Raw genomic sequence first — 264,189 nt, forward strand, 5'->3', positions numbered from 1 at the left:
CTTTCCATGAATCTGTGATTTAGCTTTTCTATCTATTCTGCTGACTGGATACATTTGCAAAAGAGAAAATTTCCCTTCAAATCCAACCACAGCAGAATGTCGCCTGTGGTATTTTCAGGGTTCCCTGGACAGAGGAGGAATTGAGAATGTGACTCCATGTTTTCAGAAGGTTAATTTATTATTTTATGATATTATATTACATTAAAGAATACTGTACTAAAACTAAACTAAAGAATAGAGAAAGGATATTTACAGAAGGTTTAACAAGATATTAATGAAAAGCACATGACTCTTTTCAGAGTCCTACCACAGATTGGCCGTGATTGGTCATTAAGTCAAAACAATTCACATGAAACCAGTGAAACAATCACCTGTTGGATAAACAATCTCCAGCCACATTCCAACGCAGCAAAACACAGGAGAAGCACATGGGATAATTTTTGTTTTCATTTTTCTTTGAGGCTTCTCATCTTCTCAGGAGAAGAAATCCTGGCAAAGGGAATTTTCAGAAAATGTGACAGTGACAGTGGCCTGTGGCCTATTTTGGGACAATCCTGACAAAAAAAAAAAAAAAAAAAATAAATGTCTGCTTTGGGCACTTCCCAAGAGGAGTTGAAATAAAAAGAATTACATTCTCCATAGGGTCTCTTGAAAAAATGTCACCCTGAAAGCATTTTAGGCCCTGGAAGAACAAATGTGACAGAAGTGGACATTTCCCTGTGGATGTGAGGCCCCAGCCCTTGGCTGCCTTTCAGAGAGGGTCATTTAATTAATCCAGCCCTGTTCTGCTGCCTCCAGAGCAGGGCCCTGCCACAGCTGCTCTGGGCTGGACAGCCATTAAAAGATAAGAACTGCAATCCAAATTTGTATAAAGATCTGAATAGACAGGGTCCAAGTTGCATGAAAGAAAGAAAAGCACAATCAGCATTTGTGCTGCTGAAAAAAAAAAGAAAAAGCAGGCACGGGGTCTGAGTCTTTGCACAGGCTCGCTCATCTGTGGATGTGGCACTTCTGCAAGTTCCCTGATTGACTGGCAGTGAAAATCAGAGCTGAGGAATGGCCTGAACCTGCTTTGTGAGGTGGAAAATAGATGTTGGAGTAAAACTTGTCAAATACTTTCGTTACAAGGGAGTAGGAACAAATCACTCTTATATTTCTTCCTATTTACAAGCAGAAAATCTCTGCAAAACTCCCTGCAGGAAAGATGTGCTTGCGAGACTAGACTGGAAAATGAGCAGAGACCTGAAACAGATCTTGGATCTTCATCAAAATTTACATTTGATATTTGAAAATTGAACCTCCAGATCCAAACCTGCCAGTGGTTCAGAGGCTGGGCTGAAACTGCAGCCTGGTAAAGGGGATTTTGGCCACCACTTGCAGAACTCTGTTACTCCAGATTGCAATGCAAGATGTTTTCTATTACCATCTGTATGGCAGTTGTCTTTTGTCAAGTGGGCAGTTTGCCTTATCTCTCTCTCTTTGAGTGACCACAATCACTCCTCCCTTGGGAGGGGACATCTGCTGATAACAGCTATTGAATGTCACTGCATGACTGAAAAAAACTATAACATCCCATTGTGAGATGCTCCGCCCAGAGGGAGGAGCCAAGCATTCCTACCTGGATATAATCCAGAGGTTTTTGAGACACCAGCACGGCTTCTGCACTGGATCCCCCAGAGGAACAGCAGCTGCCTCTCCCTCCACATCTTCAGAGGAAGAATACATCCTTCCCTACAGGATCCCTGCTCCAGCAGAACCACCCCTGACACTTCAGGAGGGCTGCAGCAACATTTCCGATGGCACTGCCACCAACACCCACACGGTGTCAGGTTGGGTTCTGACTCTGTCAGTGTTGTTCTAGTGTACTGCATTGTTTATTTTATCCTTTTTTCTTCCCCTATTAAAGAACTGTTATTTCCTGCTCCCGTATTTTTGCCTGAGAGCCCTTTAATTTAAAATTCATAGCAATTTGGAGGGGTGGGGAGGGCTTACATTCTCCATTTCAGGGGAGGCTCCTGCCTTCCTTAGCAGACTCCTGTCCTTCCAAACCAAGACATCTGTCATCTGATCCAACACCAAAAGGTCTCAGCTGTCAGGACAGCTCTGGACTTGCTGAGCTGGGTGTCCCTGTGTCCACAAATGTCCCCTGAACAAGGGCCCTGTGCCAGAGCTCATCTCTGGGGACACCCCCGTGGCCCCTGCCCAGTGAAAACCAGCCCTGGGTGGGGACAGGAGGATGGACACATCCCTGGGGACACCCAGGAGTGAGGAGAAGCAATCCCTCCATGGACATCACACCCCTGAGAGGGGAGAGGAGCTCAGGGTGGTGGCAACCCCCCACAGCAGAGTGTGGAAGGAGAACAAGGTGTTCTGCACTGCTGTTATCTCAGGGCTGAGATCTCAGGGAGCTGTGTCCCTTTTCCCTTGGAGAATAATTCCCAGCTCTGATTTGGGTTTTGCCAGGTACAGATCAAGGGTATCTCAGAGCATCTGTCCTCGGCTCGGCTGAATCAGAAATATCAGACCCTCATCTTGCTGAGCAGAATTTTCTATTGAAGGCAGGAGTGTTATTAAGAAAATGTTTGCCTCCTGTTATTCCCAAGGGAATGAATCACCTCTCTCACCTCTCTCACATCTCAGCAGCCCTGCAGGCTGAATAGATGCAGGAATTTTACTGCCCTTGGGAACAATCTTTCCCTGAGAACAAAACCCAACAAACTGTAATTTGGCAGCCAATGTCATCTCCAGCATAATCAAGTATTGACTTAATTAGAAACCCTTTAAAGTGATGCATTGGGAGAGAAATGCTTTTTTTTTCAAAGTATTCCTCATTTGTAATTATTATTTCACTTGTGAATCTTCCACACTCCATTGAAAATGCCATATGGAAAACAAATTAGTTTGCTACAGTGACTAATGTTTATTGCCTCTGCTGCTCTGAAGTTTTGGGCCAAGTTTTTAAATCACCAATGCCTTCTCTGGCAAAAGTGCCAGAGAAATTGGTGTAGATGAGCAAAGTGTGGAGAGGAGTAGGAGCAAGACTCCCGGGAGCAGCAGCATGTCCCACCTGGGCACTAGGAGAAATCCAGGAATTTCAGAGCAGGCAGTTCTTTATTTCAGCAGCTGCCTGAAAACGTTGGATGTGCTGAAGAGGAGAGAACTGAAATGCTGCTGCTTTCTCTGAGAGAGGGATGATTTTGGTTTTGGGAAGGTTATTCTGAGCTGCACGGATGTGCAAGGCATTTGCACCTTTCTTTAGATGCGTCTTTCCACTTGGAATAACATAATATTAAATATAATATTGATATACTATTATATTAATACATATTATCCTATATATTATTATACATATGTTATATTATATTATATTATATTATATTATATTATATCATATTATATTATATTATATTATATTATATTATATTATATTATATTATATTATATTATATTATATTATATTATATTATATTATATTATATTATATTATATTATGCTATTATAATAAATATAATAGTCTATGGTACATTATATAAAAATATAATATATCATATCACGGTGTAATATGATATGATATAGTATAATGTAATATAATAATAACTATAATAACTATAATATAATATAATATAATATCATATCATATCATATCATATCATATCATATCATATCATATAATACAATAATATGATAACATAATACAATATAATTGTATTAGAACATAACATAACATATAACATATATAACATATAACATATACTATATACTATATACTATATATTATATACTATATATTATATAGTATATATACTATATGCTATATACTATATACTATATAATATATAATATATAATATTATATATTATATACTATATACTATATACTATATACTATATACTATATACTATATACTATATACTATATACTATATAATATATAATATATAATATATAATATAATGTATTTTGCTTGTACTGCACCTGCCATTCCAGGCTCAAGTATCTCCATTTCCCTTGGCTCTCCTCTGATCCTTCAGTGCTTTTTTTTTCTCACTCTATTCTTCCCCTTCATTTAAGTGCAGGCATTGCTTTTGCAGCACAGTGGCTTCCAGGCTTATCCTCCTTCCCTCTTTTGAAGCCTGGCCACAAGCTGGACTCTGTCCCACCTTCTGCTGCATTTTCCATGTTCTCTGTCCTCTTTCCAAACAGGAACACAAGAAGCTCCTCTGTCAGGAATGTTTGGCCTTGCACCACTCACTCTCTCAGGTAGAAATCCCTGGCTCTCCTTCCAGCCACGTCCAGGTTGTTGTAACAACCATAAAAGATGGGATTTCACTTTTCCTTTCCAATCCTTCCCCTGGAGCTGGGAGGGACCATCTGGATGCGAGCGCTCAAAGCCGGCGAGAGATTTTTGACTCCTGTGCTGTGGGAATTTAATGGAAGCTCTGATCAAAGTTTCCATGGCAGAGTCCTGCATGAACAAGCTCTGTTCCTGACAGCCATATGGAATTCCCACTGGACAGGTGGCATCTGGAGGATGCCCACAGGATGTGTGTTAATAAAAATGAGCATTGGGAATGAGGATTGAGTGTAACAACTTTGGCATCTAAAGGCAGGGGCACAAAGTCTTGGAGAGTGTGGGAGTTGCTCAGGACTAAGGACTCCAGGGTTTGGGCTGTTTGTATCATCATTAGGTATTATTTATTACTAATAATATATTAATCACTGCTTGGAGGACAGGACAGTTGGCAGCAGTGACTCTATTAGCCAAAATTATGAGTGTTTCAAAACACCATCTGTTGCTGGTTACCTCGAAGCCACGAAAATAGAAACTCAATTTACATACTGGACTCTGCTGAGGACACACTGCTGGGCACAGGCTCCGTGATTGAGGAGGAAATTGCCTCTTGCTGTTCCCATCCGTGTCTGTCTGGACCTCCTGCCTCCCTCTTCCAATGGATTCCGATGCTCTTGTCAGCTCCTGCATCTCTGAACTGTGGAATCATTTATTCACCAACCCTAGATAGAAATACAGGACAAAAATCTTCCCAGTTATCACAGGCCACCACATCATCTGGAGGGAAAAGCACTCTGCTGCTGCAACCTCCAGAAATCTTTGGAATTAAAGGACATGTAGAAATTTAAGCTTCCCATTCAGGACTCAAATGCTGCATTAAAAACATACAGGACACAGTGCACGTCCTTTAACAGGAAACCCTGTTAACGTGGCAAAGTAAAGCACTTGAAAATTAGGGAATGCCAGATTGATTGTTGCCATGGAGAAGTCCTTGAGAGCATTAATCACTGCCTGGAGAGCTGGGATTGAAGAGTGTGCAGAAAAGGAAAATGTGGGGCCACACACGGCTCCAGGGTGTGGAAACAAACCCTCCCATGGTGCTGATCAGAGCCACCCCGTTATCCCAGCAGGGAGGGGATGTCCTGCAGGAGAATCCCTGTGGGATTGGGTGTTTGATGTTCCTGCAGCAGGGAGGGGATGTCCTGCAGGAGAATCCCTGTGGGATTGGGTGTTTGATGTTCCTGCAGCACAGAAGGGATGTGTCCTGCAGGAGAATCCCTGTGGGATGGGGTGTTTGACATTCCTGCAGCATGGAAGGGATGTGTCCTGCAGGAGGATCCCTGTGGGATTGGGTGTTTGATGTTCCTGCAGCACAGAAGGGATGAGGGATGTGTCCTGCAGGAGAATCCCTGTGGGATGGGGTGTTTGATGTTCCTGCAGCACAGAAGGGATGTGTCCTGCAGGAGAATCCCTGTGGATGGGGTGTTTGATGTTCCTGCAGCATGGAAGGGATGTGTCCTGCAGGAGAATCCCTGTGGGACTGGGTGTTTGATGTTCCTGCAGCACAGACACTGCCAGGAATTCCCTGTAGGGTCACAGACCTTGTGGAGCACGGCATGGAGCTGGAAATAAACGTGGGGTTGGAGATGGGATTGGGATGGGCATCACAGCAGATGTTCAGGATGATCCACAGAGTGGATCCTGGTATATTAAATACATATTATATATATTTATATATGTATTATATATATTTTTATATAGTGGATCCAGAGTGTAAACCCTGAGGAGCTCTCAGCTCTGCCAGGGGCTGTGTGATCCTGAGCCACTCTCCTGCCCTGTACATGTAAAACAGGGATAGAAATGCTTCACTTGCTAAATGCTTTCATGAGCAAAATGTTATTCAATACAAATTTAGAATTTATACATTCTACATTCTACATTCTACATTCTACATAATATATAATATATAATATATAATATATAATATATAATATATAATATATAATATATAATATATAATATATAATATATAATATATAATATATAATATATAATATATAATATATAATATATAGTATATAATACATAATACATAATATATAATATATAATATATAATACATTACATAATATATAATATATATTATACATTATATATATAAAATATAATGTATCATATATAATAGATAATATATTACATATTACATATTCTATACTGCATATTACATATAACATATTAAATATTATATATTACTGATATCTGATTATTATATATTATATATTATATATTATATATTATATATTATATATTATATATTATATATTATATATTATATATTATATATTATATATTATATATTATATATTATATATTATATATTATATATTATATATTATATATTACATGGGGGCATTTTTCAATGTAAATTAAAGCTTTTAGAAACTATAACCATAGAGACACAGAATAGTTTGTGTTGGAAGGGAACTTAAAGCCCTTTTAATTCCAATCCCCTGCCATGGGAGGGACCCTTCCAATGTCCCAGGCTGCTTCCAGCCCTGTCCAGCCTGGCCTTGGGCAATTCCAGGGATCCAGGGGCAGCCACATCCTTGATAGAAGAGGGATAGGAGAGATTGGAGATGGAAACACAAAATGTCCTTCCTCAGTGTGTGACTGATAAACAATTTCCTCTCATCTGCACAGTTCAGCCCATTGCCCAAAACTCAGCCAAAACAACCCAATGTTAATTTAGAACTGTTAAATATTTAATGATGGGAGGGGAAAAGCTGCTAAAACCATAAAGCATTTCCTGGGTGATGTCAGTTGTGTCAGACAGAAATGGAGCATTGGCAGAGGTGACTCTGAGCCCCAGACCTGGGCACAGCACCCAGGTGGGGTCACAAAACTGCATTTTGGGGGCCTGTCTTTGTTTCCTCTCCCTGCTTTGTTACTTCTCCCCTATTGCAGCTGATTAAAAAAGATCTGTGTCTTTCACTGCCCTTCGATGTGAGCATTGGCTGCCCTTTACTCACCACTCAGGTTTAATATTCCTAAATTTTATTAACCAGTTATTTACAAACTGCCAAATCAAACAGATTAGCAAGCAAGACCGAAAACAAGACAAAAGATCCTGTGTTAGTGTCTGACTGAGTAAATAATCTGCCTGGGCCATGCATAATTAATCAGTTTGCTGTTTCACCATTCCTGATCATCCTGGCAAATAACACACAACTCTGGCTTTTGCTTGGATTGCCTCTGTTGCACACACACAGGCAGTTGGCTGCATGATTTCTTCCAGAAAGGAAAAGAGCAAATTTCACAGAACAAACCTCTGGAGAAGCTGGCGACCTCCCCACACAAACCTGAGAGCTCTGGGCTGTGTCAGTGCAGCATTAGAGACAAAAACCTTCTCCAGAAATGGATCAAACATCTGCAGAAACGTGGCATGATCCAGTTTTTCCCAGTGTATGGCCACAACAGCTGCCATAGAAAGAAATATTCATTTTAGGATGTTTATTGTATCTTAATAAGAATCTGATTAGGAAAATAATTTAGGAATATGTTGAGTTTTAATCTGTTAGATCTGCTAAGCAAGGGCAAGAAGTCCTTGTCAAGGCTGTGCCAAAGGAAAGGACACCCAAAGTTCTTTTCCACTTTGATTCCCACAATCCTTTTTTATGCTGATTTCCCATTTCAAGCTCATCATGGAAGGGGCGCTACTCCCTCCCTGTTGGAGTGAGGCAAACTCAGCCATGGAGCAGAGATTTCATCCAGCTCACACTGAAAGCTCTGGCCTCGCTGGGAGGAATTTTATTGAATAAAATTGGAGAGGCAGGCTGGCTCAGTGAGGCACAGCCAGCTCCCATTTCTGGGCATCACAGAATCCCAGGATGGTTTGGGTTTAAAGGACCTCAAAGCCCATCCAGTGCCATGGGCAGGGACACCTTCCACCATCCCAGGCTGCTCCAACTCCTGTCCAACCTGACCTTGGACACTTCCAGGGATCAGAGGCAGCCACAGCTTCTCTGGGCACCCTGTGCCAGTGTCACCACCTTCACAGTAAAGAATCTCTTCCTAAAATCACCATTTTCAGCAGACTGAGGTGTCTGACACCAGCAGTAAGATGGGACAGTCCCCCAAACTGCCCCTGCTGTCCTCACCCCAATCTGAGCAGACACCTGAGTTTCCAGAGCAGTACAAGTCTCTGTTCCTCACCTTGATCTTCCATGTGCCCACAACAGCAGATTCATTGATGATTTTGAAATCCTTGGCAGCTCCAGGGACAGGATTTTTAACACCAGTTAATCCACTTTGCTCTCCTGCCACAACATTTCCTTCTCTTGCCAGCACTCCTGAAGGAGAACCTGCTCCAGGCACCCAGGGTGGACACAGGGGATTTACTTTTCCTTCAGCTTTGTCCCAAATCCTTGCAGATCTGTCTCATAAAATGTATTTCTCCTCCTTTAACACCCACCCTCCCTTAGAATTCCTCCTGAGAGGTTGAAAAGCTCCAGTATTTGCTCCTTGTGGAAGTGTTTCAGCTCTGTAATCAAATAACCCATCAGTCATCTTTCAGTCAAGGCACAAGCACTGAACTCCCTGACTCGCTGTGCAGCTTTATTTCCACCCCTGAGTTGTTTCCTGGGCTCAAATCCACAGTGCACATTTTTGGGACACATTTTTGGGGCAGAATGTCATCACTGGTGTCCCTCATGCTGCATGCAGAGGGAAATGCACCTCTTTCAATTAGTCACTGTTCTCCTGAATTGTTTAATCTCCTCTTTAATTATTATGGCACTTTAACAACGGAGCTGTCAGCCTGTTGGAAAATTTACTCCTGGAAAAGCAAACAGTGCCAGTGGAGTAACCTGGATGGCAAATAAAGGACTTTTCCCTGCTGATTCCCACAGGCTGGGTCTTGTTTAAAGCTCCTATAATGAGCTGAAGGAAATACAGGCACATTTCAATTAAAGAACCACGAGCTCCCTGGGGAAAGCTCTTCAAGAAAATTGTGTAAAGAAACAATCTGACTGCTCTCCATTTTGGGTTTGGATACACGGAATTAAGGTCTCTTGAAGAATAAAATATTTTATTAGGCAGTGTGGAGCAAAGTGATGTTGATCCATTTTCCTCTAATAAACTTTAGGCCACTGGATTGAACCAAAGGTTTCACTTTCCCCCACAGATCAACCCTAAGATTGAGGCTTGAATTTCCCTGCAGAAATGGAGGGGTTTCAATGAATGCATATCCAGGACTGCTAAAAATTGCTTTTTCTTTTGAACAGTAAACTACCAAAAACACTGAAGGATTTTACAAGAATCCTACTCCATTTTAAGCTGTATCCTCCACCATTTTAAAGTTGCATCCTTCACCATTTTAAAGTTTCTTACTTAGTTTGAGCTGCTGTTTCACATGATGTTGGATATTGGATAAGCTCTATTATAGAAAAAAAAAATCTATTTTAGTGAAAGTGGAGGTGATGTCCCAGCATGGGATGACTCCTCTCATGTCTGCTGGAAGGACTGGAATGGGATTCAGGACAAGGGCAGTGAGGAAGTAGAAGGATCCTCCCCATAAATAAAGAGGCAAGGCACAGAAAATTTAATTCCAGGAGAGTGAAAACTGTTGTATTTGTATCCAAGCAAGTGTTTGTATCCTGATTTTTCCAGACCCCCTTTCCTGTGTTACTGGGGACAGTAAAGACTTCCCCATTCTCTGTGACTTTGGAGCCCTTCTCCACGTGCTCCCTCGAGGAGATCCCACCTGGCACATTGGAAAAGTAATTTCTCTTCTAATTTTTCCTGTCTCTTCTTTCCCTCTTGAGCCTTTTTCCTGGTGGTCAGACCACTCCTCAGGCTGGGGCTGAGCTCCTGAGAAATCCCCACATCCCCATGGACACCCAGTGACCCTCCCATGGTTCCATGGAGCTCACCATGACCACGCTGCTCCTTCCCCTGGGCTCCCTGGGGAAGAGACTTTACAGCAACTTCTGTGAGCCAGAGAGAAGTTTGGGAAGAGGATCCATGTTTGATAAGAGGATCCATGTTTGATAAGAGGATCCGTGTTTGATAGGAGGATCCATGTTTGAAAGGATGATCTGTGTTTGATAAGAGGACACACATTTCAGAAGATGATGCATTTTTTAGAAAAGGATCCATGTTTGATAAGAAGAGGATCCATGTATGATGAGAGGATCCATGTTTGCTAGGAGGATCCATGATTGATAAGAAGAGGATCCATGTTTGATAATAGAATCCATGTTTGATAGGAGGATCCATGTTTGAAAAGAAGAGGATCCATGTTTGATAGGATGATCCATGTTTGATAAGAAAAGGTTCCATGTTTGGTAAGAAGAGGATCCATGTTTGATAAAAGGATCCACGTTTGGTAAGAGGATCCATGTTTGATAAGAGGAGGATCCATGTTTGATAGGAGGATCCATGTTTGATAAGAGGATCTGTGTTTAATAGGAGGATCCATGTTTACCCCTGAAAGAATTTCCTGCCCAGGTCATTGGCACAGAACCCAAGACAGACAGAAGGATAAATCAGAGAAACTGCAACTGCTGTTCAATGAGCACCTTGTTTGTCTCCTGTGACCAATGAGTAAAGTGCAAACTGATGAGTTGTGTGAGAATGTATAAAAAGCATCAATGCTGGAACAAAAACAGTTGGAAACTTTCTGGAAATTGAGTTGTTTGCTTTGTATTGTCTCCATCTCAACCACAACACTTCCTGGCTCCTGAGGAAGCACAAACAATAAACAGAGATATCAGATAATGTTTTCCAGAGAGGAATTCTGCAGTTCAGCCCCCACAAAAATAAAGAAAATGAGGGAGGGAGAGAAGGAGGGAGGTGTTTAATGATGAAGTGAAAAAAAGTGAATATTAACAGGGGTAACTTCAAATCTCTCTCTGTGTTCAGACAGAGCGGAAAGGACAGAGAATGATCAAAACTCTGATGGTGAAAGCTCAGCTCCCAGGCCCTGTGACTCAACAGCAGCAGCTCTCTCCAAATGTAGGAACATCGTGGGATAGGACGGTTGGGATGGATGGAGACAAGAGATCTCTGAAGTCAGGTGGTGGAACTTGGGGTTTATTGCCAAGGGCCTGGGTGCAGGGCCCTGCTGGGATTTGGGGTTTATTGCACAGGGCCTGGGTGCAGGGCCCTGCTGGGATTTGGGGTTTATTGCAAAGGGCCTGGGTGCAGGGCCCTGCTGGGATTTGGGGTTTATTGCCAAGGGCCTGGGTGCAGGGCCCTGCTGGGATTTGGGGTTCATTGCAAAGGGCCTGGGTGCAGGGCCCTGCTGGAGCTGCAGCCACAGCTCGGGGTAGGCCCCAGAGAAGAGAGGGAGAGAGAGGGTGAGAGGGTGAGAGAGTAAGAGTGTAAGGGAGTAAAAGGGGTAAGAGAGTAAAAGGCAAGAGGGCGAAGTTCCCGTTACAATACCATGAATCTTCTTCTGTGTTGAATATTCTGATTCTCACTAACAATCTCATACAAGATACAAATCCTATAGCATTTACATCCTATAAGAATCACTACATTACCACACTGTGCTACATTTTAAACCATAAAAACTCATCTTTGGGCCCCTTCTGCCAAGCTGTAGGGTCTGCTCTGACCCTTGGGCCTGTCTGCAAGCAGAGGGTGTTGTTCCATCACAAGGGGATCACCTTCAGCCAGTCACACCATTGTTTTCCAGTTGTTCAGTAACTGAGGGATCTCAGAGCTTGCTTTCATTTCAATCTCGCTTATAGTTTCCATATTCTCAAAATCTTTTGCCAGACAATCATATTGATAAGGCTTTCCTGCTTCATCTTCCCCAACATCCATGGAAGTCCCAAGCCCTTGATGCTCCCTGCAGGAGCTCTGGGATGGGGCCTGGATGATGCCCCAGCCCAGCCAAGTTCTCTGATGAAAAACTCCGTGGGGAGCAGAGCCTGGTGAAGGTCAGGGAGCATTGGGGCTGACACTGATGTTAAACATGAAATCCTCCTGCTTTTGTGCCTGAGCAGCTGGAGGCCTGTGGATGTGGCACTTGGGGACATGGCTCAGTAGTGGCTTGGCAGAGCTGGGAATGGTCAGACTTTATCCCAAAAGGCTTTTCCAAACTTTTCTGTGATTCCATGATTTGAAGTTCCTGCTTGTTTTCCAGATTCTCTATTCCATACCTGGGGTTTGCCAGTTTGAGGTGGATTTTCTGCTTGCACACATCTGAAGTGGGCTCAGATCAATCACCATCAGAAGCAATTAATAGGTGGATTTTGATTGCTACACTTTTCTTTGCCATTCTGCTTTTTTGTTGTGTTTTTCCCTGGTAGAAATGCACTCTCTGCTAACCACTGAAGGGAACTCCTACAATCCCATGCACCACAATTACACCACTCCTGAAATGAGCCCATTATTTATGAGAACATATAAAATGTTCCACTTTTACACAGCCCACCTTCCCTCTCTGTTTGCAGATTGCTCCTGAGAGTTGTGAGCTGGACAGGAGTTTATTTGCCAGTAGTTAACAAATGATTTTTCGCTGCAAATTTGTGCTCAGCCCTGCCCTCCTGGATTTAGCCAGGCACAGGAGACCACCCCAGACAGGCAATCCCTGTCCTCAGGGATCACCCGAACCCTTGGAGCTCCTTGTGGCATCCAGTCCATCACTCTGCTGGAAACAGCCACTGAAAAATTCATTTTTGAAGTCCCTTGGTTGTTTCTGGCTGACAAGACAAAAGCCCCAATACACAATATGCTCTACGTGACCACAACCATCCTAATTTATATTTTATTTGTACTGAGGAATGGATGAGAAGTCATCCCTAAAGTTCAGGTTTTGGGTGCTGGAATAAAGTTTAATTTAAGATTAGAGGAGGTTTATCTGTGCTTGGGAATGTCAGGATTATTCACACAGTGATTGCTTGGAATGGATCAAATCAGGTCACTCCTTCAGTAATTAGGCCTGAGTTCATCAGCTGAAGAGAAAACACAGATAAGAAATGTTTGGGAAAGAATTTTTATTGCTCCAAAGATTTAATATTCAGACATTATAGACTTGAGTAAATTCTAATTGTGTTTCTAACTCTACATTTAATAAATGGACCATGGAAAAGGAAAGAAGAAAAAAAGGTCTGTGAGCAGTGGGAGGAAAAAGCAGGAAATGAGACCATGAATCAAATGTGGACTTGGAGATGACAGTCGGGCTGGCTACAAATCCCACAGCTCACTTGCTGCTGATGGGAACCACACCAGTCAGATAAAAGGATATCAACATAAATTATCACAGATTAATGTGACATTATGTGAATACATCACACTTTGAAGTCCACAGGTAAATCCGAGGCTCCGGCATGTAACACATCAAGGACTGAAATCAGCTTTTCTTTTTTTTCTTTTTGCTCAGAAACAGAAAAATTCATGTTTTTTTCCAGAGGAGGCTGGAGCTCCTCAGCTCTGGAGCCAGGCTGGGAGAGCTGGGAATGTTCCCTGGAGCAGGGAAGGCTCCAGGGAGAGCTCCCAGCACATTGCAGGGCCTGCAGGGGCTCCAGCAGAGCTGCAGAGGGACTGGGGACAAGGCCTGCAGGGACAGCACCCAGGGAATGGCTCCCACTGCCAGAGGGCAGCCATGGGTGGCATCTTGGCCATGAGGAATTCCTGCCTGGGCTGGCATTGCCAGAGCAGCTGGGGCTGCCCCTGATCCCTGCAGTGCCCAAGGCCAGGCTGGAGCAGCCTGGGATGGTGGGAGGTGTCCCTGCCCATCAGGCTGGAACTGGATCGTCTTGAAGGTCTCTTCCCACCCAAATAAATCCTGATTGTCTGCATGTCCTGAAGATAGAATCTATGATTTACTCATTAGCATGTAACTCTGAACTCCATATAAAGTGTCAGCCAGTTCTCCTCACAGTTCAGTCACACAGAACAATCCTTTTCCAGCCCCAGAACCAAGGACACCACTGCAGCTTTAGACTCAAGTAATAAAAACAACAACAACAACAAACTGAGGAGAGCAGTCTGTGAGGATGGGACTGCAGAACCTGGAGCTGTAATTGGACAATGAACTCCAATATGGAAATGGACTAAAACTTATAAAAGTGTGAAGATTTGTGACCAGGCCTCCATCTTGGGTCCATCCATGGCTGGGCACTTGCACTGCCCAAGGTGTATCCTCTGAAGGCCTTTGATAAATATCTTTATTCCTTTAACTCTGTCTAGCCTCTGTTCCAGGCAGCCTCTCCAGGCATCAATGGGATCCTGTTGAGTTTGTGAGAGTCCCCAGGACGAGGTGAGAGATGAAAATCTGGCTCCATGTTCTCAGAATGCTGATTTATTGCTTTATAATATTATATTATACTAAAGAATGTTATACTAGAACTATACTAAAGAAAGAGAAAGGATACAGACAGAAGGTTTAGCAAGAATGATAATAAAAACTTGTCACTGACTCCTCAGAGTCTGACACAGCTGATGGTGATTGGTCATTAATTAAAAACAATTTACATGTTTGGATAAACAATCTCCAGACCACATTCCAGAGCAGCAAACACAGGAGAAGCTGAGGCTTCTCATCTTCCCAGGAGAAGAAATCCTGGCGAAGGGATTTTTCAGGAAATACAACAGTGACAGGATCCCATTTCCAGCAGAAGACTCTGTGTTCCATGCCACAGGAAAGAGCTGTTTCCATGCTCTGAGACCTTGCAGATGCTGCTGTGACATTCAGTGGCTGCTGAGGAGGAGCTGAGGAACAATCCCAGCCCTTCCACGCTGAACATTCCATGGAGCACACAGGACTGACGGGGTCTCTGGTGTGGAGATGACCCCGAGGTGTTGGAAAGTCTCTTTTCCCCAGCCCTGAGACCCAAGAAGAAGTCAGGATTCCTTGGCTCTCATTTTCAAGGTTGTTTATTTGCTCTTATCTGTATTTCTGGCACACTGAGATCTGTCCAGCAGGTTGGGTTGTGGCACAGCCCCTGCCCTTGGGGTGGTGTTGGCTTTTTATACTAAGAACTACCTGTACTTTATTTACAATAATTTTCCAATACCTATCACCCATGTTAGACAGTCTGTCTGTGCTCTAAACCAATCCAGAAGTGTCACCATCACAGCAGAAAATGGAGGACAAGAAGAAGAAGGACAGAACACACCCAGATTCCTCCGTCTTGCCTCCTGAACCCCCATTCTAAACCCCCAAAATTCTACTTTTTCACCCTGTGACAAATTCACTATCATTCTACTCACACTCTTGTGGCTTGTAACTCCTCACACAAAGTTGGGAATTGTTTCCATGGGCTAAAATCAAAGGCACAGGTGTTTGTGACTCTGTGCCAGGGTCTCTGAGCCCCCTGGCAGGGTCTGGAATCACCCAGGGCAGCCAGAGCAATGCCCTGGGTTCCTACAAGGACCACCAAGGGACACCTGGCAAAGTCACCCAGTGTGACAGTGACTGAGCAGGAGATGCTCCACAGAGCAGAACCTGACAGCAGGAGTGCAATGAGCCATGAGCACCTCACCCATCCAGGGTTTTCATGGCATTTTAAAATTCCTCACACAAGAGACTGAATTTTAATTGTCATTTGTTCCTGGGCACATTAGGATTTATTTGGGAATGCCTGGCAAGGCTGTCCTTCAGTACTGGTGGAGTACATCAGAAAAATTGAGTATTGAGTGGTGGAAGAAATATTTCTGCCTCAATGGAATATGTTCAGACAAGGACAAACAGGATTGGACAAGAGAGTTGTGTTTTAACAAAGAACCAGGCATTTATAACCTGCCCATAAAAAGGGAAAATGTGGAAAAGCACAGGGCAGAACAAAGAGTGAAAGCTTTTAACCTAAAAATACAATATTAATGAAGATAACCTAATCATTGTTTTTGGCACTGCTGAGGCCCCACCTCTGTCACTGTTATATTTTCTAGAAAAATTTCTTCACCAGGATTTCTTTTCTTGAGAAGCTGAAAGCCTCAGAATAAAATGAAAACAATAATTATCTCATTGCTTCTCCTGTGTTTTGCTGCTTTGGAATGTGGTTGGAGATTGTTTATCCAACAGGGATTGTTTCATTGGTTTTATGTGAATTGTTTTAACTTAATGACCAATCAGGGTCAAGCTGTGTCAGGGCTCTGGAAGGAGTCACAAGTTTTAATTAGTATCCTGTTACGCCTTCTGTCTGTATCCTTTCTCTATTCTTTAGTATAGTTTCAATATAACATTCTTTAATATAATAATATGATAAAGTAATAAATTAACCTTCTCAAAACATGAAGTCAGATTCATCTTTCCTCCCCATGACAAAAGACCCCAAAAATTCCACACACCTCAATTTCTGTGTTCAGTTTTGGGACCTTCGTGACAATAAGGACCTGGAGGGGCTGGAACAGATCCAGAAGGGTCTGGAGAACCAGGAGGGGCTGAGGGAGCTGGGCAGGGTCTGGAGAACCAGGAGGGGCTGAGGGAGCTGGGAAGGGTCTGGAGAACCAGGAGGGGCTGAGGGAGCTGGGAAGGGCCTGGAGAACCAGGAGGGGCAGAGGGAGCTGGGAAGGGCCTGGAGAACCAGGAGGGGCTGAGGGAGCTGGGCAGGGGCTGAGCCTGGAGCAAAGGAAGCTCAGGGGCCCTTGTGGCTCTGCACAAGTCCCTGCCAGGAGGGCACAGCCCAGGGAACAGGGACAGGAGCAGAGGGAACGGCCTCAGGCTGAGGCAGGGGATGTTTAGATTTTGATAACAGAAAAAATTCCTTCTGTGAAGGGCTGAACAGGAGGACATTAAATCCCTCCATTCCCTCCACATCCTGTGGATGTGGCACTTGGGGATGTGGGTCGGTGGTGGCCTTGGCAGTGCTGGAGGAACAGTTTGAGTTGATGAATTTGAGTCTTTTCCAACCTTAATGTGATAAATTGTGAAACATATTCAGCAGAGTTTTACAATACTTTTGTGTTATTTGTACCTGCAGATTTCTGAGTGAGCAGTAAAAGAATTTTCCTTTAACTCTCACCCAAACCATAAAACAGTGAAAACCTCACCCAGTTTGTTTGGGAGGAGCAGATCTTGTGTATCACAGAAATTCTGGGTTTTGCCCAGGGCTGCTGCTGTTAAACAGATTTTTGGTGTTTTTGCTGGAGGAACAGGTCAGTACATCAGTGAATCCTGCCTTGGCCACACATGAAATGCAGCTGGAGCTTTGAGCAGGACAAGCTTTGAGCAGTTGGTACCACAAACGCTGTGCTTGGAGCTTCAAAGGTGTTTTAATGTGAGGAACTGGGAGCCTCAACAAGGTGTGTGATAGAGCACAGAGCCCTTGGAACAGGTGGTGGGAAGTTTACTGTGGATTCCTGTGAAAACTGGAGCTTTGTTTGATTCCCCCCCAGCGATTCAGCACTCACTTCAATGGAGCTGGGAAGGGTCTGGAGAACCAGGAGGGGCTGAGGGAGCTGGGCAGGGGCTGAGCCTGGAGCAGAGGAGGCTCAGGGGCCCTTGTGGCTCTGCACAAGTCCCTGCCAGGAGGGGACAGGGAACAGAGACAGGAGCAGAGGGAACGGCCTCAGGCTGGGCCAGGGCAGCTCAGGGGGGATTTTGGGATAATTCCTTCCCAAAGGGGTTGTCCAGCCCTGGCAGAGCTGCCCAGGGCAGTGGGAAATCCCCATCCCTGGAGGAATTTAAAATCCCTGTGGATGTGGCACTTGGGGACATGGGTGGCTTGGCAGAGCCAGACTTTATCCTAAAGGGCTTTTCCAAACTTTTCTGTGATTCCCTGATTTGATGTTCCTGCTTGTTTTCCAGATTCTCTATTCCATACCTGGGGTTTGCCAGTTTGAGGTGAATTTTCTGCTTGCACACATCTGAAGTGGGCTCAGATCAATCACCATCAGAAGCAATTAATAGGTGGATTTTGATTGCTACATTTTTCTTTGCCATTCTGCTTTTTTGTTGTGTTTTTCTCTGGTAGAAATGCACTCTCTGCTAACCACTGAAGGGAACTCCTACAATCCCATGTACCACAATTATACCACTCCTGAAATGAGCCCATTATTTATATGAACATATAAAATGTTCCACTTTTACACAGCCCACCTTCCCTTTCTGTTTGCAGATTGCTCCTGAGAGTTGTGAGCTGGACAGGAGTTTATTTGCCAGTAGTTAACAAATGATTTTTGGGCTGCAAATTTGTTGTAGCTTTTTCCAACATTAATTTCTAACAGTATTTTATTTTATTTTATTTTATTTTTCCCATCTAGCAATACCCTCCAAAGAGCTCTTCAATAGGCCTGACAGCCCACAGAGAGAAGCTCCTGACATATAGATAGCCCTGGCCTGCAGCAAAGACTCTTTCATTTCCACCTATTAGAGGGGAGCCATAAATTCTGGGGTACCTCAGTCCTGCTCTTCCCACTGCCACTGAACTTCCCAGACACAGCAAAATGACCCAAAGCCATTTTGAGTATTAATTCTGCCCATTTGTCCCTTTTTTTTTAACCCCCCTGCTGAAATCTCTGCATATGTTCTGTAATTTCCAGCCATAGAAAACAATCATAAAAAGCCCCTGGTAGGAAAAGAGCTGTTGTTAAAACCTTAATTCCTAAATATAAATCTTCCTGTTCAGTGAGGCAAGGGCTGTGTCTGGGCCCTGCCAAATAAATTGGGAAGAGCTTCTTCTGATTTGGAGCTGAGCGTTTCCAAAAGTGCCATCACTCACTGAATAAACACAATTTGACCCTTTAAAAACATTCCCAGAGGGGAAAAATAAAGAAAACTCATCTCTATCAGTTTGTTTGTGCTCAGAATGAAGACAGAGAGAGCCACATTTATTCTGTGAAAATAAAACCAGTTCCAGGGATGGTGAATTCTTAGCAGTGCTCAGAATGAAGACAGAGAGATCCACATTTATTCTGTGGAAAAAACCTCACAGTTTCAGGGATGGTGAATTCTTAACAGAGCCCCCTCATAGAAAGTGGTTTAACATCCGTAAAACCAGCCCATAAACATCACATCTCACCCCTCAGGAGAACAGCTTTGTGTCCTTGAAATATTCCCCAGCAATTTTTATTTGGTAGCAAAGTGGCCATCAGCAAGATCTTGAGCCCCAAGGAAGGCAGCAATGGTGGCTGACAGACACGTTATATCCAAATAAAAACGGGTTGGAAATGGAGCAAGGAGGCAGGAGCAGCTCTGCTGATGCTGCTGGTGGTGTGGGGACAGAGAAATGAGATGTGGCAGCAAAAAGCTGCTGGGATTGTGCAAAACCCACCTTGGGATAAAGGGGAGGGGAAGGTTTTGGGATCACCGTGGTGCAAATAGGCTTTCCCTCCTTGAGCCAAGCAATGAAGGACTTGGAAGGGGAAAAGAAGCAAAGAGGAAGTTTCCCAAATACCATGGTTGTTGTTATTTGTTAGCATTTGACCCAGCAGTTTTGGGACTTCAGGAAGAAAAAGAAGCTCCCAGAACAGCCAGATTCAGATGCAGTTTATCTTGCAGGCTGAAAAGACAATTCATTAATAACATTATTAATCTGCTGGAAAGGAAATTAGATGCCCAAAGGGGCTGTGCTAATGGGAATTTCATGTGGAAAAGGGAACGAGGCACCAGCCCAGGCCCAGGGGCTCTCACCCCTCAGCACAGCAGGGAACTGTGTGAAAAACACCAATCACTTGTTTTTATTATTTGAAAAGTTTAATAGTAATAAAATGGTTATAGAAATAGCAATATAATTAGAGTAATAAAAATTTTGGACAGTTTGGATGAGGACAATATGAGACAATAGAAACAAAGAGTTACAGACAGTCCAGGTACCTTTTCTGGGCAGCACAAGCCCAAAAAAGGACCCACGTTAACAGAGGATTAACCCTTAAAAACAATAACCTGTTGCATATTCATACACCTCATACATGATGCACAAATTCCATTCAAACACACGATTCTGTCTGGGCAGTGTCAGCTTGTTCCTCTGAATCCTAATGGAGTCTTCAAGGCTGAGCAAGGCAGGAAGAAGTTCATTTCTCCTGATAATGGGGCAATAAATTCTCTTTCTCTGAAAGATTCAGGTGTCCTGTGGCTGCTATCTCACTGTGAGTCCTTTCTTTAGAAAAAAAAAAGTATCCTACATAGCATAGTTTCTATTTTAACCTTATGTTATAAACTAAAACTTTATTTACCACACTACTTAAGAGAATTAATACAGCATTACTTTCTAACACAACACATATAATATTAATTTAAATATTTGCAAAAAGCCACGCATAAAATAGGCATTTTGCACACATGGAATGGTTTAGGCTGGAAAAGCCTTCCCAGAGCATTGAGTCCAACCATTCCCAGCACTGCCAAGGCCACCACTGACCATGTCCCCAATGCCACATCACAGGATTTAAATCCCTCTGGGATGGGGACTCCACCACTGCCCTGGGCAGCTGTCCCAGGGCTGGACAACCCTTTTAGGGATGAAATCTTTCCTAATTTCCAACCTAAACCTGCCCCGTCACAGCCTGAGGCCGTTCCCTCTGCTCCTGTCCCTGTTCCCTGGCTGTGCCCTCCTGGCAGGGACTTGTGCAGAGCCACAAGGGCCCCTGAGCCTCCTTTGCTCCAGGCTCAGCCCCTGCCCAGCTCCCTCAGCCCCTCCTGGTTCTCCAGACCCTTCCCAGCTCCCTCAGCCTCTCCAGACCCTTCCCAGCTCCCTCAGCCCCTCCTGGTTCTCCAGGCCCTTCCCAGCTCCCTCAGCCTCTCCAGACCCTTCCCAGCTCCCTCAGCCCCTCCTGGTTCTCCAGGCCCTTCCCAGCTCCCTCAGCCTCTCCAGACCCTTCCCAGCTCCCTCAGCCCCTCCTGGTTCTCCAGACCCTTCCCAGCTCCCTCAGCCTCTCCAGACCCTTCCCAGCTCCATTCCTGGACCCTCTCCAGCCCCTCCAGGCCCTTCCTGCCCTGAGGATCCCAGAGCTGCCCCCAAGGTTCCAGGGGGTCCCTCAGCAGTGCCGGCTCAGGGGACAGTCCCTTCCCTAACCCTGCTGCCCACTCCATTCCTGCTGAAATCCAGGTGCCAGCGGCCTCCTGCCCACCTGGCACACCTGGGCATGTCCAGCCACTGTCACCAGCACCCCCAGGGACATTTCTCCAGACTCAGCCCCTGCCCAGCTCCCTCAGCCCCTCCTGGTTCTCCAGACCCTTCCCAGCTCCCTCAGCCTCTCCCCAGAGGGTTTTCAGCACCCCGGAGGCGCTGGCTGGTGCTCGGCTACCGCACAGACCCAGGGGCGGACATGACTACATTACCCAGCGCGCACCGCGCGGATGGGCACGCCTATCCCGCTTCCTCCCTGCGCGGAGCATCACGGGATTTGTAGTCCCTGCGCCCCTCATGAAGTTCGCCCCGAAAAACTTCCCGCACCTTTCCGGGTACCTGTCTCTCCCGGCAGGGGCGGGCTGCGCCGTTTCCATGGCGACGCGCCGGCTCAGCCAATAGGAAGCGGCGTTCTACGGGCGGGGCGGCTCGGCTGGCCAATGGGGAGCGGCGTTGCTGCGGGGCGCGCTGGCAGCGTGCTCGCCGAGTCTCCTTGGGGCCGTCCGTGTGTCCGCGGGGCCGAGATGGGCGGCGGCGGCAGCACCCGGCGCGTCACCTTCGAGGCGGACGAGAATGAGAATATCACCGTGGTCAAGGGCGTGCGGGTGAGCGCGGGGCCGGCCCTGGGCTCGCCGCAGCGCTGCGGGCCTGGCCTGGCCGCTGCTCCCCTTCCCATGTCCCTCCCCTGTGTCGCTGTCCCAATGGCCGCCCCCGCTCGCGTCCCGCTGCCCGCAGGGATTTCCCCTCTCCGGGGGGATAAGGAGCGTGCGGGCCGCTCTGGGGGCTCGCTGTGGCTGCAGGGGCCGCGTTTGTCTTTGCCTGACCTCCACACGGAGCTCCTCCCTTTGCCCTGCACGCTGAGGATTCACCTTCGCTGTGTGTGGCACCGCTCAGTGCCTGGCTGGCACTGCGAGGACATTAAAGTGCCACCCCTGCCATGGCAGGGACACCTGCCACTGTCCCTGGCTGCTCAAACCCTGTCCTGCCCGGATTTGGACATGGCAGGGATCCAGGGGCAGCAATGCCGCCCCTGCTGTCTGTGACAGCCCCGGATCCCTGGGATGTCCGGTGTGAAAAATGCCCATTTTATGATTGGCTTTTTGCAAATATTGACATGAATATTGTATGTGTTGTGTTAGAAAGTTGTGCTGTGTTCATTCTCTTAGGTAGGCTGTTAAATACAGTTTTAGGTTATAACAAAATGTTAAAATAGAAACTATGCTATGTAGGATACTTGTTTTCTAAAGAAAGGACTCACAGTGAGATAGCAGCCACAGGACGCCTGAATGTTTCAGAGAAAGAGAATTTGTTGCTCTCTTATCAGAAAAAATGAACTTCTTCCCACCTCAAAGGCACTGTTAGGATTCAGAGGAACAAGCTGACACTGCCCAGACACAGTCCTGTGTTTGAATGGAATTTATGGATCATGTATGAAGTGTATGAATACACAACAGGTTATTGTTTTTAAGGGTTAATCCTCTGTTAACGTGGGGCTTTTTTCAGGCTTATTTTGCCCAGAAAAGGTACCCAGACTGTCCCTAATTCTTTGCTTTTATTATCTCATACTGTCCTCATCCAAATTGTCCTTATTATTATTACTCTAATTATATTACTATTTTTAGAACCAGTTTATTACTATTAAACTTTTAACATTCTGAAAACAAACGATTGGCATTTTTCACATCCAGGGAAGGATTGGGGCGCTGCAGAACTTGTGACACAACAAACGTGAGGAATCCTGCAGCTTAGGGAATGTTTGCATGTCAGGCACTGTGTAGCTTCTATGAGGAGGGATAATAATTTTATCATTTCTTGCTGATTTTGGAGAGGAGAGGTGCAGGAGGAGCCCTGAGAGTTCATTCTGGTTCAGCAAATGGTTATTTTCCATTTAGTCATTTCATGCTCTTGAGTAAATAGGTGACAGTGATATAAATGTATCATATTTATATATAAATGATAATATATATATAAATAATATACATATATATATGTATATTATTTATATATATTATCATTTATTTATATTATATTTTTATATATTATATTTATATTTGTAATATATAATATTATAAATAATTATAAATATTATTAATATTATATATTCATAATATTATTATAAATATATAATATTATTATAAATTATTATAAATATTTATATTTATAATATTTATATTATATATATTATCATTATTTATATTATATTTATATCTAATTATATATATATAAAATTAGATAAAAATATAATTCATATTTTCCATACAGAGTGGAGTTCATGTGCTGTGGCTCCCCCTGAATCCCTGGAAATGCCCAAGGCCAGAGCTTGGAGCTCCCTGGCACAGTGAAATATATCCCTGCCATGCCAGGGCATGGAATTCAAACTCTTTAATTCTCTTCCAAATCTAAATAATTCCGTGCTTTGATGACAGAAGTTGGAATCCACAAGTCTTATGCAAATAATTCTTTCCCTTTGGTTCATTTTATCCATGGCCTTCCATAGACAGGGAACTGGAGGCTGCTCTTGCACGGATGGGTTCTGCACAATTTGAATATTTTTCTGTGCTTGTGTCCACATCAGAATGAACTTTGTGTTCCACTCCGAGCACCTGTGTTGCACAAGTCCTTGGAAGGGTGAAATTCTTCCTGGGCTGAGCGCTGTGCACCTCAGAAAGACAAATTCAATCAGTGAGAAAGGCAAAAATAATGATTAATAACCAGCAGCACACCCAAAAAAACCAAAAGTGTTTTATTTCCTTTACTCCTCCCTGTGAGAGGCAGAATAATTTTATTCTGCTTTTTTGTGAGGTGAGTGCTGTGAGCAATGGAGGGCAGTGTTTTATGTTGGGGGGTGGATTTGAGCAGCTGCCATGTGTTGTGTGGAACCTCCAGGCTCTGTTTTTGTGGAGTTTTCTGCATTTGGAGGGGGATGGGGACAGGGAGGAGCTGAGGTTTCTCTGGTTTTGTTTGCAGCTGTCTGACAGCGTCATCGACCGGATGAAGGAGCCCTCCTCAGGCAGTGGCAGACAGCACCGAGGCCAGGTGAGCTCTGCTCCTCCTTCTCTGCTTCTCATGGCAAAAAACAAATCAGATTTGCCCTTCAGAGCATCACAATGGACCCAGTGCCCTTTCACAAAGATGGTTTTAGGACATTAACATCTTTAGCTTGTAGATCATTAAAGGAGTTTATTCCTCTTGTTTTTTTTTTTTTTTCCTGGCTGATATTCAAGTGTAAACACAAATTCGAGTTGGTTTTCCCACACTGTTATCCATTGTTAAAGACGTTAAAAACTCAAAAACACCCCAGAACATGCAAATATCCAGATATGCCTTAAAGGGAAAGGGAATTTTCCCTTCCTTTCTGAAGGGAAAATTCTGGTCCTTTAATCAAAACTGACTTTTAGGTTTGGGAAGTGTTGGAATCCTGCATGCCCTGGGTCCCTGCAATGCCACAGAAGGATTGGAGCAGCCTGGGATAGGGAGGTGTCCCTGGAATGAGCCTGGAGGTCCCTTCCCACCCAAACTGCTCTGGGATTCTGGGATTTGGGACACTCAGAATCCATCCTGAGGGGTTTTTATGGAAAATGGGGAGAGAAAAGAGAGCAGAAAAAAAGGGAGACCGTTCCTGGTTTGCTGAGTTCCCAGTGAAGCCCCTGGGCCCATGAATGTCTTGGAGAGGAGATGGATCCAATGTCAGGCTGGGAGAGCTGGGAATGTTCCCCTGGAGCAGGGAAGGCTCCAGGGAGAGCTCCCAGCACATGGCAGGGCCTGCAGGGGCTCCAGCAGAGCTGCAGAGGGACTGGGGACAAGGCCTGCAGGGACAGCACCCAGGGAATGGCTCCCACTGCCAGAGGGCAGCCATGGTGGCATCTTGGCAATGAGGAATTCCTGCCTGGGCTGGCATTGCCAGAGCAGCTGGGGCTGCCCCTGATCCCTGCAGTGCCCAAGGCCAGGCTGGAGCAGCCTGGGATGGTGGCATTGGAATGGGATGGGCTTGAAGGGCCCTTCCCACCCAAACCATTCTGGGATTTGGGACACTCAGAATCCATCCCCAGGGATTTTTATGGAAATTGGGGATGGAGAAGGGAAGGGAGACCCTTCCTGGAGTGCTGAGGTTCCCAGTGAAGCCCCCAGATCCCAAAATCCCTTCCTAGAGAGGAGTCGGGGTGGGGATGGATCCAATGCAGGCTGGGAGAGCTGGGAATGGAGGGAATTCCCTGGAGAGGGAGCCTGGGGTGGGATTTTGGGAAGGGATTCCCAGAGCAGCTGGGGCTGCCCTGATCCCTGCAATGCCCAAGGCCAGGCTGGAGCACCCTGGGATAGGGGAGGTGTCCCTGCCATGGAATTAAAAGCTCTTTAAGGTCCCTTCCCACCCAAACCATTCCAGGATTCCATGAATTGCTGAACATTCTCAAGCTTAGAAAACATTAAATTTATTTTTCCTTGAAGAACTTGTGATTTGAGGAAGTGCTTCTGCACCCCAGACAAATAACACTTTACAAAAAGAAGAGAAGATGTCAAAGCTCTCAAACCCAGCCCTTTCTTCCAGGCCACCTCTGGTACCTTCTGGTGGAGGAATAATGGATTAAGTTCCATGGAAGAACGTGTGTCTTGTTGCTTGCCAATAATGATGAATTTATTGACTCAGTTTGGGGTCAGAAATGAAATTACATCCACTTGCACTGAGAGCTGACATCTAAAGCCAATGTCTGAAAGCATCTCAGCTTGCTTGCCTCACTTGCTGCCTTCTGAGGAATATTAAATGCACTAAAATATTTAACAAGTGTAAAATCTTTCAAGTCTGGCTGTAATTCCTAAAGCAATATTGATGGAAAGTAATTTGGTCAGGCAATGAGGTTTATTTATTTATTTTTTTTCTGGGTGTGTGTTATACCTAAAGCTTCAGAGAGAGAATGCTTTAATTCATTTTAGCTTAGTACATATTGGAAAAACTAATAGTTTATTAGGGGAGAAAAAAGAAGAATAAATTCTTAAATTATTAAGAGTGTCAGTAGCTCAGTAATTTTTTTTCCCCTTTGAAGAAACAGATTCTGTTAAGGGCACAGAGGGTTTTTCTCCTTTTTTTCACTGTGTTTATTATTATGTCCTCATTAAATAAATGAGCCAAGGCTGATTTATATCAAAATATTGTGTAGGGGTGCAGTAAAACATCCCTGCTGGTGCCTCCTCAGGAGCTGGGTCATACCTTGATGGTTTTCATGGATGAATTTTTGTGCTTTGGTGTCTTTTTTTTGTGTTGCTGTGTGGTTTTGGGTGGAGTTTCAGTGGATATCTTGTGTGAGAAACATGGAAAGATTTTATTGGGATGTGAGGATTTCAAGTGTTGGTTTCTAATTGGAGACAAACCCAGGGTTTAAGTGAACTTTAGGACAAATTTCACCTTTTGGGTGTGAGGTTACATAGGAAAAAGCTTTCAGGATACATTTGGGGAAAATGGGAGATCCTTAAGGACATCCTATCCCTGCACATTCCAGTACTCAGAAAAATCAGGATTATTAATTTTTAAAATTTAATATTTTTGCAGAGTTTCAGCATGTCCTGATGATATTAGTAATTATGGACAGCTGGATACTGCATGAAAAACTGAATTTTAAAACTGGAATATCTCAGGAGAAATTAGAGGGAGGCTTTGCAGTATTGCTTGTGGGAATTATTTTCTGTTTTGTGAGTTTTTGGGAGCACCTGAAGTTTAGAGAGTTGGGCTGAATTTCTGCCACTTAAGCAAGAATCCTCTGCAAATAAACCTGGCAGCTCTCTGCCCTTTCATGTATTAATTGCATCCATCCACCTATTTGTTCCAGCAGCACTTTGTCTCTGCATGAGCTGAGAGATGAAATAAACTGACATTTGTGATGTTACTTTCTAGAATCCCTCTTATTTTTAGAACAGGAAAAAAAGCAGAATATTGGCAGTGCCTTGGGTTGATTCCCTTTGCTGTGAGACACCTGGAAAGCTCAGGAAGTTCCTGATGGGGATTTTCTTTTTTCCTGTAGCAGGAGCCAGGAGAGTTTGGGTTTTGCTTTTGTGTTTGGTTGCTCTTCTCTGTTTACAGCTCTGGGAAATCCTCCTAAAAATGTGTTTGAAACTTGTACTGGAAACCTGAAATAAATGGAGTAAAAGCCTCAGGCAACACTCAGGTTATGGATCAATGGAGGGCCATGATTTGCTTGATGTAATTTAATAGTAATATTATTATTAATAATATCCACAATAAGAATAATATATAATAATAAATATAACATTTAATAATAAAATAAGAATAAAAATTCTATTCTTTTAGTATAGATATAATATAATATAATATAATATAATATAATATAATATAATATAATATAATATAATATAATATAATATAATATAATATAATATAATATAATATAATATAATATAATATAATAATATAATATAATATAATGTAATATAATGTAATATAATATAATGTAATGTAATATAATGTAATGTAATATAATATAATATATATAATATAATATAGTATAATATAATATAATATAATATAATGTAATGTAATGTAATGTAATATAATATAATATAATATAATATAATATAATAATAATATAATATAATATAATATAATATAATATAATATAATATAATATAATATAATATAATATAATATAATATAATATATATAATATAATATAATATATATATAATATTAAATATATGATATGATATAATATAATAATATAATGTAATGTAATATAATATAACACTGAGATGGTTGTGGATCACTGATATCCTGAAAGGCCATGATTTGCTTGATGTAATGTAATAGTAATATTATTATTAATAATATCCACAATAAGAATAATATATAATAATAAAAAATTATAATGTTATATATCTCTATATTTATGTATCATTATATATTATTAATATTATTATTGACATAATATTATATATTAATACATAACAATATCCCTGTATAATATTATATGCAGTGTTATTACATTACATAAAATATATATCTATAATACATGATAATATATATTTATTTGTATATATATTTACATATATATGTATATATGTTAAATAGATACATATATGTTATATATATATAATTATATATAATATAATAATATATATTATATATATACACTATATATAATATATATATTATATTATATATAATATATATCCTATATAATGTCATATTTATATGATATTTATATTAATACATAACTTTTTGAGTGCTGAGACACCCCTGCACTGAGGGATTTTACAGTAAAGGCAAGCAGGAATAAAAGGCAAAAGGTGTTGGAACATCTCCTGCAAATGTGATTTTTTAACCTCTAATTGATCTTACAATGAGCCTCATCTGCTCATTATCCTAACTGTAGCCATGATATTTTATGGAAAATCCTTTCTTAGGATTTTTCCTCCTGAGAAGCTGAGAGGCCTCAGGAACAAAATGTAAACATTGATTATCTGCTGCTGTGGAATGCAACAGGTGCATCTGGGATTGATCCATGTTTTTTGTTTTTAATTAATGGCAGTCACAGTCTGGCTTTCTGACTCTCTGGTCAGCACAAGCCTTTGTTATCATTCCTTTTCTATTCTTATCCAGCCTTCTGATGAAATCCTTTCTTCTATTCTTTTAGCATAGTTTTAATATAAAATATATCATAAAATAGTCAATCAGCCTTCTGAACCCTGGAGTCAGATCCTTGTCTCTTCCCTCACCCTCAGACCCCTGTGAACGCCACACAATCCTGACGTGGTGTGCAGTGATTTAAACCACCAGCAACTCCTCATCAGAACAGCCTAAATATAGAATTAAACAGATTTAAACATGCTCTGAGAAATGCCACTTGTGTTAACATGAACCTGGAGTTTGACATGATACAGATTTGGTTTAAAGGGAGTTTTTTCTGTGAGGGTGGGGAGCTGTGCCTGACTCTGGGTTCCTGGAAATGCCCGAGGCCAGGCTGGAACACCCTGAAGTGAAAATTATCCTGCCCGGACCAGCTGAAAATTCCAAAGTCCATCCCAACCCCTTCTGCAATTCTGTGTTTGTGTCACTGTGCAGTTTGGCCAGGCCAAATTTAGCAGGGATTTCTCTGTCTCTTCCTCTTTCTGTTTCTTTCCTTGGAATTAAATCATCCTGCTCAACTCTGTGTGGGAAGAGTGGCCCCTGTGTGGGCTGGAATTGCACTGGGTGATTCCCAGCCCCTCTTCTGCTCCCACTGTTGCTTTATTAAGGTTTTTGGAAAGGGAACTAAAGAAACAAATTCTGAGTTTCCAAGCGTTCTGCAAATGAAGGAATTTAGTTTCTCAATCTGTGGCCTTGAGCTGTGGTTTTAGTTTTTTCCCCCTACATGAGGGCCAGGGTGCAAGCCAATTTATCCCATGACTATTGTCAGATATCAGGGGGGCATTTCATTGATTTAATGGTTTCTTATTTTACACTTGATGGAAAACTTGGGCTATTCCAGATGAAATTCAAAGGAAGAGCCCTGATGTGCCAGGTCCTGTCCTCATATGTGAAGTAAATAAGTCTCAGGCACACTCACTGCAGTGACAGCCACTTTCTTCTGTAGTTTTTGCCTTTTACAAATGATTTTCTGTGTGTGGCTTCTTGCAGAGAGGCAGAATTTATTTTTCAGAGAGCCTTCATTTATAATGTCACTTTTTGTTTCCATCTATTCTTAGAAACAGGTAATTTTTATGTACTGCCTTCCCTGTGCTTTTGGGTCTCTGGTGGATTTGGGGAAATTAAATTTCATGCTATTCTGCTTTAGGCTGCCTGTGCTCTATTAGGGTTTGCTGAGTGCAGACATTGCCTCTCCAAATCTTGTGTAGCACACAAATAAAGGGATTTTTGTCATAGCTGCTGTTTAACAAGCACATCCAAAGTATTTGCTTAGCAGTGGTTTGTGAGTTAAAACTTAAAACCTTCTGCTTTTTCATGTGGGAGCACGAGATTTGTGCTTGTTAAAGCCTCATCTTCCAGTGCTTAGCAGGGAAATAATTTTGGAAAACAGCTGTTGGTGGCTGCTGTGTGATTTTTGTATTAATTTCTAATATGATTTTTGTATGAATTTCTAGTGTGATTTTTGTATTAATTTCTAGTGTGATTTTTGTATGAATTTCTAGTGTGATTTTTGCATTCATTTCTAGTGTGATTTTTGCATTAATTTCTAGTATGATTTTTGTATTAATTTCTAGTGTGATTTTTGCATCAATTTCTAGTGTGATCTTTGTATTAATTTCTAGTATGATTTTTGTATTAATTTCTAGTGTGATTTTTGCATGAATTTCTAGTGTGATTTTTGCATTAATTTCTAGTGTTATTTTTGCATTAATTTCCACTAAGCTCAGTTCAGGAGGAAGAGTTAAGTTCATGGAGCCCTTTGCAGAACATCAGGAAATAATGAGTTTTAAGGACTGGATCTTGATGCTTTTATGGATGGAAGTGGTGCCATTGCCTTTTACTAGCTCGGAGTAAATTCTTTTGTAGTTAAATCCTGGCAAAGCTTTAGGACTTTGAGCCCAGAGTTTATCTGCTGTTTGTGAGCCAGACTTGTGTGGTAGGGTTTTTGAGTTTGGGGGTTTTTATGTGTGTTAAAATTAATTAAAATTTAACAACATGTTTTGGTTTTTTTTTTTTTTTCTTCCATTTTTCCTCCGTTTTGGTTACTTTATGAATTAAAAATCAGAAAATGGTGTTTGGGACCCATTTGTCTGTGTTAGAAATGTCCTGTGTGTGCTCTTGCAGAATTGTCTCTGTTCTGTCCTTTTCCTCTTTGTCCTTCACAGACCTTCCTGGGATTATAGGTCACAAAGCCCAGATAGTTGGCTCAGATAAAGAGCTTTGTCATTTAAGGGATTGTTGGAATAGAAATCATTTGGAGCAGTTTGAATGATTTTTTTTTTTAATCTTAAAGAACAAAATAAAAACCATTGACCATTTTAAGGAGATAAAGCCAATGAGTAAATTAGATCTGTTTGATTTTACCAACATGAGTCTTGATAGCACCAAGCAAGGAAATTGTTATTGTGCTCTGCAGAATCCTCTCTGGTTTTATAGTACACCAAATATTCTTGTCCAAATTTCTCTCTGCACTGACTGGAGGAGCAGAGGAGTTTAAATGCATTTATTTTCTCTGTATTATTGAAAAATAGCTCTTGTTAGATCCAACACCACTTCAGCAGCACGAGGAGACTTCCAGGTACTAAAACCTTTAAGCTTAATACTAAATTGCTCCTTTTCTTCCCATCCCAATTTATTTACAGTCAGACACTCCTCAACGTGGTGGTAAAAACCCCTTTAAATGGACGATTTAATCTCATTAAGATGAAAAGAAAAGCTTTGTTTTATTCTTTCATCTTCAGGCTGCAGCAGAGTGTTCCTAAAGCTCCTCATCACCTGTCAGCTGAGGCAGGTTAAGTGTTTTGTTGGTGCTGCTGCTTTAAAGCTTTGTGCAGTTGTTTTTTGGTTAAACACGAGGTACCACTTAAAGATCCTTTTCCTCAGCCTCTGGGGAATGGGAAAAACTTTTATTGCCACAATTTCCCCCCCCCATCCTGCTTTGCTTGTGCTCTGAACTCCTTGGCTTTCAATGATATCATATGAAAGTTTTGCCCAACTGAAAATTTGGCTTCGGATATTCCTACCTGTTGGAATCTGAAATGGAAATTTAAGGAGTAAGGAAAGGACTTTTCTTTTTTGGAAGGTTTATTGTGTGCCTCTGGCAATGCTTCACAGAGCCAATTTATCAGATTCTCATTTTTAGCTTCATTAACCATGTTTGATTTCACCTCATGTTAATCACATAAAAACAAGCTTTTAATCTCAGCTGCTTTTTAGGGTGGGAGATGGTTCCTTCCCAGGAAGGTTCTGCTTCTCCTTTTATCTCTGGAACTTTTCACTGAAGGAGTTGAATGGTTTGTACAAGATGCTTCACTTTTGGTTTCCTTTTCCTTTTCCTTTTCCTTTTCCTTTTCCTTTTCCTTTTCCTTTTCCTTTTCCTTTTCCTTTTCCTTTTCCTTTTCCTTTTCCTTTTCCTTTTCCTTTTCCTTTTCCCTTTCTTCTCCTTTTCCCTTTCTTCTCCTTTTCCTTTCCTCCTTTTCTATTCCTTCCTTTTCCTTCCTTTTCCTTCCTTTTCCTTCCTTTTCCTTCCTTTCCTTTTCCTTCTTTTCTCCTTTTTCTTTCTCCCTTTTCTCTTTTTTCTCCTTTTTCTCCTTTCCTTTCCTTTCCTTTCCTTTCCTTTCCTTTCCTTTCCTTTCCTTTCCTTTCCTTTCCTTTCCTTTCCTTTCCTTTCCTTTCCTTTCCTTTCCTTTCCTTTCCTTTCCTTTCCTTTCCTTTCCTTTCCTTTCCTTTCCTTTCCTTTCCTTTCCTTTCCTTTCCTTTCCTTTCCTTTCCTTTCCTTTCCTTTCCTTTCCTTTCCTTTCCTTTCCTTTCCTTTCCTTTCCTTTCCTTTCCTTTCTCTTTTCCTTTCCCTCCTTTTCCCCTTTTCCTTTCCTCCCTTTTCCTCCTTTTCCTTTATTTCCTTTCCTCCCTTATCCTTTTCTCCTTTTCCTTTTCTCGTTCCCCTTTTCTCCTTTTCCCCTTTTCTCATTTTCCCCTTTTCCCCTTTTCCTTTCCTCCTTTTCCTTTCTTTCCTTTCTTTCCTTTTCTCCTTTTCTCCTTTCCCTTTCTTTCCCTTTGTTTCTCTTTCTTTCCTTTCCCCTTTTCCGTTTCCCATTTTCCTTTCTCTTTTCCCCTTTCCCTTTTTCCCCTTTCCCCCCTCTCCTTTTCCCCCATCCATGAGAGGGAAGCAGTTTATCCTTGACCAAAATCTCCATTATCCCTGATCCTACTGATTGACATTTCTCATCAAGGGGAGTTGGAACAAATTTAGGAAATTTAAGGAGGAAAAAAAAGGAAATCAGGAGAAGTGGGTAGGAAGAATTAAAGGGCAGTGGTTATTCAGAACAGTGATTTTGCGTTAATCAGAAACCTAAGGAAGGTGAATTTTTGGAGGAGCACCACTGATACCAGATCATGGTCAAAACTCAGTAATTTTGTGTTTCAGCATTGAACACATTTATTTTTGCTTTTATTCTACTCTGCTGGCAGAAGAAAACACAATGTTCTACTCAAAGTGAACCTTAGTAATTCCTGAATTATCTGGGAGCATCTTGGTGATAATCAAATTATTCTTCCTCCTTAAGATTTTCATATTTCACTTCTTCAGCCTCTTTTCCCCCTGTAGTACTTTGATTTTCTTCCTGCTTCCAATTTGTAGCACTAAAACCCACAATTTTTAGTAAGCATTTCATCAACTGAGACCAGCCATTGGCACAAGTGATTTTGATTAGCAGATCCCATTGCAGATCATTAAAAATGCAGGTGTTGGATTAATGATGTTGTGAGAATTTCAAGCATTTCAGCATTATCTTTTATTTTTATACAATTTCTGAATAATGAAAACAACCATAAACATCATAATTACTTATTGTTTAGAGCCTGCTTTCAGTTATTATAAAAAGCAGCAATGCAGGCCTGAATATTGGGCTGAAAATACACATTTCAAAGTTGAAATGTTTTCAGTTATTATAAAAAGCAGCAATGCAGGCCTGAATATTGAGCTGAAAATACACATTTCAAAGTTGACAATGCTGTAGCTGTGTGCTGATAATTCAATAAAAAACCTGGTTTGGCTGGAGTTGGAGAAACAGCATCACAAAGTGTGAAATCACCTCCAGTTTTATTGAGAGAAATAAATCCTTTCTAGGAGTTACTTGAGGGTGCAGATATTTGAAATGTGAATTTTGGCTATTTCTAAGCTGCTGTTAATATTACATGAAATAAATGTTTTTTTTTCCCACTTGGTCACTGAATTAATTTCCAAATTATTCTCCAAAATAAACAAGCTGCTCTATGGGCTGTGGAAATCTTCTCTTCAAAGCAAGAAATTCTTGAAAATTCTCCTTTTTCAAAGTGATTCTTATGTCCAGGATGATAAATTAATTTCCAATTTACTCTCCAAAATAAACCAGCTGCTCTATGGGCTGTTGGACTGTGGAAATTTTATCTTCAAAGCAAGAAATTCTTGAAAATTCTCCTTTTTCAAAGCGATTCTCATGTCCAGGACGTTAAATTAATTTCCAAATTATTCTCCAAAATAAACAAGCTGCTCTATGGGCTGTTGGACTGTGGAAATCTTCTCTTCAAAGCAAGAAATTCTTGAAAATTCTCCTTTTTAAAAGTGATTCTCATGTCCAGGACGTTAAATTAATTTCCAAATTATTCTCCAAAATAAACAAGCTGCTCTATGGGCTGTGGAAATCTTCTCTTCAAAGCAAGAAATTCTTGAAAATTCTCCTTTTTCAAAGTGATTCTCATGTCCAGGACGTTGTACAAATATTTAAATTCTTTCTCTCATCCCTTTTCCAGTCAGCAATTCCAAGCCTGAACGTGCTGGAGTTTCCACCGGAGCTGAATAAACAAATTGTACAATTCTGCTTTGCTCTGCTGGATCCTTTGTAGCAGCCTCTTGTTATCAGCTGGCTGAATGAGCAGGAGATGAGATGTGAGCGCACCACAACAGCTCCTGAAGATCCACTTATTCCTCACTGCTGCTCTCTTTGTCCCCAGTTTGAGATGCAGTGATTGCTTTCAGGATTTCTGCAGCCTTTGCTGCCCCTGTCATCGATAAATGAAATTAGGACTTGATATGGAGATAAAAAAAGGAGGCACCTTTTTTTTACTTTTCTCAATATTCACCTTCTACTGGGAAAATTTTTTAAATCCCTTTAAAATTGACTGTGAAATGGCTCTAAATGTACAATGTGGAAGTTTGATATCCTGATTTATCTTGCCATGCAACTCCAGCCACTGAGAAATCTGTTTAATGGGATCAGCAGAGCTATTGATGAGTGTTATCTTCTTTTTTCTTTCATTAACCTTTACCTGCAAGGACACTTCCCCTGCTTGGTTTTTTCACAGGATTATGGACTCTTATGTTCTTCTCTCCCAGAGCAGCTTTTAAAGTTATGAACCAGTTTTCGCCACAGAGGCAGATTTCACAAGGATAATTCATTAACAATTACAATTCATTAACAATTACAATTCATTAACAATTACAATTTATTAACAATTACAATTATTAACAATTACAATTTATTAACAATTACAATTATTAACAGTTACAATTTATTACAATTAATTTATTGACATGTTTTTTGATATCTTGGGAATGGTGTCAGTGGCATTGTTGCAGAGTTTTGTGGCATTCATGAAAGCTTTCTCTGAGGGATGTGCTCAGGAAAGATGGGGAAAATTCACGTTGGATGTGGATCTGCTGCAGGATGGTTACCAAACCTCTCTCAAAGCACCTTTTCCACCATTCTTGTCCCCTTGATTTTTCCATCTTTCTTGTCTTTTCCTGGTTTAATTGCAGATTTGGTCCTACAAATTGAGTCTCAATACAAATCGAGTCTCACCTCTCTGCCTTCCACCTCATCAATGCTTTTAAAATTCTGCATTATTCTTTCCGTCTTTCTTCTTGCTGAATTTCCTCACTGATTTTGGTTGGAAAAGACCCTTAAGATCATAGAATTATGGACTGATTTGGCTTGGAAGGACTTTAATAATAATAATTTTGTGCCATGGGCAGGGACATCTTTCATTCCCCCAGGTTGCTCCAAGCCCTGTCCAGCCTGGCCTTGGACTTTCCAGGGATCCAGAACCTTCTCTGGGCCAATGTCCCCACCTTAAAAAAAGAATTTATGTCACACATATTTGTTCCATGACACCAAGGAACAACTTAATGAATGGCTTTAATTAACATGAGTGCAAATGAGTTCTGGGTGCAGGTTTGGGGTGTGCTGATCTACAAAAGCAGATCCACCCATCCCACCAAGAGCTGGAATGTGAATATTTAACAGTAAAATTCCTGCCTGGAGCCTGAGTTCCTGCCCATGGAAAGGTACAAAAATGTGAGTGAGTGAGTGATGAGCAGCTCTCTGATCTCCTTGTTCCTGCCCCAAGTGGCTCCAGGGCAGAGCTGAAATGGGCCAAGGATGAATTTTCAGTGCTCAATCCCAGCTGGAGATTCCTCCTTAGAGATGATGGTGAGATGAGCTGAACATCCAAATTTGCTATTTTGGGCTATTTGGGAGCGTTGGACTGAGCATTAGTAGTGACTTCTAATAGATATTTCAGTTAAAAAACCCTTTTAAACTTATCTGCTACGTGTAAAAATCCATAATTATTTCCCTGCCCTCTGCAATGGTAGAAGGAGTTTGTTGAAATGCATGTGAAAGAATTTAAAGCAGATTTTTTTTTTTTCCAAGGAGATGAAAAGAACACCAGTAAATTTCCCTGCGCTGTCAGATAAAATAGCTTTACAATAAACTTCTGAACCATAAAGATCAGGAACTGGACACCTTAAATTGTCCTGAAAGGACACCACACGCTTAATCCTCTTGAAAGCAGAATCACCAAATCCTTCTTAGCGTTGCTTACAATATGATTATTATTTTTTTAATGTTGAGTTATGGAATCCTGATGCTTTTATCCATTGTGTTCCACAAGAAAAGCTTTCCACTGTGTGTGGAGCAGGGATTACTAAAACAGCAGAAATGGGAATTTTCTCCACGGCTGTATTCAGTTGAAGGCAAAAATAGTATTTTAGAGGTGTTTGATACTTCTGTTTCATTCTTTTTATTAATTATTTTAAATTAACAGGAGGGCAAAATGACTTCAAATAATAAGTTATTATCTCTAGATTTGATTACAGAGTTGGGGGGGAAGGATGGGTTGTGAAAGTTTGATTGAAATAATTCCCTCCCTTCCAGGGGCATCGAGAACAATTGAAAAAGTCAAATTAAAACTCCACACAGTCATTTATCCACACAGCAGGAGCTCCTGCAGAAACTCAAAATTAGGGGAATTTATTTTAATTTTAATTTTTAAGTGGCTTTTTTAACTCACTGCACTTATTGGTGGGAAATACCTGATTTTATGGCTCTCCCATATTTTGAGTTGTATTGAACATTTTTCACGTTTTCTCTTCCACAACATCCCTGTGTCTGTCACCTGTTTATCAAATTCAACTCTTCCAAGACAGGATATTTCAAACTATCAAAAATATGTCAAACCCACGTATTTTTGGTAGTGTGAATCTCAGAAAGAAATTATTTTTATAAAACAGAGCTGTTAGCACAGGCAGGTAGAACCTAATTCAAAGAACCACAGGGGAAAACCTCCTCAGTCCTGTTTTTTCCAGCCCCCTCAAAAATCCAGTGTAATTTGCTTTATCCCAAATGAATGGGATATTAAAAGGAGAATATTCCAAATATAATAGGAACTGACTTTGTTTTGTTACTTCTAGACCATGCACTGTCTTGTTTCTAATTGAAATTAGTATAAATTGATTGATACCCACATTTACATTGGAAAATAGGAAATGTAATCTATGCAAGAGCGCCTTTGGAAAGTAAAATATGAAATATTTTGAAATTATGCACACTTAATTGCATTGTTTTTGTATTTCATTAGCCTATGAGCTCGTCTGAAATATTCCTGCGCATTACCAATATTTAACAGTTCATAAAAATTTCTGTCCTTGGAGAGGAGCTTTGTTTGTGAATTCCTGATTGGAGGAAGTGCCTGGAATTGGGAATTTCTCTGGAAAAGTTGCTGGATGTGTTGGTAGTTAAAATTGTATTAATCTGAAAGTAGAGTTTATTCTTGAGAATGCTCTTTAAAAATAATAATATTTAAGGAATTAATAATAATAAGGAAATAAACCACAGCAGTTGAAATGCTGGGTTTTAATGCACAGAAATGACTTTTTTAGTGGTTTTTGGGTTTTCTTTCTGCTGGTGCACTGAAGGAATGGTTCATTATTGTTTCACTGAGTGCAAGGCTAATTTGGGTTATTTATAAGGTTAAAGATCAGGTACAGCACTGTTTGAAACCCACTAAATTTAAAAATAATTTCCTGTTTTCTCTCCTGTGCTGCTCCCAGCAAATCCAGTGCTCTTTGAGAACTAAAAATGAAGGAAAACAGAATAAATTTCATGGTGTTATTGTCTTCCCACCTGATTTAAACACCAAATGCATTTCCTAGAGCTTTAATTGACATTGAAATCATTTTTTCCCCTATCCCAGGGTGCTCCAAGCCCCATCCAACTCAACCTTGGACAGTTCGAGGGGTGGGGCAGCCACAGCTGAGGGAAAAGTTTCTGCTGTTCTTACTGAACATTTTTGGGTGAAATTTAGATCTGGACCAAACCAGAGCTTTTATTAGGCAGAAAGAATAAATCAAGGCTATTTGCATATTATAATATTTGAATTTTACACATCTGGAGTTGAAATGTGGGTGGGAAATTATTTTAGTTGTGGAAGAGCCCTGATGTGTGTGAGCTGGGAAGGCACCAGGCATGTGAGGTTCCTGATCCAATATTTCTGAGCCTGAATGCACAATCAGGAATTTTCCTGGTTATTTTTATTATTAATTCATGATATAATATAATGTAATGTAATGTAATGTAATGTAATATAATATAATATAATATAATATAATATAATATAATATAATATAATATAATATAATATAATATAATAATATTAAATATATAATTGCATATATTATATATTACATATAACAAAATTAATATAATATATATTATATGTGATCATAATATATCACATAATACATCACATAATATATAATATAATATAATATAATATAATATAATATAATATAATATAATATAATATAATATAATATAATATAATATAATATAATATAATATAATATAATATAATATAATATAATATAATATAATATAACGTAATATAACGTAATATAATGTAATATAATGTAATGTAATGTAATATAATGTAGTATAATATAATGTAATATAATATAATATAATATAATATAATATAATATAATATAATATAATATAATATAATATAATATAATATAATAACATAATATAATATAATATAATGTAATAATATAAAATATATAATTGCATATATTATATATTACATATAACAAAATTAATATAATATATATTATATATGATCATAATATATCACATAATATAATATAATATAGTATAATGATATAATACATAATATAATTAATATAATTAATAATAATTATATATATAATGTAATAATATCATTAATTATTAATAATTCCCTCAAAGCTGCCACTGTGCCAGCAGCTGAGGAAGATGATGAGGCTGAAGGCTGAGGTGCCCTGTCCCAAAAATTCCTACTTGAAGGGATGGGAGAACTTGCCCTTGGGTGGATCCATGGTTTGGCTGCCCTGATGTTGGTGTTCAATGCCAGAAACTGCAGGAATTCTCTGGAATTTGGTTTTTCCGCCACAAAAACGAGTTTTCCCGTGGTGGGTGGTGTCTTGGAGCTGTGTTCTCTGTTTGAGGAGTCTTCCAAAGGATTAAATCCATGAATTTTGCTGGAAGTGAAAGAGATTTTAGTGATATTTTCATTAATTCCCTCACAGCTGCCACTGTGCCAGCAGCTGAGGAAGATGATGGGGCTGAAGGCTGAGGTGTCCTGTCCCAAATATTCCCACTTAAAGGATGCTAGAACTTCCCCTTGGGTGGATCCATGGTTTGACTGCCCTGATGTTGGTTTTTAATGCCAGATGCCAAAGCCAAAAACTGCAGGAATTCTCTGGAATTTGGTTTTTCCACCACAAGAATGAGTGTTCCCATGGTTGGGAGGTACCTTGGAGCTGTGTCCTCTATTTGAGGAGTGTTCCAAAGGGATTGTTGGATTAAATCCATGAATTTTGGTGGAAGTGAAAGCGATTTTAGTGATATTTTCATCAATTCCCTCACAGCTGCCACTGTGCCAGCAGCTGAGGAAGATGATGGGGCTGAAGGCTGAGGTGCCCTGTCCCAAATATTCCCACTTAAAGGGATGGGAGAACTTGCCCTTGGGTGGATCCATGGTTTGACTGCCCTGATGTTGGTGTTCAATGCCAGAAACTGCAGGAATTCTCTGGGATTTGGTTTTTCCAGCACAAAAAGGAGTTTTCTCATGTTTGGGAGGTGTCTTGGAGCTGTGTTCTCAGTTTGGGGAGTGTTCCAAAGGGATTGTTGGATTAAATCCATGAATTTTGGTGGAAATGAAAGAGATTTTTGCAGAGTTTATCCTGGCTTGGTGTGTGGCTGATTGAAGACGGTGCTAGAGGATGTTTGGAGGTGCCTCATTTCTGACTAATATTTGATATTCTTTAATTCTTTACACGCTCTCTTTACCATGAAACTTCTTCCTTCTGGAGGGATCTTCCAGAAACCACCTCCAGAGCTTCACATGATGGGATGGTGAGCTCTCTTCCCAGAGCAGGGCGACAAAACAATTCCTGCTCCAGCTGGGCACCAAGGACAAATGAGCCAATTTGTGTTGGATAAGTCCAGAGGAAGCCACAAATTTAATAAAGGGATTGGAACACCTCTCCTACAAAGAGAGGCTGAAAAAATTGGGGCTGTTCAACCTGGAGAAGAAAAAAAAGATTATGTGGAGATCTTGCAACAACCTCCCAGTATCCTGTTCACTGGACAGCATTTTCCTTTTAAATAGCCAAGCTTAACTGGAAGGAAAAACAGAACTTGGGCATTTTTTGTGTGGTGATTTTTTTGTTTTAATTCATTATCTGAACATTACCTAGCTAAGTATTTTCTAAAAGACATTTGATTGTATCAAACCTAAGTGTCTCTTCATTAATACCTTAATGCACCTGCCCTTTCCAGAGAATTTAGTGAAGGTGCCTGCTACTAAATGCTGTTTGCATTAATGTTTTGGTTTTTTTTTCCAAATGCAGGGCTAATGGGCAGATCCCCAGCTCTGCAGGCTGGAAGTTATTTGAATAATTTGTCCATCTCAAATTGCTGATTTCTCAGGCTAACATTTCTGAGGCTGCAGGTGTCTGCTTTCCCTGAGGTTTGTTGTTTACTGCTCGGGGTGTAATCCTGACATCCTGCTGATTTGTTTCTTTACTGCTTTAAAGAGAGAGGAAAAAGGTATGGATTTGGATTTTGTGTTAAACAAAGGCTGAGGAGTTGGAGTCAAATACTTCAAGAGTTGTAAAAATCTTTGTGTGCCAAGCTGTTGTAGATGTGGAGGAGAAAATTGCTGATGGTTCCTCAAGAATTGGCATCAAGTGAAGCTTTGCTCCCATCCTGCTCATGGGTGGCCTTTGGAGATCCAAATTTAAACATCTGAAACATCAGGAATGATGGGAAGTGAGAAGTGCTTCAGTCCCCTTTGCTCCTCTGTCCTTATCCATTCTCCCTGAAACTACCCAAAACCTTTTGAATCCTGGGAAATATCATGGTTTTCTGGTTCTTTATTTGTCTGATTTTGAAGCACAAGTGGGCTTCAGATTAATAAAAAATATTGAATAAATATTCAATAAGTATTAATAAAAATAAATACAAAAGGTTAAGCAAATGCTTTGGCACACTCATACATAGGGTTAAATAAATGGCTTTGTCCACTCTTTATAAATATATTTTTAATAGAAATCAGGGTTTGTGGCATTTTAAAAAGGTGGTGGGATAAGCCTTTCTCAGGTTGTTGGATGGATGGAATGTTCGGCTCTGGAGAAGACTGAATGAGAAGTGTTCAAGTCTGCTTTTTCACAAGGGCACAGGACAAGGGGGAATGGCCTTGACCTGAAGGAGGATGGGTTTAGATTTGATTTTAGGAAGAAACTGTCCTTCAAACTTTGCCTGAAGAATTAATGGACAAATAAGAAAAGTCAGGGTGCTGTCTCCCAGAGGCCACCAAAATGGCAAAACTTAAATTCCTTGTGCCTGGTCAGTCCCTGCTTGGTCTGCCCAGGTCCTGGCAGGAGCTTGCTGGGTTTTATCACTGTTGACCTGTGTGGAATCCAGACTCCAATCAAAGCTTCTCCCTCAGTGCCTTTCACAGCTGGATAGGGAAGAGAAAACAGAATTAATAGAATTCCCATGGAATCTCCTGGGAATGTCAGCTCTGGAGCAGCTCCTTGGTGTCTGCAGGGCTGTTCCTCTCGTATTCTCACTCCACTCTGCTCTGTCCAGCTGCACAAAACTTTGTTTTTTCTTCTTAAATCCATTATCCCTGAGGCATCACCACCATTCCAGGCTGGCCCAGCCTGGTGGGTCCATCCTGGAATTGGCTCTGGATGTGGAGGAAGCTTCCAGAAACCTCCCCCATAGCCCCCAGTCCCAAACGCTGCCCACACAAACCCAGCACAACCATTCTGTGTCTGGGGGCAGTTTGGTGCCTCTCAGAGCTTTGTGCTGATGCCTCAGGTTTTAGTTTTTATATTTTTCCCATTCTGTGCTGCTTTAGTGTGTGGGTCTGGGCTTCATATTGTGGGATGGTGAGAGCAGGGAGAAAAACAATTCCTGCTGCAGCTGGGCACCAAGGACAAATGCCCCAAATCTCAGCCCAGGAGCACAAACCCCGTGGGCTGGAGAGAGAAAAACAAGCAGGGTGGGACTGCCTGGGCTAAAGCTGCAATGGGACAATGAACTGCAAGGTGCAAATGGAGCAGAGCTGATCCCAGGGACAGACCCCGGGTGCATTTTGGGGCCGTTTTGGTTCATCTTGAACCCTTGAGTGCATCCAGAGGGGCTGGGACACAACCCCTGAGGGAGCCCTGAGGGAGCTGGGGGTGCTCAGCCTGCAGGAAAGGAGACTCAGGGTGCCCCCAGCACTGTCACAGCTCCTGAAAGGTGCCTGTGCCCAGCTGCCCCTGGGCTCTGTCCCCAGCAGCACTGGCACACCCAGAGCACACAGCCTGAGCTGGGCCAAGGGAAATCCAGCTTGGAGAGCAGCAAAAAGCTTTTCCAGCAAGGGGGAGAAAGTTCTGCAAGGGCTGCCTGGGGAGGGGGTGCAGTCACCATCCCTGGGGGTGTTTAACCAGCCTGGAGGTGGCACTGGGTGCCAGGGGCTGGGCTGGGCTCCAGGGCCTTGGAGGGCTCTCCAACCCAGTGATTCTGTGAATTCTGTGAATCTTCAGTGCAGCCCTGGCTGGGCTCTTGTGCTGCCCAAGGTGCATCCATTGAGGCCTTTTAATAAATCCCTGTTCTATTCTGTAACTCTGCCCAGCCTCTGTTCTAGCTCAGCCTTCTCAAGGCGTCACTGCAGCCTCCTTGGGGGTTCCCATCCCCATTATCCCAGTGCTTTTCCATTCCCATCATCCCAGGGGAACTGTGCCAATCAAACACCCATCCCAGGGTGTGCTGAGGGCCAGAGCAGCAGTTCCTGGGTTTTGGGTGTGTTCCCTTCACTGCCCAGCTCCCAGATGGGTTTGTGATGGGAGCTGTGCACTCTCACCTCACACTTTGGTTTGTGCTCCTGGAGGAGCAGGGGAAGCACTGGAGTACAGATGTGACCTTCTAAATGTACCTGAAAATCTTCCAGTTTGCTCTGGGATGAAGCTGACACTGATTTCAGCTTCCTGAGGAACTTCTAATATTAAAGGGAGTCATGTTGGGAATGGCTGTGCAATAATAATTTAATGTTTAACAGAATAATATTAATGTATTAATATTTTAGCAGTCTTGCACCCCCTAGGTTTAACATTCTCAAGTATTTCAATGGTCAGCTGTGTGTTGTTAATGCCCTGTAGTGTGAGCAGAGATGGCCATCAGAAATGTAATTTAACATTTAATGTTAAACACTCTTTTCCTGATCCTCTCTCAAATAAATTACCTTTTCTCTTTTTAAACGCTTTTCCCCCTAGAACAAATCCCTCCTCCTTACAGAACTACAATTTTTAAATTTTATTTTTCAACTAAAACATCATAAAGCTCCCATTTGGGAGCTCCCCAATTCCATCTTACAAGAATTCCATTGAATGATCTATAGCTCCACTTTTATTCCCTATTAGTATTTGCCTGATCGATGGGCAGCCTAATTGATTGTTCAGGTCAAATGTCTTTATTGGCTGCTGCCTGCATCCCTCCTCATTATGACATAAACCATCCTCCTCTGCTCTCTTGGACTTCTTGTACTCATTTTTGTACACCAGAGCCATAAATTTCGTTCTGTTTCAATGTTATGTCAATCAAGATAATCCCAAGAAAATAGGGGTTTCCTTTTTCACCCAGTTTTTTGTTAGAGATCTGTTGAAAGGTTCATATTTCCCTCTGAATTTTAATTTAAAAATATTTTTAGGCTGGGGTATCACTGATAATTTAGAAGTTTCCCCCCACTTTTCCCTCTGTTTCTGTGATCTCAGCATTTCCTGGGCCTGGCATGATGGATATCGATTCCTGCTGCTTTTCCAAAGATATTTCTAACTGGATTAGTTGGCCAAAACTCCCATAAAATTGATGAAGCTCTTCATTCATTCATTCATTTCTAAAACCCTTTTGTGAGGCTGCTTTAGCATGAGCAGAATTGCAGGGAGTTGAACAGAAAAGTGGAATAATGATTTTGGATAATCTTTGCTGATAAATCCAACTCCTGGAGATGAGGTCACACAGACTTTCCAGTGCCTTTTTTAATTTTAAAATTAAAATTGATTTTAATTTCTCTGGGCTTGATTTTCCTTTGCAGGGTTTTTATGGCCCTTTGTGGGGTTCAGCAGGTTTTTCTGGGGTGTTTTGGGGTGGGATCCCATCCTGGAGCTCTGGGGGCAGGAGTGAGGGAATTTTCTGGAAATCCAGAGCACGGCAAACTTCAGCTCAGTGTAGGTCAGGATTTATTCCAGGCAGGATTAGGATTAAACTGGATTTTGGTGGTTTTGGAGATGTCTTTCAGCCTTGTAGGGTTGGTGGCTCTCCCTCTGTTCATATTCTTGAAGAAGTTGCTTCCCTGATTTTTTAATTCTTAACCAGTTTCATTGATTCATCTGACAGAATCTAAGTGAAGGAAATATTCTTTCCAGTCTGGATAATTTGGGGGAAAATCTTTCTCTAGGAATTAGAAATATGAATATTTAGGGTGCTGTAAGAGCTTTGTTGTATAAAACACATCTGAAAATACTTGATTTGTTACACAAAAATATTTATTTATTCTATATGAATGAAAAGCTGCATTTAATGACTTTACTGTTTATGTCTCTGTCTCATTCCTATGGTTTTACTTTACAAAGCCATGTTTCTGAAGAAAATATTTAATTTAATGTATAGTCCATGTTGTTTAATTTTTGAAAGATTACACTAATTGAAAAGCTGTTTAATAAGAAAGTGTTTTAAAGGCTAAAATTTCAAAGATGGTTAAACCACAAGAAAACAACTCCAACTGCTGTGAGGGGAAAAAAGCAAATAAACAATGGAGGGCACTGTATAATGCAGTTGTTTCTGTAATTGGGGATAAGTTGTGCTCTGTTAACATTTCATTGCATTTTCTTTTAATTGCAGTTAGTGATGAAGAGCTGAAAAAAAGAATAGCTGAGGAACTGGCACTGGAACGAGCCAGGAGAGACTCTGAAGCTCAGAAGAGAAGGTTGGTTCATTAATAATAACAATATTTCAAACCAACTTGGCCTTAATGCTTTTATTTGATTTATCTGCTTACTGGAATAACTGAATTCTGTGCCTGTGAGAGCTCTGGGGGCTGCAGCAGGTTTGGATATTAAATCCATGTTCAACAACAAATGAGCTGGAATTCCCTTGTAAGAGCTGATCCAAACTGTTGCTCTGAATCCCTTTGGACCTCCTGAGCTTGGATTTTTGCTGCCTTTTAAGCTCAATTTTGCTGATTTCTCTGGAGCCCAAATAATCACTTTGAGCTGCACAGGGATGGGCTCCCTGTGATCCCAGGGGCTGAGGAAAAATACCTTGAAATGGGAATTCTGGAGTTTGCTGGGAATTCTGGAATTCCCAGGATGTTTTGAGTGTAAAAAACTGTATTAAACCAGTTCACACCAGTAAAACCCTTTTGGTTCCTTTCTATATATTGAAATACTCCTTTCTTAGGAATATTTCATTTTTTATTCTCAGAGATTGATTCTGAAAGCCTGATCAGAGCCATTATCAACAATTAAAAATTCCTCTTTAAATTTAGAAATTTTGGTATCTGCTGAACTTCTGTGTTTATTTCTCCTTGCAGTGGTTGTTGTAAATAGATAACACAAACACACTGAGGATAAATACAAATATTCCACACTGTCCTCCACTGAGAATGGGGAGAAAGGCTCATTATGATGGATTAAGAAAAATTAGGCTGTAATTAGTCCTACTTCAACTGTCTGCACAGATCTCAGTTGTTTCCTACCCAGCATTCTGGTATTTAATTGAGTTAAGTTGATGGAGTATATAATTAGATAGGACTGTATTAATGTCCCAGGGAAAAAAAATCTCTCTTTTTTTGCATCAGCAATAAAGGAAATCAATAAATTCCAGTGAAATTCCCCCTCTCTTCAACTGGGCTTTGACAGGAAAACTTCTGGAAATATTTGGTTTGCAACTTCAGCATTTTCAGTACCATCCAGAATTCTCCGTGCAGGGTTGTGCCTTGGTCTGTCAAAGGGATGGAGGAGATTGGGTAAAATATCAAAGTAAATTAATGATGATGATGATAAAGAAAGGAAAAATATCACAATTTGTTAACAGCTGCACTTCTTTTCAAATTTTTATTTATTTAATTAATGGTTTTGGTTGTTTTATTAGTTTTTATACAGTATATTTTTATTATTGTAATTTTTTAAAATTCTTTTTCACAGTATTATTTTTCATTACAATGTATTATTATAATGTTTTACACCAATTATAAAAATCGGTTTTTAACAGAGCATAGAGATTTTTTTGTCTTGAATGGAACAACTGTAAAAGATGCAGATCTTTTTCCATAAGTAAAACTTAAAGTGTTTATGGGCTGAATTCTGGTGGAGGTTTGTGTTTTAAAAACTTTCAAGAAACTCATTCAGGTAAATTGTTTTGTCTTCCATGTGCAGAATGTTCCAGCTAATAGAAACATGGAATTTAACCTGGAACATGGAATTTAACATGGAATTAAGTAATAATTTGTGATATCAGTACAAACACATGGATGCTGTTTTGGAAAACAGAACAAAACCCTCAGCTCTACATTTAAGCTTCTTGACCCTGCACTTGTGATTTTTTAACAATTTCATTTCATAACCTGCTAAGTTTAAGACAAATCCTGTTGGGATTTGATAAAAATTAAACTTTTTGCCTCCACATTCATCGCATGGATTGTTTTACCATGGATGGTATATTTTATATATTTATCTTCTCACTTCTTTCTCTAAACTAGGATTTTTTCCCAATATTTCATTGAAATAACATTTCAGCAGAAAAATATCTGAAACTTGGACTGTTTGTTGTCTGATTCCAAGTGCCTAAAGCTGATTTTGTGCTGTTCTGTGAGCAGTGCATGAGCACATTTGGGTTTGATTGCAAAATGTCTTTTCCTCATTTCAGGATGTGAAGGGAAGAAATCTTAATTTGAACTTCTAGCTAAATTATTTATTCACACATCCACACACAGTACAGATGGGCTGCTATATAAAGTTAAAATCTGGGCTTATTTTGGGGATTAGAGCTGAAGAATGACTCTTAAATTGTATTTTAATGCCAGCAACTCTAACAATATATGAATTACAGCTTTTATTTAACAGGACTTGGAATAATTAATAAAATAGTGATTTAGACCCAACTTAGAATACATTTCCAAAATTCTGCACTGATTCCACTTTACTCTTCCTTTTACTCAACCCAACTGTTGTTCCTCACTTGAGTTTTGAACATTTTGAAATGTTTCATTTGAAAAGCGTTTTCATTTTGGAAAGTTCATGTAGAAAATTGCTGATCATTAATTTAAAACAGAATTTGTGGAGTTTGCAACAGGAACTGTGAGCAGGTAATGTGGCAGAGCTGAGGGTGACACTCAAGGGAACATAAAAATGAGAGGATGGACACAAAAACTGGAGCTTGACAGTGGTGACAGGTAATAAATGATAATTAAGAGAAGAATTCTGAATAATAAATAAGAGAAATCCACTCAATTCAATGGACCGGTGGGTGATAATTTCAATTTTGCTTTCAAAATTTCAATTTTGCCTTTTCTCTGCTTATTCTAGACAAGCTCAGCAAATGTTTAGCATTTTTTTTCTAATTTCCCAAGAAAATGAGGAAATTTTTAATGTCATGGCTTTGAGAGCAGGCATTGGGGAAATAAATAAATAAATTTCCTTGTCCCGTCAGAGGGCAGAATTTATCCACTCCATCCATGAACTTTGTTCATTTGTTGGGCTCCAGCATACTGATGGTGCTCAGTAAATCTGTTTTTCAAGTTTGCTTTAAATGAAAAGTGCAGGCAAAGTAAAAAGTATTTTGAGGCAGCAAAAAGAACAACTTTAATCATCAGCATAATGATAAAATTTTAGATACTGCCAAGCTCATCAGAGTGCTGGATTCCTGCACTAAAATATCCAAACCACTGCTTCAGAGGCAAGTGATGGATGTGATTTCCCATGGAAATTGAACCTTCCTGAATGATGACTTGCCTTTTTTTCCACCCCTGAAAATCAGAGAAATTTCAGACTTTTTATTTTGCTAATCATTCAGCTCAGGCTAATTATATTTGGGCGGGGTTCAGTTTCTTGCTTGGTGAGTGTTTCCCAGCTTCCACTTTTTAAATGTGATTTGGCACAGGGCAAATATTAATTATCTGTAGAGTGAGGTGTTTTTGGAAGCTGCTGTGCATGGCAGTGCCCTCAGTAGTGCAGGAAGTGTATTTTGTTCAAGTCTTCAATAAATTCATCCCTAGAATTGTGTTGGTGTGCCAGAAATCTGTCCCTGACTTTGGTTGGGGCTGTCCTGTGACGTGCTCTGATTCCAGGGCTTTTTCTTAGAGAAAAACTCCTGCTGGAAGGAGGAAATTTATGGCAGGAAAAGGCTTAAAAATGGACTTTGGTTTGTTTTGGTGGCCCTGCAGTAATTCTGCTGCCAGCTCTGCTCCAGAAGTGTTTAAGGTATGACAGAGGAGGGGAGGAGATGGATCCAGGGAGAGCTCCCAGCACATTGCAGGGCCTGCAGGGGCTCCAGCAGAGCTGCAGAGGGACTGGGGACAAGGCCTGCAGGGACAGCACCCAGGGAATGGCTCCCACTGCCAGAGGGCAGCCATGGGTGGCATCTTGGCAATGAGGAATTCCTGCCTGGGCTGGCATTGCCAGAGCAGCTGGGGCTGCCCCTGATCCCTGCAGTGCCCAAGGCCAGGCTGGAGCAGCCTGGGATGGTGGCATTGGAATGGGATGGGCTTGAAGGGCCCTTCCCACCCAAACCATTCTGGGATTTGGGACACTCAGAATCCATCCCCAGGGATTTTTATGGAAGTTGGGGATGGAGAAGGGAAGGGAGACCCTTCCTGGAGTGCTGAGATTGCCAGTGAAGCCCCAGATCCCAAAATCCCTTCCTAGAGAGGAGTCGGGGTGGGGATGGATCCAATGGCAGGCTGGGAGAGCTGGGAATGGAGGGAATTCCCTGGAGAGGGAGCCTGGGGTGGGATTTTGGGAAGGGATTCCCAGAGCAGCTGGGGCTGCCCCTGATCCCTGCAGTGCCCAAGGTTGGGCACTGGGGCTGGAGCAGCCTGGGACAGGGGGAGGTGTCCCTGCCATGGCTGGGGTGACACTGGGTGGGCTTTAAGCTCCTTCCCACCCAAACCATTCCAGGATTCTCTGGTGGCTTTGGATAACTGAGTTTTTTGTGTGTATCTGCCATCTCATCACCTGTGACCAGGTGGTGCAACTTGGGTAACTTTTCTCTTGAAAAATCCTTTCCTTGACTAATGCAGACAAGAGCTGATAGAATATTCTGTCTTGGTTTGGAAAGCCAGGTGTCTGCTAAGGAAGGCAGGAGCCTCCCTTGAAATGGAAAATGTAAACCCCTGCCCTTATAATTTTGAAATTAAGGGGCTCTCAGGCAACGATATGGGAGCAGGAATAACAGTTCTTTACTTAGAAAATTAAAATACAAATGCAATGGTACCAAAAAATTCCAAAAACCACAGTCAGAGTCAGACCATGCCCTGTCCCTGTGTGCCAGGGGGGTGTCCCAGCCCCATCCCATGGGAGCTCAGCCCTCCTGCAGTGCCAGCTGTGGCTCTGCTGCAGCAGGGATCCTGCACAAGGGGGGAGTTTTCCTCTGCAGCTCCAGGGCTGCTGCAGATGGGCCTGGGCTCCCTCTGGCCATGCAGGGCAGCAGAAAGCTGCTCCTCTGGCAGTGCAGGGGGCAAAGGCTGCTGTGCTGTGCCAGGCTCAGATTGGATCCAGGCAGGAATGCTTGGCTCCTCCCCTGGGCGGAGCATCTCCCCATGGGATGCTGGGATTGGCTCAGCCCTGCAGGGACACTCAGTGGCCATGGACAGCAGAGATCTGCTGGAGGGAGGGTTGGCTGTGGGAGAGATAAAGAAACAACTGCCCCATGGACAGAGAGAACTGCCCCACCTCTGACAGATGGGGATAAAATACAAATCCCCACCCACATCTTTCAACCTGAGACATTCCCTGGGAAGGAATTGTTGGATTCTGTTCTCTGTGGCTCACTGGGCTCCAGAGGATGTGACATTTTATCTGTCACCAGCTGCACAACTGATTGCAGCCTCTGTTTGTGCCATCCTCATCTGTTTGGAGGAATCTTTTTAAACTGTAAATCAGCTTTGACCCCACCCTGGTGCACAGAGCTGCTCTGTGATGAGTTATTAAAGTTGTAACTGATAGTGGAACCCTGGAAAAAGTTAAAAATAGAATCTAAAATGTTAGGCTTTGTGCTTTCCCAGATCAACTGCACCTGCGTAAGCAGTATGATAAATTATATAATTGTTAGATGTGATGATTGTTTAGTAATTAAATGCAATTATTATATAACCATAGGAAGAATAGTGAGAAACTATGTTGGAAATTCAGAGAGGGGCTAAATTTATGTATACAATAGAACAATATAAGTTTAATAATTAACATGAAAGTTACGTAACGATAGAGTATAAAGCATGATCATTTCGGATGTATGGTCGGAGTCAGATTTGGGTTGAATATACCCCGATTCCCAGAGCTCTTAATAAAAAGCACCGCATATAGTCCCTGTGATTATGTGTTTTTGAACGCTCACATAACCATGAGATTTTTTATTTGTTTTGTTGTTGTGCTTCGAGAGGGTCTGTAGATAACTGCTCATCACTGGGGCTTCATTGATGCTCTGAGTGCTTTCCCCAACCTTTTTTTTTGTCGTGTCTCAGCAGCACATTGCATAAATGATGAGCTCTTAGTAAACCTGGACTAAAGAGTTGGTGCAGAACAAATTCACCAGCAAAATGTAAAGTGAGAGGAGAATGAAGAGGAGTATTGGACAAGAAGCCTTTGGGAAACTGCAAACCAAAATTGTTATATTAAAATCGATACTGGGCCTTGACCTTTCTGTGCTAGTGGATACTCTAAAACTTCCTATTGATTTCTGCTGTAATGACATGTTTATTCCAGTTTCCTGGCACAGGTGTGGAGAACAAGGGGAGAAAATAAAATTATGGATTTCTTTACAATGTTCATTTTATGTTTCAGTGAGTTAAAGATATGAGGAGCATCTTAATGTATCTTTAGTTCATATGGGGAGCTAACTAATTGTGGTGAAAATTTCTTCCAAGCATTCTTTTCCTCCTAAATTATTATTTTTTTTCCCAAGTAATCAGCTAAGTTGAACTGGGAAACCTGCTTTTTCCTGTAGGATTGTCCTCAGGGGGAGCAAAAAGCTCTTTTTTAGGTAATAGTTATTTTGTCTTCTGCCACAGGGACCTGTTGGTATTGTTTGGATTAAGTGGGAAAAGAGTCTGGAAAACTCCATCTTCCGGCAGAGAAAAAGCTGGGAATGCTCCAAAGCAGTAAAAGTGATAATTGTTTTGACTTGGGATAGCTAAAAAATGAGAGTTTAATATCTCCTGGCAAGAGAAGCTGCTCTGGTGTGGTAAAACCAGAGATCCCAACCAATAATCACATCGAGAAATGCAAAGGGATTTTTATTTTATAACACTGATTTTATAAAAATTTAAAATAAACCCTTTTTCCTTGTGTTGGAACCCTGGGTGCTGGGAATTGGAGATTTCTGTGCTGCAGGCACTGACCCCCAGAGAACCCTGCACTGCCCTGAGGCCTGGAGAAGCTTCCAGAATGGAATGATGGAACTGGGACTGTGGGTGTGCAGTTTGAACAGGAGTGTGTGAGATCACAGGGTGGGAAACCCAGAGTTTAAGGGTTTAGAATACAGGAATGGATAGAAATCTAAGACAGAAGTTTTAGGGCAGTTCTGGTCCTTCTTCTTCACCTTCTTCTCCATGAGTTTGGGTGGTATTTTGTAATTAGACAGAAAAATCCTCATTGCAGGCTTCCAGTGAATAGTTATTAAGTTAAAAGTGAAAATATTTAAGTATAATTTCTTAATTAAATAATTTAACCTTAAAAGACCCTATAACAAAAGATTGTTAACCATTTTGTACCTTACTAATGAAGGACTGCAGAACTCACTACCTATAAAACTATAATGTAAATAAAAGTAATAAACACCTAAATCTAAACACAAACTATGGCCTCAAATACCTTCAGTCCCAACCTCAACAAAAGAAAAAACCCAATTTAAAACAAAAGAAAAAATCCAAAACCCAACATTTAATGGATTGTGTGAGGATAATAATAATAACAATAATAATACTTATTCATTAATTACATTGTTATATAATATTATTGTATTATATAGTATTATATACTGGTATATGATATAATATTAATAACAATAATAATACTTATTCATTAATTATATTGTTATATAATATTATTGTATTATATAGTATTATATACTGGTATATGATATAATAATAATAACAATAATAATACTTATTCATTAATTACATTGTTATATAATATTATTGTATTATATAGTATTATATACTGTTATATGATATAATGATAATGATAATGATAATAATAATAATAATAATAATAATAATAATAATAATAATAATAATAGCAATCCAAACTATAATAATAACTTTAAAAGTTGAAATTTAAACAAAAAAACCCTTGGAGTGCCAAAGGGCCCCTCCAGCCTCAGGGCTGTGAAGATTTTGGCCTCACATCCCACCTGGAATTTCTCTTATTTTTCCTTCCCAGCCATTCCATCTCTCCAACATTTTCCCCCTCTCTGAGCAGACACTTCCCTTGTCTGATCTCACACTCAGCAAAAGATTTGGATTCAGACATTTATTAATTCTTATTTATATTGCACTCTTTATAAGTGCTGTGTTCTGTAGTGTTTAACTCTAATAATTTAAAAATGGAGATATATTTCATTTTTATAAGGTTTTTTTAAGGATAAACTGTCTAATTAAGAAATGATTCATAAATCATTTTTACTTTTAACTTAATAACTAACTACTTGTGTCTCATAATGTGGATTTTTTTATTTAATTATACAATATTCTTTAAACTCATGAAGAAGAAGGTAAAGAAGATGGACTAGTTTAGTTTTAAAACTTCCATCTCGTTTTATATATGTTATTATATTCTGAAACTTTAAACTCTTAGCTTTTTATTAGGCGATATTATACACTTTTATTTAAACTATACACTTATAATTTTAGTTTTATGAATCAATTTTGCTAGTTATTTTTACAGCTTTAGATCAATGCAGTGTTCTCTTGGGGGTCAGTATCTGTCAGAATAGAAAATCTAAAATTCTCAGCAGCCAGGGTTCCAACAGGTGCCTTTTTGGGCAGCTCTTCCAAGCAGGAAAGTTTCGTGTGTGATTTTTACCTGCAAAATGCCAGGGAAGCATAAAAGTGTTTATCAGGTTGGCAAGTATCAAACTGCCTTAGAAGCCTGTTGAAGTTTTATTGTTTTCAGCGAAAAAATGTTTTGTTTTCAGAAGAAAAAAAGGTGTTTGGCAATGGCAGAGTTACTCTGCAAGGTTTCCTGCTCTGATTCTCCATTAATACCATTATGTCTGGCTCTCAGGATATGGAGAGATGAATCTTGGAGATGGGAGGTGGAAATTGGAGAGAGCAGAGCTATAATTCACTCCTGCCTTTATAAACCCCAATTTTCAAGGGCTTATTTTTCACATGGATTTTAAAACCTGCCATCTCAGCTGACAGCTTGGATGCTGAGCTTCATCTTGATCAGTTTATTTCTAGGAGAGATGGGAAAATGACTTGGAGCTAGTGAGAGAGCATCCACAAAAATAATCCTGCTTCATAGTTTCAGATTCAGGGAGGAAAGAGGAAAACTATTCCCCCCCTGGCAATTTTAAACAAACCTTTGCTTTCAAACTGCTGAGCTCTTTCATTTTGAAAAGCAGCAAATGAGCACCAGAGAAATACTTAAAAATAGTAATAATAATAATAATGATACTAATAAAAATTTTTCTAACTGTCGCTTCATTTTAATGGATAATTAATGTTGTCATAATTCCAGGACTGCTGTTGCAGATCCCAAGGGGAAGGATATTAAGTTGGGAAGTAATTTCAGGTGGAGTTATGTGGCTAGCTAAACATACAGAAATTATGTAAAGCAGTTTTACAATTCTAACTCAGGTTCTCCGTGTCCCTCTGGCATAAAAATGGGAATTTGCTCATCTGTTTTGCCTCTATATAATACTGATCTAAATGCACCTATTTTAAAAGTAATGGCTTTATGAAGTGTAATTAAAAATCCCCTCAAACAACCTGCCCCCCTTTTTACTCACCCCTCCTCCTTCCAACACCAAACTCTGCCCCAAAAACACTCCCACAACTCAGGAAGCTCCAAGAAAACTCAACCACTGACAAGAGTCACTGTCCTTGTTGCTCTGAGCGTTCACGAGCTGTCCATGGAAGTGCTGTTGATAAATTGAATTAATTGGAGTGAGTTGAGTAGATAACTGAGATTTGAAACGAGGCTTGGATCTTCTGGTCAAGGCCTGGCACAGAGAATCCCGTGGCCATTCTGAGGGATTTTTTCCTTTGCCAGATGTTAGGCTGGGGTTGGAAGGCAGCTGGGAAAGGGAGAGGGAGAATGAGGGGGTTCGGCTGGATGGTGTGGCTTGGATTGAGAGTTTGGGTGATGGGACAAGTCTGGTGTTTGAAACAGGGTGGCTGAGGCAGTGGTGGTTATGTGGGACGAGGTGGAAAATAACCTTAAAATTGTATTTTCAGTGTTGGCTTGGGTTTGAGAATGGACATCATGGAATCATGGGATCATGGGGTGGTTTGGGTTGGGAGGGACCTTCAAGATCATCTCATTCCATGGTAGGGACACCCCCCACCATCCCAGGCTGCTCCAGCCCCAGTGCCCAACCTTGGCCATTGCAGGGATCAGGGGCAGCCCCAGCTGCTCTGGGAATCCCTTCCCAAAATCCCACCCCAGGCTCCCTCTCCAGGGAATTCCCTCCATTCCCAGCTCTCCCAGCCTGCCATTGGATCCATCCCCACCCCGACTCCTCTCTAGGAAGGGATTTTGGGATCTGGGGGCTTCACTGGCAATCTCAGCACTCCAGGAAGGGTCTCCCTTCCCTTCTCCATCCCCAGCTTCCATAAAAATCCCTGGGGATGGATTCTGAGTGTCCCAAATCCCAGAATGGTTTGGGTGGGAAGGGCCCTTCAAGCCCATCCCATTCCAATGCCACCATCCCAGGCTGCTCCAGCCTGGCCTTGGGCACTGCAGGGATCAGGGGCAGCCCCAGCTGCTCTGGCAATGCCAGCCCAGGCAGGAATTCCTCACTGCCAAGATGCCACCCATGGCTGCCCTCTGGCAGTGGGAGCCATTCCCTGGGTGCTGTCCCTGCAGGCCTTGTCCCCAGTCCCTCTGCAGCTCTGCTGGAGCCCCTGCAGGCCCTGCAATGTGCTGGGAGCTCTCCCTGGAGCCTTCCCTGCTCCAGGGAACATTCCCAGCTCTCCCAGCCTGCCTCCAGCCCTGCAGCAGCTCCATGGATTTGCTCCAGCAGCTCCAGGTCCTGCTGGTGTTGAGGGTCCCAGAGCTGGAGGCAGGACTCCCAAGTAGGAGTTCAGCCTAAAGAAAGATCAGAATCCCCTGATCCCTTTCCCCTCCTTGGCTCTGCTGTGGAACACGTCCCAAACTCATGTGACAGTGTGGGATGGACCAAAAATGAGGGAGGATTTATTGGGATGGACCAAAGATGAGGGAGGACTTACTGGGATGGGAAAAGGTCAGTGCCAGCTCGGGGATCAGTGCTGGAATCACTTCACTGTTCTCAGCACTGTGTAGAATGAATTAAGGGTAATTTATATTCATGTATGGCGAATGTTAAGGAGGAGCAGTCACCCTGAGGAAGAAGTGGGTATGGAATAAAGAGATGGAGCTCTCATTAAATTTAATCCTGTGAAGTTCAAGCATAACTGCTCAGAAGTGTGATCCCTTCCCTCTTCTGCCTGTGCCAGTCATGAGAGCTCCTGGTCACTCGTGATGGATTTGTCAGAGGGTTTTAATGGTGCTGGGTCTGGTGGCTAAAGTGGGGCCAATTTGGGTCCCTGTCATCACATTTGACTGGTTTTGCACTCATGAAATGATGATAAATCTGGGTTTGATGAGATGTGTGAACTTTTTTGAGTTCATATATTCCCATGATTTTAAAGCTTCAGCATTTTGGGTTTGGATTTGGAATCTTGAAATCGTGGAATCTTTGAGGTTGGAAATTCCTTTAAGATGGAGTTCAAGCATTAATCCAGCACTGGCAAGCCACCACTAAACCACATCCCCAGATGCCACATCTTCAAGTTTAAATCCCTTCAGAGATGGGGACTCCAGCAGTCCCTGGGCAGATGTGCCAGGGCTGGACATCCCTTTCCACGAAGAAATTTTCCCAATATCCAAGCTAACCCTCCTCTGGCACAGCTTGAGGCCATTCCCTCTCCTCCTGTCCCTGTTCCCTGGGGTTAGATCCCAAATCCTGCCCTGGCTGTCCCCTCCTGTCAGGGACTTGTGGAGAGCCACAAGGTCCCCTCTGAGCCTCCTTTTCTCCAGGCTGAGCAACAGGAGCGCCAAAAATTTGAAAGCAAAATATCCTATTGACACCACAGCTTTCAGGTGCAGAAAAATGATATTTTCTGTTAATATTTCCATGATTTGAAAGGTTTAAAAGTGCAATTTTAGAACAGTTGTTAAGAATGTGATTGCTACTAATGTCAGGAACAGCTCCTGTCACTTGTGCTGTGCAAAGTCTTATGTGAGTGGAGAATAATGTTTTTAATGAGGGAACAGTGGTAGAAACTCCAGTTTTTAACAACTTTTTTGTGTTTTCTGTGCCTTGACCTCCCAGATTATTTGTTTCCCTATCTCTCTCCTTCGTTATGTGTTTGTAAAATCAGAAGAATTGTATCCCAAATCCTGCCCTGGCTGTCCCCTCCTGTCAGGGACTTGTGGAGAGCTACAAGGTCCCCTCTGAGCCTCCTTTTCTCCAGGCTGAGCAAAAGGAGCGCCAAAAATGTCAAAGCAAAATATCCTTTTGACACCACAGCTTTCAGGTGCAGAAAAATGATATTTTCTGTTAATATTTCCATGATTTGAAAGGTTTAAAAGTGCAATTTCCAAACAGTTGTTAAGAATGTGATTGCTACTAATGTTAGGAACAGCTGCTGTCACTTGTGCTGTGCAAAGTCTTATGTGAGTGGAGAATAATGTTTTTAATGAGGGAACAGTGGTAGAAACTTCAATTTTGAACAGCTTTTTTGTGTTTTCTGTGCCTTGACCTCCCAGATAATTTGTTTCCCTCTCTCTTTCCTTCATTGCGTGTTTGTAAAATCAGAAGAACTTGAGGCGATTTCCCTGATTTTGCAGCCAGGTGAGATGGAGTCAGGGAAATCTCCATTTCACACCTCTCGGAGCTCAGCTCAGCTTGGAGATGTTTTCCTGACGTCTCTCACATCCTTTCAAATCCCTCGGCAGCTTCGCCCATTTCCAGCCGCAGCTTTCCGTGGCGCGTCCCGCTCATGAAATATTGAAACTCAGCCCTCACAGACATCATTCCCTCATTAATATTGCAGCCTGCCCTAAACACGTTGCTCAAAACGTTTTGGATCCTTCTGTGAGTCCATCAGGAGGAATTAAGGAGCTTGTTGAGGTCCAGGAAAGCAGAAAACCTCATGAGTCCTCCTCATGTTGTAGCATCTCCAGTTGGAGTGAGTTTTTGGGGTCCATATCATTAAATTTTTCTCTGGTTCATAGAGGACAGGATGATTTTCCTGACAGTGGACTTTGAAACGGGGAATATTTTGATTTTTGCTCGGTTGGAAGTAGTGAAAAATGACGCTGTTCGTGCTTTAGGCCTGAGTGAGTTTATGGTGGAACGTCACAGATCCATCAGATTGTGTAGCTTGGAGACTCTAATAAAGATAAAACAACTGGCAAGTAATCACTGCCCTGAAAAAATAGCAAAAAGGAAATGCTTAGGCTTTGATAGTGTAATAAATTTCCAATATCTGAAAATAAGGGCTGGAAATGACAAATCACTGTATTTCTCTGAGAGTATTGTTTGCCAGTTTTGGATTTCTGTGGATTCTTGATTAATGGAGAATAAACTGTGAAGTGGCCATCAAAGCACAAAACTAATATTTTTCAGCTTTTCTCAGTGTGTTGCTGTTGTTTCTGAATTAAAAGGTGCTTTTTCCTTAATTAACATCTGCAGGTGTTTTTCAAGAACAACAGAAATGGATATTTTGAAGTAAACAAAAGAGGGAGTTCTTGTGGCTTTAGAATTAAATTACTCATCTTGTTATTGTGGGTAACAGGGGTCATGCTGGGCATGAGGAGAGTCCTGGGCCATAAATCCACATGGCAAAATTAACAATTTGCTTTTCTTGAACTTAATTAAAAACTAGATGTGAAAAGGATGGAAACCACTTGGAGTGCAGCAAAGTTTTATCAGTCTTTTTTTTAGAGTGTATTTTTGTTTTTCTGTGATACAGAAAATTCCTTGGCCCTCAGAGATGATTTCTTGTTTGGGTCTTAAATTTCTCTTTCTGTGTTTTTAATTCTAATTGGAAAGTGGAGCCAGTTCTATATTTGGCTTCTCTTACCCTGTTGGACTTGATATGATGGTTGTCAGTTATTAATTTTAAGTTGTGATTTAATTGAGAAATTATTTTTTCTCTTGTTTTGCTTTGTGTTATTTTGTTGTTATTACTTGATTTTAAGGGATATGGGTTAAATGTTTCAGTCTGTTTTAGATAATGCACTGAAATATTTGATAAATTCACAGGTAAATTCTCTTGTGCTTAATCTTGCATGTAGGACTTTAATAGTTCAAAAGCTGTACAATAACAAATGCCATTAAAATCTCACATTCCCTGCTCTTCCAGAAAGAAAAGAGAGGAATAAAAAGCTGGAATGCAGAAGTAGAAATGTTATTTTGGTGAAATATTTTCCCTTTGGTCTGAAGCTCTGCTGGAGAGGAGATTGGAATGGGTGGTTTGATCACATGGATTTGATTTCTGCACCTCCAGCCCATATCTCAGAAAGTCAAAATTAACAAAACCTGGCTTTTTTTTATTTCTATTTTAAGTATATTTAAATTTTTTATATTTATTTTTTTTTAATATCTGGGAGTATCTTCCAGAATTCTTTTTGCTTGTTGTTGTGTGATTGCTCCTCGAGGTGATGTGGTGTTCAACGTGAGCCAGATCTGATTTAGAGGTGGAATGTACTGCAAACATTATTTTGATTAAAGTGACTTCAGGACTAAAACAGTCCAAAATTTGTCTTACAGTGGAGCCTGAATATGACAATGTGATAACAAAAATACTCAAATTCTTGTTATGCCCCTCTGACAGGAATAAATCTTCTGAGATCCCTAAATCCTGGCTGATTGGTTTGTCAGGATTTACCCATCCTCTTACAAAAAAATACAGATACATAAATTTTCTTCACAGCATTAAGTTTAGAGTGTTGAAGTTCTCAATGACAGTGCTGGGGAGAGGCAGGAATTGTTGCTTTTTTTGTGTTGGTTGTGTGCTATAAAGCAGTTGAGAAATGAAATATTGCCAAGTGTTAACGCAGATTTTAACTGGAGCTGCTTCTTAATGCTTGATGTGTGTTTTCCAATAGCACCATGAGAAGTGATTGCCTTGCATGCCACACTTCATTAAATCAGCCACTCCACACTTCTTAAAGCAGTATTTCATAATTATTTAGAAGGATTTTATTCAAAAAGATATCAATTGTGTGGGGAAAATGTACAGCCAGCAGCCTTTTCTGCTGCTTCAGCAGCTTTTTTAACATCCTTTCTGTATAAATGATCAGTACAACACTCTGTTGTCTGGAGTTCTGTGCTCAAACACAAGAACCATTAACTCGAGCCTTTATTTCTGCTGTAATTAAAAATGTCACTTGAAAAAAAAAAATTCCTGTGGAATTTCTGGAGTAGTGACATGTTTATATATATATATATATATATACATACATATTTTTTTAAATTTTATTTTTTCCTTTACTTTTGCCTAGCTAATATAATTTATAGATAATAATAGAATTTATTACTGTAAATCCAGCTGATGTTTGCCTTTATTTGGTACATGCTGAATGCCAGGAAAATGAATTTGCAATGCCAAGGAAAAAAACCCTACTGGAGGTTGATGCAGGCGAATGTTTGCGATCTGCAGAATGTTTGTTTCATTAAGCTCCTACAAGCCACCCAATTATGGAACTCAAATAAATGAAAATGACTTCAAAATCCCGCTTATTTTGTTCAAAACTCTGCTGAATTTCAATCAGTTGAGATGGCAGTTTAGGGATATTGTTTTGGGAGTAAAAACTGCCCTAAATAAAAGTTTTTTTTGAGGAACTTAACTCGTTGTGTTGTGTGATCCTGGTCACACAAATGAGGGTGGGAGTTGATGAAAAAGAGTTGAAATTTTTTTTGAAGGTGCTGCCAGGAGCAGTTCTTGGACATAAAAAAATTCCTTTTTGGCCTAAATAGTAAAAAATTTGATAATGAAATAGTGTAATTTTCTTTCATGGTAGAACACCCTGCAAGGAAAAGGAAAGGGAGGAAAAAAACAAACAGTAAAATGCATTTTCTGTGACTGAGGTGACCTGAGTGTCTTGATTTAAATGAGAAATTAAGAAAAAGATCCAGTTTGATGTAAAGAAGAATTAAATGTAAATGTCTGAATGTTGAGGGGTTGCTTTATTTTGGGGTTTTTTGCTCATGAGGGTTTTTTGTTTTTTAAATTTTCATAGTTTAGAATATTGTAACTTTTGGCTAGATTTTTCTGCTCTTTTATATGTAAAATAAGTTTCATATCTTTTAATTACTCTGCTGTGTACAGCAGCATAAAGAGGTGACCTTTTTAATGGAAAACCACTTTTAGGAGGTCAAATCCAAGAAGGATGAGGAAGGATCTTCCTTCAGTCTCGAGAAGCATTAAATGCTTTTTATTGCTCACCAGAAAAAGGTGCTGAGACTACTATTTTGACACTTTTTTTCCTTTTTAGGCAAAACATGATTTCTCCAATCCAAAAGACAACCAGCATGTTTTGACTGTGCTGTGTGAAGGATTGTTATGATTGTATGAAGGATTTGTTATATCAATCCTGCTGGAGTAATTTAGGGGACCTTGGGAAATCACTTAATGGAATTTGGTCCATGTCTGCATAATCTCGAGTTTTTTATTTTTTTTTTTTTTTCTTTTTTAGCTGGAGTAATTGAAGATGCAGCTTAATAAACTTTTATAAAGATTCCCAGTTGGTTGCTGCATTTCAGAGGGTTTGGAGCTGAGCACTGAAGTAATACATCTTGTAATTGTCTTTTTTCCTCCCTACCTCACTTAAATGTATTCCCTGGGGAAGAATCTAATGTACTCTAATGCTGGTACCTTTTACAAAGTGACCCCACTCATTAGGATTTGTTCTCCAGAGCTCCCTTGACAACAGATAAATGCACTGAGAATATTGAAGCTTCCTCTCCATCACTCTTTCAAACAAAAAAAAAAAAAAAAATCTATTTGAAACCCAGTGTTTCATAGCTCCATTACTGCTCTGAGTTCCGTGCTCGGTGTCACAACACACAGGTTTTATTCACTGAGTGTTGCCATGAAAATGAGACACGGTGTGCTTGTCTCAAGTACTCCATTGAAGGTTTCAAATCTATTTATGGCTCGTGACATAGAAACATTGAGAATTTTCTGGGCCTGAAGTTGCCTTTATTAACTCTGTTGCAACAAGTTCAATACCTATTTTCTCTGCTCCACTCAGGTGGCTGGGAAAGGTTGATGATGGTTCTTCGATCTTCGTGGAGCTTGGGAAATGGATGAAGTCCTTGGGTTTATGGTGTGTTTAGGGAGGAAAGCACTTCCCCAGTGCAGGAAAGCTTTCAGGTGGAAATTGAGTGCCTGCTGGCTGCTGGGAGAAGGATTTTCCCAGAAAAATGGTTCCATAAAACCAGACAAAAACCCAGCCTACCAACAGAGTTCTCTGCAACTTGTGCTGGTGTTCACAGGGGTCTGAGGATGAGGGAAAGATGAGGATCTGACTCCATGTTTCAGAAGGCTGATTTAGTATGTTATAATATATATTGCATTAAAACTATACTAAAAGAACAGAAGAAAGGATTTCATCAGAAGGCTGGCTAAGAACAGAATACAGAAGAATGATAACAAAGGTTTCTGTCTTGGACAGAGAGTCTGACTGTGATTGGCCATTAATTAGAAACAACCACATGAGACCAATCCCAGATGCACCTGTTGCATTCCACAGCAGCAGATAATCATTGTTTACATTTTATTCCTGAGGCCTCCCAGCTTCTCAGGAGGAAAAATCCTGAGGAAAGGATTTTTCATAAAAGATGTCTGTGACAGCAGCTTACTTAAAAATATATTTAATTGAATCAGCTTTAATTTATATGATTTAATGAGCAACGATGTCAAAACTTGTAGCTTTTGTGTATTCAGATTTTGATACTTCAATTAGAAATAAACTTCTGGATTTCTTTTAGTGAATATTTGTATTTAAGTGCCTTAAAAAGCATTTCTGTGATGGCTTTTAAAGCGACTTCTCTGACTTGGAAAGTAGATTTTGAGTTTTCTCTCAGCCTGAATCTCCCTGCACCTCCTGTAGGTTGAAACAAGAGCAGATGTACGTTCGGGATGAGCTTGGCAAGCTGCTGGAACGGGAGAGGATCTCCTCAAACGAGCACCTGACCCGAGCCATCCTCCGCGAGAGAGCGGCCACCGAGGAGGAGCGGCAGAAGGCTCAGCGCTTTGTGAGTGCTCGTGGGGTGGGGAGGGAGGGAACTGGGCAGGAAATCTCACAGATATGTGTGTGCTTGGGTCTCTGAAGGTGGAATTTGAGAGTGAAATAGAGGTGGGAGCAAGTTTTTGATATGGAAGAATAGTAGATGTGTAAATTGAGGATTGCCCAGCCAGTCTTGCTGGACAACTAAGAAAGCAAAGGTTGTGTCTCTGAAGGTGGAATTTGAGAGTGAAATAGAGGTGGGAGCAAGTTTTGATATGGAAGAATAGTAGATGTGTAAATTGGGGTTTGCTCAGCCAGTCTGATTTATTAAAAATATGGATATTGATCTAGTACTGATATCCAACTGTGATGGACAAAAACTCTCTGACAGTTTAGGGTTAGAAAGTGTGTGTTTATTGTGGGATAGCTCCCAAATACACACCACAATTTACAGGTGATTCCAGAGTCCTTTTATCTATGCAAATGTTGAATGCCCAAAATACAAATGCATATTCATCACTTTGGTACATCCCATTCCTAGTATGGATATTGATCTAGTACCAATATCCAAAAACTCTTTAACAGTTTAAAGTTAGAAAGTGGATACTTATTGTGGGGATGACTCCCAAATGCACACCACAATTTACAGGTGATTCCAGAGTCCTTTTACCTATACCAGTATTGACTACCGAAAATACAAATTCATATTCATAACTTCGGTACATCTCATTCTTCACTTCCTGTGGTAATTAGTTCAAAGGCTATTAAGCATTTATTCCTTGAAATGGGTCGATGGTCCCTTTCATGGGGAGAGATCCCAAAATGAGGAAGTAAATGAAGTCTTCCTCATTTCTGAGCTTTCTACCTTTTCAAGGCAAATATCACAAATGAACCCTTGGTAGAACTCCCATTCCTGTCTTCAGTTGGTTTCAGAACAGAGGAATTTGTCTTATGTTCCTAAAAGCAATTTATCAGTTTCTATATTCTTCATTTTAAACCCAGCTAACCAAACATTGTGTTGACAAGTGATCAATTATTAGTTAACTACTAACTCTTAACTTCATCAAGGCCTACCCATTTATTTTAATTAACTCCACTAAAGCTTATCTCCAACTAAAATCTTAGCTCCTCTAAAATCTCTAAATTCCTTCAAGTTTATGTCTCAAGACTTGCTGACAACTAAGAAAGCAAAGGTTGTGTCTCTGAATGTAGAATTTGAGAATGAAATAGAGATGGAAGCAAGTTTTGATGTAGAAGAGTAGCAGAATTCAAGATCTGTACCACAGGGAAATGCATTTCTGTGTATCCTTTGTCAGGATGCTTGAGAAATTCCATGTTATGGATATGAAACTGCTTTATTTAGTTATTTGGCTGGTTAATTTTCACTTGCTTCAGAATATCAAAGTTAGCAGTCATTTTGGTTCCATCTGTGAAATTTGGAAATACCTGGTGGTTCTTGAGTTCAGGTTTGTAATCACCATTGCAGATTTCCCATTTCCATTGTAGCTTGTTCATTCTTTGAAGTGGGTACTGTAAGATTACAAAATACCCATACGGTTTTGTCTGTTTCCTTTAAAACGAAAATATTGAATAATTCTCACATTCCTGTAAGTCAGCTCCTTTATTTTCCTTTAATTTTAAATTGAGGATTGCTCAGCCAGTCTTGCTGGACAACTAAGAAGGCAGAGGTTGAGTTGGAAAGAGGTTTTACAACTTAGAGCAAAGGATAAGCTGACCACAAACAAAAAGATGTTTTTACCAAGCAGAAAGATACCACAGGCAAACAAGACATGTCCATGAGGCAAGTAGAAAAAAGTTTGGTTATCTGGCTGGTTAATTTTCACTTGTTTCAGAATATCAAAGTTAGCATTTGTGTCATCTCAGTTTTGATCAATCTTCCTGGTTCCATCTGGGAAATTCAGAAATATCTGGTGGTTCTTAGGTTCAGGTTTGTTATCACCTAACAGATATTTTCCATTTCCACCTGTTCATTCTTTGATGAGTGTGCTCTAAGATTGCAAGGAGGAATTTTAAGAATTTTCCACTGCAAGAAAACTGAAAAACAGCTTTAATCTTAAACTGTGACATACTGACACGTGTGAGTGGATAGCATTGACCACAATATGGTAATTATAGTAGTTATGATAGGCTAAAGGTAATAGCAAAGGTATTGGTTGGTTCTTATATATGAAGATGCTCAGCAAAGAAAAATTTACAATGCAATGTAAGCAAAATTAAAGGGTCTTCAGGCCTGCCTGCAGCTGGAGCTGAGAGCTGTAGATGTGGCTCTGTCACCCATGGCCCTGGGCTGCTGTAACTCTTGGATACAATAAACTGCATTTTGCAGGCTCTTAATCTCAAATATTTACAGAAATCACAGATTATCCAAGCAGCTTTCTCCTCAGGCCTATTGGTAGAAGAGGAGAGCAGATATTTTATTTTATTTTTTTTTTCATGACTAGGTAGCAGCATGCCATTTTATTTTGGTTAAATATCCTTCTTTTAAGGGGTTTTGCTGCTTCTTTCCAACTTTGGAACCAGCTCAGTGAAAATTCTGTTGAAAAGATTCATCTCTCATTAGAGCTGATGTATTAAACCTTCTGACAAGGAAATTGGAACATATGGTTGGCTGTTTTCCTCAGAAAACTGACATTATACACTTCAGTCCACTTCAAATGTCTGACAGATTTATCACTTCCTCTATAGAGTGTTTGCTTGCTGTACTGAGTCTCTATTGACTCTTCTTTCTAACAATAATCATTATTGTATGACGTGGGAATATGCTTTAAAAATACAAATATACTTGAGTGTGAATACTAAAGAAATCATTATTTTCAAGGCAAAAAGTTGAAAATACTTAATGTGAGCATTGCTGTGAAAATAAGTGGGAATTACTTATGTCAGCAGCAACATAAATATTTGTTGGGCTCTGTAAATCTGGAGTAAAATCCAAAGTTTTTCAGGTTTATGGGTTGGTATCTTAGTAATCAATCACTTCAATAAGCAATAGCTTTATCTGTGCTGTGGGATATAAAATCTGATATTCCTGTTATTTTTCCAAATTCCAATGTAAAATCAGACCAATTCCACCTCAGTGTTGGTATCTTTTCCAGCCATTTCTGGATTCTTTTTCACCTCTGTGCTAATGGTATTGTTGAATAATAACTTCAGTGTTGTAAACAAATGTTTAATATTTTGTCCTTGTAAAACATGGGAACAAAGGAGAATGGAGAGGAATTATGACCAAGGTACAGCCTCTGTTATATGCCTTAAATCCTTGGATTCCTAATGTTGGGTGGGAGAGATAAGGGTTTTGTGGCCTGGAGCTAATGAGGAGCTGAAGATTTATAATGGAGATAATTATTTGCATAATTACTGGGAGTTTGCATCTTTTTCTCCCTGTTGTGGTGATTTGGGGAAGCACAAGATATAATGATATATATATAAAATGTGTATATATAATATGTATTTATATATATATAAAATATATGAAATATATTTATATATATATATATAAAATGTGTATATATATATAAATGTAAAGTTAGCAGCTATGTCTTCATGGTTTTGATCAATTTTGATCAATCAAGTATATATATAATATATATTTATATATATATAAAATATATAAAATATATTTTTTTATATATATAATGTATATATATATATGTAAAGTTAGCAGCTATGTCTTCATGGTTTTGATCAATCTTCCTGGTTCCATCTGTGAAATTTGGAAATATCTGAAGGTTCTGGGGTGCAGGTTTATTTTCCCTACTCCAGGTTTTCCATTTCCATTGTAGCTTGTTTATTCTTTGAAGTGGGCACTCTAAGATTACAAAATAGCAAGAAGGTTTTGTCTGTTTCCTTAAAAATGAAAATACTGAGTAATTCTCACTTTCCTATAAGTCAGCTCCTTTATTTTCCTTTAATTGGTCAGATTTTATTTCTTGGCTTCACTGCTTACCCTACCTGTGCATTTATTTCCTGTACCAAAACAGAATTCAAGATCTGTACCACAGGGAAATGCATTTCTGTGTAGCCTTTGTCAGGATGGTTGAGAAATTCCATATTATGGATATGAAACTGCTTTATTTCATTATTTGGCTGCTTAATTTTCTTGCTTCAGAATATCAAAGTTAGCAGTTGTGTCATCTTGGTTTTGATCAATTTTCCTTGTTCCATGTGGGAAATTCAGAAATATCTGGTGGTTCTTGGGTGCAGGTTTGTTATCACCTAACAGATATTTTCCATTTCCACTGTAACTTGTTCATTCTTTGAAGTGTGTAGTTTTAATATTGCAAACTAGCAATAAGATTTTGTCTGTTTCCTTAAAAATGAAAATACTGAGTAATTCTCACCTTCCTATAATTCAGCTCCTTTATTTTCCTTTAATTGGTCAGATTTTATTTCTTTGGCCTCACTGCTTACCCTACCTGTGCATTTATTTCCTGTATCAAAGGAAAATTCAAAATCTCTATCACAAGAAAATGCATTTTTGTGTATCCTTTGTCAGATACTGTGAAGAATTCTGTGTTTTAGTAAACTGCTCCAGCAGGTTTGTATTTTATGGAGCCCAGATTTGATTTCTCAGATTCTTCTTGGAGAAAAACAAAAGTGTTCCTGAAGTGTCAGTAAGAAAATAAATTCCTTTGCTGCTGCTAAATTGTTCAAATAATGCAATGGAAAAGAAATTATGGTGAGGAAGGAAGAATTTGAGTTTTCCTTTGTAAAGGGTGCTAATTCAGGTTTTAATAAATAGATGTAAAATGAAATCACATTTCCCATTCTTGAAGAATAAATTTATAGTGCTAACCCAAAAGTTAGAATTAGCTTTTTATACAAATGAGGGAATAAAGAAGGGATGAAATGATGAGTTAACAGCTGAAATACTTTTGTGCTGTGACATGTCCCAGGAAGTGCCCTCAGTTCAGGGGGGGCTGGTTGGATGTCGGCTCCTGCAAAAACACATTTTGGGCTGATCCAAAGGCTTGCAAAGCAGAAATTGTGACATTTGTGCCAGCAAAAGTAGAAATTATTGTTCAGAGTGGCATTTCCAAACCCTGGAAATCCCTTGTGGGGTCAGTGTGAGGATTTAATCAACTCCTGGTGCTTAACTCAGCAGAAATTAAGGCAGCTGCTGTCGATTCCTGGAGCAAGCCTTGAAAATGCCACTGACTGGGAGTGTTTTGGACACATTTCCTTGTCCCACAGATTTGGGATTTCCTTATCCCACAGATTTGGGATTTTCTTATCCGACAGATTTGGGATTTCCTTATCCCACAGATTTGGGCTTTCCTTATCCCACAGACCTGGGATTTTCTTATCCCACAGATTTGGGCTTTCCTTATTCCACAGACCTGGGATTTCCTTATCTCACAGATTTGGGATTTTCTTATCCCACAGACCTGGGATTTCCGTATCCAACAGATTTGGGATTCCCTTATGTCACAGATTTGGGATTTTCTTATCCCTCAGATTTGGGATTTCCTTATCCCTCAGATTTGGGATTTCCTTATCCCACAGATTCGGATTTTCCTTATCCCATAGATTGGGATTCCTTTATCCCACAGATTTGGGCTTTCCATATCCCACAGATTTGTGATTTTCTTATCCCACAGATTTGGGATTTTCTTATCCCACAGACCTGGGATTTCCTTATCCCACAGATTTGGGATTTCCATATCCCACAGATTTGGGATTTTCTTATCCCACAGATTTGGTATTTTCTTATCCCACAGATTTGAGATTTCCTTATCCCTCAGATGTGGGATTTCCTTATTGCACACATTTGGGCTTTCCTTGTCCCACAGATTTGGTATTTCCTGATCCCACAGATTTGGGATTTCCTTGTCCCACAGATTTGGGATTTCCTTGTCCCACAGATTGGGATTCCCTTATGTCACAGTTTTTATATTTTCTTATCCCACAGATTTGGGCTTTCCTTATCCCACAGATTTGGGATTTCCCTATCCCACAGATTTGTGTTTTCAGATTTGGGTTTTGAGATGATTTTCCCGATCCCTTCCAACCCAAACCATTCTATAATTCTGAGACTATCCTTTTTTAGTTTTTTTTTTATTATTTTTCCCCTCTGCTTTTCCCAGTCTTCAGGGCTGTTTCCTGGCTGTTTTCAGGGCTCCCAGTACATCAGGGTTGGCTGTTTTGATGGTGAAGAATTTCTTTATTTTCTTCTTTTCTGTCAGTGCAGATAGGAGCTGAGGCAAACACTTCACAAAGCCATCCTGGAGCCCTTTCCAAATGCAGCCAATCTGCTTTTTCACAACTCCAAGAGCAGCTCCATTGAGGAAATTGCAGAGTCTGTGTGCAGGGCAAATGAGAACTGCTTGAAGTGGCCTTTCCACCAAACAGGGTGGCTTGTGTACCTTTATCTTTACTCCCTTTGGAGTCGTGACATTTGCAAACATCTCAGTGTGATTGCACCAAAGGACAAAGTGCATCGTGTGCTTGAAGTCAAGAACTGCAGCTGGTTAAAAATATTTCTTTTTTCCACACACTCTTAATGTGGATGTGATGTTTTTTTCTGCCCATTGCTCTTGAAAAAGGGCTTCAGAATCAATCAAATCTTTTATGAAGAATTTTGAGGGTGGTGTGGTTCTCTGGTCCTTATGAAGGCTCCAAGAACACTTGAATTACATTTCATCACTTAGACCTGTTCTCTGCCATATTTATTATTGGAGATTTTTGCTGCAAATCTCAAACTTGGGCCTGGTTGAGTTGGGCACGGTTTTGTAGAGTGGCTTTGCCATAAATAGTTTATTGATGTTCCATCACTTGAGTCGTTATGGAAGTCAGGGTGAGATGAGGAGAATATGGAGTAGAAAATCAATAGTTACCCAAAGTGCAGAGGACCTGTTGTGTTTCCATCTCCTAATAATGACCTGGAGTGCACTGTGAACACATTTGCTCCTCTGTCTGGACTGAAACGAGTTGTCATTAGAAGCCTTTATGTTAGAAAATGGTTTTATTGAGCTGCCAATGACATTAAAGTCTCATTTCCCTTTGAAGAGGCACAGAAATATTGTTCTGTTCATGTGCTGTAACCAGAACATTAAAATTTGATTATTGCTATCATTAGAAGTCTGTATCCATACTAATGCAATTACATCTATTTGCCCATGTGTTGTTGCAGGCTTTCATTGAAGCACCTGGTCGAGAGTGAAACCTGGTGGTGCTCAGGAATCTCATTGTTTTGTAAATTATTTTCTGCACAAGAAGTTCTATCAAAAAATTCCTTGCTTAAAAAAAAAATCAATCTGGTAGAAGTATCTTTATATTAAAAAGCACTTTTATTTTTTTGCACTTTAGGTCACTGTGATAATCAGATTATTGGAGATTTTTTTTTTCCCTAGCAAAATCCTATTTGAGATGTGAAGTTCTTTTACTTGTCTGAGCCCTGAAATCAATAGCCAGAACACATTCCTGGCCATATCAGAGCTGAAGTGTGTTGAGTTGTGTGAGGAGGAAATCTGGCCTGTTGTCATAATTGAATCCAGGCTGTTCAAATCCTGCTCCTCGGGGCCTGAGCTGCTTTGGTGTTTCCCCATCACCCTGGGGTGACTGCTCCCACTCAGGGCTGGGCAATGCCCTCCCCTTTGGGCTGCTTTTATTCTCCCTGTCCTCAATTCATTAACTCTGTCATGAGGACGTTTCCTATTTTCCATAAACAGATTAAATGCTGACCCTTCCTGCTCTTTCCAAGCAGGCCTGGACAAACCATATTTTAAGGATGACTTCACTAGGAAATACCAGGGGGAAGAATTCGATGAGTTAAGGCATTAGTTCTCAGGAGAAGAGTCTGTTTACAAACCTGCAGTATTTATTACATACCTCATTTAGCTCATTCATCATTTTAATAGAAAAATGAATCTTTTTAGATGATTCTGAAATAATTTGAGGTGAACTACACAGCCTGAGGCAAAATAGGATTGCTTGGTGCAGGGAGGGCTTTTGGAGAAGTAAGAGCAGAGACTGTAATTCACAATTTATGGCAGTAAAAATATTAAAGGCTCATATTTGAACATGAGATTTAAGGTTTGGGAAGCACATTGTACAAAATTAAATCTACTGACAGTTGTTTTGTCTCTTGTTCCTCAGTTTTATAATTTAGCAAGTAGAAATTTTTCATGAAACCTCGTTGAAAGTGGAGATTTGGGGAGTTTCACTCATAAAACCTTATTTAGTCCTACACACATGGGATTTTTTGTGATTTTTTTATGGCTTGGAAGTGGCAGTTTTGTTGTAGCAAAAACTCTTTTTCCTATGGGCAAAGCTGGGTTTGGTTGTTCCTGTCATAGAAGACAGGAGGAAGAAGGTATTTTGGAATATTGAGGATGGGATCTGTTATTTTTCTGTGTGTTTTGTTTTGGGGGAAAGAAGTTTGGTTGTTTTTTAGAGAAGGAAGTGAGCTACAATGAGCAAGACATTTATATTTGGAATCCACACAATTCTACTGCACTGACTGCACTCCTATTCCTTGGAATAAACAGAATATTGCTCCTTTGATTTATGTCTCTCCTGGCACACATTCCTTCTTCTTCTCCCTCTTTTTTGCCATTTCTACTGCAGCACTAAAAGGTTTGGGATAGGAATTCAGATTTTTGGGGTAGATCTTTTATGGGATCCTAAACAGGTGATGTGTGAGCAGGAAGCTCCTGCTAAGAAAATCAAGTTGATAATTTTCTCCCCAGTAAGAAAAGGGGCTGCCTGTCACATATTTGCAAATCATGAGTGATTTTCTTATTTGGCCTTGAAGAGGTGAAGGCCCATTTGATTAAAATGAATTAATAAATTAATTAATAAGTGAACATTTTTCCTTCCACCTTGATGGAGGAAAACAGTAAAAATAATTTAAAATAGCCTGTGGGTGGTGCTGGAGTTGGAATCCCAGTATGATTTGTCACATAAACTGGTAAATAAATGTTTTATTTCTTCTCTGAAATTGCCATGAAGGGCCTGGGAACCACAAGTTGCCTTTTCCTGGGTCTCTCTTCTGTCCCTTTACAACATCCATGCTGACATTCAAAATATTTGTTTCAGTGGAACAATAGAAATAATTTTCTCTCTTCCTTCAGCATTTCACTTGGCAACATGTTATAGATGTAGTTTTTATAATTTTTCTGTGTAACAGTTAATGGCTTTTTTTTCCCTCCGTGTCAAAGTTTGACAGACAGGAAAACCACGGTAAAACGAGAATTTTGAAGGCAAGCAAAGTACAGAAAAGGAGCATTTATTCTCTTTAAGCTTTCTTTTTGAATGGTGAATGTGTTTTGATAGTCAAGCAGCATTTAAAGCATGTTATTTTTTAATTCTTATATAGCAAACCCCAAGATATTTGACTGAAGCAAAATTAATCACTGTGTTATTTCGGCATTCAGATGAAGATCTAGTGCTTTACAAAGCCTGCTGCTCCATCAATTTGTTCTTTGGGTTGAATTCAAATTGAGTTCATTTTTATAGATTCACTGCATAATACTCTACTCTCTCCTCCCTCATTCATTAACCAATTTGTTCGTGCTACTCCCTTTTTATTGAACGGTAACAAAATTGCCCTGCTATCTCCCCAAATGAATATCATCATTCCTTGTCATGCATGGGCAAAAAGTGAGGCCAATAATCCCTTTTTCTACACACCTTCCCTCTTGCAGGGACAAGTCTCCCTTCTGCCCTGGAGGTAGCATGAGGAGAACACTTAAAATCCTGGTTTTTGGCTATAAGTATTCCAAGCCAGGCTCTGTCACCATCAGATTTTCTGAAAAATCCTCTTTGCCCAGGATTTCTCTCCTGGGAAGCTGAGAAGCCTCAGAGAAAAAGGAAAACAATATTATCTCATTTGCTTCTGCTGTGTTTTGCGGCTTTGGGATGTGGTTGGAGATTGTTTATCCAACAGGTGATTGTTTTTATTATTGGCCAATTATGGCCAATCTCTGTCGGACTCTGAAGAGAGAGTCATGAGTTTTCATTAGAATTTTGTTAAGCCTTCTGTAAGTATCCTTTCTGTATTCTTTAGTAGAGTTTAGTAGAGCATTCTTTGATATAATATAATAAAATAATAAATTAGCCTTCCGAGAATGTGGAGTCAGGTTCTTCTTTCCTCCTCTTCATGGGGGACCCCAGCAAATACCACAAGGCTCCTTTTGATTACCTGTAGGCCTTGGAGCATGTACACCCTGCCAGTTGTGTGACACAACAAAAACCTCATCAAAGCCTTGTCAGGGCTTGTCCTTGTACATGAAAAGTGACAAATCCAGGGGAGGGATTAAAATGTTTGTTTGACACCGTGCTCAAAGCGTGACATGGGTGAGGCTCCTCTTGTCGCAGACATCTTTTATGAAAAGACCTTTCCTTAGGGTTTTTCCTCCTGAGAAGCTGAGAGGCCTCAGGAACAAAATGTAAACAATGGTTATCTGCTGCTGTGGAATGCAACAGGTGCATCTGGGATTGGTCTCATGTGGTTGTTTCTAATTAATGGCCAATCACAGTCAGCTGGCTCGGACTCTCTGGTCAGCCACAAGCCTTTGTTATCCTTCTTTCTTTTTCTATTCTTAGCCAGCCTTCTGATGAAAATCCTTTCTTCTATTCTTTTAGTATAGTTTTAATGTAATATATATCATAAAATAATAAATCAGCCTTCTGAAACATGGAGTCAGATCCTTGTCTCTTCCCTCATCCTGGGACCCCTGTGAACACGGTCACATCCTCTGGTCAACAAAATCACAGAATCACAGAATCACAGAATAATAAGTTCGCAAGAGACCTCCCAGATCATCGAGTCCAACCCATGCCCTAACACCTCACCCAGACTGCAGCACGCAGTGTCATGTCCAGTCTTGTTTTAAACTCATCCAGAGATGGTGATTGTACCACCTCCCTGGGAAGAGCATTCCAGCACTTCATTATTCTTTCAGTGAAAAACTTTCCACTAATACCCAACCTGTCCCTTCCCTGCCATAGCTGGAGGCTGTGTCCTCTGGTTCTGTCAGGGACCGACCCCACCTGTCTGCAGCCTCCCTTCAGGAAGGTGCAGAGAGCAGTGAGGGCACCTCTGAGCCTCCCTTCTCCAGGACAAACAGCCCCAGCTCCTTCAAACGTTCCTCACAGGGTTTGTGTTCCCAGCCCCTCTCCGGCCTCGTTGCCTCCTCTGGACGTGCTCAAACATCTCAACATCCTCCCCAACCTGAGGGCCAGAACTGGGCCCAGCACTCGAGGTGTGCCCTCAGCAGTGCCCAGTGCAGGGGGAGAATGACCTCCCTAGGGCTGGGCCTCTCTTCCTCTCACTTTTATTCAATATTTCTCTGCTCTCACATTAAGCTGGTTTTTGGGGTAGGGTATTCACTTTAGAGTGCTCTGGTTGTTCCTCATTTTGGGTTCAATTATCAGATTTAGGGGTTTTGAGGGACAGAGGGATGGAAGTCATCAGGCAGTTTGTTTTAGGCTGTTTTCAGGAGTGGCTGAGGTCACTTGGTGTTGAGTTTTTACCTTTTTGCCATGGTTGGGATTAAATGCCTGAAGATGGTATTTCTTGTTGGACTCAGATGTTTATTAGTTCTTATCCATGTCACACTCTCACAAACCCTGAGTTTTACAGCACTTTATTAACAAACTAAAAGTGGAGCCCCATCTCTTTCTCTACAAGGCCTTTCAAGGATAAACTGTCCAATTAAGAAATGACACCTGAATTATTTTCACTTTTAACCCAATACCCAACCACCCATGCCCTGCAATGGGGACTTTTTTATCCAATGACACAAACCCACCCCAACCCATGGAGAAGAAGGTGAAGAAGAAGGAACTGCTTTGCCCCAAAACCTCCATCTTGCTTTATGTCCATTCCTGTATTCTAAACCCTTAAACTCTGGATTTCCCACCCTGTGATATCACACACTCCTGTTCAAACTGCACACCCACAGTCCCAGTTCCATCATTCCATTCTGGAAGCTTCTCCAGGCCTCAGCTCAGTGCAGGGTTCTCTTGGGGGTCAGTGCTGGCAGCACAGAAATCTCCAATTCTCAGCACCCAGGGTTCCAATAACTTGATTTTCTCAGCTTGGAAAAGAGCCTGAGGGAAGTCCTTTTTAGATGTAATTTCAAGTTTTTAAGGGTTTTTTAATATCTTTTTAATATCCTTTCATATCACTGGCTGTCTGGAATATATTGAGTTGCTGCAGCGTTGTAGCAATAGGTGCCAATGCAGCTAAAGCAGGTGTACACAAATCAATTAAAAAGGATATTTCAGGGAGAGGATGAGGAAAAATGTGGAATGTCATGGTGAAGTCTGTAGGTGTTGGGGGGTTTTATACAAATTTTAGGAAATTTTTCAGTCCTAGAAAGTGTTTATACATAATCTGTTCTCTGGTGGCTGTACCACAATGTGCCTGGAAGAAAAACTACTCTGCCTCCTTGTTTTATAAAGAAAGGAAGAGTTTAATGTAAGACTTAATAAATTTGGGATGTTAAAACACATTTTTAGTTCAGTAATAAGAATAAATATTTTGATAGCCCAGTCCTCTTAAGGATCTTAAGATTCTTTGGTTGGACTCAGCCCTGCAAAGTGCAGGGACTTTGGAGCGGGGAATTCAATCTCCGGTCAGGAATTCTGATGCTGAGGGTGTTTGTGTGTACAGTTGGGTGTTTGGGGAATCTGACACAATATTACAAATGGGAAACAAAAATAAACCTGGAATAATATAAATAATAGATTTTAAGACAAAGAGGCACCTTCTGATTCCCTGTGCAGGCTGAGCTAGAGCAGAGGCTGGGCAGAGCTCCAGAATAAAGCAGGGATTCATTCACAGGATCTCCTGCATGGCTGCACCTTGGGCAGCAGCAGAGCCCAGCCAGGGCTGCACCCAAGATGAACCAAAACGGCCCCAAAATGCACGAGCGCTGCCGGGGTCTGTCCCTGGGATCAGCTCTGCTCCATTTGCACCTTGCAGTTCATTGTCCCATTGCAGCTTTAGCCCAGGCAGTCCCACCCTGCTTGTTTTTCTCTCTCCAGCCCACGGGGTTTGTGCTCCTGGGCTGAGATTTGGGGCATTTGTTGTGGTATTTGCTGGGCGCCCAGGATGAAGGAGGAAATGATGAATGTGACTCCATGTTCTCAGAAGGATAATTTATTATTTCATGATACTATATTATATTAAAGAATGCTATACTAAACTATACTAAAGAATACAGAAAGGATACAGACAGAAGGCTAAAAGATAACAATGAAAACTTGTGACTCCTTCCAGAGTCCCAACACAGCCTGACTGTGATTGGTCATTAAGTCAAAACAATTCCCATGAAACCAATGAAACAATCACCTGTTGGATAAACAATCTCCAGCCCCATTCCAAAGCAGCAAAACACAGGAGAAACAAATGAGATAATATTGTTTTCCTTTTTCTCTGAGGCTTCTCAGCTTCCCAGGAGAAGAAATCCTGGTGAAGGGATTTTTCAGAAAACATGACAGTGACAATTTGTCCTTGGTGCCCAGCTGGAGCAGGAATTCTTTTGTCTCCCTGCTCTGTGCACAGAACTCACCATCCCATAATGTGAAGCTCAGACCCACACACTAAAGCAGCACAGAATGTGAAAAATAGAAAAGCTAAACCTGAGGCATCGCTTCCACTTCATCCAAGACCTGATTTCAACAAGTAGGCAACAAAACTTTAATTTTGAAAACAGAAATTGGTTTCAGCTGTCAGTGCTGTAAAAAGTTTCACACAGGAGTATATGGGAGAAGTTTGTCAGCATAAATTTGGGGTGGCTGAACCAAAAGAAGATGATAATATTTCTTGTCTCATTACTTTCAGTAATTTAGTTGACTTTGGGAAACCCACCCCTCTGATAACATAATAAGATACTGCAGTGTCTTTTTTTGTTAGAGATATCTGAATTCAAATCATGCCTCTAAATAAATAAATAAACCTCATTACTTCTCATTTTCCTAATTATCATGCAGATAAACAGTGGGAATCGTGACATTAGGATAAGTAAGTGGCTTATGATTTTGCTTCAGAGGAAGAAAGTCTTGCTGTTCCCCCTTTCCCCCCCTTGGGCCACGCAGGAGTAATAAATGAGCAAACCCAGAGTAGTTTCTGATGGATGCTTAATGGGGCTGTGCTGGAGCCAAGGGCTGCTTTGTGCAGCAGCTGTCACAATTCCGAGTCATTAACACACCTTGAATGCTTGCATTCCAAAATCAGGGCATTCCAAAGCCATAAAGGCACAAAGCCATGACTTTGGGAAAGGGCTTTGGGACTGCAGGCTGAGGGGGGCGTGAGGAGTGTGAGTGTCAATTAAAGTCATTCAGGTCATTTTGGAGGCTACAGATTGACTTTTAAAGTTTATTTATGTCTTTAAGCCTGTGAGGAATCCAGTGAGGGACTTTTGCACCCTTTTTGGTGGTTCCTGCCTTTGGAGCCAGAAAATCTTGAAAATTTTGTCGAATTTCTTGAAAATTTTCTTGAATTTCTTGAAAATCTTTTAGGAGGGAACAGAATTATTGTGTGCAGAAATACCAAGTGATTTCCCGCGTGTAAAACAACTGAAATATTCAAATATCCCAAATATCCAAGTCATGCCAGCAGACTCACAGCAATGGCTTGGTGTACACAATATTTTGTGTGCATCTCAAAGTCTTGACTGTGCAAAAGGGCTTTGGGCTGCAGGCTGAGGGAAGTGTTGGAGTTGTGGGGCGTGAGGAGTGTGAGTGTCAATTATAACAATTGAAGTCACTTTGGAGGTTACAGATTGACTTTTAAAGTTTATTTATGTCTTTAAGCCTGTGAAGAACCCATTGAGGGACTTTTGCACCCTTTTTGGTGGTTCCTGCCTTTGGAGCCATAAAATCTTGAAAATTTTGTCGAATTTCTTGAAAATTTTCTGTGAGGGAAGAAAATTATTGTGTGCGACAAAAATGAGTCATTTCCAGTGTGTAAAACAACTGAAATATTCAAATATCCCAAATATCCACGTCATGCCAGCAGACTTGCAGCATTGGCTTGGTGTAAACAATATTTTGTGTACATCTCAAAGTCATGACTGTGCAAAAGGACTTTGGGCTGCAGGCTGAGGGAGGAGTTGGAGTTGTGGGGTGTGAGGAGTGTGAGTGTCAATTAAAACAGTTCATTTTGGAGGTTACAGGTTGACTTTTAAAGTTTATTTAAGTCTTTAAGCCTGTGAAGAGTCCACTGAGGGACTTCTGCATTGTTTTTGGTGGTTCCTACCTTTGGAGCCAGAAAATGTGGAAAATTTTCTTGAATTTCTTGAAAATTTTCTTGAATTTCTTGAAAATCTTTTGGGAGGGAAGAGAATTACTGTGTACAGCAATAATGAGTACATCATTTCCAGTGTGTGAAACAACTGAAATATTCAAATATCCCAAATATTCAAGTCATGCCAGCAGACTCCCAGCAATGGCATCGTGTACACAATATTTTGGAGTGAGGAAATACTTCAGTGGAATAACTATCAGGTTTTCTTTTAATGCTCTGGAAAGAAGGATAATTAGTGGGGGTTGTTTCTGCCTTCATAAAGGGACATCTAAGAAGTGCTCAGATAAAGAGGTCAGCTGGATCTTTGTTTTACATCCCAGTAACTCATGTCATATTTTAATTTTCCTGCTCACTTTTATCTGCCTGTTTGAAGCAGGAGAAAAACCCCCAAACGCTTGTAGTTCTCCCTTTTCAAAGTAATGATGTGGGAAGGAGATACTGAACTTGAGCAAATCATTCTTTGAACCAACTACCTGCCAGTGAGGGACTGCACAGCACAAAAATAGCAACCTTTGATAGGCCTGGAAAGTGAATTTTGAAATTTTTTCTAGGAACCAACTTGACCTTGAGGAAAATAAGGGGATATTGACCCTCAGCACATCTGCAGGTGGCACCAAGCTGACAGAGAGTAGGTTTGGATTGGAGATTAGGGACAAATTTTGCCTTCTGAGGGTGAATTGGATGTGGAATGTCATGGAAAAAGCTGTTTGTAATTATCTGTTCAGTGTTGACAGTCTGGTGCCTGGAAATGGGTAAAGGTGATAAATAAATGAGAATTAAAGATTACAGGAATGCAAAGTTCAGAACTGAAGTTCACCACAGAAGAAATATCACATAAAATAACTCCTGAAATCATGATTTTGCTGTGTTTTGTTGTTTTGGTGTTGCTTGCTTGACGGTAATTTTTTTCTATTTTAAAAAATAAATTTTCCTTCTCTTCATCTTTCCAAAGCCCAGAGAAGTTCATATCATATTTTAGATTTTAGGGAGGGTGATAAAACTCTTATTCCATGTGAACTGCTGGACAAACCCAGGACATTCTTTAAACTTTCTAAGTTGTCCTGAAAACAAAAACAATTTTTACAGTTGGAATTGTGACTCAGTGCTGGTTTTGTGTAGGCTCATATCTCAGTTTTAATTCTTTTTAAATATGGCTATCATAAATTCTGCTCCTGAATTGTGGTTTTTTGGTCATGGATTCTGTCTGAATTTTTCCCAATACCCCACTTCTTTCTCAGATCTGTTTCTTTCCATCTCTGCCATCTCCTGGAGGTTCCTCCTGCCCTTGGTCACCCCAGTTCTTTATTTTTGTTTTCTTTTTCTCCAACTCTCTCCCTTTTTCCCCTCTCTTTATGGAAAAACCACAACATCCTTTTGTCCCTATCTTCAGGACAAATTCTGCCTATTTTCTCTGCCGCCTGGGAGTTTCTTCATTCTTTAATTTAATTTAATTTAATTTTGTCCTCTTGGCCTCTATTGTCTGATGCTGCAATGTTCCAGAGTTGGTGGAAGGAATAATTTCCAGCAGAATTCCCAATAATCCCTGCATTCCTGAGAGGACTTTTTGTGTTCTACAAAACTCTGGAGACCTCTGGGCTCCCTTTTTCTATTTAATTTTATTTTCCCCCAGGGCCTCATGGACATGGTTAAGTTAAATTTGATTTTATTGGAGGTAAAAGGAGGAAATGGCCTGAAACTGTCATGGTGGGCACCTCTGTGCTGGCTCTAACCAGATTCCTTGGAAAACTCCATAAATGCTGAAATTTCTCAGCAGAAGAAAATGAAATTCTGTTTATTATGAGTGAAGGGTTTGCTCTCTTTTTGACATGGATGAAATGAATTTGGCTTAGGCCCTCAGAAGAGGTGGAGATGAAGCGTGGAGCATCTTTAACTCTCCCTCGTGCTTCTGGAACTGTAGCTGGAGGGGCTGTGGAGTGGAAAATGAATGGAAAGTAATTTTATTTTATGGAGAGGGTGACACAAGTTTTTGCACCGGTGGAACAGTAAAGAAACAACTATTTCTATTCCCAGTAGTTTTCAGTGCAAGTCTGGTCATAATTTGGAAGGAAAAGAGGGGGTTTTAAAATCAGTTTTACTGTTCACATTCGGTTTTAAGGGTGTGATAGTTAATTATGCAGAGGAATGAAACTAATTATGGGAATCTCCAGTTTATGCTGCCTTAAAAGTTTAGATTACTTGGATTTTTTCCTGTGCAGTGGACTAGCTATAAAGCTTTAATCCAGAGTATCCCTGCACAGTCATTGGCAAAGAGAGGAACATTTCCCTGCCTGCATTTCAGGTGGTTACAGGTGTCATCTGCTGTGCCAGAATTTTTCACCCTCAGATCTCTTTAATATTAAAGAAAAATATTAAATAATGCAGTCTGAGCTGGTTCAGTGTCATCTTTCTGATAAAGTGGATTTTCCTGAACAAGTGGCCATGTCTCTGTAAATGCCTCTCCGGCTTGAGGGCTTCTGCTTGTCTTCCTGTTATAGATATAGTTAAGGTGATTAAACTAATATAATTAATTAAGGTGCTAAACTTCTATAATTAAGGTGCTTTTCACACAAAAGGTGTAAATGTTATCATGCCCCCCCACATTCATGGCACACTAAAGCTGCTGATGATAAATCAGAACCATCCATGTGACAGGACAAGGAGCAGTGGTTTGAAACTGAGAGGATTTAGGTTGGAATGAAGAAATTTGGTGTGATGAGGGTGGGAGGCCCTGGGATAGAATTCCAGAGCAGCTGTGGCTGCCCCTGGATCCCTGGAATGTCCAAGGCCAGGTTGGACTGGGCTGGGAGCACCCTGGGACAGTGGAAGCTGTCCCTGCCATGGCAAGGGATTGGAATTAAATGATCCCAAAGGTCCCTTCCAACCCAAACCATTCCAGGATTCCCTATCAGAACATTTTATTTTCCTTTTAGTAATTTGTGAAGAACTGTGGAGAGTCAGAGGTTTTACACTTGGCTCCCTTTTTCCATCATTTGGTGTGATGAGGGTGGGAGACCCTGGAATAGAATTCCCAGAGCAGCTGTGGCTGCCCCTGGATCCCTGGAATGTCCAAGGCCAGGTTGGACATTGGGGTTTGGAGCACCCTGGGACAGTGGAAGGTGTCCCTGCTATGGCAAAGGGTTGGAATTAAATGATCCCAAAGGTCCCTTCCAAACCAAACCATTCCAAGATTCCCTATAAAAACATTTCTTTTTCCTTTTAATAATTTGTGAAGAATTTGGGAGAATCAGGGGTTTTACACTGAGCTCCCTTTCCCCCTTGGGATCTATTGTACACTTCATTGTTGTTATTTAAAGTTTTAACTCTTTGGCCTTAAAACCCCAAATTTGTACTCGTTCCTGCATTCCTTGGGATTGGGGCATGTCCTGCAGGATTAATTATGGATGTTAATAATATTAATTATGACTACAGGGGGATGAAGTGGATTAAACCCCTTCCCACAGAGGGGTTTTGGTGTTGTGCGCAGGTTCTCCAGCAAGGGCTTCCCTAAATTTCTGCAGCAGCTGCCTGTGCTTTCCTGGGAGTTCCTGCTGTGTTCTTGGCAGGGTGCTGTGATAGCACTTTAAGGGAGTAATAAATAGCTTGTGTAAGTTGTTCCTTTAAGTTAGAGTTTCTATAGAACAATTTTACAAATTGTTGCGTGTCACAGCTGTAAATGGGTCGAGCACATCGCCGAGTGTGGAGCTGACAACAACAACAAAAAAAATCAGGGCTTGTACTGCTCGTGAGAAGAAAAAAAGCTATTTTATACTCCATTAAACTGTTACACATCATAAATAATTTATGCTCAGCCTGCTCTGTTCTGTAGCAAAGATGATAAACTCGACATTTTTGGAGCATTTTAATGGATATCATCATTTCCATGAATTTCTCTGTAACAGAAACCTCGTTCCTGCAGTATTCCCCTGGTCATTATGGGGATGGCAGTGGGTTAAATGAGCAGAGCACATTCCAAAGGCAGTCCTTGAGTCTTGCTCTGAGTTCCACAAGTATTGGGAATGGATTTAAAATATATTATAGGATGTGTTTGGGTTGGAAGAGACCCTAAAGATTATTTAATTCCAACTCTCCTGTTTTAGGCAGGGATGTCACCCACTCCAGCAGGGTATATATGTAGTGTCTAGATAGAATTGTGCTCATTTTGATTAATATTCTAATTTTTATTGGTTATTTCTATCATTTCCAGAAGTGTCTGAACACCTAATGTAATATTATGAGGATGTCTGTGTTTCCAGACCAGAATATTGATGATTTTTCTTCTTTATACTGAACTTTCAGATAATTCATACTTTTTCTCAAGCACACAGGAAGGTTTTTGGACCGTTTTGTGTTCTTAAATATGCCTTTTGCTTCACCAGGGAAATATCTTAATTTTTTCTTAGTGAAATACTCTCCAAAAAAAAAAAAAAGCACTGTAAAAATAAAACATGCCCGGAGATTTAAAAAAATACAACAAACCTGAAGTCTTTTGGACAGCATTTTTTAGAAGCTGACTGAAATGTTCAAAGTTGTAGATAAATGTTTGAATGGAGAATAGTTCTGTTTATTTATCCAGGGTTTTGGTGCTTCTGAGTGTGTTCTGCTGTGTTTTCCTGAGGTGTGGTGCCTGAGCTGAACATCTAAAGGGTTAAAATGGGGCTTCACTTAGAGCTGCCTGATTTCCTTTTGCTAATGAAAGTATCAAATGTGATGTGGTATTTTTGGGGTCCCCCATCGAGGGAAGGAATGATGAATCTGACTCCATGTTCTCAGAAGGCTAATTTATTATTTTATGATATTATATTATATAAAAGAATGCCATACTAAACTATACCAAAGAATACAGAAAGGATACAGACAGAAGGCTACAAAGATAATAATGAAAACTCCTGACTCCTTCCAGAGTCCCAACACAGCCTGACTGTGGTTGGTCATTAAGACAAAACAATTTCCATGAAACCAATGAAGCAATCACCTGTTGGATAAACAATCTCCAGCCACATTCCAAAGCAGCAAAACACAGGAGAAGCAAATGAGAGATTATTGTTTTCCTTTATCTCTGAGGCTTCTCAGCTTCCCAGGAGATAGATCCTGGGCGAAGAGGATTTTTCAGGAAATATGACAGTGACAATGTGAAATTCCTAAAAGGGAACTGCTTAATCCAGTGAGTGATGCAGAGGAAGTGTCTAGAACTGGTATTTGACTTGGGGTAACAGTGCTGGATTTAAGGGTGAATTCACAGTGCCATTAATAGAAATTACAGTTCAGGTTCCAGTGTTAGTGGTGGGAATTCATCCTTAGAAATGAGGTGGCAAACATTCCCCAAAGGATTCTTGTTTTTGACAAATCAGTTTTCATGTTTATACTCCTACACAAAATACAATCAGTTGGGTTGGAAAAGTCCTTAAGATCCTCTGGTCCAACCATCCAAGGCCAGCACTGACCATGTCCCCAAGTGCCACCTCCACACCTTAAATCCCTCGAGGGATGGGGACTCCACCCCTGCCCTAGACACCCTGCCCAATCCTCATTATTTCACTGACAGCACTGATAAAACACTTGATAGTTGTGTTTAACACCATTGTAGTGTTGAATTTTAAATGATGGCAGAGATTTTTTGGGTTTTGTGTGTGTTCTTCAAAGTATTTTTTTGTGTAGATTTATAGTAGAAATGTCACCTTAAACTTGTTTTGTATTAAAGGAATAATCAAGTAGCTTTGGTCTCTGTGCAAAAGTGGGTTTGTAATAACATCTTGAATTTCTCTTTGTTGTTACCTGCTCCTTTAAAACTGCTTAAACCTGGCTAGAATATTGCAGCAAATATTTTCCAGCTAATGAAATTCATGGTCCTGTGCCAGGAGATGACTTTGACTGGGGAACTGTCCTCGGACAAATTAGTGATGGTTCCCTTTGTGTAGAACATTGCAGAAACAGCAACAGCCATATTAAATCTTAATCAATAACAATGTTGCACTAATTACAGGAGCGAGTTTGTATATTGGATAAATTGCTGTTTGTAAATGTTGTATTATATTAACTAAACCAGCTAATTACCAGAGCAGAATAAACATAAGGTTTGCTAAAAGCTTCCATCCGTAGCTGGGAGCAGTGGCTGCTGTCTAATATTTCAGTCAATGTGGAAAATAAGGTAATGACATTATAAATACATTTATAACACAGGACGATTTCTTCTAAAATGCATGTAAGTATTATTGCTTTACTATGAAATATGATTTATTTAATGCATTTCAGCCCCCATAATATTAAGATATAATTGAGATGGGGGGAAAAAATTGCATGCAGTCAGAGTCTGCATGAAAGTGAATCACAGTCTAAATTGCTTGTAATTTTAAAGGCACTTAGGGGAATCGTGAAATTTAGCTAATGCAGCCTTTGGTGTAAAAAATGGGAAGAAAACAATTGGCCAGTCTTTCAAGTTTTATTTGACTTCACATGGTGGTGATTTTTTAAGTCTTTTTTTTTTTTTTTTTGTATCCTGGTGGCTGCCAGTCTGGGAATGAATAAACAGAGCTGCTAAAATTTATCTTGGGCTGAGAAATAGCTGCAGATGTGGGGAGGGATGGGCACTTGGGGTGAGCAGGCAGGAGCTGGCAGTGAATGATAGCACAGAGTGCTGATGATCTGAGATGGGAATTCTGATGGTTATTGCTTTCAAAAGGCTGAAGCTTTCTGGCCTTTATGAGCAGTTGTTGGTGATTTCACTAAATCACAGAGCTCCCACACGGGCACCACCAGCTGAGCTGTGCCAGAGCAATCCCAGTTTTCCTGCTAATGGACACCAGCCTGGGCTTAGCTGAACATGAGCTGTCAGCTGGAGAGAGCCTGGCACTGCTCCTTGTCCTCAAGCTGGCTCCAAAGATGGAATAAACAAGTCAGAGTAACCCCTGGGGCTGGCCCATGATATTGATCTCAGTAGGAGATAAAATGGGTGCTTGTAAAATCAAGCTCATTTTGGCTTTTATGATAAGGAACTTCTGTTGAAGAGATGACTTCCTGCTTTTAAGACGTTTGTCATTTTTTGTGTAGAATGTATTAATGATTCCATAAAATATAAATCATGGAATCACAGAGTGGCTTGGGAGGGATTTTTAAAGCTCCATTGCATTTCCGTGATCACAGAGAATGAGAATGTTCAGATAAAGAATCCTGGAATGGTTTGGGTGGGAGGGGACCTTAAAACCCACCCAGTGCCACCCCAGCCATGGCAGGGACACCTCCCCCTGTCCCAGGCTGTCCCAGCCCCAGTGCTCAACCTTGGCCATTGCAGGGATCAGGGGCAGCCCCAGCTGCTCTGGGAATCCCTTCCCAAAATCCCACCCCAGGCTCCCTCTCCAGGGAATTCCCTCCATTCCCAGCTCTCCCAGCCTGCCATTGGATCCATCCCCACCCCGACTCCTCTCTAGGAAGGGATTTTGGGATCTGGGGGCTTCACTGGGAACCTCAGCACTCCAGGAAGGGTCTCCCTTCCCTTCTCCATCCCCAACTTCCATAAAAATCCCTGGGGATGGATTCTGAGTGTCCCAAATCCCAGAATGGTTTGGGTGGGAAGGGCCCTTCAAGCCCATCCCATTCCAATGCCACCATCCCAGGCTGCTCCAGCCTGGCCTTGGGCACTGCAGGGATCAGGGGCAGCCCCAGCTGCTCTGGCAATGCCAGCCCAGGCAGGAATTCCTCATTGCCAAGATGCCACCCATGGCTGCCCTCTGGCAGTGGGAGCCATTCCCTGGGTGCTGTCCCTGCAGGCCTTGTCCCCAGTCCCTCTGCAGCTCTGCTGGAGCCCCTGCAGGCCCTGCCATGTGCTGGGAGCTCTCCCTGGAGCCTTCCCTGCTCCAGGGAACATTCCCAGCTCTCCCAGCCTGGCTCCACAGGAAATCATCTCCCGTTGCCCATAATTTCAGGATTATTGGCTGGCAGAGCAGAACAGGGTAGGAGATGAAATGAGCAATCATGGATGGCTCGTCCCCATCATCTCCTGCCTGGACAGACCCTGGGCTTTGGCCAGCACCTTCTCCATCCAGGAATGTCAGTGGCAGAAATGGAGGCCTCCAGCAGCTCCCCCTGTTCCCCTTGCAGGAGATGTGTCCCTCACCCTGCAGCCATTCATGCAAACTCTTCCCTGATTTGCTCTGGGCATTATCCCTGAGCTGGAAAATCTGGAATGAATGGTTTGAGCTAATCCCATTCCCTCGCTGCTGGGTGACACAGAACCGTGGCTGTGGGATCAGGAACCTTTGCAGAGGGAGCAGCTGCACCTGCAAGATGATGTTGAATCTCATTTGACCCAAATTAATTTAAATCTCCTGCAATGATTAGTTACTTTGTGAGTAGTACAGACTGGAAAATTCTCTAAGCCTTTCTAATATTAACTCCAGATTACTGGATGTAATCACTTTTTTAATAAAGGAGAACTTGGAGGCTGGCAAACCACATTTTATTTTGTGTGATTAATTAAAAAGCATAGTAAGGATGAATAATAAACATAAAGAATTGGTAGCTCCACTGAAGCACCACGGCTCCCTTGCCTCTGTGTACTTCTGCAGGCCGTTGCCAAGAGATTTGGTGAGGATTGATTAAAATAGTTTGAAATAAGGCACTGTCTATAGAAGTTCAAAGTAATTGGTATAAGTACTTTCATTAATAAAGAGAGCTTCCATAGAATGAGTTCTATCTCCAGGGCTCTCAAAGGGCTTTTGCGAGTTAAATATATAATTAAGTACATTATCTCACACTATTCACTGAAATGTTTTTTTTTTTCCTGGAGTAGAACACAGTAGCAATTTATGGTGTGAAGATCTATGTGAAATTTTGCTGATAAATGAGAAAAACACAGTCCTTGTATTGTTGAGATGCAGTGTACCATGATGACTGAGTGTTAGAACAGAGAGAGGAAAACCAGTAGAAGCTCAGCCTCAAATGAATCAGCAGCGTGAGCTTAGGGAAGACTTGGATTGCCTGCAGAGCAGAGGACGTGGAATTAACATTTGTCATGGTCTGCAGCTTTGTGTGGAGCTTTAATGGCTCCTAGGCAAGGACTAAGCTCTGACTAAAGTGGGAATTGTGAACCTGTTGCTTTTCACCATGAGGCTGCTCAGGGGAGTTGTAAATGTTGCTCATGTTGTGTTTTTGGGTTAGGTCTGTTCTGGTGCAGCAGCCAGAGTTTGTTTGGGACCAGCTTTGTGATACTGATTGGTGAAGCCACAAAATTCCTGTTTTGGAGTAGTTAGTGGGCTGTTGAGTTTATGAGGGTCCCCAGGATGAGGTGAGAGATGAGAACGTGACTCCATGTTCTCAGAAGGCTGATTTATTATTTTATGATAATATATTAAAGAATGCTATACTAAAACTATACTAAAGGGGAAAAAAGGATACAGACAGAAGGTTTAACAAGAATGATCATGAAAAACTCATGACTGACTCCTCAGAGTCCAGCACAGCTGATGGTGATTGGTCATTAAGTAAAAACAATTCACACGGAACCAATCAAACATTCATCTGTTGGTGAACATTCTCCAGCCACATTCCAAAGCAGCCAAACAGGGGGAAGCAAATCAGATAATTATTGTTTTTAATCTGAGGCTTCTCATCTACCCAGGAGAAGAAATCCTGGCGAAGGGATTTTTCAGAAAATATGACAGTGACAGTGGACAGTGGAGCAGTGTCTGAGGCCTGGGGCTGCTTGTCCTCCTGCACTTGGGTCCCACCAACCCCATGGAGCTCCACAGGCTGGGCCAGAGGGGCTGGAAATGTCCCTGGGGGTGCTGGTGACAGTGGCTGGACATGCCCAGGTGTGCCCAGGTGGGCAGGAGGCCGCTGGCACCTGGATTTCAGCAGGAATGGAGTGGGCAGCAGGGTTAGGGAAGGGACTGTCCCCTGAGCCGGCACTGCTGAGGGACCCCCTGGAACCTTGGGGGCAGCTCTGGGATCCTCAGGGCAGGAAGGGCCTGGAGGGGCTGGAGAGGGTCCAGGAATGGAGCTGGGAAGGGTCTGGAGAGGCTGAGGGAGCTGGGAAGGGCCTGGAGAACCAGGAGAGACTGAGGGAGCTGGGAAGGGTCTGGAGAACCAGGAGGGGCTGAGGGAGCTGGGCAGGGTCTGGAGAACCAGGAGGGGCTGAGGGAGCTGGGAAGGGCCTGGAGAACCAGGAGGGGCTGAGGGAGCTGGGCAGGGGCTGAGCCTGGAGCAAAGGAGGCTCAGGGGCCCTTGTGGCTCTGCACAAGTCCCTGCCAGGAGGGCACAGCCGGGGGGGTCGGGCTGTGCTCCAGGGAACACGGACAGGAGCAGAGGGAACGGCCTCAGGGGGGAATTTTGGGAAAATTCCTTCCCAAAAACACTTGTCCAGCCCTGGCACAGCTGTCCTGGCAGTGCCGGAGTCCCCATTCCTGGAGGGATTTCAAATCCCTGTGGATGTGGCACTTGGGGACGTGGTCAGTGGTGGCCTTGGCAGTGCTGGGAATGGTTGCACTCATGATCCTAGAAGGTTTTTCCAACCTAAATGATTTTATGATTCTGTAATTGAATTTTTCCAAGGCTTTGATCTAAAATCCTTTTTAAAACACCACTTAGAGTAGTGCAGTGTGTATCAAGCGCTGGCCCCAGAAATATCTCCTTCCAAAATGATAATAAAGTAAAATAAACAGCCATTGACATATAATGATGAATAAATGGGATTTTTATCCATGTCTTCTATCACTTCCCTTGGGCAGTAAATGTTTTTAAACATGGCCTTTCATGTATTTTTCTCTTTGAGAGCAGCTGCCACCTGAGTGCTGAGCTCTGCTGAGCTCTGAGGGGTGTTAAAGGAAATACAAAAAGCAAAAATTAATGCCCAAATTCTTGGTACCAATCTCAGTTCCAGCACAAACCTCTTCCTCTTTCCCAACCCACATCCACAGCAGTGAAGTGAAACAAAATTTAATGTGAAACAAAATTTAATTTACTACAGGAATGAAATGTGGTTTGGTTCAGATCTCAGACTTACTCGTAGGTGTGAATAAGTGTGAATTCTTGAAATTTTAGTGAAAATATTTAGCATGAAATAGAGATTTGACATGTGTGCTAATGCCCATGCATCCATTTCTGTGTGGGGATGCATTTACAGATAATTCATTTTTAAGTTGACATCTCTGCGAAATAGAAAAGATTCAAATACTGAACATAAATAAAATTATGGAATTTTTATCATTTTATATTGCTAGAAGCAATTTACTTGTATATCTCTGGCTTCAGAGGAAAGGAAAAAAGAGGATATTTTTCTAAAGCTGCTTAGTGAACAACACATTTCCATGTTTGGATTTGTCCTTTCTTAAATGGAAACCCTGAATTTTCCATCTTTTTTTTCATGGCATCATCCCGTGGCTTTTCCCCCCTGACTTCCTTTCAAGTCCATTCACTTTGGGATCCCCCATGTGGCAAATCCCTGCAGTGCAGCAACATCCCAGCTTTAATTTCCACAATTCTTCATTCAGATCTTCAGTCAGAGAAGGCTTTGAGGGGCTACAAACTGACAAGCTTTGAGAAAAAATAGCTCAAAAAGCAAATAGAATTTTTTTCCCCTTATTAGTTGTCTTTTATTTCTTTTTCTGCTTATGAGGGAAATTATTTTCAAGCTGGAGGGTGTGAAAATAAGCGGAATACAGCCAGTATTTGGTTAAATATTTACAAATATTTTTACAGATTTTTTAATATATTTACAGATTTTTTACAGATTTTTATATTATTTAATATATTTACAGATATGAAATATCAAAAAATATATTAAATAATATAAAAATCTGTATATATATGTGTATGTACAAAATATATATAAATATATATAAATAGATAGATAATATAATAATTTATATGTATGCATATATAAATAATATAAATATCTGTATTTATACATTTACAGATTTTTATATATTCTTAATATATTGATATATTGATATAATTTTTATATATTTAGAGATTTTTTACAGATTTTTTATATTATTTAATATATTTACAGATATTTTAGCAATTCTTTATTGTTGAAAACATTTTTTTCCTTTAGAAATCAAATTGAGTATGATAAAATGAGAATGAACATGATTTAGACCAATAATATTATGTACTTGAAAAGAAAAGAGTCGTTTTAAAGATGTAATTTTTCCCAAAAACCATAATTTTGGCTGGTTTTAAGGATAACTAAAACCTGGGAATGACAATTTATCAATTCCAGCCCTGCACTAATAACTCCATGGAACCCCTTTGTCCCCAGCACAGGTATTTTATTTTTGAGTTATTTTTTAATGAAGTGCCCATGAAGAACTCTACACCTACAGGAATGAATTTTGTGTGTCTGGAAGATTTCTTTATCTTAACACTTCTTGCCGGTCTTTAAAAATGCACAGAATTACCTGAAATTAGATTTTTTCCAGCCTCTTTAGCTCAGTGGTTGGGAAAGACCTTTTGTACACAGAATTTCTTCCTTCATTTTATTTTCCAGCATGACCTGTTGTGGCACTTTAATTTCAAAACATGGCTCTGTCTCGTTCTTGTTTTTACCTCAGCAAAGTTAATATTAAGAGCTGCAGTTAATAATAAAAATTTCTTGGAGGAAAGCAGGAGCTGGTGAGTGCTGATGGGGTTGAGATAAGGAATAATTTCAGAGAATGAGCTTCATCAAGCTGAGCCTTGTTCATGATCATTGTTCCTGTCTTTAATTTCCTTTTACATGACCTTCCCTGATGGTTTGGGTGTCATCCCTGTGGCAGTTGTGCACAGAAAAGAGGATAATTAAACACAATTGGAGTGAAAAGAGAGAAATTGTTGTGTTTTGGGTGTGCTGGGCTTGGCACCGCCATGAATGCGATATTTCGTGGGCACAAAGGTGGAGGTGAGAGTGTGGAGAGTTTAGTTCAAGCATGGCTTAAAGGAAAAGGCCATGAAGCCATGCAATTGAGAGAAAAGTAAAAGGTAGTTGTGAGCAGTTCCAAAGCAGTTCCCAGCCTGATTTCTATAAACAATTAGACTCTCTCAGGCATCACTTTATAAACAATAAGGTGCTCAGGCAGTCTTCCCATAACAGGCAAACACCCTCTCTGGAAAAGATGGCACCCTGGGAACAGATGTGGAAGTTTTGGGAACCGTTCATATCACAGTGGGAACACTGGTTTTATTTGGTGTAAACAATCAACGGTATTGTAAAACAAAAGGAGGGGTCAGAGTTTTCTCTGTTAGCCTATCATGAACCTGGATTTTGGAATATGCATGAAGTTTGTTAACACTATTATTTAAACTGGCTGATCGATGAATAAATCGAGCCCGATGCATCACAGGATGGTCGTTCTCCCCTCATTTCAACATGAGAGGAAGGAAATTTTTATCAAAACTTGTTTTCATTTCATACAATAATGGAATGGTTGGGTTTGAAGGACCTTAGAGATCATCCAGTGCCACACCTGGCTCAGCTCAAAGGGGTTGGTTTGCCTCAAAATTTGTTTTTAGCAGTCAGAATGCCAGGATGGGCTGGCTTGGAAGGGATCTTTGGGATCATCTCCTTCCACCCCTGTTATTATCATATTTTTAAAAAAATCCCTTCACCAGGATTTCTTCTCCTGGAAAGCTGGAAAGCTTCAGCTTCTCCATGTTTGCTCCTTTGAAATATGATTTAAAGAAATGTTTACCCTGCATGTGAATTGTTTTTAATTAATGGCCAATCACAGCCAGCTGTGTCAGACTCTGGTCAGTCACAGGTTTTTATTATTCATTATTTTCTAGCCTTTTGATGTATCCTTTCTCTTTCTTTAGTATAATTTTAATATATTATTTTCTTATAATGTGATATATATGATATGCTATGATATGGTATGATATGGTATGATATGATATGATATAATATAATATAATATAATGTAATATAATGTAATGTAATGTAATATAATATGATATAATATAATATAATATAATATAATATAATATAATATAATATAATATAATATAATATAATATAATATAATATAATATAATATAATATAATATAATATAATATAATATAATATAATATAATATAATATAATATAATATAATATGATATAATATAATATAATATAATATAATATAATATAATATAATATAATATAATATAATATAATATAATATAATATAATATAATATAATATAATATAATATAATATAATATAATATAACATAATAATGTATAATATAATATAGTATAATGTAATATAATGTAATGTAATGTAATATAATGTAATGTAATATAATATAATATAATATAATATAATATAATATAATATAATATAATATAACATAACATAACATAACATAATATAACATAACATAACATAACATAATATAATAATGTATAATATAATATAGTATAATATAGTATAGTGAAATATAATATAATATAATATAATATAATATAATATAATATAATATAATATAATATAATATAATGTAATGTAATATAATCTAACATAATAATATATAATATTATACAGTATAATACAGTATAATATAATATAATATAATATAATAATAATATAATATAATATAATATAATATAATATAATATAATATAATATAATATAATATAATATAATATAATATAATATAATATAATATAATATAATATAATATAATATAATATAATATAATATAATATAATATAATATAATATAATATAATATAATATCAGCCTTCTGAGAACTTGGAGTCAATTCTCATCTCTCACCTCATCCTCAGACCCACAACAACACCATAACAATTAATAACCACACACCCCTTCCTCCATCCCAGCTTGCTCCAAACCCCATCCAGCCTGGCCTTGGGCACTTCCAGGAATGGGGATATTAAAACAGTGAAAAAAAGCTGAATTCTGAGAAAAAAAACCCAACCAATAAAACCTAAATACACCCCAAACCAAACCCAACCAAAACAAAAACGTCTCCCCAAATCTGTATTTTGAATTATGATTTTTTTTGGTTGGCTTTTGGGGGAGATCTTCACATGATCATCACTAAGAAAGTGCTTGGAGCACAGAAAATGAATAAAAATTAGTTTTGAAAAATGTCTCCCCAAATCTGTATTTTGAATTTATGATTTTTTGTTGGCTTTTGGTGGAAATCTTCACATGATCATCACTAAGAAATTGCTTGGAGCACAGAAAATTTATAATAAATAGTTTTGAAGACACCAACTCAAAGTTACCCTGAGGCTGAATTAGCACAAGATTTTAATTTTAATGGATTTAATACTTCACCTGGGTTGTTTATAGGAGTGAGCATTGATTGCTTTGCATTCCCAACATCAGTGCTGATCAACGATTCTGTAAAATTATCACTGCCAGTTTTTCTTGCTGGAAATAGAGACCGAAATACAGAGGAATGGATTTAATTAACCCTGCTGTACTAACAGGTGGGAAAATGAAACTCCTGCCCTCTGATTTTTAATTTTAGAACAGAAAAGTTCCTGCTTCTGTTTCTGGATTGATTTATTTCTTAGTCACAGTTGCTTTGGAGTTGGGGCAGAATGACATCAGGTGCAGATTTTTCATTTTGCATTCCTCTTTCCACCATGGTTTTCATGGATGTAGTGATTAAAAATAATTTTAGGACAAAATTTGGGAGAAATAAGGATCTGACACGGCGGGAGAGCATTGTAGAAAATTTGTATTTTTATTTATTTTCACTCTCTGCCTCTCCTGAACCCATTTAATCCTCAGAGCTCCCTGCCCTGCTTTCATTTATTAGGAATGGTTTTAATTGGAAATCTTTTTCTGGGACAATGCAGATCAGAGTGCCACAGGTTCCACAAATGTTCAGCAGCTCTCTCCAGCCCTGCACCTTCAAATAATAAGATTAAATTAATTTGTTCCTGCCTTGGATCTCTCTGTGGGCATGTGGAGCTTGCATTGCTGGATTTTGTTGCATGCTGAGTGTTTGGCTTTTTAAATTTTTATATTTTTATATATTTCTACATAAAAATAGACTCCATAATTCTAAAAAGAATCCCAAACAAAAACCTCTGTGGTTTATTTAAGGCAGGAAGAATTTGTGCTAACAAGGATCACTCAAAGCTATTAAATAAGGGTTGTTTGTAACTTGATTATTTGACATAAATTTTGTTCCTCGTGAAGCTTTTAAGGAATTTTGGAAAATCTTTGCCCTGCTTTCATTTATTAGGAATGGTTTTAATTGGAAATCTTTTTCTGGGACAATGCAGATCACAGTGCCACAGGTTCCACAAATGTTCAGCAGCTCTCTCCAGCCCTGCACCTTCAAATAATAAGATTAAATTAATTTGTTCCTGCCTTGGATCTCTCTGTGGGCATGTGGAGCTTGCATTGCTGGATTTTGTTGCATGCTGAGTGTTTGGCTTTTCAAATTTTTATATTTTTATATATTTCTACATAAAAATAGACCCATAGGTCTAAAAAAAAAAAAAAAAAAAAAAAAACAAACAAATAAAAACCTCTGTACTTTATTTAAGGCAGGAGGAATTAGTGCTAACAAGGATCACTCAAAGCTATTAACTAAGGGTTGTTTGTAACTTGATTATTTGACATAATTTATGTTCCTCATGAAGCTTTTAAGGAATTTTGGAAAATCTTTGCCCTGCTTTCATTTATTAGGAATGGTTTTAATTGGAAATCTTTTTCTGGGACAATGCAGATCAGAGTGCCACAGGTTTCACAAATGTTCAGCAGCTCTCTCCAGCCCTGCACCTTCAAATAATAAGATTAAATTAATTTGTTCCTGCCTTAGATCTCTCTATGGGCTTGCAAGGCTGGATTTTGTTGCGTGCTGAGTGTTTGGCTTTTTAATTTTTATATTTTTATATATTTCTACATAAAAATAGACCCATAGTTCTAAAAAAAAAACCCAAAAACAAACAAACAAAAACTTCTGTACTTTATTTAAGGCAGGAGGAATTAGTGCTAACAAGGATCACTCAAAGCTATTAAATAAGGGTTGTTTGTAACTTGATTATTTGACATAAATTTTGTTCCTCACGAAGCTTTTAAGGAATTTTGGAAAAGGAGATCCCTTGCATTTGGCTCTTTAGCCTGAAGTGATGTTTGAGACCTGTCCCAAATGTGGGCACTGGTGTCAAATGTGAATAATTTTTCCTCTATAAATCAAATGTAAATAATTTTTCCTCTATAAATCAAATGTAAATAATTTTTCCTCTAGAAATCAATGTTTTGGGGAGAAGGGAGTAGGGCAGAGTGGAGCCAGGTTTTATGATAATGACTTTTATTGATGGAATTCCAGAGTGCTTCCATTAGTGGGAATGGTTCCACAATAAATGGGGACCATCCTCTGCTCCGTGCTGAGATGCTACTGAGCTGATATTTTTCATAAGCAGATCATTAATTTTTTAAAAATTTAATATTCAGGCAAGTGGGTAAGGTTATAGATGTAATTGCTCCTTTAAATCTAAATTTCTTTGCCATGATGGGTTTGTGGCTGTCTAAACCTCAGTGATAAGATAATACAAATTATTAACCTCCTCCATTTGACTTATTCTCTTAGATGTTTTTATTCCTTTTTATCCAGAGGGTTTTTTTTTAATTCCAAGGCAATCTTTGAATTGCTTACAAGAGTAATTATGAATTTCTGAGCATTCCACACCTGTTTTTTCTTTTTGTACCTCTGGTAATATTAGAAATCATTTTACTGCAGACATCCTGAGGAAAAGAGCAGCAGGATTGTATCTCCCATTCCTCATGCTCTGGGTGCATCTTAATTTTTAAAAATCCATCAATAGCTTAAAAAAAGGAAAAAAAAATCCACCAGAAAAGAAGAAAATTCCCTTCTTCCATTTGCAATTCCCACTTTTTTTTTTGGTAAATCAGGTTCTCAAGCCACAATTTGGGATTTTGTCACATTTGACTTTGTCCACACTCAGCTGAAACTTCTCTTGCCTTGATTTGATCCTTTTTGGTTCTTTTCCTTTATGGCACGTCACAAATCTTATTTTTAAAGCTTGTGTGGACCAAAAAAAGGTTTTCTTATTTCTGGGACTCCATCCTTGAGGAAATCAGCTGGCGATGGGGAGGTGGAAGAGGAAATTTTGTGGCTCAGCACCCCTTGTCCAGTTGTTTTTATAATTTTGGAATTATATGAATTGTAATAATAAATATAATATAATATAATATAATATAATATAATATAATATAATATAATATAATATAATATAATATAATATAATATAATATAATATAATATAATATAATATAATATAATATAATATAATATAATATAATATAATATAATATAATGTAATATACAATATTCATAATATGTAATTTTCATTATAATGTAATATATCATAATATAAAAATCTATTATATTATGTGTAATGTATATATTATATTATATTATATTATATTATATTATATTATATTATATTATATTATATTATATTATATTATATTATATTATATTATATTATATTATATTATATTATATTATATTATATTATATTATATTATATTATATTGAGATGGTTTTACCATCTCTGCTACTCAGCTTTTATGAAATTTTTAATTTTTTTTTCCATGTAAATACATCTGCAAGTAGAGAAGGCAAGAAAATCCTTGGCACAATTATTCCTCCCCCTAAATAATAGACAGAAAATCTAAATTATAATCAGGGAATAGGAGGATAGAAGTGATTTTTCTCATGGAGCTCAGAGGATGCTGAGTATACCTTGCACCCTTATTTTATGCAATTATTATATATTATATATTATATATTATATATTATATATTATATATTATATATTATATATTATATATTATATATTATATATTATATATTATATATTATATATTATATATTATATATTATATATATATTATACGGTTATTTTATACAATTTTATACTTTCAAAGGCTGAATCTTTGTCTTCAGATTTGCTTTTCCATTGTGCAAAAAGTGAATTTAAAATATTGTTGTCATTTTTGAGCAGTTTGGGAATGTTTGTGTTAAAGCTTTGGAGTTTTTTTGAGGAGCTGAGCAATGAGGAAATCAAATATTCAGGGGTATTGATACTCACTGTTATATTAAAAATAAACAAAAAATTAAAAATAATTATAAATAAATAATTACATATATAATAAATAAGTAAAAATATTAAAAAAAAAAAACAACCAAAAAAAAAAAAACCAAAAAAGTACCAATATCTGGTTTTGGTCCCACAGAATTCAGGGGAAGATTTGTAGTTAGGTAGTAAATTAAGTATAAGCATAAATATAAATAATTATATTTATAAATAAAATTTTTAATTATATAAATGTAAATAAATATAAATAAATAAGACAAATATTAAATATATTTATAAATAATATAAGTATATTCATATCTAGTCACACACACAGATGGTCAAAATTTTATACTCAGAGTGAGGAAAAAATCCAGCTGTGTGCCTAAAGCACACCCAAAAAATTCACCTCTGTTCTTTTTCCAGCTTAATTTTGGTGGAATTAAGAATTCCAAATTCCTGCCTGCATTTTTTATGTCAATTGATCACATCTCCATTATTGGCTCTCATTTAATTTGAGTATCCTGAGCATTAAATATTTCCATTGAAAATCTACTTGTTTGCTGCTAGAATATGGATTTAGGAATAAAAATATTCCCTCCGTTGTCTGAAATATTTATCTGGTTTTTAGAGTAATGTAGAGTTTGGCAGAAGTAAAAGCACTGAAAGGTGAGACCTCTAAACTCCCTGACAGGAAAAAATCAAACATAATAAAAATAAAATGTCTGGTTTGAATAGGCAGATTCCACTCTGAGGATTGCTCATTGATTTTATCTCAGTTTTTGGGGTTTTTGGTTTTTTTTTTTTTAAGTCATCATTAATGTAGCAGCTCTGTTTATGTGAAGCACAGACCATGTGCAGTTTGGACTTTTTGGAGCAGATTTAGAAAAATGAAAACTCATTTCACTTTTAAGATGTTGAACCCTCACAGCTTAAATTTCAGGCAAAACTGCTGAGTCTGGTTTTTTTCTTAATCAACTCCAGTTGAGTTTCAGGAGATTTGAGGCTTTTCCCCATCATTAGATAAGATTATTGATCACTCTGTGTTACATATTAAGTTTTCACAGGAGCAAACCTTGAATTTTAGTTTTCAGCAGCTGAATTTCTGCACCTGGGGTGAAATTGCACATAGCAGAGGTTTCCAATTCCAGGTTTCCTCTGGAATTTCTGGGAAGGGTTTTCCCCCATCATTAAATAAGATTATTGCTCATTCTGTATTACATATTTAGCTTTTACTAGAACAAACAAGAACCTCTTGAATTTAAGTTTACAGCAGCTGAATTTCTGCACCTGGGATGAAATTGCACATAGCAAAGATTCCCAATTCCAAGTTTCCTCTGGAATTTCTGGGAAGGGTTTTCCCCCTTTTTCAGGCAAAACTGCTGAGTCTGTTTTTCTCTTAATCAACTCCAGTTGAGTTTCAGGAGGTCATGATAAGTTTCCCCATCATTAAATAAGATTATTGCTCACTCTGTATTACGTATTAAGCTTTCACTGGAGCAAACCTTGAATTTCAGTTTTCAGCAGCTGAATTTCTGCACCTGGGGTGAAATTCCACATACCAGAGAGTCCCAATTCCATTTTTCCTCTGGAATTTCTGGGAAGGGTTTTCCCCCATCATTAAATAAGATTATTGCTCATTCTGTATTACATATTTAGCTTTTACTAGAACAAACAAGAACCTCTTGAATTTAAGTTTACAGCAGCTGAATTTCTGCACCTGGGGTGATATTCCACATACCAGAGATTCCCAATTCCAGCTTTCCTCTGGAATTTCTGGGAAGGGTTTTTCCTCATCAATAAATGAGATTATTGCTGACCCTGTATTACGTATCACGCTTTCACTGGAGCAAACCTTGAATTTTAGTTTACAGCAGCTGAATTTCTGCACCAGGGATGATATTCCACATACCAGAGATTTCCCAGGTTCAGCTTTCCTCTGGAATTTCTGGGAGCACTCAAAGGGTTTTTCCCTATCATTAAATAAAACAAGACCCTCTTGAATTTTAGTTTACAGCAGCTGAATTTTTGCACCTGGGGTGAAATTGCACATAGCAAAGATTCCCAATTCCAGCTTTCCTCTGGAATTTCTGGGAAGGGTTTTCCCCCTTTTTCAGGCAAAACTGCTGAGTCTGTTTTTTTCTTAATCAACTCCAGTTGAGTTTCAGGAGATGTGAGGTTTTTTCCCCATCATTAAATAAGATTATTGCTGACTCTCTATTACGTATTCAGCTTTTACAGGAGCAGACCTTGAATTTTAGTTTTCAGCAGTTGAATTTCTGCACCTGGGGTGAAATTCCACATAGCAGAGATTTCCCAGTTTCAGCTTTCCTCTGGAATTTCTGGGAAGTGTTTTTCCTCATCATTAAATGAGATTATTGATCACTCTGTGTTACGTATTAAGCTTTCACTGGAGCAAACCTTGAATTTTAGTTTACAGTAGCTGAATTTCTGCACCTGGGGTGAAATTGCACGTAGCAGAGATTCCCAATTCCAGTTTTCCTCTGGAATTTCTGGGAAGGGTTTTCCCCCTTTTTCAGGCAAAACTGCTGAGTCTGTTTTTTTCTTAATACACTCCACTTGAGTTTCAGGAGATGTGAGGTTTTTTCCCCATCATTAAATAAAATTATTGCTGACTCTCTATTACGTATTAAGCTTTCACTGGAGCAAACCTTGAATTTTAGTTAACAGCAGCTGAATTTTTGCACCTGGGGTGATATTCCACATACCAGAGATTTCCCAGTTTCAGCTTTCCTCTGGAATTTCTGGGAGCACTGGAAGGAATGACAGTTCTGCTTCTACCAGAGTTTCCTGATCAGGATCTCAGCACCCAAACACAGTTTAACTTGGGCGTGGAAAATACAGCCCTGTGCCCCCAGAAACGGGATGGAATGGAGGAAATGCCTGCTAGAGCTCCCTGGAATAAAGAGGGGAGTGAAAAATTGTCACTGCCAGGAGCTGGCTGGGTTTGGAAAGGTAAAATACAGATTTTTTTTCTGCATTTCAAATCATGGATGGAGCCCCTGTGGCAGGGGAAAACTGGGGGTGCTCACCTGGAGCAGGGAAGGCTCCAGGGAGAGCTCCCAGCACATGGCAGGGCCTGCAGGGGCTCCAGCAGAGCTGCAGAGGGACTGGGGACAAGGCCTGCAGGGACAGCACCCAGGGAATAGCTCCCACTGCCAGAGGGCAGCCATGGGTGGCATCTTGGCAATGAGGAATTCCTGCCTGGGCTGGCATTGCCAGAGCAGCTGGGGCTGCCCCTGATCCCTGCAGTGCCCAAGGCCAGGCTGGAGCAGCCTGGGATGGTGGCATTGGAATGGGATGGGCTTGAAGGGCCCTTCCCACCCAAACCATTCTGGGATTTGGGACACTCAGAATCCATCCCCAGGGATTTTTATGGAAGTTGGGGATGGAGAAGGGAAGGGAGACCCTTCCTGGAGTGCTGAGATTGCCAGTGAAGCCCCCAGATCCCAAAATCCCTTCCTAGAGAGGAGTCGGGGTGGGGATGGATCCAATGGCAGGCTGGGAGAGCTGGGAATGGAGGGAATTCCCTGGAGAGGGAGCCTGGGGTGGGATTTTGGGAAGGGATTCCCAGAGCAGCTGGGGCTGCCCCTGATCCCTGCAATGGCCAAGGCCAGGGTTTGGAGCCCCCTGGGACAGTGGGAGGTGTCCCTGCCATGGCAGGGGTGGAATGAGATGATTTTCCAGATCCCTTCTAACCCAAACCTTTCTATGATTCCATAATTCCAAATGCGCCAGAAGATCCCTGTACATATTTTCCTGGATATCAATAATTTTTATATCATTTTGGATGGTCAGAGATTGCTACAGAAAAAGAAATGAGAAATTACTAATAAAAATTAAAGAAAATTATTTTGAGAAAAGTTGAATTTCTCTAGGAAAACCATTTTGTTTAGCCTCTCCATCCATGGGTATCTGTGTTAAATAAAGGCAGAGTGTCAGGTGAACTTGAATATCTGAGTTACCACGCTGATAGATGGGATAACTTACTGATAGTAGCAAGGCAATTAAATGTAATTATAGCTATATATAAAACATGTAATATAATTTCTTGTTTCCTGTGCTGCAAAGATGTATTTTTTCCCCTTTTGAAATTTCTTTTTGAAATCTCTTAACCTCTGTTGTATTTGTTACTCCTCTAGTCCTAAAATTATTAAAAAGGAGAGTTTCTTTAGAGTGAGGTAGAAGGGAATTTGAAGATCACACAGAGAATTCAGAAAATGACCAGATTGGGAGAAATCTTCAAAGTTATGGAGTCCAGCCCAGCCCCAACCCCTCAGGCAGCCCCTGGCACCCAGTCTGAGGTACACCCACAGGGTGCTGCGTGCTAAATCTGAATCTGCCCCATCAAACAGGAAATAAACTTGGGAGGAGACTCCAGATTTGTTTAGAAGCACATTTTTTTCCACATTTGCTGTGGACATCTATGTGAACAAAATCCTCCATCCTCTGGAAGCTCTGTGGTTTGGCAGCACCAGCTGAGCTCTCTGGGCCTGTGACTGCCTGTGGGACCTGCCATGGTGCCAGGACAAGCATTGCACAGAATCACAGAATGACCAGGTTGGGAGACCTGTTTTTCTCATTGAATTGTTGAATGGTTTGGGTTGGAAGGGGCCATCAGGATCATCCAGTTCCATCCCCTCCCACGGGCAGGGACATTTGTCATTAGACCAGGTCGCTCCAAACCTTGTCTTGGAGAGAGGGAATAAAACCTGGGGATGTTCATGCAGCCTCTGGGAGTGGGGTTGGAGAAGGTTGGTTTGGGGAGGGTGTAAAATCGCAAAAACCCAAACTTTGCCTTTCTCCTTCACACACAGAATTCACAGAATCCCTGGGTTGGGAGAGCCCTTCAGGGCCCTGGAGCCCAGCCCAGCCCCTGGCACCCAGTGCCACCTCCAGGCTGGTTAAACACACCCAGGGATGGTGACTGCACCCCCTCCCCGGGCAGCCATTGCAGAACTTTCTCCCCCTTGCTGGAAAAGCTTTTTGCTGCTCTCCAAGCTGGATTTCCCTTGGCCCAGCTCAGGCTGTGTGCTCTGGGTGTGCCAGTGCTGCTGGGGACAGAGCCCAGGGGCAGCTGGGCACAGGCACCTTTCAGGAGCTGTGACAGTGCTGGGGGCACCCTGAGTCTCCTTTCCTGCAGGCTGAGCACCCCCAGCTCCCTCAGGGCTCCCTCAGGGGTTGTGTCCCAGCCCCTCTCCAGCCTCACCATCCACAGTTTCCACCTTTATTCATGGAGCTACAGAATAGTTTGGGTTGGAAGGGACCTTAAATCCCATCCTGTCCAACCTTGGCCATTGCAGGGATCAGGGGCAGCCCCAGCTGCTCTGGGAATCCCTTCCCATCCCCTCCTCACCCTCCCAGCCAAGAATTCCTTCAATCCCCAGCCTGGTGTTTTTCCTGTTTCATTGCAGAGCCACATCTTGTTGAATAACCTGAGTCTCAGCAGGGTGTCGTGTACTCTGTTCTAAAGGCTGGATAAACATTTTATGAGCTCTTTCTCTCTATTTATGATCAGTCATGTTTTGTTCTGCACATTTTCTCTCTTCCTCTTAAAGGACAGAGCAAAGTTGTAACTCTTCTATCATTTCCAAATTAATCTAATTTGAGCAATTCTTTGCCATTCTCAATTTCATGCAAATACCAGTGCCATTACTTGTGCAAATAGTTGGTGTGTCTCTCCACGTTTCGAAAATTAAGCATTAATTCTCACTGTGGGCTAGGACAGCCTGTGTTGCATGACAAATAGATTGGAGGCATGCAGGAAAAAAAAAAATTACACTTCACAAATCCAGCAGAGAGCTTTGCTTTTGAGCACTCACAGCGCTGGGCAGAAAAAAAAAGAAAGATTGTATAAAAATTGACATGTTTTAGCAACTCCCAAAAGAGGGTGGTGGGGATTTTTTCCCCCGTTATTATAGAAGTACTTGGCAGTTTCTATTTTCCTGAAGCATTCCTATTGACTGGGATGAAACCTCTTCTTTAGAAAGCACTTTGAAGTGTTTGCTTTCCCTTCCAGATGCTCTCACCCACAACAGAAAAAACGTTAGTGTTAAAATAATGGAAAATGCAGGGATTGTGGAGCCTCCAAACTCTGAACAGACTGAACTCAGACTCCTGGCAGGTGTCCCTGGGAGCCTGGAGAGGGAGAAGGAGAAGGAGAAGGAGAAGGAGAAGGAGAAGGAGAAGGAGAAGGAGAAGGAGAAGGAGAAGGAGAAGGAGAAGGAGAAGGAGAAGGAGAAGGAGAAGGAGAAGGAGAAGGAGAAGGAGAAGGAGAAGGAGAAGGAGAAAGAAAAGGAAAAGGAAGAAAAAGGGAAGGGAAGGGAAGGGAAGGGAAGGGAAGGGAAGGGAAGGGAAGGGAAGGGAAGGGAAGGGAAGGGAAGGGAAGGGAAGGGAAGGGAAGGGAAGGGAAGGGAAGGGAAGGGAAGGGAAGGGAAGGGAAGGGAAGGGAAGGGAAGGGAAGGGAAGGGAAGGGAAGGGAAGGGAAGGGAAGGGAAGGGAAGGGAAGGAAAGGAAAGGAAAGGAAAGGAAAGGAAAGGAAAGGAAAGGAAAGGAAAGGAAAGGAAAGGAAAGGAAAGGAAAGGAAAGGAAAGGAAAGGAAAGGAAAGGAAAGGAAAGGAAAGGAAAGGAAAGGAAAGGAAAGGAAAGGGGGAAAGGAATGGAGGTGAAATGGAAAAGGACAAAGGAAAAAGAAAAAAACCGTTCCTGAGGCTGCACAAGGAGTTGACCCAAGGACACAGCTCATCTTCTTGTATGGGATGGTGCTTCCTCAATTTTGGGGTCATTTTCAGGAGATGCAGGAAAGGCACCATGGATAACCTGGGTGGGGACGCCTCCCACCATCCCAGGCTGCTCCAGCCTGGCCTTGGGCACTGCAGGGATCAGGGGCAGCCCCAGCTGCTGTGGCAATGCCAGCCCAGGCAGGAATTCCTCATTGCCAAGATGCCACCCATGGCTGCCCTCTGGCAGTGGGAGCCATTCCCTGGGTGCTGTCCCTGCAGGCCTTGTCCCCAGTCCCTCTGCAGCTCTGCTGGAGCCCCTGCAGGCCCTGAGGTTTCCCTGGATCCTTCTGCTGTCCCAGAGTGGAAGTGGGAAGGAGAAGCCTGAGGAGCAGCAGTGCTGCTTTCCTTCGGTGAACCTGGGCCATGGGATCACTGTCCCTGTCTCCCATGTGCTCCTCAGCACCTTTGTGCTTTTTCAGGTTAGAAATTGCTCTTTAGAAATTGCTCTTTTTGCCGCCTGCATTTCTCTGTGTTCAGGATGATGAGGCTGATTTTGGGAAATTCACTGGGCAGAGACTTGCTCAAGCCATTGGATGCAGTCAGGGTTTGTGGCTCAGCAGTTTTAAATTCCTCATTAACTCTTATTTTCCCGGCTGATGAGATTCTGTAGTTTTATACCTTGGGTTCCATTTCCCAGCAGTTCCTCACCCCCTTTAGCTGCTGCCCCAAACAAGGAGAGGCAGCTCTGCACAAAGCTCTGGATCTGTCATCCCCATAAAAATTCTCATCTTGAGTGTGGTACAAAAACCTGGCAAGGTCGATTTTAAACTTATTTTGTTTTCCTGGCTGTGTAAATACATCATCACAGCAGCTGAAAGGGGCTGAAATTTAGGACTCCAATCAGGTTTTTTGTCAGACACCACCAGAAATGAAATAGTTCTTTGGAGTTTCCTTCTGCTTCTCAAATAATTGACATGTGACAGATTTCAGTGTTAATTGTTTGAAATAATATTATATTGTTAAAGGAGGGTTGATGCTCCAAGGAATGCAGAGTCTGAGGTATTTTAGAGGTAAAAGTGGGTGTTTTCAGAGGTAATACAAACATCTCAACTTCTCAGGTTTTGCTGAGCGATCGGCTTCGCCGATAACTTGTGGCAATGAGTTCTGCAGGTTAATTATGCATTTAATTGGTTTCAAATTTGTTGCTTTTCAATTTCACTGTTCACTGAATATTTCCTCGGTCTTGTATTATGAGAGGGAGTAAATAGGAGAGCCTGGCTCACCTTCTCTGAACATTTAATTATTTTGTGTACCTCTCTCCTGTACACAGAGCTCTTCTCAGGGGCTTGCTCTTTATTTATCTCCAGCGTTTTCATTTCCAAAACTTTTCTCTGCAGTGACCAGAATATAAATATACAGAGGGTGACCACAGCTCAAGGAGGATCTGAATTTTATTTCTATCAAATATTGTGATCTCATTGTGGTGCTGTCTTCCCCTTTTCTTCCTAAATCTCCTCCTGTTTTTATTTTGCTGTTTTAACACACAGGACAAGTTTTCCTTGGCTTTTCCTGCAGGAAAATCAAGTTTTTCTCTGGGGATTTCTAGTCAGGATAAAAAAGCTTCACTTGGCTGGTGCTGACTTTTTTTTCCAAGTTATTTTCCACTCATCCTCATTGGATCCATCCCTGGAAATGTCCAAGCCAGGTTGGGCAGGGCTTGGAGCAGCCTGGGACAGTGGGAGGTGTCCCTGCCATGGCAGGGGTGGCACTTCGAGGTTTCTTCCAACCCAAACCCTTCTGGGATTTTAAAAGGGGATTTTAAAATCCCCTTCTGGGATTTTACCTGCCATGATATTCTCTGGTTTGTTTTTTTTTGGCCATTTCAATGCAGCAATTTCCATGAAAACCTTGAGGATTTCATTGAAGTTCATTAATACTTGGTTTACATTTTTTTGTGCCTAAGAATTATGCACAGAATTAATAGAAATATTTTTCTGTGCTATTGAATTATTTTTGAATATCCTCTTGGACAGCTGCTTTATTCTTTCCAAGTGTGACAAAAATCTACACTAAACTGTACAAGCATTTTAGTAGAACCACATAGAACCATGTTTTTGGAACAATCCCTGCAGTGTTAAACCCTTTAAATGTTGTGTCAGCAAATGTTCATGACAGGGATGTCAGAGCATGGAATAGAAATGTCAGCATCAGTCCCTCTCTTCCATGTATTTCCTGCTTCCAATTACTTCATTATATTCATAATTTTGAGGGTTTGTTCAGTTGCCCATTCCCAAATTGCTGGCACACTCAGACATTCACCATCTGAACAGGGCAAGGGCTTATTAAAAACAAAAATTGTCATTTATTGAAACCAAAAATTATTGTCATGTATTAAAACCAAAAATTATTGTAATTTATTTTTCTACTATGGTCTTTGTTTCCCTTCCTGTCTTCCATTAAATCAGCTTTTCCCATCCACTCTGAATCTTTTTCAGTGCTTAGAATATTATTTCTTTCTGTTCGAATAACACAAACAGCAGCAGAGCTTGAAGCTGAGTTCTGTTAAACACTGCACAGATGTGTAGTGAGTTCCAGGCTGTGCCCTGGAGACTCTGCAGTCAAATGGGAGGAGAAATCAAAGTGCAGCGAGTGGAAGTTGGACACAGGAATTCAATGGCACGTGTTATAGGATTATATAAAAGGGAAATGCTCACCAATAATCGATGCATAAATCAATGCCAGCCCCTTTCTGAGCTGCTCTGCTCAAGGTAATAATTCTCTGGTGCTTTTCTTGCAGAATAAGTTGTTCAGTCTTGAAAGAAAATGCTGAAAGATCAGCGTTGTAATTTAGTAATTAAAATACAAAGAGCATTAAATCCTGCTGTGTTCTCCCACTTTCCCAGGGGTTTGCTGGGTCTTTGTTTGTAGGTAGTAATTTAGAGAGTTATGGTAACTACATGGTATTAACTTAGGATTTTCACACTTAGTTAAATATTTTATGGGTATAAAGTGAAGAACTGCAAACTGTCCTGTTAATTGTTTGAATTGAGTTTTTAGAGTGCTGGAAAAAATGAAACAGAGCTAAAAAGGGACTTATTAATTGGGATAAATGTGTAATTTGATATATGTACACACCACTAGCGTAAATATTTCTTTTACCACATTAAGTTTTTGTGTGTCTCAATGCCAAAAGGTCTGTGGGGAAAGTTGGACATTCCAAAAGTCCACTAAAATTATCTTCCCTTGGTAATGCTGAGGTAAATCCCTGAATTTCAATGTCAAGTTAAATATTCTGTTTAAAGATGAATTTGTTTCTGAGTTACATCTGCAGTCTGAAATTATCTGCTGGTTACAGTTCTTTTATTCTCCAGCTGAATAGGAAAATAAAATGGCTGCATAATTTGAGACTGAATCAATGAGTTTTGATGGTTTGTTTATTACTAAATAGAAGAATTCAATTTACCAAGATCAAAATTCCAAAAAACACAGCTAAAATACCTTTAAGACAACAGATATCTGTATTTTTATTGCCTTTTTGAACATCTAAAGATGAAGGTTCTGCTTGTGTTGGATCTTTCAAACTGAGAAACACCTGATGTAATTACAAGTGGCTCAGTTCTTTGTCTTGAGCAGAAATCAATCCCTTGAATAGCAGAGCAGCAATAAATTGCTTTTATTTGCTATTCCAAAGTGGATTTCCCTCCTTGGGCATTGTCACTTTTTGCCTTCAGTGGGAATTGGTTCTCAGGATCACAGATTGAGCAGTGAGGGAGGGAATGATCTCAATTCATGCAGAGTTTGGGTCACTTGATAGAAGGAGTGGGATATTCACAGATGGAAAATAACTCTGGAGAACGGCCCCTGATGCTGAGAGGCCTCAAATAAACACAAAATACAGGAGGAATTCAATGGGATTCCAAATGAGATTGGCTTTGAAGTGCTTTCAATGAGGTGGTGAATTTTTATTGCTTTTATTAATGCTGCATCCCTGAGAATTATTTCAGTCTTTCTGTGCATTCCATGGAGTCTTCAGTTTGCAAAGCACGAGAATTGGGGCTTTTAAAATGATAATAATACAGCATTGTTGATAAATATTGCTGGAGTTTGGACACAATAATGAAGAGTTCTTGGTGGAAAGCTTAAATTTCAACATTTTCTCTGAATATTTGGGTATGAGGCAACTGAGGTGCAAATTTCTTCTCTCTGGCTTGGTTTTGGATTTCAGTGGTGGATTTTTGGAAGGGTGGTGCTTCCTTATGTTTTGCTTTGTTTTACATCATGTTTTGTTTGAAAATGCATCAAATATTGGCTCAGTGTGCTTAGCAATAACTTTTCTTTCCCCTTCTGTTGTTTAATCCAGGAATTGAAAAGTATTTCTGTAAAATCATCATTGATATCAATTCTGAACACGGTAAAAAATGGCAGAAATATTTATGATTTGCTACAATAGCAGTGTAAGAACAAAGATGGAAGTAGAACATAGTCCTAAATCAGTTTGCTGTCAGTTTTTTTCCCTGAATTTTACAGGATAACGGTCCTCTTGCTCTGTTTTATCCACTTTGGCTCATGTGGAGCTGTCTGCTTCTTTCAGCTTAGTGAAAAACTCCATATTTGACATATGACTGAAACATCAGAAGCTGTCAGCCACGGTTAGAGACAATATTTGAATTGCTACAAATACCTGGCAGCAGCACAGATAGTCTTTAAAATGTTTGATCTCCTTGGACTGTGTTGGCTGACTGAAAAGCATGGGTAGAGTTTCAGGAATAAGTCATGCCTCTCTTTCATTCCCAGTGACACACAGAGATGTAATTCAGATTTTTTTTCAGCGTCTCTTTTTCCTTTGAACCACAGTTGGATGGAAACACGAGGCTTTTCTGCCTGTTGCTAATCACTAGAATAGTCATGAGTGTATTTTAATTTTTATTTGCAAGGAAATCAAGTCTTCAGAGTCTGTTGTTTTGAAGCTGAGCTAACCAGATGGTTCACTGGGAGCTTGGTGAGAAGTGGCAGCTTTTCTTTAGTGCTGATATTGTACAAGGATGGGTTGGACAGGGCTGGGAGAAACCTGGGCTGGTGGAAGGGCTTGGAATGAGATGATCTTGGAAGTCTCTTCCACCCCAAACCAGGCTGGGATTCTGTAATTGTTCATTTCTGGTCATTTGGTAGAAATGTGAGATTTTTCTGGCTTGTTTTGGGGTAGGATCATAAAATAAATCAGGCTGGAAGAACCCGGGGTCCTCTCAAGTGAGTGAGTGGTGACTCAGAACTTCCCTCCTGCTGCTTCTCCTCCATGAGCCACGTCCCTTGCAGATGGAGGAGGCTCAGCAGAGCTTCTCTGTCTGAAGTTCTGAAACCCCAGCTGGATGCAGCCCTGGGGTGCCAGCTGTGGCCTCTTCACAGAATCACAGAATCACAGAATTTCTAGGTTGGAAGAGACTTTAAGATCATTGAGTCCAACACCTCAACTAGATCATGGCACCAAGTGCCACATCCAGTCTTTTTTTAAACACATCGAGGGATGGTGACTCCACCACCTCCCTGGGTAGATGATTCCAGTATCTGACCACTCTTTCTGTGAAAAACTTCCTCCTTAATTCTAGCCTGTATCTCCCTTGGCGCAGCTTGAGACTGTGTCCTCTTGTTCTGTCTGTTGTTGCCCGAAGAGACTGACCCGCAGCTCACCACAGGCACCCTTCAGGAAGCTGAAGAGAGTGATGAGGTCACCCCTGAGTCTCCTTTTCTCCATGCTGAACAACCCCAGCTCCCTCAGTCGTTCTTTCTTGGTGCCGTTAGAGCAGAAACCTCTGGGCTCTCTCTGGCTGTGTCTGCTCTCCCTAAATCATCCACCTCCTCCTCCTCCAGTGTCCCACATCCTGGAGGGGCTGCCCAGGGAGGTTTGGAGTCCCCATCCCTGGAGGTGTCCAAGGAATGCATGGAGGTGGCACTCAGGGCTTTGGGCTGGGGACAAGGTGGGGATTAGTCACAGCTTGGGTTGGATGACCTTGGAGGGCTTTTCCAGCCTGAGGGATTCTGAGGTTTTCCTTGCTCAGCTTTTTATTCTGGCATAGCAGAAGCTCTTGTTGGGGTGATGGCTCAAGGTTTAGTTTTTCTATTTTTCCCATTCTGTGCCGCTTTAGTGTGTGGGTCTGAGCTTCACATTATGGGATGGTGAGCTCTGTGCACAGAGCAGGGAGACAAAACAATTCCTGCTCCAGCTGGGCACCAAGGACAAATGCCCCAAATCTCAGCCCAGGAGCACAAACCCCGTGGGCTGCAGAGAGAAAAACAAGCAGGGTGGGACTGCCTGGGCTAAAGCTGCAATGGGACAATGAACTGCAAGGTGCAAATGGAGCAGAGCTGATCCCAGGGACAGACCCCGGCAGCGCTCGTGCATTTTGGGGCCGTTTTGGTTCATCTTGGGTGCAGCCCTGGCTGGGCTCTGCTGCTGCCCAAGGTGGATCCATGGAGGAGATACTTTGAATGAATCCCTAATTAATTCTATAACTCTCTTTAGCTCAGCCGTCTCAAAGCATTGGGGCAACAACCTCAGTGAATTTCTGCCTTGGTGGAGAGTGACGTTCCTGTGGGTTTTCCTGTGCGTATTCCCATGACTCACATGAGGATTGGAATCTGTAACTCTTTCCATGGCATTTGTACATTTGTGTTTTTCTCCTTTGGTCTATAATGAGATTCAGTAAATGAAGCTTCTTGTCACATCTTCTGTTCTACACTACTAGATCCTTACTTGTTCACAAATTCAATTTCTTAATTTTCTCCATTAGCCTCCTCCTCTCAATGTGATCTTTTTTATCTGCTCGACTCACTCTTTTAGGACTTCATTATTTTTAGAAAATGTACTGTAGCACATTTAGTGGTAATTACAAAAGCTTGTTTTAATTACTCTTGTCAAAGACTCCGTTTTATGATGCATTATTGGTGCTGCCATTTCCAATTCCTAACAATTCTCCACCTTCACAAGTGGAAATGAACATCCCTCTTTTCAAGTGATGCGTCCACATGATTTTTTTGTGCTTAGGGATGATTTTATGTGTTTAATGTTAATTTAAAAGGAATTCTTTGAGAGGGAAGGGACCAGCATCTGTTCCCAAGAATATCCATAAGTTCCTGGTGTTGCCTGTTCGGTATGATGAGTGTATTTATATGCTGAAATAGAAGGTTAAAAATTAAAACTGGGGCAGTTCAACGTCCATGAAATGTGGAAATTGGGAATTTTTTTTCCTTTGACACTCCATGCAGTGGAAGAGGAGAGTAGTTTTGCTGATCATAATAATTTATGCAAATTATGAAGCATTATCTGATTTTATTCGTGTGGAAACGTGGAGGCACAGGGGTGAGGAGAGGAATTCAGTGGATGTCAGATCCCTGGGAGCATCCAAGGTCAGGTGCACAGGGCTCTGAGCAGCCTGATGGAGTTGAAAATGTCGCTGCTTGTGCAGGGATTTGGGAGATGATCCTTAAGGTCCCTTCCAGCCCAAACCATGATTTATGAAATGTCCAAAAACTATTTTATAATGTGACACTCACAACTTGGACCTGAATTCCCAGCTCTGGAATTCACACCTAGCTCTAACCCATGGATCTGCTCATCCAGCAAACCTCAGGTTGGAAAAGACATGGAAAACCTCCAACAATGTGGTGGAGGAAGATCATGTTGTCTTGAGAGGATGATGTTTTGAGAAGATGATGTTTTGAGAGGATGATGTTTTGAGTAGATCATGTTTTGAGAGGATGGTGTTTTGAGAAGATCACGTTTTGAGAGGATGATGTTTTGAGAAGATCATATTTTGAGAAGAACATATCTTGAGAAGATCATGTTTTGAGAAAATCGTATTTGGAGAAGATGATGCTTTGAGAAGATCATGTTTTGAGAAGAACATGTCTTGGGAACATCACGTTTTGAGAAGATGATATTTTGAGAAGATCATGTTTGGAGAAGATGATGTTTGGAGAAGATGATGTTTGGAGAAGATGATGAAGATGATGTTTTGAGATCTCTCTTGTTCTGGTGCATCCCACCCATCCTGAGTTGCCAGCAGATCTCCTGTGGGATGGTGCTTAGGGAGCTGCCACCACTTCCTTTTAACCTTTAATCCATTCATTTTTCCTTCAGGCTCATCCCAAGACTGCAGATATTCCATGTGGGCTTTCCCAGGAGAGGAGCCCTCATTGTGATTAGCATTTCCTTTGGAAAATCTTCAGTCACAAACCTGATGGGACAGGAGCTCTTCCAGCCCCCAGCCCCAGTGCCAGATCTGGAATCCTTGGATGTGCCTTGGGAGGTCACCAGTCCCTTGGTGCCCACCTGCCCCATCTCCTGATGTTTGGTGAGATGTTCTCTGTGTTCAGGATGATGAGGCTGATTTTGGGAAATTCACTGAGATGACCCTGAGGGAAGACTTTCAAGGGACTTTCACCTGGCTGATGTTAATTCATTAATTCAAACTGAACTCTGAAGCACATCATTCTTTTCCCAGAAAAACCCAAACTGGAGCCATGTCAGCAGTTCCACTGTGAATTTTTGGGATGCTAATGAATTTGGAGCTTGGGATAGTGGAAGTAGTTGGGGTTGGAATGAGAAGATTTTTCAGGTCCCTTTCAACCCAAACCATTCCATGAATCCATATTTGGGAGAGGATGGTTTGGAGTGACACAAAAAAATGTCTCTTCTCCAAACCTGGGACTGCCAAAGGCTTCAGGAGTTTGAAATCTGCCTACAAACCTACATTAAATCACCTGATAATGATTTTTTTTTTATCTTCACCTTAAATAATAACAATTTATGACCACACACACTTGGAATCTTGTTGCATCCAGCAATAGATTCCTTTTTTTATTTTTTACATTTAATTATTAAATGTAGATTTTCAACCAGCTCCTTATTTGTTCTGTTCTGCCCCACAGAGGACAAAATAAATGTGTTTTTGTTGTATCCAGGGTTTGGTTTTGTCCCAGATGGCTCTGCAGGTGTCCCTGCAGTCAGGTACAAGGTGATTCCTGGAATATTTTTGTAGGGAAGAAATCCATTTTTCCAGTGATGGCAACTCCTGGCAGTGCTGTCCAAATCCAGGTGCTACCTTTGAAAACATCACTGGAAAAGGGTTGTCCATGTCCAGGTGCTACCCATGAAAACAAAACCCAGGTCGGCCTTTAAATCTTGGTCCAATTTCCCTGTGATTGTGAAGAACCTGTATTTAATATTAGTGATGTGATTTGGGTATTAAATTTGGGTGGTTTTTCTTTAGAAAACACCCAAGCAAAGGTTTTGTCTGTCAGAGCTTTTTGTGAAGAAACAACCAACCTGTTCCAGTAGCTCATTTGCACCTGAAGTGCAGCATTCAGCTAATTGAAAACATGGCTGTTCTTAATTATTTTCTTGCAGCTCATTGACATTCACAAGGATCTTGTTGCTGCAGCCCCATAAATATAATATTACTTTACAGGTTTTTATTTTGGCACTCAGTTCTCCTCTACTGGCATATTTATAGCCTCCTGTATAAATGAATAATTTTATTTATTATTAATTCATTTGAACTTTGCTGTGTCTGCGTTGCTGTACAAGTGTTAGGGGTGGAAGAAACTCTTTTTTGCTGATTTTCTTGCTTGCCAACCAAATCTTCCAGTTACTTTCACTACACAGGGAAGCAAACCTTTGGATAAATAGATTATTTAATATTTTATACACTATATAGTATATACACTATATATATATATACACTATATAGTATATATAGTATATATAGTATATATAGTATATATATACTATATATACATATAATATACTATATATAATATAGTATATATGTATATATATAGTATATATATACATATATACTATATTATATATAGTATATTATATGTACTATAAATATATATATAGTGTATATGCATATTATATATGTGTGTATATATATACACATATACACTATTAATATAATATAATATAATATAATATAATATAATATAATATAATATAATATAATATAATATAATATAATATAATATAATATAATATAATATAATATAATATAATATAATATAATATAATATAATATAATATAATATAATATAATATAATATAATATAATATAATATAATATATTTATCAGTGACAGATCAGCACAGTTAGCAGTGTCACTGCAGAGCAGTAAAATCCAGCTGCTTTGATGATTAATTATTTTGAGGGGTCACAGGGCACCAAACCCAAAAATGAACCCAACTTCCCAAGTAAATCAAATTTCCAGAGCAAAGTCTTCCATTCTGAGGGATATCCTTGGAATAAATGTTATTGCATTCCCTGATCACAGCAAGACAGAGGAAAAGGATTAAACTCAGCTTAAATCCTGGAGGATAGGGATGGGTTTTGTCTCTTCTGTTGTGGCTGTGCCCTTGACCTGTTGTGCTCTACACCCTGCAAAGCTGTGCCCTCGTGAATTGGCAGAAATGGGGTGAGTGAATCCAGTTAGGAGGTTCTTCCCTGGGTTTATTCCATCCCATTGCCTTTCCAAAGTCAATTTTAGTTCCAGCTCTTGGATAGAATCATGGGGAACACCATTGGAATGTAAGAACTCGACCTTAACTGAGTTGTCCTGAGCTTTATGGAATATTAATTTTATCTTTTCTTTGCCACTGACCTGTTTTGCACAACAGGAATCTTCTGGAGGTCTTCTGTGCTTTGGGGATCATGGGATGGTCAAACATGAATATTTGCATTGGGTACCCATGAAAATGCCTTGAAGATCTGGAATATGAGATCTGGAATGTGAGATATGGAATATGAGATCTGGAGTCTTAGATCCGGAATATGAGATATGGAATGTGAGATACGGAATGTTAGATCTGGCATATTAGATATGAAATATTAGATCTGGAATATGAGATGTAGAATGTTAGATATGGAATATCAGATCTGGAATATGAGGTGTAGAATATTAGCTATGAAATATTAAATCTAGAATATGAGATCTGGAGTGTGAGATCTAGAATATTAGATATGGAATGTGAGATATGGAATATGAGATCTGGAATATGAAATCTGGAATATGATAGATGGAATGTGATATGGGACATGAGATCTGGAATATGAAATCTGGAATATGAGATCTGGAATGTGAGATATGGAATACTAGATGTGGAATACGAGGTATGGAATATGAGATCTAGAATATTATTTATGGAATATTATATGTGGAATATGAGATATGGAATATTAGATGTGGAATATTCAGTCTGGAATGTGAGATCTGGAATATTTGATACAGAATGTAAGATAGGGAATATTAGATATGGAATATGAGATGTGGAATATGAGACATGGAATGTTAGATCTGGAATATGAGGTTTAGAATATTAGATATGGAATGTGAGATCTAGAAAATGAGATATGGCATATTAGATGTGGAATATGAGATGTGGCATATGAGATATGGAATATTAGATATGGAATATGAGATGTGGAATATGAGATATGGAATGTTAGATCTGGAATATGAGATTTAGAATATTAGATATGGAATGTGAGATCTAGAAAATGAGATATGGTATATTAGATGTGGAATATGAGATGTGGAATATTAGATATGGAATATGAGATGTGGAATATGAGATGTGGAATGTAAGATGTGGAATATGAGATTTAGAATATTACATATGGAATGTGAGATCTAGAAAATGAGATATATAATATGAGATATGAAATGTGAGATATGGGATATTAGATCTGGAATACGAGATCTGGAATATGAGGTGTTCTGGCACAAGTTTCTAGAGAGGCTGTGGCTGTCCCTGAAGTGTCCAAGGCCGGGTTGGACAGGACTTGGAGCAACCTGGGAAGTGGGAAGTTTTGGGGTTGGAATGAGATGATTTTTCATCTCCCTTCCAACCCACACCATTCCATGAATCCATATTTGGGAGAGGATGGTTTGGGAGGACACAAAACCTGCAGTGAATTTTAGAAGTTCTGTCAGCACTGGATCTGGGACACCATCAGGGATTGTCTGCAAGGAGACACAAACCATGACCAATACAGAACATGGGAACTTGGCTGTGGAATAATTCATGGAACGAGCTCTGGAAAAGCTGTAATTAATGAGGCAAGGCTGATTTAAATGCTGGGGGACAGGGCATGTGCTCCATGGAATTCTGAGGGAGAGGCTGCCAGAAGACAGAGTTTAATTCATCCAAAATACATTTTTTTGGGGGTATTTTTGAAGAAATTGCACAAAAACCCCAACAATTAAATTTCCAAGTAGTTTTCTGCATTTTTCCAGATACACCTGAAATGCTTGTGGAGGGGTTTATGGTTTTTTTGCATTCTTTCTGTTCACGATGATAAAATAAATTTAATTTGAATTTTAACATTTTTTACATGCTTCAGGACATAGAAGCAAAGGTAAGGAGTTGAATGAGAAAACAAGAAAATCCAAACTTTTTAATGTATTCCTTGGGTGTTTGCCAAAAAACCCAAAAATTTAGTCTTGATGAAGGGAATCAAATCTTGTATCTCTACAATATGTGGTGTAATTGTTGTAATGACCTTTATTAGATAATTATTAGCCACTAAAGATATTTTATTAAAAAATGCTGAACCTAGAAAGTATTTGCATTGATAATTTAGGTGTTAAATCCTTCATAGCTTGTTAAAAATCACTTGTCTGCTATTTACACTGCAGGACTTAGAGCTTTATATATTTTTAATAAATTCCTCTGTGCATGTGTGCTTTTTAAATGTATTTTCTATTTTTTAATGAGTCCCCTTAATCCTAGAAAATGGGAAATACTGCAGATGAAAAGCCAAAACCATCAATTTGCTGGGAGCAGTATCTCTTAAAAGAACACTCAGGTCATATTGGGATTGAAAAGATAAATATTTTAAATTATTCTGTATTATTTTAGGTTATTGGACATGAGAGGGATTCTATGGTATTAGTGAATACTGCAATCTGGGAGTTTCCGGAGGAGTGATTCCTAATTAAACAGAACAGGAGAGTTTTGGATGCACTTTTTAGCAAATATAGAAAAGGATTTTGTTTTCCTAAATATCCACCTGTTTAGAATTAGGTTTTATTAAATTCAGAAGTGATTTGCCAAGTTAATTCAAATTAAAACCAAAAATAAACCCCAGCCTGGTGCGTTCTGGTGATGGTTCCAAATCCATTTGGGCAAACTCAGGCAGAGCTGTTGAGGAGGGGAGGAAAAAGCTCAGAACTATGGATAATATCCTTGATATTGTCAGTATTTTTATTATTCTGTTCCTTTTCTTTTAGGCCAGGCAGCTGGAAGAGAAGGACAGGGAGCTGAAGAAACACGATGCCTACTACAAAGAGCAGCTGGCTCGGCTGGAAGAGAGGGTAAAATCTTTTTTTTCCCTTTTAATGCACATTTTTCCCCCTTTTTTTTTCCCTTTCTATTAATTTCTCCTCCTGGTTATATTTACAAGATGACTTTTTTAAGGAGAGAAAGATGAAAATTCTGGCCAGAAGGGTTATTTTTGTATTACTGCTGCTGTTTCTGGCTTAATATTGACAAGGTGGAAGGTTTGATGGGAGAATATTTGTTTTCTTTCCTAACAAAGTTCTCACATTTGCTGTGGGATTTCATCTGTCACGGTAATTACAGGCAGAAAAATGAAATAATGAGGTTATTTTGTACCAATGCTGATGAAGAGCCAGTGGAAATGAAGAAGTGTCACCAAGTAAAATAATTTAAATTAAAATAACAACAAAAAAAAAGTGAAGTGTGAAGGGACATAGTGAATTTCTGCTTTCAGTGGGTGGAATTAGTTATTCCTCCATCAGTACAGGGAGAGTTTAATTTTAATTCCAAGTTTATACCATGTTTAAAAGGCACTTCTGTGTCTTTATCTCATCACAGACTTGAAATTAAACTGTGGAGAGCAGCTTGGGAAGCTGTGGGATTTGCTTACAGTGGCTTAACATATTGCTGTTAACATCCCTATTCTTTACAGGGTATTATTTTATAGGATGTTAATTTCAAATAATTACTGCTGTCATCATTTCCTGGCTCCCAGGTTGGTTGTAACCTCCAGCCTGAATACATTTCCCTCCTTTACCCCTCTGCCTTCTTCCTGAGCTTATATATTGGTGATTAATTCCGATTTTTTTGTGTTAGTTGGTTGTGAAAATTGCTAACAAGATTCATATTCATTGATGCAGCTTAGCAGGCCAGAAGAAAACCCCTTGTTTTTCTGGATTAGGAGGAAGAACATGTTGCATAAATTATCAGGGTGTGTAATTGGTCTTAATTAATATTTTAAATCGAGGGTACAACTGATACGTGTCAGTGTTTTGTCCTCTCTTTGTGAAGATGACATTAATGAAGTCCCATGTTCTTGGCAATGAAAAAGAGCTTGAAAGGATGAGGGAAAATCAGTTTAATGATTCTAAATCGGTGCATTATTTAAACATATATTCAAATTATTTCATATATTTTAATTAAAAATTAAGATCCTTCACCAAAAAACTACACAGAGCACTTTCCTTTTTCTCCCATAACTGCCTTGGTGTTAGAGGAAAAAGCTTCAGTGGGATTTTATCCAAACTAGACTTTTCTGGGGTCCTAGTGTGGAATAATTCATGGCAAAGGGTGTGTGATAAACCATGAGTCTTGGACAGCTTCTTCTTTCACCTTTTTTTACCTTTTACATCCTTTTAGATGTTTTTCTTGGTCATTTTTCATATTCATGTGGGTCATTGGCACAGTGGCTTCACTTGCTCCTGTCAGTGAAGACTCCAATGTGTGTAAATCCATTTTTGTGCTGTGCAAGGGAAATAATGAACTTTAAATAACTTCATTGGAGTTCTGCTGCAGTGCCACCCCCAGGGGATGTGAAATAGGAAATCCTGCCCTCTCTTGGTTTCTCTGCTTGGTTTGAAAATCCCTGAATTCCTTGTTTTATACCATGGGTGATGTTTGCTCTGCATTCAGAGTGGAGTTTCTGTGGTTCCAAGCCTTCTCTTTTCATTCTGACTCCTTTTTCTGAGGTAAAATCCTCTCCTTTTCCACGTTGTCATCAAGGTAAATTTTCACCTCTCTCCTACACAAACAAGTGCTGTTCCAGCTCTGAGAGGAGCAAACTCTGTGTTCCAAATCTGACTTGGAATTTCTGCAGAGAGGTGGAGATTTTAGAGTGCAAACCTGGACAAGCAGAGGGGTCACAGCTCCTGCAATCCCACCTTCCCTCATGGGGTCACCTGGGAGCTTCTGTGCTGGGAATTTTGAAAATTGGGATGGAAATGGGTGTGGAAACGACAGAGCATGGAAAGAAGCTGGTTTGTTGTTCCTGAACTTGTCCTGATTTCAGTGGAAGGTGCACAGAGACAGAGCATGGGCTGCTCAGCAGAATTGGAATTTTGGAACAGGAGGTGGGGTGGGAGCAAGTGGAGCTCAGAGAATTTGTGTCAGGATGAAGAAATGTTCAATCTGAGTCTGTCACCTGTGACAAAGAATGCTAATTACAATCTCAGATCATTCCCACATCAAATAAGCACACTTTAAAAACACTTCAGTTATGCCTATGTGGTATTTCTGGCTGTTGCATCATGGAGTGTCAGAGCTCATCTCGATGATTAATTGGCTTTTTGATTATTTAGCCTTTTCAATTAGAAGCTTCGTATTTGTGTTCTTCAGTGCTGCAGAAAAAACAATGCAGACGTTGATAATAAAGGGAGATGACAACAGAACAGATTAGTGTCAGCACAGTGTGCTCCTTATGGAGAAAATTATCCATATTCAGTGCCAGATGAAGCCTGTCAATTATAAAATATTTCAGTGACTGAGGGAAGATGCTCAACCTTTACAGGGTATTAATACAGGACAAAATAACTGTGCACAAGTGACAGCTGCGATAGTAAAACATCAACAATTCTATTCTCAGGGGGAATAACTGTTCATAAATTTGGTTTATGTGCTAAAAACCTTTTGATACTTCCCCAAAACCCAGCAATTCCCCGACCAGCTGCCAGTGTTTCTAGGTCAAAGATAGCACATAAGCTATTAGTTATTACATGCTCCACAGCAGCAGAGCAAGAGCAGAGAGTTGAACAAAGCAGTTCAAGAACAGCCTTGCCCTGCTCTGCATCTGACTGGGGTGTGCAGCTGTGATTTAGGTGCTCACACGTGAGGCTTGGAAGGGAATTTGTCTCTGTTTTTCATTGTCCACCCACAGGAGGAAGGTGGTTCTTGAATACAGCAAAATCCAGAGATAAAACAGTGCTGAAGTCAGTGAGATTTTGTGCCCCACACAGTGTTAATTATTTATTTACAAGTGCAAGGTCCTGCACAGGGGTCAGGGCAGTTTGTTGGGAAGGATGAAAGTTTGACAAGAAGGTCTCACAGATATGTGTGCTTAGCAGAAAGATTTTTAAATGTGGAGTCTGATGAAGGAATAGAGATGAAGCAAGTTTTGATATAGAAGAAAAGAATTGCTGAGCCAGTCTCACTGGATAACCAAGGAGGCAAAGGGTGTGTGAGTTAGAAGGGTTTTTATGGCTTAGAGCAAAGGATAAACCCACCCCAAACAAGAAAATGTTTTTACCCAGCACAAAGAGAGCACAGGCAAACAAGGCAGCAAATGGTGCAAGTAGAAAAAAGGTCTCAGAATTTTCCACTGCAAGAAAACTGAAAACCAACTTCTAGCTTAAACTGTAATGTACTGACTTTGAGTGACTGGAGAACAGTAACATGAATATGGTAATTACAGCAGTTATGATGGGCTGTAGATAACAGTTCAGGTATGAGACTGCCCCTGCATCCCTGCAATGTCCAAGGCCAGCCTGGGACAGTGGGAGGTGTCCCTGCCATGGCAGGGGTGGCACTGGGTTATCCTGAAGGTCTTTTCTAACCCAAGCCATTCTGTGACTCTCTAAGGAGAAAATAAATTTTTTTTGGAATAAAGAAGAGCCCCAGTGTGAAATCAGAGCCCCTTTTCAAGGAAGGACATTGGTACCCCACGTGCCACATGGTCGAGATCTCTATTCTTTCTTGATGCATTTCCCTGTAACTGAAGCTGTTCCAGGTGTTTATAGGGAAAATTGTTGATATCTTCACTCTCTTATGTGGCAGTCACATTTTCTGGAAAAATCTCTTTGCCCAGGATTCTTCTCCTAGGAAGCTGAGAAGCCTCAGAGAAAAAGGAAAACAATATTCTTTCATTTGCTTCTCCTGTGTTTTGCTGCTTTGGAATGTGGTTGGAGATTGTTTATCCACAGGTGATTGTTTCATTGGTTTCATGGGAATTGTTTTAATTAATGACCAATCACAGTCAGGCTGTGTCAGGACTCTGGAAGGAGTCAGGAGTTTTCATTATTATCTTTTAGCCTCTTGTCTGTATCCTTTCTGTATTCTTTAGTATAGTTTAGTACAGCATTCTTTTCTATAATATGGTATCATAAAATAATAAGTTAGCCTTCTGAGAACATGGAGTCACATTCATCATTCCTCCCTTTTTCTGGGGGCAACCCAAATGCAATACTCTTGTCCCTCTAATTCAGTGCAGAGGTGCAGTATTTTTCCCTGGTTTCAGTGCCAGTGTCCATACACTTTATTCATAACCAGCTCTGCATCTCCAGTGTCCCTTTTCTGTGCACCTTCCATTCCCCATCAACACTTACACACAATTTCCATGCAGAGCAGCTGCCATCCCACTTCTCCTTCACCTCTTTGCTTTTTGCTTTACAACATTTTATGAAGGGCACATGACCCTCTCCTCCTTCTTGCTGCAGTTTTGGCATCACACAGACACTCAGTGAGCTGTGTCTGCTCCTGCTCTGCCTCTGAGACTGATGGGACTCCGCAGTTCCAATTTCCTCCAGCAAACCCAGCTATTTTCATGTTGCACTGCTTCCTAATGCTAATATGCATCATTAGGAGAATCCTGCCCCAAGTCATGGGAGCAGAAGGAAATTAATTTTAATACCCTGCTGTATGACACAACTACTTAGTTTATCAGTGTGAATGAGCAAGATACGGATCCCCGTATTAATCATAATATTTTCCACTGGAGCCAAGTTTCTGTGCTCCTGGAAATACTTTAAGTGTTGAGCAGTTTGGTGTGAAGGTGGTTGTGGGGTGAGGTGATGGGATTGTCCTGGAGCAGGAATATGAGGGGTGAGGGAGCTGGGAAAGGAGCTCGGCCTGGAAAAAAGGGGCTCAGCCTGGAAAAAGGGGCTCAGCCTGGAGCAAAGGAGGCTCAGGGGGCCCTTGTGGCTCTGCACAAGTCCCTGCCAGGAGGGGACAGTCCAGGGAACAGGGACAGAGGGAACAGCTCAGGCTGGGCCAGGGCAGGTTTGGAAATTGGGAAAATTCCTTTCCTGCCCACCCTGGCACAGGTGGAGTTCCCATCCCTGGAGGGATTTAAACAACCTGAAGATGTGACAGTTGTGGACATGGCTCACTGGTGGTCTTGATGATCTCAGAGGGCTCTTCCAACCTAAACAATCCCACAGTTCTGCCATTTTGTAGGATTTTGGAGGTTTCAGTGTTACCTTAGATCTGGAGGGATTTAAACAACTTGAAGATGTGACACTTGTGGACATGGCTCACTGGTGGCCTTGATGATCTCAGAGGGCTTTTCCAACCTAAACAATTCCACCATTTTGCCGTTGTGTAGGAATTTGAAGGTTTTAGTGTTACCCTGGATTCAGCACACATTTAACAGCCTAGAACTCACTGCTCTGACAGTTCTTGTAGTGGCTTTTGTGTGGGGACACTTGTGCCCCACAGAGGGCTCAGTGGCAGATCCCAGCCTGGGAATGCAGACTTTGAGTTCAGGAAATGTTGATCCACTTCTCTGCACCCATTTTTCCCCCTGCCTTAAACGTTGAGGAAGGATTTGCAAATCCCAAGCTCTGCACTTAATTTGGGGATTCTGCTTTCCATGGAGGCTGTCAAGGAGCATTAACCTTAAGGTAAGATGAGCACACAGAGCACAAAGCTCTGAGCTGATGGCACATTCTATCCCAGGTGTTAAATGGTATTATCCATCCTGCTTGCTACAGTAAATAGGATTTTGCTATTATGATGTGTCAGGATTTTCAGAGAAATCAAATTTACTAGACACTAAACTGCCATCCTCACTGCTGAGCAGCTTTATTCTGGGATCTTGTATTCATCCTAATCCTGTTGGTAGGAAATGCTTATACCAATTGTGTGGGGAAATTATAACTTAATGATCTCTTCCTTTTTCTATTCAAGGCTTAGGATGGCCCAACGTGCTCTGCAGTGATAGCCCCAGTGCTGAGCTGAGGAGCTGATCTGCAGCTTCCCAGCCAGGAGTTGGCTTTTTCTCATCAGCACAAGTGCTCAGGTGGCAGCAATGCCAGCCCCACATTTGTTCAGATGCTTCAGAGCCTTGTTTACCTTTTCAGATCTCAACAACTCAATAATCAGAAGCTGTTTGCTGGGCTTTTTGTAAAGTACAGTTTGCAAGATGGAGATAACAGAGAGGGGACTGCTACAAAGCAGGATAATAACCACAAACATTTTCATTCCCTGCAAGGTAATTTAGCAATTTAAAGGGTTTTTTTTTTGTTTCTATTTGTGTTCAGTCATCAGTGTGTTTACTCTTTGTGATCTCACGTGGCTGTAGCAGGGAGAATTCCATGAGCAGAGGATGATTCTGCTCTCACCTCTCAGAGTGTTTAGAAGTCTGTGTTTGCCAGAGCAAACATGTTTACTCTCCCCACATTTGTGTGCATTCCTTCACACGTTCCAAAGCCAACTAGCAGGGATGTAGGTGCATGTTTGGAGACTTGAGGCTGCATCCAGCCAAGTAGGGAATTATTTTGGCTGATGAGCACTTAGGGAAGAGGCAGGGACAGCTCAACAAACCTGGTGTTCTCGTTCCCGTGAAGGCATGGAATTAATCCAATATTCCCTAAATATCCGTGGTTTGAAAGAAAATAGTTCCATCATTCCCACTCTGCTCCTATTTTTGAGATTCTCTTGGTATTAGTGTCCTGTTTCTGTTTGCCTGGCTCTATTTCTCTTTCTGTATCAAATAAATAAATGTATATATGCACCCACACACACAGAGTCAATACTTTAACTCCATTTCCAAGCACTTTTCCAATAGAAGCAATAAAATACATTACAGCTTCCATGTGATGAATTCCACTGACTGCCATATCATCTCATTGTTAATGAATTGTGTTATTTCTGTGAAGTTAGTGGGGCCTTTTCCTTTCTAAATGGATATTCAGCTGCCACTGTGACTTCTTGCAGCTCTCCCAAATCACTGCAGTGGGAGACCTGAGGAGAAAATCAAGATATATTAATTTCTCATTTTGTGCTTGGGCCAGGAGACTTTTCTATGTCTCAGCTCATGTGCTGCACCAGGGAGATAAAAGTAGGAGTTCATCAGACTTTCCCAGTGCTTTGTATTTCCACATTGCTCCTGAAAAACCACCCTTTTTAGCACTGACCAGAACGTAATGTTTTTGTCGGTTTAGCATAATAAAGCTGTCAACCCACCCAGTGATCTTGCCAACATTAGAAAATTCTTCTTTTCAGATTTCATTCTGTTTGGGGGACAGAGCTTTTGTTGAATTGCTTCTTGCCTGGCAGGTTGAGATTAGGAAACTTGCTACCAATTACAATATCTGAAACCTCCACCTGATTGACAGCCCGGGCTGGAGTGCTGGATTTAATGCTCTGCCTCCATATCTTGCCCAGCCACAATCATTATTCTGAACAATTGGGTCTCAGCCTTGATTTCATTTTTTTCCTCCTCATAATCTTCTATTTACCCTTTCTGACTAAGTAGCTAAGATGTTTATTATTAAACACACACCTCAGCTATGCATTTTCCCCCAAGTGCACCAAAAATGCAGAAGTTTCATGTTTGCCATGAAAAATACCTGCTTCAGTCTCATCTTTCACTATCACATATCCAATCAATAGCAAGGCTGAAATGCTGCTTAATAACAAAATGAGGAGTTGTTCCACGCTGAACAGCAGCTATTGATGTTTCCCTAAATGTTTGTATATAGATTATTTTCCATTATGTATGTGTGTCTTTATAGAGAACAAAAAAACCCTGTGATAACCAATATTCCAGGATTTTTCCTGCTGTGCACTAAGACACCTGATAATTTTAATGTGGAACCACAGTTTCATTCAGGTTGTTGCAGGTTTTATTTCTCCAGCGTGTGCAAAAAGAAAAAAAAAGGTTTAGAAAGTTCAGGGGAAAATATTACTTTATTCCATGGTTTTATTTTGGAAGAATTAGCACAAGCCCAAGGGGTGATGGTATCTGGATGGAAACTGATAGCTTGGAGCCCTGGAGTTGGGATGTTTTTATAGAATCACAGATTAATTTGGGTTGGAAGGCACCTAAAAGCTCATCCAGCTCCACCCCCTGTGCAGAGACACCTTCCACTGACCCAGGGTGCTCCAAACCATCTGGAAATGCCCAGCCTGGAGAGGAGAAGAATCCTCTCCAGGAGAGGATTCTTCTGGAGGGAGTGAAGCCAAGTTTATCCACACCAGTCACTTTTTGAATCCAAATTCCAGCATTTCCTCAGCCCCCCTGGTGATTGTGGGGTTTTTTTTGAGTGTAGCTTCATCTGAGCTTTTCCCCTTCTCCTTCTTACAGAGCAAAAAAAAGCTGTCACGAGATGGAAACGTTTTAAACAGGCAAAAAGGACCAAACTGAAGGCATTTTTTGAATGTTAAAAGCTGTGTTTATCACTTTACATAGGATATGGCAAAATGTTTTAACATATGGGAAGTTAATGAATAAGCAGCTTTTGCTTCACCCTGCTCTGTTCTCTCCTCCCACCATCCTCCCATCACAAGCTGAAGTTTGGGAACAAATACTGCGCTAAGTTAATGTTGGATTAAAGCAACCCTCAGGGAGGATTTCTTAATTGAGGTAACATAATTAGAAATGATTACAATTCCAAATTGTAATGACCATTCCCCTGTGCTGGCCATGCTGAGGAACCTCAAATCAGAGGGGCTGGAGCAGGTCCAGGGAAGGGAACAGAGCTGGGAAGGGTCTGGAGAACCAGGAGGGGCTGAGGGAGCTGGGAAGGGGCTGAGCCTGGAGAAATGTCCCTGGGGGTGCTGGTGACAGTGGCTGGACATGCCCAGGTGTGCCCAGGTGGGCAGGAGGCCGCTGGCACCTGGATTTCAGCAGGAATGGAGTGGGCAGCAGGGTTAGGGAAGGGACTGTCCCCTGAGCCGGCACTGCTGAGGGACCCCCTGGAACCTTGGGGGCAGCTCTGGGATCCTCAGGGCAGGAAGGGCCTGGAGGGGCTGGAGAGGGTCCAGGAATGGAGCTGGGAAGGGTCTGGAGAGGCTGAGGGAGCTGGGAAGGGTCTGGAGAACCAGGAGGGGCTGAGGGAGCTGGGAAGGGTCTGGAGAACCAGGAGGGGCTGAGGGAGCTGGGAAGGGTCTGGAGAACCAGGAGGGGCTGAGGGAGCTGGGAAGGGCCTGGAGAACCAGGAGGGGCTGAGGGAGCTGGGAAGGGTCTGGAGAACCAGGAGGGGCTGGGGGAGCTGGGCAGGGGCTGAGCCTGGAGCAAAGGAGGCTCAGGGGCCCTTGTGGCTCTGCACAAGTCCCTGCCAGGAGGGCACAGCCAGGGGGGTCGGGCTGTGCTCCAGGGAACAGGGACAGGAGCAGAGGGAACGGCCTCAGGCTGGGACAGGGCAGCTCAGGGGGGATTTTAAGGAAATTCCTTCCCAAAAAGGGCTGCCCACCTTGGCAGGGGTGGAGTCCCCATCCCTGGAGGGATTTCAAGCCCTGTGGATGTGGCACTTGGGGACATGGGGCAGTGGTGGCCTTGGCAGCACTGGGAATGGTTGGACTCGATGACCTCAGAGGGGTTTTCCCACCCTAATGATTTTATGATTAGAGTCCCTTTCTGCCTAAGCATTAGATAGTAATTAGTCTCATTAGAAAGCAATAATGTTTATGAGAATTTATGCTTTTTTTTAAAGTTGTAAATAATCCTTCAAACCCAATGGCTGAAATCATGGAAATCATAAGAACACTCTTCCTTTATTACAGGAGGACTCACTGCCTTCATTTTCACTGCTGTCACTCTGAGTGATATTTTAATTTTTCCTGCCCCTAAAAATAGTCCAGTCCCATAACTGATAGATAAATGAGAGAATCCCCAGGAAATGCTGCTCAGAGTTTCTGTTTGCCAGCACAATAAATGCAGAAGGCAATAGCTGTCCTCTTACATCAAGAGGAGGCGGGTAATGAGTATATGATGGGAAGAGGGATTTTGAAAATAAATGATCAATCCAGTCTAAGTTGAAAAACAATTTATTAACAGCTTGGCCTTCAGTGGGAGAGAGGGATCTGTGCAGCCAGAGGAGCTGGAGATGGGACCACTGACATCTGGCAGCAGTAGATTTTTGGGAAGTCCATTTAGGTTTATGAACAATAAGCTTTGACCTAAACCCAGCTTTTTCCATATGAATTGTGTTACAGGAAAAAAAGAGATTTGATTTTTGTTTCTGTAATTTAAGCACAGAGGATGCTGGATTTGGGGAGAGCTTTGTGTAAAAGATGCAGCTTTTACAATGCCTGAGGTGTAGGGGAATAGAATACAAGTGAATAAAGGGAGTATAGAAAGTAATTTTACCCCTTAAAGAGTTGCAGCTGGGTTAATTATTAAGGATCAGGAGCAGGCCTGATGTTGACAGTCCACACCTGTAGCCAATAAGAGCAGTGGTATAAAAGAGTGGATTGGTGGGAACTGCAGTCAGTTTTCTGCTGTGGGGATGAGGAAGAGTCAGTGCCTAGAAGAGATGCCTACAAGAAACAGCGAGGAGGTATGAAACTCTATATGGAACCCTTGCAATGTAATGACAACAAATGGTGACCCCGATGTGATTTGGGAGAAATGACCCCTTGCAATGTAATGACAACAAATGGTGACCCTGATGTGATTTGGGATAAACGACCCCTCGCAATGTGATGACAACAAATGGTGACCCCGATGTGATTTGGGAGAAATGACCCCTCGCAATGTAATGACAACAAATGGTGACCCCGATGTGATTTGGGAGAAATGACCCCTTGCAATGTAATGAGAACAAATGGTGACCCCGATGTGATTTGGGAGAAATGACCCTGTGGATTTGGGACTAAACTATATGACCCCATGGATTGGAGGAAATCCATGGGGTCAAATAGTTTAGGAAATAAAACCCTGTGGATTCATGGAAAAGGACTTGAATACTAAACTAGTGGTAAAATATATCAATTGTAGCTATTAATGTTTATTAAATATGAGTATAAAAGATTTTGAAGATAAGTACTTTGTGGACTGAGAAAAGCTGCAAAACTGAACCAACATTTCGAAATGTAGGTATTTGTACTATGATATCTGACCATCTGTGTAACTGTTGGTTCTGAATGAAATATATGAATATGTCATAATGTTAATTTATTTGAATATATATTTCTAGAAATGCTACAACTGTAATTAAAAGAAAAAGGGGGACTTGTAGGGGGATACAGTATGGGTAAATGAAGGTGGTATAAAAAGTAATTTTTGCCCCTAAAGAGCTGCAGCTGAGCTAGTTACTAAGGATTAGGAGCAGGCCTGATGTTAACAGGCCACAGCTGTAGCCAGTAAGAGCAGTGGTATAAAAGAGTGGATTGGTGGGAACTGCAGTCAGCTGGCTGCTGTGAGGACCAGGAACAGTCAGTGCTAGAGGAGTTGTCCATGAAAAACATCAAGGAGGTACAAAACTCTGGTGATATGGAACCTTTACAATATATGACAACAAATGGTGACCCCAACGTGATTGAGGAGAAATGACCCTGTGGTTTTGGGACTAAACTATACGACCCCATGGATTTGGGGAAATGGGATTTGACTATGTAACCCTGTGGCTGTGTCCAGTGGCAACATCCTTAAAATCAGGGAGGGTCTGGCCACAGTGAGAGCTGAACCAAAATTCTGGGATTTTGGTGCAGAGAGAAGAGAGCTGCACCAGCTCTTTCTAACGTTATTTGTGACACAGATCCCACCTTTGGCCAGGCTTGGCCACAGGAATGAAAGTTTAAATAAAAGTTTCTCTTCTGCCCTGAGAATTCACTACAAAAGGCAAAATTCTGCATTTTTCTGTGTTCTGTGAAACTCCCTCAAAACTGAAACAAGGAATTTAAAACTGGGAGAAAGAAATCTCATTAAAGATGATTAGAGGGAGTTGTAGGAAGAAAATGGCAGAAAATAGGAGAGACAATCAGAGTAATGGACTTGGTGACAAGCCTAGTGAAACTTCTTTGCAGCCAAATTTTTGCTTTAAAGAGCAAAACCAATTGGTCTTGGGCACTGCAAATTTCCTGTAAAATCTCTGACCCCCATTCCTACAGGAGAGGTGAGATGGAATCAAGTTTCTGTACTTGTGAGATCCTCCTGGAAAAGTAATGTGCCATTTTTACACTAATCCTTGCAAGGTGGGAATTTCTTCTCTTTTTTATTCTGGTTAAACTTTTTTCCACCCTTTATGTGGGTTCGGTTTCTGGTGTGAAATAGGCCCAGCTTTGCTCTGTTGGTCTTGGTTTAAATTGGGAATTTGCCCCAGCAGAAGTGGCTGAACCCTCAGAGCTGGGGCTGGGGACAGCAATGACCCTTTGCAATTCAGAAATGCTGGTGGCATGTTCAGCCCCTTCAGTGTGTCAGGGAGAAATGAAAATGCCCAGATCTCCCTCCTTTGGAACCAAAAAGCATTTTCATACCTGAGAGCTGGGACTGTTCAATGCAGATCTATTCACATGCATATTGCTGGGCCTCCAAAGGCTTTGCCTTTTGAAATAGAGGAGGATAATCATGTGTTTGAAATCAGGAGATGCTCTCCTGCCACTTTAGAAATCTTGGGGTTTTTTCCCTCCATGTCAGGGAGTTTAACCCTTTGCACGCCAGGATCACTCAGGGAATTTGTGCACAGGGAAACAGCAAAGCAGAGCTGTGGTAATTAAGAAGCAAATCCAAATGAACCTTGACAGAGGAGTTCAAAGATTTGTCTGATTCTCAGAATTATCATTGCTTTAATTGTTATCAATGTCTTACCTTTTATCATTGTTATCATTGTTTTCAATGTCTTACTTTTTTCATATCTGTTACCACTTTAATCCAGTTCTGAGATTTTTTTCCTGCAACAAAAATCGTCTATTTATTTATCAACTTAAAGCCCAAAGAAGATATTCTCTGTTTGCCACAGAACTGAGACAATAATGCAGAATATTTTCTGTTGTGTGGTACCATATGTGTTTTTAAAAGCACTGCAGATCATTTTTGTTCCATGCCAGCTCTGATATCTCTTCATGCCAAGCTTCCTGTGGATTTCAGGAGTTCAGAGAATCATGGAATCAGAATTTGGGTTGGAAAAGACCTTAACGCTCATCCAGTTCCAACCCAGGGACCCTTCCACCATCCCAGGTTGCTCCAAGCTCTGTCCTTGGACACTTCCAGGATCCAGGAGCAGCCACAGCTTCTCTGGCAATTCCATCCCAGGGCTTCATGGAACTGCTTCTGTTTCATCCCTTGGGAAATTCACCATTTTTTCTCTCTTCTCACCAATTTTTCACTGCCTCACTTTGAGCAGGCAAGAGAAGAGCAGTGGAACCATGCAGATATTGAGTGAATTCTCTGATAAAAATCTGTACAAGGAGGCAGCACACAATTCATTATCCAGAGACATCAGTTAAAATGTGCAATCTTTTCCTGTAACCATTTTATTCAGCAACTTGCGAGGGTGTGATTTTCAATGGTTATTTACTCATTTCTGGCACTTCTTGTCTGCCATGTGTGCATCCTACTTCCCTTTCTGGATCAGATTCCAGCTTTTAAGATGAGGAATTGTTGTTTTTCATATAGGGCAGCTCCTGTTTCACGTGGATTTGCTGTGCAGTGAAACAGCAAAATGCAGCTACAAAACTGAATATTAGGGACTGTTCTGGGTTATACCGAAATAATTTCTGCATTATTTTTCAGCAAACCCTCTCTGTGGTGTTTGGGGCTGGATGTCTGTGTGGCTTTTTGGGATTACAGCAATAATAGGGAGATTTTCCCTCTTTTTCTCATTCCAATCTCCTGCTGGTTTTGGGTTTCTGGAGCTCTGCATTCAGCAGGTAAAGCTGGAAGGGGACACAATGAAACAAACAAAAAAAACTTTTTGGAAGCTCTGGATTGCTTTGGAAGAGGGGAGGGAATTCTGTCCCTGTGTTCCTCTCAGGTGAGACCCCACCTGCAGAGCTGCCCCAGCCCTGGGGACAACAGCAGCAGCACCTGGAGCAAATCCAGAGGAATCCATGGAGCTGCTGCAGGGCTGGAGCCAGGCTGGGAGAGCTGGGAATGTTCCCTGGAGCAGGGAAGGCTCCAGGGAGAGCTCCCAGCACATGGCAGGGCCTGCAGGGGCTCCAGCAGAGCTGCAGAGGGACTGGGGACAAGGCCTGCAGGGACAGCACCCAGGGAATGGCTCCCACTGCCAGAGGGCAGCCATGGGTGGCATCTTGGCAATGAGGAATTCCTGCCTGGGCTGGCATTGCCAGAGCAGCTGGGGCTGCCCCTGATCCCTGCAGTGCCCAAGGCCAGGCTGGAGCAGCCTGGGATGGTGGCATTGGAATGGGATGGGCTTGAAGGGCCCTTCCCACCCAAACCATTCTGGGATTTGGGACACTCAGAATCCATCCCCAGGGATTTTTATGGAAGTTGGGGATGGAGAAGGGAAGGGAGACCCTTCCTGGAGTGCTGAGGTTCCCAGTGAAGCCCCCAGATCCCAAAATCCCTTCCTAGAGAGGAGTCGGGGTGGGGATGGATCCAATGGCAGGCTGGGAGAGCTGGGAATGGAGGGAATTCCCTGGAGAGGGAGCCTGGGGTGGGATTTTGGGAAGGGATTCCCAGAGCAGCTGGGGCTGCCCCTGATCCCTGCAATGCCCAAGGTTGGACACTGGGGCTGGGACAGCCTGGGATGGTGGGAGGTGTCCCTGCCATGGCTGGCGTGGGATGAGATGATCTTGAAAGTCCCTCCCAACTCAACCCAACCCATCCTTTCATTCTTTAAAAAGGAAAATCAGAGTTGTTTTGGAATCAGAGAAAAGCCCCAGTGTGAAATCAGAGCCTTTTTCAGGGATTGCCATTCCCTGTGTGCCAGAGCTCAGGAGCTCAGTCTGTCCTTACTCTCTGCAGTTCCCTGTAGCTGAAACTGTTCCATTTGCTGTCTTTAAATGAAAAACTGTTGATATCTTTTCATTGTAACTATTGATATCTTTTCTCCATGTCCCTCTAATTCCTCTGAACGGATGCAGTATTTTTGACTTTATTCTTCCAAATAATTCCTTGGCAGCCAAACAACCCCAAATCCAGGAAATGAAACAAATCCAGCCCAGCCTTGTGTTCATTGCCTCTTCCATGAGCCGCCTTCCTTAGAAACTGAAGAGTTTCTGCTGCTCCTGTCACTGCAGTTTTTAGAAACTTTCTTTAATTATATGTTTAAAATAATGTGCAGAATGCTGATGGTTTGAGAATCTCTTGTGGAGTTTTTCAGAGGGATCTCAACTGAGCAAAACAAAATAATTCTGTGCATAGGTGAGATGAGTTATTGGGTAATAGTAGAGGTTGGGCTTCCTTTTGTTAGAAAATGCGCAGAAATTGGGGGTTTTTGAAGGCCTTTTTAAAAGCAATAAATGACCCTTTTAAATTCAGAAAACATCAGTGAATTTTTTTTTTTCTTTGAATTGTTGCCATGAACTGACAAGAGATTATTTCAGGTACTTGTAAAATTGAAAGAACTTCATGAAAAAACTGAAAGATCCTTACAAGACCTGTGCTTTCATATTGGAAAATCAAGTGTAAAGTGCTGTGTGTGTTTGTACCGTGCAGCATGTGGGATGTTTTTGAAGTGGGAGTTTTACCAGTGGTTGACAGAACAAGGATTAAGTGCCAGTGTTTGAGGGGATATTTGATGTCTTTTTACTGCAGTAGTTGCTGCAATTAAAAGTTTGCAGACATGTGAACCTCCTTTTATGTGACTGAGTTTACTGGCAGTGTTTTACTCCTCTACTTGCCCAGGCTTAAAGAATTTGAAGACAAAATTAATGGGGAATTTCAGGGTGCAGGTGCCATAAATAAAATTCCTGCTGGCACAGGACAACCCCAAAAATCCCACTCTGTGCCTGAGAGAGTTGTCCGTATGAGGTAATTCCAGATTTTATAGTAGCAAAAAGGATGTTTCTCTTGTAGCTGCCCAGATTAAAGATATGGGAGCTTTTGAGAGTCACTTTTATACTTGGAGGGAGAAAAAGGAGAAAAAAATATTGATTATATCAAGTTCATCCTCAATGCTCTCATGCTTTATAAAGCAAAATACTAAAATCTGAATTTACAAGTATTTGCATATGTTATCAGCCAGCTGGGGAATCAATACAGAGATGGAATTGATCCAGCTGGACCTGTTGCTGTGAGGAGTGAAGGAGAATTGCAAATGAAATGGTTGTGTTGGGGGCTTTTTGAAAAAACTTCAGTGTGAAATCCTTCTCTCAGTTGTGAGCTGGTATTTGGGCATGGCACAAGTCTGTAACAGAGAATTTGTGGGTCTAAATTTTGGTTTCTTTGGAAATCTCAGAGTGGTTTGGGTTGGGAGGGACCTTAAAGCTGATTTCCATGGCAGGGACACCTTCCACCATCCCAGGGTGCTCCAAGCCCCATCCAGCCTGGCCCTGGACACTTTTCAGGGTGAATTCCATCCTAAAAAACAAATTCCAGGATGGGTACAGGGTTGGCAAACCTCTTATAACCCTACATAGGAATTTCCTGCAGGAAATTCGGAATTCACAGATTTTACTCCAAGAACTACAAAAACACCTGAGAAGTTTGTTCAGGTTGAAAGAGGAATGTCTGGGGAAATGCAGGAGTGCAGCACAATGGAACACTTGGAATGGGAAGGAAAAATAAAAGTTACAATGGAAAAGAATCCATCTGTATTACAGAACATTGCCCAAATACCAGGGTGCTCCAAGCCCCATCCAACCTGGCCCTGGACACTTTTCAGGGTGAATTCCATCCTAAAAAACAAATTCCAGGATGGGTACAGGGGTTGGCAGACCTTTTATAACCCCACACAGGGAAATGTTGAATTCATAGATTTTACTCCAAGAAATGGCTGTGACAGAGGGGACAGTGTGTGTGACATAAAGTGAACTCACAAAAACAACTAAAAGTCTGGGAAAAAGGAAAAAGGGGAATGTCTGGAGAAATGCAGGAGTGCAGCACAATGGAACACTTGGAATGGGAAGGAAAAATAAAGGTTAGAGTGGGAAAAAGTCTGTTTGTAGGACAGAACATTTCCCCAAATAGCTGTGGGATGGCTGAAATGCAGAATTACAGCTCTGGCTTCAATGATAGGAGAGAGATAGAAATGGCCAGTGGGAATAAACCAAACCCATGAGAAATGCAGGAAAAAGGAGCCAGGAAATGCTGGGAATCCTCTTCAGAGGTCACAAAACCCAGTGACAGATGAGGAACGTTTGTAGGAATCTGTGTTTGAATTGTTTGGTCTCGTGTGTCAGCCAGCTGTAGGAACTTGGTGGATTTTGCCTCATTGAGAGCAATGCTGTGATTTTTAAACTTGCAGATCAATGTGTTTGGTGCTGGTGACTCCACTGTGCCATGCTTTCATTTTCCTGGGTCCTGGATTGACTCTGAGCAGGTTTTTAGGGAGCCCAGCTGCCTTAGCTGTGGCTGCTTTTCCTTCAGGAGGCATTCCTGAGCTCAGGGCGTGCTGGGATCCACTCTTGCAAAATCACTGAAAAATTCTCCCTTTCCTTTGATTTAAACATGCTCAGAGCTTGTTCCTCTCTTGCTTCCCTAAATTTAAATTAACTAATTTCCCTAAATTAAATTTGGGCAGAGTTCTCCACCTAATCTGAGTGTACAATGCAGTTTGTTTGGATTCAGTGCTTATCACTCATCCAAACAAAATACCTACATTGTTTTTCATCAGGAATTTTTTATATCCTCAGCTGTTTTTGATTCCTCCTCACTGCTCTCACCTGGTGTTCAAAGCAGCTGCCAGAGACCATCCTTGAAGTCCTTTAGTTGCTTCAGCATCACCAAAACTTGATACTGATCTGTAGATTTTTACAGTTTGGCTTTTGTTGTAGCAGCATCAGCTGTCAGTCAGTTGGTATCAGATTTTCTGCCTTTTCTTGTGGCTGTTTTCACTTGGATCATGAAAACTTTGCCCAGTGAAAAACCTGCTCTCCATATTCACCCCCTCTTTGCTCTCCTGCTGATCCTGACCACCAAAATATCACCTGACAGTGAGACCAAAATTCAGATTGTTTGTGGCAGCAGCATTCAAAAAATTTCATTGCTCTGACACAATTAAAGTGGTTTTGAATATCAAACTCATCCTATTTGGGTACTGCAGCTCATAATTCCACAAAATGAGAATTTGATAGGATTGATCAAGCTGGTTCCTGAGGAAAATTCCCACAAACACCAGCTCAAAAAAAACCACAGACAAAACTTCTTAAAGCAGTGAGAGAAACAGCAACAAGCCTGTGCCATGACATTGTTTCCAGGTTTGTTGGATTGAGAGAGACAGAATATTTTAGGATTTTTATTTTTTTCCAGGAACTTTATTCATGGTCTGTCTCAGGCTGGCGTGTGAGTGTTATTTGTGCTTTTCAAAAAATGGTAATCTTGCACTCGTTATGGCCTGAGGCAGCCAATCTCAGGCAGCAGTGATGGGGGAGATCTAATAAACACAGCTAAACCCAGCTATTTTCCATTGATTTGAAAGAAGACAGAGCTAATCTGTGATTCTTTCTGTTGGGCTCCTGCCACAAGATGAATTTCACCTCCAGCTGCAGAGCAGATTGCACATCTACAAGCCAAAAGAGATTTTCACCCTGATAGCAGAGCTGGATTTCTGTATTTATGGAGTTGTTGTGACTGCAAGGGGCTTTGGGAGGTCCAAGCACCTGCTCAGAGCAGGTTGGTGAGGGCTTTGGCTGGGGGACTGTGGGGACCTCCAGGGCTGGAGATACCACAGCCTCTTACGATCCCTGTCCCTCAGCTGTCCTTGGAGGAAATTGCTTTTTTGACCACTTTAATGGGATCTCTGTCTCCAAAAACTGGCCAAAATGAGGTGGAAACAAGTGGTGGTTAAAGGGATTTCCTCAGATTTTCTCTGACTGAAATTCCCCTTAAAATCATGGCTACTGTAGACCATGGAAGGGCTGCCCTGGCCCAGCACTGTCTCTGCTGAAGTTTTCCCAAAAGAGCTTCATGGATAACCTCAAATTGTCTTCATTTGAGTGTCCAGCACCTCAGGATTTTGTGGGCGTGATCCATGCAGGGATGGAATGGGAGATTTCAGCTGAGCTGAGTTTGTGCTGCTGGATCAAAGCTGAGTGTTTGGGAATGATCCATGAAGAATAGACAGCTCTGTCCATGCACTTGGAATTAATAAAACACTTGGAATTGCCTGTTTTGTTCCAAAACACTTTGGAATTCCAAACACTTGGATGTCACAGCCATTCCTGGATGAGACCCTGGGCTAGCAGGAGGAAAGTACTTGGAGGAAAGTACTTTTTTGACTACTTTCACAGGATCTCTGCCTCCAAAAACTGGCCAAAATGAGGTGCAAACAAGTGGTGGTTAAAGGGATTTCCTCAGATTTTCTCTGACTTTGAGATTTCCCCTTAAAATCGTGCCTGCTGTAGACCATGGAAGGGCTGCCCTGGACTCTGCTGGATTTTTCCCAAAAGATCTTCATAGATGACCTCAAATTGTCTTCATTTGAGTGTCCACCACCTCAGGACTTTCTGGGAGTGATCCATGCAGGGATGGAATGGGAGATTTTAACTGAGCTGAGTTTGTGCTGCTGGATCAAAGCTGAGTGTTTGGGAATGATCCATGCAGAATGGACAGCTCTGTCCATGCAATAAAACACTTGGAATTGCCTGTTTTTTTCCAAAATACTTTGGAATTCCAAACACTTGGATGTCACAGCCATCCCTGGATGAGACCCTGGGCTAGCAGGAGAAAAGTACTTGGAGGAAAGTACTTTTTTTGACCACTTTAATGGGATCTCTGTCTCCAAAAACTGGCCAAAATGAGGTGCAAACAAGTGGTGGTTAAAGGGATTTCCTCAGATTTTCTCTTATTTTGAGGCTTCCCCTTAAAATCCCGGCTACTGTAGACCATGGAAGGGCTGCCCTGCACTCTGCTGAAGTTTTCCCAAAAAAGATTCATGGATAACCTCAAATTGTCTTCCTTTGAGTGTCCAGCACCTCAGGACTTTGTGGGAGTGATCCATGCAGGGATGGAATGGGAGATTTCATCTGATCTGACCTTGAGCTGCTGGATCAAAGCTGAGTGTTTGGGAATGATCCATGCAGAATGGACAGCTCTGTCCATGGAATAAATCCATGAAATCCACTGGGATTTCTCTGGAAGTCACTGCCATTCCTGGATGGGACCCTGGGCTAGCAGGTGACCCTGCCCATGGCAGGGGGTTGGAACTGCATCATCTTGAAGGTCCTTTCCATCTCAAGCCATTCCAGGGTTTTAGGATTCATGCTGATCCTGCTTTGCTTTGAGCTGATTCCCTGTGGTGTCATTTTTGTTTTGCATAAGTGGCCCACCGGACCAATATTTAAGAATTAATTCCATAAAAGCAAACCAGCACCAGGAATTTGAAATCCTCATTCCTGTGCTGCTGTCTGCACCTGGTGCCACCAACAGAAGGGAATTCCCAGCTTAGATTTCATGGACATCACCCCTGGCAGTAGCAATTCCCATTCCTGTGTGCCTCAAAGATGTCTCACACTCATTTTGGGGGTCCTGGAGAAATAACCCCATTGGGAAAACAGAATTTAAACCATGGAATAGTGACAGGGCTGATTTAAGAAGAGAAATTGGAAATGGGAATGATCTAAATGAGGTTTCTCATCATCAGGAGGGGCCATAAATGCACTTGTGCATTTTCAGGTGCATCTCTAAGCCTGAGCACATTTGTATTAACACCACTCCTACAATTACATGCAGATTAGCTGCTTGGCTGAATAGCTGTAAGAACTTGGAATAGATTTGTCCTTTTCACCAAGGTTTTCATTTTCTTTGGCAGCTCTGAGTGTTAACAAATTAGAGATCGATGTTGTAGCAGGGCAGAAAAGTGAAGTGAGCCACGGCTGGGGAGAAACTTCAGAGCCATTAATAGTTGCAGTTAAAGGCATTAGTTAGTGGTGCCTGAAAAACTGAGTTGAAAATTCAAAAGAAAAGGTCAAAAATTGTTCTCTTTTTTCCCCATTTTCTGCTGGTAGCTGAGTTAAGTATTTTACCCTGCTTGCTGCACTCTGAATATCTTTGACATCTTTGAATATCACTGAAATTTTTGACAAAAACCCATCGTGGAATGCAGCAAACACTGGTGGGAAGTGAATTTTCACTGCTGGGAATTTCCATTCTGCAGGTTGCTCCTTTGCTTTGTGGAATCCCAGATTGGTTTGGGACCTTAAACTTCACCTCATTCCAACCTCCACAGGCAGGGACACCTCCCAGGTTTTGTTTGGGTGGGTCTGTGGCATTTTCAACACTTTTGGATACTTTTTGTGGTTTATTTCTCTGTAGGAAAAGGTACTTTGGGTGGTTTTGGGTGTCCCAAATCCTCCCTTGAGTCTGTGACAGTTCAGGCGTCTCTTCTGTCACAGGGACAACCTGGTCCTGATCCAGCTTCTTCCAGGACACAGCAGATAATTTCGAAGTTCCAAAACTTCACTTGGAAGTTTTCTAAAGGTAGAAGAGAGGGAATTGCACTTGAATTTGAAATGGGGAGCTCTGGGCAATCACCACCAAAATCCTGATAATTGCCTTAATCTTATCTTCTTTATCTGGGTGTCCTCTGCAGGCTCAGTCCCAGGTTCCTTCCTTTGCTTTTTTATTTTCTGTGGGGCTTCTCTTTCAGTTTGAAATCCCTCTCCCTGCCTTGCAGCCACTTGTTGCATGTTAAAATATTCTCGTGTGCTGTGAAAGCTCATCCCCTGCTCTGCCCATCGATCTTTAGTCTCTGAGTTGTCCTGAGTTGTGGTGGGAGGGATTTGTTGGCTCCTTCCCCAAAGGCACCTTTGATGCTTTACTTCAGGATTGGAAAACTGGTTTGCTTTGGGCAGTGACCATTTTTTTGTGCAAAGATGCTCCTTTTGGAGAGATTTCATAAAATCCTGATTTTCAGCCCTATAGCAGACCCACACAACTTTCCTCAGTGAGGGCAGTGAGTCCCCTTATTAAAAATTAACTGCTAATAGGGTATAAAAACAAGAATAAAAGTCTTAAATGTTATGTAGGGTCTCAGAATGTGGCTTTGGACATCCTTAGTTTCATCTCTGGAATAAAAACTGCACCAATTGACTGACTAGAGCAGCTGGATCGAATGAGAGCAGTCAGAACTTGTAGAAAGAATAACTTATCTAAAAATTCAAGCCCAGGCCTGATGTGCTGACATTTCAGAAGAAATTCCCTCATCCATAGATCATCTGGAGGCAGAATGAAGATGCAGTGTTATTTGGGAAGCTGTCTGATGTTAAATGCTTGGTTTTCCATAGCTTATTAAAATCAATTCAGGCACAAATAGAGGCTTTAAACTCAAATGAAAATGCCATTGGAATGGTCATATTTATAAAGCTGTAATTTAATGTAATTTGGAACTGGGGTGGAGGCACAAAGCAGCTGATGGTTTTATTCTTTTTTTGGGTCTTTTTTCTTCCCTAATTCCTTCTCTCCTCGCTCACTTGGTGGCAGTTCCAAAGATGAAACATGACTGGAGGTTTTCGAGTTTATTTCTTCTCATCTTGCCTTTTTCTCTGTAGTCCAGAGGAACCCATGGAGCTGCTGCAGGGCTGGAGCCAGGCTGGCAGAGCTGGGAATGTTCCCCTGGAGCAGGGAAGGCTCCAGGGAGAGCTCCCAGCACATGGCAGGGCCTGCAGGGGCTCCAGCAGAGCTGCAGAGGGACTGGGGACAAGGCCTGCAGGGACAGCACCCAGGGAATGGCTCCCACTGCCAGAGGGCAGCCATGGGTGGCATCTTGGCAATGAGGAATTCCTGCCTGGGCTGGCATTGCCAGAGCAGCTGGGGCTGCCCCTGATCCCTGCAGTGCCCAAGGCCAGGCTGGAGCAGCCTGGGATGGTGGCATTGGAATGGGATGGGCTTGAAGGGCCCTTCCCACCCAAACCATTCTGGGATTTGGGACACTCAGAATCCATCCCCAGGGATTTTTATGGAAGCTGGGGATGGAGAAGGGAAGGGAGACCCTTCCTGGAGTGCTGAGGTTCCCAGTGAAGCCCCCAGATCCCAAAATTCCTTCCTAGAGAGGAGTCGGGGTGGGGATGGATCCAATGGCAGGCTGGGAGAGCTGGGAATGGAGGGAATTCCCTGGAGAGGGAGCCTGGGGTGGGATTTTGGGAAGGGATTCCCAGAGCAGCTGGGGCTGCCCCTGATCCCTGCAGTGCCCAAGGATGGGGCTTGGAGCCGCCTGGTGAGTCTTGAGTTTGGACTGAAAATAAGTGAAACAATTTCTTTGTGCCTTTGGAAATCTCTTTTAAGGCCGTTCAGATCTCAGGCTCTGTGTCAACAGGATGATTAAAACAAAATGCTCCCTATTATCCCCAAATGGCTTTGTTAAAGATCCCGAGATGAAATGGCCACAAGTACAATTAAGGGAGAAAAGGAGCTTAACTGCAGCAGAAATGGATTTAAAAGAGGCACAGAAAACTTCCCAATTTGCCATTCAGGGAGCAGGATAATCTTTGCCTGCCGATGCTTTGAGTCTTTTCGTGGGGGAGGATGAGAAGGAGAGAGAAGTCTTTAAATTAAAAATTCTCCCCTGATTCTCAAAGGTGCCAAACAGCCCAAGCCCTTGGTTCCTCTGGTGGGTGGAGCAGGTGCTGAGCTGAGCTGGAGTCAAGCTGGGCTCATTTTTGTCTTTCCCAGCGCTGACTTGAAGCAAAGGGCAGGTTTGTCTCTTTTGTACGCAAGTCAAAAGTCTTTTTTTCTTTGTCCAATCAACTATGTAACTATTAAATTTAATTTAAAAAAAATAATTAAATAGATTGCATGAATGTTACTCTCCTAATGAATCTCTTCAGGGCTTTAAGGGCTTAAAAGCAAGAATTCAGTGCCAAAATCAGTCGTGGTCTATCTGCAGTAAAAAACAGTTTCACCACATTTATAATAAAATAGTGCATATAGGTGAAGCATCTCTGGTGGAATTAAATGAGAGATCTCAAGTTCTCCTGGTTCTTTTGATAATCTTTTATCAGCTTGGATGACACAGGATCTCTCAGAACTTCCCCTGCTTGCAAATCTGAAGATTTTTAGCCCAGAGTGAAACGTGTACTTGTGCTTTGAGTTCCTGCATGCAGACAAAACAGTGACCTTCTGAGGGGCTCCAGGGATTTATTTTCTGACACAGACCTTTGAAATCAGAGCTCTTGAGAGAAATAATTCTCCTCTTATTCCTCCAGCTTTAAGAAGCTTCTGCTTCCACTTTTGCTCAGGGAAAATTATTTCAGTGGCAGACGTGGTGAAAACACTTTCACCAGTGGCCACATCTCATTTTTGTCCTCCTGACTTATGGCATTATTTATATTTTCTGTGGCTCTGTGTTTGTATCAGGGCAAATTGGATGGATTTAAAAATGAAGCTGAAATTCTCTTTAACTTCTCGTTCAGCCTCTGTTTCTTTCAGTTCACTTTGAGGGAAAAGGCACCACTTGTTATTAATTTTTACTGCAATATTTTCATTATCTTTGGCAGAAAACCACTGGGTTTGGGGTTGAAGGGGACTTTAAACTCATTCAGTGCCACCCCTGGCATGGCAGGGACACCTCCCACTGTCCCAGGGTGATCCAAGCCATGTCCAAGCTGGCCTGGGACCATCTTGGACATGTGGGAAGTGAATTTCCATTCTCTGGGTTGCTCCTTCGTTTTGTGGAATCACAGATTGGGTTAATAATAAACCAATAATAAATGTCTGTCTTTGTCTGAAGATGAGGAAGTGATGCTACAGCCCCGTTTTTAATCTGCATTTAGGGAAATGACCACTGCACTTTTATCTGGAGGATTAGGGAAGACTTGAAAAATGAAACTGCATCTCTGGGTTACAGAGAGTTTATCTCTAAAAGGGAATCTGAGTGAGTTTCAGTAGCAGACCTGAGCCAACAAACAGCACACTTCAGCTAAGATAACAGATGATTTCTTGATAGCTTGTAGGATTAAAACTTCTGGGCATAGAGAGCAGCTCAGTTGATCACTTGAACTGCAATTAAAAAGCAGAACAAGTACACCCCGAATATTGTTTTTATGTCAGAAATGCTCCTTCATGCTTGAAAAGGAGAAAAAATTGCAATCGATCCTTACAACTGTTGTGTTCATCTTTATTGACTGGCCCAAAGAAAGATAAATGGCAGCCTAAATAAGATTCCAGTGAGTGCTGGCCTGGGAGGGGACAGGGGGTGATGGAGAACCATTCATCATCCCAGCCCTGGCCATGCTCACCCTGCTCTGAGCTCGTCCTGATGCCTTGAGAATCTGAGCTAGGACTGAGATTAGATGGAGTTAAAGAGCAAAGCAGGGATTTATTCAAAGGTTCTCCTCAATTGTGGTGTTTGTGAGGGTCCCCAGGACGAGCTGAGAGATGAGAATTTGACTCCCAAGTTCTCAGAAGGCTGATTTATTATTTTATGATGCTATATTGTATTAAAGAATGCTATACTAAAGAAAGACAAAGGATACATCAGAAAGCTTAACAAGAATGAATAATAACCTGTGGTTGACTCAGAGAGTCCAACACAGCTGATGGTGATTGGTCATTAATTAAAAACAATTCACATGTTTGGATAAACAATCTCCAGACCACATTCCCGAGCAGCAAAACATGGAGAAGCTGAGGCTTCTCATCTTCCCAGGAGAAGAAATCCTGGCAAAGGGATTTTTCAGAAAATGTCAAAGTGACACTCAATGGCTGCACCTTGGGCAGCAGCAGAGCCCAGCCAGGGCTGCACCCAAGATGAACCAAAACGGCCCCAAAATGCACGAGCGCTGCCGGGGTCTGTCCCTGGGATCAGCTCTGCTCCATTTGCACCTTGCAGTTCATTGTCCCATTGCAGCTTTAGCCCAGGCAGTCCCACCCTGCTTGTTTTTCTCTCTCCAGCCCGCGGGGTTTGTGCTCCTGGGCTGAGATTTGGGGCATTTGTCCTTGGTGCCCAGCTGGAGCAGGAATTGTTTTGTCTCCCTGCTCTCACCATCCCATCATCTGGAGCCCTGGCCCACACACTAAAGCAGCACAGAATGTGAAAAATATAAAGGCTAAAGCTGAGGCATCACTGTGAACCTGCTAAAGCAAAATGTTGGTGCCCAGTGGTGTCCCCAGGAGCTGTGAAGGTGAGGATGAGCCAGGTGGGCACTTTCTGCCTCCACTTTAAGCTTTAACTCTGACTCTTTGTCTGTGGATTCATGGAATTGAGCAGGGGGAAGATTGGAGATGCTGAACTTTGTTGAATTATCCTGGATTTCATCAGAGAATATTTGTTGGCATTTTTAGCACCCTTCTACTCCTTTCCCCTCACCTTGGCCTTTGTTTCACCCTCTCTGGAAGATCTGAGCTGTGTGTCAAGCCCTCCTGGTTGGTCCTGTGTGAGGAACTGGGGCTCATTTTAATCAAGGCTGAACTGTCATTGTGGTCCCATGCTGTGCCTTGCCATGGATCCCATCCTACAGATCCTACAGATCCCACAGATCCCATCTCATGGATCCCGTCCCCTCCCATCCCAAAGATCCCATCCCATCCCACAGATCCCATCCCACAGATCTCATCCTATCTCTTGGATCCCATCCCATTCCACAGATCCCATCCCATGGATCCCATCCTATTCCACAGATCCCATCCCACATATCCCATATCACAGATCCCATCCCATTGCATCCCACCCCACAGATCCCATCCCATTCCACAGATCCCATCCCACCCCACAGATCCCATCCCATCCCCCTGGGCCTGCCTGGGCTTGCTGAGTGCCAGGGGGTCACTGGTGTGAGGAGAATTTCACTTCCATTTGCTCTCTGGACACCAATGATTTATGAAAAAATAAATGAGGGTGCGTGGCAAGCTGGGTTTGAGTGCAAATGAGTGATGAGGAGTGGGGCTGGGCTGGGGAGTGCAGCACAGCTCCCTGCTCCTGCTGATCCAGCCCTGACCTTTGCCTGCAGTGCCTCTTACCCAATTTGTTATCATTTGTGAAAAAATATTAGCCCTGCACTACAATTTTACCCCTGTCTGGAGCTGGCATTTTATTCACTGATTTCAGTACATTTGGAGATTATCGTTCACAGGGAAGAAGCTTGGAAGATGAAATCTTATAGTGGGAAGGGAAAATGTTTTTCTTTGCAATTTTTCGTAGTTGGTGTTGCCTCTTTTGGAATTTCAGGAAGTGTTTTTGCAGGAGTGAGACCTGCAGTGCTCATAAAATGATAAATATTCCTCAGGACATGTTTACTCACCCAGTGACCACAGACCTGTGTCATGTGTGACTTTTATGGAAGAGTGATCTCTCCACTTACAGCCTTTCCCATTTTTTCCCTCCCCTAAAAATGTTTTCATCATATTGCTTTTCCATACATCAATGTCTGAAGCTAAACTGCTTTGTTTTACCCAAAATTAAAATGGGAATGGTGCTTGCCATGGTCTGGATGGTGGCATCCATGTCTGTTACGGAATCATGGAATGGTTTGGGTTGGAAAGGACCTCAAAGCCCCACCAGTGCCACCCCTGCCATGGCAGGGACACCTCCCACTGTCCCAGGGGGCTCCAAACTCTGGCCCTGGGCATTGCAGGGATCAGGGGCAGCCCCAGCTGCTCTGGGAATCCCTTCCCAAAATCCCACCCCAGGCTCCCTCTCCAGGGAATTCCCTCCATTCCCAGCTCTCCCAGCCTGCCATTGGATCCATCCCCACCCCGACTCCTCTCTAGGAAGGGATTTTGGGATCTGGGGGCTTCACTGGGAACCTCAGCACTCCAGGAAGGGTCTCCCTTCCCTTCTCCATCCCCAACTTCCATAAAAATCCCTGGGGATGGATTCTGAGTGTCCCAAATCCCAGAATGGTTTGGGTGGGAAGGGCCCTTCAAGCCCATCCCATTCCAATGCCACCATCCCAGGCTGCTCCAGCCTGGCCTTGGGCACTGCAGGGATCAGGGGCAGCCCCAGCTGCTCTGGCAATGCCAGCCCAGGCAGGAATTCCTCATTGCCAAGATGCCACCCATGGCTGCCCTCTGGCAGTGGGAGCCATTCCCTGGGTGCTGTCCCTGCAGGCCTTGTCCCCAGTCCCTCTGCAGCTCTGCTGGAGCCCCTTTAGGGTCTCTGAGCTCTCCCAGAACATTTTCCTCTCCAGGCTGAACATTCCCAGCTCTCCCAGCCTGACACAAATTAAATATTTGGAAGATGCCAAATCAATATTGAGGCATCAATAACTCCAAAGCACAGGATCAAGTCCAGGTTGTTAAAATAAGGGTTCAGCTGCTGTTGATGCAATCACACAGTGTGGGGTTGTCAGGGTTTTGTTGCCATGTTAACTCCACTCCCTGGGATGCCCATGACTCAAAGCCACGCCAGAGTTCCTGCAAGTGCCAGCAGAACCTTTTTGCTTCTCCGTGCCCTGTTTCCAGCAGCACTCCCAGGAAAATGATTTCAGGGGATTTGGAGCTGCTCAAACTTTGCTTTCTCCCTCCAGCTGGGCAGCCAGGTGCCTTGGTTATCACAGCTGAGGTCCAGCTGTGCTCAGGCTATAAAAACCTCCTGAAAAATGCCACCTCTGTGTTATTGAGACATGGAGCAAAACAACATCCCAGTGATTTATCTCAGCCTGCAGCATCACAGAATTCTTCAGGCTGGAAAAGACCTTTGGGGTCATCAAATCCAACCATTCCCAGCCCTGCCAGGGCCACCACTGAGCTGTGTCCCCAAGTGCCACCTCCACAGGGCTTGAAATCCCTCCAGGGATGGGGACTCCACCCCTGCAGCTTTTCCAATGCCTCACCAGCCTTTCCATGAAGGAATTTTCCCAAATCAAAGCTGAACCTCCCTGGCACAGCATTTTCACACCTAGAAAACTTCTGTGGCTTGGTGAGCATCTCTCACCTCTACTTTGGAAATGAAGGATTTTGTAGAGCTGAGTCAAAGCCATCCCTGGGTTTGGGGGAGATGAAAAATCTCTTCTGGCTTTAGAAATTGAAATTAGCAAGTGATGGAAGCAATCTGGGAGTTTGGAATATTCCAGTAAATCCTCAGAGAGGTGTTTTCAAGGCAAAAAGCAGAAGGGAAATTCCAACCTTTGTTAATTTATTGTGGGATTTTGAAGCTTGGCTCAATGTCACCTGTGAGGCAGGAGGGAGATGTGTGTGAGGAACACAAACAGGGCACTGCAGAGAAATCTAAAATCACTGTTTGGAGTTTAATTTCTAATGAAAATGTTGCAGAGACTCCAGGAACACCTTGTGCTAAATATGGGATTCTTGCCTCATGTCCCTTTAGAGTTTGTTCCCCAAGAGCCATTCCTTTTGCATAATCAAGACACACTTATTTAAAAAAAAAAAAAGTGATTTCTGAAACTCTGTCATTTTATGGTGAAGTTTTGACAGTTTTTTGAAACAGCTTAAATCCCAAATCAGCTTTATTGACTAGATATTATAAGTGATCCTAACTGAAATCTGTATTTAATCTGTTTTTTCTTTCCAGAGTGCCCAGTTCTACAAAGTCACCACTGAGCAATACCAAAAAGCTGCTGATGAAGTCTCAGCTCGTTTCAAGTGAGTCCCCCCTGTTTTTTCCTGGCAGCTGGCTGAGTTCTTACCCCATTAAAATGCACAATCACTCCCCTTTCCTCCCTCACAGATCCTATCAGGCTGTTGAAAGGAGGGAATTTGGGAGAATTTGGAGGCCAATGTGTAGGAACCACAAGCTGCAGGGAAATGGGCTGCACACTTTGTGTACATTTATTAATTTCTAGTTGATAAGAAGCATGAATTAGTCTAAAAATAGATTTGATGGAGCACCAAAAATGAGGTTCCAGCTTTGCATCACAATGGCGCCACGGGAAGGATTTAAATGAGGAATTTCACTCTGCCCTCAGCAGCGAAGGTCAGATGGAATAATTTTTATTAGTGCTGAAGAAAGTGAAGTGAAGATCTGGTAATTGATGGATCAAAGTGACAGTGACCCCTGGCCTTGGACCTTCCCTTTGGGCTGCTCCATCCCTCAGGCTCCAGGGCCCATTCATCATTTCAGTGAGGACACAGAACTTTTTACAGCCTCAATTCTCTCCTCTAACCAAGAAATGCTGCAGAAAAAATGAATTATTCTGCCGCGATTTTCGTAGATTTGTGGAGGGATTTTCTTCTGGTTTTGTGTTTTGTTTTGGTTTTTGATGGGCAGGAAGAGAAAAATCCTTTCTGAGCTGCTGATAATGACACAAATATAATTTTAAAGTATAAGAAAAACTCATTTTATCTCTTTAACAGCAGGAATTGTTGAATATTCTTGGGTGTATATATAAAAATTTTGTAGTGTTTAATGGTCAGACTATATTGAACACTGAATTAATCTGTCCTTAAACAGGATGACCATTGATCAAGGGCAGATTTAAACATAATTTAGAGGGTTTTCCACCATGTCTGCAAATCCAGGAAGGTTGGGATGAAATTCCCACCTGGGTGTCTCCTTCCTCTGTTACAGGGGGATATTTTCAGCTTTCTAAATCAAATGATTGCCTCATTTCACATGCATTATTCCAAAAGAAGCTTTTGGTGGGATTTGAGGTTTTGCTGAAGGGCTCTGGATGGGTTTAGTGGGCAGAGGTGGGTTTGGGATTGGGTTTTTCCTCCTGGTACATAAAGGATTTCCTAAATAAATCCAATTCTTTGGGTTCCTGTCTGTGCACAAATGGAGCTGTGGATGGAGCAGGGGCCAGACCTGAGCATCAAAGAAATTTAAGAAAATTTAGAAATTTAAGAAAATGAAGAAAATCATTTTATAGGGTGCAGAAATCAAGGAATATTTACTGAGGAAGATTTGGACAGGGAATCACATTCCTAACCCTTGATGGGATTGGAGTTTTCTTAATTTTCTAGAAACTAAAGGTATAAATTGAAATCATCATTTGACTGCTCTGTAATAGCAGTACTGCAATCACTGTCCTGCTTTTCCACCTCAAACCTAATTTCCTAAAAATTATTGGGAATTTTTACATCTCTGTGGATCCAGTATTGGTTCATTGCCTTCCAAGAAAACAAAATGAAAGAAAAAAGTGCCTGAAATATGCACATAAATTGTGGCAGATTTGATGAAGTGCCTGAAATACCAATATTACTTTACAATTTCAAGGTTTTTTCCTTACATAAAATCCTTTTAAACACAGTGTCTCTTTATTGAAGGTTTCAGTGCAGGAGGTGTTATTTTATCACTGCCTCTTTTATGGAGCTTGATGGATAAATGAGGAATGATTTAGTGAGACCTGAAGATGCTCTTTTGGCACTTCTCATGTGCAGTTTAATTGCACGTGAGGATTGAGAGGACAGAGGCTCCAGTGGTGTTTAAAGAGTTGTTTAATTGGCTGTAAAAGAAGAATTAAATAAGGTTGAGCTGCTAAATTTTGTTAATGCATAAAGCCATGTGCTGCCTGTGATTGCAGGTTCCAAGTGCAAGATTAATGGATCTAATTGTGGTGTTGGTAGCAAATAGTCTGACTTTATTTTAGGCATGTCTAGAATTAGGTGCCCAGTTTTAGTGCTATAACTTGAATTTCTTCCACTTTTTAAGCTGCATCACTTCCCAGAGCAAGAAGTAGATGGTGTTGTTATATATTTAATATTTCCTGGATTTTCCTTCCTCCATTTAATCCCTGAAATTACATCAAGTGTAGCTTCATCAGTCTTTAGGGATAATTAAACCCCATTAAAAGGGGAAAAATACAAATATCCCACATGGGTTTGGATCAGAGACCTGGTAAGTCTTATGTCTGCAGTTCCTGTTGCTGCCTGCATTAAAGTGAAATTCCAAATATCCACGAGGAATGTTTTATCTCCACCAAAGCCCTGATTCACATTGATCAAATTGGGAATTATCAAATGCTCCATCTCTTTGCCAGCCTACTTCCCATTGATCAAATCCTAAATGAGCAGGTTCAGGCAGTTCCTGCAGTCCCCAAATCACATTAAAACAACATTACAGGGCCATGCTGCCCCTCCTAAAGCTGGAATTATCTTCCCACAGTTCCATTATAACCCCAATTATTCCATTATGAACATGGCTCTGTTCTAATGAGGAGTTTACACAAGGAGAGAAGAATGCAACGTTACAGGAAGAGCTGGGCTTTGGGCAAGGATCTGAACTTTTCCTAATCAAATTCCCCCTTTGTTTTGTGGGTTTTTTCCCTTAATTTGGAGGGCTGGGAGCGGGAAATTCGGCAGCTGCAGCGGTGACATTTTATTCCCCCGTGGTGTCTGGAGCCAAGTGACATCTTCATTATTCATTTAAGAAGCAGAGAGGGCAAAGGCAGCCTAAAAGAAATGTTTTTATCTTCAGTGGGTTTTGATTTCTGGTGGCATATTTAGCATTCATAGCTGTGCAGCAGTTTTTCCTAAATATTCTGCCTAAATATTCCTCTCTGCTTTGCTGTCTTGTGGACAGCATGGAATTGCTTCTTGCTGCTGGGGTTTTTTGGGAAAAACTTCATTCCCAGCCATCCAGACTGATGGAAACCCCAAATCCTCCTGGGGGATTGACTGATCAGTTTGGGGTGAGGTTCCCCCCAGTAATGGAATGAATTCCCCAAAGTTTGGGCAGTGACAGTGGTGATCCAGAGGATGCAGCTGGAAGTGTTGGGTGTCTATTCTGAATCACAGATTTAGAATAAATACAGGAAAAATACAGTTTTGTGGTTAGGTCCCAGGTTTGGGCCCCCCCCACTTTCACTGTGTATGTGTGGTGTAAATTTATGTCAAATTTACACCACACAAATTTTCTCTTTGGTGGGTTTTGATTTCTGGTGGTGTATTTAGCATTCATAGCTGTGCAGCAGTGCTTTTTCCTAAATATTCCTGAATATTTCCTAAATATTCCTCTCTGCTTTGCTGTCTTGTGGACAACATGGAATTGCTTCTTGCTGCTGGGGTTTTTTGGGAAAAACTTCGTTCCCAGCCATCCAGACTGATGGAAACCCCAAACCCTCCTGATCAGTTTGGGGTGAGGTTCCCCCCAATAATGGAATGAATTCCCCAAAGTTTGGGCAGTGACAGTTGTGATCCAGAGGATGCAGCTGGAAGTGTTGGGTGTTTATTCTGAATCACAGATTTAGAATAAATACAGGAAAAATACAGTTCTGTGGTTAGGTCCCAGGTTTTGGGCTCCTCCACTTTCACTGAGTATGTGTGGTGTAAATCTGTGTCAAATTTACCCCACACAAATTTTCTCTTTGGTGGGTTTTGATTTCTGGTGGTGTATTTAGCATTCATAGCTGTGCAGCAGTGCTTTTTCCTAAATATTTACTAAATATTCCTCTCCTGCACTGCCACGCTGGTGCACAGCATGGAATTGTTTCTTGCTGCTGGGGTTTTTTGGGAAAAATTTAATTCCCAGCCATCCAGACTGATGGAAACCCCAAACCCTCCTGATCAGTTTGGGGTGAGGTTCCCCCCAGTAATGGAATGAATTCCCCAAAGTTTGCTTGGACACTGACAGTGGTGATCCAGAGGATGCAGCTGGAAGTGTTGGGTATTTATTCTGAATTTGTGATTCAGAATAAATACAGAGAAAAATACCTTTTTGTAGTTAGGTCCCAAGTTTGAGCTCCTCCACTTTTATTGTGTATGTGTGGTGTAAATTTGTGTCAAACTACTTGAGATTGTTTCTTCAAAAACTCTGTGCAGTTGCAAAGAGCTCCTCCACAATTAATCTCAGAATGTCTGAGCCCCTCTAAAGGGGCTTTAGTCCTTTATTATGAATCTTTTGGACATGATTGTCTCCATCAATTCCCATAGAAGGAGTGGGAATAAATGACAAATAACCAATAAATGACAAATCACCAATCACCAATAATAAATGACAAATCACCAATAAGATATATAATATCTTTCTTTAATTAGGATTTTTCAATCACAAAGCCCAGGTCATTAATATTTACTGAAAATAAAATTTAAGACATTAATATGATCAGAAAATCATAATAATGTGTGGTTTGACTGGGAGGGACCTTAAGGATCATCCAGTTCCACCCCTGCCATGGACACCTCCCACATGAAGTTCTGTTTGATGCTCAGCTGTGAATATTTGAAATATTCCCAATATTTCCTGGGTGTTCTGAGTGATGCTGTTGTGAGCTGTGAAGCTGAGAAGGAGCACAATGAAACCACAGTAAATTAATAACAGCAACACTTGGATATTCAGATATAATTATGTCACAAAGCTGTGGTGCCAATTCTGTGGACACTGAGGGAAAAAAAGCAGGGTAGAGAGAAAATCAGCTTTTTATTGATGACTTTGGAGCGAGTCCAGGGAAGTGTGGCTTTATTTTCTGTCCTCGTTACCCTTCTGATGTTGGGGCACATATGGTGACTTTTAAAGGGCTCTTGCACTGCCTGTAAATTAAAAATATTGATAGTTTCTTAATGCAAATATCTTCACTCACCATCATGGTGCATTCACATAACTCTGTAACACAGAAATCTGTGGTGCAGAGAGCCAGGCAAAGAATTTGTGCTTTATTTCTCCTTGTGCAGAGACAGACTTGCACCTTAAATAACATCACTGATTCCCAAAATGGTTTGGGTTGAAGGGACCTCAAAGCTCATCCCATTCCACCCCCTGCATGGGCAGGGACACCTTCCTTGGACCAAATTGCTCCAGCCTGGCCTTGAATTAAAAGCAGCTGCTTTTAAACCTGAAGTTAAACTACAAATTACCAGTTATTTATGAAATCCCACCTAGTGTTTTGTCAATAGCAGAAAATAGGAAGCTACAAAAAAAATCCTGCAGGCTTTGTGCCTTTAGTTCAGCTTTTTTTTTTGCTTAGCCAAGGGCAGTGAGCTGTGCACAGAAACCTCCTGAATTAATGTTTTCTTTTACAAATACAGCAAATATAAGTGGTGCTTTGTCAGGACAGAGAATCACTGCAGGGTTGTTGGCCTTGGTGATGCTGTTGCTGGTGGTATCCTTGATTTTTTTGTCACATGGATGATGGTCCAGGTTCCTCCTGACGTCCCCTAGAGAGTGCTGAGGTGTTACTGGCTCTGGGGTCTTCAAAGGGACATGAGAAGTTGTTTATTGCATGAATATATCAGTCTGAAAGGCAAAGAGTTCAAGGTGTTAAAGTCCCTGCTAAAGCTTTCTGGCATTTTTTTGGGAGTCCCAAGCTGGAGCAGCAGCTGCAGGCACCACAGCCCCTTTTTCTTCTTTTTTTCTTTTTGTTCTTCTTCTTTCCTTCTCTTCTTGTTGTTGTGGTTGTTGTTTCTTGCCCCCCATTACAGGGCACTTTATTCATAAAACATCCAATCAGCAAAAAAAAACATGATTCTAAAACATTCTTTCTAAACCAATGTGAACTTGATTCTAATGTGCAAAAGTAGTACGAAAGTAGTGTCAGTTCTTACCTAAAAACTACACATATAATATTATCTATATCTCTATATATCTATATCTCTATATCTATATCTCTATATCTGTATCTATATCTATACCTATGTATGTCTATATCTATATATCTATATCTGTAATATTATCTATAGAGTATTATCTAAACCTATAATATTATCTGTTTTCTTCCTTAAAATTTACATGTATGAGTTTATCTATCTACCTGAATAGTTCTATCTATTTACACATGTAATTTTATCTGTTTATGTGAATAATTCTACCTATTATAGTTGCAAGGTTCTGTTTTTGTTATGTTTGGAGCTAAGTTGCTGAACTTTTAAACTAGGCTTTAGGGCCTTTACTAGCTAGCACAGTTTCTTAAGGCTTAAAATATATTTCTACTAACTTAAAACTATAACTTACACTTCCACATCCTTAAAACTTAAACCTGCACTTCTACTTCATATCTATGTGGCTTAATAGATCTTGATTTCTCTAAAGGCTTTAATTCAAGCCCTGCATTCATCTCTCTCTCTGAGGAACTCGGAGAGGCCTGCACTCCAACCAGAGAGGTGCGAGCTGTTTGTAAGCGATGCTGGGAATGAAAGAGTTAAATGCCACAGCTCAGCTCAGCCCCTCAGCTTTTCTTAGCAACAGAGGTACCCAAAGGTCTCATTCCTCCTTCTGCTCTTGCACCTCTTCACACACAGCTGTGCTGCCACCAGGAGAGGTTTCTGGAGTGCTTCAGGCAGAGGGCTGTGATCTCAAACACGTTTCCCTGCACGAGCCAGGTGTGGCTGCAGTTTTCCTGCATGGAAGTGCTGCTGTCGCCCCTGTTAGCTTGAAACCAGCCCTGGTTCTGAGTGCACAGAGCTGCTGCAGCTGGGAGGAGACTTCAATAAACCTTTCCAGCCTCTTGTTCACCCTGCGCATCCCAAACCCTATTCCTTTTGAATAAACTCTTTCCTTTGCTCAGTTCTTTCACTCAGGGCTTGGATTCACCTGAGGGGCTGCAGGAGCAGAGCTCACTCAAGAAATCTCTTGGACTTTGTGCTGCTTTGTACAAGAGATTGTGCTTTGACCAAGGGACCTTAAAAATCACCCAATTCTCGTTTAGAGAGGGGATTTTGGTGGGCTGAGGGCTACGGGAGCAGGGCTGCGGGCTACAGGAGCAGAGCTCACTCAGGAGTTCTCTTGGACTTTGTGCTGCTTTGTACAAGAGATTGTGCTTTGACCCAGGGACCTTAAAAATCAGAAATTAGGAGGGGATTTTGGTGGGCTGGGGGCTACAGGAGCAGAGTTCACTCAGGAATTCTCTTGGACTTTGTTTTGTACAAGAGATTGTGCTTTGACCCTTACAAATCACCCAGTTCCAGTTTAAAGAGGGGATTTTGGTGGGCTGAGGGTTATAGGAGCAGAGCTCACTCAAGAGTTCTCTTGGGCTTTCTGTTCCTTTGTACAAGAGGTTGTGCTTTGACCCAGGAACCTTAAAAATCATCCAGTTTGAGTTTAAAGAGGGGATTTTGGTGGGCTGAGGGTTATAGGAGCAGAGCTCACTCAAGAATTCTCTTGGACCTTCTGCTCCTTTGTACAAGACATTGTGCTTTGACCCTTAAAAATCAGCAAGTTCCAGTTTAGAGAGGGGATTTTGGTGGGCTGGGGGCTACAGGAGCAGAGTTCACTCAGGAATTCTCTTGGACTTTGTTTTGTACAAGAGATTGTGCTTTGACCCTTACAAATCACCAAGTTCCAGTTCAGAGAGGGGATTTTGGTGGGCAGCAGCTCCCCTGTCTCAGTTGCTCTGCACCTCTAAAGGAATCAGAGAATCCTTTGGCATCTCAGAATTCCCTAAAGGCACTTTGCAGTTTGTTTACCTGTGATTGTCACTTCAGCTATGACAATTTTGGGTTTCCCTGCAGCCACTCAGGTATTTAACTTGGTTTCTTTGATCAGTGCAGTCCATTTAGGAGCAAGGGCTGGATAAAACATGAATTGTGCATTTGGATGCAGATCCCTTCAGAACAAAGGGGAACCTGGTGAAATATTTGTGTGTTTGTCTTTCACAGAGAATCTGGGCATGAGGATGTGTTTTCATTGACATCTCTGAGCTCTGATGTGGAATTTAAACTATTTAAACTTGCTTGTTTGGTCAGGAGGCTGGATTGAAGCTCTGATGGTGTTTTTGAGAGTTACATTAACTTTTAAAACCCATTATTCAAAATTTAGCACATTAATAAAGAGGGCAAGTCAGTTCTTTCCATCTTTGGCATAATCTTTTTTTTTTCCCCTTTCTAGAAATCGTGGATACATTCATTAAATCTCCCCTCAGGCTATCCCCAGCTTTTCCCACAGTGAGATCCTTTACTCTCTGTAATGGAGAAAGCAATCTTATATTGTGGGATAACTCTGGGAGAAAGCAATCTTAAAATGGAGAAAGCAATCTTAATATTAAGAAAGCATCTTGAAATTAATGTTTGTAAAGCACCAAGTCAGGAGTAGGAATTTTTTAAAAAAAATCTATTAATTAATATGTAAAATAAAATATTTTCTGGGAGGGGGAACAGGTAGAACAGGGTAATTATTGTAGGATATTGTTGTGAGGGGATAACTGTGTAGGATATTGTGGGATAACTCTGTGAGAAAGCAATCTTAAAATTAAGAAACCAAAATTAAAATTACTGTCTGTAAGACACCAAGTCAGGAGTAGGAATTTTTTAAATTTTCTGTTAATTAATGGAATTATTTTAAATTAACTGTGTAGGATGGAGTGGGATAACTGTATACGATATGGTGAGATAACTCTGTGAGAAAGCAATCTAAAAATTAAGAAAGCAATCTTAAAATTAATGTTTGTAAAGCACCAAGTGAGGAGTAGATTTTTTTTTTTAATTTTTCTATGAATTAATATGTAAAATAAAAGATTTTTTAGGAAGGGGGACAGGTAGAACAGGATAATTACTTTAGGATATTGTTGTGGGGAGATAACTGAGTAGGATGGAGTGGGATAACTGTGTAGGGTATTGTGGGATAACTCTGTGGGAAAATTTCCCTGTGGAAGGGTAGTTAGAACTGGATGAACTTGATGATCTTTAAAGTCTTTTCCAAGCTGAACCACTCTGTGATTTTATGATCTGCAGGTCCTTTCCCTATTTAGAAGGTTCTTTTCCTGTTCAGGGTGTGTTGAAAAGAGAAATGTGTTCATCCATTGCTGCTTTTCTCAATTTTCTCCATTTTTTGCATTTTCTGCATCTCCATTTTCAAGCATTTTCTGCTTACAGAGAAACCCAAAGTCATTTTAAAGAAATAATTTTCATTTCCCTGTGAAAGAATCAAGTGAAACTCTTCCCTCACACCTTGGTGGCCTCCTGGAATTGGTTCTGATTCTCCTTTGGGGATTTATTTATAAAAGTTTATTTATTTATAAATAAATAAATTATTTTGGAATATAATTTATACTGGGAGTTATACTGGGAATGAGTGCTGGGGGAGTTCCTGGATGCCCCCATTGGGACCATCCCTGCTGTGGCTGCAGGTTTGGGAGCTGCTCCTGAGGAATGAGCAGCTCCTCCTGGTGTGTTTGGCATTCCAGGGCACATCTGGCTGCCTCCTCCCTCCCCAGGTTTATTCCAAACAAAGAGTAAAGCCTCTTGATTTAATACTTTATCCTTTGTTGGGATTTCCTGTGAACACCAGTCACAGATTTCCCAATTACAGCATTAAAGCTGGGAGGTTAAACCCCACAGCAGCTCCTTTTTGTTATTAATTTGTTCTGTATTTCCTAATCTTTTGTGGCTGAGATTTACAAATACCTTTTCTAAGGATGTTTTTAATGAGGCCAAGCCATCTGTAGGATCAAATCCTACAAATCTCACTTGGGAGCCTCCAGCACACACCTGCCTTTGGGGAAGGGAGAATATTTCCCAGAGCTGCTGGTGGGGTTTTTTTAAGGACAATTCACCTGTTCCTGGGTACAGGGTGAAGAATGAATTACAAATTATCTCTGTTACCAAATGACATGTGGTTCCTCTCTTTTATTTTAATCTCCTTTCCAGGAGTGTTGGAAAATCAGGGGGAAAAAATACACCACAGCCATTCTGCTTGGAGTGCACCTGAGGGAAATCACAGCTTAAAGGCAAAGTGGGCAGTAAATATTTGGGGAAAGAATCTCAAATCATGGAGGTGGTTGTAAAAGTCTGTCAGACTCAGAAAATAAGGTTTGTAAAATGAGTATTTAGGTTTCTTTAAAGTGGTTAAATCATAGGATCACAGAATGGTTTGGGTAGGAAGGGTCCTTAAAGGACATCCTGTGTGTCATGGATGCCATGGGCAGGGACACCTCCCACTGTCCCAGGAGGCTTCAAACCCCAACCTTGGGCATTGCAGGGATCAGGGGCAGCCCCAGCTGCTCTGGGAATCCCTTCCCAAAATCCCACCCCAGGCTCCCTCTCCAGGGAATTCCCTCCATTCCCAGCTCTCCCAGCCTGCCATTGGATCCATCCCCACCCCGACTCCTCTCTAGGAAGGGATTTTGGGATCTGGGGGCTTCACTGGCAATCTCAGCACTCCAGGAAGGGTCTCCCTTCCCTTTGCCATCCCCAGCTTCCATAAAAATCCCTGGGGATGGATTCTGAGTGTCCCAAATCCCAGAATGGTTTGGGTGGGAAGGGCCCTTCAAGCCCATCCCATTCCAATGCCACCATCCCAGGCTGCTCCAGCCTGGCCTTGGGCACTGCAGGGATCAGGGGCAGCCCCAGCTGCTCTGGCAATGCCAGCCCAGGCAGGAATTGCTCATTGCCAAGATGCCACCCATGGCTGCCCTCTGGCAGTGGGAGCCATTCCCTGGGTGCTGTCCCTGCAGGCCTTGTCCCCAGTCCCTCTGCAGCTCTGCTGGAGCCCCTGCAGGCCCTGGAAAATACAAATTAATACAGATCAGTTCCCCTTCTCCTCTTTCAGAGGGAATGGGTGCCACAGCAATAAGTTTATAAATTCTGTCAGGTTTTCAGTTCACTACCTGAATATAAAACCCCTCAGTCCCACAGATCTGCGCTAAAAGAAACTCCTGAAATCCTCATAATTTCCCCTTCCAATTGCAGTCCCTTAAACACAACCCACGTTTTCCTGGGGTCTCTATTTTGTGTATTGTAGCACAATACACATTTTTCAAGCTGGAAGGGGAATAATTTGATCCTGCATGGAAAGAAATGAGCAAAGCAGTTATTCCTTTCAAGCTTCCCTTGCCACTTAGCGTGGCTCCCACTTCCAAGGCATTTAGGAGCTCCATTAAGCCCCTGGGTTTGCTCCTGTGCATGCATTAGGAGCAGAGCTGGGGTAATATGGAACAGATTTGCTGTATCATGGACACATTTATGAAGATTGATAACAGCCAGGGCTCGGTGTTAACTTTTATTTTCAAACAGGCTGCAGGAGAAACTGCCTGGTATTGCTTGGAGGCTTTGATTTATGAAAAGGTTTGCTGCCTGAAAAAGACATCCCATAAAGCAGCTCTGCTGGCAGGAGCATTATGAAGTAGGGTTGTGAGTAGAGCAAACAATAACTAACTGTAATTATGTTCATTATTGTCTCTATGAACTCCCTGTACCTTTTAGGGGGGGATTTTGCACTTATTCCCTCCTCAGCTTTTAAGTGGACTCACCTTTCCCACTGAGTGGGATGAAGGTGAGAAAATCCTGCTGGTTTCTAGTGGCAGCACCCCCAGAGAGGCTTTTTTTTGTTTGTATGGAATGAAAGAGGTCACTGAAATTATACCTGCTTGCACAAATGATGCCAGGAGGAGGAGGAGGAGGAGGAAAGGTCTGTGGTGAAAAATGCTGCTTCTCTTACAATTCCCATCACTGATTCATTTTCCCCTAAATTATGGCTGTTCTCTGAGGGTTATTTCACACTGTTGCATTTAAGCCCCTTCAAAACAAACCCAAAAATCCCAACATGATGGCAAAGATCACCAGGTTTCAGAACTATTTTCTTTCTCTCAAACCATCCTTTGTGACAAGATGAGCCTCAGGAGCAGCAAGATGAATTCTTCACACAGCAGCAATTAGCAGAAAACTTTAGTGAGTAACAAATTGAAATCAAGGGGCACGACCTAACTGGGGAAAATGTGAGTGGTTAATCTAAAGTTTGTCAAACTTGAGCTGCTTTAACTTAAAAGCATCCCTTCACCAAACCACCTGAAGACCTTGCAAAAAGAAATCAGAGCTCGAAAATTGTGCTGAGGTTATAAAACACAAGGATGACTTTCTTGGAGCAGAGTGAGCTCTGTTAAATAAGGCAGTGTCTAATTAATGCTGCCAGCACAGGGAGGGGGCGAGGAGAGACCTTGGAAAGGTTTTTGTGAGCTGGCACTGAGGTTTCCATCAGGATCTTCTGCCTCAGACCGTTCCTCTGGTGCCCTCACAGATGCAGGGAATGGTTTGGGTTGGAAGGAACATTCCAGACCGTCCAGTGCCATGGCAGGGACACCTCCCACTGTCCCAGGCTGCTCCAGCCCCAGTGTCCAACCCAGCCTGGGGCATTGCAGGGACCCAGCTGCTCTGAGAACACAAATGAGGAACCCCTGAGGGAGCTGGGGGTGCTCAGCCTGCAGGAAAGGAGACTCAGGGTGCCCCCAGCACTGTCACAGCTCCTGAAAGGTGCTGTGGAATTTGCAGGCAACCCCGACAAGGGAAGAGATGAGGATCTGACTCCATGTTTCAGAAGGCTGATTTATTATTTTATGATATATATTATATTAAAAGAAAATGGTATATTAACGCTATACTAAAGAAAGAGAAAAGCGACATCAGAAACCTAGAAAGGAATGAATAATAAAATCTTGTGACTGACCAGAGTCTGGCACGGCTGGACTGGGATTTGTCGTTAATTAAAAACAATTCACATGCTGGGTAAACAGTTCTCCAAATCACATTCCAAAGCAGCAAAACATGGAGAAGCTGAGGCTTCCCAGCTTCTCAGGAGAAAACATCCTGGCAAAAGGGTTTTTCATAAAATATGTCAGTGTCAAGGTGCCTGTGCCCAGCTGCCCTTGGGCTCTGTCTGCAGCAGCACTGGCACAACCAGAATGCCCTCAACCACAAAGGATGTTGAGGGCATTCTGTTTTCATGTTTCTGTAACACATGATATATTTTTTTATTAAATTATTATTATTATTATTATTATTATTATTATTATTATTATTATTATTATTATTATTATTATTATTATTATTATTATTTACATATTAATTTTATTAATAAAATTATATTATTGACATTATTATTATTAAAAATAAATATTAACTATAAGCTATCATACCTTAAATAAAATAACTCCACCTTTAAACAGTATTACGAAACAGTACTGATTTATTTTTATTATTAAAAATAGATTTATTATTAGCATTATTATTATTTTAAAAAATAATAATGATAAACTATCATGCCTTAAATAAAATAATTCCACCATTAAATACTACTACACTGAACAGTACTAATTTTTATTAATAAAAATTATTATTTAAATTATTATTATTAAAAATAAATATAAACTATGAAATATCATACCTTAAATAAAATAACTCCATTAAACGCTACGATACCAAACATGTTAAAACTCCAATACAAACTAGAATCCAGAACAACAATATAACATCCCCCTATTAACATTATCAATTTTTCTCCATTCCTTTAACAATAAAATACAAACCTCACTTTACTTTCACCTAAAAAAACATACAGTACACCTAAAAACAACTGCCCCAAAAATAAAAGCACAACCCCACCATCTACCATAATCTAATCCAAACCACACTGGAAAAAAAGTAAAATTCCAAAACATTCACTATAAATACATCAATAACATCATTGTGTAGAGAAACACAACAACAAAAGTATTTTAAAAAAGAGAAAAAAAATCATACAGATATTTTAAGGCTAAAATATATTATCAACACCTTCTCAGTGGGATTATTGCTCTTTGTTGGAGTTGATGACAACATCTACAATAAATGCATCAATACCATCATTGTGTAGAGAAACACAACAACAAAAGTATTTTAAAAAAAGAAAAAATCATCCAGATATCTTAGTCTTAAGATATATTAGAGCAAGGTGCAGTGGCCCCTGGTTCTCAGCACCCTCTCAGTGGGATTATTTCTCTTTGTAGGAGTTGATGACATTTGATTGTTGAATCATTTGATTGATGAATTTGTTGTTGCCACCCAGCTGATTCTGTTTTATGAAAAGAGTGGCTCAGCCTCATCCCAACCCAAGATTTGTAGAACCACACATGGCCTTTGTGGCTTAGCAGAGTGAATCCAAGCCTGTTTTCCTAAATAACTTCATGGCCAAATGAAAAATTGGCATTTATTTTGCTTTCTCTTAAGATTACAACCTTCAGTTCCCTCGAGTAATCGTCACCCGAAGTGTTGTAACTGGTGATTGCTTTTTCTGGACACTGCTTCTGCCCATAATATCTTTGATTTTTGTTGGTCACTTAACAGAGGTTTGGGGCCTTTTATAGCTGAAGAGAATAGTTAAATATATATATTGCTCTGGAGAGTAATATTTGGATAATAATGTGCCACGAGTTAGTGTCTTGTGGTTCTTTGTGTTGAGTGCTGTAGCTGACACTTTGCTAGAGAGGGAAAAAGTGCCTGCTTGTTAGAACATATTATTTAGCACCTTTAGAAGGGCAAAACTGGTTGGTTTTGGGTGTTTTTTTTCAGTGTGAGGCTCAGTGAAGATTTTATCACCAGGGTTTTGGGATGATGGTGTGATGGTTAGTCCTTTACAAAGCCTGCAGTGAGTTGTAGCTCTTAGGAAATAAGTGGCACTAATAAATCCACAGTGTGCTTTGCTGTCCCTCGCATTTGGTTTATGCTGCTCATTTGGACCTGTCTGGATATTTTTTGGTGTGTCTGTGTGCTTTACACACGCAGTGATGTAAAGTTACAGTGGAAAATTTAATGCAGGGACAGGAATAACACTAAAATAGATCATTTAAGTGAATGAAACTTTGTCTTTTTTGCCACCTTCATATAGAAGCAGGTTTCAAACTGTTGTAGAACTATTTTTTTCTTTGAAAATTAGAAATATCAAGGTTTAATCTCTCCAAGTAATCCTAGAGCTGGCATCAGCCACTTCTGTGAGAAATATCAGCAAAACATCAGTTCAGTCTCCCAGAGCCTGGATCTGCCTTTCCACGAGCTGGAGCTGAGCTGAGGAGAGCTTGATTCCTTTGCTCCCTAAACCTTCAGAAACCTCCTCCAAATTCCATATTAGGAGTAAATAGTAAGGAACTCTAGCACATGGTTGTTGTTTGCAGTGATGATCCTTGACTTGTGTTCTCCTGATCAGCCAAGTGGAATCTTGCCAGCCTTTATTAAATAATTCTTTTTCGGGTGAGTAAGGCTGAGCCCAAGTGATACCACATGCAAGCTCTAAAAATAGTTTGAGATCTGGGTTGACATGATGAGGTTTGGATGCAAATGTTGGATTGCTAATCATGAAATTTGAGGGGTTGGCTCCATCCACGCTGAGCCTGATGGGACTCTGGAGCTGGGAAAAGTTTGGATTTTGTCCTCAGTAGTGGTGGGACAGGCTCTGGCTACATCTGGGATCATTCTTTGGCTCTGAACTTGTCAAAATGAAGAGCTGGGTTGATCTGTGGAAGGCCAAGAAGTATTTCTCTCTATATTTCTATATATAACATTTAGGTACTACAAAATATTCCACAGAGTTAAAACTGCTCCTCCTTAAGTTCCTTCTAATTAAAGCCTGCGGTTGCTAAATTCTCTTGCCTCCTTGGTAGCAGCATCCATGCCCCTGTTAGAAGGAATTTGTATCATTGCCATGCATGTGATTGTTTATTTAGTATCCTGCTATTCACTAAAACTGTCCCTTAAGCTAAAAGAAAAGTGCCTCCTAAATTTGGGTAATTCCAGCACTCTGCTCCCTTTGCAGCTGCAGGAACCAGCTGTGGGTGAGGTACATTTGTGCATTAATGGTGGTGTGATTTGGATTTGAAGAGGTTTTTCTTCTGTTTGAGGGTTTTTTTCTTCTATTTTTGGAGAGGAGGGGAATTTCATAAACAAATAGTGGTTTGGGATCATGCAGATCAGTTCATATCAGTTTAAATCAAAGTATTCAAACTCGTTTTGTCTCTCAGGGTGGATGGGAATCCTGTCTTAATTTGATAGCTTGCTTCTTGAGGTATTTGGAATTTAGGCAACCACAGCAGGTCAGATCAGAGTCTCCTGAGCTGGGAGTGGGATTTTAGGGAATGCTGTAAAAATGAGGGAAGTGTTCAGTGATACCATTTTGCCTTCAAACAGGTGGTGCTGTGGGGCTTTCCTGAGGCACATCTTGCTTGTAAAGTCTTGCTGGGCACCTCACACCTTCCTGCAGAATTATTTTTGAACCTAAATGTTCTTTTGATAACCCCAGTATGCTCGACAGTGAGTCCCAGCTTTTCATCGGCTGTTCTTTGGGGAAGGTTTGGATTTTTTTTTGGCATTGTAAACCCACTGCTGGGAAACCTGTCTGTCTGTCTCTGCCTGTAATCCAGTGATGATTTCATCCTGTAATTCATTGATAATTGAGATCCAGCTCTTGCAGTTGTCCTTCTCTGGGCTGAAGAGATCTGCTCCTCATGAGGTGTCCTGAGGGCCTGAAGGTTGGCGTTGGCAACCACTTCATCCAACAAATTAGGATCCACAACCAGGATAATTTTTCCTGATCCTCATCCTGTTGTCTTCCCCTTCGGTTCTTGCCCAAGCAAGATTTAAGGATGTGCATAACTTTGCATGTGCAAATGTGAAATTGTTCAATCCTGGAATGGTTTGGGTTGGTGGGGGACCTTAAAGCCCATCCAGTTCCTTTCCTTTTCCTTTTCCTTTTCCTTTTCCTTTTCCTTTTCCTTTTCCTTTTCCTTTTCCTTTTCCTTTTCCTTTTCCTTTTCCTTTTCCTTTTCCTTTTCCTTTTCCTTTTCCTTTCCCTTTCCCTTTCCCTTTCCCTTTCCCTTTCCCTTCCCTTCTTCCCTTCTTCTTCCTCTCCCTTGTTCTTCCCTTTCCCTTTCCTTTCCTTTCCTTTCCTTTCCTTTCCTTTCCTTTCCTTTCCTTTCCTTTCCTTTCCTTTCCTTTCCTTTCCTTTCCTTTCCTTTCCTTTCCTTTCCTTTCCTTCCTTTCCTTTCCTTTCCTTTCCTTTCCTTTTCCTTTCCTTTCCTTTCCTTTCCTTTCCTTTCCTTTCCTTTCCTTTCCTTTCCTTTTTACCCTTTTCCCTTTTTTTCCCTTTTCTTCTTTCCCCTTTTCCCTTTTTTCCCTTTTCCTTTTTCCCTTTTCCTTTCCTTCCCCAAATTCCAAATGTCAGAATGTTTGAAGTAGATATTTATTTGCTTTTGACAAGGCTGGGTAAGAGATGAAATAAATGAGAGCGTGACAAACATTTCCCTGGGATTTTGGGGTGCAGGGGTTTTTGGAGAAAGGATTTAAAATAACACAAGGAAGATTAACTCTGGACTTGATTATGAGTAGCACTAAAAGTGGAGTAAGCTTTATTCCAACCTTTAAGTTATTTATTTAGCAGATTTTACATTCTCAATTGCAGAGCAGAAACCACTGTGGTTCCCTTGCAGCATTTCAGCAGAGATTCATTAGGAAAATTCTTTCTTTGACACCTTTTGGAGAAGTCACACTCGGCACCCGAGTGTAAATAAAAGCAAGAATCAACTCTGCAGTACTTGATCTTTTGCTGGCAGCACTTCCCACGCAGTGATTGTGAGGGCTGTGTGTGGGCACAGCTTGATTAGGGACCAGCATTTGTAGATATTCAGCAATCAGATCTGTGTTTTTCCTTCCCAAGCACTGGGAGAAGAACTGAACCATTTGGTTTGTGCCTCACACGTTCCGTACCCTGCCTTCGAGTCATCACCTACTGCATGTGCAAAAACAAGCTTCAAAAATAGCTTAATAGAAGGAGTAAATTAATGGAAAAACTAAAAATAATGGTGCAGCAATGAGGACCTTCATTACCATGTGCCCTTTTGTCTTTTTTTTTCCCTGGGTTCTGTTTTACAATTATTTTCTGTGCTACAAACTTGTCCTGTGGATTCGCTCGACAGCGATGCTGCTGGGAGAAGTGGGTTAAAAAAAGGAGGATTCTTCTTTTTTTAAGAAGAATCACCTTTTGGCTGAGGTGATGTTAAAAAAGAATCCTTTCACTATCCCTCACCCTTTTTGGGTGGGGATAAAGAGCACAAATGCCTTGCTGCTGTTTCAGAGGTGTCCTCCACACTTCAGCTTTGAGCTGCCCTTCCCTCAGGCTCTCCTGGGCTTACGTTTCTCTTGCTGCCTCTATATTCAAAATCCCTCCACTCTGCCCTTTCCTGTCCATCTGCTCAGTTAATCCATCTCTGCTCAGGTTACCAACCTTTATTTTATTTTTTTTTTTTCCTTCCTGGCCAAAAGAAATAGAATCTTGCCCTGACTGTGTCTGGTGAAAGAGATTTTCCTACCCCAAATTCACATCATCCCTTTTCATCCTGCTGCTGGCATCCTCACCAGTGTTCTCCAGGAAAATCACACATCTTCACTTTCCCAGCCCTGCCTGTCCCATTTCTGCTTCCCTGCTGTTTCCAGTTCCCTACTGACTTCTCTCTGAAGCATCTGTGACTCCACCTTTACTCCTCACTCATCCCCATTTCAATTTCATTTCCAAAATTCCCAGAGCAGCTGGGGCTGCCCCTGATCCCTGCAATGCCCAAGGCCAGGCTGGGCACTGGGGCTGGAGCAGCCTGGGACAGGGGGAGGTGGCCCTGCCATGGCTGGGGTGGCACTGGGTGGGCTTTAAGGTCATTTCCAACCCTAACCATTCCATGAAACACCTTTTGCTCTTTCTCAGAAGGAATTTCTGCTGAACACAGGCAATGTTAATTGATTAAATTCCCACAAATCCTTCTGGAACCCCTCTTCATAAAGCACCTGAAAACAATTCAGGTGTTGCACATTTCATGGGCTGCCCATGGGTGTGGATTGCCTTTTGTTTCACCATTTGTTGTTCCGTATCCTTGTGTTTATTCTGAGAACACTGAGAAAAGAAACACTTTCCTTTTTTTGTTGTTTATTTTGCATTCTGCCAGGCCTGGTCAGAGCATGGCTCCATCAGTAGGACTAAATAAACTCCACAGATCAGAACATCCTCTGCAACACCCCCCTGTGCTGCTGCTCTGGGATCAGTTTAAGGTTCATTTGTAGGGTTTTGTTTTCAAGTGAGGACTTCCCTGGATTTGCCATGCTGGGAACAGCCCCAGTTTGTGGTTTGGACGTGCTGAGCTGCTCTGGGGAGGAGGCACAGCAAGGTTTGATCTCAGAGAGCTGTGGGCTGTGCTGTGCTTGGACACACAGCACCAGTCTGGTCTGTTTAATTCACTGCTTCAGAAGTAGCCAAGGGTTACACAAATAAAATCAGCTGCCTTTGATAGGTGTCAGCACTTTAATGAGGAATTAAATTAAGCCCTGGGTACTCCTGCCCATCTCATGGCACTATTTTTATCTCACGCTCTCCTTTTTTGTTGCTATTTTTTACCCCCCCATATTTTTTATGACAATTGCTTGAAGTCCTGATCTGGGGGGGGGGGGGGGGATTATGCCAGATACCTGCACAGCTGGAAACTCATCAGCCATTCAGATTCCTTCAGTGAGAGTGTCAGTTTTAGCACGAAGCTCGCAAAGCTCACCGTGGTGATTTCAAATTTCCTCTTTAGTAGACATTTTGTTTGAATGCCATGAAGGGGCTCCTCTCCCCAAGCCCCCAGGAGCACAATAAGCTATGCTCTTTGAGAGAGCCCAGATGAGTACAAAGTTGCCTTCATTAAATTTTCTTTTTATGCTTTAGCATAGAATATTTCTTTTTAAGACTGTCTCTCTCTCTCTCTCTCTCTCGTTTCCTTTTGTGTTTTCATCCTATTACCTTTATGAGGTTGTGATGCATCAGCTCTCTGGAAAAGGTGGGTGCACAGCTCCCTCAGAGGTTTATTCCTGTGCTGAAAGATTATTCTGGCATGGGAGGTGCTTCAGGAGCAGCTGGAGAAGGGAAAGCAGATCAAGGAATTGCAAACTTAATAAAGCCGTGCTGTTCCTCACCTGCCATGTGGCTGCTGCTCGTATTGACTGAGAAAAGCAAAGCTTGGAGATTTTGGGTGTGTTGGTTCTGTTAAGGAGTTCTGGAGATTTGTCAGCATTCCCTGGCATTCCTGCTGCACTCCCATGGTTTGTGGTTCTCCTTCAATTAAGTTATGAAATCCCTGAGCAATTAATTAAATACATAAATGAATACTGTGGAGGACGCAATCTTGTTTATTTTACAGGGGCAGATGGTGGTAGGACAAGGGGCAGGAGATTGAAACTGGAAGAGCGGGGGTTTAGATGGGATATTGGGAAGGAATTCCTGGCTGGGAAAGCAGTGAGACCTGAGGATGGATTTCCCAGAGCAGCTGGGGCTGCCCCTGCTCCCTGCAATGGCCAAGGCCAGGCTGGAGCAGCCTGGGACGGTGGGAGGTGTCCCTGCCATGGCAGGGGTGGCACTAAAGAGGCTTTCAGGTCCCTTCCAACCCAAACCATTCTGTGATGCTCTGGTGACACTTTGCTCACCACATGTCCCAAAATACAGATCTCTCTCAGGACAGGGGATAGTTCAGGACCTCCTGCTCTGAGGATCTCCTGGCCCTGCCTGGGACCAGACCAAGTTGCTTTATCCACTCATGCCTTTATAACCTCCACGTTTTCCCAACAGATTCCAGATAATTGCTGAGTTTGCACTATTTACCTTTTCTTATGGGCTTTTCCCTCAGTCAAACCCCACAGACCCTTAAATACTTGTGTAAAATGACCTTTATTCATCAAGCCACTGAATGGTTTGGGTTGGAAGGGACCTTAAAGCCCATCCAGATCCATCCCCTGCCATGGCAGGGACACCCTCCACTATCCCAGGGTGCTCCAAGCCCCAATGGTCAGTCTGGTCTTGGACATTCCAGGGATCCAGGGGCAGCCACAGCTGCTCTGGATATTTTGGAAATGAGATCAAAATTGAAATGGAGAGGAGTGAGGAGTAAAGGTGGAGTCACAGATGCTTCAGAGAGAAGGAGGGAACTGGAAGTAGCAGGGAAGCAGAAATGGGACAGTGGGACACCCTCCAGTATCCCAGGGTGCTCCAAGCCCCAGTGTCCAACCTGTCCTTGGACATTCCAGGGATCCAGGGGCAGCCCCAGCTTCTGTGGGAATTCCATCCCAGCCAGGAATTCCTTCCCAATATCCCATTGAAGTATTAACTGATGCAATCATAGCAGCTTCAGGAGATTCTCTGTTAGGGAGATATTTCATTCCCCTTTGGAGGAGTTTCCTTGCTGTTGTTTCTGACCATCCATCTGTGAGTGAGTCCAGAAATCAATGGGAAACCCTTCAGAGGGGTTCCCATAATGCACAATGGAACCTCCTCTCCCAACAGGAGATCCCGCAGCCTGTGGTTTATGGCCCTCTAATGCCAGGCAGCAATTTCATTTAGTGCTTTCCCAAAAGTGCCAGCAGAGCATTAGGGGAGTGGAGCAAGCCCAGCTGATCAATACACAGACAGTGCTCACCTTCAGATGAATCCAGGAAATGGGCTTGGCTGGCTTGGAGGAAGTGGCTGTGTTCTACAAGGACAGAGCTGAGAGCAGGTTTACAAAAATCCCCCCTGAATGGAGGGGAAAAGTCAGAGTGTGAAAACAAATCACTGAGGGGCAGGAGATGATGTGGCTCACAGGGCTCCCGTATGGCTGGCAATGTAAAGAATCCTTTGGAACATTCAAATAAGGAATTTTGGTCACTGATGGCATGAATCTGGGAAAAAATTACACAATTCAAAAGCTGTTTTTCATGGGTTAGAGAGTTCCCCCATTGAAATGGCTTTATTTACACTGACAGAATTTATGCAGCCGTGCTAGAGCAGCCATTCCTTTCTCTCTTCAGATTAATCCAGGAAATGGACTTATTTGGCTTGGAGGAAGTGGCTGTGTTCTACAATGAGAGCTGAGAGCAAGTTTACAAAAATCCCCCCTGAATGGAGGGAAAAAGTCAGTGTGAAAACAAATCACTGAGGGGCAGGAGATGATGTGGCTCACAGGGCTCCCGTATGGCTGGCAATGTGCAAAATCCTTTGGAACATTCAAATAAGGAATAATACCTGGATTTTGGTCACTGATTGTGTGACTATGGGAAAAAAACAGACAATTCAAAAGCTGTTTATCATGGCTTAGAGTGGAAAAAACCCCACAATTTAAAAGCTCTTCATCATGGGTTAGAGAGTTCCCCCTTTGAAATGGCTTTATTTACACTGACAGAATTTATGCAGCCATGCTAGAGCAGCCCATTCCTTTCTCTCTTCACCTGTGTATAAGAATTCACTTTAAAATCACTTGTGAATAAAGGCACAGCAAGGTTTACTGTGGGTATTTCTAGTTAATTCAGCTTCTCTTGTATTGATTTATCAATTCACACCAGGAGTTTGGGCATTTTAATGGAGCTCTGGTTTAGCTGGACCTAAATCATCACTGCTGGGAGATGTCTACAGAGGACATCCCTGCTGTTTCTGTGTTCCCTGTCCCAGTGCAGACCTTGCCATCCTCCCTCCACGTGCAGCAGTTTGTGGCTGCACATTTTGATGCCTGACATGCCTTTGAAGCACGTGCTGATCTCAGCACAGGGGGGATTAAGGGAAAATCCTCCTCCCTAAGAGTCTGCAGAAGTTTGAACTTGGAGATCATAAAGTGTGGAAGCACCTGGGAATGCATTTGAATTCTGGTTTAGATTTCACGGATTCAGATAATGAATGAAAGGAGGAAGGGATGTTTTATATAGGTACATGCTGTAAAATCAAGGTGACTTAACAGTCTCTTTATTTTAGCACCACGTCTTCAGTGATTGTCAAGAAATCAATTCCCCGGAGGAGCAGCGTTTGTGCTTCGTGTTTCATTCCCCTGATGGAGGAAATCTGCCTTGGCCAATCAGCAAAATGAGAATCAGAATCACAGAGTGGGTTGGGTTGGGTTGGGTTGGGAGGGATTTTGAGGATCACTCAGTTCTAACCCCATTTCCATGGGCAGGGACACCTTCAACTATCCCAGGGTGCTCCAGCCCCATCCAAGTCAGCCTTGGACACTTCCAGGGATGGGGGTGATGCCTTGAGAGGAGGCTGGGCAGAGCTCCAGAATAAAGCAGGGATTTATGGAAAGGATCTCCTGCATGGCTGCACCTTGGGCAGCAGCAGAGCCCAGCCAGGGCTGCACCCAAGATGAACCAAAACGGCCCCAAAATGCACGAGCGCTGCCGGGGTCTGTCCCTGGGATCAGCTCTGCTCCATTTGCACCTTGCAGTTCATTGTCCCATTGCAGCTTTAGCCCAGGCAGTCCCACCCTGCTTGTTTTTCTCTCTGCAGCCCACGGGGTTTGTGCTCCTGGGCTGAGATTTGGGGCATTTGTCCTTGGTGCCCAGCTGGAGCAGGAATTGTTTTGTCTCCCTGCTCTGTGCACACAGCTCACCATCCCACAATGTGAAGCTCAGACCCACACACTAAAGCAGCACAGAATGTGAAAAATAGAAAAGCCAAACCTGAGGCATGAGGACCTCACAGGGATGAATTCTTTCCTCTGGAAGTGTCCAAGCCCAGGTTGGACAGGGCTTGGAGCAGCCTGGAAGGTGTCCCTGACCAGGGCAGGGGGTGGAACTGGATGTGCTTTAAACTCCCTTCCAACCCAAACAGATTCAATAATAATACAATAATTCAATATTTTTGTCTTTGCTGAGCTGTTTTTAGAAGGAAACCCTGAAGCTGTTCTCTGTTCCCACAGGAGATACGAGTCCCATCCCATCTGTGGGGAGCTGCAGGACAAAATCCTCCAGTGCTACCGGGAACATGCCCAGGAGACCCTGAGCTGCTCTGCCCTGGCCAGCCAGTACCTGAACTGTGTCAATCATGCCAAACAGGTGAGCTGGGCCTGTTCTCACTGAAAAAATGATGTAATGATGAGCAGAGGGGTTTCTAATTAGTCCTTCCTCCGTGCCTGAGCATTTCCCAGTGTGTGCGTTCCCAGAGCTCTGTGGAGACCACTCAGAGTTGATTTAAATGCTCGGGTTTCCATCTCTTCCCCTGGGAAGATGTTGTTTAGTGTAGCAGCTCTTGCTGTTGGCAGATGTTTCCTGTTATCTACAGTTTTAGCAGTAAAACAAGGGGATTAAAATACCTGGTTGTCTTTGCCATAAAGATGAGAAACTCATGGATGTCTCAAACTACATTGGTGACCACTTGGAGTTCTTGATTTCTTCTGTCATGTGTTATGCAAGGCTCTAAAATTGCCTTTTACCTGCTCTTAGCCTCCTCTCTTCCAGTTTTTTGTAGGGTATGGATGCCACTGCCAATTAAAATCTTTATGCTTTATTAGTGCAGCATGAAGGAAAATGACAGTAATATGTAAATCATTAAATTAAAAGAAGCTGTAATTTCTCTGTTTTACTCTTTTTCATCAGCTTGCATCTTTCAAAGGCAGAAATGCATATATTGACCTCAATTGTGTTCTTAAGCAAAGCAGGAAATGTGCTCACAGCCCACATGCAGGATGTGTAAAAAGTGCTTAAATCAGTCTGTTGATCTTTATTTCTGCCCAAATCTGTGAGTTAATATTTGAGCAAGTGAGCACACCCATCTCTGTGTGATAGCAGAGACCTGGTGAGTACAACTGGTGTTTGATCATGGTAATCACCTTCCCTGGGCTTAACTCTGCCTGGGCACAAAATCCCTGAGATTTGCCTCTGATCCTTCCCCGTGACCTTTTGCTTTCAAATGCTGCAGCCTTGAGCTGGTATTCCCAAAGATCTGCTGGAATTAGCACTGCTCCTTGTTCCTCAGTCACTGAGAGCTCCCTGTCCCTTCAGATTCACTTATTTTAATAAATCCTTTATTGGGATTTGTTGTGCCTTCCCTGGAAGTGTCCAAGGCCAGCTTGGAGCAGCCTGGGATGGTGGGAGGTGTCTCTGCCATGGCTGGGGTGGCTCTGGATGGGTTTTAAGGTCCCTTCCAACCCAAACCCTTCTGGGAATTCCATGATTTCTCCTCCTGCCCATTTTGGAGTGCACCAACATGAGAATCACAGAATCATTAAGATTCTTTAGCCAATCCAGTCCAGCACAGCCAAGGCCACCACTGACTCTGTCCCCGAGTGCCACCACCACACAGCTTTGAAATCCAGCCCTGCCCTGGCTGGACAAGCCTTTGAGGGAGGAAATCTTGCACAATATCCAACCTCAACCTCCCCCAGGCCGTTTCCTCTTGTTCTGTCACTTGTAGCCCTGTTTTTGGTTTGTTCTCTAATGGATTTCCCCATGGCCCTGCAGCATGTGCAGCATTAATTTACTGCATGTATAATTTTTTTTTATTATTTTTTAAAGTAACCAGAAAAAAATGGATTAATTACTCAGACATGTTTAAGCTGTAAGTCTTTGTAAGAGTTTGTATCTGATAGGAATTTCTTCAGAAGACTCTGATGGGGATGAATTAATTCATGTTCAGAAGGTGCAGGAAAAGCAAATTGCATAAATATGAGCATTAGGTTTTTGAACCCTTTTAAACACCTTTTTTTTTGTTGAAGATCTTCATCCAAGCCTGTCAAGTAGTTAAAAGTGTTTCCTAAATGTTTCTTATTCTGTTTCACACATGCTTCAAGATGAGAATTCAGAGAGGCTTCTCTCATGATAACAGAGAAGGAGAAGCCTTTTATGATGGAAATATTTGCAAGCAGGAGCAATTGTTTTTCATAATGAACTCCAGCCCATCCTCCACGTGCTGCAGCTGTAGTTGTAATTATTTTTACTCACTGTTTGCCCACATGTCCAGACAGTTCCTTTGAAATAATTCCTAAACGCTGCTCTAAAATCACTTCAAAATTACCTTCTCTGTGTGCCTGGTTGGGAGCCAGAGGAGGGGGATAAATGGCAGATGCAGAAATGAGAAAGTTAACTGACACTGGCTACAAGAAACAAAGGGAAGAAGAAAATTTGCTAGAGGGAATAGAGCAAGATATTGAAAAGCAAATAAGTGAGCTAATCCGATTTCCTGGCGGTGAGTCTGGGCACTTGTGCTCGGGCTGAGCACACTCTGTGCCTTTCATAAATTGAATTTATTGACTCCTCTTTCTTCCCTGTCTTGCTTATAATTATCTCCCCCTCTCTTCTGTGTGCTCCTTATTTCTCGTGCTGTCTGTAATCTCATGTCTCTATCTGTCCTTTTCTCCCCTCTTTAGAAAAGCCCAGAGAGTTGTTAATTCACAGGGGTTTGACACATTGGTGTATCTTCCCTTGAAATCTCTTCCCAAAGTCATGAGAAGCTGGGGAGATAAATTAAACTCTGTTATTAATGTTTGCATGTTATTGTAATGATAATGCCAGTAATGGAGAGGAAAACTTAACCTAATGGAGCCATTAAGGGGAAGATATTTGGATTGTGTCTGGCATTTATTTGTGCTGAAGTGACTCCAGCCAGACCATCCATGGCTTTTTAATCCTTTTTTTTAATGGACTTTAACTGTTAAAATACACATTTTGAGGGTGTTTTTTCTCAATTTTCTCCCCTCCTGGGTTACAAGAAGTTCTGATTCTTACATAAAAACACAACTAGTCCATGGTTTAACAAATCTGTGTAATAATTTCCTGCTAAACCATTGAATTCCAGAAGGATTCAGGCCTCTGCAGGCAGGTGAGGTTTTAGAGTACTTAAAATAACAATAATACCAGCAGCTGCTGGTGCCTGTCAGCCTGGCTATAAAATGTTATCCTTTAGCCTTGGATAAAGTGTAAATAAATAGTGTAACCACTATTTTCATTTGTTGGATCAAGTGGGTCCTTAATTATGCATCCTAAATAGAATAAAACAGGATTTTTGCCTCATTTTCCAGTATTTTTACTTGATCCCAATTTCTAGTCTAAAAGAAAAATTGCTGGAATTTGTGTATCTGGAAACGGTGAACTGAAATGCAACAAAAAGACCTCATCATTTAACAGTGCCCTCATTGAAGGAAGTTTATTATGGACAAACTTCCCTCCTTGGGGTTATGCAAAAAAAAAAAAATTAAAAGAAATAATTTTAAAAGGCAAGGAAAAAATGCATTAATTTAAAAAGGACCAGCTTCCCTCCATGGGGTTAGGTTTAATAAAAAAAAAAAAAAAAAAGAAATATTTTAAATGCATTCATTTAAAAAGACAAGAAAAAACACTAAAAACCCCCAAAATGTAGATAAAACCAAAGCAAAGCTTGGAACACACCTGTTTTTCTGAAGGTGAAATTTTGTGGGCAGAAATATGGATATGATGAACAAATATCTGCATTTTCTTTCCTTAGGACACTAAACAAAAGTAGCCCATTCTTTCTCAGATCGCTTGGGAATTTCCTCTGTTAACCTGTGCAGTGTTAAATCAACATAAAGTTAATATTCAGCTCAGATATGGCTTGGAGTGAGGCTGTAATTCCTGTGCAAAAAGGAGTTTTCCAGGTAGAGCTTTCCAGAAATCTCCATGGGGGTGCCGTGGATTGGAGGTTTTGGTAACAGATGAAATTTCCCCAGATTTTTGTTTGTAAATGCACCCAAAGAGCACAAAACTGACTCCTTTTATTCCATCAGCCTCTTCTTCTTCTCCTCTGTGGATGCTGGAGAATTTTGTGGGCACAGGGACAGGCACCATTTGATTGTGTGGATGCTTTGGAGAATTTCACAGTCAGGATTATTAAGGTTGGAAAATACCTCCAGGATCATGGAATCCAAGCATTCCCAGCACTGCCAAGGCCACCACTGACCATGTCCCCAAGTGCCACATCCACATTTTAAAGGGTTTTAAATCCCTTCCCCTGGGCAGCTGGGCCAGGCTGGACAATCCTTTTGGGAAAGACATTTTTCATAAAATCCAGCTCTTAACCCTTGCAGGAGCTGGGTGGAATAGCACAGTTTACTGGGTTATTTAAATAATAATATGAGAATTTGGTTGAAGCCAAACCTGACATGGTTTTAATTCCCTTTATTGTTAATTTTCCCTAATTTCCATGGCTGTAACAATGCAGCCCAGACTTCCAAGCTGTCTAGTGTTGCTCAGACACCTGAATCAGCTGTTGGGAGGATTTCAAGGTTTAAATTTGGGTTTGTTCCTGATATAAAGTCTCAGAATTATCAAATTTCTTCCTGCCATTTCTTGCAAGGAGACTCATTAATCCTTACTCATTTGATGGGTTTTGTAGGCAAGAAAAAGGGTTTGGGTTGGAAGGGGCCTTAAAGATGATCTCATTCCAACCCCTGCCATGGGCAGGGACACCTCCCACTATCCCAGGCTGCTCCAAGCCCTGTCCAGCCTGGAACATTTCCAGGGACAGAAAACCTGGTTTAGTGAAAAGAATTAAATGATTTTTAAGGTCCTTTCCAAGCCAAACCATTCCATGCTCTGTGGTAATGAAGCCCAAGGTGAGTGCAACATGTTGAGATTGTTGGGGTTTGATTCTGACTCAGCACCCAGGAAGGAGCCAGGTGAGGGATATACTCAGTGTTGGATGTTCCCAGGATATTTTTCCTCAAGAGTTTAATTGCTGGAAATGGGATTTTTCTTATTGTAAGGTCGGGTGTTTTAATTTCCTTTAACAGCCACAGCACTACAGCCATGATAGCATGAGGGGAGGTGAAAATGGATCAGTAGTGAGACTCTTCAGGCCTCCAAACCTCTGCCTTGTTGAGTCCTCAGTCTGCTTCACTCTGCTTCTGGGACTTGTTTATCAACAATGTTTTTTGTTCTGCATCTTTATTTCAAAAAATGAAGATTCTAGGGGGGAATTGTAGCCAAACTTCAGAATCATTTGGAGTTACTGAAATACGTGTTTCTCCCTGTCTCTCCCCTCCCCTGTGATCGTTTTTGCAGCAGAGAATGCTTGGGAGAGGAGGATAAAGGCATTGTCCGAATCAAGCACAAGACCATCAACTAATTTCAGCAGAAGAGCTTTTTTTTGTTTCCCTCCCCAAGAACGACCCAGCAGCCCATTTTCAGGGCAGCCCAATAAAGGGAAGAAGTGGAAGAGCCATTTGAAGGGCAGCACGCTCAGGGCTCAATCAGCAGGAGCGCTCGGGAAGCCAGGCCTGGATCTCCTTCCATCAGAGCTCGCCCGTGCGGGGCCGCGTCAAAGCCCACTTATTGCTGATTGAAGGAAGAGAAAGAAAAGAGCCTTTCTCTGACCTCAGAGAGGGGAAATATCCTTCAAATGCTGCTGTTTCACTGGAGGATCTCCTCAGAAACATCTCTCTGTCAGAGGCAGGGGTGTAACCCTTGCAGCACCAGAACGCGGCCGTTCCTTGGGAATAACCCCTTGTCCTCTGACAGAGTTCTCCTCACAGTGTAGAATTGTAAATTGTGCTTTAACTTATTTCTCAAATGGCCTGGCTTGATGAAGTCTCTCTCTCTGCAGGCCTTCTGCTGGAATGATGTTTGTGGCCCAACACTTGGGGTGCTCCATGGGCCTTTGTTTCCATGGGATGGTTCTGTTGTGCTCCTCGCTCGTATCAAGTGCTGACGAGAATGCCTCGCTCTGTACCAACAATAAATCTATTTTATGCACAAGATTGATGCTGCAGTCTGTCTCCCTTCCCACTCCTCGGGGGTGGATGGTGTTCCCTCTGCTGTGTCAATCACGCTTTCCCAGCAGATGTTGTTGCTGAAGCTTTTCAAGCACAGACTTTCATGCACAACCAGCCCTGGTGGCAGGAAGGGGGCTCGGATTGAGCTGTTTTCCATCACAGCCACCTAAAAGGATCCCACGTGATGGGAGTGTTGTGATTTATCCAGCAGCACTTCCCTCCTTGGGAAATGCTTGTGAATGGAGCAGCACAAGCTCTTGTTGCTCGAGAGGGTGTGAGTTCCCCATCCCTGGAAATGTCCCAGCCCGGGTTTGACAGGGCCTGGAGCAACCTGGGATAGTGGAAGGTGTCCCTGCCATGCCAGGGGGATGGAATAACAGCGTCTTAAGGTCCCTTCCCACCCAAACCATTCTGTGATTCTGTGAAAGGCCAGAAACCCCCTAAAATCTCCAAACCAGCTTTGTGCAAGCACCCAGTTCCCTTTAATTCTTTTTCTTCAGGTAAAAACTGCCACACTCCTCCTTGTCCCAAGCAATCTTAGAAAGGACTTTTTACCCAATAGTGAAAGGAGTGATGTCAAATGAGCAGCAAGTCTGGAGCCTTCTGCTGTTTATTTACCTGTTCTCCCTCTCTAATTGGCTGTGTTTGAACCTCATCCTGCTGAACTGTAGGTGCACCTGTGGATCTCATTTATTATTCATGCAAAATATTACCAGTGACTTTCCTAATTATCAAGATGCTTTGTGAGCACTGTTTAATTAAGGATTTTTTTTTTTTTAATGCTACCCAGAGAAGCTGGGATTTTTTTAATTTTTTTTTTTTTTTTTACATGCCAAGCAACTGTAATGTTGGTGGGAGGGGAGGATCCTGGAGTTGAACATCAGGTGCCAGGTAAACTGCTCAGGAGGAACAACAGGGACATAAGCACCGTGTTTACACGGTGCCTTGCTGTAGTGTTTACAAATCAGCTAACTCACAAATCCTTCTCTCTAATGTTCTCTTTTGTAACAGAGAGCCAAGAAGTTGGCAGAGCCAGCCTTGCCAGACTCAGAATTGGCAGCAAAATACAGCATAGAGGAAAAGCAGACGTTTTTTCAGGCCAGATGAGGCTGTAAAATCAGGGGAAGAGCTGTGTCGGGAAGGAAGGTCTCTGCTACTGCCAAATGTTTATTGGTTTCTCATCCTGACAGCCTTGAGCAATGAGAGTCGGCCTTGCCTGCTTTGTTCCAACTGTGTTTGAGGTGTTGCGTTCTTTAAACATCTTCTGTGGCATCAGGGCTGGCATCTGCAGCCTGCCTGGCTCGGGCTTGGGCGAGGCTGGTGGCAGCAGCAGGGGAAGGAGTTTGGAAATGGCCCTGGTGGTGGTGTGGGCTTCAGAACTGTCTGTCCATGGTGTGGGCTGCACAATGTCCTTGATGCGGGCTTCAGAACTGTCCATGGTGCAGGCTTCAGAACTGTCCTTGAGGTGTGCTGCACAACTGTCCATGGAGTGGACTGCAGAACTGTCCGTGGTGTTGGCTTCTGAATTGTCCTTTTTGTGGGCTGCACAACTGTCCTTGATGTGGATTGCAGAAATGTCCATTGTGTGGGCTTTAGAGCTGTCCATGGTGTTGGACTGCAGAACTGTCCTTGGTGTGGTTTCCAGAACTGTCCATGGTATGAACTTTAGAACTGTCCTTAGTGTGGGCTTTAGGGTTGTCCTTGGTGTGGACTGCAGAACTGTCCATAGTGTGGGCTTTAGAACTGTCAGACTGCAGAATTGGTCACTGTGTGGGATTCAGAACAGTCCTTAGTGTGGACAGAATTGTCCATGGTATGGGTTTCAGAGCTGTCCATGCTGTGAGCTGCAGAATTGTCCATGGTGTGCGTTCCAGAACTGCCCTTGGTGTGGACTTTAGAACTGTCCATGGGGTGGGTTTTAGAACTTTCCATGCTGTGGGCTTTAGAACTGTCCATGGGGTGGGTTCCAGAACTGTCCATGGTGTGGGCTGCAGAACTGTCCATGGTATGAACTATATAACTGTCCACAAGTGTGGGCTTTAGAACTGTCCATGCTGTGGACTGCAGAACTGTCCACTGTGTGGGCTTTAGAACTGTCCGTGCTGTGGACTGCAGAATTGTCCACTGTGTGGGATTCAGAACAGTCCTTAGTGTGGACAGAATTGTCCATGGTGTGGGTTTCAGAACTGTCCCTGCTGTGAGCTTTAGAACTGTCCTTGGTGTAGGTTCCAGGACTGTCCTTGGTGTTGACTGCAGAACTGTCCATGGTGTGAACTTTAGAACTGTCCACAGTGTGGACTTTTGAACTGTCCATGCTGTGGGCTTCAGAACTGTCCATGGTATGGACTTTAGAACTGTCCACAATGTGGACTTTAGAACTGTCCATGGAGTGGTCTGCAGAACTGTCCTTGGTATGGGTTCCAGAACTGACCATGGTGTGGGTTTCAGACCTGTCCACGTTATGGGTTTCAGAACTGTCCATGGTATGGATTTTAGAACTGTCCTTGGCATGGGCTGCACAACTGTCCTTGGTGTGGAATGAACAACTGTCCTTGGTGTGGACTTCAGAACTGTCCATGGTGTGGGTTTCAGAATTATCCATGGTGTAAACTTCTAAACTGTCCATGGTATGGAATTTAGAACTGTCCATGGTATGGATTTTAGAGCTGTCCATGGTGTGGACAACCTTTCCCTTTAAAGTAGAGCAGTAATTCTGGATATTTCTGGCGTTTCACCACCACCTCTGCTTGTGCCACCTGCACCTGCTCCTGTGTACCTGCACCCCTGTCCTGCTGTAGGTGTTTGATTTTTTCCTTCTCCCCACTTGCTGGTGTGGGTGCTGAAATATTAAAATCCTGCAAGTTTCCTTTTTAGCATGGAAAACCTGTGGAGAAGTTTCCCTCCTGTTCATGATTTTATGATTCTGTGACCTATTTTAGCACCTGCAGATCCCAATCCAACACCAGCTGCTGGTGACAGCAGGAGCTGCTGGGACAGAGCAAGGCCAGCCTCCCTCACCACCAGCAGGGACAGAGAGAGTGGAGAAGAGCCAGGATTCCTGTCCAGGGTGTCAGATGTGACTTGCAGGACCCAGAAGTCACAGGTTTGACCTGTGCCAGGTGACAGCACACTGCAGTTTCGTCAGAAGCAGACAAGGATTTAGATTTGGGCACAAACAGCTGCAGGTGTGGATTTTGTGACCTGCCCAGCCCATAATTTGTGATGTTTTGTGCTGAGCTGACATTCTGGGGGTTGGCTGGAGACACAGGAGGGGATGTGGGAGGAGAGAGCAGAAGAGGGAGAGGTCCTGCAGCCGGCAGGGTTTCCCTGCTGCTTTCAGCTCTGTGTGGCTCTGTCACCTCCCTGGCTGCTCTCACAACTGTCCCACGGGGCCTGGCAGCAAAGGGCAGCTCTGGTTTGATCCCCAGTGCTCTGGAGCAGCATCCCTGGCGAGGAGGGACAGGACCTGGGTCTTCAGCTCCTTGAGAGAGGCAGCAAAATTCCAGGGGAGCGTGGGGCACTGAGCCAGGGCTCCTCTGCAAGAACCTCAGCTCCACGTGAACAAAGACACTGGGTAATTAGAGAGGTAATTAGTTTGGTAATTACTAAGGTAATTTGTTTGATTCTCTCTCAAGCCAGTGACTGCTGGGAAGGGCTGGAGGGAGCACCTTGAGTTTGAGGCTGCAGCACCCCCAAGGTTAACCCTTCACCCCCTGCCTGGGAAGCTGAGCTGGCATTGGTGGAAATTGGAAATTTTGGAGGGAAAATAACCCTAAACCCCCAGTTTGTCAGAGGTTTTGTGCCCAAAACCTTCTGAGCCACCTTCTGATGGCACCCAGAAGTACTTGTGCCATGGTACCACAGTCAGGGCAGGATTAAGGCAGCTCACCCAGCAGTGGTGTGTTTATTGCAAGGTTTTATATTTCCTTAACAATGCTGGGGACACCTCTAGGGTGGGGACACTTCCTGGGCAGTGCTTGGCAGTGTCCCAGTGTCACTGCTGAGGCTGATTCCTCCTGCTTCTGTTGGATCCCTTCCATCCCTTCACCCCTGGACTGCTTTCAAAACAATCTGAAAAGTCAGACAAATCTGAAGAAAATATTGTGAAACACAGTGATTATTATAGCGCTATTTTATATTAAAATATATAAAAAATATATTTATAATTATATTTTATATTTAGAAATAGAAAATATTTCAAAATGTATTTAATAAAAATTTAAATTAAATATTTAGAAATAAATAAGTGAATATATTTAGAAATATATCATATATGCTGCTTCAGCACAGGCATTCCATGGAATCCCAGACTGGTTTGGGTGGGAAGGTCTCAGGTTTCTGTGGCTGAGATGACCCCCAAGGTATTAAAAGTCTTTTTTCCCAGCCCCATAACCAAAGAAGTCGAGATTCCTCTGCTCTGCTTTTCAAGGTTATTTTCTCTTATCCGTGACATTCTATCTCTGACCTGCTGAGATCTGTCCAGCAGGTTGGGTTGTGGCACAGTCCCTGCCCTTGGGGTGGTGTTGGCTTTTTATATTAAGAACTACCTGTACTTTATTTACAATAATTTTCCAATACCTATCACCTATGTTAGACAGTCTGTCTCTTCTCTAAACCAATCCAGAACTGTCACCATCACAGCAGAAGATGGAGGACAAGGAGAAGAAGAAGGACAGAACACACCCAGATTCCTCCATCTTGCCTCCTGAACCCCCATTCTAAACCCCCAAAATTCTACTTTTTCACCCTGTGACAAATTCACCATCATTCTACTCAAACCCTTGTGGCTTGTCACTCCTCACACAAAGTTGGGAACTGTTTCCATGGGCTAAAATCACAGGCACAGGTGTTTGTGACTCTGTGCCAGGGTCTGGAATCACCCAGGGCAGCCAGAGTGATGTCCTGGGCTCCAACACCAAGGAGCTCACAGAGTTCACTGCTGGAGTGGATGATGCTGATCGCAGGCTCAGAATCACATCCCACCCCTCACGGTGCTTCCCAGGAAAACACCCACTCCTGAGCGCCTGGAGAGGATCACAGCCAGCTCTGGCTTTACTGGAGGATATTTAATGTCCCTCGTTGTCCCTCTCCCACCTCCTTTCTCCAGAAATTTCCCCCCAGACCTGCAGGAACAAAGAACTCAGCACTCATTTGCCACAACGTGCCCTTGCTGCTCCTCCCAGACCAAACTGGGACTCAGGCACAGGAGCTGGGACATTTCCCTTCTTTTTGGTGCTAAAAAAGTGGTTTTCTTTCTAAATCAGTTCCATCTACCTGCTCCAGCCTCACTCAGGTGCTCCATTCCCAGCACTTCACATTATTCCCAAAAACAGTGACAGGATCAACTTCCACAGTGTAAAACCCCAAATCTCTCCTGCTCAATTTCCTGTGCTCCTGCAGCTGCATCCTGGTCACAGACTTCTCCTGGCAAAGGTAATTTTTTCAGGCCAAAGCAGGGGTTTCGTTTGTCTGCCCAATTCCAGGAGTGGGACTTTGGGCCTAAACAGAGCTCAGAGCCCTTTCCCTGGCCTCAAACAGCCCCTGGCCATCAGCCAGACCCCACTCAGTGCTGCAAGCTCCTTCAGCAGGCCCTGCTGTTTAAAGGCAGCTCTGGGATACAGATTTCTTGTTTGCCTGCTTTTCACCAGGAGTCAGACTAGAAGACATTCAAGCCGACTTTGACCTTTTCAAAGCAGGCCAAGTGTTAATAACATTAAAACTGAGAAGGGGGGAGAAAACATTCTCACTGCCTGACATAGGAAACAGGAGAGAGACCCAGTGAATTCTCATGTCTGGCAAAAATATTTCAGCTATTAATGGACTTCCATCTCCTTGCTCCCACTGAACCTTTTGCAGATCTGATCCCTCCACCACGATCAAACTTGTGAACAGCGTGGCAAGGAGCTGAAGGAACCTGTGAATTTCCTCCATCAGTTTTTATGGAATAGTGGACTCCAGCATGTGCCAAGTCCCTCCCAGCCCTGCTATTTCTGTACCAGCAACAGATGAACACGAGGAAGAATCTGCTTCGTTTGCAGTTTTCTGGGGAATCAGATCCACTTCCTGCAGCTCCAGCCTCCCAAACGAGCACTGGCACTCTGAGCTTCATTTTGGGATCATCAGGGACAGCTGCACTGCCCTGTCCACCCACAGGATGTGGTGAGGAAGGAGGGATGGTTTTCCTGGGCTGAAAACACCTGGTTTCATAGGAAACAAGCAGAAAAATTCATCTCCGTGTGCTGAGCTGCACCCCACGCTGGAAATGGCTCCAAGGCCAGGCTGGATGGGGCTTGGAGCAGCCTGGCCCAGTGGAAGGTGTCCCTGCCCATGGCAGGGGGGTGGGATGAGATGATTTGGAAGGTCCCTTCCTGGTGGGACCCAGGACACTCCTCTGGCTGCCCTGGGTGATTCCAGACCCTGCCAGGGGGCTCGGAGACCCTGGCACAGAGTCACAAACACCTGTGCCTTTGATTTTAGCCCATGGAAACAATTCCCAACTTTGTGTGAGGAGTTACAAGCCACAAGGGTTTGAGTAGAATGATGGTGAATTTGTCACAGGGTGGAAAAGTAGAATTTTGGGGATTTAGAATGGGGGTTCAGGAGGCAAGATGGAGGAATCTGGGTGTGTTCTGTCCTTCTTCTTGTCCTCCATTTTCTGCTGTGATGGTGGCACTTCTGGATTGGTTTAGAGCACAGACAGACTGTCTAACATGGGTGATAGGTACTGGAAATTTATTGTAAATAAAGTACAGGTAGTTCTTAGGATAAAAAGCCAGCACCACCCCAAGGGCAGGGACTGTGCCACAACCCAACCTGCTGGACAGATCTCAGAGGGTCAGACAGACAATGTATTAGAGAACGAGAGCCAAGGAATCCTGACTTCTTCAGCCTCAGCGCTGGGGAAAAGAGACTTTCCAACACCTCAGGGGTCATCTCCACACCAGAGACCTCATCACCTTGGATGCCAGGTGCACCCTCGGGGAGCCTCTAAGCAGCATCACTGTGAGTCACGGTGAGCCTGGCCTTGCTGTGGGGTTGATTTTCCTTTAAATGGTAGGATTTCAGCCTGACGTGGCAGCACTTTGGGGGGTTTGAGCAAAGCTGTTACCAAGGAGAACCAAACCCGTGTGTGTCACCAAGGCTCGGTGACTCAGGGCTCCCACAGAGCCCCTGCCCTTCTCTGGCTGCTCTCCCAATGCCTCTGGGACCTGGTGGCCTTGCAGCTCCTTCCCTTCTGCTGCCCAGCTGTGTTGGAGCTTCCTGCAGGTCCCAGGGGACCCCGTGCTCAAGGTGAGGTCATGGAATCATTAGGCTGGAAAAGATCTTAAACATCATCTGATCCAACCATCAGCCACAGCCACAGCTGCACCAAGTCCCCAAGTGCCACCTCCAGGGGTTTTTGGAACATTCCAGGCGGTGGGACGCAAGACAAGGTGGTGTCAGCTCTTTTCTTTCCCCAGTTGAACCAACTAGAATTTGAGTTTTGGTCCACACAAGAGATGCCAAGTGCTCCATGGGGGTTTCCCAGGTTGGGCATCAGCAGGAATTTCCCCATGGAAAGGGGGGTCAGGCCTTGGGAGGGACCTCAGGGAGGTTTGGAGTGCCCATCCCTGGAGGTGTCCCAGGGATTCCTGGAGGTGGCACTCAGAGCTCTGGGCTGGGGACAAGGAGGGCTCTAGAACAGCTGGGACTCAGTGGTCTCAAAGATCTTCTCCAACCCTGTAGGGGGGTAGAGTATGGGTTATAGAGTATGGGGGTAGAGAAGGTGATATAGAATGTAATCTTATCCCCTAAAGAGTTGCAGCTGAACCAGTTACTAAAGATCAGGAGCGGGCCTGATGTTAACAGGCCACAGCTGCAGCCAATAAGAGCAGTGTTATAAAAGAGTGGATTGGTGGGAACTGGAGTCAGCTGACTGCTGTGAGGACAAGGAACAGTCAGTGCTAAAGGAGATGCCCATGAGAAACATCAAGGAGGTGTGAAACTCTGGTGATATGGGATCTTTTCACTATAATGATAATGGAACTCTTGATATATAAGACAATACAACCCCAATGATTCTGTGATTAGGGGATGTGGTTTCTAATTGCAGCACCACTAAATGCATCATTCAGCTTTTCCATGCCTCTGTCTCCTGGTGGGAATCACTCTGCCAGGCTGGAGATCACTCCATGGGTGCTGGAGGACACAGAATGTGCAATGGACTCACCAGGGTGAGCTCTGGCTGTGTCCCTCCTGTTTCTGGGTTTTCCCTTGGACAAGCTGAATTAAGGAATGGTGTTGTATCTGTCCTGGGGCTGTGTGGCCACCAAGTCCTCCCTGGGACACCCTGGGTTTGCTGGGAAAGCTGAAATGGTTGGTTCAACTGGGGAAAGAGGGGAGGTGACACCCCCTTGTCTTGAGTCCCAGCACCTGGAATGTTCAAAGAAGCTGAAATGTTCAGCAGCTCTGCCCTTGAGCTTGGCAGGTGAGAAACAGCAGAGTCCAAACAACCACTTTGCCCCCAAAAAACCCCAAAAATATCAGTTTGTCACTGCTGTCCCTGATGTGGATCATGTTGGTGTTTTTTGCCCTTTGGTCTCAGCCTGCAACAATCACCTGCTCAAGCCCATGAGATGCTGAGGGCAGGAAAGGGCCCAAAAGTTGCCTGTAGGAAGTTCATGACGCTCAAACATCAACAACCTTTTATTAAATGTGTTTTATGTTGTTGGATTAAGGGGAAAGCTGCTCTTTTTTTCAATGATTATTTAATTTTTTAGGGGGTGGTGTGATAGTGTTCGCAGGGGTCCCAGCTTGAGGGAAGAGACGAGGATCTGACTCCATGTTTCAGAAGGCTGATTTATTATTTTATGATATATATTATATTAAAACTATACTAAAAGAATAGAAGAAAGGATTTCATCAGAAGGCTGGCTAAGAATAGAATAGCAAAGAACGAATAACAAAGGTTTGTGTCTTGGACAGAGAGTCTGAGCCAGCTGACTGTGGTTGGCCATTAATTAGAAACAACCAACATGAGACCAATCCCAGATGCACCTGTTGCATTCCACAGCAGCAGATAATCATTGTTTACATTTTGTTCCTGAGGCCTCCCAGCTTCTCAGGAGGAAAAATCCTAAGGAAAGGATTTTTCAGAGAATATCGTGGCTGCAGGGCTGGTGTACAACGTGCCACACCCTGACTTCCAACAAACTAAAGGCAAGCAGCAGAAACACCAAACTGGTGCTCTGGGGGTTCAGCCCTTCTCCTGGGTTTGCTCTTCAGTGATCTCTTTCCCCTGCCAGAAGTTGTTCTCCACCTGATTTAAGGGATTGCAAACATTCTTTCTGCCCAATTCCCTCCCTGCTGCAGGAAGGAGAAGGCTCAGGATCCCTGAGTGGGCTCCTTCATTTTCAAATGGAGTTTCTGCTCAGAGGTTAAATCATTTCAGCTCTGATCCTCCTCAAAAGTGGTGATTAATCCCCTCACACACAGCAGGATCATGCACAAAAATCACCAACGTGCCCTGGGCATTTTCCCCCCTCTAGTAACGAGAGCAATTCATAACCCAGCATCCCTCAAAGATCCCAGTTCCCCTGGAGGAGACAGCCCTGCTCATAAAAACCATCCTGAGATGCTCTGCCCCTCGCTTTCTGGTGAGGAAAAAGTCTGCAGAGAAAAGTAATTGTTGGCTTAAAACTTCAGCCTGCATTCAGCAGCAATCCATCACCTCCCGAGTGTTTGGGAGCTCGGGTTACTCAATATTCAGGCTGGGAATCCTCAGCAGGAAAGAAGGGACTGGAGGCACTGTGAAATATTGCCAGGGAAAATCTCTCTAACCTGCTTGCATTTCACACCCTCCTCTTGGCTGGGCAGGGAGGGAAGAGAAACCAAAGCTCAGTGCTTGTTCCAGCCCTAAGAGATGCAGCAGGAGCGTGGGGATGTGGGTGCAGCTCCAGGCCTGGGATGCTGCAGGGGGGCTGTGGTGCTGAGCTCACGGCTCCTGAACACACTGGGATGGGGTTACAGGTGTTAAATACACCTGGACTGTAATCTCAGGTGTTAAATACACCTTGGATGTGTTTTCAGCTCCTAAACACACCTGGGCTGGAGTTCTAAGTGCTAAACACACCTGGACTGTAGTTTTGGGTGTTGAACACACCTGGGCTGGGGTTTCGGGTATGAAATACACCCGGACTGTAATTTCAGGTGTTAAATATACCTGGGCTGTGTTATCAGGTGTAAAATACACCTTGGGTGTGGTTTCAGCTCCTGAACACACCTAGGCTGGTGTTGCAGGTGTTGAACACACCTGGGCTGTGGTTTTAGGAGCTAAATACACCTGGACTGCAATTTCAGCTGCCAAACACACCGGGGCTGGGGTTTCAGCTGTTAGACACACCTGGGCTGGTGTAAAACACATGGAACATGTGGTTTCAGGTGCTAAACACACCTGCACTCTGGTTTTAGGAGCTAAATACACCTGGACTGCAATTTCAGATGCTAAATACATCTTGGGTGTGGTTTCAGGTGTTAAACACACCTGGAATGGAGTTTTCAGGTGTTCATTCCCCCTGGCCTGTGTTTTCAGGTGCTAAACACACCTGGGCTGGGGTTTTTGGTGCTAAACACACCTGGGCTGTAGTTACAGATGTTAAAGACCCCTGGGCTTTTTAAACACCTTAGTTTCAGGTGTTCAATCCCCTTGGGCTGTGGTTACAGGTGTTAAACACATCTGGGCTGTGGTTTTTGGTGCTAAATACACCTGGGCTGTAATTTCAGATGTTAAACACACCAGGGCTGTAGTTTTTGATGCTAAATACACCTGGGCTGGGGTTGCAGGTGTTCAACACACCTGGGCTATGGTTTTTGGTGCTAAACACACCTGGGCTGGGGGTTTGGGTGTTAAATACACCTGAGATGGGGTTTCAGGTGTTGAACACACCTGGGCTGTACTTTCAGGAGTTCAGTACACCTGGACTGTAATTTCAGGTGCTAAATACCCCTGGGCTGTGGTTTCAGGTGTAAAATACACCTGGGCTGGGGTTTTTGGTGTTGAACACACCTGGGCTGTGGTTACAGATGTTAAACACACCTGGACTGTAGTTTTTGATGCTAAATACACCTGGGCTGTGTTTTCAGGTGTAAAATACACCTGGACTCTAATTTCAGGTGCTAAACATGCCTGGGCTGGGTTTCAGACCCCATTTCAGTGCAGTGGCCTTGTCCCCATGGGCAGGAAATCTCCCTTTAAGGCAGACCGGGAGAGAAGCCAAACTGCTGGGGAAGGGAACACAAAGGATTGCTGCCACTCCACATAATTTCCATCACCAAGGCCCTTCCAGGCTCCAGGGAGTCCCTTTGGCTGCAGCTTGGTGTTAATTCTCTGTATTACAGCCACCTAAGGGGGTGTGAGTGCCAAACCTTTCATTCCTTAAGGATAATTTTCAAAGCTGTTGTTGATTCCTGCTTAGGGAGGCTGGGGAGGTGTCTGCTCACAGCAATCATGGGGTGTCAGTGGGTCTAAAACCAAATCTGACCTTTCCTAGCCAGAGATAGCACAGCAAATCCCACCCCATTTGGGTCTAAAACTTCACCTGAAAGTTCACAGAATCACAGAATGGTTGGAAGGGACCTTTGAGATCACCTCATTCCCTCAATGTCAGACAAAACTTCATTTCTGACCCGGAGAGGGGACAGCTGAGAGGTGTTTTAAAACTTTTATTCCATTTCCAATGTGGAATTTTTCAACTTTTATTCCAATTTCCATTTCTCATGTGAAGGGTGAGACAATACAGATGTTATAATTCACCCCAACACAATCAGAAACCAATTATTTTTTAATTACAACACCTTATAAGTGTTTCTTGGCCTGTCAGCTTTTTGTTGCATTATGTTGTAGATGCTTTAAAGCCGATCATCTAAAACTACTCCTTGTGGGTCTTACTACAGTGTAAGACAAAATAAATCTACAAATCCACTTCCCACACCTCAGGAATGTTCTCCTTGACAAACCAGATTCTCACTGGGGGGAGGATCTCCTGTGGAGATGGCAGTGCCATTTTCCAGTCACACTCCTGCTCCATCACCCCAGAACTGAAAACTTTCCTGCTTTGAGACACATTGAGTCTGGATCTGTCCTGGACACTTCTTTACCCAGGGGAAACTCTGATTTGGGTTTTTTCCTTAGTACAGTTACCCTAAACCTGTTGGTCTGGAGGGAAGATCACTCAGCAACCCCAAGCTCCTGAGAGATGTCAGAGACACAGGGACAAAAGCCACCAGGATAATTTTATTTCAGGGTTGTACCACCCTCTGTTCATCACCTTCATCTGAAGCCCTTGAGTCGGCGCCTCTTCTTCCTGCAGCCCCCCTCCATCCCTTCCAGAGGGGTTTGGATGCTCCTTTTCCAGCAATGCCATTTATCTGCACCTGTCTCAGAGCCTGAGCTTGGAAAAACCCAGGCGAGGGTGCACAGAAACAGATTTCAGATTTTTTTTTTTTCTGCACAAAAATAACATCCCTTTGCCCTCAGTGAGGACCTGGGGTGGTTTCCCGAATGCTCCATCCCTGGCAGTGTCCAAGGAAAGGTTGGGCAGGGCTTGGAGCAGCCTGGGACAGTGGGAGGTGTCCCTGCCATGGCTGGGTGGCACTGGGTGGCTTTAATGTCCCTTCCAACCCAAAGCAGGGGTTTCCATATTCATGGAATTTCCGTTTTCATGGGTCTCCATGACTAAGACTTGCACCATTGCTTTGTCCCAGGGTCCATCCTGATGGACTGGATGCAGATGGAGCCAACTCCTTGCCCTGCTCTGGGACCTCCCTCAGCTCCTCCTGTCTCTGCTGGGAGATGCTGGCACTGTTGGATCCCCATCCCTGCATCCCCCAGGAACTGCCAACACTCTCCACGGCCCTGCACCCATCCCTGCTGCCCAGAGCTGCCAGCTCCCCTCCCCTTGCCTGGGCCTCCCCTCCTGCTGCACAGGTAATTGTGATCAACAATGTGTGGCAGAGAGCTGGACTGTAAACCTGAGGGATGGGGCAGATCCCAGAGCAGGGGGATTGAAGGGGCCATCCCCTGGGGCATCACAGAGGTTTATGCCTGGTAATATCTTGTGGAATAAAAATAAAACCTGACACCACGTGCTGAGTTATGCTCTGATGGGGGAGAGGGTTCCTGGCTGGCTGCAGTCGTTGCAGTGATGTCCACAGGGTTATTGTTGGCCATAATTAATTAATTCCCATTCCAATTAATTCCCCTGCTGGCAGGCTGAGCATGGAACCTCCTTCTGCATCCCTGACTCCTCTTTTCCCTCCAGCAACAGGATCAGGGCATGCAGGATGTTTCCAAAAGGAGCAGGGAATTATTATTTGGGTGCTGTTAATTCAGACCCAGGATGAAACAGCCACAACAAAAGTTTTCACTCAGCTCTTTGCAAAGGGAAGGAAGGGACAAAAGCAGCATTTCTTACACCCCCACAAGTTGCTTATTGGATGAGATTGACACTTCTGGGAACAACCTGTTTGCACACCAACCCCTCTCTTGTTAAACATCTTCATTAATTAACTCCATCTGCCTCGCCTGCCTTTGGATAGAAAAGCTCTCTTGCTTTGATCATTTGCTGTTTACATCTTTCTTGCTGTTTGGTAAAACACACAATAAATACTGTGTGGCACAAAACAAACAAAAAAACCTCCTGAAACATGCTGAAAAGCTGTCAAACATGTACAAAATGTAGGTTTTCTGATCCTGCTCAGTTCTCCTTGAGGACAGTGGAGCCTAAAACCACATTTTAGGATGGTTCAAGGTGGGGTTTGCCACCTCCAGGTGTTTCTGGAGCCCCTCCATGAGATGATGGTGTGGCTCCAAAATTCCTTTCCTGCAGACCTGGTCTTGCAAAGACTTGGGAGCAGCTTGAGGTGATGGTGTGGTCAGGATGTCCCACCCATCCTCCATCCTTCCTTCAGCCTTTCCTGGGAAGCACAACGGGATGTGCACGGTTCCCTTTGAACTCCCTGTGAGTTTTGGGGGTTTTTCTGTGCCCAGGATGGTGTTGGGTGGAGCATGGGGTGGAGAAGGGACCGGGGCTCCTCAGGATGTGATGCGTGCCTGAGGGCAGGAGGCAATGCTGAGCTGAGTAATTTTATGGAGCATTTTCCCCGTCCTGCTCTCCTGGTTTTGTGGCAGGTTCCCCATGGTGGGTCAGGCAGAGCTCTGTGCCATTCACATTCCCTGAACTTGATTCCTTCACCCAGGGCTTTTCTCTTGGGAAGTTAAGAAGCCTCAGAGGAAAGGAAAACAATTCTTGTCTCATTTGCTTCTCCTGTGTTGTGCTCATGTGGAATGTGGTTGGAAATTGTTTATCCAACAGGTGATTGTTTCATTGGTTTCATGTGAGTTGTTTTCACTCTTGGGCCAATCAGGGTCAAGCTGTGCTGGGACTCTGGAAGGAATCACGAGTTTTCATTATTATCTTTCTAGCATTTAGTAAGTATCCTTTCTGTATTCTTTAGTATAGTCTAGTATAGCCACATTTCACAGACAAAAGCAAGGGACAATTCTTCCCAAGAATATTTCTGGAATTCGCATTCTCTGAACCTCAGAGGAAGAAAACACAATTCTTACCATTTGCTGTGCAAAAGTAGAATGCAGTATGGAGATGGTTTACCCAAAGTGATGGTGCTTTATTTCCTTGGCCAAGTGTGTAGCCCCACATTTCTCTTCACAGAGAAAAGCAAAGCACGACTTCCCAAGAATATTTCTGGGTTTCACATTCTCTGAACCTCAGAGGAAGGAAAAACAATTCTTATCATTTGCTGTGCCCGTGTTTGTGCCAAAGTGGAATGCAATATGGAGATGGTTTACCCACAGTGATGGTGTTTGGTTTCCTTGGCCCATCAGGGCCAGGTGTGTGTGTGTGTGTCAGGACAGTCACGAGATTCTGTGCAGTGTGTGCAGAGCTGAGTGCTTGGCAAGTTCAGTTTAGATGTAATGTAATATAATATAGAATAATAAAGTATAATAAAGTAATTAATTAGCCTTCTGATAAGATGGAGTCCTCCTCGTCATTCCTCCTTTGTCAGGGCCTTCTCAGCACAGCAATAGTATAGTCTAGCATAATATAATATAATATAATATAATATAATATAATATAATATAATAATATAATATAATATAATATAATATAATATAATATAATATAATATAATATAATATAATATAATATAATATAATATAATATAATATAATATAATACTATATAAGCCTTCTGAGAGCATGGAGTCAGATTCATCATTCCTGCCCTTGTTGGGTTGCCTGCATTTACAACAGGGCTCAGTTTGCCCCTCCCTGTGGCTGGGATGTGCAGACTGCCCCTGTCCTGCCCCTGTTCTCCTGCCCCTGCCCACTCCCAATGATCTCCCAGGGCTCTGTGGCCACCATGAGCATCCCTGGGATGCTGGGGAAGGGGTTTCCATGGTGACAGCACACTGAAAATCTCTCAGCACGTTCTTTTCCCCAGCTTTTCCCCCAGCTTGGGTGGCAGGAGGGGATGGGGTTCCCCCAGGCTCCCCACACACCCCAAACCTGCCCCATCCAGCTGGGGTTTTCTGTGCCCTGGTTTGATGTTCACTTGTTTGATGTTCTCTGGTTTGATGGGCACTGGTTTGAAATTCACTGGTTTGATGGGCACTGGTTTGTTGTGCCCCTTGTTTGGTGGGCACTGGTTAATGGGCACTGATGTGTTGTTCACTGGTTTGATGGGCACTGGTTTGGTATTCACTGGTTTGGAGTTCTCTGGTTTTATTTTCTCTGGTTTGATGTTCACTGGTTTGATGTTCACTGGCTTGCTGTGCCCTGGTTTGATATTCACTGGTTTGATATTCTCTGTTTTGCTGTGCCCTGGTTTGCCCTGCACTGGTTTGATGTTCACTGGTTTGTTGGGCACTGGTTTGGTGTTCTCTGGTTTTATTTTCTCTGGTTTGTTGTTCACTGGTTTGGTGTTCTCTGTTTTGCTGTTCCCTGGTTTGCTGTGCCCTGGTTTGGTGTTCTCTGGTTTTATTTTCTCTGGTTTGATGTTCACTGGTTTGATATTCTCTGTTTTGCTGTTCCCTGGTTTACCCTGCACTGGTTTTCCCTACTGGCCCTGTGTTGGCACAAAGGGAATATCAGCAGGTGAGCCTGGCCACGGTGGGGAGAGGCTGAATGAGAACATCTCTGTGAGAATGGGAGCACGGCCCTGTTTTACAAATTTCAGAGCTCCCTGCAATGTCAAATATCCAGTAAATAACAAAATCACCTTTTCTTCACACCCAGAGCTGCCGTGATTTCCAATATTGGGGGTCTGGGTGCATTTTCTGTGGGACAGAGACCCCTGGGCCTGGCAGTCTGGGGAGGGAGAGGTGTCAGAAGGAGATGCCACAGAAAATGATTTGGATGCTTTGGATGAAGCCCCTGTGTTGTTCCAGACAGCTCCAGAAGATCCTTTCCCACCCTGGGGCAGGATGAACTTCACCTCACCCTTCCTGGCAGCTGTTTGGCCAGTTTTCCCCAGCTCTCATTCTGCCCATTCAAAGGGAATTATTTGGGATCACTGAAGCATCTCTGGTCACGCTTTGGTGGCTGGCACCACATGGGCTGGCACAAAAGCTGCTCCCTAAATCCAAGGGCTTACAGTGCCCTTGATGAGTCCATTTTCCAAACCTTCTGTTTGCACACCAACATTGGTTCAGGAAATCCTGCACTCCCAGCCTGGGCTGGGGAAATCCAGGAGAAAAGGGAGGGATTGATGCCCTGTGCAGCAGGGATTTTGTAGGGGCAGCAGGGAGCCACAAAATGTCTCCTGATCCTTGTAGGGAACAAGGGAATATCCAGGGGGATGCTTCAAGTTTTCCCTTTTGCTGGATCCCACAGGAATTTGAAGGGTTTCTGCTCCAACCTTGTGAGTTGGGCAATAACCCCAAAGTGCTGCAGGTTTAGAAATGAGTTTGTGGTTATAAATCTGAGTTTAACTCTGAATAAATGCTCCCAGTCTCTTTGTGTGACCCAGGTGAGCCTTGGGAATGCTCAGGAGAGTGGTTTTTTATGGATTTCAGTGGATTTCTGCATTGGTGTTTCTGTCTAAGATTCAAACCAGCTCATCTTGGGGCTGGAGGTTGGTCCTGGTGCTTTTCTCTCCAAATTTGGTTAAAGAGCAGAAATTATTCCCTGGCACAGGTTTCCCAGAGCAGCTGTGGCTGCCCCTGGATCCCTGGAATGTTCAAGACCAGGTTGGACAGGCCTTGGGGCACCCTGGGACAGTGGAAGGTGTCCCTGCCCATGACAAGGGGTTGGAACAGGATGAACTTTAAGATTCCTTCCAACCCAAACCATTCCATGGCTCTGTGATAAATAAAAATCTGCATTTTCCTGGGCAAAGTCAGGTCACAGCCATGACAAAGCAGGAGCAGGCTGGAAGTGCCCACCAGGGTGTGCAGACAGACAGAATCTCTGAAAGACACTCTGCCAGCTGGGAAAGTCTCCCTAAATGACTCCCACTATTAGGAACCTCCTCGTTAAATCCGATTTTTATAATTTTTTTCTTATTTTCAGGCTCTTTGAAACGCTTAGATCAGTCTGATAGCCATGATCTTAATAATAACCTTAAACAAACTGGTGCAGCAGTTGTTTGTTAGGGGGGATTGCTTGGAATTTCCAGGAGGAAGAGGATGGTCCCTGGGAGCCTCTTCCAGAGCTAGAAAAAAAGGTGAGGATCTGTGGTTGTGGTTTCTGGCTTCTTATCCCTCTCAGGAATCCTGGAATGGTTTGGGTTTAAGGTTAAGGAGCCCTAAAATGGTTTGGGTTTGAGGTACCTTAAAATGGTTTGGGTTTTAATGTTAAGGAACCTTAAAATGGTTTGGGTTTGAGGTTATGGAACCTTAAAATGGTTTGGTGTTTAAGGTTAGGGAACATTAAAATGGTTTGGGTTTTAAGGTTAAGGAACCCTAAAATTGTTTGGGTTTAAGGAACCTTAAAATGGTTTGGGTTTTAGGGTTAAGGAACCCTAAAATGGTTTGGGTTTAAGGTTAAGGAATCCTAAAATGGTTTGGGTTTTAAGGTTAAGGAACATTAAAATGGTTTGGGTTTTAAGGTTAAGGAACCCTAAAATTGTTTGGGTTTAAGGAACCTTAAAATGTTTTGGGTTTAAGGTTAAGGAATCCTAAAATGGTTTGGGTTTTAAGGTTAAGGAACATTAAAATGGTTTGGGTTTTAAGGTTAGAGAACCCTAAAATTGTTTGGGTTTAAGGAACCTTAAAATGGTTTGGGTTTAAGGTTAAGGAACCTTAAAATGTTTTGGGTTTAAGGTTAAGGAATCCTAAAATGGTTTGGGTTTTAAGGTTAAGGAACATTAAAATGGTTTGGGTTTTAAGGTTAGAGAACCCTAAAATGGTTTCGGTTTTAATGTTAAGGAACCTTAAAATGGTTTGGGTTTAAGGTACCTTAAAATGGTTTAAGGTTAGGGAACATTAAAATGTCTGGGGGTTTAAGGTTAAGGAACATTAAAATGTTTTGGGTTTAAGGTTAAGGAACATTAAAATGGTTTGGGTTTTATGGTTAGAGAACCCTAAAATGGTTTGGGTTTAAGGTTAAGGAACCTTAAAATGGTTTGGGTTTAAGGTTAAGGAACATTTAAATTCATCTCATTCCAACCCCCTGCCATGGGCAGGGACACCTTCCACTGTCCCAGGGTGCTCCAATCCCCATCCAACCTGGCACTGGACACTCTCAGGGATCCAGGGGCAGCCACAGCTGCTCTGGGCACCCTGTGCCAGGGCTCCTCACCCTCCCAGCCAACAATTCCTCCCCAGTATCTTTCCTAACCCAAATTTATTCTTCCTCACCACAGCTCAGCCACGGGGTAGGATTCATCCCCTCAGCATCCCTTCCTTAAATTGTGGCTAAATCCTTTTTTTTAAGGAAAAATTGTGTGTCCCAATGATGACCCTGAAGGTGACTGGGAAGCATTTTCCTCTCAGTGAAGGCAAAGGGACCTGCCCTCCTTTGAATGCCCACCCCAGGCTGCATTAATGCAGCTGCTCCACCGCTCCAAAGCTCTGCCAGCCCGGGTGGATGTGTGCCAGCGTGTGATGGATGTGTTGATTTTGCCTTTCTCTCTGGAGCTCAAACACTCTGCACTGATTTGTGTCCTCGTTTGGGCGCTGGCTGAGCAGCCAGGCTGGGGAGCAGCTCTGCCTGTCGTCCATCAAACCCTCCCAGGGCTTTGTCTTCATTCCCACTCTGCTGCTCCTGCATGGAACTGGGGCTGGGCCCCTGCCAGGCCGTGCTGGGAATTCTTCACCACAGCCCGGTGAAACTGGGACAGGAAAATGGCATTTGGGGTGTTCAAGCCAGCCCTGTGCTCCGTGCTGGGTGCTGAGCTCTGCATTCAGGGCTCTCTGTGGAGAGGGGTGAGATCCCTGTGAGGCCTTGAGTTTTGGCTTTCATATTTTCCACATTCTGCATTCGTGTGTGACTCTGAACTCCATATAAAGTGTCAGCAGGTTCTCCTCACAGCTCAGTCAGACAGAACATTCCTTTTCCAGCCCCAGAACCAAGGACAGCTCAGTTCTTCAGCAGCTTCAGGCCCAAAAAGTGCAAACAACAGCAAATTGAGGAGAGCAAACTGGGAGGATGGGACTGCAGAACCTGGAGCTGGAACTGGACAATGAATCCCAACATGGAAATGGACCAAAACTTATAAAAGTGTGAAAACTTGTGACTCAGAGTCCATCTTGGGTCCATCCATGGCCAGGTTCTTGTACTGCCCAAGGTGTATCCTGTGAAGGCCTTTTAATAAATCCCCACTTTATTCTTTTAACACTGTCCAGAATATAATATAATATAATATAATATAATATAATATAATATAATATAATATAATATAATATAATATAATATAATATAATATAATATAATATAATATAATATAATATAATATAATATAATATAATATAATATAATATAATATAATATAATATAATATAATATAATATAATATAATATAATATAATATAATATCAGCCTTCTGAGAACATAGAGTCAGATTCTCATCTCTCACCTCGTCCTGGGGACCCTCACAAACTCAACAGCTGATGTGACACTGAGGACATCTGTCCATGCTGGCAAGGCCATAATCAGTCAGAGCCAAACAAAAAGTCAGATTTGTCACCTTGAGTCACTGGAGGGAGAATCAATTCTTCCACTATAATGGTAATTATGAGGTGTCTCTTCCCCCCCTACCACCTGGGAAGCTTTATTAGGACTATTGGTTAGGTTTTATTCATTAAACAGCAGTGGTGGGAAAAGGAAAAGCTGAGGAAAAGCTCCCACAGCAAAAAACCCCCGGGGATCTGCCCTGACATTGGGGAGACCCCAGTGAGGGTGGGAGGGGAAGGCTCCCAGTTTGGCTCTATTCTACCTTTCCCCAGTCAGGGTGTGGGGTTTATTTGCTTTGCTTGAAATGCTGTTGTTTGTTAGGATTTATTTTTATTACTTTGATGGTTGAGGGGCTTTCCAGATAAAAATCTTCCCCATTATTTATTTATTTATTTATTTATTTATTTATTTATTTATTTATTCATGTATTTTTACTTTCAAGAGATGCGCTGGAAGCTTTAAACAGTTGGGAGTTACATAACAGAGTTTGATTTTATTTTTACAGTGAACAGATAAGCTCTGTAAAGCCTCCACAAGCTTAAAGAACACATCTTCAAGCATCCTTGTGTGCTACCCATGCCACCCAGCCCTGGGCTATCCCTGGATTTCATCCCAGCTGCTCCATTTGCAGCCTTGACTGTGCAGGGTGGTGTCTCCTGTGGCTCGCTGTGCACACACAGCCCTTTCCTCACCCCATGGATTTGGGATCTGGGCTTCCCTGAGCTCACCCATCAGCTCCATGGAGCTTAGCAACACCAAATCTGTGTTTGCCAACATTTACACCACATAGAGAGCGGGAATTTCAGTGTCCCAGTGACTGTGGGGATGCTGCTGAGCTGTCCTGGTGGCGGGTGATGCCTTGAGAACCTCAGCTAGGACAGAGGCTGGGCAGAGTTCCAGAGTAAAGCAGGGATTCATTCACAGGATCTCCTCCATGGCTGCACCTTGGGCAGCACCAGAGCCCAGCCAGGGCTGCACCCAAGATGAACCAAAACGGCCCCAAAATGCGCGAGCGCTGCCGGGGTCTGTCCCTGGGATCAGCTCTGCTCCATTTGCACCTTGCAGTTCATTGTCCCATTGCAGCTTTAGCCCAGGCAGTCCCACCCTGCTTGTTTTTCTCTCTGCAGCCCACGGGGTTTGTGCTCCTGGGCTGAGATTTGGGGCATTTGTTGTGGTATTTGCTGGGTGCCCAGGATGAAGGAGGAAATGATGAATCTGACTCCATGTTCTCAGAAGGCTGATTTATTATTTTAAGATATTATATTAAAGAATGCTATACTAAAAATATACTAAAGAATACAGAAAGGATACAGACAGAAGGCTACAAAGATGACAATGAAAACTAGTGACTCCTTCTAGAGTCCTGACACAGCCTGACTGTGGTTGGTCATTAAGTTAAAACAATTCCCATGAAACCAATGAAACAATCACCTGTTGGATAAACAATCTCCAACCACATTCCAAAGCAGCAAAACACAGGAGAAACAAATGAGATAATATTGTTTTCCTTTTTCTCTGAGGCTTCTCAGCTTCCCAGGAGAAGAAATCCTGGTGAAGGGATTTTTCAGAAAACATGACAGTGACAATTTGTCCTTGGTGCCCAGCTGGAGCAGGAATTCTTTTGTCTCCCTGCTCTGTGCACAGAACTCACCATCCCATAATGTGAAACTCAGACCCACACACTAAAGCAGCTCAGAATGTGAAAAATATAAAGGCTAAACCCTGAGGCATCATGGGTGTTCCCCTGGAAATTTTGGGGATTGCAGCCAGCAGAGCAAATCCCACCCCAAGCCCCAGCTCTGGGGACACCCAGGCCCAGGTGGATGTGCAGCTTTCCCAGCACATTCAGGGAAATCCCAGATTCAGCTCCCTGGGATTTTCCAGCACAAAGAGAAAAAAACCAACAAACCCACACCACAGAACCCTGAGGGGGAACAAGCTCTGACCTATTTTTGTCTCGTGGACTGACTAGAGATGAAGGCTCGGCTCCCCAGAGAAAAGCCACCTCTCCAGGCCAAATGTGAATTGTCACAGGAGGGAGGACAGGGTTTTCCACTCGGATGTCCCTCCCTGCCTCAGTGCAGCCCTAAATGTTTCAATGGGTCTGGATTGAAGGCACTAAATGAGATGGGGTGGCTGCTGCACCCAAATGTTGTTTTTGTGTGAGACACAGCCCAAGGTCCCAGGACGTTTCTTTAATCACTTTATCCCATTTTGGGTGAGATATTTGCTGTTCAATCTTTGTCCCATTTGTGCCTCTCTGCTCTCAGATTAACTCCTTGGTGGGACATCAAGAAATCAGAAATAGAACAAATAAAATTCTTGAATGGGAGGGATTTTCTGACTGGGAGCAGTTCCTGGCTGAACCCTGGAGTCAGGACAGGCAGGATTTGAGTGTCAGTTATTGGCAACACTTCCTAAAGTGCATTGAAATTTGGCAACCCCTGGGGTTTGTGATCACTGGATGTATAAAAACTGGATTTCATAGGTTATCCATGTATTTAATCTTTTTTATTCCTTTTTTCTTTCCTTCATGTCCCACTTTTCCCAAGCTTCAGGTTCCCAGGAATGGAGAATAAGGTTGGAATAAGTAAAATAAACAGGTCAAGATGAGTCAGCTTAGGTGGTTAGGGGAGATTGGATCTTCTGTACCTGCACCTAAAAATGAGTGTGGATGAAAATAGTCCAAACCCAATCCCAAAATCTTTAACCACCTTCTTTTTTTCTTTTTTCCTTTTAATTTTTTATTTTTTCTTTTTTTTTTCTTTTCCTTTTTTCTTATTCCTTCTTTTCTTTTTTCTTTTTATCTTTTTTCTTTTTTCCTTTTTTCTGTTTTTCTTTTTTCTTTTTTCTTTTTTTCTCCTTTTCTTTTTTCTTTTTTTCCCCTTTTTTCTTTTTTCTTTTCTCTTTTTTCCTTTTATCTTTTTTTCTTTTTTTTCTTTTTTTTCTCTTTTTCTTTTTTAAATTTATTTTTTTTTTTAAATAAATAACTGGGATATCAGACTGTGACCCTGAGCAAGATGAAAAGCAGAGGGTGGGAAGACAACATGGAAATTACTAATTTCCCCCCCAGGAAAAGCATCCATCAGGAATATGCCCAGCAATGGACAGATGGCAATTCTTGAGTGATTTTAGCTTTGGATGCTGAACACAAAGTTCCTGCTGAAAGTTTCCTCCAAACCTTCCTGTGGAAATTATTTGTTTAAAAATATTGGTATTTTGCACAGAATAACAATGTCAGTGAAAAAGTCCTCCTGGAATATTTGCCATGAATTCCCCCGAGCCTGTGCATTAATCCAGGTACCATGTTCATTTTTATCAGGTTTATTCTTCCCTAGAGGCTGAGCCAAAGAGCTTCCAATTTACCCAGGTCATTAGTGATTTATATGATAATTGGATCTAAGTTGATTTTAACTATTTGCTTTAAATCTCCTGGGATTTGTATTCTCGGACATTTTAATGCCACTGGAAATTTCACTGATTAAGCAAAGACAAGTATATGTACTTAATTAGTCCTGAAACCAATTAGTCCTTTGTCAGTCAAATTAATTTTGCATCTGGACTTTAAATGAGCTCCAAGAATTTTGGGGTTTGACCTTTGTGGGCTCGAGGGTGGAGTTCAGCACATTCCCCTGGGATGCTCAGCTTCGTCCTCCTTTGTTTCTGCTGCCGTGGAATGTCTGAAATGCACCCGTGGGTGAGCACCAAAATGGGAACAGGGACATGGGAATGGTGGTGGAGCTGCTCTCCTGAGGGTGGACGGCAATGGGAACATTGGAGGGCTCTGTCAGTGACCAAGAGGGTCTTTGTAGTGCCAGGACAGACTGACAGGAGGGGTCTGGGTCCTCCAGGATGAGGAGGCTCATCCTCATAAGGTTAGGCTCTGTAGGAACCTCATCCTAACAAGGATTAGGTTCTACAAATGAGCTATTTGTTCTACAAATGAGCTATTCAGAAAATTAAAGACACATAAAGCTTTGCTCAACCTCACCTGAGGTGTTGCTTGGGCCATTTCCCCCCTCAGTTGATCTAGAATGGGTTTTGGGGTGTGGTGTGTCTTTTTAATAATTGTCTGACTCGTGGGGGAATAGGGAATTCTAAAAGTGTGGTGAAATAGATTTAATAATTTGTTAAAAATGTGGCTGATTTTTGAGCTGTGGATATGGAGTTGTTGTTTGTTTTTACTTTTTGGGGTACAACTAATGAAGTAAAAGTTTGTAAAAGAATATTGGTAACTGTGATTGGTTGTTTTCCTTGTGGGTGTAGAGGTAAAGCTGTATTTGTGTACAGGGTAGGGAATGTGCTCATCTCCCATGCAGAGTGCAGGTCAATACCTTCTCCCAGCCTTTTTTCTTTAGGATTGGGATGGATATCCCAGAATCACAGGATGGGGAAGGTTGGGAGGGACCACTGGAGGTCACCCAGTCCAGCCTGCTCCAGTACCTACTCAGGATTGTGTCCAGACAGCTTTTGGGTATCTCCAGGGAAGGAGACTCCACAACTTCTCTGGGAGATGTTCCCAGATGATCCCTCCCACCCCTGCAGGACCTCCTGAGGATGGTAATGACCCACCTGAATTTCAGGACCCACAAGGGCTCTGGCAAGGTAAGCATCACACCTCCACTCATCAAACTCATTGTTTTCCTCAATTTGGCCAATCTGGTTTTGCCCACAACAAGTTTTTGGGTGTAGGACCCAAACTCTCCAAGAGTGTGGCCTGTGGACCCAGAGGCCAAGTCTGACACTTGAGAAATGTCAAAACCTTGGTTATTTTCCAGGTTTGAGGTGTGCAGCAATAGGTGGAGGGGCATCAGTAAGAGCAATGTCCCCAGAGATGAGGAGGAAGGGCAGAGGTGGGGTCTGGATTTATCCTGCCCAGAGGAGAAGGAGGAAGCTGTGCTGGGAAAGGCTGGGATGTGCTGGTGGAAAAGGTCTGGGAGATGAAGAAGGTGTGGCAGTAAATCTGCACAATTCCTCTTGTTTCCTTGCAGTCCTTCTGAGATTCTGGGAAAGGCCAGATTTGGATTTTAGGCTCAATTGCAGCAACACTCGTCCACCCAAATTTATCCTTTGATCCTCCTCCTGCTATGAGCACAACCGCAGCAGGGAATGGACACAGGAGGTCACTTGGCCAAGGGTCAGGGAGGAAGTCTGAGATGGAGCCAAGAACAGACCCCTGCTTCATTCAGCTCCCTGTCCTTCCTCCCAGCAAGACAAACAGCTGGACACATCCAGCCTGCTGGGACCAGGAGCTGAGCCAAAGGTCAGAGCTTGGGCACAAAGATGCTTCTGTCTGCAAGGCTCTGATCTGGGCTAAGGCTGGCAGGCAGAGCTGCCTCAGATGCAGATGGGGCCGGGAGGCTGAGGAAGAGCAGGGAATATCTGGGAAAAGAAGCTTGGAAAGAGAGGAGTGTGAGGAGATGGACAGGTGGAGGTTGGGCTGTCTGTGGGGCAGCTCATCCCAGTGCTGGGGTCACCAGGAGGAGCCATGGGAGGCTCAGGTCCCCCTCCTGACCCTGACTCTTGGTGTCATCTTGTCCCACCTGAGCAGTTTGCACCTCCACAGCCTGAGCTCTCCTCCCTGCAGGTGATCCCACCATGGTTCCATCATTTTCAGGAGAGGGCCTGCAGGACTTTGTGCTGCTGCAGCGTCGTGGTGAGCCCAGGAGTCTGAGTGCCCTTGCTGGGCCACAGCTTCCATCCACCCTCTCATTCCTCAGTAACAGGGCTCTTTGTTTTGGAGGAGATGTTCAGGACTGTTCCTCTGACCAGGGAAGGATCTAGAGGGTCCCCTTAAATTTTATCTATTATTTAGATAATCATTTTTGGAAGGTGAAGAGCACAGCATCCTGATGTAGATCCACCAGAGTGAAAGGCAGGGGGAGCAGAGAGGGGAAGGAAGCCAAACCCACCCTGTTGGCTTTGAGGTTTCACTCAGACTCTCTATAGCATCTCTTAAGTGTTTTTAACCACTGAGAGGCCTTAAAACACATGAATTAATGACTGGCCATTCTTTTCCTCTGATAGCCATCCCCACTGTGCAGGACAGGACCTTGCCTTCCTGTCATCCCTGCTGCCTCCCCCATTCTGATCCCAAATCCTTCAGATTCAGTTGTTGCCTCATCCCGTGAATTCACCAGAGGACAGAATTTGGCTGGTGCTGCCTGGTCAGGGGTTTCTGTAACTAAACAGTGACACCTTTCCCCTTAGGATAAACCTATTGCAAATACCAACTTAGGAAATCAGGAATTTAGGAAACTCCTCCTGCAAACGTTACCCAGCCTCTGATCCAGCTGGAGAGGAGCTGTCTGCGAGGAGCTGGGGTTTAATTCACTCCTGAGCCTGGATGGATTCTTTGCTCCCCCACTCCAGTTGGAAACCCTTTTCTAGGATGCCTGAGAGCTGTCATTTATTACCCACAGAAACTATAAGCTGAAATCTATAGCTGCAGCTTCACTGAAGGGTAATTCCTGCTGGAGCTGATGCTGTTAAAAGGAGACTCTTCCTGCACAAAGCAGCCCTTTAATGACTCTCAAATGCAGCTCAGACAACAACCACACCACTTCCACCCTCTCCAAAGATCCAGGCTCTGCTAAGTGGATTAACTGCTCAGGGAACTCTCCCAGCATGGTGGCCAAGCTCTGCCCTTGTAATGGACCAATTAAAAGGTCAGTGTTACTTAGGGCTGCAGGAAGAGCTTCCACACTCCCCTCTCCCACCAAAGGCCAATATTGACATTTTAATGTGTTAACAACACAATAAATTCATCCTTTGGATTCCTCTTTGCATTTCGCAAGGCACCAAAGAGTTGATATCAAAGCTGGGAAGCACAGGCAGCAGGAAAGCCTTGCTGTCAAGGCTTTGTCAGCAAACTCTTTCCATGGGGACAGATTCCTTGTCACCTGCTCTGACAGTGACTCCTGGGGCTCAAACTGGAGCCACCCTGGCTTTAGCAGCTGGAAATTTACCATTTCATGTTGTGCTGGCAGCACAAAGCCACCACCAGTCCTTGCCCATGGAGTTTATTCCACCCTGGCCACGGGGAGGTTCCCAAGTCCTTGCATGTGTGGTGCTCCAAAATCCATGGCTGGATTTGATGTCCCCTGGCAGGAGAGCCCTGGGCATCCTGCTGTGACCACACCAAGCCACCCAGATGAGTGATTCCAGGGATGTCTGTGTCCCTCCAGCTGTTTGAGGAAACCCTGCTGAGGATGGGACACAAACGAGTTGGGAAGGATGAAAGTTTGACAAGAAGATCTCACAGATATGTGTGCCTAGCAGAAAGATTTTTAAATGTGGAGTCTGATGAAGGAATAGAGATGGAAGCAAGTTTTGATATAGAAGAAAAGAATTGCTGAGCCAGTCTCACTGGATAACCAAGGAGGCAAAGGGTGTGTGAGTTAGAAGGGGTTTTATGGCTTAGAGCAAAGGATAAACCCACCCCAAACAAGAAGATGTTTTTACCCAGCACAAAGAGAGCACAGGCAAACAAGGCAGCAAATGGTGCAAGTAGAAAAAAGGTCTCAGAATTTTCCACTGCAAGAAAACTGAAAAACAACTTCTAGCTGAAACTGTAATGCACTGACTTTGAGTGACTGGAGAACAGTAACATGAATATGGTAATTACAGCAGTTATGATGGGCTATAGATAACAGTTCAGGTATAGATTGGTTCTACTGCATGAAGGTGCTCAGCAAAGAAAAGTCTATAATGCATTGTGACCAAAACCAAAGGGGCTCCAGGCCTGCCTGCAGCTGGAGCTGACAGCTGTGGGCACAGCTCTGTCACCCACCACCCTGGGCTGCTGTGACACCTTGGGTGCAATAAACTGCATTTTGGATACCATAAACTGCATTTTGGATACAATAAACTGCATTTTGGATACAATAAACTGCATTTTGAAGAGCCCCTGGAGTCCCACAACCCTCATTTCAGTCTTACACAAAACCTTCCCATCTTTGGAGGATTCTCCAGCCCCTTTTTTTTTTTTTTAATATTACTTTGGCAAGCAGGGGGATGGGTGTGGGGGTTAATTCCTAGCAGAAACACTGCAATCCTTCTGCTGTCACCTGCCTGTCTGGTCCCTAACCTTGAGTGATGCACCCTGGCACCCCCAGGGGCTTCCTCTGATTGATGGATCCCTATCTGAGCTGGCAGATGGAGGAGGATATTTACTGCCCAGCAGAGAACCCTTCAGAAAGATGTTTTATTGAGGCTGCTCAGAGAACAGGAAATGCAATAAAGCACCGAGAGACAAAAGAACAGAGGTAAATACAACCTGCTGCCTGTTGGAAAAGAGGAAAATACACCCTGCTACCTGTTGGAAAAGAAGAAAATAAATACAGCCTGATACCTGTTGGGCGAGAAGAAAAAACACCCTGCTACCTGTTGGAAAAGAGGAAAATGCAGCCTGCTACCTGTTGGAAAAGAGGAAAAGATACCCTGATATCTGTTGGGAGAGAGGAAAATGCAGCCTGATACCTGTTGGAATAGAAGAAAATACAGCCGGCTACCTGTTGGAAAAGAGGAAAATAAATACAGCCTGATACTTGTTGCACAAGGGGAAAATGCAGCCTGCTGCCTGTTGGAAAACGAGGAAAATAAAAAATACAGCCTGCTACCTGTTGGAAAAGAGGAAAATACAGCCTGATACCTGTTGGAAGAGAGGAAAATAAATGCAGCCTGCTACCTGTTGGAAGAGAGGAAAATACAGCCTGATACTTGTTAGAAAAGAGGAAAATGCAGCCTGCTACCTGTTGGAAGAGAGGAAAATACAGCCTGATACCTGTTGGAAAAGAGGAAAATACAGCCTGATACCTGTTGGAAAAGAGGAAAATACAGCCTGATACATGTTGGGAGAGAGGAAAATACAGCCTGATACTTGTTAGAAAAGAGGAAAATGCAGCCTGCTACCTGTTGAAAAGAGGAAAATAAATACAGCCTCATACCAGTTGGGAGAGAGGAAAATACACCCAGCTGCATGTTGGAAGAGAGGAAAATAAATACAGCCTGATACCTGTTGGAAAGGAGGAAAATAGTGTCTGATACTTGTTGGGAGAGAGGAAAATACACTCTGATAGTTGTCAGAAAAGAGGAAAATGCAGTCTGCTGCCTGTTGGAAAAGAGGAAAATACACCCTGATAGCTGCTGGAAAACGAGGAAAATAGAAAATACAGCCTGCTACCTGTTGAAAAGAGGAAAATACAGCCTGCTACCTGTTGGAAAAGAGGAAAATACACCCTGCTACCTGTTGGAAAAGAGGAAAATACCCTCTCTTGCCTTCCAGGCCAGCCCAGGAGCTGGCACAGCCCATCCTGCCCATCACACAGGTCAGTCTCTGGCCATCACCTGCAGAAAGGGATGGCTGCTGTTTGCCAGCTGATGTATTGAGCCAATAAAAGGCATTATTACGCTGCCCATCACCAGTGACAGCAGCAGAGTGCTTTGCAGAGAGTGATGGCTCCCTTTGGAGAGGCTCAGAGCAGCAAGAGCTGGGTGTGGGTGTGTGTCAGCACCGGAGGTTCCTCTGTCTGGAGGGAGCAGGGCTCTCCAAAGACAGCGAACAGGAAAAGCTGCTTCATTCTGGAGTGGATTTTGTAGAAAGGGGAATGCAGCTTTCTGTGTTTTACACAGGGGAAGGGAGCCAAACCCACCCTGTGGGCTTTGAGGTTTCAGCCAGGCTCTCTCTCTGTAGCAGCTCTTTAGGGTTTTTAACCACTTGTTAGAAAAGAAATGAAATTTAGCAAAATATTTAATTATAGTGCGTTGTGTGTGAACTAGTTTGTTAAAAAGTAGTTTTGTAGCCATTGAAAGTGTGTGTTGGGTTTTGTGTGTAACCTAGCAAGTAGTCTTAAGGATTTAATAAATAATTAAACTAGTGCAGGACAGTAAGAATGCTAACCTGTCTGGAGGCAGCATACAATGCTCTTAGAATAAGATAAGCAGAAAATTAATGATCTTGTTTGTGAACCAAGGAATGTATCACAAGGGGTCTGTGACCAGGCAAGGGGAACGGGGAACTGTTTCTTGGAGACTTTGTTGTGAATCGCATGTATAAGAGGGAAGCACCCATACGTGAATTTGGGGGGCTCGGGTTTTAGGGACGTGAGTCCCCCAAGCTCCCTGGGGCCCTTAATAAAGCACCCACAAAACTTATCCGAGTTTTGTGTCATTTATCAATCGGGGAACAGAGAGGGAAGCACCCATATGTGAATTTGGGGGCTCGGACTTTGAGACGTGAGTCCCCCAGTTCCCCGGGCCCTTAATAAAGCAGCCACAAAACTTATCCGAGTTTTGTGTCATTTATCAATCGGGCAACACACTGAGAGGCCTTAAAACACATGAATTAATGACTGGCCATTCTTTTCCTCTGATAACCATCCAGGACCTTGCCTTCCTGTCATCCCTGCTGCCTCCCCCATTCTGATCCCAAATCCTCTGGATTCATCTCAATCTATGAATTACCTGCTGGAAGAGAGGAAAATACCTCCTCCTGCCTTTCAGACCAGCCCTAGAGCTGGAACAGCTCATCCTGCCCACTCACACAGGTCACACTCAGATGGATGTTCACCTGTTGCCTTCAGCAAGGCAGCTCTGAGGCTGTTTTTATCAGCAAAATTGACTGCAGCAATTTTTATTTATTTTATAAAATTAAATTTAGTTTATAAATTAGATCAAAATATTTTAAAATACTATTTATTTATTTATTTATTATTTATTATTGAATTTATTTTTATTATTTTATTTTTCATTTATTATTTTTAATAAAATATATTTTAAAAGTATATTATTTATTTTATGAAATATTTAATTTATTTTATAAAATTTGTAAAATTTTAGAAAGTTTTAATGTATTTTATAAAATTTAATTTGCTCTATAAATTAAATAATATTTAAAATATTGTATTTGTTTTATAATTTTTATAAAATAAAATACATTTTAAAATATATTATTTATTTTATGAAATATTTTATAAAATTTATAACATTTAAAATATGTAATTTCTTTTATAAAATGTAATTTATTTTATAAATTAAGTAAGTAGTATTTAAAATATTTATTGTATAACTTTTTATAAAATAAAATATATATTAAAAGTATATTATTTCTTTTATTAAATATTTTATGTATTTTATAAAATTTATAATATTTAAAATATTTTATTTGTTTTATAAAATTTCCTTTTTTTATTTTATAACATTTAGTTTATTTTCATCAGCAAGATTGACTCCTGCAGAAGGTGTGGGGTCAGAAGATTGACTCCTGCAGAAGGTGTGGGGTCAGAAATGTGCTTTTTTGCCAGCCACAGGTGTGCATTTGTGCACCCTCACCCACAGGCACAGCACTGCCTTCCTCCACAGCACACAAATCCATGGGGGATGTAAGATTTTCTGGGATTTCTCCTGGGTTTTGCTGTTTGTTTGATCCAGGGGCTCTGTGGTGAAATGCAGGAGCAGCCCATAGCCCAGAGCAGCTCCTCTCCCTCCCTCAGGTGCTCTGAGCCCCCTCAGCAACCCCAGATTTCCTTTTCCCCTGGTTCTGCACCTCTCAAAGAGGCAGCATTTCTGGCACCATTTATGGGCTGGGATTTCACCTTTGTCCTGGTTTTGGGCAAATTAAGGAAAAACCTCAAAGAGATTCTTTAGAATGCAGATTCAACTGGCCTGCGCCCCAACTGGTTCAGGAAAATATTTCCTTGGAGAAAAGTGGAAAAAAACTGTTTGTTTAAAAAACCTGAAAAGCATTCAGGAGCACAAAAAAATGACCAAAAGAGTTGTGGTTGAGGCGTGTTCTCAGCTGCTGGAGATGATGATCTCGTGGGTGGGATGTCCCATCTGCAGGGCTCAGGGCTCTGGGCCTGACCATGGCTGGTCAATGGGGTCACCTCTGTGTCACTGTCATATTTTCTGGAAAAATCTCTTTGCCCAGGATTTTTCTCCTGGGAAGCCGAGAAGCCTCAGAGAAAAAGGAAAACAATATTATCTCATTTGCTTCTCCTGTGTTTTGCTCATGTGGAATGTGGTTGGAGATTGTTTACCCACAGGTGATTGTCTCATTGGTTTCATGTGAGTTATTTTGACTCTTTGGCCAATCAGGGTCAAGCTGTGTCAGGACTCTGGAGAGAGTCACGAGTTTTCATTATTATCTTTGTAGCCTTCTGTCTGTATCCTTTCTGTATTCTTTAGTATAGTATTGTAGAGAATTCTTTATTATAATACAGTATCTTAAAATAATAAATTAGCCTTCTGAGAGCATGGAGTCAGATCCTTCCTTCCTTCCTTCCTTCCTTCCTTCCTTCCTTCCTTCCTTCCTTCCTTCCTTCCTTCCTTCCTTCCTTCCTTCCTTCCTTCCTTCCTTCCTTCCTTCCTTCCTTCCTTCCTTCCTTCCTTCCTTCCTTCCTTCCTTCCTTCCTTCCTTCCTTCCTTCCTTCCTTCCTTCCTTCCTTCCTTCCTTCCTTCCTTCCTTCCTTCCTTCCTTCCTTCCTTCCTTCCTTCCTTCCTTCCTTCCTTCCTTCCTTCCTTCCTTCCTTCCTTCCTCCCTTCCTCCCTTCCTCCTTCCTCCCTTCCTCCCTTCCTCCTTCCTCCTTCCCTCCTTCCCTCCTTCCCTCCCTCCCACAAATACAACACCTCTGTTCCATCATTACAGGGACCCGAAGCTGCCACCTGGCTGGTGGCCCCATGGTGGCCTCACTCCTGGAGCTCTGCACCTGGAATTTGGCCTGAGGAGGCCCCAGCTGGGAGAACACAGCCCTTGACAGGATAATCCTCCCTTCCTCTCTTGCCACAGGGCCCAGGGACAGCTCCAAGGCAAAACCCAGGGGATTATCCGGACTTTGTGGCTTTGTTCCCTGCTCGGGAGGTGCAGGGATTACACACAGGCACCGTGGCTGGTGAGTCAGCACTGATTGTCTCATTCACAAAAACAGCTCCTCTGGAACTTCAAACAGCACAGAGGAGTCTCAGGGACACACAGAGGGATGCTAAATAATTCAATCCACAGCTTTTGTAGCCAAATGCCCTGAAAATGCCAGAGAGTTGTAAAGATTGCTGCACATTCCCTGCCTGAAAAACACCCTTGTGTGTCTCCTTCTTGCTAGGTTTGATTTTATATATATTACATTTAGTTATATATACAATACATATATATAATTTTATATAATAAAAGAGTAATTCATGTTATACCTATATATAGTATTAATTAAATATATATAATTTTATATAATACATAAATTATATATATATAATGTATTTGATTTTAATTATTTAAATATATATAATATATATTTAAATATTTAAATATTTATTATGTATTATATAAAAATATACAAAATATATTATAATTATATATTTTATATAATACACATATATATTATATTTTATATATTTATTTATAGATAAATATATATGTATATATTACATATATATATCTATAAATACAAATATTATACATATTTAATTATACATATATTATATATATACATATATATATTATATTATATATATACAATATATTATATATATTATATATATTATATATATACATATATATTATATACATATATGTTATACATATTTTATTATACATATTTAAATATTTAAACTATATACATAAAATATATACAGTTTAAATATTTAAATATGTATAATATAGATATTACATATGTTTAAATATATATGTACATATATAAAATATGTATTTATTCATATATACTATAAGAATAATAAACTCCTCATTTTATTTTACATATATATATGCAAATACATAATAGAAAATGAGGGATATATATATATATACATACATACATATATATATTATATATATATACACATACATACATATATATATTATATATATATACACATACATATATGTATACATAAATAAAATTAAGGTTTATATAATATATATATTACATACACGCAGACACACAAACACTGAAAGCAGTTTTAAATTACAAATGGGTTTTCCCTGCCCATAAATCACTGAGGAAATTGGCTGTAACAGCCCCCGAGGATCCTGCCCTCCCCACCCCACTGTGGCTGGGGGCAGAAGACCCCCGGGGTGTGCAGCCCCCACTGCTCAGCCCTGGCTCCCTGTCAGTCCCCCTGCCCCAAAAACATTTGCAGCAGAGGTCAGAGCTGGTGCAGCAGCAGCCCCAGGTCATTGCAGATGAGCTCTGGCCATAACCTGGAGGTGAGACAAGGAGGAAAGAGAGACGACCTGTCAGGGAGGGAGTGTTGATGGAATTTTCTACATCTGGATGAAGGCTCCTGGTGGTCTTGAGTTACCTCTGACAAGTCCTCGCGCTGATGGATGTAAAATAAATGCCAAGGGCAGGTCACAAACAGGGGGGCTGTGCCTGGGGCTGGTCCCCTCCCAGCACAGGGTCAGGCTGAGGGCTCTGCTCTCCCCCTGTCGGAACCCAGGACCTCCCTCTGGCTGTCCTGGATGGCTCCAGCGCCTGCCAGGGGGCTCAGAGACCCTGGCACAGAGCCCAAGACCCCTGTGTCTTTGATTTTAGCCCATAGAAAAAATTACCAACCCTATATGAGGATCTGCAAGCCACGAAAGTTTAAGCAGAATGATAGCGAATTTATTACAGGGTGAAAAGTCAAATTTTGGGGTTTTTAGAATGGGGGTTCAGGGGGCAAGATGGAGAAATCTGGATGTGTCCAGCCTTTCTCCTTCTTCTTCTTGGCCTCCATCTTCTGGGTGATGTTGGCACTTTTGGATTGGTTTAGGGTAGAAGCTCACTGTCTAACAGAGGTGATAGGTATTGGGAAGTAATTGTAAATAATGTACACGTAGTTTTTAGTATAAAAAGACAACACTGCCCTGAGGGTGGGTAGTGTGCCACTGACTGATCTGCTGGACAGAGCTCAGCAGGCCAGAGAAAGAATTTTGCAGACGACAGCAAATAAACAACCTTGAAAAGCAGAACAGAAGAATCCTGACTCCTTCTTTGGTTGCCAGGCTGGGTAAAGAGACTCTCTGACACATCTCGGGGTCATCCTGACCACAGAGACCCCCAAGATCCCTCTTTTTCCCTTATTTTCCACCACGTGCTGTCTCTCCAGCTCTCTCCTGTTCCCATGAGAGCTGGGAAGAGGCAGAGCAGCTGCCTCAGTGCTGGTCCCAGGGCTGGCACAAGGCAAGACAGAGAGGAGACATTCTCCTGTGCAGACACCGTCCTGGTAAACAGACAGCTGGGTTGGGAGCAACAGGAGGGACTTTGGAAGTTGCAGGTCAGCTTTGGGTTTAACCACAGCTTTCTTATGTCCTGAGGCGAGGGATAGAGAGACGTGGATTAGAATTAATACAGAAAACTCTTAGAGATTATTGTGGTGGCTGCATGGAGTAAAAGCTGGTAGAAATCAAAGTGGAATGCAGGGCCCATTGTAGAATGGGAGCAGGTTCCCAGCAATTCCAACCTGTCTTTCCAGCACTGGGTTTACTGGAGGGCTCCCTCCAACATCTCCTGGTTTGGTGTACAATGAGCAGTGCTGAAAGGGGCTTGGTGAGGCCTTGGTGCTTTGGAAATTCCCCAAGTTTTGCTCTCCGAGTGTCTTGGTTTGGAAAGCCAGGTGTCTGCTAAGGAAGGCAGGAGCCTCCCTTGAAATGGAAAATGTAAACCCCCTCCCTGTGAATTATTATCATTTTGAAATTAAGGGGCTCTCAGGCAAAGATACGGGAGTAAGAATAACAGTTCTTTACTAGGAAAATATATGGGAATGGGAATCGTTCTTTACTAGGAAAAGATATGGGAATAACAGTTCTTTATTAAGAAAAAATTAAAAATGAAAAGAAAATATAAAAATACAAATGCAGTAATATGAAACAACACAGCCAGAGTGAGAAGAGGAGCTGTGTGCCAGGGGGGTGTCCCAGCCCCATGCCATGGGGGCTCAGCCCTCCTGCAGTGCCAGCTGTGGCTCTGCTGCAGCAGGGATCCTGCACAAGGGGGGAGTTTTCCTCTGCAGCTCCAGGGCTGCTGCAGATGGGCCTGGGCTCCCTCTGGCCATGCAGGGCAGCAGAAAGCTGCTCCTCTGGCAATGCAGGGGGCAAAGGCTGCTGTGCTGTGCCAGGCCCAGATTGGATCCAGGCAGGAATGCTTGGCTCCTCCCCTGGGCGGAGCATCTCCCCATGGGATGCTGGGATTGGATCAGCCCTGCAGGGACACTCAGTGGCCATGGACAGCAGAGATCTCCTGGAGGGAGGGTTGGCTGTGGGAGAGATAAAGAAAAAACTGCCCTGTGAACAGAGAGAACTGCCCCACCTCTGACAGGTGGCAAATAGAACACACACCCCCAGCCACATCCTGGATTTCCAACCTAAGACACTGAGCCATCCAGGGATGGCTGTGTTGGCAGTTCCCTGCATCATCACTGTGCTGCCTCTTTCTGACAGCAAAAAATACCTCTGACTTTCAAAAAATACCTTGAAGGCTTCTTCTTGGCTCATTTTCCTTTCCAGTATTCTTTTTTTCTTAGAGAAAACACCCCATGTCCTCTAATGAACTGACATTTTCTCTGAACCTTCTGCCACACCATACCCCTGATGAAGGAATTTCAATAATGACATATCAGTGTCCCTAAGTCCTGTAAAGTGTTTTAAAAACCAGCCCTAAGGGTTTGATGTACCTGAAAGGACCTGATGGATGCCCCAGCAGGTTGGAGATTCTTGTCTTTCCCTCCTAGTTCCCCAACAATTGAATCTGGACTTTTTGTCCATCACGCTCAGCATAATTAAAAAGCAATTTTTGTCTTTTTTCTTTTTTCTTTTTTTTGCAGTGTCTTGATGATTTATAGACAATGAGATTTTATCAGTAGAGCACCACATTAAGAAAATGCTTGTTAATTATCTTCTGCTTAATATGATAATTTAGCAAAAAAACAACACCTATTAAGAGCTCCTCATTAGGTGAAACGCTTCTCATTTTTTAACACACAAAGTGCCCAAGTTAATGAGGTTCACCTTCGATTTGTAGCTGGCTGGGAGATTAAAAGCTCCCTCCATTTATAACTCCTCACACAGCTCTGTTTCTAAAGGCTCCAACTCCTGGCTGGGGCTCTGCCTTTTCAAAGGCGAGGTGACCAACCCCTCTCTCCTGCCATGAAAGCCTTTCCAGCCTCTCCCACACCCTCCTGCTGCTCCTGTTTTTGTGGGGTTGGTGCCACTGAGGTGGAAGTTGGACAGGAGCAAAGCCAGCCCGTGGTGGCAGCGACAATCCAAAGCCTGTTCTGTGTCACTGAGCCCCACCTCTGATCTCTGTGACATCCCTGAAACTGGTGGAGTTTGCCACTTTTCAGGAAAATCACACTTTGGCTGCATGGGGTGGAATTCCTTCCTTTCATTCTGTGTTGGAGGAGAAGCTGTTTTGGGAGCAAATCTGATATTTGTGTTTTACCTTAGGGTGGGGGTTATTGAGAAGGAGGGGTCTTGCCTTCTGGAAAAATGGTTCCTTCATGAGATCTCTCCTTGTGAGTGTCATTTTTACAAATACAAGCAAATACAAGCCACATTCAGGTGTTGCTTCATCCTTTTCTCCCCTTTCTCCTGGATAAAGCCATGTGGCCATGCTGATGATTCTTCCCACAGAATCACATCATTTTCATGGAAACCTGACCTTTACAGGTGGGACAGGAGGCTGCTGCTACTGTTCAGGAGAGTTTTTGTAATTCCAAGGTTCATTTTACCCACTTTGTCTAGCTGGAAAATGCTCCAAAATCCCAGTAAATGCTACTAAATTCCACCTCAGTTTCTTCCTTTCTCATTGCAGGGCTGGGAGTTGAACTTGAAGGCCCTCGTGGGTCTCTTCTAATTCAGATTATTCTGTGATTTTGGAGCAGGTAGCTAATTCCATCTGTGTACCAAAAGCAGGCAGCATCCAGCATTTCCATTATAAATGTTTAGGGAAAATATTTGTGACCAGACAAACTCCCTCAAGTTAAGATTTCTTATTTTTTGCCCTCGCCATTTCTCCCAAGCTTTGCCACCCACCATGAATATTCAGCCTGGCTTTGTACAAACCAAGAGATGAAAAGAAATCCCTCCATCCTCCCCTTTTACACCCTTCCTTTTCATCCCTCAGCCATTCAAGGCTGGCCTCTCTCCGAGCAGATCAGCCAGTTTAATTTCATAGTGGCCCGTGGATTAACGATGGTATCGAGCCTGTGAAATGGCTGTGAAAATCAGATTGAGAGGACCCACGTTTATCTCCCTCGGCGAGCAGCATCTTAGATAAGCTCCACGCTGACGAGAAGGGCTCTTGCTGGTTTGGGTTTTTAAATTTTTTTTTTTTCTTTTTCACTCTTGCAAACTCATCCTGAAACGCGAGATGCGAGCTGGGTGCTCTCTGTTTTACAGCACGTCACGAGTAATAAAGGTTCGGCAGCCCAAATGAAGAACTTCTTGACAGCTCTGTAAAATATCCTGTCTTCAAATTATGCCTTTGGGGACCCGTCTCCCACCTCGCTGCTGTCAAGAGCCTGGTGAGCGTGGAGCTGCCTGGAAATGAGTCAACAATTTGAGCAGGCAACTGGAAGGAGTAAAACCCAGCGCGGGTTGTATTTGATTAACGCCGAGACGATGAGAAGGAAGAGTGGGGAAAAAAGCTTCCTTTTGTCACTGCAGTTAACAAATCTGTCTCTGAGCACAGGCAGCAGCTGCAGGAAGAGGGCACTTTATGCATTGCCCTTTTTCAGGACAGATCACTTGAAACACTTTAGTCACGCTGCTTTAATCATCTTCTGCAAAGCCCCAGTAATCACAGTCTTCTCACGCAAGCCTTGTAAGCGAGCCCCTCCAGGCTGCACGGCCGTGTAAATAAATAATTACATCCCAAATTCTGCATTAAAAGGACATTAAGGCCACAAAGATGAAGTTGGGAAGGGGCAGGATGCTGGTGGCCTGTGCCCACGTGGGGACAGGCATAAGGAGAAGAGCTCTAATTGCATGAGGGTAAAGGATGGGAGGATGTCACCAAAGCTGCCCCTCATGAGGTGCTCCCGTGGCCTGGAGCATCACCTTTGTCACACCTCTAGCTGGTGACACACTCAGCACTCATTTCTTTCACATATAGAACACACAATGGATGCAATTAAATGTGTTTTAATTACGAGGGCGGTGAAGTTCTTTAGGGAGAGCAGGAAATGTGGTTTGGGTTATCCCACTGCAAATTAAGGCAGTTTTGGTGACAGTTTCCAAAGCTGGGACATTTTTGGGTTAGGGCAGTGAATGGACACATCCATGTTGTACAGATGGGATGTGGACAAGGCAATTTGTTATTCTGGTGAATCAGGACACATTTATAGCCAGGAACCTCCTGAGCAGAGGTGGAAGAGCCCTGGACAAAAGTGTCTGCCCATGGATGAGGAACCTTTCCAAGGAAAACCCCTGGATGTGCTGCTTTTGGCTGGTGTAAAGTAAATTTTCATCATAGCAGCTGGAATTGGGCTGTTTTGGATTTGCTTACACAGGGATGGTTGGTTACTGCTCAGCAGCTCTTGAGGCCTTTTTAACTCTTCACCCAGCCAGTTCTGGGGAGGCTGGGGCTCAAAAGAGCTTGGGGAGGGGACAGCTGACCCCAGGGACCAAGGGGACATTCCAGACCAGGAGTTTGGGAGGGGACAGCTGACCCCAGTGACCAAGGGGACATTCCAGACCAGGAGTTTGGGAGGGGACAGCTGACCCCAGGGACCAAGGGGACATTCCAGACCAGGAGTTTGGGAGGGGACAGCTGACCCCAGTGACCAAGGGGACATTCCAGGCCAGGAGTTTGGGAGAGATCACAGCCAGGACAGCTGACTCCAGTGACAAAAGGGACATTCCAGACCATGTGGTCAGGATATAAAGCTGGAAGGAGGAGAGGGATGTGGGATGGTTGGGGTGATGGTGTTTTGTTCCCAAGTCACCGTTCCATGGGATGGAGCCCTGCTGTCCTGGCAGTGGCTGTGATGGGAGTTGGGCAGTCAATTCCTCGTCTTGCTTTGCTCCTGAGTGGCTTTTGCTTTCCCTATCAAAATATCTCCATCCCAGCCCACGAGTTTTCTCACTGTTACCCCTCCTGCCGTCTCCCCATCCTATGGATGTGTGGAGCTGTTCCAGCTGGGATTAAACCACGACTCTGGATTGTTTCTCTGCTGAACCCACAGCCCAAGGAGATGACCTTGAGCCACCTCATCTGAATTCAGAGCTGATTCAGCTTTGCAGTTGGCCTTGCTTTGAGTGGGGAGCTGGGCCAGACACCCCCAGATGTCCCTTCCAGCCCAAGTCATTCTCCAATTTATTCTTTGTTTCCTGTTGACTGTGTGGCATTTTCACTCAAAACTGTGGGGTTTACCAAATCTCCAGTTTTTTTTCTTTTTTTTTTAAACAAGCTCTGTCTCTTCTACTGCAGAGAATCTGCAAAGGCTGTGGTCTGCAGCTTGATTCAGATAGGGACTAAATTTTGGCCTAAACTCATTCCAGAAACACAACCTGACCACAACTCAACTTCTTTTTGCCCTCTCATCCTTTGTAGAAGGTCTCAGATTCATTAATGCGTTTCAAACATTTAAATCCTGATTAGTAATTTAAAAAATTAAATCTTGATTTTTCATTTCTCCTCCTTCAAAAGAAAATTTTTGGGTTGTGACCAGCCCTATTTCAGCCTTGGCTCTCCCACAAAAATCCCTTCATCTTGCACACACAGAAAGTAATTTAGACTAAAATCTTCTTTGTTGACCATTCATTGAAACCAAGCAATCCACTTTGTAAAAATGTTGAATAGCTAAAATTGCAGCTAAAACCTAATGGTACCTTAGAGATCTAACAAAGAAAGCTCTAAAAAAGGCTCAGCTTTGGAAAGAAATGAGTTTTTGCAGCTGAAATCGAGCAGCCCTAATGGATGTATGTTTTTTATCTATGTATCAGCTCCTAGAATTTGATGTGAGGATCACACCACAGCTTCATCTCAGGAGAGTGTTTTGAAAGGAAATTCATAATCCCATGGAGAGAAGGGATGGGGTCACCCCCTGAATGACAGGGAGAAAGCTGGTGCCTGCCTCCATAAGAAAATTGTGTCCTGGGAGCCAAACTCTGCAGACAAAACCCATTCAGACATGTAATCAAGATTAGAATGTAATAATAAATATGAAAGGGGTTGGATTCAAGTGTCCAATTTGGGCCTTTCCTAGCTTTGATTTTAAAACACTGATGTTCATTTTGCTCAGGGTTATAAACATCTTATTTCTTCTTAGCTTGTCTCCCTTTTTTAATAAAGAAAAAGGATGAATTTCCATGAATTTCCATTTCTGTTGGTTGTCACCAGGATTCATCTCTGAGATTCATCCTGCAGAGTTGCGCTGAGTGTGATGGGTGCTCTGTGTTGAGCAGCAGGTGAGAGTAGAAAAATCTCATTTCTGTCACCTGACAGTGGAAAAATTGTGGGATGGGAGCACCAGGCTAGGTCAGTGCTGACAAACACGGGGCAGGATTTGGGCTGGGAGCAGGATTCTTGGAGAGGTTTTGGTCCCAGCCCAACAGTGCATCCCAAAATGATGCCTTGGCATGGTTTGGACAATCAATACCTGTCCTGTCAATCCAGAGACTCTCAGCCAACATCTGCTTGTGTCAAGTTCTTCTTCTCTCTCATTCCTTCTCTGTTCTTTACTCTTGCTGGTGACAGGGCTGTAAGAAATGTCCTGTGATGGATGTCCAAGGACTTTGGGTTTGTTTAGTTTGGAGAAAAGGAGGTTGAGGGGCTCTCTACATTTTCCTGAGGATTCAAAGCAGAGAGGGAGGTGCTGACTTCCCTGGTATCCACTGACAGAACATGTGGGAATGGTTCAAAACTCTGCCAGAGGAGGTTTAAACTGGATATTAGGAAGAATTTCTTCACTGAAATGCTGGAAAAGGCTTCCTAGAGAGATGGTCAAGCCCCAGAGCTGTCAGTGTTGAAGAGGCATTTGGACAATGCCCTTAAAAACTTTTGGACCACCCTAAACTGGTCAGGCAGTTGGGCAGGATGGTCACTCTAGGGCCCTTCCAAATGACATATTGTATTGTATTGTATTGTATTGTATTGTATTCTATTCTATTCTATTCTATTCTATTCTATTCTCCTTTTTATTCTAAATTTGGTCTTTCCTTTCCTTTCCTTTCCTTTCCTTTCCTTTCCTTTCCTTTCCTTTCCTTTCCTTTCCTTTCCTTTCCTTTCCTTTCCTTTCCTTTCCTTTCCTTTCCTTTCCTTTCCTTTCCTTTCCTTTCCTTTCCTTTCCTTTCCTTTCCTTTCCTTTCCTTTCCTTTCCTTTCCTTTCCTTTCCTTTCCTTTCCTTTCCCTTGTCATTGCCTGGGAAGCCAAAAGGGGCCCTGATGAATTTATGGAGAAAAATTTTCTTGCTCCAAATTCTTGTCCTAAATAACAGGGGACCATCAAAGGGCAAGGCAAATCTTCCAGGGTTTATCCAGCTTCTTTCCTGAATGGGTGAGGGGAAGGAGCACGGCCAGTGCACACAAATGACTCAGGGGATGTGGCAACCATGAACCAAAAAGCTTTTCTTGAAAGCGGAAGTTTTTGGAGAATTTTTAACTTAGCAAACACACGACTCCCAGGGAGTGGAAAAGGCCATTCCCCAGGTAGCAGAATGACTGCACCTCTCTTTTTTCATGTCAAAACCCTATTCCAAAGCATGGAAGGGCCAGCCCTGCTCCCCTAGAAAGCTGAAACAATCTTTTCTCATGGTTTGTCCCATGCATTTTGACTCAGAATGCACTGCACTCATTTTGTATTGAAACCTGAGCTCCCTCCCCTCCTCCCTGATTCCACCTCCTCTGGCAAATAACAACACAAATAACCAAATCTGCAGCAGGCACTCAGCTTGGGAGGCATCAGCTGGGCCAATTAAACTTTGGCAAAGTAATGAAGATCAGGAGGCAGGGTGTGAGCAGCCCGGGTGGCCTGATGGCTTCGAGGAGCAGCTGAGGATGGGCCTTGGCATCAGAAAGGGAAAAAAATGAGTCTTCCTCTAACTACCTTAGTGGTCGTTAGCTGAGCCTGCTGGTGCCCTCACCTGCTTCTCCTGCTGACCCCCTGACCCCCAGACATTATGTTACATCCCTGTGCAATGCTGAGTCTGCGGGTGAAATCTGAATTTAACTTGTGTTGCTCATTCTGCATCATTTAAGCTGCACTTAACTTGAGACTGCTCCTACCCCTGTGAGTCACTCCATGCTCGGTCACAGTAAAATTCATATTCTACTCCTCACCTTCGCTGTTAAGATCAGCCTGCAAAATGGTTGTGTCCCCCTGAATGCCAACAACTGCCCTCACTTCATGATCCCCAGAAAATTCAATGATCTCACATGTCTGAATCAGTTGTAAAAAAAATCATTAGGAGGTACCAGCCCCAAATTTGGTGATTTGCCCCAGTTGGAGATTTGATTTCAAACTGCCTTTGTATGAACCAAGATTAAAAATATAATTAAATTATAGAATCACAGAGTAGTTTGGATTTGAAAGGACTTTAAAGACCCTCTTGTTCCAACCCCTCTGCCATGGCAGGGACACCTTCCACTAGGCCAGGTTGCTCAGAACAGTCATGCCTGCATTACTTCCTTTCTATATTTATATATTTATTTCTCTAAATCTATATGGATGATGCTGCTATAAACACCCTTCCCTGGTTTCCACAGGAATGGTTTTCTCCTCACAGGATGTTGCAGCCATGGAGGATGGTTTCAAACATGAATTTTTATCTAGCAATGACACAATTTTGGTCGCAGCCATTCATGGTGTTGGGCTGGCGTCAGGTGTTAGGGTTTCTGTTTATGGGTCCCAAATGAGGTCAGAGGTTTCTCTTCAATCCCTATAAATCCAGAGTGAGGGATCAGCTGCATCCCAAAGACAGACCCTGCTGCTCCCAGCTGGTTTGACGGGAAGTTGTCAGATCAATGCCTTGCTTTAAATCAACCTGACTTTACCAAGGCTTGGGTTAAGTGTGAGACATTTTGGTGCCATCCTCTCAGGTACCTGCAAGGTGTCTGCACACGGTGGTGGCACATGTTCAGGGTGGGAAACACTATTTTCTGGAATGATCTCCAAATAAAAGTAGCTTTTTCTTGTGCGGCTACGTCCAAATGACCAGTGCTGTTAATTTGGCACAGTATAACCTGAATTTCTTTCACAAACCAGAATTATTCAGGGAAGAGCAGTGAGAGGATCAAGGAGCAGGTGTGTAACTCCACTAGGCAATGACAGGTAGGAGCACATCCTACAACAGATCCTAAAACACTAAAGAGCCCTGAAGTCTGTAAAAACCAGAGAAGGAGAGAAATAATGTTGGGCAGTAAACTGGGTTATGACTGGGGAGAGTAGCACTTCAGGTTAAATATCAGAGGCATCAATTCCTGATTGGCAAGGAAAGAAAAATGATAAACACTCGAGCACCTGGAATATTTAAATGTGTCCTTAACAGGACAGTCCCACTGTGCTGCTGTGATTCTGCCTCTGGCTGGACACCACAGGGGCATTCCCAGCCCTGAACTAACTCCCAATCCAATTTTGGAAAGTCAGCTCACTTCTCTAATTCTCTTGTTCCCTTCCCACATTTTCTTGACTATTTGAATTTTAAACTGGACAGGGCAGAGATTAAACTTTGAACTTAAACTCATTAAACCCTGTGGTGCCTTGCATTGTGGCATTCACATTCTCTGAACAGAGAGAGACAAAATTCTCTCTCTCAGGTTTTTTCCTGGAGAAGCACAGAGGGAAAGCAATTTTTATCTCTGCTTACTTCTCCTGGTGTTTTACACACGTGGAATGTGTTGGGAAAATTGTTTACCTGTAGGAATTTAGTAATTAGATGCTGGTGGAGATTGTTTATGTTAATCAGCCTGTCAGGTCCAAGCTGTGTGGATTGTGGGTCTGAAGACAGTCATGAGTTTTTCAGTAGTAGTAAGTGTGAGATAGTATAGTACAGCATCTCTCTTTAATATAGTTATAATGTAATATAGTATAGTTTTAACAAAGTGAGTGTTCAACATTCTGAAGCCTCGGAGTCACATACCAATCATCACCTTCGTCAGAAGTCCTGATTTTACTATATTGCATAAGGTAGCCTTGATTTTTGGACACTACTGAAACAAAACCTGAGTTTTCCAGGATGCTCTGAGCATCAGCCTTGATTTTTGGGCACTGCTGAAACAAAACCTGAGTTTTCCAGGATGCTCTGAGTATCAACCCTGCCACAGGGAGCCAGTCTGCCTGCGAGGCGGGTTGGTTTTCTGAATACAGCACAAAGTTTGCCCTTGGGATCCCTCTGTCTGTTGTTGCTAATGATCAGTGATTTTCCTGCTCATCGAAAGCAACAGGGAGAAGCCGTGAGCAGCCCCAGCTGCATTATGGATGAGCTGGGATTGAGATGGGCTGCCCTGTGTCACTGAGATGTCACTGAGATGTCACTGAGATGTCACCCTCGCTGCTGGCCCACCCCTGGAAGTGCCACTGGTCACTAATTGGCTCGGTGGGCGTGGAGCTGGCTGGAATGCTGCAGGGATGTGCTCCCTGTGGATGGAGTGACAAAACTGAACTCAGGACATCCCTCTGGCTGTCCTGGATGGCTCCAGCCCCTGCCAGGGGGCTCAGAGACCCTGGCACAGAGCCCAAGACCCCTGTGACTTTGATTTTGACCCATGGACCCACCTTTATATGAAGAATTACAAGTCAAGAGAGTTTAAGTGGAATAACAGTTAGTTTGTCACGAGGTGAAAAGTAAATTTTTGGGGTTTTTAGAATGGGGGCTCAGGGTTCCAAGATGGAGGAATTTGGGTGTGCTTTGTCCTTCTTCCTTCTTCTTCCTGGCCTCCATCTTCTGGGTGATATTGGCACTTTTAGATTGGTTTAAAGTAGAAGCTCACTGTCTGACATAGGTGATAGGTATTGGGAAGTTACTGTAAATAATGTACACGTAGTTTTTAGTATAAAAAGATAACACCACCCCAAGGTGGTCAGTGTGCCTCTGTCTGACCTGCTGGACAGACCTCAGCAGGCCAGAGAAAGAATTTTATAGATAAAAAATAATAAACAACCTTGAGAACTACAGCCAGAGAACCCTGACTTCTTCTTTGACTGCTGGGCTGGGAAAAGAGACTTGTACCTATCTCAGAGTCACTCTGACCAGCAGAAATCCCAAGACAAAACTATCTTTTGTGCCCTTAAAAAGGAAATAAGCCCAGAAGTTTCTCTCCTCAATGAGGTGAAAAGACACCTCATAGCACCTGGAGGACTTCACCTCAAATTTAAGGATGGCCAATTGGACAGAAGCAAAAAAGTCCCATCTGGGCAATTTACTAGAAAAAGAAGAGAACAAAGAAATTAATGGCTTTTGTGAGGTGTTTTACCAGGAGAAAGAAACTCTTGCACCTGGATCGGTTTTTCTCTGTAAAGAGTTTTTTATTTTACCTTTCATTAAAACCTTTTTGTTTCCAGCACTGCCACAGAAGCCATCCTGCTGATTTTATGCCTTCAAAAGTAGCTGAGCTATCTTGGGTGTGAAATAGACCTCCACGATCTTATGAGACCTAAAAACTCAAAAAAGCTCCTATTTCAGAATACAGGATGTGCCAGCCCTGGGTCCTGCTCTGTGGGCAGAGGGGTGGGGAAGCAGGGTTGGAAGAAAGGCTGGCCAGCATCACAAGGAGCAAAAGGAGCCTCCAGGCTCAGTTTGGCTGCAGGGAAAGGGGTGTGTGGGAGGGTTTGAAGCTCTGGTATTGATCAGGACCCCAGAAACAAAGGCTTCCTCCTCTTTAAAGTTCACTTGCAGAAAATAGTAGGACTTGCTCCTTGGGAGTCTGCTTCCCAGGGAAAGGTTGATGTGCTGCACCCTCCTTGCACAGGAGGGTGGGAACAACCCTTTGTAGCATGGAGGAGGAAGCGCTTGAAATAAAGGAGAGAGATTTCTCCCTTCAGCCCCTTTCTCCACCTGAATTGAGAGGGAGGGCCAGGGGAAGCCTGGGAGGGGGAGATTATTTCTCTCTAATCAACTCCACTGAGCATCTGCCCCAGAAATGCTCCATGGTGTGAGGGATTCCCTCACAGGGACTCCCTAAGGGTAAGGCACTTGGCCAACTTCCTTTTGGCCTCTTTGATGGCAAAATCCCCATTCTTCTGCCAGCCTGCTCTCAAATCCTGCATTCCGTGTGAAAAGAAGGCTGCACATGCAAATCCTGCAGTGGGAAGAGGACACCTGGGTGTTCTCTATGTTCAGATACAGGTTATTGTGGAAACAGGCATCCAGAGAAGCTGTGGATGCCCCTGGATCTCTGGAAGTGTCCAAGGATGGGGCTTGGAGCAAGCTGGGATAGTGGGAGGTGTCCCTGCCCACGGCAGGGGGTTGGAATGAGGTAATCTTTAAGGTCCCTTCCAACTCAAACTATTCCATGATTGGAAGCTAAGCCAGTGTTGGAGGTCCGCAAATTGTGAGTGTTGCTGCACAAAGCATGAGCAGGGGATGGTTAGAATTGGATGGAAGGCAAAAAAACCGTGAGGAAGGCATGAAATAAAATCAAGGAGCAGGGAAGGGGCAGAAGCATCAGGCATTGCATCAGGGAAAGGCTCTGTGCAAGCAGCAGGCACAGCTGAGTTCCTGGTCAGGGGCAGACACCAAGGAGCAGAAGGCTTCAGTAAAGAAGGGATATGGACTGGGATGGTGTTGGGGAAGATGAAACAGGAAAGCCTTATAAATGTGATTGTCTGGCAAAAGATTTTGAGAATATGGAAACTATAAATGAGATTGAAACGAAAGCAAGCTTTGAGATCCCTCAGTTCCTGAACAACTGGAAAACCATGGTGTGGCTGGCTGAAAGTGATCCCCTTTTGATGGAACAACACCCTCTGCTTGCAGACAGGCCCAAGGGTCAGAGCAGACCCTACAGCTTGGCAGAAGGGGCCCAAAGAGGAGTTTTTAGGGTTTAAAATGTAACACAGGATGGTAATGTAATGATTCTTATAGGCTGTATGTAAATGCTATAGGATTTGTATCTTGTACTATATTGGTTAGTGAGAATCAGAATATTCAACACAGAAGATTTATTGTCTTGTAATGGGAACTTTGCTCTCTTACCCTTTTACTCTCTTATGCTTTTACTCTCTCACCCTCTCATCCTCTCTACCCCTCTCTTCTCTGAGGCTGGCTCCAAGCTGCTCCTGGCAGCTCCAGCAGGGCCCTGCACCCAGGCCCTTTGCAATGAACCCCAAATCCCAGCAGGGCCCTGCACCCAGGCCCTTTGCAATGAACCCCAAATCCCAGCAGGGCCCTGCACCCAGGCCCTTTGCAATAAACCCCAAGTTCCTAGTCCTGGCTTCAGAGATCTCTCATTTCAGTCCGTCCCGACCATCCTACCCCCTGACGCTCCTACACGGTGAGTTCAGAACAAGGATTCAGAGTACATCACAGCCTTTCAAAGCTGCACATCGCAGAGGTTCTTCCCCAGCACATTCTTGGTGTCTGGCTGGTGGGTACAACCCTGGTGGGTTTGCTCTGGGTTGGGTGGGCAAACAGCATCTCTGTGCCTGCACAAGGACCACGTCGCCGTGTGGGCTCTGATGAAGCCACATTGTCACACAGTCTGGATTCCACCTCCCAGGGGGGTTTGAGATTGTGTTTTTCACAGCTGGTTTGTTACAGCACCGTGGCCATTTCAATTGTAGGAGTCGTTGATAATTTCTCATAATTCATCGTGCCTCCGCTGGGCCTCTCTCCAAGAGCTCTGTGTGGTTTAAGAGAGGATTTTTCTCCATAACAACCCCTTGTCCCCTTCTGCTACCGATCCCGGGGTTTCCCCTCGATGGATTTAATAAAAAATGCTCTCCAGGCTTTTCATCAGCTGAGAAAAATGAGCCCTCCTGCCTGGCTGCAGCTCTGCAAACTTTCCAGCTGATTTGGTGACGCTGCAGCTCCTCGTGCTGTTGGGAGCTCAGCTTTGAATTCTCTGCATGCTGAGAGCAAACAGGGGCTGGAGAGGGGGTTCCTGTGCATATCCTGGTAACTGCAGCAAGGATTTTATTTAACTGCAGCAAGGATTTGTATTGCAGGGGGTTCCCATGCACATCCTGGTAAGTGCAGCAAGGATTTTATTTAAATAAAATGCAGGCATGGCACTGTGGCAAAGCTGGCTGGAGCAGATGGAGTCCCCCTGGCCTGAGCTGAAGCTGCTCCAATGAGCACTGCATGCCCTACACTGATGACTTCTGATGGATTTTCCTTCCAGCCCAAATAACAGCCCATAATTCTGTGTCTGAGCTCCAGCTCAGGGTGAGCTGTGGGTTTGTTTGCTGGGTTCTTTCCCCCCTAAATGGATCACATTCCAGAATTTAGCCAGCTCTCCTGACAGCTGTGCTTTCTGATTTGGCAGGTTTTAGAAGGGGGTTTGGGGTTGTGACTCTGGTGCCTTGAGGGGCTGCCTGGAACAGAGGCTGGACAGAGTTACAGGAATAAAGTGGGTATTTATTAAAGGCCTTCAAAGGATACACCTTGGGCAGTGCAAGTGCCTGGCTGTGGCTACAACCAAGATGGACAACAGGTCACGAGTTTTCACACTTTTATAAGTTTAGGTCCATTTCCGTATTGGGGTTAATTATCCAATTCCAGCTCCAGGTTCTGCAGTCCCATCCTCACAGACTGCTCTCCTCAATTCCCTGCTGTTTGCATTTTTGGGCTGAAGCTGCCCAAAAGCCAAGCTTTGTTCTGGGGCTGGGTTACAGGAACAAAGTTATTTCCTACTTTGTTCCACCTTCTGAGGTGTCTCCAACCCCAATCCTTCCCCATCCATAATTTCTTCTCTAAATTAGTTCTGCAAAGCAAAGAAAAGTTACTATTTACCTGAATTTCAGGCTGTGTCTGTCTGATTCTTTTCCCCTGAATTTATGGTCTCTTCTGCCTGTCCTGTGTTGCAGGTTTTCTCTTTATACCTCCTTTCCCACTCTCTCCATGTTATGTGTCCCACCTGTGATTGCTGGATTAAGACAAAGGGTTTTCCCTAAATATAATGGGGAATTTTCAGCCCTGAAAATACTAGAACAGCCCTGAAGAGAAGTGTTTGTGTATATACAGACATATATGTTAAATATACTTTTGAATATTTAGTATTTTATTTTTAATGTGCTTTAATTTTTTATATATATATTTTTAAATCAATCCATTTAGTCTCTTCTGCTCTTTATAGGGCTAACAACCAATGTGAGAAATCTGCCTTGTGGTTTCTGGCCATATGAAGCTTTTGGCAGAAGCCTGTAAGATTTTATCTTTCCTTTTCAAGGCCATGCAGACAATGTCTTTTGTACATACTTTAGCTCTTCCCTGGTCAAAAGTGAATATAGAAATCCTAATGTAAAAGTTAAGCCAAAAGTGGATCTTCTTTGATGGCTCATCCCTGATAAATCAAAGAGAAGTATGCCAGGCACTCCCATTCCGTGCAAATTTTCCCTCGTTTTTCTTTCTGTTTCTAAGAAATAGTTTTTCTCAGGAAGTGTTTTATTATGAAAAAGCCACTTGAGGCTGGTGGCAACTCCTCCTGTGGTCTGGCTGAGCCCTTTCCAGAGGGCAGCACTATTTCCATGTGTGTATCCACCCCAATTTGCAGCCACCCTACAGTCCAGGATCAAACCTCCTCTTCTCTGGCAGGAGCTCCTTACTCCTCCGAGTGACAAATTTGTCTTTTATCTTGTCTGTGCTTTCAAGAACTGAGACTAATGGTGATCTCAGGCTTATAAATCTCTGTCCATACTGCAAAGCACTAAGATTTGCTGTAGGACACATGGGTTTGTCCATCCAGAGGCAGAGTGTGTAGGAAATGAGGAAATGTCCCTTTAAAGCTGCAATGTGAATTTGGGCAGTAGAAGACATAATGATTTCTTGGATACTGTCCAGCACAGTATTCACAGTTTTGCCATCCCCTTTAGTGAGCATAGAATCATGGAATCATTTAGGTTGGGAAAACCCCCAAAGATCATCAAATCCAACCATTCCCCAGCACTGCCATGGTCACCACTGACCATGTCCCAAGTGCCACATTTACATGGATTTAAATCCCTGCAGGGATGGTGATTCTATTGCCTGGAACTGGATTCTATTAACTCCATAGTTAATAGCTGTGCCAGGGCTGGACAACCCTTTCAGGGGAAGAAATTTTTTCCCAATATCCAGTAGAAACCTCTCTTGGTATAACTTGAGGCCATTTCATCCTGTCCCTGTTCCCTGGAGCACAGCCCGACCCCCCCGGCTGTGCCCTCCTGGCAGGGACTTGTGCAGAGCCACAAGGGCCCCTGAGCCTCCTTTGCTCCAGGCTCAGCCCCTGCCCAGCTCCCTCAGCCCCTCCTGGTTCTCCAGGCCCTTCCCAGCTCCCTCAGCCCCTCCTGGTTCTCCAGACCCTTCCCAGCTCCCCCAGCCTCTCCAGACCCTTCCCAGCTCTGTTCCCTTCTCTGGACATGGTCCAGACCCTCAATGTCTGTCACAACCCCAGCACTGGACACAGGGCTGACCAGTTGAAGGATGACCACAGCAAACAGGTGAGGCAACACATGGCATCACCTGGATTCTCTTCCCAGGCTGGCAGGGTGTTGGGACCCAGGACATTGCTCTGGCTGCCCTGGGTGATTCCAGACCCTGGCAGGGGGCTCAGAGACCTTGGCACAGAGTCACAAACACCTGTGCCTTTGATTTTAGCCCAATTCCCAACTTTGTGTGAGGATTTATAAGCTACAAGAGTTTGAGTAGAATGATGGTTAATTTATCACTGGGTGAAAAAGTAGAATTTTGGGGATTTAGAATGGGGGTTCAAGAGACAAGATGGAGGAATCTGGGCGTGTCCTGTCCTTCTCCTTCATGTCCTCCATCTTCTGCTGTGATGGTGACACTTCTGGATTGGTTTAGAGTAGAGACAGAGTGTCTAACATAGGTGATAGGTAATGGAAAATTATTGTAAATAAAATACACGTAGTTCTTGGAATAAAAAGCCAACACCACCCCAAGGGCAGGGACTGTGCCACAACCCAACCTGCTGGACAGATCTCAGCAGGTCAGAGAGAGAATGTCATAGATAAGAGAAAATAAACAACCTTGAAAAGCAGAACTGAGGAATCTCGACTTCTTTTTCGGTCGTGGGGCTGCGAAAAAGACTTTTAATACCTCGGGGGTCATTTCAGCCTCAGAAACCCGAGAGCAGGGGTTTCAGTGTCAGCAGGACTCAGCACCTCTGGCTTCACCTGAGTCAGGTGGGTACAGGCCAGCTCCCAGCAGCTGGTGGCTACTGGGGGTGCATTGCTGTGCTGGGCTGGTGTGACCCAGCAGCCATGGAGTCATTGTGCCTGTCCCGTGGGGAGGGGGCAGTGGATGCCAGGCAGGTCTGTCTGCCTCCATCCCTGCCCTTGGAAGCTGAGCACTCCCCGTGGAAGGACAAGACAAAGAAAACAGAGGGGGATGCTTCTTATAATGGAAGCTGTGCTCCCCTCCCCTTATTTCCAGTAAGTGAGCAGGAAGGCCAGCCCCGGCCACCAGAGAGTATTTAGGAGTAATTGAATCACTGGATTAGCTAATGCAGCATCCATTAGGAGTCCATGCCATCCCCAGAGGACTCGGCAGACATAAAGGAGCTGCAGGAAGCCGTGAGCATTCCATGTATGTACATAAACCTCCTGCTTCCAGACTATAACTTTCTTCCTGGCTGACAACACCAAGGTGCTGCTGGCCCTCCTCCATCCCCCTCGGCACCAGGTCTGAGCTTGTCCAGATGGCCCTGGAAGGCAGAGAGAAGGCCAGGCAGTCTCTCAGTGCTGCTACAGCCGACGTGGGGGTAGGGGGAATGGCAGCAGGGCTCCCAACTTGGCTCCTCTGGGCGTGGAGAGGAGCAGTTGGAGCGCTCGGGCGGATCCGGGCTGGGGAAGGTTCTGCAGCTCCAGACTTGGCCCGGGGCACGGCGCGCCTGGCAGACGGCAGGGAGGGGTGGGTGAGCACTGCGAGGCAAGATTTCAACGCAGAAGGCCAAAACACTGCTCACCCAGCCAGGGGAAATGTGCCTTGCCCAGGATGCGCTGGCAGCTGTCCCCATGCCATGGCTGGAGCTGGTGTGAGCCCAAAGTGAAATAAGCATGGGCAGGAGACCTTTCTCCTTTTTAATGCCTTTATTAAAAGTGATCAGCTCGGGTGGGTGTTGGGAAAGATGAAACAGGAAAGCCTTATAAATATGATTGTCTGGCAAAAGATTTTGAGAATAGGGAAACTATAAGCGAGATTGAAACGAAAGCAAGCTTTGAGATCCTTTAGTTACTGAACAAGTGGAAAACAATGGTGTGGCTGGCTGAAGGTGATCCCCTTGTGATGGAACAACACCCTCTGCTTGCAGACAGGCCCAAGGGGCAGAGCAGACCCTACAGCTTGGCAGAAGGAGTTCAAAGAGGAGTTTTTAGGGTTTAAAATGTAACACAGTTTGATAATGTAATGATTCTTATAGGCTGTATGTAAATGCTATAGGATTTGTATATTGTACTAGATTGGTTAGTGAGAATCAGAATATTCAACACAGTAGAAGATTTATTGTATTGTAATGAGAACCTCGCTCTCTTACCCTTTTTACTCTCTTATCCCTTTGGTTCTCTTACCCTTTTACTCTCTTACCTTTTTTACTCCCTTACACTCTTACCCTCTCTGCCCCTCTCTTCTCTTGGGCCTGCTCCGAGCTGTGGCTGCAGCTCCAAGCAGGGCCCTGCACCCAGGCCCTTTGCAATAAACCCCAAATCCCAGCAGGGCCCTGCACCCAGGCCCTTTGCAATAAACCACAAGTTCCACCACCTGGCTTTAGAGATCTCTTGTCTCCATTTGTCCACCCTGACTGCTGCTCCCAGGAGAAGGAGGAGGAGGCAGAGTGCAGCTTTATCCACTGGTCTGTGGGCTGAGCTGAGAATTCCATCCTCATAAGAGCATCAGGAGATCCCCTGATTTTCTGCTTTAACATTTGAGGTCCTTTGTCTAGCCGACATCCTCGGCTTAGGGTGAGGGGTAAAAAGGGTCTTAGCAGATACTAGATTCTGTTCTTCACGTCTAGACATCACTTTGATTTGTCAATTTTGTGTTGGCTCGCTGTTTTTAGGGGTTTTTGGCTCGGTGTGGTGAGGGACTTCTCCCGCTGCATTCTGGATCCGATGTCATTTTGTCATTTGCATGCCGACTCGATGTCCCTTCCCCTTCACTGTCTGGGTGTCATCCTCCAGGGAGCAGCAGGGTGTCACCGGAGAAAAGGGGGAATTCTTAACCATCAAGGACAGGTAGTTAATGAAAACGACAGGTGATTACAACAACAACCAGTTAGAACTCCACCCTGGCAGCGACGGGCCCAACCTGTGAACTCTGCAACCTTTTAAACAAAATGGGCAGCTTTTCTGCTCATAACATACTGTGTTTGTGGGCACCCAAGCTGGGCTGGGGATTTTCTGTGTGTGTTTGGAGCTGCTTCTCCTCCTTAAGGATGTTAGGAAAATTAGTCTACAAACACCAGAGGTTTATGTCCAAAAAGGAGACAGAGGAGTCCTTTGACTTTTTTCAAATAAAGGGAGAGGCCATGGGGCATTCCCCTGGGATCTCTCCAATTTTTAGAGGACACAGCCTCCTTTTTATCCCAATTTCCCAGCAGCACTTCCCTCTCTCTTTCCCCATTTCTGAGGTACTTGAGAGGTACAGTCTCCCCGATATCCTTGATACCAAAGATTTCCCTCTAATGTGCAACCCTCCCTTTTCATTTTTAATTCTTACGTAATTTAGGGGTTTTTCCAAATTGGCTGATGTACTTGAGAGGTACAGACTCCCTGATACCCTTGATACCAAAGATTTCCCTCTAATGTATAATCCTCCCTTTTGATTTTTAATTCTTATGGAATTTAGGCGTTTTTCTTCCCCACTGTTTCTTTCATCTCTCAATGTCTAATTTCATTTATCAGCAAACCTAAGGTTTATTTGCAAAAACAAATATCTTCTTCCATTCATCAATCAGTGGATTCCTTTCCATTATTTCTTTTATCTCCCAGTGCTGGTTTTATCCACCAGCAGACCCACAGCTTGTTTGTGAAGACAAATCCACTATTCCTCTCAGGGAGCAGCAACACCCTCCAGATGCTGCAAAGTTAAAATGTGTGTGCTTTGAATTCTGGAGGAGGGAAAAGGAGGAGCTGGCCTGGGTGATGGAGCAGGGATTGGAGTGCTGCAGGTGGGTCTGAAGCTTCACCTCCTTCCAGCTGGGCCCGCTGGGTTCAGGGTGCATAAAATTGCTTTAACCAGTATGGATTTCATGCCAAGCTTTCCAAAGAGAGAAGCACAAGTCCCGCTACGTGAGAGGCTTAAATCTCAGCAAAAACAACACATGGGGCTGCTAATCCTAATTCACTTACACAAGCTGCTCCATCCTTTCTCCCACTTTGAAGTGTCCTTATTTAACGGGCAAAATAGCTGGGAGTTTGCATGATGGAGCCTTTCCCAAACTGGGTGAGCTGTTTCCCTGTCTGTCTCTCCCATGGTGACCAGTTCACACGTTTTTGTGGGGAAGGGGAGGCCCTGTGGCAACCTAAATATAGATGCACAAAAGGAAACAAATGCTACCCCCTGTAAATTTTGCCATCAGCAGCTGGAGTGGGACACACCATTGCTTAGCAGGAGATTAGTTTTGCAGGCTCCGTGTGTCTAACGGGAGAATCATCTATTGTTTGCCATTTAAGATTTATGGCATCTCCGTTCAGACTGAATAATTTATCCTGAATGAGCCCTGAAACCCTTTGGCAGTTACAGGGAGGAAAAAAACACACCCCAGGAAAAAAAAAAAAAAGTTTCACCCTAATAGGAAAAAATCAGCAGGCATTTGGAGAGGGGGGAAGGGGTGGTGAAGGGTTGGTTGCACTGCTGGAGACCTCGGTGGTTCTGTATCCTTTGTCATTACTTTATAATGATGAACTCCGTCGTTAGGAGCCATTCATTCCCCCTTAGCCTGTGTGATGTGAGCCTGGTTTGATGGGATCCAATTTAGCATTTCACTCTGGGCTCCATTCCATGGCCATTTGGGTTTGGAAGTGAAAGGCAGTTTGATGGTGCCTTGATGGTGTTTTAAACTGCTGTAAAAAACGCTGGCGAGGCAGTTCAGTGAGGATCATCATCCTGGGCCTGCTCTTTGAGGCAGCTGCTTTTCTTTGTTCTAAAACTTGGGCTGGAAATGGGTAGGGGAGTCTTGTGCCCTGTTCTGGATTGTTTATGGGGTGAGAAGGAAAAGGGGGACCCTGTGCCACCCCTTGGGCTCACCCAGGTGAAGGAAACTTGAAAATTGCAGGAGACTTCTCAACTGTGGTGTTTGTGAGGTCTCCAGGACGAGGTGAGAGATGAGAATCTGACTCCATGTTCTCAGAAGACTGATTCATTATTTTATGACATATATTTATATTACATCATATCATATATCTTATTATTACATCACATTTTATTCTATTATTAGCATATCATAGCATATTATATGATCATATTATGCTATACTAAAACGATAGTAAAGAAAGGAGACATCAGAAGGTTTAACAAGAATGAATAATAAAAACTCGTGACTGATTCCTCAGTGTTTGACACAGCTGACGGTGATTGGTCATTAATTAAAAACAATTCACATGTTTGGATAAACAATCTCCAGACCACATTCCAGAGCAGCAAACACAGGAGAAGCTGAGGCTTCTCATCTTCCCAGGAGAAGAAATCCTGGCGAAGGGATTTTTCAGGAGATATCACAGTGACACTCCAGCACTGAGATCTGCACCCCAGCACAGCTCCCAGTTCCATCCCAGTCCAAGAGAAGAGAATTCATCTGGGTTCTCCTGGTTATGGGGATGGAATATCAAGAGCTGCCTTGGTTGTACCCCGTGTCTTGGTGACCCCTGAGCTCCAGCTGTTCCCTTAGCCAAACCACTGGGGCTGGGAATATGGATTTGAACAGAGCAAGACATGCCCCAATCCTCATAATCAAGCTGGTTTAGGGTTTTTTCACCTTTTTTCCTCTCAAATGTCTAACTTTAACTCTGGTTTTGAACTTCCTGGTTCTGGAATCAAATGCAGCAAACCATTTTCCATTCAAGTGGAAGTGAGGATGTGAAATATTCCTCTGTAAACTCAGAGTCAGGCATTTAAGAGAAGCTTTTCTCTAGATAAGCCCTTGAGCCTCCTCTGGGTTACTCAGTTCAGTGTCCAGAGGTGATTGAGCTGTCTAAAAATTTGGTTCAGCACAAGGCACTCCCTCAAATTAAATAATTTTCCCCTCTTCCAAGGACACCACATTCCATCAAGCTGTTGCCATCAGTCTCCACTAGATTTTTCAGGCTGGTGTGAAGCAGGAATAAGTCAGGATAAAGCTCTTTTTATTTTACTTACTTCCATACAAATGTTATTTTCAGAGCTATTCTCTGTGGATTTAGTGGCTCTTTGATGTTTGGGGCTCAAAATACACATGGAGGTGCTTTGCTATTTTTCCTGTCACCGTGTCCTACAAGTCCCTTTGGCTTGACCATGATTAGTGAGGGAACACCAGAGGATTTCCCCTCCAGGTCACTGCCTCAAAGTCAATCCAGCCAAAGGATATTTCTGCTGTCCAGGTCACAGGGCCACTTGTCCAAGGGAAATTGGGTGACTTTTCAGCCTCTTGAGCAGACATGAGCAGCAGTGACAGAGCAAAGCCAGAAATGGCATCACTGAAATCATCCAGCATCTCTTCTGTCATCCCAAAGAAGGATGCCAAACTCCCTCACAAAGAACTAACTTTAATAGAAATGTGAAAGACAGTTGGAAACCCCCTTTTTATTTTTATTCCATGGGATTCCATTGCAGTTCCAGCTGGATGAAGACATTTCTATCTTTACATTCTTACAAGTTTTCAGTTCAGTGAAAATGTTAACTCAGGAAGACAAAGGCTGGGAAATGAGAAAAATTGTTTCCAATGGATCATTCTCTGCTGCCTAAAGAGAATTGCTCCATTTTTTTTTCTGGATATATTTCTTGATAAGCATCTTCCTCTAGGATCTTAGAGGAAAAAGGATGTGGAACCTTGTTAGAGATTTTGTGTCCCTGCTTACGGCTGGGGGTTGGAACTACAGGAAATTTCTGGTTACTGCCAACCCAAATCATTCTGTGATTTCTCTTTTTCTTGGTTTCTTCCTAGTTTTTTTTATTTTTCTTTTTTTTTTTTTTAATTTCCTTTTTTTTTTTCTTTTTTGTTGTTGTTTTTTTCTTTTCTTTTTCTTTCTTCTCTTTACTTTTTTCTCTTTTTTTTCTGTTGTTTCTTTTCTCCTTTTTCCTTTTTTTACTTGTTTGTTTGCTTTTCAAAAACAGTACCAGCAACAGAAATAAAGCACACAAATCCAACAACTTTCTATAGAACAAGTCCCCTGACCAGGGGGATTATTTCTTCCAGACAGGAAATCTCCCACTGTAGAAGAATGAGGCTAAAGGCAGGTATGAAATTCTCCCACCCAAACATTTCAGGTTCGAGCTGCTGGGTTTGGTGTTGAAAATGCTGTGGGAAAAACAGCGTTGGGAAAAAAAAAATTACTGCCTTGAGAAATAATTTGTGATGGGAAAATTACATTTATTCCTAAATGCAGGGCTGAAAAAGGAATCCTCCCAGAGGGTTGTGGGGCACTGCCCAGGCTCCTTGGGGAATGGGCACAGCTCCAAGGCTGCCAGAGCTCCAGGAGTGTTTGGACAATGCTGTCAGGGGTGCAGGGCCAGGAGCTGGACTGGTCAATCCTGGTGGATCCCTTCCAGTTCAGGACATTCCATGATTCCCTGAACTGAGAATACCATTTTAATGTACACTGTGGATGAGCTCATGGCCAAGAACTGCCAGCTTCCAGCCATCCCCTGCCTTCAAAACAATACATTATCTTTATTATTTTTGTTCCTAAACATCATCTACTTTATTCCCTTTATAAATATTTTGGGATGTACAGCACCAGGAACTACAGAGTTCCACCAGAGCTGAAAGCAGCTGGGTCAGGAGCAACGCAAACACAAACACAAATCTGGGGGAAGGCACAGCCTCCAGCTGGGGATAACAAAGCCTTGTTGGGAGGGACAAAATGATCTCTTGAAGGCCAAATTGACTCAAATTGGAGCTATTTTGGCTCAAGTTGTAATTATTTCTTCTCTGTTTACCCCACTGTAATTTCTTTGCATCTCAGCTTTGCAACTGCAGAGTTCTCACATCATTTTTATCTTGGGGAAACTGAGGGCACTTTGAAGGGCTGTGTAAAGGGGTGTTTGTGAACTGGTTGTCACCAGTGGAAAGTGATGTTAGGGACAGAAACCAAGCCTTTGCAGGGCTGATGGAGAGCACTGAAGATGATTTGGAATTTTACCTAAGTGTTAGTTTAACTTCCCACTCATCCAATACTATCTCCCAGTTTCTTCTGGCTCTGAATCCCTGGGAGCATCAGCACAGGTGTGAACCAAAGCTTGGACTTCACCAAGGAGATTTTGTCTGGCAAAACACTCCTGGTCCAGCCCAGGCATAGAAATGGATGGGCAAAAATGGGGAAGAAAACATTCTTTTTGTTTGCCCGGCAGGGAATTTCTGTTTAATCAGCAGTTGTTTGCAAAACCAAACACTGGCTGCCATGAGCCAAGGTCCAGGAACATCAATATCTGGGCTCTCTTCCAGGGCTGTGGCTGAGCTCCAAATGGTTGGTGAGTGAGGAGGAGGAGGAGGGAAAGTGGCTCCCAGCACTCTGCAGTTGGCAGGACTGGTGTTTGCTGCAGTGCAGGGACAGGGACAGGGACAGGGACAGGGACAGGGACAGTGTTCATCTTGCTTGAGTGAATCCAGAGAAGGGAGCGAGGCTGGAGAGGGGCTGGGACACAACCCCTGAGGGAGCCCTGAGGGAGCTGGGGGTGCTCAGCCTGCAGGGAAGGAGACTCAGGGTGCCCCCAGCACTGTCACAGCTCCTGAAAGGTGCCTGTGCCCAGCTGCCCCTGGGCTCTGTCCCCAGCAGCACTGGCACACCCAGAGCACACAGCCTGAGCTGGGCCAAGGGAAATCCAGCTTGGAGAGCAGCAAAAAGCTTTTCCAGCAAGGGGGAGAAAGTTCTGCAATGGCTGCCCGGGGAGGGGGTGCAGTCACCATCCCTGGGGGTGTTTAACCAGCCTGGAGGTGGCACTGGGTGCCAGGGGCTGGGCTGGGCTCCAGGGCCTTGGAGGGCTCTCCCAACCTGGTCATTCTGTGAATTCTGTGAATTCTGAGAATTCTGTGGATTCTGTGAATCTTCTCTGGCCCCAGCTGTAGGATTGGCACAGCTGCCCAGGGCAGGAGTGGAGTCACATCCCTGAAGTATTTCGCAGACCTGTGGATGTGGCACTTGGGGACATGGTCAGTGGTGATCTTGGCAGTGCTGGGAATGGTTGGACCTGATGATCCTGACGGCTTTTCCAAGCTAAGATTCCATGGTTCTGTGGTTGGGGTTGCTTTGTGAAGCACTTCAGTTGTTCCTGTTGATGGAGTTCCTACATTGGCCACCCAAAACCAAGCACAGATCTCCCCTCCCAAGGAGAGGACGGAGCTCTTGGAGAGTTCTGACTGAGTCCTTGTAAAAAGCCAGGAATGGCTTCTGATGGATGCAGAATTCCTGATAAAAATCAGGAATATTCTGATAAATTCAGCTCAGGGGGCTCCTGAAGGCTCTTTGGGAAATCAGATCTCCTCACTTGGGTGCTTGGTCAGGAGCTCCCTTGGTCAGGGAACTTGTTCTAAAGGAAATTATTGGATTTGTTTGCTTGATTTCTGTTGCTGGTACTGTTTTTGGAAAACAAACAAGCAAACAAGTAAAAAAGGAAAAGGAGAAAAGAAACAAAAGAAAAAAGAGAGAAGAAATAAGTAAAGAGAAGAAAGAAAAAGAGAAGGAAAATAACAACAATAACAACAAAATAAAAAAAAAAAAGAAAAAGAAAAAAAAACAAGGGAAAAACCAAGATAAAAGAAAGACTAGGAAAAAACCCAGGAAAAAAAGAAAAGAAGAAAAAGGGAAAAAAAGAAAAAAGATAAAAAAGAAAAAAAAGACAAAAAGAGAAAAGAAAATAGGAAGAAATAAACAAGAAAAAGAATAAAAAGAAAAAGGGAAGAAGAAAGAAGAAAAAAAGAAAAAAGGAAAAAAGAGAAAAGGAAAAGAAAAAAGAAAAAAAAAACAAAAAAGAAGAAGAGAAAAGAAAGAAGGGAAAATATTAAAAACTGAAAAAGATGAAAAAAGATAAAAAGAGAAAAAAAGATGAAAAAAAGAAAACGAGAAAAAAGATGAAAAAAAGAAAAAGGGAAAAAAGATGAAAAAAGAAAAAAAGGAAAACAGAAAAATTAAAAGAAAAAAGAAAAAAGGAAAATAATAAAGAAGAATAAACAAGAAAAAAGAAAAAAAGAAGGGGGTTCTCTGAATGGGCTCATTGTTCACCAACAATATTTTTTTAAAGAAAGCTCCAGTTTCCCTACAAACTGTTAAAATGCTGTTTCCAAGTGTCCATTTTTTTAACAAATGACAGAGTGACACAAACGCAATGTTCCGCAGCTGCCCCAGGAGCTGGGCTCCCATCCCTCACCCCAGCCCCTGTTCACCATTCTCTGCCTTCCCCTCTGGAGACCCCACAGCTCTGAGGGGCTCCTGTGGCATCGTTTTGGCGTTCAGGTTTTGTCTTTGCCAAATGTGAGCTCTAAAAATCCCTTCCCTGCTGATAGGACCAGGGTGAGAGTTACCACCAGCAGCATGAAAATTCAGCATCCACCAGGTGTTTGTTTTATTTCTCTCCTTTTTTTATCCACTCAAAACGTGATATGTCTTCAGCAGTTGATGCTTTAAGCATCTCTGGCTTTTCAGATATTTTTTACCTTTTTCTTTTCCTTTTTGCTGTTGTTTGTGACGTCTCTGAAAGCCTTGAAAAATGTCAAATTTCCATCAGTTTGCAGGGGATGAGGTTTGATATCCAAATTCAGACTCAGATGCTATGGGGGCTAAATCCCAGGAATGCTAAAAACAAGACTGTAAGAGTCATAAGCTGACAAATACATTTTAAATCTTAAGGTATCTTTTCCATATTAATAAATAAACAACCCAAAATCATGAGAGTGACACTGATGAGAGGAGGTGGTTTAAGAATATCAAGACTGCAAACAGGTGAGGAAGAACCATTGATTATGATAAGAAAAAGTAAAAAGCTGTGTTGGAAATTATTTGTAGGGCAAATGAAGGTGGGAGAAAGAGTAGAGAAGTTGTAATTATTTATTCTGTTTTCCCCACCATCATTTATTTGCATCTAAACTAGCAGGAGATGATCAAAGCCAGAGAAATTTGCTTTGGACTGACCAACACTTTATTTAAATTAAAATAAAAAATCTGTTCTGTTTTGTTTTCCCTCCAGATGAATATTAAAAGGTGACATAGCTGACATTCCAGCCCACTACAACTTCACCTCCTGTTTGGAGCTAAAATGGAACAAATTTAAGTAATTTTCTTACTGTGGGCATGAAAGGGACTGTGGGCCTCTAATCACTGCCTGTGGGTTTGACTCAGCCATCCATAAACTGCAATATCCACTCATTTATTCCTTCTCATTCAATTGCCTCCAAATTGCTTCAAACTGGCTCCAAGGCTGCTGGGGAAAGAGGAATTCTGCCTGATCCTCATTACAGGATCCTTCCTTCCTTCCTTCCTTCCTTCCTTCCTTCCTTCCTTCCTTCCTTCCTTCCTTCCTTCCTTCCTTCCTTCCTTCCTTCCTTCCTTCCTTCCTTCCTTCCTTCCTTCCTTCCTTCCTTCCTTCCTTCCTTCCTTCCTTCCTTCCTTCCTTCCTTCCTTCCTTCCTTCCTTCCTTCCTTCCTTCCTTCCTTCCTTCCTTCCTTCCTTCCTTCCTTCCTTCCTTCCTTCCTTCCTTCCTTCCTTCCTTCCTTCCTTCCTTCCTTCCTTCCTTCCTTCCTTCCTTCCTTCCTTCCTTCCTTCCTTCCTTCCTTCCTTCCTTCCTTCCTTCCTTCCTTCCTTCCTTCCTTCCTTGTTGTTTTCAAGTCCCTTTGTGTTTTCAGACAAAAGCCAAAGCACTTTTTTTCGGCTGATAGCTTTTACATTTCAGGCATTTTGGAGACTAAAAAATCTATCAAAATATCCTTTTTCTGTCTCAGAGTGATGGACAAGCCATGGGTCAGGTGGTCTGTGGTGTAGACATGGATGTGGACACCACACGGGTGGTGCACATGGGCTTTTCCCTATTGCTGGCCAGAAAATCTCAGGATTTACCTTTTCTTTTTTATTCCCACCCTAGATGTGACAAGCACTGCATTGCTGATGCCTTCCCTAATTCCTCTCCACACCAGCTGATGGATGAAGAAACATCTTGAGATGTTTTCTGAGCTGCTCTGGACACAAAATCCTCAGAAACTGGGCTGCCCCACTGGACAGCTTTGCTCCATTCCCAGTTTGATAAGAGCACCAGAGCCAGGGTGTAAAAAATATAAAAAACCTTCTGGAGGCTTCTGCTCCATCCCTGGGCTGAGCATGGATGCTCTGGAGATGGGAATGGTGGCAGCTTTGCAGAGCAGCTCCCTCATTTCCTCCAGCACTCTCAGGGCTCCAGTGAGCCAAGCAGCCAGAGCAGAAAATGCTGCATTGCACCAAAGGCACCGAGACAGGGAAAGGGAGAGAGACAGAGAGAAATCCCCCAGTCTGGCAGGAAAGGCTGTGCCCGTCCCACTCCTGGCAGGCTGTGCTGGGCCATGGAGCAAGGCACAGATTCCACCCAAGCAGAGCTGGGGAGAGCTCAGCCCCAGCCCTGGGGGGTTTTTGGTGCTGCATTTCATGAGGAGCCCCCCTGAAAGCTCCTGTCTCAGCTCAGGCACCTTTGGCATCTGCAGAGAGGCGAGGAAAGAGTTCCAGCTTGCTGCCTGGAAATGGGAGCTGCAGTGCTGGGGTCAGGGCAGGCAGAGACAGAGGGTTCTGCACAGGGTGGGTCTCTGCTGGCCTTTCCCATTTCTGTCCCCTCTGCTCCCTGTGCTTGGCACCCTGCAGTGGGCTGGGTCAGCTGTGCCCTCTCCAGCCACCCCTGCAGGAGTCTCTGGCAATAGAGAGAGCAGGGGCTGGCCCAAACAGGGGCACTGAGGTGGTGACAAACACCAGGAACTAAATCTGCTCCATGACAGCCTTACCCAGCACCCTCAGACTGCAGGATCATCCCTGACATGGTCATTCCTGCTGGAACTGGGCTGAGCTCCTTCTGCCACAGCTGGGGGCTGGAGGAGGAGATGAGGCTGGTGCCCATCCTGATGATCTTGGCCAAGAGTCCAGATCCTAGAACTGACCCCAAGACAAAAATCCAGACCCTAGAACTGATGCCAAGACAAGAATTTAGACCCTAGAACTGACCCCAGGATAAAAATCCAGGTCCCAGAACAGACTCCAAGACAAAAATCCAGACCTGAGAACTGAGCCCAGGACAAAAATCCAGATCTTGAACTGAGCCCAGGACAAGAGTCCAGACCCTGGAACTGAGCCCAAGGCAAGAATCCAGATCCTAGAACTGAGCCCACAACAAAAATCCAGACCCTAGAAGTGAATCCCAGGACAAAAATCCAGACACTAGAACTGACCTCAGGACGAGTCCAGACTCTAGAACTGACCTCAAGACAAAAATCTAGACCCCAGAACTGACGCCAGGACAAGAATCCAGAACTTGAACTGACCCTAGGACGAAAATCCAGATCCCAGAACTGAGCCCAGGGTAAGAATCCAGACAATTGAACTGACCTCAACACAAAAATCCAGACCCCAGAATTGAGCCCAGGACAAGAATTCAGATCCTAGAACTGATCCCAAGACAAAAATCCAGGCCCCAGAACTGAGACCAGGACTAGAATTCAGATCCTAGAACTGAGCCCAGGAAAAGAATCCAGACCCTAGAAGTGACCCCAGGACAAGAATGAAGACCCTAAAACTGAGCTCAAGACAAAAATCCAGACCCTAGAACTGACCTCAATACAAGAATCCAGACCCTAGAACTTATGCCAGGACAAGAATCCAGATCCTAGAACTGACCTCAAGACAAGCATGCAGAAACTGAGCCCAGGACAAAAATCCAGACCAAAGAGAATGTGCCTCTTTTGAAAATGCTCCTGTATAATCAGTGACCACGCTGAGGGCTACAGCTGATCTGTCACCTCAAAGTAAGCCATGGAGCCATTGGATCTCCCAGTCCCGTCTCCTGACACTGTGTCCCTCCCTCAGGAAGAACAGCAGAAGAACATTGGTGCCCATGGAAATGAAGGTCACAGAATCCCTGGATCACTGAGGTGGGAAAAGGTCTCCAAGGCCATGGAGTCCAAGCTGAGGCCAATCCCCACCTTCTTCCTAGTCCAGAGCATTGAGTGCTACATCCAGGCCTTCCTTGGATACCTCCAGGCATGGATGGGGACACCAAACCTCCTTGAGCAGCCCCTGCCAATTTCCCCTTTCCATGGGGAAATTGCTCCTGATGTCCAAAGTCATGGATGAAGTCATTGTGAGGTCTGTCCATTCCCTCGCTGCTAGAAGACCATCCTGGTCTTATCAAAATCAATCACCACTGTCCTGGAGACAAGTCCTGTCTCATATTCAGGTGATTTGGTCTACAAATGGTTCAATTTGGGGGGTTTTTGTCCCCTTCACCCCATGGGTTATCATGGAGGGGAGTCCCTGAGTAGCTCTTGGCTGGTTCCATCATTTCAGCTCTTGAGGTTCCATCGTTGAGGTACCAAAACTGGGCAGCCAGAGCAGCCTCTGACCATGAGCCCTTGTCCTGCACACCTTTAATATCCTAAGGTTGTCTCCAAAGAAGTTGGAATATCCATGTGCTCTGGAAATGAAGGCAAGGAGGGAGGTTGGAGATTGAAAAACACAAACAAACAGGAAAAAAACAAATCATGAATTTAAGCTGTGAGAGGCAATAGTACCTCCTGCAGAGACAGTAAACAGAGATGAGTTGTTTCCAAGGAATACCCAGTAACAGATCCTGGAATCAGTGAAAGCTCAGAGTAAACAGGGGGAGGGAGGCAGGAGCATACAACGCGTCACATGAACGGAGAAAAATTAAATGAATCTTTCCCTTCTTGTCTTCTTGATTATCATTGTTCATCTGCACATCAAAATCACATAATATTGTGTGTCTGGGGAAAGATAAATCGCATTGCCAGCAGGAAATGGGGTGGGAGGAGCACTCCAAACCCCCATTTGTCCTCAATCTGCTTCAAGCCCTCAGCTGAAACGCAGTGGGACAAACCTTGAGAAGAGTCAGGCACTAGAGATGATGGGACACGTGGAAAAATCATGTGCAGACTGGAGCACAGCGACTGGGAATTGATTCCTGAGGGAATTTGGAGGATTAATATTTAGGTGGCCTGTGGGATACCCTTCAGGGGAATTTACCATTCAGAGGGTTGGGCTTGGGCTTCCTGGAGCTCCATCCTCTCTGAGGGGCAGGAAATTGACCCTGTGAAAAAGAAGCACCCAAAAATCTCTGGCTGCTTTTGACAATTGGAGAAGTCATGTCAAGAAAAGGTCAAAGCCAGAAGCTGGGATGCATTTGAGGTGTTGGGGCTGGGTTGGACTCAATGATCTTGAAAATCTCTTCCAACCCAGTCATTCTGTAAATTCTGTGAACTTTATTGTCCTGTGTAGCAGAGTAATAAATTCCCACCTCTCCTCCACTTGGTTGAAGACTTCACACTGCAATCATTAAAGGGTTTGGACACTTCCAGGGGTCCAGGGAGTGCTCAGTCCCAGCTGCTCTGGCAATGCCAGCCCAGGCAGGAATTCCTCATTGCCAAGATGCCACCCATGGCTGCCCTCTGGCAGTGGGAGCCATTCCCTGGGTGCTGTCCCTGCAGGCCTTGTCCCCAGTCCCTCTGCAGCTCTGCTGGAGCCCCTGCAGGCCCTGCAATGTCCCAATAAACTCTCCCCGGAGCCTCCTCCAGGATGAACAATCCCAAACCTCACAGGAGCCATGTTCCAAGGCTCAGCCTGGCTGATCTCTTTCCTATCCTGTATTTTAGGATGTGTTGCTGTCCGAGTTTGAGAAGGAAGAGAGTTTTTTGGGAGGTTGTGGTCAAACCAATGGGTGCTTAGATTTGAATATTGGCACTGGTGTGGCCACTGAAGACATGGATACACCTCTGAGAACACAGGGGGTTTCAGCTCTGTTTCCTGTGGTACAAGAGGGACTTCCCTCTCTCCCTTCCCTCAGATAATCAACTCCCAGTGCATCTTCCTCCCTTGATGCACTGGGAGTTGATTATCTGAGGGGTGGTAACTGAATTGAGAATCCAAGGTTTTGTCTCACTGTGCTTGGGTGGAAACCGGGTGAGGGGAGGAGGAGGAATGTTTCGGAAGGTTTTCATTTTGAATTTTGTGTGTGTTCCTTTTATTATAGTTTTAAGTTAATAAAGATTTTTTTTCCTTTATTTCTAAGTTTGAGCCTGCTTTGCTCTATTCCTGGTCCCATCTCACAGCAGATATTAAGGAGAATATATTTTCATGGGGGCACTGACATTGCACCAGTGTTGTACCATGACAGTTGCGTTACCTGTGGTTGTTTGTCTTGAGGGAGGACCAGGGGATTAGTTTGGATTTTGGTGGGACAGGAAGCCACCCTTAGCACCCATGGATTGAACAAACAAAGGGCTGTGCCAATGGAGACCCCAAACCCACCCAGCTTTTGGGGAGGGACATGCAGCGGGAGGAAATTCTCTGTTGTTCTCTTGCCTGAAGGCACACAATGAAGATGGGCACGTGGCACTGTCATATTTTCTGAAAAATCCTCTTTGCCCAGAATTTCTTCTCCTGGGAAGCTGAGAAGCCTCAGAGAAAAAGGAAAACAATATTATCTCATTTGCTTCTGCTGTGTTTTGTTGCTTTGGAATATGGTTGGAGATTGTTTATCCAACAGGTGATTGTTTCATTGGGTTCATGTGAGTTGTTTTGGCTTAATGACCAATCAGAGCCAAGCTGTGTCAGGACTCTGAGGAGTCAGTCATGAGTTTTTAATTAGTATCTTGCTAAGCCTTCTGTAAGTGTCCTTTCTGTATTTTTTAGTATAGTTTTAGTATAGCATAATATAAAACATAACATAACATAACATAACATAACATAACATAACATAACATAACATAACATAACATATATCAAATTAGCCTTCTAGGAACATGGAGTCAGATTCATCATTTCCTTCCTGCCACGGGGAAGGAAATCTGGAATTTTCCTACCATGAAATAGGGGGAAAAATTTTTCCTACCCCAAAAATACCACAGGCATGGAGATGCTCTCCTCTTTTCCTGCTGTTAACTGGGGATGTCTGGCTGGAGATTCAGGTTTGAACTTCTCTGTTGGTGGCTCAGCAGTGCAGCCATGCCCCCACTCTTCCCCACACCCCCTGGAAATTTGTGCTCCCAGCCCTGGAAGCTGCAGGTTCAGATCCCTCCATCCAGCAGACAAGGCACAATTATACTTGGAAGGCAGTGCCAGGTACAGACCTTCCTCACATCTCCTGCTGCCTTCCCCCATGGCCCATTAATATCTGTATTATCCATCTTCCACAGCCTTCCTGGGGCTGGGGCCTTGCTGGGCTGTGCTGGTGCCTCTGGATAAATCAGCCAGAGGTGTCCAAGCCCTGCAGCCCCAGGGCTGAGCACACTTTGTCACAAAGGCCAGGGGGTCACCAGCCATGCTCAGCTCCACCAGCTGAGCTCCAGCCCTTCTCTCCCTGCTGGGAGAGGTGACAGGCTGTAAGGGTGTCGGGGTAGGATGGTTGGGATGGATGGAGATGAGAGATCTCTGAAGCCAGGTGGTGGAACTTGGGGTTTATTGCCAAGGGCCTGGGTGCAGGGCCCTGCTGGGATTTGGGGTTTATTGCAGAGGGCCTGGGTGCAGGGCCCTGCTGGGATTTGGGGTTTATTGCAAAGGGCCTGGGTGCAGGGCCCTGCTGGGATTTGGGGTTTATTGCAAAGGGCCTGGGTGCAGGGCCCTGCTGGGATTTGGGGTTTATTGCAAAGGGCCTGGGTGCAGGGCCCTGCTGGGATTTGGGGTTTATTGCAGAGGGCCTGGGTGCAGGGCCCTGCTGGGATTTGGGGTTTATTGCACAGGGCCTGGGTGCAGGGCCCTGCTGGAGCTGCAGCCACAGCTCAGAGCAGGCCTGAGAGAAGAGAGGGGTAGAGAGGATGAGAGGGTAAGAACGTAAAAGGGTAAGAGAGCAAAAGAATAAGAGCATAAAAGGCAAGAGCTAAGAGACAAGAGATAAGAGTGCGAAGTTCCCATTACAATACCATAAATCTTCTGTGTTGAATATTCTAATTCTCACTAACCAATCTAGTACAAGATACAAATCCTATAGCATTTCCATACAGCCTGTAAGAATCATTACATTACCATACTGTGTTACATTTTAAACCCTAAAAACTCCTTTTTGGGCCCCTTCTGCCAAGCTGTAGGGTCTGCTCTGACCCTTGGAGCTGTCTGCAAGCAGAGGGAATTGTTTCATCAAAAGGGGATCACCTTCAGTCCAGCCACACCATGGTTTTCCAGTTGTTCAGTAACTAAAGGATCTCAGAGCTTGCTTTCATTTCAATCTCGCTTATAGTTTCCATATTCTCAAAATCTTTTGCCAGACAATTACATTTATAAGGTTTTCCTGCTTCATCTTCCCCAACAACAGGCAAAGCTGCCCCTCTCCTTGTCGTGTCACAGGGCTGTGTTTTGGCTCCCCAGGACGTGTGGGGACAGTCCCTGCCCCAGACTGGGCTGCTGAGGGTCAAGCCCAGGCTGTGACACCTGCAGTGCCCGCAGGTCAGACCATCACCATTAACAGGAAGCCTTGCACAGCTCCCTCTGCTCCCAAACCACCTCTCCTTGCTCAGTTTTCAGAGCAGCTGAGCTGAGGGAGAGGAGTTTGGAGTCAGATGTGAGCAGGAAAAGTGCCAGCACCATCAGCACAGGTCCCTGAGTGTGTCTGAGCATCCCTCAGCCCTCTGAGCAGCACAAATGACCCTCCCTGTCCCTCACAGGGGCACCCTGCACTGGGTATTCATGAGGTCAACCCCAGGGCTCTGTAGGGAGACGTTTTTAGATGCCAAAAATGTGTTTTTTCTGTATTTTTTTTAGCTACTCTGGGCTTGGCCATTGAACCTCTACAAGTGGCTGCTCTCACTGCTGTTTACAACCACTCCATGGGAGCTCACCCTGCTTCCCTGCAGGGATTTGTTGCCTTGGTAGTGAGCAAAGGAAACTCAGACTGCTTTAAGGGGAGATGATTGTGCCTGTGTGATGCAGCCCCCACAAACCAGCCACTCAAACACTCTCATTGAACTCAGCTCCTTTCCTTGTCCCCCTGCTCCCAATCCCCCAGCTTCCCCCAAATCCCACACCCACAGTTTTTCAGAGGACTGATGTGTTTATTTGCACGGTGCCAGGCTGTGATTCCTGACTTTTTTTGGTTTTTTTTCTGTTTTTTTTTTAAGCACTGGGCGAGTTATTTGCCTGACACCCTGTGTGTCAAGCCCTGCTCCTGTAAAACAAGCAGGGGATGATGCTGGGAAAATAAATACAGAGCTGGCTGGCTGTACATAAAAATAGCTGAGGTGGTGGGGGAATTTAAGCACCAAGCTGTGTGCTTGTTTTGCTAAGGACTTGCAATGAATTGTGCTTATTTCATCCAGAATTTGTGGAGCTTGGTGGGAAATCCTTGGGCTGCCATCATCCATCCTTTGGAAATGCCTTGCTACAATTTTTTACGCCAGCTGAGGAAGTCTTCCCCTGGTAAAACAGATTTTTTTCTCTCTTTTACAGGCTACCCACAGGATGATTAAGTCTGCAAAAGACCTCGAAGATCATTAAGTTCAGTCATTAACCCAGCACTGCCAAGCCCAACCACTAAACCACATCCCCAAGTGCCACATCTCCACATTTTTTGAACATTTCCAGGGATGGTGATTCCACCTCTTCCCTGGGCAGCCTGTGCCAGGGCTGGAAAACCCTTTCAGGGAAGAAATTTTCTCAAATATCCAACCTGAGCCTGGGACTGCAGGGGCTGGTCTGTGCTAAAAAATAAGGGAGAGCAGCTGCCTTCACCTTAGAAGGGAAGGACAGATTTTATCATCACAAACTTGGGATTTTGAGTAGGGATGATTTTGAAAATCTGCTTAATAAACCTGGTTGAGAATAGCCCCTAAATGCACAACCCCTCATCCAAGAGAGCACCAAAAAAACAACCCCCAGCAGGTATTTTTGTTGCCCAGATGTTTCAGGGATGTGTTTTTAGTGTGGTCCCACAAGCAGCTATGCTGGGCCAGTTTTTGGGTGTGAGGAAAAGGAGCTGCACAGGGAGGCTGAGGTTTCCTGAGCTGATTTTGCATCAGGAAAGGAGATTTTGTGAAAATTTTTTGTGAGCAAAATGCACAGACCTGGAGATGTCAGGGGAGGAAATCCATGAATTTATGGAGAAATCCATGGATTTCTCCATAAAAAAAAAAGCAGGGCCAGAGCCATCCTCTTGCAATTCATTAAATCCTTCCTCCTCCTGGGGCAGGTGCCGATCGAGGGAAGGGGCAGGAGGTAGAAAAAGCTGCTCCATTTTTGATCCCATATTGATCCCATTTTGATCCCATTTTGATCCCATTTTGATCCCACTTTTGACCTCATTTTTGATCCCATTTTGACCCCATTTTTGATCCCATTTTCCCATTTTTGATCAAAACCATTTCAATCCCAACAAAAACCAAGTGGTCTGTGCAAGCGAAATGCACAGACCTGGAGATATTAGGAGAGGAAATCCATGGATTTCTCCATAAATCCATGCAAGAAGCCCTGAGAGGGCAGGGCCAGACCCATCCTCCTGCAATTCATTAAATCCTTCCCCCTCCTGGGGCAGGTGCTGATCGAGGGAAGGTGCAGTAGGTGAAAAAAGCTGCCATTTTTGATCCCATTTTTTATCTCATTTTTGATCCCATTTTGATCTCATTTTGATCCCATGTTTGATCCCATTTTGATCCCGTTTTGATCCCGTTTTGATCCCATTTTTGATCAGAACCATTTCAATCCCAACAAAAAAACCAAGTGGCTCTTTTTCCAAGCAGCTTCCAAAGCCTTACAAAAAGGGTAATGACCCTTTAAAGCTCAGCCTTGGGTGATTTGGGGGCAGCTCAGCTCAGCCCCCAAAATGCTGAGAGCCCCCAAAGGACAGGGGGAGGAGATCCATGGATTTAGGGTGCTGATCTTGAGTGCAGGAACACCAAAATCTTAAAAACTTCCCTTGCAAGGAAACTCTGCGCAAAACATGGCTTTGCTTTGCACTTCAAAATAATTTCCAAGTCTTGTATTTCTTCAAGATATTAAAGGGCTGAGCCTGACCCCAAAGCAAGGAGCTCCTCCAGGGTCTCCTGGACAATAACAGAGTGAGAAAGAGGAGGAGGAGGAGGCTGATGCTGCCCAGCTCCTGGGACAATCCCCTTTGGGGCACCAGGCCCATCTGTGGAGCTGCCACCATTTGGGATGGGGCCATTAAAGATCATAAATAACATGGGACACGTGGAGCTCCAGGAAAACAAGCCCTGGATCCCAGCACCATGCAAAGGGATGGTTTTCCCTGTTATTTACAGCAATGCTGGGCCTGCCTGACCCCTGCTCCCTCCCAGGCTGATGCATGCTCACAGTTCCAGGGCCAATCTTCTCCTCAAGCAGTGGGAAATATGCACCAAGCAGCAAGAACCAATTGCTTCATTTGTTGTCTTCAGAAACCACTGACCTCCAGCCATTTCAGACCTCATAAAATACATGGAGAGCTGTGGGTCCATCCAGAACTGGGGGAGTAGTTGTACCACTGGCATAGACCTATATCCAGGTATCTTCTGTAAGGAAAAAACAAGAATAACCCTCCTGACTTGGATATTTGCTCAAAGCAATTCCTCCAGAGAAAGCAGGCAAACTGTTTTACAGCCTACCAAAAGCTGCAGGCAGCACGGGAACAAATTCATCTCCTTTTATGTTTTTTTCACAATGAAATGTAGACTTTCATTCCCAGCACTGCCAAGAGTTGTTGCAGCACCATCACTTTCTGTCTGTCTTAATCAGTGCAGTCCTGTTATTTCACAGCCTTGCTCTGCTCTTTTTTTCTTTTTCTTTATTTCTTTTTTTTTTTTTTTTTTGAGTGCATTTACCATTTCATTATTGATATTTCCTTTCTGCTTTTAGGTGGGTGATGTTATAACTGCGAACTGCCACCTTCACCAAGCTTGCAGTCAATAGTCATAGATCCAGCAGGCTCTGGCTGTTGGTCTTTCTGCTGCCTGCTCTGTTTCATTTCCCACAGTTTTCACCCCCTCAAGGAAGATTTCATTCTTCCCTTCCTCCCAAGAATGAGCTTTTTTTTTTCAGGATTTGGACAGCTAGAAATGCTTCCATAGCTGATTCTTGAGCACAGCTGAGATCAGAGAATTGTTTAGGTTTGGAAAAACCCCTCAGATGGTGGAATCCAACTTTTAAACCAGCACTTCCAAGCCCACAACTCAACTGTGTCACCCAAAAATACAATGGTATGGATGAGTGTCGCTGTGATATTTTATGAAAAATCCTTTTGCTAGGATCTTTTCTCCTGAGAAGCTGAGAGGCCTCAGAAACGAAATGTAAACAATGATTGTCTTCTGCTGTGGAATGCAACAGGTGCATCTGGGATTGGTCTCATGTGGTTGTTTGTAATTAATGGCCAATCACAGTCAGCTGGATCAGACTCTCTGAGAGTCAACAGCTTTTCTTATCATTCCTTTCCATTCCTTGCCAACCTTCTAATGAAATCCTTTCTTCTGTTCTTTTAGTGTAGTTTTAATATATAATTTTCTTTTAATATAATATATATCATAAAATAAAAAATCAGCCTTCTGAAATGTGGAGTCAAGATTCTCATGTCTTCCCTCGTCCTGGGACCCCTGTGAACACCACCACATTTGGTGACCCTGAGGGAAGAAGAATTCTACAGATAAGCACAGTTCTTCCCTGCCATTGCCAAGCCAGTTCCTGTTGCCCAGATTTTTAAAGATTTTCTGAGCCTCCTGATGTTGACATTCTTGTAGCAAACTCTCTCACACACTTCTGTAAAAAACTCATTGTTTTACATTCTTTTATGGAAGAGGAAAAATTTGATGGACTGTTGGATTGTCCAGTGTCATTGGAGAGGTGGCACTGTCACCCTCCAATCCACTGTCACTTTTGGAAATCTATAAATGTTGAAGTCAAAAAATAAACTCCCCTTTTTTACCTTGAAAACAGCAGTGTGTGCACGTTGTGTTATTTTGTGTCCTATAATGACAATTCCCTCTTGGAAGGACAGTGTGGAAATGGAAGAGCTGGGAAATGGAGCTACAGAAGCCTTGCTGGGGGGTGTTCATCCCACCACACCAGGACAGGCTGGTCATGCTCTTCTTGGAAGTGTTGGTTTGGTCACAACACCCACTTTGACAGACAAATAAATGTTTTTAGACATAAAAGCACTGCATCCTGAGGAATTTGGAGCATAAACATTGCCTGTATCACAAAATAAATAAAGAGGTAATTAGATAAATAAATAAATCATCATTTCATTCTGTTTGGACTGGAGCCATTTGAAAGAAAGCAAAATAAATAATTTTGGATATAGAAAGAGTGGCAACCCAAGGAATAGGGAACAAAAAGATTGTCTCTATCACTGAATAAAGAAATAACTAAATGAATACCTAAATAAATAAATAAATTAACAAAAATTTCCTTCTGTTTGGACCAGAGTGGTTTGTGAGACAGGAAAATTAAAATGGGACACGCATAAGTGTGATTCAAGTCTCATCAAGTGTAATTCCTCTAAAGATTGGACATCCAGGCTGAACAAAGTTTGGGTCTCTTTCCACAAAGAGCAGAGTTTCATTCCGGCCTAAGTTGAGCATCTGGGACAAAACATCTCCTGGAGATGTTGCTTTTGAGTTTTTATTAAAATCAACCTGGGGGTTCTGAGTTAAAAATCCTCTCAGCCTTTTCCTGGGAGCTCCCTGGAAGCTCAAAGCCATGGCTGATGCAGGGAGTGCTGTGACAACCTCCAGGGTCAGGCAATAAAATTCAGTTTGGGTATCAGCCTAACCCCCCAGGACCTCCCAAAATCCTTCCTCAGGCTGCTGAGACACCAGGAGCAGCTGGATTCGAATTCCATGTTCCTCTCAATGCACTTTGTGTTGATGGGGAAAAAAGCAACCTGCAGGAAAGCTTCATGGAGAAAAGTCTCAGAGCTCCTGGCTGAGAGGGGCTCTGTGCTCAAAGGGAAACCTCTCTGGCAGTTTGATTGCTTTTGGAATCAGCAAAACAGGCTGAAGGAATTGTATTTCTCCAGCCAAGGAAACAGAAGCCAAGTGGAGATGGAATAATAGTCTTCCAGGAGGCTGGAGGTACTTGAAAAAGTGATGAGAGCGATTCTGTTTTTTCTAGGAGAAAAATAAGAAGAAGTGAGTTTAATTTTCAGCAACAAAAAGGTTCAGTTTGGATCCTAGGAGAGACTGGAATTCCTGTTCACCATGAAATGCTAAAGTGGCTGGACAAGGATGGCAGTGAGATGCCCTGATTAGAGCTTTTCAGCTGGGATAAACTTCTGCTGAGCATGAGCCATGTCCCTGGTTCAGCTTTGATCCAAGGGGCTCACCTGTGATTCTGTGATACAGTTCTTGCAAAGAAAACTGATCACCTTAAACCCAAACTGATTCCACACTACAGTTCTCTCCTTAGCACGAGCCTTGGGGTTTGGCCCAAGGGTAACAGGGCAACTCTTCTCTCTGCCTTCATACAATTTATCATCTCTGCACATCCAGGATGGTGAGGCTGATTTTAGGTTGGAACCCTGTCGCAGACATTTTTTCACAGAAATCCTTTCTTGGAGATTGTCCATCTTCTGGGAAGCTGAAGGCCCCAGAAAGAGAATGTAAACAATTGTTATCAGCTGCTGTAAATGCAATAAGATGCACCTGTGATTGGTTCATATTCCATGTGTACAATATTAGAGCCAATCACAGGGCAAACTCTCTGGAACACAGAGACAGAGAATTCTCTTGTTTTTAAATTCTTTCTGTTCTTAGCTTAGCTTAGCAGCCTCTGCAACTTCTCTCTTTATTCTATTTAGTATAGTTATAATGTATTATATATCATATATCAATAAATCCAGCCTTCTGATCAAGAAACAAGATTCTTATCTTTCTTTCACCCCAGCAACCACCTCAAGTTGCTGTAATAGAGCCCCTCAGTCTGGGGCTATACTCAAATCCTATCTGTATCTCTACAGAGAAATGAAAAATTCGAATTCGAATTTGAATTTGAATTCAAATTCCAATTCTAATAATTCTAATTCTAGGTTGGAACCCCTCAGTCTGGGGCTATACTCAAATTCTATCTATATCTCTACAGAGAAATAGATAATTCTAATTCTAATTCTAATTCTAATTCTAATTTGGAACGACTCAATCTGAGCTATACTCAAATTCTCTATATCTCTTCAGAGAAATGGTTAATTTGAATTCCAATTAATTCCAATTCTAATTCCAATTCCAATTCCAATTCCAATTCCAATTCTAATTTTATTCTAGTTCTAGTTCTAGTTCTAATTCTTATTCCAATTCCAATTCTAATTTTTATTCTAATTCTATCTCTACCTGTGATTTCCTATGGGTTAATCTCTCCACCTCTCTTCATCACATCTCTCCAGGAGTCTCTCCAAATCCCTGCCAGTCTCTGCTGGGAAATGCTGTCAGGTTTAGAGGGAATTCAGTCCACCTGAATGTGCCTTTAAAAATGTTTCCAGAGGGCACAACTGGACTGATGCTGCATGGGCTGGCTTACAGCAAAGGTTTCTGGAGTCTGCTCCCATCCTTGCAGCTCTCACTTCCATAATCATGTATCTTTTTAATGACTTGGCTGGAGATGCTGCCTGCAAGGCAGCCTTGGGAATTCTTCCCTTTTCCAGAGGCCAGGTTGGGATGATAAAGATATTCAATGATCAGCGCATGCTAATGCTGAGCTATCACATTACTGACAAACAAAAAAAGTCAGGTTGCTTCCCTTTGGACTGGATGGATCTGGTGTTTTTGTACAGTGTATTATGGGCTAATTAATGCTGTTAATGATAATGGTTCTCCTGCAAGAAGCCTGGAGTCTTATCTCTATTAATCTCCTTGTCACCATCCTTTTATCAACCCATTAAAGGCAAGCAGGCTATCAGCCCCAGCAGGATAATTCACTTACACCCAGATGGAAAGCACTCCACAGAGGGAGGATGGAGCCTTCCACTCTTGGTGGGCCTGGGCTCTGCTCTCCTGGCATCCCCTGCCCTCCTTTTCCCTGCACTTTGAGCCATCACCCAACTCTGCTTGAGGTTAGAGGGTGATTTATCATCCACAGGGCACCTTGGCAATCTTTAATATCTGCTGGAGATATGGGGGTTGGACGTTGTTCTAAACCACAAATCAGCAAAGCTGCTTCTTTTTTTCTTCTTCTTTTTATTTTTCTTTTTCTTTTAATCCACCACGAAGAAGAAAACACAGTGTTTGGAGAGCATTGGTGTTCAGGGCACTGGCAAGAGGAGGGTAAGTGGTGTTTCATCTGGGGGAACTCAATTGAGATGTTCTTTCCCAGTCAGTCCCTACCCCCAAGAAGTGAGAGAGCAGGAAATTCTCCACATTGGCTCCCTGACAAAAAAAAAAAGGAAAGGGGTCTTTTGTGTTTCTGTGGTGGTGGAAAGAGCCACAGACACCTTTCCCAGGGGAGAAATGATCACAGCAACAAAAATGCATTGGACAGATAAAAGCAGCCTCTGCTTATGCTCAAAAGCAGCATAAATAGGAGCTGGGGAGGTCTGAGGCTGCAGAGAGAAACCCTTTCTGATACGTGTCTCTTCTCTGTCAAAACAGCTTAATATTTTTTTCTGAAATGCAGGCTTGAAAGCTGCCTTTGTAAAGGAAATGTTTAAACACAAAGAGCTTGAAGAAGATGTAGGGATAATCTTCAGGGATCAGTCGTTGCAGAGAGGGACTTTGGAGAACACAAGCACGGTCCAGCCATTCATCTCAGCATCGCCACTCCAGAGTGGGAAAGGAAAACAGTTCAGGGTTTGAACAGTTCTGGGGTCCTTCTGCAGCCCTCTGGCTTCACAGCCTGCAGGGCTCACCTGTGCTGGCTTTGCTCCTCAGCCACATCCACCCAACATTTTCTGCTCCACACAAAACCCTTCCACTGGTTCAAGACACCCCGAGATGTTGTGAGGCCACAGGGAAATCACAAACGCTGGCAGAACAACATCAGTGCCTCCCACCAGCTCCCTGCAAACTGCCAGCCTGTTATTTTACTAATTTTCTTTTGTGCTTTTATACCTGGGGAGCTGTGATTCCTGTGGGCCATGGAGGACAGAGCCAAATCTCATCTGTGTGTGTGGTCACAATCATATTTACTGGAAAAATCCCTTTGCCAGGATTTCTTCTCCTGGGAAGCTGAGAAGCCTCAGAGAAAAAGGAAAACAATATTATCTCATTTGCTTCTCCTGTGTTTTGCTGCTTTGGAATGTGTTTGGACATTTTTTACCAACTTGTCATTGTTTGATTGGTTTCATGTGAATTGTATTAATTAATGATCAATCAGGGCCAAGCTGTGTCGGGACTCTGGAACGAGTCACGAGTTTTCATCATCATTCTTTGTAGCTTTCTGTCTGTATCCTTTCTGTATTCTTTAGTATAGACTAGTTTAGCAGATATGATATGATATGATATGATATATGATATGATATGATATAATACCATAAAATAATAAATGAGCCTTCTGAGAACATGGAGTCACATTCATCATTTTCTCCCTTTGACGAGGGACCCCAAAAATGCCACAGGGACCTGCTTGGTGTGGCAGCAGCCAGAGACAGATGCACAACCCTGCTCCTCATCAGCAGAGGGCAGAGAGCCAGGAGCAGCCAAGGGCTGAGAGGTGTGAATCAACAGCATCCCATAAAACAGCTAAAATAATCATCTAATTCAGGTTAAGACATGCAGTGCACCAAGGCACCCTCTTAGGATGATGTTTCCCCAGTTATAGAGTGAGGGGAGATCCAACCCATCTTGTGGAGGAGCTGTAAAAGTCCCAAATCTTTCCCACGGTGCAGGGTCTGCAAACATTTCAGCAAATTAAAATCCTTCTCATTTTGCAGGATGAGTCCTTGATTTGCCTTTTCCCTGTGCCACCAGACTCAGCAGTAAAAAAAGTTAACTTATGTCGCCCTAGGACACCAAATTCTCAGGAAATTAATGGATTTCTTCACCCCTCATCCTGCTGTCATCTTGTGCACCACACAAAAAAAAAGGAATTTCCCAAATAATCACTTCCATCTAATCAGACAAATGATATCCAGCCTTGTCCAAAGATGGATGGATCAAGAATGTGCAAGTGGTGTATTCCTGGCGTCTCCAAAATGCCCAGCTCCTGTATGAACAAAATTCCTTGACAACAGATTATTTTGGAAAAATTCGGAGTGGGGCATAACTGTGGGGATGCCCATCAGATCCCAAATTATCCTTTTTTTCAACTAACAAAACCCCATTTAAATGTTTTACCTCACCTGGAATCCTGAAGAAAAATATGTTAAAAATTACATCTATCATGAAAAGTTTGATTTGAGAGGTGAGGTTTTCCTAAGCTGGGCTTTGTCTGGATATGGTTCAAGCCATAAATCTCCTGGGTGACACAGAGGAGGACACAGCTGGCTCTGCAGAGGGGTTGATCCAGACTCTGTGCCTCCACCAGTCCCTCTGGATGTGCCCAGATGGAAAAATTCTCAATTTCAACCCCCTGGTTTCAAGGCTGAAGTGAAAAAAAAAAAAAAGAAAATCCTGTTGCCCTACACACCCCGAGGATTTGAGAAATTGTTCTTATTAGGGAGAGCTGGTGGGAAAACAGAGCAAAAAATCCCCAAATTTGCACTAAACTTCCACCCCCTGAGGCTCTGAAGTGCCCAACAAATGGCTCAGCTCCTCCTAGATGAAGTTTTGGACAGCTGGAAATTTTCTGGAGCAGCATTTCATCTTCATTTCAGCCCCAACCCCCCCCGATCCTGCCACGAGTTTTGATGGGATCTGATTGAAGTGTGCCCAGGAAAAAATATGAAACATAAACATGGGGATGGCAAAAATCAGCTGGACATGCCTGCTCATCTATTTACCTCAGAAAGCCTCCCTGGAGACAATGCCTGATTTTCTTCCACAAATGAGCAATAATCAGAAAGGGAGTGTTGGCCAATGGCTGCCAATTTTTGCAAACACCATCCCTGGTTTCCACATTTGTCCCCATTTATTTTGCGTAAGTATTTTCTTTTTTTTTTCAGACTCTGCTAACTCTCTATCTCTGCCTTTTTTTTTTTTTTTTTTTTTTTTTTTCTCTTACTGGTGTCTTTCTTACAGCTCTGAAATGCAACAGGTGAAACATCTTAGTCCAAAAGCTGATGGAAACAGAAGGAGCTTTTGGTGTCCAGCAGGCCGTGAGGTAGGAATGGAATTATTAATTAGAATAATAATAACAAAAAGTTTCAGGTGATGATTACAGCTCCTTGCTGGATTATTCCATATATCCAGGTGTGCTCCTAGACAATCCATGAAATCTTACCTCAATTCTGGCTGCTTGTTTGCCATGCTGGTCTTTCCTTCCATTATTTTTAGTTTTGTTTTCCCTGCTGTGTAAATTGCATTTTTTGGGATGCACTTCCACTGGAAGCAGGAGATATTATTGCAAATTGTGTCAGAATACAAGAGCTGGTCTCCCACAGGTTTTGTGGATGTGGAATTCCTGTCCTAATCCTGGATACAAGACCTGGAAAGGGTCCTGTGATCCAGTTTGCCACTCCTGTTTTTTTAAATCTTTATAACCATTTTATCCATTAAACCCACTGCAATCTTCCATCTCTGCTATTAATTGTTGTGATGATGTAAATTGGGAGCAATTTTTATTCCTGGACAAGTCAGGAAGAGCCTTGATATCCAAGGAAGTAAAAAAAGAAACTTTCATAAGTGATCTTGGGCACATTCCTTGCCCACAATCCCATCCAAGGGCAGGGCAGTGAATCCTTGGCTCTCTCTGATAAGGTGGATATGGATAAAAAAAATCAAAACCAGTGGTTCTGTAAAATTATTCAATAGTTGTGACCCCCCAGCCCTGCTCACAAGGCAGGAAAATGAATAATAACAGTTTAGTATTTGCTCAGTGCTCTGCAAATCCATATAAAGTCGTTTTCCCTCTCAAAGATTATTAAATAAAACCCCAGAGTCTTCAGGGACTAGAGAAATGGGGCAAACACTCGATGTGGGAGCAGAGGGAGTCACAGAGATTGCTCAGAACAGGAACAAAGGAGGAAGGATTTGAGGAGAGGTGAAGCTCCAAGGAAGGACAGAAAGGTGGAAAATCCCCTTTACTAAGAGCTGTGATTTTTACATATTTAAAAAAAAAATTCCACATGAAACAAAACAAAGCAAGCTCCTTTGATGGGTTTATTGCTCTGTTTTTGTGGATCTGATTCTTGTTCCTACAAAGGTCTCATTCCATCATTGACCCTCAACAAACTGATTTTATGGTGTGCTCACCCTCCCTTAAAGTAACTCCAAAATTTGTTTTTTTGTATAGGAATTGAGACAACCTCTCCAGTTTCCCCACATTTTAAATGTCATTCTCAAACCCTTCTCCGAGTTAATACATCGGAATAAAAAAATAATAAAAAATTACTGTTTCAATGGGGAAAAAATAAGAAAAACTCGTCTCTTAATGCAACATTAAATTATGATTTAAAGCCACAAGAGCCAGAAAATGCAGAGTTAAGGAGCCCAGAGCCCACTGAACAACCCCCACCCAAAAATGAGCTGTGATTTATTGATTTAGGCCTGATCACACTCATTCAGCACAAAAACCCCGGAATGGACATGGCACATGAGAAGTTTTGCAGTGTTTGGGAGCCTTTTGACCCAGGAGTATCTGTAAAATCAGAATTTACCGATCTGGTCCAATCACTCCAACAGCCCTGCTGGCCTGTGGCCAAGAGCAATCCCCCACATGTTGAGTTTTAATTTTATTTTTTTGTTAAGGTTGGGATTAAATGTGTGAGATGGTATTTTTTGTTTGGATTTAGATGTTTATTAGTTTTTATGTTATAGTTTTATAAATTGGGACTTTTATACCCAATATAATAATTATTTGCATACTATTTTATGCTAATAAAATAAAAAAGTGGAGTTGGATTTTTTTAATAATTTTTTTTAAGAATAAACTTTTTTAAGGATAAATTGTTTAATCAAGAAATGATACTTAAATTCTTTTTATTCTTAAGAACTAATTACTTGTGGTTTGTAATATGGACTTTTTAATTCAATTATATAATTTTACTTAAACTTATGAAGAAGGAGGATTAGTTCTTAATTTAAGCCTTTTGTTTTATATATATTATTTTAAAATTTTATATTATATTATTTAAAAACTTTATTTTATATTATATTATTTAAAAACTTTATAATATATTATATTATAAAATATTATATTATTTTAAAACTTTAAATTCGAACTTTTTTACTATTTGATATCACACACTTTTATTTAAACTAATCACTCACAACCTTAGCTTTATAATGTAATTTTGGAAGCTTTTTCTACAGCTTCAGGTCAAATGTAGCATTCTTTTGGAGGCTAGTGTTAGTTTATTTTAAACAGAAAGTTGAAAATTCTGTTTATTTTAATTCTGTTCATTTTAAGCAGAAATTTTAAAATTCTGTTTATTTTAAACAGGAAGTTGGAGAGAGGTTTGTACCTTCCTCACTTGTCTGGACTCAAAAATTGTGAATTTCTCACCCCTGAAAGTGCTCATGGCTACCTGGATGGGAGCAACCTGGGACAGTAAAAGTGTCCCACCATGGCAGGGGGTGGCACTGGGTGGGATTTTCAGTCCCTTCCAAGCCAAACCAGTCTATGACTCCATGATTCTGTGAAAAATAACAATAACAGCTTTAGCTCACCTCTCCACTCATTTATGACACTAAAAACTAATCTGAAAAGGCCTTTTCCAGCTGTTTTTTTTTGGGTGTTTTCCCCCTTTCCTGCCTGATTTTTTACCTTAGAAACAGCAAAACCAGCAAAGACACAGGAAAGCCACTGTGGTGCCCTGGAGGGGATTTTTTGCTCTTTATCAGAGACATTCATAAGTCCACAACAAAATTTCCTTCTCCTACCTTGTTCTCAGGCCCTGGAGCTGAAGGGGAGATAAAAATGAAACAAGTGCCAGCTGGAAGATGAATTGGAATCCCATCCCCATCTCACTTACTCGCTGTCCATCTCTTTTGACACCTTGGGCCCTTCTAGCCACGGATTTGTCGGGTGGCGTTTATTTTTTTATTATTAAAAAAAGCTTCTGCTCCTGTGGTGCCATCCATCTTGGCAGCACTTTGAGGCCATTAGTTAATTGAGCTTCTGGACAGCGCTGTGAGGGGGGAGAGCTGCCTGGGTTTGTAGGAGATGTGTGGGAAGGAGGAGGCTGAATTTCCCTCCCCAAACCCCACAGGTGGGAATCAGCCAGCTCAGATAAAGGTGCCCCTGCAGGAGCTGGGGGTTGGAGTCCTTTGACACTCCGCAAGAGGATTTATCTTCCCTTGCAGCAAATCTCTGTGTTTGGCTGGTGAAAAGAGTTTGGGGAGTTTGGATAGGGCTGAAAAATAAATTTGTGTTGGAGGCAAGAGTGATTTGCAGCAAGCCAGGAGCGCAGGCGCTGCGAAGTTTTGTGTTTCCTTGCAAATCTTGCTCGGTTTGTGGCTTGGAGCCAGAAATGACGTCCTGGAGATGTCTGTAAAACCACAGATACCACTGAGAGATACAATAACCAGGGGGCATCCGCTCTGACAGGCAGGCAGCACTTTGTAAAAACCAAGCTGAAAACAAACATCAGGACATCCTGCAGGTGGGGGCTGCTTCTGCTGGCTGCATCCTCACAGCAGGGATTTGCACAGGGTCAAAGAGCTGTTGGACGAATTCCTGAGAGAAAAAAAACCCAAATTCTGAATGCTTTGTAAATATAAATGGCCCTTTCCCAGGAATCTGTACTGGGGCTCTTGCTGGATGGAAGCTTGTCAGAGTAATTCTGGGGTTTAGGGGATGGGCAGTGCTGGGTAACATCAGTATCCATCCATCCATCCATCCATCCATCATCCATCCATCCATCCATCATCCATCCATCCATCCATCATCCATCCATCCATCCATCCATCCATCATCCATCCATCATCCATCCATCCATCCATCCATCCATCCATCCATCCATCCATCCATCCATCATCCATCCATCCATCATCCATCCATCCATCCATCCATCCATCCATCCATCCATCCATCCATCATCCATCCATCCATCATCCATCATCCATCCATCCATCCATCCATCCATCCATCCATCCATCCATCCATCATCCATCCATCCATCCATCCATCCATCCATCCATCCATCCATCATCCATCTATCCATCCATCCATCCATCCATCATCCATCCATCCATCCATCCATCATCCATCCATCCATCATCCATCCATCCATCCATCCATCCATCCATCCATCCATCCATCCATCATCCATCTATCCATCCATCCATCCATCCATCATCCATCATCCATCCATCATCCATCATCCATCCATCATCCATCCATCCATCCATCATCCATTCATCCATCATCCATCCATCCATCCATCCATCCATCCATCCATCCATCCATCCATCCATCATCCATCCATCCATCCATCCATCCATCCATCCATCCATCCATCCATCCATCATCCATCTATCCATCCATCCATCCATCCATCATCCATCCATCCATCCATCATCCATCCATCATCCATCCATCCATCCATTCATGACCCATCATCCATCCATCCATCCATCCATCCATCCATCCATCCATCCATCCATCCATCCATTCATCCATCCATCCATCATCCATCCATCCATCATCCATCCATCCATCCATCCATCCATCCATCCATCCATCCATCCATCATCCATCCATCCATCCATCCATCCATCATCCATCCATCCATCCATCCATCCATCCATCCATCCATCCATCCATCCATCCATCATCCATCCATCCATCCATCATCCATCCATCATCCATCCATCCATCCATCCATCCATCCATCCATCCATCCATCCATCCATCCATCCATTCATGACCCATCATCCATCCATCCATCCATCCATCCATCCATCCATCCATCCATCCATCCATCCATCCATCCATCCATCCATCCATCCATCATCCATCCATCCATCATCCATCATCCATCCATCCATCCATCCATCCATTCATCCATCCATCCATCCATCCATCCATCCATCCATCCATCCATCCATCCATCCATCCATCCATCCCTCCATCCATGACTCCTGGTGCCCTCAGATCCCAGCTGGGACACCCCAGTGGATCTGGGGACCCTCCTGAGCTGCTGCACCTCCAGCACAAACATTCCCTGCAGCAGAACTTGGGAAGGGATTGTTGTTCCCCCTCCTGATCCTGCAGGGATGGGTTCACTTTGCAGGCAGACTCTGGGCACGCAGGGATGAGGGAAATCTGCAGAACACATCCCAAAAAGGCCCTGCTCTGTGACTGAGTAAAGCTGCAGTCCCTGGCAGTGTTTGCAGCTCTCAACTTTCCTCTAATTGAGTTTTCACAGCAGAGGCAGGGCTGGGCACCAGAGCACAGAGGGTGGATTTGGGCTCAGGCCCGTCCATGCACCACTGAGTGTGACCATCCAGCAAATGTGTGACTGGAAAGAGCTGCTGTGCCAGCAGAGCAGGGAGAGGAGGGGGAGGCACCTCTGCCAGCCACATCCAGCCTGGGATGATGCCTTAAATTTTGGCTTTGCTATTTCCCAGCTCCTGTTCTGCATCAGTGTGTAGCTCTGAACTCCCTGCAGTGTTTCTGAGCTCTGTTCTCAGTTTGGGCACACAGAACAATCCCTCTGCCCTGAGAACCAAGGACACCTCACAGCCTCAGGCCCAAAAAGCACAAACAAAAGTGAACTGGGAGGGGCAAACTGGGGGAATGTGACTCCATCACCTGGGGCTGCAATTGGACAATTAACCCCTGATATGCAAATGGACCAAACTTTTATCTGCCAAAAAAACTGGTGACCTTGTAACTGGTCAATCTTGGGAACCCTAATTACAAAATACCACCCTAATCCATGAAGAAGGTGAAGAAGGTGGTGGTGAAGAAGAAGGTGGTGAAGAAGGACCAGCTAGTGCCCTAAAACCTCCATCTTAGCTTTATATATTTTACTATATTCTACAACCCTAAACTCTTATGTTTTCCACCCTGTGGTATTACACACTTCTAATCAACTACACACCTGTAATCCCAGTTCTATAATTGAATTTTGGAAGCCTTCTCCATGGCCTCAGGTCAATGCAGTGCTCTCCTGGGAGTCAGCATCTGTCAGCACAGAAAGTCTCAAATTCTCAGCATCCAGAACTCCAACATGTCCAGGGCTGACCTCCATCCTGCTCCAGAAGCTGTCTGACCCCAAAGTCCATCCCTGGGCAGAGCTGAGAACGGGACTGCAGAATTTCCTCTTTTCCACTTGGCTGCTCAGGGCTTGGAAGGAGCACACCAGGCTGTGCCCTGCCTGAGGAGCTAAAGTGTCTCCCTGTTCTTCAAGGTTCTTCTAAGCCTTCTGATGTTTGCATTCTTGTAATGAAGTTTCTCACTCACTTTTATGTAAATAATTATTGGTTTTACATTCTTCTCTGGAGGAGGAGAAATTGGATGGGCTGTTGGTTTGTCCAGTGTCACTGGAGAGGTGGCACTGTCACCCTCCAGCCCACTGTCACTTTTGAAAGTCTACAATTGTTGGAGTCAGTGTGAGAGCCTGAATGAGAGATGTAGGACTCCAGGCAGCTCTCCAAAATGCAGTTTATTGTATCCAAAATGCAGTTTATTGTATCCAAGGTGTCACAGCAGCC

General features: G+C 42.7%; 1 protein-coding gene across 1 annotated transcript; it reads left to right on the top strand.

The window, feature by feature from the left end:
* Positions 1-21,761: 21,761 nt before the first annotated feature.
* On the top strand, positions 21,762-176,911 carry CHCHD3 (coiled-coil-helix-coiled-coil-helix domain containing 3). The gene is made up of 9 exons (XM_063153648.1): positions 21,762-21,916; positions 24,279-24,347; positions 31,733-31,737; positions 45,694-45,774; positions 63,377-63,521; positions 117,847-117,930; positions 147,358-147,428; positions 171,122-171,257; positions 176,217-176,911. Exons 1-9 carry the CDS (start codon positions 21,836-21,838, stop codon positions 176,241-176,243), a joined length of 699 nt encoding a protein of 232 aa, XP_063009718.1. The 5' UTR covers positions 21,762-21,835; the 3' UTR covers positions 176,244-176,911.
* Positions 176,912-264,189: the final 87,278 nt, after the last annotated feature.

Source organism: Melospiza melodia, chromosome 4 (genome assembly GCF_035770615.1).
Source record: "Melospiza melodia melodia isolate bMelMel2 chromosome 4, bMelMel2.pri, whole genome shotgun sequence".
Classification (NCBI taxonomy): Eukaryota; Metazoa; Chordata; class Aves; order Passeriformes; family Passerellidae; genus Melospiza; species Melospiza melodia.

Bases quoted from the DNA above. Each gene is read 5' to 3' on its own strand.
- CHCHD3 (XM_063153648.1), top strand. From the start codon at position 21,836: ATGGGCGGCGGCGGCAGCACCCGGCGCGTCACCTTCGAGGCGGACGAG. The intron at 45,775-63,376 runs GTTGGTTCATTA...CACCTCCTGTAG, and splicing joins TCTGAAGCTCAGAAGAGAAG to GTTGAAACAAGAGCAGATGT. The intron at 117,931-147,357 runs GTAAAATCTTTT...TTTTCTTTCCAG, and splicing joins TGGCTCGGCTGGAAGAGAGG to AGTGCCCAGTTCTACAAAGT.